General features: G+C 41.9%; 1 protein-coding gene across 2 annotated transcripts; it reads left to right on the forward strand.

Annotated features, from left to right (window-relative positions):
- Positions 1-9,568: 9,568 nt before the first annotated feature.
- ST6GALNAC3 (ST6 N-acetylgalactosaminide alpha-2,6-sialyltransferase 3) lies at positions 9,569-224,646 on the forward strand. 2 transcript variants are annotated; one of them, XM_075181933.1, is made up of 5 exons: positions 9,569-9,841; positions 94,041-94,238; positions 132,631-133,040; positions 221,068-221,175; positions 221,928-224,646. In XM_075181933.1, exons 1-5 carry the CDS (start codon positions 9,824-9,826, stop codon positions 222,112-222,114), a joined length of 921 nt encoding a protein of 306 aa, XP_075038034.1. In that variant the 5' UTR covers positions 9,569-9,823; the 3' UTR covers positions 222,115-224,646. The 2 variants fall into 2 exon arrangements, with proteins under 2 accessions (XP_075038034.1, XP_075038035.1); XM_075181934.1 differs by lacking the exon at positions 94,041-94,238.
- Positions 224,647-277,248: the final 52,602 nt, after the last annotated feature.

Below are 277,248 nucleotides of genomic sequence, written 5' to 3' on the forward strand. Positions count from 1 at the left end.
TGAATAAATTACTAACATAAAATGGAGGCAGGTATTAATAGAAGACTCTAAACAATGTAATAGGTTACAAAATATAACAAACAGACACTAAGCAATCTGGGAGATCTTAACCCATCAGTTTCTTCCTGGTATCACAGAGCAGAACTAGATTTTATTCAACTGTTATTACATTTTGGAATTGAGTTTCGGGTAGTATAAGTAAAGCGCTCATGGCCTGCAGACTCAGTAGCACAGGCCAGCCATTTATTAAAGACACTTTACAAAGTACACAATATTTTATTAGTCACCACATAGGGGTAACTCATATATTACACTATTTGCTCTCTCGCATTCTCTGTGTTTCTATTATACTACAGGTCTTCTGCTGGTTAAGGACCATACAAGTTAAGCAGCCATCTATCCATTAGTCATTGTTGAAATGTATGAACTGTGGTGGCAGAGTAAGAGCGAAGTACTCCCCAGATAACATTAATATACCCCTCCAGGTGACGATAATAAATACGCCCTGCACGCCAGATAACATTAATACACCCACCCTTCCCCTAGGTATGAAGGAAGCACAATGGTCTCTGTGCCATCCAGTGTGTAGAGTGGAGGAGAGAGGTAGAAATAGGGATAGAATGAAGAGGAGAAGGAAGGGGAGGGGAGGAGAAGGAGGGAGGCCTCCTCGTATGCCAAAAGACCTCACCACATTCCTCTTATATACTTATCAGACCTCCCTACATGCCGTTTTATGCCCATCAGACCCACCACATGCCGTTATGTGCCCATCAGTCCCACCATGTGGCCATCAGACCTCCCCACATGCCATTATATGCCCATCAGACCTCCCCACATGCCATTATATGCCCATCAGACCCATCACCTGGCCATCAGACCTCCCCACATGCCATTATATGCCCATCAGACCTCCCCATATGGCATTATATGCCCATCATACCCACCACTTGGCCATCAGACCTCCCCACATGCCATTATATGCCCATCAGACTCATCACATGGCCATCAGACCTCCCCACATGCCATTATATGCCCATCAGACTCACCACATGGCCATCAGACCTCTCCACATGCCATTATATGCCCATCAGACCCATCACCTGGCCATCAGACCTCCCCACATGCCATTATATGCCCATCAGACCTCCCCATATGGCATTATATGCCCATCATACCCACCACTTGGCCATCAGACCTCCCCACATGCCATTATATGCCCATCAGACTCATCACATGGCCATCAGACCTCCCCACATGCCATTATATGCCCATCAGACTCACCATATGGCCATCAGACCTCTCCACATGCCATTATATGCCCATCAGACACATCACATGGCCATCAGACCTGCCAGCAAGACTCAACTCAGAAGCCTATTTTAAAGGAAAAAAATGCAGGTGGCCAGGGGACCAGCCCAAGGTAGCCCACTAGGGAACTGGCCCAGCTAGCAGATGCCCCACTACCCCCACCCCAGCCAGCCTAGGCCTGAGAGATGCCCCAATCTTCAATTGGACGCTGCTGTGTGCGCTGGAATTTGGTACACCCTTACTGTACATTGACTATGTGCATATGCCCATTCCATGCCCCGTGGGCTGTCGAAAATGTCTTTTGCGTTCGAAAATGAATTGGATGTTCTTGCGGTCACTGGCATGAAGTCCGCCTCTGGGCAATTTTAAGCAAGAAAATCTCAGCAATTAGTAAATATAACATAAATCGAAGATAGTTCTCTGTCTTTGATGCAGTGTATTGATGCCGGCCTGAAATCCAATACTTGTAAATGCACCGTATCTGGTATTGACCTCTGTGACGGTGTTTCAGATCATCCAAGAATCTTTCTTTTAGGACACAAAGTCTGTGCCACTAAATATAACATCCGCAAATAATCTCCATTTCCATTTTGCTCAATGGTTTACACTAGTGATGAACAACAGGTGGGGCCTAGGGCCACATGAGTACATCCGAGCCTTCACCTTTGGCCCTCAGCTCCTTCATGCTTTACTGTCAGCTTTGTTTGTTATAGCTTGTTATAGTTTGTTATAGCTTGTAGCACTTGTTAATGTCTGCTGACATGTTATTACAGATAGGTGCCTCTTTATGGGGCACAGGGTCGGACTGGGCAGGGGGGGGGGGCAGGGGGGCATCGCTCAGTCTAACCCCTGTTAGGGCCGGCCTGGCATCACATGACAGGCAATGCGGCCGCGTCATCAATGACGCGCCCGCATCACGTATCATGTGATGCGGCCGCCTGTGCGCCCCCCGGGCTGCATGTTGCCAGCCCGCCCCTGATGGGGCACATTTATCAATCTTCTCATAAAGTGAAAAATAGTTTTCAATCCTTATCGCATTGATAAGGATTGAACTATTTCTCAAATTTTTGAAAAACGCAACACAGAAACAGTAGTTCCGATAAACTGCTGTATCTGTGATAAAAAAAACATACTCACCCCACCTCTTCGGAAAGCGCTGTCTCCGGATCTCCTCCTTGTCCTCTTCATTTTTCTTCATACTGGAATTTCGCATGTGCAGTTCGAAGACTTGGTCATGTGCACAGACATCTCCGCTCTGTCTCTGCAACAGCAGAGAGCGAGCGGTGAGTGACAGGGAGGGATCACGTGATCCCTCCACACATGCGCTGTCCAGCTCTGCTCTTCGGAGCAGAGCTGACCGCACTTAAATCTTTCAATTATGTTAATGAAGCTGGCGTACATTATCATGACAAGTTTCCGAAAAAAACTTTTTTTCGTAACTTGTTAGATTGTGGTAAGGAGCAGTCACCATCGCAAAACGAAACCGAATGCAAAGCAGCAGATATCTGCTGTGATGCACCTTTCTTAAATATGAGTAACACTCCAACTTGCGTTGGAGTTCCGGAAACATAGAGGTAGTGCACCAACACCACTTCATAAATATGCCCCTATGTGGTGATTAAATGTTTTGTTTTAACTTATTACAAAGCTTAAGGGTAATGCACGGTCCATTTGAAGTTTAGAGGGGCGTCCATGTGGCCCCCCGAAGTGTATTGGGTTGCCCAACACTGGTTTACGCTGCACAGTGGGAATGAACATTGATGTACTATAATTCTCATACAGAAATGTTCAATGTCAGTTGTGATATAATTGGTTGCAGTTTTAATGCTTATCTTCAATAAATATTCAATTCCAAAGTATAGACAGTGAGAATTGCAATAATAATACTGAACAAAGGAAATGTATTTTGCAGTTGGTCAAACTTAAAAAAAATCGGGACATATCTACGGAAAAAGACTTCCAGGGCCTTTGAAACTTGAGACTGTCTCTTGGGACAGTTGACAACTATACTCTTGCCAACAATCACAAATACATATGCAGAACATTAAGGAACTTGTCATAAATTAATGTTATTAATTAAAACAATAATGATTAGCTATCTCATGTTATTGTTGATATTATAGAGTTTAGAAGATAAGAGAGGATTTTGTTCTCCTATGCATAACAGACTGCCCGTCAGCAACTCTATGGGTGTACACTTTCAGAGCCTAAATTGGCTGACAACAGAGACCAATAGCTTTCAGTGATGCAGAAAATAAAGTTACATGTAAAATTGAAGATACAAAATGAAATAATCTGTATAGAGCTTCAAACACAGCCCTGAATCATACTTTCCTACTCTCCTGGAATGTGCGGGGGTCTCCCGAATTTTTGGGAGGTTTCCTGGACTACCGAGTGAGTAGGATCCTGCTCGATTTTCTTGTGAAATGGTAATTTGACTCACTACACACACACTGTCCGTAGTGTACTTTTGGTAGTTCTGCTAATTCTTATGGGTATTAAAGTATAACTTTGTGATTCCCTGAACCAGGGCCAAGGTGCGCCCTTTCCTTGTCATGTTTGATGTTGATTTTATTTTGTGCGCCATGCGATTTTCCTGTTAATTGCATCCATGCATTTATTACTCTAGTCAACTGCATGTACCTGTTATTATGCTTACTGTAATAAGTGATGATTGTATATAGGCAGCACGGTGGCTCAGTGGTTAGCATTTCTGCCTCACAGCACTGGGGTCATGATTTTGATTCCCGACTATGGCCTTATCTGTGTAGAGTTTGTATGTTCTCCCCGTGTTTGCGTGGGTTTCCTCCGGGTGCTCTGGTTTCCTCCCACTCTCCATGCTGGAAGGTTAATTGGCTGCTATCAAATTGACCTTAGTCTATCTGTGTGTGTTAGGGAATTTAGACTGTAAGCCCCAATGGGGCAGGGACTGATGTGAATGAGTTCTCTGTACAGCGCTGCAGAATTAGTGGTGCCATATAAATAAATAAATGATGATGATTATTGGTGTAGGAGATATCGGAGATATCTCCTGCATTATGCAAATTACCGCACAATCCGGCAGGCCATATAATACTCAATGAGGACTGCATTGTGGGCAAATATATCAAGCTCCAAAAAACTTAGCTTTGTTGAGCTTGAGACTGATGGCTAAGGGTTAGCCAGTCAATCCTATGGGGAGAGCATCACAGCCACAGCAGAGGGATCCAAAGATCCCTCTCCGGCATCCTTCCAGCTCTTCCCTGCGTTAACGTAAATGACCTCTGCGCATGCACAGCAAAGACCACGGTTCACAGTTGTCTTTGGTAAAAAGTCATCAGTGGGTCAGCCTTCTATTCGATGCACTGTCCCAACATGACATTATTAGTAAATTGCCCCGTTAATTTATCTGTCATCCCTGCAATGAGAGATGATAATTAATCATCACCATTTATTTATATGGCGCCACTGATTCCGCAGCGCTGTGCAGAGAACTCATCCACATCAGTCCCTGTCCCATTGGGGCTTACAGTCTAAATTCCCTAACACACAGACTAAGAGAGACTAAGGACATTTTTGATAGCAGCCAAATAACCTACTAGTATGTTTTTGGAGTGTGGGAGGAAACCGGAGCACCCGGAGGAAACCCAGGCAAACATGGGAGAACATACAAACTGCACACAGATAAAGCCATGGTCGGGAATTAATGGTGCAAAAGTGTGATTATTATACACAACCTTGTCTTTAACCGTGTATGCTAAACATAGCCACCTTGCCTTCAGTAACTACTTCCAGCTGGATGTATGTTCTAACCAAAGTTCCTGACTCCAGACTGTTGATGTCTCCTGTATATTAACCCTTGACACTAAATCTTGCACCTTATATCTAATTAAGCAAAGTGATCCCAATTCTTGGGGAGTCCTGGTATATGAGGTGGGAGGTGGGCTGTATCTTAGAATATGGGGGTGGGGCTTGTGTATATGATTTGGCAGAGTTTTCCTACATTGGGGTTCTCTGTGCACAGTTTCCAACATTTTAAAATAATTTTTATGGACATAATGCAGTCGGACAGGTTCTAATCATCACATCATTTGCAGATTTGTCTGGATGGACCCTGGAGCACAGCACAAGTAATCATGACAAGTTTACTAAACTTGGTTGTAAAGTAATTATTAATATTTTAAATACTTTCCTCCATATATATTTCATTATATGGCCACTGAATAAGACTAGGTAATAAGAACATGAATAAAAGAAGAGTTGTACTGTGCAGTCATTACTGGAAAATGGAGATATTTCAGGGACAAATCATTAAATTCTGGGACTGACCCTAAATCTAGGGTCCAGTTGGAGAGGAGGGTGGGCTGTTATATGGGGGGCTGTCTCGGAGTGGGAGGGGTACACAGCAGAATGTGACAGTGTTTTGGGGGCTGTCTATCTGGAAGGGGACAGGAGGGGGGGCTGTTATATAGGGGGGCTCTGTCTCGGAGTGGGAGGGGTACACAGCAGAATGTGACAGTGTATTGGGGGCTGTCTATCTTGAGGGGGGCAGGAGAGGGGGCTGTTATATAGGGGGGCTCTGTCTCGGAGTGGGAGGGGTACACAGCAGAATGTGACAGTGTATTGGGGGCTGTCTATCTGGAGGGGGACAGGAGGGTGGGCTGTTATATGGGGGGCTCTGTTTCGGAGTGGGAGGGGTACACAGCAGAATGTGACAGTGTATTGGGGCTGTCTATCTGGAGGGGGGGCTGTTATATGGGGGGCACTGTCTCAGAGTGGGAGGGGTACACAGCAGAATGTGACAGTGTATTGGGGGCTGTCTATCTGGAGGGGGGTTGTTATATGGGGGGCACTGTCTCAGAGTGGGAGGGGTACACAGCAGAATGTGACAGTGTATTGGGGGCTGTCTATCTGGAGGGGGACAGGAGGGGGCGCTGTTATATAGGGGGGCTGTCTCAGAGTGGGAGGGGTACACAGCAGAATGTGACAGTGTATTGGGGGCTGTCTATCTGGAGGGGGGGCTGTTATATTGGGGGGCTGTCTCGGGTGGGAGGGGTACACAGCAGAATGTGACAGTGTATTGGGGGCTGTCTATCTGGAGGGGGACAGGAGGGTGGGCTGTTATATGGGGGGCTCTGTTTCGGAGTGGGAGGGGTACACAGCAGAATGTGACAGTGTATTGGGGGCTGTCTATCTGGAGGGGGGGCTGTTATATGGGAGGCTCTGTCTCGGGGTGGGAGGGGTACACAGCAGTATGTGACAGTGTATTGGGGGCTGTCTATCTGGAGAGGGGGCTGTTATATGGGGGGCTCTGTCTCGGGGTGGGAGGGGTACACAGCAGAATGTGACAGTGTATTGGGGTCTGTCTATCTGGAGGGGGGGGGGCTGTTTAATGGGGGGGCTCTGTCTCGGAGTGGGAGAATGTGACAGTGTATTGGGGGCTGTCTATCTGGAGGGGGGCTGTTATATGGTGGGGGGCTCTGTCTCAGTGTGGGAGGGGTATCTATCTGGAGGGGCGGCTGTTATATTGGGGGGCTCTGTCTCGGAGTGGGAGAATGTGACGGTGTATTGGGGGCTGTCTATCTGGAGGGGGGCTGTTATATGGTGGGGGGCTCTGTCTCAGTGTATGAGGGGTATCTATCTGGAGGGGGGGGGCTGTTATATGGGGGGGGGCTCTGTCTCGGAGTGGGAGAATGTGACAGTGTATTGGGGGCTGTCTATCTGGAGGGGGGGCTGTTATATTGGGGTGCTCTGTCTCGGAGTGGGAGAATGTGACAGTGTATTGGGGGCTGTCTATCTGGAGGGGGGGCTGTTATATTGGGGGGCTCTGTCTCGGAGTGGGAGAATGTGACAGTGTATTGGGGGCTGTCTATCTGGAGGGGGGGCTGTTATATTGGGGGGCTCTGTCTCGGAGTGGGAGAATGTGACGGTGTATTGGGGGCTGTCTATCTGGAGGGGGGGCTGTTATATGGGGGGCCCTGTCTTGGAGTGGGAGGGGTACACAGCAGAATGTGACAGTGTATTGGGGGCTGTCTATCTGGAGGGGGGGCTGTTATATGGGGGGCCCTGTCTTGGAGTGGGAGGGGTACACAGCAGAATGTGACAGTGTATTGGGGGCTGTCTATCTGGAGAGGGGGCTGTTATATGGGGGGCTCTGTCTCGGGGTGGGAGGGGTACACAGCAGAATGTGACAGTGTATTGGGGTCTGTCTATCTGGAGGGGGGGGGGCTGTTTAATGGGGGGGCTCTGTCTCGGAGTGGGAGAATGTGACAGTGTATTGGGGGCTGTCTATCTGGAGGGGGGCTGTTATATGGTGGGGGGCTCTGTCTCAGTGTGGGAGGGGTATCTATCTGGAGGGGCGGCTGTTATATTGGGGGGCTCTGTCTCGGAGTGGGAGAATGTGACGGTGTATTGGGGGCTGTCTATCTGGAGGGGGGCTGTTATATGGTGGGGGGCTCTGTCTCAGTGTATGAGGGGTATCTATCTGGAGGGGGGGGGGCTGTTATATGGGGGGGGCTCTGTCTCGGAGTGGGAGAATGTGACAGTGTATTGGGGGCTGTCTATCTGGAGGGGGGGCTGTTATATTGGGGTGCTCTGTCTCGGAGTGGGAGAATGTGACAGTGTATTGGGGGCTGTCTATCTGGAGGGGGGGCTGTTATATTGGGGGGCTCTGTCTCGGAGTGGGAGAATGTGACAGTGTATTGGGGGCTGTCTATCTGGAGGGGGGGCTGTTATATTGGGGGGCTCTGTCTCGGAGTGGGAGAATGTGACGGTGTATTGGGGGCTGTCTATCTGGAGGGGGGGCTGTTATATGGGGGGCCCTGTCTTGGAGTGGGAGGGGTACACAGCAGAATGTGACAGTGTATTGGGGGCTGTCTATCTGGAGGGGGGGCTGTTATATGGGGGGGCTCTGTCTCGGAGTGGGAGAATGTGACAGTGTATTGGGGGCTGTCTATCTGGAGGGGGGGCTGTTATATGGGGGGGCTCTGTCTCGGAGTGGGAGAATGTGACATTGTATTGGGGGCTGTCTATCTGGAGGGGGGGCTGTTATATTGGGGTGCTCTGTCTCGGAGTGGGAGAATGTGACAGTGTATTGGGGGCTGTCTATCTGGAGGGGGGGCTGTTATATTGGGGGGCTCTGTCTCGGAGTGGGAGAATGTGACAGTGTATTGGGGGCTGTCTATCTGGAGGGGGGGGCTGTTATATTGTGGGGCTCTGTCTCGGAGTGGGAGAATGTGACAGTGTATTGGGGGCTGTCTATCTGGAGGGGGGGCTGTTATATTGGGGGGCTCTGTCTCGGAGTGGGAGAATGTGACAGTGTATTGGGGGCTGTCTATCTGGAGGGGGGGCTGTTATATGGGGGGCCCTGTCTCGGAGTGGGAGGGGTACACAGCAGAATGTGACAGTGTATTGGGGGCTGTCTATCTGGAGTGGGGGGCTGTTATATGGGGGGGCTCTGTCTCGGAGTGGGAGAATGTGAGTGTATTGGGGGCTGTCTATCTAGAGGGGGGCTGTTATATGGATGGGGGCTCTGTCTCAGTGTGGGAGGGGTATCTATCTGGAGGGGGGCTGTTATATTGGGGGGCTCTGTCTCGGAGTGGGAGAATGTGACGGTGTATTGGGGGCTGTCTATCTGGAGGGGGGGCTGTTATATGGGGGGGCCCTGTCTCGGAGTGGGAGGGGTACACAGCAGAATGTGACAGTGTATTGGGGGCTGTCTATCTGGAGTGGGGGGCTGTTATATGGGGGGGCTCTGTCTCGGAGTGGGAGAATGTGAGTGTGTTGGGGGCTGTCTATCTGGAGGGGGGCTGTTATATGGTGGGGGGCTCTGTCTCAGTGTGGGAGGGGTATCTATCTGGAGGGGGGGTCTGTTATATTGGGGGGCTCTGTCTCGGAGTGGGAGAATGTGAGTGTATTGGGGGCTGTCTATCTGGAGGGGGGGCTGTTAAATGGATGGGGGCTCTGTCTCAGTGTGGGAGGGGTATCTATCTGGAGGGGGGGCTGTTATATGGGGGGGGGGCTCTGTCTCGGAGTGGGAGAATGTGACAGTGTATTGGGGGCTGTCTATCTGGAGGGGGGGGGGCTGTTAAATGGATGGGGGCTCTGTCTCAGTGTGGGAGGGGTATCTATCTGGAGGGGGGGGGCTGTTATATGGGGGGGCTCTGTCTCGGAGTGGGAGAATGTGACAGTGTATTGGGGGCTGTCTATCTGGAGGGGGCTGTTATATGGTGGGGGGCTCTGTCTCAGTGTGGGAGGGGTATCTATCTGGAGGGGGGCTACGTGTACCCCCCGTTAACCAGCTGCAGCCCCCGGGAGAGGAGGATGCTCCGACCCCCCAGCCGGAGCCCCATGTGACCGGGGGAGGCGCCGAGCTGGCTCCGGGCCACTGCGGGGAGGGTCGCGCTGCAGCCGGGTGAGGGGACGCATGAATCGGGAGCCGGGGCTCAGGTACCCGGGGACGGATGACCGCTGCTGGGGCTGAGCTGAAGACACATTCCCGGAGCCTGGAGAGAGGATCACCGGGCAGAGCGAGGACATGGCCGGGATAGTCAAGGTAAATGCTCCGGCTTTGTTAGAGGGACGCAGGGAGCAGCTGTGTGCCAGGCAGCGGGGTGGTCAGTGTGATGGGGGAGAGGGGCTGAGGGGAGTGCTGTGTATGTGAGCTGAGTGAGGGCTTGTGGAGAGGTGAGTGTGGGATGGGGGTACTGAGAGGTGAGTGTGTGATGGGGGTATGGAGAGGTGAGTGAGGGCTGGGGGTACTGAGAGGTGAGTGAGGGCTGGGGGTACTGAGAGGTGAGTGAGGGCTGGGGGTATGGAGAGGTGAGTGAGGGCTGGGGGTATGGAGAGGTGAGTGAGGGCAGGGGGTATGGATTGGTGTGAGGGCTGGGGGCATGGAGAGGTGAGTGAGAGTTAGGGTATGGAGAGGTAAGTGGGAGTGAAGTATATAAGAGGTAAGTGAGGATTTATAGTGTTGAGAGGTGAGTGGGAGTGAAGTACATAAGAGATAAGTGGGAGTGAAGTATATGAGGTAAGTGAGGATTGGGGTATTGAGAAGTAAGTGGGAGTGAAGTACATAAGAGTTAAGTGGAAGTGAAGTAAATGAGATTAGTGTGGGTTGGGGTATTGAGGCGTAAGTGGAAGTGAAGTACCCAAGAGGTAAGTGGGAGTGAAGTATATGAGGTAAGTGAGGATTGGGGTATTGAGAAGTAAGTGGGAGTGAAGTATATGAGGTTAGTGAGGATTGGGAGTATTGAGAGGTGAGTGGAAGTGAAGTATACAAAAGGTAATTAAGGGATAAGTATGTTGAGAGATAAGTTGAAATAAAGTGTACAACGTGTGGGTGTTAGATAAGTGAAAGGGAAGTCAAAACTCACTGATTCAGATAAGAGAGGGCTACATGCAAGAAAGGTGAGAAAGCACTCAGTATATGAGTAGTAAGGGCTGAGTGTGCAATAAGTGAGAGCATTTTGTGTAAGTGAGAGTTTAGAGAGATGGACAAAGTGTGTGACTGAGTGAGATAGGATACAGGGTGCGATAATTAAGACAACTAGACTTTACTAAGTTAGTGGTGAGGACTCAATGAATAAAATGTTGTTGAGGACAGTGTGGGTGGAAGGTAAGTGCTGACTCTGAGAGGTAAGTGAGGGATAAAGGTATGAAAGTGAGGGCTGAGGGAATGGGAACCGAGTGTATATGAAATGAATGGGGAGTTATTTTTCTAAGGATAGAGGATTGAGACATTTAATGCAGTGATGCTCAACTTATTTTTTAGCTTCAACCAAATGTGTTAGTGTGTTATTGTAGTGGGACCCCAAGTGTCAGCGTGCCAGTGTTCTGGGACCCCAAGTGTTAGCGTGCCAGTGTTCTGGGACCCCTAGTGTCAGCGTGCCAGTGTTCTGGGACCCCTAGTGTCAGCGTGCCAATGTTCTGGGACCTCAAGTGTTAGCGTGCCAGTGTTCTGGGACCCCTAGTGTCAGCGTGCCAGTGTTCTGGGACCCTAAGTGTCAGTGTGCCAGTGTTCTGGGACCCCTAGTGTCAGCGTGCCAGTGTTCTGGGACCCTAAGTGTCAGCGTGCCAGTGTTCTGGGACCCCAAGTGTTAGCGTGCCAGTGTTCTGGGACCCCTAGTGTCAGCGTGCCAGTGTTCTGGGACCCCAAGTGTTAGCGTGCCAGTGTTCTGGGACCCTAAGTGTCAGCGTGCCAGTGTTCTGGGACCCCAAGTGTTAGCGTGCCAGTGTTCTGGGACCCCTAGTGTCAGCGTGCCAGTGTTCTGGGACCCTAAGTGTCAGCGTGCCAGTGTTCTGGGACCCCTAGTGTCAGCGTGCCAGTGTTCTGGGACCCCTAGTGTCAGCGTGCCAGTGTTCTGGGACCCCAAGTGTTAGCGTGCCAGTGTTCTGGGACCCTAAGTGTCAGCGTGCCAGTGTTCTGGGACCCCTAGTGTCAGCGTGCCAGTGTTCTGGGACCCTAAGTGTCAGTGTGCCAGTGTTCTGGGACCCTAAGTGTCAGCGTGCCAGTGTTCTGGGACCCCTAGTGTCAGCGTGCCAGTGTTCTGGCCCCCCTAGTGTCAGCGTGCCAGTGTTCTGGGACCCCTAGTGTCAGCGTGCCAGTGTTCTGGGACCCTAAGTGTCAGCGTGCCAGTGTTCTGGGACCCTAAGTGTCAGCGTGCCAGTGTTCTGGGACCCCTAGTGTCAGCGTGCCAGTGTTCTGGGACCCTAAGTGTCAGCGTGCCAGTGTTCTGGGACCCCAAGTGTTAGCGTGCCAGTGTTCTGGGACCCCTAGTGTCAGCGTGCCAGTGTTCTGGGACCCTAAGTGTCAGCGTGCCAGTGTTCTGGGACCCCTAGTGTCAGCATGCCAGTGTTCTGGGACCCCAAGTGTTAGCGTGCCAGTGTTCTGGGACCCCTAGTGTCAGCGTGCCAGTGTTCTGGGACCCCTAGTGTCAGACCCAAGAGGTGGTTCCCAATAGCATATTTGACAACCAGGGGACCCCAAAAACTGATTTTAGAACCCCACTTAGGGTACTGACCCACTTGTTACTCACATCTGATCTAAAATGTCTGAGAGTGAGCGTGACGGTGAGTGTGAGAGTGACATGGCATTCAGATGTGGTGGAATGTGATATTTTTTTGGCTACAGTTATGATTTGATATTTTTTGCATATTTTCCATAAGAAAGTAGATTGTTTAAAACTTTGCTGTTGTGTTTTAGGATCATTCGCTTATTTAGTTGCTTTGCTGATCGCATTTAAGCTGTGTGTAAAATGTTTTCAATTATACACCTGTGTTTTAACTTTTTTTTTGGTCTTAATCTCTCAAATACCCAGCAAATAATAAATACAAAATCCACCCACCAAGATATATATGGTTTAAGTAGGTTGGTAGTAAAAAATAATTGAATTGCTGTAAACAATCTCCATTATGTCTTGTCTCTTCCTGTATTTTGATTGGTTGAAAGTGGATTCATCTCTTGTAGACACTGGATGCAGTAATTCCACGCAAACACAGGGAGAACATACAAACTCCACACAGTTAAGGCCATGGTTGGGAATTGAACTCATGACCCCAGTGCTGTGAGGCAGATGAGCTAACCACTTAGCCAACCATGCTGCCCTTAGGGGATACATATAAAAACATATTTAAAACATTAACTTTCTCTTTATCTTCTCCAATTCTACTCTGTCATTTAATGCCCTAATATTAACAAAAAATATTTACCTTGCTGTTTATGACACATGCTATACCTGCCATCTTTTGCAATTTGATTTCAGCTTCAGTGTTTGCTAAGCTGATTTCCTATTATATATTTTGCTACATTCCTTGTATTTCCATATTTTTTAAAAAAAATGTTATTTTTTCCTTGAATAAGTCAAATTGTTTGTTATATAACCACATAGGATGCGTTTTATTCCTAGTAATCTGTTGCTATATGGTATGTACTTACAACAGTATATTGTGACAGAAGCACTGGGATGTTGGCAAATGGCAGCGATGTACAGCATATCCCAGGCTGTCTGCCTTATGTGCCCAGGAAGATTGTGGTTGGGAAAAGCTTTCCACAAATTGTCTTCAGTTGTAAGTAAAACTGGTAAAGGTCTCTGGGGTTATGTATGGAGAGAGAAGGGTGGGCTCTTTACATAAGGCCCATTTTTGGATCTTGTAAATTACCTGTGTCATTGCTGGATAATCAGGAGTTGCACCTGCGTGGTGCTGGTAAAAGACTGCAAACCAGCTCATTCAGTCTCTCTCAGACCTGGGAAGGAGGTTGGATGTCTGCTGTGAGACACTGCAAACGGTGACCAGTAAGTCCTGAAATTTTGTGTGCGTGTGGGACACAAGGTCCCTCACTTGAGCAAGGATGTTCCTGTGTTCGGTTAGTGTCGGACAGGCAAGGCCTTTTATATATGTTTTGTTTGTTTTGAATATGGTGAATAAAACTAGCTGTGACTAGGTAAACCAAAACAGTTGACTGTTGTAATATCCTTGGCTGAAGTGTATGAAGTGCAGCTGTCTACCTCAGAAGACGGTAACCCCATTACGATCTATACATCTATCTATCAAGTGACTATCTATATATTGACACGGACACCCTATTGGTGATGTACACACAAACAATTGCTTGCTTTGTACTTTGTTTTTTATTGTCAGGGAGGCAGAGTAATTGACAACATAAAGTTCCACACACTTTCTCGTGATCCTAATGCTAGTAGATTAAGAGAGACCAGCTCTCTAAACACCGGCCACTATCTGGCATCAGTCACCCTGTACAAATGAAAAAGATAGATTTAAATATTTCACACTCCTACCACAGCCCTAACTTGATGCACAGATGACACTCCCACCTTGCCTTTATAAAGGAGTTCTCTGAAGGTGTTCTGTTTGATTACTCTCACTGTTGTCAGATTGCTGTTAGCTGTGAAAAAAGATCCTTCTAAACCACTATAAAATATGTAAGTTAAATCACATGCTATACTATTGTTTTGTCACACATATGTCCTCCACCTGTTTATCTTTAAGCTAGGTGCACTGTTTTGCGAATATATAACTACGTCTGCAGCTTTGCCTTGCAAACTGTCAGCTGAACATCGGATTCCTCTTTTAGAGGCCTGTGGTAAACCATTCCATATGGATAAAGTTGTTTTTTTTGCCTGGGATTTTCTGCTATCTGAAATGGCTTTGCAAGACCTTTGTGTATCTGTACTGTGCAATGCACATACACTTTAGGTATGTAATTTGGACAGCACCACCTATCAATTTTTGCAAGCTTCAGGCAACAGCATAGCTAGACACAGGCCCGACAGCATAATAATCCACAGTCTGCTCTCTTGATAAACTATGGGAACCTGTGCACATGAAGGGAACATAAATTTGCCCATTAATATAAAGGAGTTCTCCATGTAAATAAAAATAAATAAATAAAATAAACATACAGAATATTGCCTCTGTGTTATTCACATTGATTTTATTTTTCCCCACCTCCTGTCCCTGCTATCTGCCTGTTCTCCTTGTGCACATCATTAAAATGCAACCAATGGGAATGAAAAGAGTTGCTGGATTTTCAACAGGTTGAGGAAAGTAGGAGGAGGTGAGTATTTCATTATCCTCATTATCTATTGCTATCTTAATGTATGCTTTTTATCTAGGACTAACTATATACCCACTGTCCCGATTTAGTCAGGACATTCCAGAAAAGGGTCGGTATAGCAATGGGGAATCTCAATTTAGGGACGTGGTCTACAATATCCTGATTTCCTATTCACCAATGCTAAGTACACACATATTCCTTACTGTGTTATACGTATTTGCCTCTTTCGGATATAGAGAGGAGAGAGACAAATCTGTGAGAGTGTATAAACATATTCACGCACCAATACATTTATGGCCAATTGTCATCTGTTTGTACTTATATCTTGGCTAATTTCCCAAAATTGAGATTCCAAATAGTTGAAATGGTAATAAATTCCCTGCGGATAATAATGATATGAAATAAAAAACAAGTCGTATAATTTCATTGTCTAGAGTTTAACAGGATAGATTTTCTAGCAGTCGGGGTTGAACCAAACTCTTCTGCTTCCCAATCACACAGTCTAACAAAACATTTGTGTTAGCAAAGTATATATTGTTGCAGGAAGTTTTGCCATATCAAACATTGTTATATCTAGAAAGACCAATAATATCGGGAATAGGGGCACTCACATTACATGTTTTATACATACTTAAAGAAACTGAATGGAAAGAGGGATACTTACTAGATATAATGGACATCACGTCCTTTTATTCCATTACAGAGGATTTGAAACTGGTAAAACTCTGCTGTCTGTAGATTGTACTTTACCTTAGCCACAAATTTAATTTTAATTGACTTGATTGAATGTATCAGAGACATTTCAACATTGTATCTGTAAATCTTGGGAACGGCTATGGGCACCAGATTTGCTTTGAGTTCTCCCAACATTCTAATGGGACACTGGGCCACTCTGTGAAAGTTTGGTGCTATTGAATGATATTTTATTTCTTTGGGAGGGGGTTAGCAAAGTGTAAACAATTTATTATGTACCTTAATAATGAAGATTATAAATTGCAATTTACTGCAAGTTACAGCAGTACCAATATACCATTCCTAGATATTACCAATGTTATCAATAGTGATTTGATTAGCTAAGACCCATGAGGAAAAGGCAGATCGCAACAGTTCTATTTTTCTTGAGAGCTGTCATTTTAGAAAATTGCTTTCCAGTATTCCTTATGGTCATTTTAGAAGGTTAACATGCAACTGCACAGGGACATACAAATTTGAGAAAGAAGCTATAACAATGAGGGAACAGTTCCTATTAAAGGAGCATAACAAGGAGTTGGTGGAAATAATCCCTCTAGCACTTAAAAGAGTTAAAATGATCTAAACTTCTGATTGAGAAATGGAAAAAGCAGATTGCAGTGTTTGTATTTCAATTGTATTACAAAATTAAATTTATATGTCAAAGTTGTTAATAAAATCTTATACCAATGTGCCACCATTAAGGATGACACTTCATACCAGAAAGGCAAAAGATTATTTTCAAGAGAGAATTATATTAGTGCCTTCTGATGGCCCATAGTATTTTGAATTGTAGTACTACAAACTTCTAGCGGTAAATGTACTAACCTGTCATTGTAGCAAATTGCTGATATACGGCAACTTTGCTGGCCAAATTTAAAACGGCAATGTGTTTAAATGCAAGTTTTGCCTTTAAACACATTGCCGTTTTAAATTATGCCAGCAAAGTGGCCGAATATTGGCGATTTTTATAGAATTGCAGGTTAATACATTTACCCCCTAGTTTGGAGGTTCTGAGTGGTTAACCCAAATGAAAGCAAGAACCCACAGATGCCAAAACTCTTTTGCCTGTAACACCACTATCCTCGTACAGGAAACCATTGTGCCAAGAGTATCACTTGATTCAAGAAAGTGCTGAGCAGGCACTCGATGAGTGTGGGGCTTGGCAAAAAGGAAGCTCGAATACGGAACTTGGAAAGGGTTTGCATCCCACTTTGAGTAGTGGCGGGAGCCTCACCTCCTAGTAATCATTGGTGACAGCAAGTTACGAAATTTATGAAAGAAATGCCTGGTGACATGGGACCTGCCAAGTACAGGAGATTGTGTGGGTGCTATCCTGCCAGGCATTTCTTTTATTCATCATGGGCAGTGGTCTGCCTAGCGTGATAGAACTTGCACCGGCTGTTATTTTGGTAAAGTGTCATCTGATCAGACTCTTCATTTATTAATTGGTGTCAGTGGCTCGCCTGGTGCGGTGGCATGCCCTGGCTGTTATGCTAGATTGGTACCATCACAACGGGTATTTCCTACATTGGTGGCAGTGGTTTGCCTGGTGGGTTGGCACATGCCCATGCTGTTATGCCACTTGAGGACTGAAAGTACGCTGTGCTTTGCAAAACCTTCGCTCCATCCAGCGCCTAACCTCTTCTTCACAATCTTCGCCATCATAGACCGTGCCTATTGGAGGAAATATAGTAATGGCAGCCCTTGATCTTCCCCACTTTTCGCTTCAGCATTAAATAGAACAAATCTGCAAATTCTCCAGTCTCACGTCCACCAGTAGGTTTCAACCCCTTCAGGTCTTTTTCAAGGTGATGTGAAGATGGGAAATGGATCCCAAAATGTATGGCGGAACTAATTAATCCACATTCTCAAATACATTAAAAAAAGCATCAAATAAACAGAATAATGGTATGGACATAACAAATCCTAATATATAGGGGTATATTTACTAAACTGCGGGTTTTGAAAAAGTGGAGATGTTCCCTATAGCAACCAATCAGATTCTAGCTATCATTTATTTAGTACATTCTACAAAATGACATCTAGAATCTGATTGGTCGCTATAGGCAACATCTCCACTTTTTCAAACCCGCAGTTTAGTAAATATACCCCATATTATTGATTAGTGTATAATGGTAGCAAAATCAGCTATTTAATAAAAATGGAAGCGATCAGACGCCACCATTATAGATACAAATGTCGATATTTGCATTCTTTCTAATTACTGAATAATAATATAGGAAAAGGTAATTATATAGCTAGATCCACAAAACGTGAAGATAAATGATACATAGCATATTAAACATTATTATGTTGTCATGGAAATGGACCGCTCCATTAGTATATAATTAGTATATAATTATACTAATCACTCCACATCCTGTAGAAATCTACTGCTCGATCATGTGAGCATATTGGACAATATTTATGCGTTGTCTTGGGAGACACCTGCCCATTAAAATATGGTCTCAAATATCACAAGTATCATGCTAATATATATGCATCAGATCAAAAAATAATTGTATCTAGTAGTTAAAAAATGGGAAAATAAATTCTAATTTATATAACAAAACTATTAATTACCAGTTCTTTACACCTACCATAGTGTTTGTGAAATGCATAGTCAGAGTTTAGTTCATTTGCACAAGTTCTATATTCCAAACATTCTTAATGGATTTGGCAGAACAATAATGTATCTTTCTGAAGTGTGCCTGGATGGGATGACTGTCCATAAGGCTCTTTATGTATTTCACATGTTCAGCTACAAAGGTCTTAATGTGTGATGTGCGGCCAAAATATAATTTTCCACATTCACATTCCAAGACATATTAGGTTTTTGCTATGACATGTGATAAATTGTTTTATAAGATGTTTGCCCATTAGCTGAGAAATTGAGAAACATACTACAATTGTAAAGAGAACACTATCCGACTGTTTTTATTTGTCCCATCTGTTTAGTGCTAGATGAGGCACTATACTTAAATATCTTTCAAATTTGGGGCCTTTCTGCATATAAACTTAGGATTTAACGTGGGGTGAGGGCCGAACTCAGGATCTTTTTTTTAACATTTTCATTTTCAAATATATATTGACCACGTTCTCTGTTTCTATGTTCAGAATACTTTTTTGTCTTTAAGTATTAAAAAAGATTCCTTGGACTTCATTCACAGATCTTTTTATCAGTATTTTTGGGTAACGTCTTTTGACAAAGTGTTCTTACATCTCTTCCAATTGTACCTCTAATACTTCAACTATTGTGCAGTTTGTTTTCAACCTCTTAAACTGCTCTAGGTGCCTAATTCTTAACCATTGATTGTGATGTTCACTAGTAACATGAATCTGAGTCTTTTGGTTTCCTGTAGATAAATCCTCATGTTTCTCATAAATAGATCTAAAAAAAATTAACCAACTCCTTGCTGATCTCAAATGTGAGTTGGCTGTTAAAACAGTTATGATTAAGGTAGGAACAAAAATCAGATACAATTTTAATATCACCCTTCCATACAAAAATATATCATCGATATATGGGTGCCAAAAAAGTATAATATTAATCAAAGCCAATAATGAGGAGGATTGTGCGATAAGGTCTGCCTAGATAGAATAGTTCGTCCTGAAAGCCTTTGCTCATCAACCACATGTTCCCTTAATTTACAATATCGGTATCTATGTAAAGGCAGAAGATGTAAAGAAGCAATAACTCATCCTGGTCCTTAGAAACATCAGTGGCACATTCTTTACACCCTTTTTATTATATGCTTAAATATAATCTCTTAACTCTTACTGAAGTGTTGTTGCCTGATGGACAAATGGTTCTAATCAGTGGTGGAGCTGTGTCACTTACACAACTGGAGAGCGTACGGTTTAGTTTCATGATACGTGTGTGCTCCAGATGTGCAGATCTTCCTTCTGAACTATGATTGGAACATGATGGGGATATAGAAATCAGAGTTAACCCCTCACCTTTATTCCCGTTTGGCTGTCACGGATTTAAAGGGAAGAAGAGCCCCGTTTATTCACTTTCTTATCATTTTTCTATAACTGTTCAGTTAAACATATTGGCATACATTTTTTTTCTGACACCTTTTCTGTATACTTTGAAGTGATCATTCAGTAGGAGCTGTTTGCGCTATCGACTAAATTTAATTGTTGTCAAAAGAGTTATTTTTTTTATATACTGTCTCCTTAAAAGCAGCCTGGATTGTTACCTAACGATGAGGATACTTTGGGGGAAATTCAATTATATATTTTCTTCCATGAAAAAGGCTACATTGTTTTTAGGATGATCTTAATGTCTGCTGAACATAAAATACATTTTTACAGTTACTCCTGATGGCAAACACATGTTATAGCATGCATAAGAGACTGTCGTCACTAAGTGATCAGGATTTAGGCTAGCCCTGTAGCTGGAGCAAGAGATACAGCAAGAAAACAAGGCCAAAGCTTGAATCTGACGTGGCTGCCTGCACGTGAGCTTGGCACGCCTTTACTGTACATTGACTACAGGCGAACGCCCCTTCCCCATCCCAGAAACCATGGGCTGTAGTAAGTGTGCTTTATGTACGAGGATAAATTGAACATTGCTGCATTTAGTTGTCTGGTTCTGGGCAGCACGGTGGCTAAGTGGTTAGCACTTCTGCCTTACAGCACTGGGGTCATGAGTTCAATTCCCAACCATGGCCTTATCTGTGAGGTTTGTATGTTCTCCCCGTGTTTTCGTGGGTTTGCTCCCAGTGCTCCGGTTTCCTCCCAAACATACTGGTAGGTTAATTGACTGCTAACAAATTGACCCTAGTCTGTGTGTCTGTCTGTGTGTGTGTGTTAGGGAATTTAGACTGTAAGCTCTAATGGGGCAGGGACTGATATAAGTGAGTTCTCTGTACAGCGCTGCGGAATTAGTGGCGCTATATAAATAAATGGTAATAATAATACGTTCCTTTCATGAATATGCTTTAAACTAAAGTCCATATATACAAGGCCTTATAGGTGCGAATACACTTGCTCTAAATTTGAGCACACAGGAGATTTACAGTCTAAGACATCCTTCTACAGTCTTACTATGGGATTTGCTATTTTGCTGCACTTGACAGACTCTAATTTGTCAGTTTCTGAAAAGGAATTAAAACTTTCAGCTGTATATGTCTGACACATAGTCTATAACTGTGTTGTAATCATATTTTATTTTAGGGTTAGTTGTCACTCACACACCCCTTAAACAAATTTAACGGTTTAGCATTTACTGGAAAATACGAAGAGGCACTTAAAGTCATTTGTAATTATTGTGAATATCCTGTTTGTCCATGATGTTAGTCATGTTACTCACCAAAACGGTGACTAATTCAGAGCAGGTTAAAGACCTTGGTTAATGTATATGGTGTATACCAGGCTTAGGTAACCAGTGGCCCTCTAGCTGACATGGAACTACAAATTCCAGCATGCCCTGAGAGCCTACAGTCTATACACGGCTTATGCAAGCTGTAGCTTGCTGGCTGAGCATGCTGGGATTTGTAGTTCCATAACATGTGGTTTATACAATGATGTCACTGACATGAAGCTGGCTTCTCAAATTATGCTGGAAAATGATCAGATTTATACAAAACTTTATGTAAGTAAAAAGATTGCGTCTTGTGCAAAGAATTTATATCTTTACATAACATTTTCCTTTATGTGCGTGAGCGTAAATAGACATACGGTTTTGATGGAAATAGTGAACGGCCTTTTTTAAGCTATGGATCTGTGTGCACAGGACATGTTTTCTTAATTACTGTCTTGTAGACAGGAAACTGGATAACGTGGAATTCCTCATTTACCACGGCTACAAAAGATACATTTCACAGGACTGCCTAGAACATCTGTTTCTGGTACACAATCCGCTTATTTCTTTATGGGGAGAGGTCCTGCTTAAAAAGTCCACGACCGAGACCCCTCCATAGATTGTTTAATGTTATTTATTACAGAGGTGATTGTAATAATAAAGTGCATATCATATTGTCAGAATCTGTCAGTTATAGACATCTGCTCAGTGTTCAATTCTAAAAGTTATGTTTTTTTTATTATTTTTATGTTTTTTTTATTATTATTATGTTTTTTTATTTTTACACTTAATAAAAGAGCACAGAACGCAATGTCAGAACGCCCCTTCGCTCACTTGCCCCACTTCTCTGTGCCAGAATCATGCAGTAGGGGCAAACGCAGGATTTGTAGAGGGGGTTTTTCACACCACGCCACCAGTGGGCGTGACCAGCATGCATGGGGGGCGTGGCTATAATTTTAGTCCGTGCTTGGCTGCTCTCCAACTCTTCCTATCCCCATACATGGGCAATGCTGTGTGTACAACTGTTAGGTGCACGCAGCTCTCCCTTTTCAAGCAGAGCTGTGTGAAGCGGGAGCCGGGTCCAGCCACCTCAATTATACAGTGCCCCAGGCTTGGAGGGGGGTTTCCAGGCACTAGAAAATCCCCCCTCGGTTTGCCTATGCGCAGGTCTACATAGATACATAGGCGTAGAACCCACTTTATGGGCATTATTCGCTACACAAACTGGTATAGGTCACACTCAGCATCAGTCCCTGTATCTCCTTTACATTTTGGGCCTGATTCATTAAGGCACGTATAAGGAACGTAAATTGCGTTTTTTTTTAAAAATGAATTGGCTGTTCTTGTGTTCACTACCGTATTGTCCGGTTCTGGGCAAACAGCAATCTTGCGCAAAATACGGCAGGTATCGCCATTTACGTTTGATAATGAATCAGACCTTGGAATCTAAGTTATCCCTCCTTCTTTAATATACGTCTTCTGGGTTTCTCTGTCTTAAATTAACATTATTTCATCCAGCAAATATTTGTTAGATCCAAGTGCTCTGTGATTCTGGCTTTGTATTGTGAGCTGTGTTTTACATCAACCATCTGGAAGTCTGCCAGGATGTGTGAACATATCCATGTACGTTATATAGGTGGAATGACAGCAGCTGTGTATCTGGTTCACAAGGTGATAATAAAAACAAAATTACTGTCAGAGAAATATCCCTTCTCTATTATGTTCTCCCATACGGCCTATCCAGCTAATGTAGAAATATAGGTAAAGTAACATTTTTTTGAAGAAGTCTGCTAAAGTGGTCATATCTCAGCAGTCATACTGTGTATAAATGCACGTCCTTAAAAAAGTATTAAATACCCATTGTCTACATTCAGCGTAGGCGCAGGGAAGGGGTCTGAGCATGTGCTGCTGGTGCATGTGCCCACTGCATATGCATCGCTCAGGGGAGAACTCTACCCTGGAGTAGTAGCATCTGAGGATTATGTGAAGACTCTCACAGGAGCCTTGGAGCCTGCATTGCCTGGCCTTTCTTACCTCTGTGCCCCATAGTGGTCACACCCCCTGCACCCATTATAGTTCCGCCACTGATCAACGCTGACTGAGTTGATAGGCTACATTCTCATGAATACTGCCTCAGCCCACAGCTTCTCCACACTATGGTCATGTGACTGGTTCCTAGTGTACTGATAGGCTGCATTCTCATGAATACTGCCTCAGCCCACAGCTCCTCCACACTACGGTCATGTGACTGGTTCCTAGTGTACTACTAATAGGCTGCATTCTCGTGAATACTGCCTTAGCCCACAGCTCCTCCACACTACGGTCATGTGACTGGTTCCTAGTGTACTACTAATAGGCTGCATTCTCATGAATACTGCCTTAGCCCACAGCTCCTCCACACTACGGTCATGTGACTGGTTCCTAGTGTACTGATAGGCTGCATTCTCATGAATACTGCCTTAGCCCACAGCTTCTCCACACTATGGTCATGTGCCTGGTTCCTAGTGTACTGATAGGCTGCATTCTCATGAATACTGCCTCAGCCCACAGCTCCTCCACACTACGGTCATGTGACTGGTTCCGAGTGTACTGATAGGCTGCATTCTCGTGAATACTGCCTCAGTCCACAGCTTCTCCACACTACGGTCATGTGACTGGTTCCTAGTGTACTGATAGGCTGCATTCTCATGAATACTGCCTTAGCCCACAGCTCCTCCACACTACGGTCATGTGACTGGTTCCTAGTGTACTGATAGGCTGCATTCTCGTAAATACTGCCTCAGTCCACAGCTCCTCCACACTATGGTCATGTGACTGGTTCCTAGTGTACTGATAGGCTGCATTCTCGTGAATACTGCCTCAGCCCACAGCTCCTCCACACTACGGTCATGTGACTGGTTCCTAGTGTACTGATAGGCTGCATTCTTGTGAATACTTCCTCAGCCCACAGCTCCTCCACACTATGGTCATGTGACTGGTTCCTAGTGTACTGATAGGCTGCATTCTCGTGAATACTGCCTCAGCCCACAGCTCCTCCACACAACGGTCATGTGACTGGTTCCTAGTGTACTGATAGGCTGCATTCTCGTGAATACTGCCTCAGCCCACAGCTTCTCCACACTATGGTCATGTGACTGGTTCCTAGTGTACTGATAGGCTGCATTCTCATGAATACTGCCTCAGCCCACAGCTCCTCCACACTACGGTCATGTGACTGGTTCCTAGTGAACTGATAGGCTGCATTCTCGTGAATACTGCCTCAGCCCACAGCTTCTCCACACTATGGTCATGTGACTGGTTCCTAGTGTACTGATAGGCTGCATTCTCATGAATACTGCCTCAGCCCACAGCTCCTCCACACTACGGTCATGTGACTGGTTCCTAGTGTACTGATAGGCTGCGCTCTTCACCCCACCGTAAGGACTGCTTTCACGATATGTAGACACAAGTTACTTGCAGGGTTTTTTTTTTGTTTACCAAGGTCGGGCTCTTGCTGTGTCCATATTTCTGTCTATGGAGAGTTGTGGTCGGGATTTAGATACTTGGTACCTGAAATGAAAAAACAAAACAAAAGCAATAAAAAACAAGCTGGATGTATGAACTGTGCCTCATGTAGAGGTTACATACAGTAATGTATAAGGCAGAGACGGGGGAATGCGGGATTCCATTCAGTTCAGTGACTCCTGCTTAAATACACATGTTAAGTGCTCCAAAAACACACATCTCTGGGTATCCACAGTTAAAAAATCAGGATATTCCGAAAATCTGGAATGTTTGCAGGTATGTAAAAAAATATTTTTTAAAGTAATAAAATGTAATAAAATATACAGTAAAACACATTGTAAGAAACAACAGAAAAGCGTGTGCTCTTTATTTAGTGAAGTATATTTCAGTAAAGTAGGACTAGGGCCTTATATTCACATCAAGGGTGTTTCGCCAGTCATGTGGCTTCATTACTTCATTACAAAATATATGATTATATTGTTCTTTCCTCTGCATGGGGAAACCAAGCGAAGCAATGTAAAGATAGTTCTTCTCTCTTTGAAACAAGGAGTCATTTGTCTTATAGGAGACAAACAGTCTTTTAACAATAAAAGTCACATTGTTGACCTAAAGCAAATGCCCCTTTTGCTATTTTATTGAAATGGCGCAGTCAGCATCTTGCCCTAACTACAGCCCCTGTTGTTCTGTCTGTAGTGAAACACTTTGGTTTAAAACCATCCGAATTGTTGCCACTAAAACCACAAATACAAATGGTAACAATTACAGACATCTTTTATCTGGAAACTTTCCCAAAGGTTTTTCACAAGGTTCCGAAAAAGAGAAATTAGAGGAGTAAATAAATAGTAAATAAAGTCCATAGAGTTTCTCTGTGGTGGCCACGAAAACGCCCTGGAGAGCGACCTTTAGCCCAAAGGCCACCAGTGGAACAGTATGAATAAATATTCTCCTAGCAGGTTTTGTATAATACACTTTTTGAAAGATTTTTGTTTAAAACATAGAAGCCTTTTACTAAAAGATTATAAACTCCAGAATCTTTTCTTGTAATAGAAGACAGCTGTTTCCACGCTGTTGCACTAAAATGTTTTGTAATAATTTGATGCGGTTACTAGCTGTCGATGAAAGATTACACAGCTGAAAAGAGTGCAAAAGTTTTAAAGAAAAAACGGTATTGCACTATCGTGCACTTACCGTGTAATTTGGTCCAGAAAGTGTCCAACGCATATTTATTAAAGTCCCATCGCACTGATGACTGATGAAAATGACTGCTTTTCACTTCAGATCGTTTTTGCGAGCAGTCACCATACAACAGTATGGTGACTGCTCCTGGCCGCAATCTAAAAACATTTTTTTCGGGAACTTGTCATGTTAATGTACATCATCGGAATTGAAGAAATCTAATGCTGTCAGCTCTGCTCCGAAGAGCAGAGCTGGACAGCGCCTGTGTGGAGGGATCACATGATCCCTCCCTGTCACTCAGCGCGCTCCCTCTGCAACTATCGTTGCAGAGACAGAGAGGGGATCTGTGTGCGCATGTCCAGTTCCAAGAACTGGACATGCGCAACTGAAGAGTGAAGAGAAGACCCGGAGACAACGCTTCCGAAGAGGGGGGTAAGTATGATTTTTTTTATCACTGAAACAGCAGTTTTTCGGAACTGCTGTTTCTGTGCAGGGCTGTACATAAATGTGAGAAATAGTTCAATCCTTATCATTGCAATAAGGATTGAAAACTACTTTTCACTTTATGTGAATATTGATAAATGTGCCCCTTAGTGAGTAAGATCCAGCACTCCACCCCGTGTCAGATCAGCTGATTATCACCGCAAGTTGCCTGATCGACTGCCAGCGATGAGGTTAAACACTGAGCAGCGCGAGGTTAATTCCTGAGTTGTTGGAACACACCATGAACATTGTAACATCACTATTAACTCTGCAAGTCTCCAAACCTCAGCGCTCAGGAACGCGTAGATCAGATTCATTTCCCACATCCTGTTAACATCTTGTTTTTGTGTTCTGTGGTTATGCAGTAATTAATTATTATGTTTATTAAGGAAAACTGTGTTTTTATAACGCTGAAACTCATTATTGGATGGCGCTACATGTCGCAGAGAATCTTCCTCGCCGTTATTTACCAATAATCTTTTCACTAGGACTCCGCTCCACGGTGGTGCTGGCTGGCAGGCCAGACCAGTGTGGGGGTCATGTGCGTGCGTGAACTGACCGACACTCGCTAAGTCTGACAGATCATTTTCATTGGCTGATCGGTTACACCACTCGACATGAATATATTCAATTCTCCTTGGTGTATGAGAATGTTCTTATGTGTTCATAAATTAAATATATTTAGATCTGATCAAATGGCATTGCTCAAAATCACAGTCGATTTTACTTTTTTTGAACGTTGGGCAGTTTTTACTATTTTGTGAGGTTTGTTTTTTTATCTGTATTTTTTTGAAAGCCCCGGACGGTACTCCCGTGACCCACAAAGTGCACTAAAATAATGTGAAAAACACAAAAAAGCTCAAAAATGGAAGGGCCCTCTATCCACAAACCAGTAGGTCCATTAGGGGGCAAGTATCTTCAGATTCTCTCTTCGCCGCAATTCTAGGTGGGGTCCCTTTACCCTGGGAATGGCCAGATCTTCACCCATCGTTCAATGACCTCTGTGCATGCGCGACCTACACTCATTTGCGTTAATTAACGCAGGGTAGAGCAGTAAGGCTGTGGGGAGGGGTCCAAAGATCCCTCTCCTGCGTTACGTCAGCCATCGGAGTTAAGCTCTGAACAGCTAAGCGTTCTGGAGCTTGATAAATTTCCCCACTCCGCAGTCCTCGTTCAGTAGTATGGGGACTGAGGTGTAATGCGGTAATTTTCCTAATGCTGGAGATATCTCTGTCATCTGATATTAAGTTGTGACTATACTAAAAAATGTCTAAGATTCCATTTCCACATAGGCTTGATAGAGAAGCCCCTCAGTGAGGAAGGAACCATACGGCAAAACATCCTGCCATAGATCTTGGGTATTGGAGCCCATAAGGGCACCTGCCATCCGTGAAAAACAACAGTGAGTGACGTAGAAAAAATTAATTACGTTTCGGGAAATACAGCCCCCCCCCCCCCTCCCCGGGAGACACTTCTTCCTGAGCTTTTTTGCTACCTAGGACTGCACTAACGCACTTGGGGGTATATTTACTAAACTGCGGGTTTGTAAACGTGAGATGTTGCCTATAGCAACCAATCAGATTCTAGCTTTCATTTTGTAGAATGTACTAAATAAATGACAACTAGAATCGGATTGGTTGCTATAGGCAACATCTCCACTTTTTCAAAACCGCAGTTTAGTAAATCTAGCCCTTGATCTTAGGCAAAAGGCTGAGAATTTTGAGAGGTAACTATACTACGGACTTGCAGAAGAATTAGCGCTGTTCCTATCATGCCTGAAATATGAGGCTTTAATTCTGCTGCCTAATTGTGCTGTGGTGTAAATACCTAGTTACATGGAGTCACCCATTAGAACATTTATGATTTAGCATGTTTATTTTTTTTTTAAGCGCGACCAATTTTAACCTGTATGTCCATTGTTAACACAGCTAGCGATTTCCCATGATCCTCAGCTGGTTAGAGAAGTTCACCCACATCTTCGCAAGAACCGGCGACCATCTTGGATTCCAGTGCCATTGATTGTATAGCTCATAAAACCTTTCCTTTTTGCTGAGCCGAATTTGGGGTAGATTTATCAAACCGTCTAAAAAGGAAAAGTGGAGGTGTTACTCATGGCAACCAATCAGATTCTAGCTGGCATTTTGTGAAATGTACTAGATAAATGATAGCTGGAATCTGATTGGTTGCTATGGGCAACACCCGCACTTTGCCTTTTTAGGGTTGATAAATCTACCCCTTTGTATTGTGTTTTCCTTGCTTAGAAAGTTGCTGTTTCTATCTGTCCAGGGTAATAAAGACAGAGAAGCCAACAACACAACTCTCTCTTTTTCTTCCACTTCTATTTCCAACCCCAATTTGTCCTTTTGTCATTACAACGGAGGGAGAGGATTGTAATGGCAGCTTCTCTGGGAAAGCTGCCATAAGATTTTGCTACTCGGGAACATATTTAACACAACAAAGGAATTTATGTTACTGATTTTCTCTATTTATATAGAAGTGATGATAACTTGAGTTGCTGTTGAAATAGGTAAACGTCCATCTTCAGGGTAATGCCACAAAAAGAAACAATCGGACTGAAAGATGCGTTGTTTGAGTTCTGTCCTTCCGGGATGTGACGTTCCCAAGTGAAATATAGCACTTTAAATACACCCGCAAATCAGCCATGGAATAACCAGTCTCAGTAATGTGCTATGAAACTGCTCAGGTGTCTCCAGTTTGGGAAATTTAGCTCTTTCTTCGAGCCGTCTGTGGATATTTCACAATAACCTATTTTCTGGACGTATTTTGTTCCACCGCTTGACGCTGCTGTGATTCAGAGAGCTTTCCTCAGGTCCTTAACTCAAACTGACTTATTCTGTTCCATTATACGTATTTTTTTTGTATATACAGATATTTTATTTCTTATTTATCATGTTTTAAAGAACAGTTCATAAAATTTTTGTTTGTGAGCATGAAAATAGTGCCCCTTTATACACATTGTTCCCTAAAATACACCGGTCACCTAAACCATACTTACCTACTCTTCTGGAATTCCCGGGAGGCTCCCGAATTTTGGGGAGTCCTCCTGGACTTCCAGAAGAGTAGGCAAACCTCCCGGATTCGCCGAAATTCACAGCATTGAATGGTGGAGGCGGGGCTTAATCTCATCCATTAAGCCCCGCCACCGCTATTCAATACCGTGAATTTTGGCATTTTATAGTGGGGGCCCCCCTCCTACTCCCCGTCACATGACTTATGACTTCTCCCCCGGGATCTCCTTGGGGAGAAGTTTTGAAAGTTGGCATGTATGACCAAAGCACAGTGCAGGCAGTCACTTTGTGAGCTGAATTAGTATTCACAGGAATGCAGCCAATCAGTTCACTCGCTGAAGCACACCATGACTAATATTTATTTGGTCTGAATTCTCATGAATTTTTGGATCAACCCACAAAATAGCGGTCTCCACTGTGTGCAGGCGGCAGGTTAACTTGTAACCTTTTTCTTATACTTGAATATTCTCCTGGAACGTTCAGGAAACTTCCGAATTCTCCCGGACTCCTGAACGGTGCGCCACCCTCTTCTCTTGTGTGGAGGGTGGGGCCTTGATGAAAGATTCGTGTCATCAGGCCTCCCCAGATGGGTTCCGATGAGGCGGCTCACGCCAATGTGGCCCCCTCCCCTTTGTGCAGAGGTGGGGATTGGGCTGTGATGATGTAAATCACATCATCGTACTCCCGCGCTTGCCAGAGGAGAGGTCCAAAATGTAGGCAAGTATGCTCTTGCTAATGTGATTTGTTACTATGGGTTACACCATATTTATATTTTTACACAGTTTTATTCATACTTGTCAACTTTTCCTCGTTGGCTTCAGGGAGATCCCGGGGGAGGAGGACGTGCAGCGGCGGGGTTTGACTAATCGCATCATTTTGGCTCCGCCCCCTAAACGGATGTCACAATTGTGGCCAATTCCAGAAGGAGGCGGGGCTAAGATGACGCAAAATTTGCATTATTAAGCCCCGCCCCCGACAATTATCTATTGCAAGGGCAAGAACCTTGAGGAAGCCCTACTCTCCCAGCAGCCCTCTCTGAAATGCGGGAGTCTCCCGGACATTCCGGGAGAGTAGGCAACTATGCGTTAAAAGCAGCTAATGAATCTCTAGAGACTGAAGTGTCTTTTACATTTCTGTCTCCATTACTGAAGTCATGTTGTCTTACCTGTCAGTCTTTTATTAAATCTTGGTCTCCATGAAAATGGCCACCTCCATAGGCATCAATACATGGACATAGGACACAATTTCTGAACTGTGTCATAATGCCACAGATGGCGAAGCCAACCACGTCTTGTACTGGCTCAGCATCAGGGAGAATGCCAGACTCTTCAGGGAGTGAAGAAGATCACCCTTATTTCAGGGAGTTGGCAAGTATGCTCTTATAAACCTCTCTCTACAGCCCTCTACTCGTTATTTTTATTGAGTAATATACGTGTCTTCAATGGACCACAGAGCTGAAAAAGACATTTAAAATGAAAAAGAAAAAAACTGAATATGATTAACAGAAAACTTTTTAAATGCTGCCCAGTGAAAGTCGCTATTTTGGGTTCATGCGTAGTTTGTCTTTATGTTAAATACAGCACAGAAAATATATAAAATAAAAACATAGGCAGTATTTCCTGTTAACTAAGGACAAGTCTGGGTCATTAATCAGGTTTGTAGTAATGGAAGTTTAATATTGGAGTCTGGTTAAGCCTCTGATCTGAACATAGTTATCCTATCCTCCGAGTCTCAAATTCTAGCTTGAGATCTGTACCAAGCAGAATATTTTAACCACAAAAAAAGCCACATTTATTCCAGTTATGCCATAAATAAAATATAAAACTGCAGAGGTGTTGTTCAGAAACAGTAAAACTCAGGCAGGACTCTGGAGAGTTTGCAATCAATCTGCAGTGCGGCCAGGAACTTGGGATCATATTACTGGGAATCTTAATTCACAAAACAAGCTGGAAATAATTTAATACTCTAGGGGGCAGCAGAGCTCTGCTTGGCAATATACCACTGCACATTATTCAGATACAGTCTTTCAAATCGCTTCTCTGTCAGTGTTGGCTTCCTGTCTGTTCTGGAGCATACTCTTGAGAGTCAGGAAAAACTGTCTGACGTTTATCTAACGTGCTATGACAGCTGCATGTAGGAGTAAATGATTTTATCATTTATTATTTAGGTAGTTTATCCACCTTTAGATGAAGCGCATATTATAACATATTGTATTCAGCTATGTAATAATGGGAAGCATTGATCAGTTCATCTTCAATGTGTTTATCTGTTATGGTTACTGCCAGGCTGCAGTTTCTAGGACTTAAAGGTAAATTTATGTGTGAGGTTTAATGTTAGCTACAGTATCCTTAGTGAGAAATAAAATTTATTTCCCCATGTTTTTCATTTGCTGAATACTTAGGGGGTATATTTACTAAACTGTGGGTTTCAAAAAGTGGAGATGTTGCCTATAGCAACCAATCAGATTCTAGTTATCATTTATTTAGTACATTCTACAAAATGACAGCTAGAATCTGATTGGTTGCTATAGGCAACATCTCCACTTTCTCAAACTCACAGTTTAGTAAATATACCCCTTAGTATTAATGAACACGCAGTTGAGCAAAAAGGACATGCACAAAATGAAGGTGGTAATAAATCACAACTTTACTTGAAGATGCATTGCGAAATATATTGCAAAAAAAAGAAATTCATGGCTTGGCATAAAAAGAACCTATTGCATCATAGAGGTGACTATATTTAGCAGGAGGGCAATGGTAACAATTAGACACTATTTTCTATTATTGCCTCACATATTCCCATATAGGCAATTTACCTCCATATAATCTCACATACTCCCTCATAGTCAGTGTACTTCCTATAACCACAACATAGCTAGTCTATTTCCATATCACATGGTTATTATATCTGCATATAGTCTAACATACTGTATGTCCATATAGTTTCATATAGCCAATATACCTCTATGTAAATTCACATCACAGTATCGCTAGAATACTTCCATATAAGCACACATCCCCATATAGCCAGTATGCCAATCATCCATACCAGTTCCTGGAGCTTACAGTCTAAATGCCCTATCACGTACTCACACTGTCAGGAGACAATTAATCCTATTAAACCAACACAAGTACATGGATAACATACAAAGTCCAATCAAAGCCATGTCCCAGTACTGTAACGCAGCAAAGCTCATCTGTGTGTGATTATGCTTTGATATCATCATCATCACCAGCTATTTATATAGCGCCACTAATTCCACAGCGCTGTACAGAGAACTCACTCACATCAGTCCCTGCCCCATTGGAGCTTACAGTCTACATTCTCTAACACACACACACAGACATTGATATAGGCAGCAGTGTTTGATTCATCCTCATAGCACAGGCATGGTAGTTAGTAGTCAGTGGTTCTTGTCATTAAGTAGAGGTTATGGGCAGTGAGACTTTTTATTAGAGATGGTCACTGACCCCCGTGTTTTGGTTTTGGATTCGGTTTTGGATCTGGATTACCGTCGTGTTTTGGTTTTGGTTTTGGTTTTGCAAAACCGCCATTGCGTGTTTTGGTTTTGGTTTTGGTTTTGTTTGGTTTTGTTTTGCTATTTTTTGGGAAAATCCATGTTTTTGGGCCTAAATTAACCCAATTTAGTGCTCCAACTGTTTTAGAGACAAGTAATCTAATTGTTGAGGTAATAAATCATCCAAAAAAACAGTTTAATTCTTCGTTGGTAGGCCTATTCTACACACAAAACAGATTGTCTTCCTCTCCATCTATGCATATTGGCAATGCAGCCATCGTCTTTGAATGTATATTACACCCTACACTTATAGTTAAATATGTAAAGAAATGGAAAAAGCCAGTTTGGTTTCTGTCTCTCAAGGCCCCCCTCCACTTGTATAAAATACCAAAAAATTCAGCCATTATAGACTGTACAATATTAATTGACATGGAGAAAGACAGTTTGGTTTCTGTCTCTCAAGGCCCCCCTCCACTTGTATAAAATACCAAAAAATTCTGCCATTATAGACTGTACAATATTAATTGACATGGAGAAAGCCAGTTTGGTTTCTGTCTCTCTAGGCCCCCCTCCACTTGTATAAAATACTAAAAAATTCAGCCATTATAGACTGTACAATATTAATTGACATGGAGAAAGACAGTTTGGTTTCTGTCTCTCAAGGCCCCCCTCCACTTGTATAAAATACCAAAAAATTCTGCCATTATAGACTGTACAATATTAATTGACATGGAGAAAGCCAGTTTGGTTTCTGTCTCTCTAGGCCCCCCTCCACTTGTATAAAATACTAAAAAATTCAGCCATTATAGACTGTACAATATTAATTGACATGGAGAAAGACAGTTTGGGGTCACTCTGTCTCTCTAGGCCCCCCTCCACTTGTATAAAATACTAAAAAATTCAGCCATTATAGACTGTACAATATTATGAAAAATGGACAAAGCCAGTTTAGGGTCACTCTGTCTATGACACCCTACCCTTAAGGATAAATTGCCCTAACAGCAGCCTTTCAAGATGGTATGTGATATGGAAATGCCACAAGTCCCTTTCCTCTTTGGGGGTAGATTGCACCCTACACTTACATAGAAAGTTTTAAAAAGATGTTATCGGCATCATCTTCAGCTTCATCCTCACCCTCATCAGTGTGTACGTCATCATCACAGACTATCAATTCATCGCCGCTTGAATCCGCCATTAGAGAACAGTCAGTGCTTGGATGTCTTGGATGGTGAAGGCCTTCCTCGTGGAAGATGTAGTTCATTTTTATAAACATCATTTTCTCCACATTTTTGGGAAGTAACCTTCTACGGCGATCACTGACTAAGTTCCCTGCTGTGCTGAACACTCGTTCAGAGTACACACTGGAGGGTGGGCAGCTTAGGTATTGCAAAGCAAGTTTGTACATGGGTTTCCAAATGGCCTGCTTTTCTTCCCAGTAAGGAAAGGGACTGTCTGACATTTCCATATCAACTACCTCTTGAAAGTAATCCTCCACCATCCTTTGCATGTTTATACTCATATTGGATGGAGTTATGGGCAAAGTGACACATTTTTTTGAAAAATCCTTCAAACCAGCCCAGATGTTAAATTGTTCTCGTCTGCCCCCTGTGTCTTCCCTGCTTCTTTTTTGGAAATTTAATTTTTTACGAGCAACAGCTTGAGAAAGTGAAGGAGGACACGTCGTCAAGCCGAGGCCCAGTTCAGCGGCCAACTTGCTGAGCAATAGCTCCTTGCAAAAGTTCACATCTCGCTCATTTACAAGTAAAGACTCAATGTAGGTTTTAAACCTTGGATCAAGCACAGTGGCCAAAACGTACTGATCCGAGTTCAAGATCTTAATAACTCGAGGATCATTGTGAAGCGAATTAAGTACTTGATCGACAAGGCCAACATACTTTGCTGAATTGCTTGCTTTCAGCTCCTCCTTCATTTTCTCAAGCTGCTTTTCCAATAGTCTAATTAAAGGAATGACTTGGCTCAAACTAGCAGAGTCTGCACTGACCTCACATGTCACAACTTCAAATGGTTTCAGCACCTTGCACAGCACTGAAAGGATTCCCCACTGTGCAAGAGTGAAATACATCCCCCCTCCTTTCCCAATGTCATGACTTGTGCAATATGCTTGGATGGCTTTGCGCTGTTCCTCCATCCTCTGAAGCATGTACAGGGTGGAATTCCACCGAGTTACCACCTCTTGCTTAAGTTGGTGGCAGGGCAAGTTAAACTGCTCTTGGAGCTGCTGTAATCTCCTACATGCTGTGGCTGAATGCCTGAAATGGCCTGAAATTTTACGGGCCACCGAAAGCATCTCCTGCACCTCACGGTTATTTCGTAGGAAGCTCTGCACCACCAAGTTGATGGTGTGAGCAAAACAGGGAATATGTTGGAAATCACCCAGCTGTAATGCTCGCACTATATTGTTGGCGTTATCTGAAATGACATACCCTGGGGAGAGTCCGAGTGGTATAAGCCATGCATCAATCACATCTCTCAGTTTGCGTAACAAATTGTCAGCCGTATGCCTGTTAGTGAAGCCGGTGATACAAAGAGTGGCCTGCCTGTGACAAATGTTACGTAGTGGTGTACATGCTGCTGCTGTTCCTGCTGGTGAAGGTGAATGACCAACCCAGTGGGCTGTCACAGTCATATAGTCTTTGGTTTGGCCACTTCCACTTGTCCACATATCTGTGGTTAAGTGAACAGTGGGCAGAATGGCATTTTTCAGCGCAATCTCTACATTTTTACACACTTTTTGGTATAGTTGTGGAATAGCTTTACGGGAGAAATGGTGTCGCGATGGAATTCTGTAACGCGGACACAAAACCTCAATTAACTGTGAAAAACCAGCTGCGTTTATTGTGGAGATTGGACGCAGATCTAACACTAACATTGCAGCCATGGCGTCTGTGATTCGCTTGGCGACTGGGTGACTGCTGTCATATTTGCTTCCCCTCGCAAATGATTGTTTCACAGTTAATTGCTGAAATGTAGGACTGCTCATTTTATTCACCTGCCTCTGGGATGACGATTCACCCCCAGCAGCAGCAACAGCAGCAGCAGGACTAACGCTTTCTTCAGAGGAATCAATAATAGTGCCGGAGTCATCCAGCCTTAAGTGGGATGCCGGGCTAACTCCGAGCGCTACTGAGGATATTGATGAGGATGGTGTGGTGGGTGTATTTTGTAGCCGTCGGTATGTCGGTGAGCGGAGGGTCTTAGCTGATGAGGGAGTGCTTGTATTCTTTTGGGAAGAACTTTCAGCTTTTCCCAACACTTTGCCATGAACTCTCGTTAAATGGCGTAACATAGACGAGGTTCCAAGATGGTTAAGGTCCCTCCCTCGACTGACTGTGGCTTCACATACACTACAAATGGCTATACAATTGTTGTCTGGATTTGGGTAGAAATAGTTCCACACATAAGAAGTGGATTTTTTTGTTTTATGCCCAGGCATGACAATGGCCTTTTTCTTGTCACGTGCCAGAACTGCTGCCACTGGTGCAGGACTTACACAAACAACCTCATCCTCATCAACATCCTCATTAGCGCCCTCGTCGCCTACACAAATCTCCCCCTCATCCTCTTCTAATTCCAAAGTGGCATCCTCAATTTGGGTATCACCGGCTACACTCGGGCTATTAAGGCACACATCAGCAGAATGCTCACGATTAGACATCCCACTGTTGGATGGACTCTCCACAGGGATTGTTGTCATTTGTGAATCAGAGCAAATATTCTCCTGTAATGCCTCACTGGTATCTTGCAGCTCAGCTTTGACGCGTAACAGTAGTTGTGCACCAATTGTAGCCTGGGTAACTTTTTGGGATCTGCCACTAATAGCCAAAGGTGAAGGCCTCATTCTCTCTTTGCCACTGCGTGTGTAGAATGGCATGCTTGCAATTTTTTTTTTATCGTCACTTAACTTTTGCTCAGTTACACTTCTTTTTCGCTTCAATACAGTAAATTTTTTTTTGGTTTTTGTTTTTTGCACTAATTTGAAAACACTCTGTTGTTTGACATCGCCTTGGCCAGATGACGTACTGGGAACACTAACATCAGGACTGGTGACAGAACCTGGTTGCTCATTTAGATCATATGTGGACTGCTTTGAATCCATTCTGAGCGCAAACCACTGGGGAGTGCTAAAAATTATTGAGTAGATTCTGCTGACAGTTATGACTTTTGACAGCCAGAAATATTAATGCACAATTAGGGAGGACACCCCAAAAACACTGAGGAGTGCTAAAAATGATTGAGTAGATACTGCTGACAGATATGACTTTTGACAGCCAGAAATATTAATGCACAATTAGGGAGGACACCCCAAAAACACTGAGGAGTGCTAAAAATTATTGAGTAGATACTGCTGACAGATATGACTTTTGACAGCCAGAAATATTAATGCACAATTAGGGAGGACACCCCAAAAACACTGAGGAGTGCTAAAAATTATTGAGTAGATACTGCTGACAGATATGACTTTTGACAGCCAGAAATATTAATGCACAATTAGGGAGGACACCCCAAAAACACTGAGGAGTGCTAAAAATTATTGAGTAGATACTGCTGACAGATATGACTTTTGACAGCCAGAAATATTAATGCACAATTAGGGAGGACACCCCAAAAACACTGAGGAGTGCTAAAAATTATTGAGTAGATACTGCTGACAGATATGACTTTTGACAGCCAGAAATATTAATGCACAATTAGGGAGGACACCCCAAAAACACTGAGGAGTGCTAAAAATTATTGAGTAGATACTGCTGACAGATATGACTTTTGACAGCCAGAAATATTAATGCACAATTAGGGAGGACACCCCAAAAACACTGAGGAGTGCTAAAAATTATTGAGTAGATACTGCTGACAGATATGACTTTTGACAGCCAGAAATATTAATGCACAATTAGGGAGGACACCCCAAAAACACTGAGGAGTGCTAAAAATTATTGAGTAGATACTGCTGACAGATATGACTTTTGACAGCCAGAAATATTAATGCACAATTAGGGAGGACACCCCAAAAACACTGAGGAGTGCTAAAAAATTATTGAGTAGATACTGCTGACAGATATGACTTTTGACAGCCAGAAATATTAATGCACAATTAGGGAGGACACCCCAAAAACACTGAGGAGTGCTAAAAATTATTGAGTAGATACTGCTGACAGATATGACTTTTGACAGCCAGAAATATTAATGCACAATTAGGGAGGACACCCCAAAAACACTGAGGAGTGCTAAAAATTATTGAGTAGATACTGCTGACAGATATGACTTTTGACAGCCAGAAATATTAATGCACAATTAGGGAGGACACCCCAAAAACACTGAGGAGTGCTAAAAATTATTGAGTAGATACTGCTGACAGATATGACTTTTGACAGCCAGAAATATTAATGCACAATTAGGGAGGACACCCCAAAAACACTGAGGAGTGCTAAAAATTATTGAGTAGATACTGCTGACAGATATGACTTTTGACAGCCAGAAATATTAATGCACAATTAGGGAGGACACCCCAAAAACACTGAGGAGTGCTAAAAATTATTGAGTAGATACTGCTGACAGATATGACTTTTGACAGCCAGAAATATTAATGCACAATTATGGGGGACACCCCAAAAGCGCTGGGGAGTGCCAAATATGAAGAAAAAATAATAAACCTCTATCCTCCTCTCTGCACTAGCGATTTTGGTTAGAGCAATTGCAAGAACAATATTGTATTCTCTGTCCCTGCTCTAATTAGCCTATGACTACACCCTGCTCTCTCCCTCTGTCAAATGGCGATGGATTGCTGTGGAGGCGTGTATTTATAAAGTTGAAGTATCGCGAGAACCGAGTCCCGAGATCCGACGACGTCACAATGACGTTCGGCCTCGATTTGGATTCGGAATGGGCGGGAGAGTACCGAGCTGCTCAGCTCGGTACTCGGATACCCAAAGTTCGGGTGGGTTCGGTTCTCGGAGAACCGGACCCGCCCATCTCTACTTTTTATGCCTCTGCTCGTGGACTTCTAAGCATTTTATCTATTGATACAGGGTCTTGTAACCCTCTAGGAAACATTTTACTGTTATTTTTTGCTTCTCTAGTACCCTCAATGTTCGCTGCACATCGGGCAAAATTGACTACCCCCCTAAGCATCTATATTGAGTAACCTGCATCAGTACAGGATCTCTAGAACTCAAGAATAATTTATTGGAGCTCTGTATCAAACCGAGATAAGAGCTTATTTCTGTGTGAGGGCCTTATATTCTCTGAGCCTTAACATATAAACAGTCACAATAATATAATGCCAACAGCTAGTAGATATATGTGTGTATTATTTAAATAGTTGTTTCAATTAACTTGATGTATTACAAGCTGGGTTACTATATAATATTAATAATGTATTATGTAAAATAATAGTTTACAGGCATTAGATTTATCAAATCTTCTAAAAAAGACATTTGGAGCTGTTGCCAATAGCAACCAATCAGATTGTAGCTATAATTGTCTAGTACACTCTAAAGAATGAAAACTGGAAATCTGATTGGTTGCTATGGGCAATTTTCCTTATTAGAAGGTTTGATAAATCTACCCCCATTAAAAGAACAGTATATGTTAGTAATAAAGAGTTATCTGTGCCTCCAGCATCCTTAGCTATCTACCCTATTCAGCGTTGGGGGGGGGGGGGGGGGGGGGGGGGGGCTCAGCCATGTTATAACAATGTAGTTTTGTTAGAGACAAACATAGATATTATCTGGGGTACCTTATGTGGATTCAGAGGAGGAATGTAGTTACATTCAGAATGACTATAAGAAGAGCTGATAAAATGTGCAGTGACAACAAACTCATAATAATCTGTATAATCATCTCAGAGCACAACTGTTAATTGACTGAACACTATTATCGGCAGTGTAAATACCACAAGCGTCCTCTAGGGGTGCTATACAGAAAGTTTTGCCATCCGATCTACAAAACAGGGATAAAAGGTTTCCTTACCCAGATAAGATAATACTACTTCTACCTAATGGCACCCAGTCACATTGCAGGTTAGATGTATTCTAGACATGGGGACATTTTGTAAACTGCAGCCTGACAGATGACTGACAGATGACTTATAAAGGACTGACATATAACTGTTGGATGACTGATGGATGACTAATGGACGACTGACAGGTGTCAGACAGAGGACTGACATATAACTAATGGAGGACTGACGGATGACTGACAGCTGGTAGACAGAGGACTGACATATAACTAATGGAGGACTGACGGATGACTGACAAAGGACTGACATATAACTGTTGGATGACTGATGGATGACTGACAGGTGTCAGACGGAGGACTGACATATAACTAATGGAGGACTGACGGATGACTGACAGGTGGTAGACGGAGGACTGACATATAACTAATGGAGGACTGACAGCTGGTAGACAGAGGACTGACATATAACTAATGGAGGACTGACGGATGACTGACAAAGGACTGACATATAACTGTTGGATGACTGATGGATGACTAACAGGTGTCAGACGGAGGACTGACATATAACTAATGGAGGACTGACGGATGACTGACAAGTGGTAGACGGAGGACTGACATATAACTAATGGAGGACTGACGGATGACTGACAGGTGGTAGACGGAGGACTGACATATAACTAATGGAGGACTGACGGATGACTGACAGGTGGTAGACGGAGGACTGACATATAACTAATGGAGGACTGATGGATGACTGACAGGTGACTGACGGTTGAGCTACAGGTCAGGTGTAAGTGCAGAGTTATAGTGATGACGGCTGAGTATCCATGCTAGAACATGTGTTTGCAGTCAGCAGCGATTGTAAAAAAGCATTTAATGTACGGTAGACATTAATAACATCCTAATAAATGTATTTTATGGGGGAAACAATCTTCAGATGTGCGTATGCCCGGAGTACCTGCTTTTATGAAAAAAACACACAATACGTTCGTCTTGCGTGCCTTCAGGAATCAGACCCAGTAACTATTCAATATGCAATTATTTTGTATCTTCTTTTTTGTTCAAAACTCAGAATGATTCTGAATGGAAAGTGTGACATGGTACGCTGGCGATATATGAATAAATCTTAATAATGATACTATTCAGCCACTGAATCCGAGTCAGTAGTGGACTACAGTAGCCAGATTGCCATAAGAAATTGGACAATACTTGCTTGGTTTTATCATTCGATGATCGTAGAAAAAAGCTTCACTTCTGTGTTTAATTCACATATATATTTTGCAATTGTTGTTTTTTAAATAAGCACATTTTTTATTATAATGACTATTTATTAATGCTTGAGAGCAGCACATAACAATATACACAGTCCGCTCGTTGCAAATGACCAGTGTGTTCAGTTCGTATCCTCACGGTGGCAACACAGGTCCATGAACCGTGCTGTTTGCTTTGCTCTTAATATTTACTTTTAAACAAAAGGGCATCTTTCTCTCTGTCACACAGAATGTTAAACGCTGAAGATTTAACAGTAGACGATGCTTTGCCTCAAAGCCATAAATTAGGAGCAGAAATTGAGAACTTCTTTTAATTGCTGACAGTAGAGACTTACAAATGCTTTAGAGAACGTTCATCATTGCACAGATAATCTATCACATAGGAGATAATACAACAGTCTTATTATTAGCGCGATGTAAGGATTTCTATAGGATTGCGGACTGGATTATTGTGCTTTATAGATTTTCATCTGTACGTTTCAGCATTTATGTTTGTCATTTCCAATTACCTTTTTTTTTCCAATCTAGAGATTATAGTTAGTGTAATGATTATGTGGATTAGAGGCAAGGAAACTGCTCCTAGTACGATTTGCCGAAACAGGCAATGTATTTGTGTAGATGGACTTAAAGTCTAACATACTGCATTGTAATGTCCAGACAGGTGATTTCATTTCTGTTGGATATGACAGCAGAAAGCTCTGTTCTATCCATTGAATACAATTATATCTATACGAAGATCTGTTCTAATTTCTGAGCAGTGGTGGAAGTGGTATACGGTGGTATGCCATACCGCCACTTCTCTTACTGCCTTCATTGTAACTAGAGATACTCACTGACCCCAGTGAAGGGGTTTTGGCTTTGGATCTGGATTAGCTTCATGTTTTGGTTTTGGCAAAACCACCCTCGTGTCTTTTGGTTTTGGATTTTTTAGAACCCCCCCCCCCCCCTAAAATAGGCTAAAATCACAAAATGTTGCTCTTTTTTTGTTCCTACATTATTATTAACCTCAATAACAGTAAATTCAAGTCATTTGAAGTCAATTTAGACCACCTCACAGGTCACAATATTATTTTCATACACTTTCGGACAAATACTGCAGCGACCTGACTGGATGGTAAGCGACAGAGCAATGACACAAACACACAGCAGTTCCTACCACATCTAGGACACATTGGCACACAGCAGTGGCAGAAAAGATAAATGGGGGTCCGCCCTCCCTCCCACCCCCCGCTATTTTGAAGTTTAAAAAGGAATCCAAAACTCCCGAGATCCGACTACGTCACGATGACGTTTTGCCTCGTTTATGATTTCGAGGGCGCGTGACAGTACTGAGCCGGCTCGCGATCCGACTCGGATCCCCTAAGTTCGGGTGTGTTCCGTTTTTCGAGGAACCGAGCCTGAGCATATCTAATTGCAACACATACTTGCCAGTTCTCCCGGAATGTCCGGGAGACTCCCGAAATCTGGATAGGTCTCCTGTGAGAGCAGGGCATTCTCCTGCATCTGCCCACTTCCTAGTGAAGAGGGCAATTTGGAACCTTCATGATATGAGGCGATTCTCGAGGAGTCGCATCATTTTGGCCACCCCCCTCTTGGTAAAATGACTTGTTTCACCGAGCCCCCACTGTCATCACACGACCCCCCCCCCTTCCTCCTCTCGGGGCTGTCCCAGAGGGTAACATTGAAAAGTTGGCGAGTATGGTGTAACACTATCACATTCCAGTCACTTAACATTTTCCATATCACCTCTTCTAATTTTCCACTTGACCGCTGTTTCTAAAGGGTAATGGAATTAAACAAACCTGCATACACAGCAGAATTCCCTTTTAATAGAGAGATGAAACATTTACTAAATATTACAAATGGCGTCTTTTTGCTCCTAAAACTGAGCCCTGGAGCTTTATGGGGCCCCAAGTTGTCAACGAGCAATAACACAGACAGCTAACCCTATATACTGACTATTAACAATCACAGAGGGCCCGATCACACATTTGTGGTTTATATGCCCATTCACAACATATGCTGCTTCCCCAAAGATTGTTTATTATTCTATTCTTTCACCTTTCTTACCGTGATGCTGGAGGTGTCAGTGATATCTTGCTTTAAATTTGCAATTTAAGTGTTGTCTTCGGAGTATCCCTTGTATAGCGACTGTATTGTGAAAATTGAGTTCTCTTACTGTAGCATTTGAAAACCGTGCGTTGCGAGAAGATAGATTAATTCATTAATTTCGACATAATTGATAATTAAGTGGTTGTCACTTCATTAAACAATGGAAATGTGTTTTATACTCGGGGATCTAAATAGGATGACAAAACAGCATTTTACTCACCATAAACTGCATTTATCTGGTATGAAATAAGCAACCCCTAAACAGCCACAATCACTCAATCTCATTTCTTTTTAAGTAATTGTTACTTAAACATAACAGTTTCTTTGTCGCAGAGGTTTCACCTGAGACTGAAAACAAATCAATGTGGCACTTGGAGACAATAGGCATCTTTTGCACAGAAACTCTCTACTGACTTCCAACAGAGACTGAAGTCTTGGGTCAGGTCAAGGTCCAATCGAATTTTCCTTGTTGCAAACTAAGGGGTCGTCACTTGGTATTTGCAACGTGTGGTCCATCACGGCATCACTGTGACCTCTCAGATGACCCAGAATATTATTCCACATTATCTACGGTTTTACAGTCGTAGCATTTAACACCTTGGACCCTCTGGTAGAGCAATGGTACAGATGCCTGATAATGGTGTCCCTATAGTGTACAGATTAAACATTCTGCTCAGGGCTTTTAAAATGTATCAAAAATGTCTTTGCAATAAAAAAACAGGTAAGAAAGTGATGCGTCTGTAAGAAAATTTAAGAGCTTCAAATCCTGTTTTAAGTTGAAATAGTCAGAATTCTGAGTTGTCTTTTATCTTCTAGATGTGGAGGAAATGCACCCTGGGAAATTTTATCCTATTTTTTTTTTTTGTATGTCGTTTTCATATGCAAATAGGGATAAGAGTACAGAACAGTTTGGATCTAAAGTCACTTCTTACTTTCATGTAATAAAAAGGAATTTATTTATCAGTTTTCCTCTAATGTTAGAACTTGATGAATAATCAAAAATGTGCTAATGACAACTCCCCCCCTCTCCCGCCCCTTGCCAAATTCTGCAACACATTGAGTGAAAACAGACTTTCTCACTGTTTAGCTGTAACATTTGGAAAGTGAGAAATGAGACATTTAAATATACTTTAATATCGTTCTAGGTTATCTTTACTAATCCATAGAAGAGTATAATCATCATTTGTAGGCATTAACAATTTACAAACCTCACAAAAACCAAAGCACCACCCTGCTTTTTTATGTGAGCACTTAGTTGTCCATCAAGTGCATTTCAATGCGTACAACCACCGCCTACATTTGACAATAATTCTGCACGGTGTTATGGACTACCATGGCAACCACAGTCACATGACACATGATATCGTGATCAGAAATGTGTGCGACTGGCAGCCATACTGTGCGCTCTCCAGAGAGATTTTGAAAGAGATAATGATCTTTAGGAGGACATCTAAGAAAAATGACCAGATGTATACTAAATAGTTGCTTAATTTGTTATTTAAAGAAAATAAATAAACACCTGTTATGATAACTAAGGATGGTTGTATGAGATTTTCTTTTATATTTATATGATCCATTGTAGTAAAACTCAATCATTTATTTATGTATGTGTTTTTATTGTGTAAATACTGCCTCCCCTTATTATAAAGGGGATGAGGCGTGGCCTTCATGATGCACAAAATGCTGGCAAGTAGGCTTTCCCCTCATTTTAGCACCGTTGACATGTTCTGTTGGTCTGATCTCCCTCTTCCTCCTTTTTCCGTTCATTACAGTAGATCTTGGTACGTTCTTACTTTGTTGCAACAATGTTGCAGCTCTGCAAATCAGATATTGTTGCTTCATAGAAGCTTTTAAGTTTAAATTGGTGCCCAACCTGTGGCTCTTCTGTGTCTGACCTACGGGCCAGGTATAAGCAATATGTTTCAAACAAGGGCGAAGTTATAAGGGGAGCAAGGGGTAAAGTCCACTACCCAAATTTTGCTATGGGGAAATTCTTCTATCCTGGTTCCTAGTGTGCTGGAATTAGGGTATGCCTTATACAGAGGTCAGCAAAGGAGGTCTGCATTATACAGGGGATGTCAAAAAGGGGGTCGCCAGAATGGGGTCTGTTTTGTATAGGGGGGGGGTGACAAAATGTGATCTGTCTTATACAAGGGTTGCGAAAAGAAGTCTACATGATAAGCAGTGGTCCCCAGAATATAGCTTTGTTGCACAGGGCTAGCTAGATTGGGTGTATCAAAATGGGTGTATATCGGTTAGTCGAGCACTGTGAGATGCCTAACATCCAGGAGGTTGCCCATCACTGGATTATATGTTGTTTTTCAACCATAAGATAGCAGACAAATAAATAACAATGCTTAGAAATCATTTTATTATACTTTGGGGGTTCTGAATTGAAAACAAAAATAGCGTACATCTCCTTTAAGTGTTATTCTAGCATTCAGCTCATCTGGGTCAGCAATTAGAACCAATTAGATCAATGTGACACTTACAATTGAAGTTATTTAGTGTAGCTGTTTTACAGTTTGACATGTGCAGTAATCTGTGCTCCATCCGTATTGTTTCCCTGGCAACTCTTGGGAGTAAAGTTATTCTGATAAAGGACAAAAAGCTCAAATGATCATTCATAGCATGTCAGTTATGCTTGCTGCATCCAGTACAGAGCATTTATGTTACCTAGGAGACTTACAAGGCATGCCCACAAGCTCCAACTCCTGTAATGCCCCAGAATTTTGCAAAGTAGACATGCTTATGAGCGCTGTGGCTTAGTGGCTAGCACTTCTGCCTCACAGCACTGGGGACATTAATTTGATTCCTGACCATGGCCTTATCTGTGTAGAGTTTGTATGTTCTCCCCGTGTTTGCGTGAGTTTCCTCCAGGTGCTCCGGTTTCCTCCCATACTCCAAAAACATACTTGTAGGGTAATTGGCTGCCATTAAATTGTTTTTAGTCTTTCTCGGTCTATGTGTGTGTGTATATTAGGGAATTTAGACTATAAGCTCCAATGGGGCAGGGACTGATGTGAGTGAGTTCTCTGTACAGCGCTGCGGAATTAGTGGTGCTATATAAATAGCTGATGATGATGATGAGTGGCTATTAACTTTTTAAAACAATAGGTAGATATCATGTTTAGTTCTGTATAAACACATCAGTTATGTAGACCATGAAACAGAAAATAAACATAATTTTCTATGGCATTTGTACTTACGCTGTTTCCGCATAGCAAAAGCTTAAAGCCACAATCCCCACCAATGTATTTAACATAATCACTGTGGTTACTTGTAAGAAGCCATGTGGAGTTGATCTTTTTTCCTTAGGGTTAGGGCTCGTGTTGCTATTAATGATTTACAGTACTCTAAGCTTCATGACTACCATGGCAATCAGTCATTTGACATATGATGTAATGGACAGAATACCCCACATCCCACTTCCTTACTTTGCCATCACATGACGACCAAGGAGATGGGTGACTGACTGGATCAGGTTATACTCATGGGGAGAGCTCATTTACAGGTGGACACATTTCTGCTCTGAAAGTACATAGGAAATCACACACATATAAAAGTGTATTTACATTTATATGATGAGTCTGACATGTCTCAAGATACATCTAACGCAAATACAGTATTTACGCCATACACACAAAATGTAGATATGTGTGGCTTAACAGTGTTAATTGTACATTTCAAAGTCATATCACTGTACCACAATATACAGTAATAATGTAATAAAGTGTCATATACTCTAGAGAGAATATTGTTTTGACAGTAATTAATAATGCAAAAGTTGCGTAATTAAACTGTTATAAACTGCAATTAAATGCAAACACCTCCACATCTGTTGTTTTCGTCTTTAAAAATCAAATAGGAATCTTCTTTCTTTCAGTAGTACAAATGAAAATATAAATTAAGTGATACGAAAAGATGGCCACAAATAGATAGTGAATAGATAGTCATTGTCACAATTTTGACACAATCAGTGGTTAAAATATAAAAGATAACTTGCTGTATTTCACTGTGGGCAAGTTCAGGAGGTGATAACTTACTAGGCTGACGAATGTAACCTGCCCATATGCTGTCTGCTAGTGCCAGTATCTGGCTACATAGCAGGGGTTTCATATTCAGCCAGACTGGATGTATCAGCCTGGCAGATAACGTGTAGTCCACTGACCAAATGCCCTAAGCTTTAAATTGTATTTGTAGTCGCACAGGACAGTATCTGTGAAGTCAAGTCCTCATGATACACGTAGAAAATGAATACATCAAGAAATTTTGGTCACAGCCCATACTTCCATAGGGCTCTGTATGTATTGGGGAATGACATGTGTTTAAAATTAGAACATGATATGAAAGAATTGTCATATGCAAGGATCATCATGCCGTTGAAGATTTGTCCCATACGTCTGCTTACCCTAGCACAAAAATCAGGAAATTACGTGTGTTTTTCTATTTATGCATTTCTCCTTTTAATTTTTAGAGACATTCACTCGCATAATTTTATACTAGTATGTGTCGTTTTTATATCTTATTTTTTTTTTTTATACCTTAAGCATTATGGCTATTGCGTCATATTAAATCCCATTTAATAAAATTCTGTCTTTGTGTTCTTAAAAAAAAATCATGCGTTCAACAGCTTGGTTATTAAAATGCTATATAACTGAAATACAGAGGATAGTTTGGGTAACAGTAACTGTTGAATTAAGTTGACTTGTAGGAGGATGCGTCCACATCTAATTGTGTCACAGTTACGCAAACACGTCCTTACTGTTTTCGGTTTAATCTTGCCCACCCCTTTCTGCCTTTGTTCCGTCTGTCCAGGCATAAGGGGAGACCAGTCAATGATGAACACAAACCTGTACGGTCATGTGCATACGCATTTATTGGTGCGCTTGTGCAGTACAGAAATGTGTTTTGACTCTAAAATTAGCCCCTTTATGTTTTGTAGTGGTCACCATATAAACCTCCTACACAGAGAGATTTTGAAAGGGAACACAGATATAAGAGAACCCGCAGTGTCGGCTTCATGTTACAAAGCTACAAAACTTGCTGTAAAAAGTCTTTGTGGATTGCAGCTTTGGTTTATTGTCTGATATATAATAAATGTGTTAGTTGCCATCACAAAGCATACCTTTGATGCCGCCTTGTGTTTGAGTCTCTTTACTCTTTATATTACCTGCTTACCGGGATCCTTGTATGGCAAAAGTTACTTTTCTCTGTACACTTCACTGTTATAATCACCAGGAGTTCTGTATTGTCACTTCCTTTTGCTATTATGACGGCCAATTATAGAGGCTACAGACCTAATTGACTGGAAATCTCAGCAGAGATAGGCAAAATAGACTTATTATCAGCTGATCATGAATGTCGGTCATATTTTAGGACGGGCTGAAAGTACATTTATAATTCCTCATTGTATGCGCTCATCATTTAAGTGCACTAATTGTACCCTTCAGATCTGGAGGTTCAGGACTCTGTTTTTAATGCAAAATAGGTCATTTATTTCTATCAGCTATTTTTTTGTTCTTTTAATAATGATTTAGCTGTGTTCTGAGTCTTTCTCAACGTAGTCATTGTTATCCCAAAGTGACATCTCAGATTATCCTAGTTAACTAATTTGCTAATATGTGTTACTAGGTGGGAATTAAAGAACGGTGTTTTGTGTTCTGGCTGCATCTTCTGATTACTGGGCAGAATCTCTTTATTGTCTGATTTTTAGAATCTTTGTACTGGATGGGGCTGGCTGGCAAATTTTAGCCTGTGGGGCGAGACTCTGCTTTTAAGGAACATTTTAAAGGAAAAAAATGTAGGTAGCCCAGTGACCCAGCCCATGGTAGCCCGGGTTCCAGATACCTCCCTGCCCCCCACTTATTACCAGGATCTCTATACTGTTTTATTATTTGTACAGTCTGAGTACTAGAAGAGAAGTGTGGCCATCAGCCTGAACGCAGTTAAAATCACGTGGGTGAGTGATTAGGTGTTTAGCCTATGGGCTTGTATTATAATGTGAACCAATAGGCAGAGAGAGGGGGGTGGTTTTGTTTTATATAGGTGATGGTTGTCATCCATTTTCCCCTCTCTGTTTCCGGATTCCTCCCTCCCTCCCAGCTGTTTTTTTAAATGGTTTCGTTTCTTCGGTGGGAGAGCAGTGCAGTTGGTAAGTTTGCATATGGTGCTTGGTTTATATGTCATAGGTCACTATCCCCCCTTTCCTATGGTGTTGTCATCACGTGTGTTGGGTCCAGTGCATGGGACTCTGGGCCAGTATGTTGATTATCTCTGGCGGTTTATTTAGGGGGGTGTAGTCTTGCCGTTGGACATATATTTCGCACCGGCCAATAGATAAGGTATATCCTGGGTTGGTGGTTCAATGGTCTGACCTTTCCACCGTTATTGGTTTTGTTTTGCCATCTGCCCTGCTCTCGTCCGCCTTCAGCCCCTTTAGTTTAATATATCCATTTAATAAATATTAATAAATATATTTTAATTCCAACGTTATTCTGGTGTCCGCGTCGTTATTGGTTTTGAAGGTATTATGGTAAACACTATGAGCTTCCTCACTGTGCATTTTATCCCTGTATCACATCTATCACTTGTAATGTTCTGTTTATAATTCAGCATGCTCAGTTGATGTAGTGCTGTGGATAGTGGTGCTTCAGACATAACCTAAATTAATTCTATGTTATTCCGATTTAGTAAGAAGAACAGACATTGTTTACACAGGCAGTGAGCTAATGGCCCCTATGTGACTGTTTGTGAAAACAAAATAACTGCAGATTATATCCCGAGGTGTTAATTTAGTTACTTAGCACATCCTGTAAATTTTTAATCAGGCTAAACTTTCTGGGTCTTTACAAAAGGAGTGATAGATTGCTAGCTCTTTGGACAAATAGAAGAGGCAAACACATATTTCCAGTGTTGATACTTATTTGAATCATATCAGCATAGTTTTGTAAAGCAGTGTATTTGTCAGGGAATGCTGGGGGTACAAACAAGGACCAGGAGTATTTCCCTTTGCGGGATGGATAGTTATGATCTCCATTTTTTTTTACTAGTGATTGTTCTCATTTGGGTTATTTTGTATTTTGTGACCATGGAGAATATATGGAGTAATCAAGAGTACTCAAAAACATTTTGCATATGTCAAAGTTATTATGCTGGGCACAAATTTACAGAGTGATTCCTGATGTTTGGTATGACACTCCAGTCTCACGTTGTCTCTTGAAAATGCAGAAACACAGTTGCTGACAGGTTCTTAAGAACTTCTTTCATAGCAACATCTGTAACTATGGAAATAATCAGTGTAGTTTAGAGTTTCCATAGCTACAGATTTTGCTTGGGAACTCAGTTCTTAACAAATCTATCAAATGGCAAATTTGTTTGTGTGTTTCTGTGTTTTCAAGAGGTGTTATGAGGCAGAAGTGTTATTTAAATAATTAGCAGTGGTCCTAGTATCTTTTATTACCCAGCACAGTGATTTTATGTAGGCAAAATCATTTTTGATTGGAGATCCCTGTTAAACATTCATAAGAACTTTGTTACTATGAGACTATCATGTGGGCACAGAGCATTTTTTTAACGCCCCAAAATGGGTGCTAATTACAAGCTGCAATCTTTGGATTGTGGCTTTTGATTGGTCCTTTCCCTTATCCCCACCCCACCCCTCTGACCTCTGGCTGGAGCTGTGAAAGGACTTCGGCTAGGGTTGGGGGAATTTACCTAGCTGATGTTAGTGCAACTTTAATATGATTTTAATATTTGTACAATTATAGTCTTTCACTAGCAAAAATGCATTTGTAAGCGGCAGAGGAGTCACACTTTGACCCTGGGCAAACTGGGCTACTGATGCCCCCAGTTTGCCCAGGGTCAAAGTGTGTGTGACTCCAAAATTAGTCCAATGCCTGATAATTATCCAACCTAAAATGATTGCATCATTTATAGACATGTTGATATTGTAGTTAGAAAACCGACCTTCATCGACCTCCATGTGCGGTCACCTTTTGACCACACTTACAGGTCCAAGTGATGTTGGAATTTAACTGTGAACGGCCAAGCTGGCCAGTGATTCTGTTTCTATGTGCTCAGGTCAAAAACCAGGGTCTGGCATTATGTGGCTGGCACTAGAGTAGGATAACACTGGAAATTGTTCAACTGCGGCTTTCCTGTTTTCAGAGATTATTTCTTAGTGTGTTACTGTCCCCTCATGTCCGGGAGACTCTCGATTTAAGGGACGACCTCCTGGATACCTGAGCGAGCAGGAACTTGCGCTTAATTGCTGGTTTTGTCAGATAATGTACGCTCTTTATCTAGCACGTATCTTGTACAGAAAGATGCTTCCTCTCTGAACTATATTTATTGCCTTTTGATACATTTGAAATTTTATATCATATAACCTCTATTTTCTCACATTTCAAGGTTGTCTAACAACAACTGCACAATTCAACATAAAGTGTAATTTTGCTAAATTATTATATAGTTGTGGGGAGGTTATAGATCATCTCTTTCCAGCTGAACAAGGTTTTGTGTTAAGCTGGGTACACACCTATGTAATCTTACTGCAGATGTGATTTTTGTAACGATTTCACCAACAATTGAATGTCCCAATGAGCATGTTGATTCCTGTGTACACACCTACACGAGTTACCTTCAGATCTGTGCTCTTCATCTGGCATAACCATACTTACCTACTTTCTTCAGCTCCCTTCCGGGAGCCAGCCAGTGGAGGGGGGCGTGAGGGGGCGGGGCGGGGAAAATCGCGTCATTTCGGCCCCGCCCCCTGTGACGTCATGACGCAAATTGCGTCATTTGACAGCGGGGGGCGGGGCTAAACGCCGCGATTCGTCGGGAATCGCGGGGTTTGGGATCTAATTCTGCCCACTTCACTAGGAAGTGGGCACTTCCTAGTGAAGTGGGCAGAATTCGGGAGATTGCCACACTCGCCCGGGAGTCCGGGAGACTCTCGCAAAATGCCGAAGTCTCCCGGACATTCCGGGAGAGTTGGCAAGTATGGTCATAACCATCTGCTTAAAAGATCGTGACCCTGCACACTCTACAGATATCTGCCTACACTGCCGGTCGTGAGTGCGTATATATATAATTAATGTGAGAACACACCTTAACCATTTTGTATTCTGAAAAGCGCTACATTACACACATGCTGTCAGATACATTCAATGGACGGAAGTTGCAAAAAACTATCAGGAGTTTCCAGCTGTGTCTCTGGTCTCTTGGAATATTACTTGTCCGGTAATATCTCCTACAAGGGAGGACTTGTCATCCATGAATTGTGACACTTGCAACATAATTTGTTTCTTTCCTTCAGCTGAGCTTCCCGAAACCTGGCAAAATGAGATAAATTGTAATTAAATTGTTACATTTCTGCTAAAGCAAAACTGTGGGACATGACTTCACAATACACTGTGGATATCCAGGTAAGGGACTGTTGTGTAGTGAGGTATATATGTACGGTATTGCATGTGAATATGCTGTAGATAATTATTGCCAGCGGAGATTAATGTTCTACAAAAGTTTTTAAAAAAATGAAATGATAGCTTTATATGGAAATGACTACAATAATTATAATATTTGTATTCCGTTCAATGACTGAAGTATGGGCAAGTGTCGTAGTTTGACATCTACAAGGAAGCTTGCGATTGTTTTTAAAGACTATGAAAAGTTGTAGTACTCTGGTTATTTGTGAACGAGGACATTACCCGAATCGAGCAGGTTAATGTTCACGTGATCTGGTGAGTCAGAATTAGCCAACTTGTAGATTATTGTGTACTCTATACATCTAAATCTTTATCAAGGCTTCAGCTTTAGCCCATTATTATATACAATTGTACAAGAACACTGTAAAGTTAAATGTGACCAACCCATTACCCAGAAAGCTCTGGGAACCAGAAAGTAAATAATTGCCACTGCTTGGTGATGATGTCACACAGATATAGGGGTCTATTTATCAAGCAGTGAAAAGCCCAATATCTGGCTAAAGAGTTGGAGAAAGTCTTTTTCACTGCTTGTCCCATTTAACAAAGGCTTAACACTTTCTCTGATTTCTCTGGCCTCAAGCATCCTTCAGCTATTTAGCACGGTCATCATAAACCTCTATGGGGACGGTGAGCTGAATCAATTCATCAAGCATTGAAAAGCTATCTAGCAATAAAAACTTAACGTCATCTCACGATGGCATTGCTTACCTTCTCCAATGGATTGCGGTCCCGCAGGCTGTATGCTCCTCCCCTTCTTAGGCCAGAGTTGAGTTTACTGCGCATGCGCAAGGAAACATCGGCGCATGCGCTGTAAGCCAACTCTGTCACTTCAATGGAGCCAATCTGTTACACAACGAAACAAGAGTTGTTATTGCAGAGAGGGGATTTTCACTGAGTATCTCATGCCGGGGTTTTTTTTTTTTTCAACTCGTCGCTATTCGGCGAGTTTGCAGTCAAGATTTAAAGCGGAAATGGTCTTAAAGGCATTTTTTTTTGCTTTTGAAGCCATCACTGCTTTAAATTTTTACTGCAAACTCGCCGAATAGCGGAGAGTTGAAAAAAATCGGAAGTTCATACATTTACCCCCAGGAAAGTGTTCTTGAATGGTAACGGAACTAAACATAGTGGTCCTGATTCATCAAGGAATGTAAACGGCGATTTTGTGCGTACAACTCGTAAAATTACTCTGCGCATGGCCACAACCGGACCATACGCCGCAGGACGTAGCAACGTTCATTTCATTTTCGTGCGCAAAGGACACTTACTACAGCCTATGATTTCATGGAGGAAACGAGGTGTGGATGGGGCGTTTTGCCCGTAGTCATTGTAAGGACGAGCCAATCGCGATTGCACGCAGCAGCGTCTGATTCAGGCTCTGGGGATCTCTCAGCTGTTTGTTTTGTCAGCCCAATCTCTTGCTCCAGCTACAGGTCTAGTCTACGTGCTGCCTACTAATGATGACAGCCGAGTATGTATGCTATAACTGGTGTATGCAATCAGCAGCAACTGTAAAAACGTATTTTGTGTACAGTAGACATTCATAACATCCTAATAAATGTATGTCATGGATTATTTTTAAATGTTTTATCACTAATGCCTGTATTATTAACAGGTGACATTAATTGAATAGTTGGTTTTTATTCTGTGTGTTCTTTTTAGAGTTTATATTCCATATGGGTATTGGACGTTTTCTGTAGTGTCCTGTGTAGCACAGCAGAGCAGACCTACACCTGAATTCATCAGCGCACGTATCTTCATATCCGCTCCTTGTTGAACTCAGGCGCGCGTGTAGCCAATTTTTATTAGTTTTAGAACAAAAGCACATTGCGCTCTGTGGTCCTGATTCATTAATGAAAGTAAAGCAAAAAAAAAAAAGAGTAACTTTGCACCTTGGCAAAACCATGTTACAATGCAAGGGCTGCAAATTAGTTTATTATTTTGCACATAAGGAAAATACTGGCTGTTGTTTTATCCAACACACAAATACTTGATAGTGTTATTTTTACACTGACATTCAAAGTAGATCTAGGACATGCCCTACCCCATCTATAGATCTGTCCCCACATTTTAAATTTACCTCCCCCTGCAGTGCAACATGGTTTTGCCCAGGTGCAAAGTTACTCATATTTTTTATGCGTTGCTCTCCTTGATGAATCAGGCTCAAAATCACTGCAGTTATCACTTTTAAATATGTTTTTGCATGTAAGTGGCCAGGCATGTTTTTGGCATGGTGCTTCAATTTATAAAAATGTGTTATCCAGAATGTCCCAAACATTCTGGATAACACATCCCATACTATGCATTGCATATTTTTATACCTCTGTTTGGGATATAGGATACATAAGTATATATAATAGGATACATTATATATATATATATATATATATATATATATATAGTAGGATACATAATTATACCTACAGTAGAATACATAAGTGTATTTGATATATAAGTATTATGCCCCATAGCTAATTATGCACAATTAAACATTGCAGTGATCTCTGTTGTAAACTTGTATCAATATATTAAATTCTTAGGGCCTGTTTCATTCAGGAAAGTAGTAACTTTGCACCTGGGCAAAACCATGTAGCATTGGAGAGGGAGGTAAATTTAAAATGTGGGGACAGATTTATAGTAGGGGTAGGGCATGTCCTAGATCAGATTTAAATGTCAGTGTAAAAATAAAGCTATCAAGCATTTGTGTGCTAGATGAAAATACAGCACCCTTGTATTGTAACATGGTTTTGTCTAGGAGAAAACTTTTACTCATTTTTTTGCCTTGTCTCATTAATGAATCATGCCCTTATTGTCTACAAATGTCTTGAAATTTCTATTGAAGTTGCGAATACATCAATAAATAAAAATATGTTTAAAAAAAAGGGGCAAAACTGAAATCATGTGTTCCTGCTACCCCCAACCATTCAGAACCTGACTCTAGAATCCAGGGTCACTGGTCACCCTGATATCTAGTTTAAGTCTAGCAGTGAGTACAAGTTTGATAGCAGAAACTATCTCTCTTCAGCCTGGTCTTTATTTCTCAGCCAATAAACATATAATAGGATTTGCCCTGTGTTTGCATTTTATAAACTGTCAGCACGATTGTAACTAGGGCACATTTTGTCCTGATTTTTAGGAATTTCCCAGGTTTCTAGTGCGATGAGACGGCACGGAGCCATGAATCCGGAGAGTTTTTCTTTTGTCATTTCACATCTCAGAATTTATTAGCCTGAAGAAGTGAGAGGGGGAAAGTAGGTCAAGCCCGAAATAAAGGGCTGGTCTCTCAGGTGCTGTCGTTCTGCTGACTTCACCAATAACGGTGTCGCTGTCTCCAGCAGCCGTCACTGCGCCAGTCCTCTCATGCGCGCTGACAAGCATCCATTAAGGGATTCAGTATACATGAAAGCATGTCACAATGTGACCGGGGGAAGCGTGTTCTAGAGAAGGAGCAATCGTGAAATGAGAACATGTCAGTGGGATGTCATGTACGGATGGAAATGTGACAGCTTCTAGGGATGCAAAAGTTTGCAAAAATATGGGTGTTAAGTGCAGTCAAAAATATTCATGAAGGGCCTGATTCATTAAGGATCTTAACTTAAGAAACTTCTTATTTCAGTCTCCTGGACAAAACCATGTTACAATGCAAGGGGTGCAAATTAGTATTCTGTTTTGCACATAAGTTAAACACTGACTGTTTTTTCATGTTTGGTTGGTGACTGTGTTCTAGGTGTGTTTGGTAGGTAACTGTTCTAGGTGTGTTTGGTAGATGACTGTGTTCTAGGTGTGTTTGGTAGGTGACTGTTCTAGGTGTGTTTGGTAGGTGACTGTGTTCTAGGTGTGTTTGGTAGGTGACTGTGTTCTAGGTGTGTTTGGTAGGTGACTGTGTTCTAGGTGTGTTTGGTTGGTGACTGTGTTCTAGGTGTGTTTGGTAGGTAACTGTTCTAGGTGTGTTTTGTATGTGACTGTGTTCTAGGTGTGTTTGGTAGGTGACTGTGTTCTAGGTGTGTTTGGTAGGTAACTGTTCTTGGTGTGTTTTGTAGGTGACTGTGTTCTAGGTGTGTTTGGTAGGTGACTGTGTTCTAGGTGTGTTTGGTAGGTGACTGTGTTCTAGGTGTGTTTGGTAGGTGACTGTGTTCTAGGTGTGTTTGGTAGGTAGCTATTCTAGGTGTGTTTGGTAGGTGACTGTGTTCTAGGTGTTTTTGGTAGATGACTGTATTCTAGGGGTGTTTGGTAGGTGACTGTGTTCTAAGTGTGTTTGGTAGGTCACTATTCTAGGTGTGTTTGGTAGGTGACTGTGTTCTAGGTGTATTTGGTAGGTGACTGTGTTCTAGGTGCGTTTGGTAGGTAACTCTTGTAGGTGTGTTTGGTAGGTGACTGTGTTCTAGGTGTGTTTGGTAGATGACTGTGTTCTAGGTGTGTTTGGTAGGTGACTGTCTTCTAGGTGCGTTTGGTAGGTAACTCTTGTAGGTGTGTTTGGTAGGTGACTGTGTTCTAGGTGTGTTTGGTAGGTGACTGTGTTCTAGGTGTGTTTGACTGGGGTCAGAGCACCTATTGCGTTTGTGTTTAAAAACTGTGAATATATAGATGGGCAGAAGATTAAGAGGTTTGGGGGGGGGCGGCAGCTTGTAACCAGTCAGAGCATTATAATGTTAACAGCAACACAGAGCATTTAAGCTCATGCTACTGTTTCATGTCCATGTGTAGGCAAGTTTGAAGTGGGATGGGCTAAGTAATCATGTAGTCAATCCAATCATTTACACGTTAATAACAGCATAGAGTGGTGATGTGAGGATCTAGTCAGACGCAGCTATATATGAAACACAGTTCATATACCCAACTTGTTTGATTATTTGTTCCAGGTTAAATTTGCTCTAATATTAGTATCTCTCTCTCTGGCCAAACATGACATGCTGGAACTTGTAGTTCCACAATGTCAGGATAGCCACTGTCGAAGCCTGCTGAATAATATTGGTTATGTTGTGTAACAAATGTATTCTTATGATTGGAATGTACAGTATATATACATTTATATTCCTGTTCCTGTGAAATACAATTAACATCTGTAATGCCAGTGTCTGTATAAAGATAAAGAGATGCAATTGAAAAAATGCTGGGAGAAAATTGAAACTGGTCAAATTTCAGTTAAATAAATCATTTAATTTGCTCCGCGTATCGTTATTTACAACTGCTGTGAAAATGACATGTTTAAAACATTGCGCAATTACGGAAAATATGAAACCCGAATTCAGAATGATAAGGACAGATTAGCAAAACCTCCTCCACTGTTTGGGGCGTTCATGGAAGACAATATTAACGTAAGTCAGAAAAGAGACTAAATTAGTGGATTGATAGGCTGAATTCTAAAGACTTTTTGGTTCAGTTTCCAAAATGGCCGCCACGCCTGTAGGTTTCGTTTAAAGCAAAAGTGTGCTGACATCTTAAATAGAGGTTTTTAAAATGACACGAGTAAACCCAATTCGCACCCTATATTAGTTTTCACGCTGGTGGGTGAGGTAGTCCTGCTGCTGCATGTTAATACTAATGTAGGTCGTGGATTCGGCCTACTAGGGTCATTCACAGGTAGGCTCAATCTGCAGCCTAAATTAGTAATAACGGGTCTGGAGGTGGGGACAGAATAGGTGCCGGAGGCGTGAAAGCTGGACAGGGAACAAAAATGTGGGTGGTGGGGTTGAGATCTGGTGATTCGGGGAAGGCTGAGGAGACCTGGGGGTAAATGTATCAAGCTGAGAGTTCTCCGGCGGGTTTGAAAAGTGGAGATGTTGCTTATAGCAACCAATCAGCTTCTAGCTATCATTTTGTAGAATGTACTAAATAAATGATAGCTAGAATCTGATTGGTTTTTCAAACCCAACAGAAAACTCTCAGCTTGATACATTTACCACCTAGTGAGTCTCTGAGTAAAGAGGTCTTACTGTAGGTTGGAGTTTGGGTTGTGATTGTCGTGGCCAAAGCTGTGGCATGATATTGTAGGCATTTTTCATTTCGCTTTAATAATATGATGTAGCATATTTATTCATACTTGCCTACTCTCCCTGAATTTCCGTGAGGCTCCCGAATTTCGGGAAGGCCTCCCAGACTCCCAGAAGAGTAGGCATCCTCCCAGACCTGATGGAGGCAGGGCTTAATGATGTGATTTCGCTTCACACTAAGCCCTGAGCCCTGTTATGAAATGCCGTGAATGTAGATGGCAGGGCTACGGTGTCACCACGCCCCTCCCACCCCCACATGACTTAGTTTAAAAAGTAGGCAAGTATGTATTTATTGTGTGCTCTTTGTTGTCCCACATGCTTTTAGACATATACCTGACAACTTTTCAAAATGGCCGATTGGGACGTACGTTGTGCCACTCGCACGAAAGGTATGCCATTACCACGTCACATCACCTCCCCGAAAAACTGCCATGCAGCGCAGAGTATCGGTGAATGGGTCATACCTCCCGACATTCTGACCATCAGGGTAAAGGTGCCGATGTTTGGGATGTCAGAACAGACCTCCCTCAGACTGTCCCCTCTGTATGTATACAGGCTATCTGGCATATTCAATTGTCGGTGGAAACGCAGAAAATCTCGCGCTCGGAGCTCTATTACCGTTTTTATGGTAATAGTGCGCGGAAAAACCGTTACCGTTAGTTTTCTCGCTGGATTTCAGCTGGCAGCTCCCTGAGCTGTGAGCTGAAATCCAGCTAACTATTACTGTAAAAACGGCGGGGAATCCGGACAATTGAATATGCCCCTAAATGTCTTCTCGTAGGGAACTGCTGCACAATCCAGACTCCTACCCCTGCCCACATGGTCCTTACCTCCGTGGGAGGAATTCATTCCCATGAGCCACTGAACGTCATGGCGATGTCAGACTGCGCTAATTTCAGGATACTACGGTATCCAAACATCACTGACTATCCTGCACGCCTCTATGGGGTGAGAGCCTTCACAACCATTCTGCAGGCACTCCGTGGCGCATGTCGTGGAATTTAATGCCCCCCTATATGTTTTTAATGTGCCGTGGAATTAATAATATAGGTTTTTTATAGATATTCCTACTATATATTCTGCTTGACGTTGTTTTTGTTTTTACCACTGTTTAAAGTGACCACTGCTTTACTTTAGCCTAGATGCAATATTCAAAACTGCACATCAATCACTTAACTTATGCAATACATCTATCCTGCAATTCATTATTGGCAGTACGGAGAGTTATGCTTCGGAAAATCTCACCAATAAATAACATACACAAATTAAGCATACGTCGGCCTGCCCTTAAAATACTAGGCTTAATAGAGTTGAGAATTAATTTTTAACTGTACGCACTAAATCTTCATCCTGTGACTGACAGATGAAGCACAGGGGATTTCAGAAGAGATTACATTACGTTTTCCAATACCACGTCTGCCAAAACAGCTTTAACGCGAAATAATTTATTTTTCTTTAATGTGCGCCTAAACTAAAAGATCAGACGCTATAGGTCTCGCTATATTTCATATGCAGAAGGTATTACTTCTTGTGCTCATTCGATAATTCTATTGCTTATGGAATGTAATTAAGTTTCAGCTTCACAAACACACGGCGAGCTTGGCAGAGCGGCCCGGACTTCGGACAGAAATCTGCCTCTGGCTTCGGAGAAAAGAGGGGATTGTTGAAAGCTAATAAAGTGCTAGCTGAGTCATATCAAGTTATATATAAGGATAAGAAATTAAAAAAATCTCGGGACTTGTGTGATAATTCATGGATTGCCACATTGACTATTTAAAAATGGCTCCACAATTTTGTGCAAAAAGAAGAGTAAAACCTTTCCTTGAATGCCAGGACAACTAAGTTTATTCAGAAAATCATTTTAATGTTGCACACAACATGCTGCCATATTTGTGTGAAAATCACTACAGTTGTCACTTTTCATCATCATCATCATCATCATCATTTATTTATATTGCGCCACTGATTCTGCAGCGCTGTACAAAGAACTCACTCACATCAGTCCCTGCCCCATTGGAGCTTACAGTCTAAATTCCCTAACATACACACACACACAGACAGGTAGAGACTATGGTCAATTTTTGATAGGAGCCAATTAACCTACTAGCATGTTTTTGGAGTGTGGGAGGAAACTGGAGCACCCATGTTTTTGATGTAAGTGAAATACCGATCTTGCTCAGTGTTACAAATAATGTAACACATCTCAAGTGCACAGGGACACAAAAAAAACCATACAGGGTTTTTCCAGATAGTTTTTAATAAGCAATGAGATACATACACAAGAGACAAATGGAAGAAAATTGTCTTAAGGTTGTAAATGGATAGCAATTATTTTAGTTGATTAATGTATTCGCCTCATCGGATACATCCAAAGAAGAAGCAATATTGTAACTAATTCCTTAGGTCTTGCGGCATGCATAGATATTCCCTGAATAGATCATAAGACGACGTAATTTATATTACTGTCTGTTTCTGTGCATTGGGTATTTCTTGCCCGGTAATTCCCTGTTTGGTTCTAAATTCCCCTGTGCCCCCTACCCCTTTTCTGAATTTTCTTTTGCTATAAAGCAGGCTTTTTCCACCTGTGGCCCTCCAGTTGTTTTGAAATGACGTTAGAGCATGCCTCAGCCTCGCGTGATATGCTGGGACTTGTAGTGCAGAGAACCACACTGGAATGCCTACCGCTGAAAGAAATCTTATACTGAGATACCGAGATTTGGCATTCCAAAAAGGCATTATTTGTGGTACTTTGGCTTATTTCTAAATACACAGTGTCAATCAATTAGCCATATATATTGACATCCTCTATGAAAGGTCCACTACTTTAAGACAGTAGCTCAAATTCAGCTAGATATGCAAAACATAAGTTTTATTTACACACAGCCTAATAGTGTATAATATATATATATATATATATATATATATATATATATATATATACATACAGATATTATATATATATATATATATATATATATATATATACATACACATACACAGTGGTCGAAGTGGAAATTTAGAAGTGGTGGTATGGAAAGTGTAAGTAAATGGTAATTGATAGTTTTGCAATCAAAGCAGTAGGAGGAGCCATGGTATGGCATACCTCCGTATTTCATACTTGCCAACTCTCCCCGAATGTCCGGGAGACCCCAGAATACCGCATAGGACTCCCGGGAGAGTAGGGCAATCTCCCACATCTGCCCACTTCCTAGTGAGGTGGGCAGAATTAGATCCAAAATGCAGCGATTCTCAGGGAATCGCGGCACTTGGCCCCAGCTGTATTACGTCGTGGGGACGGGGCCAAATGACGTAATTTGCTGAACCCTGCCCCCCGCACACCCACCTCTCCCCGGCTGCTTCCGGATGCCACTTCTACCATGTATGTATGTAGCCTGCAGATAAAGTACTAATTGCATGTGTGCATTTGTAGAGCAAGCACAGGCCAACCATCCCCACTAGTTAGCTGGACAGTCTGTGCACTATAGCAAAAGTCCTATAATAAACTAAGGCAGAGCTAGTATCTGGGGTACACTGGAAACACAGATAACCACAGCAAATGAATGACCTGTAAACAAGGAGACATTCCATAGCAGATGAGGGATTAAAAATAACTAGTTACTAAAGCATTAAAAACTATACATTAAAATGTAAACTGGCAGAGATCTCCCGACTTGATTTGAGCCAATAAGAGTCTTAGGGGTAGATTTACTAAAGCTTCTAAAAATGAAAAGTGGAGGTGTTGCCCATAGCAACTAGTTAGCTGCTAGATAAATGATAGTTAGAATCTCATTGATTGATAGTGGCAACTTTTCCACTCTTCCTTTTTAGAAATTTTTGTAAATTACCCCTTAGGAAAGCTAATTTTATATAAATCTATCTATCTCATATCTATCTATCTATCTATCTATCTATCTCATATCTATCTATCTATCTATCAATCTCATATCTATCTATCTCTATCTGACTCTTTCTCTCTCCATATATATCATACTTGCCAACTTTCGGCAAGTGTATTCCGGGAGAGGGGCGTGACTAGAGGGCGGGGCACGGCCAAACGCGTCATTTTGGGCCTGCCCCCTGTGATGGAAATGCCGTTTTGTCGCGGGGGGTGGGGCCAAAATGACGCGATTCACCGCAAATCCCGTCATTTAGGCTAGGCAGGTTCAGGATGCGGGAGACTTGCCTGCTCTCCCGGGAGTCCGTGAGACCAACCTGAATTTCGGGAGTCTCCCGGACATTCCGGGAGAGTTGCCAAGTATGATATATATATAATTTGATTACATTAGTACTAGTTTATGGCAAATATATATAATATTCACCAACGGAGGAATGTCTCTGGTGCCAGACCGGTATTGAACAATGGTAGCTCTTTGGGATGGCAAATCAGCTCCCAGTTATGTTTTATTGTGCAATGCATCTGCATATTTATACGTCACGTTTAAAAGAAATAATATTTTGTTATAATTTTCCTTTAAGCCTTAGTTTCTGATTGTGTCAGGCAGCAGTGACAACCAGAATGTCATTTACGTTGGTGTTTTGTGATCATAGCATACTAAGTACTGTTTCCAACAGAGAAAAAAAGTCACACGTCAGATCAATCAATAATAATGTGACACATCATTGTTTTATTGTGTATAAACAACTCTATAAAGTGTAGCTCTACTTACTCAACATTAAAAAATGACTTCCATCAGCTCCATTCTTATGACTTGGATGATTTATGACACCTTCCAGGCTGAATGTGTGCAATTAAAAGGTTGCAGATATTCATAGTCTGGGGAATATTGCTGGATCTATAAACTGCGATAATTACCCAGTTTCGTCTTCTTTTTTGTTTATGTCTGTTCCAGGGTGCGGCGTCCCCCCTTCCTCAAGATGTTAGCGAAATGGATGAGATGGAGGAGTTGTTGTGGAGTGCTGGGTTGCTGGTGTGGAGTGTTATCTTGCTGGCGTGGAGCGCGGTGTTGTTGGTCTGGCGGGCCGGACTGTTGTTGTGGACTGCTGGTCTTCTCATGTGGACTGCGGGGATGCTGGTGTGGAGCGCCGGGGTGCTGTTGTGGACGGCTGGATTGTTGATATGGAGAGTCGCTTTGTTGGTTTGGAGAACCGGACTCCTGATTACTAGCGCCGGACTGTTACTCTGGAGAGCCGGCTTGCTTTTTTGGAGAGCGGGACTAGTGGCTTGGAGAGTCGGCGTCCTTGTGTGGAAAGTCGGACTATTGCTGTGGAGGGCTGGATTGTTTATATGGAGAACGGGATATATAGTATGAAGATACTTTGATGACTGTTCTTGAGACCTTATGCCTGAACGAAAGTATACCACGTTAATGGCAAGAGAACAGACCAGATTGGTCGGATCGTTAAGATCTGAGATAAATTCAGTGCGTGATATAAAATGTTTATTGCCAAGTAGCAGATGCATGTGCACTTTTTCGCTAATTATTTAAATGATTCCGACTTCAAAAACTCTTTGACAGCTCAGCTCCTTCCAGTGACACATTACCCTTTAACTTGTCTATTACCGGCTGTTCCTTGCTAATTGCTTTTCCTCTGTCAGGACTCTTAACTGCTTGGTAAATCTACTTTTCCAAAACAAGCTTTATTTTTTTTTATTTTAGTAATGAACTTTGGAAACATTGGCTTTGGGTACTAATTAAAAGAATTACTGCAGCTTTCTCAGTCCAGACCGTGCACACGGCCCATTTGATAATTAATGTAACAGGACATATTTTTATAGATACTGGCAGATTTCAGCTCACGTGGGTGACAGTAATCCTGGGATATTATGTTTAATGGATGTTAAATTTGGCAGATTAGACACAATTAAGCAAAGAGATGAATATACTATTAAATTAATAAGCGCACTTGAGATATCTGTTATGTGATAAAAGATGAAAAAGGGAATATGATAAAGTTACAATATTCAGACTGAGAATAGCTAAAAGTCATAGGCCCCTAATTATTATTAACCACAAATATAGCTCATTAAGTATAATTTCTTATCGCCGCTTTTCGCAGCGATAAGAGGTGAGTTATGGAATCAATTTACTCATGTCGATACAGTGCCTCCGATAAGCGACTGTCCCGCCAAAGACTGTTTAACGTTGCGATCACTTATCTTCCAGGATCTCTCCCTGGCTGTGTTTGCTGCGCCTGCGCACTCTTGCCATAACAGTGGGAAAAGCGGATACCGCCATCATTAGATAGCATTTGCAAGCTCTGAAAACCAATCGCCCCTTTGGAGAACTATGGGGGTGGCAGTATTGATTGAAACTTTAGTGAACACAGGAGATCTTCGGCGTTCTTTAGGGGTGAAAAGTTTCTTCAATATCAGGAAAACATTTTTATAATGATGCTTCCTTCATCAAATTCACAGGGGCCTATTTATTAAGTCATAAACCAATCGGAAAACGTCATTTCCACATAGTTTATGTATCTCTTCTATTTAACAAATGCCTAACGCAGGAAATATCATCGCTATCATCTGCATTAGTTTAAGTTTCGCATTAGACTGCAGTCCCCATAATTTTCAATAGGGACTGCGGTCTGGGGCTAATTAACAAGCTCCAAAAAGCCTATCGTTAGTCATTGTACCGTATGGAGAGAGGTGGTAGAGGGATCTTCGAATCCCTCACCGCAGCTTACCTACCTTACCCTCTGGTCACTATCGCAAAATGATGATAGTAACGGGGGACGGGGGGGGGGGGGGGGGAGAGACAGACTACTGCAGTTTTAAGGTAAGTAAAATCTTTTTTAAAATAATTTCTTTTGAAAAATCCTCGGGCATTATTGCATTGAGAGATGATAATTAATGGAATGAAACCCCGTTTGTTGATAAATAGGCCCCATAATGGCTACCTTTTAAACTGCTAGGGTGGTGGCTAGATCTGTCTCCCACAGTTTTGTTGCCGGAGTCATTATGATAAAGTTGTGATCAAGGTACATAAATATTCCTGGAATAAATGGTTAGCAGAAAGAGCGGAGAGTGCAGGTCTGGATGACGCTCAGTCCTCCGCTGCGTCATGTGACAGCAGAGGTGGGGCCTAATGACGTGAGTCATGTGATCAAGGCAAGAAAGAGAAGTGGGATCCGGAGGGTTTATTTCTACAGCAAGTAGGAGTTAGAAACTAGTGTTACTGAGCGACCTTGTCATTGCACGCTGAACAGTAACAAGATTTGACCTTACTTTGGACCTGAGGCTTGTCCATAGTGGAGGCAGCCATATTTCAGGGCGATTATTATCCACCAGAATGCGGCGTATTAAATCACCAGGAACTATTGGCACCACTGAGGCATGGGATGCAGTGCCTCGTGCCTCAGCGGTGTAACTGTCTCCTATTGAACGGCTATATCGTCCTGAAGACAGGATGAACCCACAGAATGGAGGACTCCACACCTCTTTAAAATGTTACCTAATAGAGGTGGTGCTAGCGTTGTGATAGAGACAGCGGGCCTGATTCATTACAGAAAATAAATTTAAAAAAATAGTAACTTTGCACCTTGGCAAAACTATGTTGCATTGGAGGGGGAGTTAAATGTAAAATTTGAGGACAGATTTCTAAATGGGTCAGGTCATGTCCTAGATCAAGTTTAAATGTCAGTGTAAACATAAAGCTATCAAGTATTTGTTTGCTAGATGAAAAAACAGCCAGTACTTAACTTATGTGCAAAATAATAAACTAATATGCACCCCTTGCTTTTGTAACATGGTTTTGTCCAGGAGAAAACTTACACCTTTTTTGTGCTTTCCTTTCCTTAATGAATCAGGCCCAGCATGTCAATGCCTCTCCTTTAACTGGAAAGACAAGCTGTTGCTAAAAAAAAAATGGATGTTGTCTGTGTCTTTGACACAGAACATGATTGGGCTACTCTGTGCTGGGTACAGCGCTGTGGGCAGCCCCCTGTCACTGTACGATAAGACAGTGATCCACATGGGGTTGACTGGTAAATGTTATTTAGATCAGGGCAGCGATTGTGCAGTCAGCTCAACTGATCTTGTTACTTCTCGTTCGTCTAATCTCTGACCAAATACAAATGTGAGTGTCGTCAGGGATCTGTGCGGGAGACATGCATATGTAGGCTGGCTGAGCCAGTCCCTGGTGTATAGGATAATTCGTGTGACTCACAACAGCCAGTAATATCTAGCAGAAAATTGAAAAGCAAACACACACACACACACACACACCTCAGCTCGCATCACTTACTGGAAAGGTCACCTGCGGACTGCAATTATGAAACACCGACTGGGAGGTGGAGATAGAGGCTTAGCGAGAGCTGTAATGTATTTCATGGGAAGCACATAAATGCAACTTGTGCAAATGAAGCATTAACCCCATTCCTCCAAATTAGTAAACAATAGCGCTGGTAGACTGCCCGTTGAATGTAATGTAAATATCTGTCATAAAGATTCATCTCCAGTTCTTCATGATCCGTGCATTCGTCTGATCGCTTCCGTGAGGCTTAATGTGCATTTTTGTAGCTTTTATGGTACATTTCTGTTTGACAAATAGAGGGATTGTGCAGATTGTCTTAGGGATTTTCAGTATTCCACTTGGATCTGTTTAAATGCTGTGTATACACCATAAAACAAGCAGAACAAATGCTACAATAGCACTGATCTGCAAATCAGTTTGACATTTAGGTGATTTTGACTTTAGCTATACGGAGGCAGCAGATCATAATGAGAGAGGATTTTCCAAAGGTGGGTTAGGTCCTCCTTAGCTATTAAACAGGTGGTGTAACGGCAAGGTGCAAAATGATGACAAAGTGGGGTGTTTTTTTGTGGAGTGAAAATTTCTGTGCGCCCTTTTTTCTATTTTTCATCTATTATTAACAATGTGTTTAGTTTTTGCCCACCAAGTGTGAGCGGGTTAGACGACTTGGTCATTTGCACATCGGCAGAGACTAACTCCAGGCCAAACTGTGAGTTAACCCAACCGCTCCGTGTCAGCTGCCCCATGTGAAATGTTATTGATAAATTGCGTTGATAACAAAATCGTAATCATCATCATTTATTTATATAGCGCCACTGATTCCGCAGCGCTGTACAGAGAACTCACTCACATCAGTCCCTGCCCCATTGGAGCTTACAGTCTAAATTCCCTAACACACACACACACAGACAGACACAGAGACTAGGGTCAATTTTGATAGCAGCCAATTAACCTACTAGTATGTTTTTGGAGTGTAGGAGGAAACCGGAGCATCCAGAGGAAACCCACGCAAACACAGGGGGAACATACAAACTCCACACAGGCCATGGTCAGGAATTGAACTCATGACCCCAGCGCTGTGAGGCAGAAGTGCTAACCACTTAGCCACAGTGCTGCCCGAAATTGTCCTTGTCGCTGCATTTTGATAAATATATGCCAGAAATATTACAGCACTTGTAGTGTAGAACCCACCATAATGAAAAAAAACATCATTAACAGGCATATAGTTAACCGGGGTCAGAATATGACCCTGGAAGTCGTCCAGCCACTTAGCACCAGCAGCTGAATGGGCCGATCTCATCCAATTGGCCACTTATATATGTGGCCAAATTGTCTATATTTTACCTTCATTAGTTATATAAATTTCATTTTTGGCGGTTTAATGGTCCTTTACGTTATCAGTCCACATATATTTATACTCGATGTTGTAAGGTTGTTAGAAAGTATTACTGATATAGATTCGGTTATGTGGTTTCATATTAGAGACACAAAGGGAAATAAAATCGGTTGCTATAAATGGCAGCTGTCATGTCTGGCAAGTTTAGAATGCAAGAAACCGCACAATCCAATGGAATCCATGTTCAAACGGCAGCAAGGGATTCTGGGTAACATACTGTTAATAACTGCGATGTTCTTTATTGTGACACGCCAAGATGCATGACACAGAATATAAATACCTCTAACTGAAACGGGTACAAGGAGGTTTCTTTGATGTATTTCATTGAGCTATCACGAGGTTAAAAATAACAAGTGCTCCATTGTCACCTAAAGAATGATAAGATCTATTGTCAAGTACATATCTGGGATGCTTAATGTGTAATGATATGTTTCCTAAGAGACTGTGTAGCATTGCGCTTAGGTTTGTCACATACAGTTGCTTTGAAAATGTATTCAAGCCCCCAAACACATTTTGTGCATTGCCGTGCCTCAAAAGTCACCAAGTTGTTCATTAAACCCATCTTGGTAAGAAATGAGTGGATTACCCTATTGTCTGTTATTTTGTAAATATAAATACTCCTATTTTTCTGGGCCTATTCATTAAACAGAGAAACGCTGTATCCCCAGTACACAGCCTGTTGGTAGCACTGTTATGCATAAGCGGCGATAGAAAATCAGCCTTATCGACGCAGATTGATAAATATTCCCCTTTATGGGAACCAGAGATCAATCCACTGTACAGAAGTGAGGAGTCTATCAATATGGCTGGGACGGCGATGGGGTCTGTTCATTCTGCATAAAAATATGGAATGAGGGTTAGAATTAATGTAGCTAAGACATCAATATCGGTGAGAATAAAGGAAAATTCATGTAAGATTTACTACAGGAGGTATTTAGTCCCCTCCAGTTTACATACTATCTTTTCTACTTCCATGTTGGAGGGGTTGCTGACTATGGGGTACCCTGTTGCACGTTTGGTGGAGTTGCCCTAGACTGCAACTTTACTGGCGGCAAATTCATAAGCTGATTGAATCTGTTACACAGGTTAAAATGCTTGATTCCCCCCTGTACTCCCTTCTTCCCAGACGGCTCCCTGACATCACACGACTCATACAAAAACTCATTGGTCATATGGTAAATGCAGCTAAATGTTTGATTGCCGCTCATTGGAAAAATACTTTCCCCCTTCGCTCTCTCAGCTACCATCAGCAAAATATGGTCAATTTACAGAATGGAAATCATTACAGCTGTTCTTAAAGATAAACCTGAGAATTTCCAAAATACATGGTCTCCTTGGACGAGGCATTACAACGCTGAACCCCCATTACCGGCCGTTTGACAATTCCCTGCTCCCATAAAATATGTCTATTATAGGCTTGGAATGTTTTATACTTTTAAAAGGTAGTCATAGACGGCTTGATTACACCTCCTCATAGCTATGCATATCACTATTTTACTTCTTTATCACCTGATACATGGAGTATATCTGTGTGGAGTTTGTATGTTCTCCCCGTGTTTGCGTTGGTTTCCTCCGGGTGCTCCGGTTTCCTCCGGGTGCTCCGGTTTCCTCCCACACTCCAAAAACATACTAGTAGGTTAATTGGCTGCTATCAAAATTGACCCTAGTCTCTCTCTCTCTCTCTTTCTCTCTGTGTGTTAGGGAATTTAGACTAAGCTCCAATGGGGCAGGGACTGATGTGAATGAGTTCTTTGTACAGCGCTGCGGAATCAGTGGCGCTATATAAATAAATGGTGATGATGATGATGGAGTAATATGTGGTAAACTCTTCTCTCCCTTCCCCTCTTTCTTTTCCCAAATCCCTCTTCCCTCATTGATTGTCTTCCCCCTTCCCCCCAAGCAACAAAAATAAGAAAAACAACATTCTCGTTTCTTTACAGTAACATGCAAGTTTATTCAACGCTCTTTTGAGTTTTCTTTAATGTGCATTTTTTAAAGTGAAGTGTTTCACATATATGTCATATGATGTCTCACTTTCACACCTATGTTGTTTTGAAAAACTTCAATAAAAATTCACTTTTCTCAAAAAAAAAAAAAAAAAAAAAAATATGGAATGAGGGAAATATTCCATGGAACAGTTTGGAAAACGCTCTTCTCTAGCTAAGAGGTTAGCTGCAAAGCAAACACGGCGTACCAGCCTGGGGACAGTGAAATATGGCATCATGTTAGGGGCAATCGCTGCTGATACCCGGCAATAGCTATTGCCGGCTTTGGACCGTAGTAAATAGGAAGAAGTCCTTCAGTGGATTTAATGCTCTTCATCCCATGACAAATAGACCCCTTGGTTTTTAAAGGGAAACAGCCGCTGCCCTATAACTCACATGTAATGTTTGCATCCAGTGACATTTTCAGTTACTAATTAGCAGGTCATCTTGTTTCAGTGGGTAAAGCACAAAACAAAGAAACAAGAAGATAATTGACAGTGCGTGGATGACAAAGGTCACAGTGATCACATTAAGCTCTCTTTAAATAAATCTTAATGTATATGCCAGACAAAAGAATTGTAACAAAGGGTCCTTTATGGAGCCAGAAACCTGCTGCCGACAGCTGAAATGTTGCTTAGTGACGTTACGCAACTGCTTTTGTGATGCATCCGTTTAATTGGGTGAGTACAGGGCTCAGCGTGTCCGGCAGTGACGAGATATCAGTGTGATGACAAATTGCTGTTTATGTGTCTGAAGACTGAATTTCTAGGGAGACTGTGTGATCTTAGTGGGAGCTACAACCCCCCCCTCCCCTATAAAAACAAGCTGATTTTCACACATGCTCGGAGGTGGCGGAGATCAGGTCGATACTTTCAAAAGGACGCAAATTCGAAGGTGCATAAATACCATTGTAATAAAAACATTGAAATGTTCATATTTGGCTTGAGATACAAAGACAGACACAGTGGGCCTGATTCATTAAGGAAAGTGTGAGGATACCAGGTTTAGAGTAACCTTCTGGGCGGCACAGCTGGCCTACCTGGTACCTATCCAAGGTTCAAAATCATGCAGGCAAATATCCGAAATAAAACAAACAAGTTTATTTAACAAAATGGTAGCAACAAACAGCAATAAATATTTTTAAATAATAGCTTGAAACACATAACACTACAGTCTGGCACAGACAGCATACAGGGTATAATGAAAACATCTGTCACGGGCACTAGGAGTCTTTACCCAGGGATCACCAGGTGATAGGCTTACCAGAGCAGTATAGGTGGTAATATGGTACTCTGGTAGCAGGGTGGTCACGGAACAGGAAATAGCAGATGATGAGATGCTCAGGAAAGTCTATGACTAGCAGCACTGGCAATATGGAGGTAGTAATACACGAGGAACTGTATGGACAAAGGACACGTGAAGGTAGTCAGTGGTCTGCGGTAGCAAGTTGTACCACTGCTATAGTGAGGAGGAATGTCCAACAGAAACGAGGAGGTGATGAGAGTCAGCGGTCCGCGGATAGCAAGTTGTACCGCTGTCTGAGTGAAGGAATGGAATCCAAATGGAGGTATCCGGGGAGTCAGTGGTCTGCGTTAGCAAGTTGTACCACTGCTATGTGAGAGGATACTGGAACAGGTGAAACTGTAAACAGGAGTCAGTGGTCTGACATCAGCAAGTTGTACCACTGAATATATATGTGAGGAGGTGCACGGGGGAAGACTGCAACACAGGATATACACAGGCACCTTATACACGATCCACAGTAATATGCACAATATGGATATACATATATATAAATGACTGATCAGGTCTGCAATCTAGAAAGTCTCTTGAAGTAGTCCAGCACAATGATAACACAGTCAATGATGGCAATAGACTCAGCGGATAGCAGACTCCAGAGAGAACCAAACACAGTCCAGCAAGATATGCAATACACAGCACAGTCAATGAGAAGTATGCATACCGTGGTTCAGCAGTAGCAGTCAGATGGGATTGCAGCGGTACCTGAGCGGCTGGAGGCCGACTGGATAGGAAGTCCCTGGATAGGTGAAGCAGCGGTCTAGCAGGTGCAGCGCACAGGTGAGTAGACCGACAGGGACACGAATCCACAGGAGTCAGCAACACGTGGAACTGGACTCATAGGAAACCCAGGAGAATGGAGATGATCCAGCAGAGGGTAGTAGAAGAGATACAAATCCAATGCTGACAGGAGGGTAGAGGCCAGTGGAACACGTGAAGGCGTGGAGAGTGGATCAGCAGGAGATGGACGATAGCGCTGACCACAGCGGCAGGACTCAGCGGCACACGGAGGTAACCAGTAGCAACCACAGGAACCAACAGCGATGGGAAACAGGAGTGCAGCGCAGGGCAGGAACTGTAGATCACGAAGTGTAGCAGATGGTAATGAAAAGCGGCAGTCTCGAGGAAGTCACAGCAAAGATGAGATGAGAGTGTAGTGCACGGAGGCAGCGGATAGTAATCAGCTGGCAGTCACGATGTTGAACACAGGCGAGTTGTAAGCAGGAGACTGTAGTGCACAGAGGCAGCGGATAGTAATCAGCAAACAGACTTGATGAGAAGCAGGTGAGTGAGGTAAAAGCTGGAGTGCACGGAGGCAGCGGATAGCAATGAGCAAACAGTCACATTGATATAAAATAACGTTGAAGTGGTGTAGAAGACTGTAGTGCACGGAGGCAGCGGATAGGAATCAGCAAACAGTCATGATGATAAAGTTGATGGTAGAAGTGGTATGGAACCACAGTAGTAGAAGTGGTTTTGGAAACCACAGGAATCAGCAGCACTGAATACACAAGTAATACAGGAACACCTTCAGAGACTCATGAGGAATGAGACTCCAAGATCAGGCAACGTGGTGTTGACCACAGGTGCTTAATATAGGGAGGTTGCCTGATCTGCCAATTAAGTTAAAGGGGTATACACTGAAGTATAGAAAAGGGCTGCGCATGCGCAGACCCTCAGGATGGTGGACGGCCACGGTTCCTAAATGTCCGGGAAGAGGCACTCACGGTCCGGTGAGTGACAGTACCCCCCCTTTTAAAGGTGGGCACAGAACGCCTGGAACCGGGCTTGTCCGGATTTTTGGAGTAAAACTTCTTCAAAAGGGCAGGAGCATTAAGATCTTCAGCTTTGATCCAAGAGCGCTCCTCAGGACCAAAGCCCTTCCAATGAACGAGGAAGTGGAGGACTCCTCGCGAAATTTTTGCATCTAGTACCTCGGTAATCTCAAAATCCTCCTCCTGATGGACTTGAACTGGCTGCGGAGCTGAGGGAGGAGTTGAAAAACGGTTGATAATAAGAGGTTTGAGCAAAGATACATGGAAGGCATTAGAAATCCGAAGACTCTTAGGAAGAAGGAGTTTCACACATACTGGATTGATAACTTGAATGATCCTATATGGACCAATAAAACGAGGGGCGAATTTCATGGATGGAACCTTCAAACGAATATTTTTTGTGGATAACCAGACACGATCTCCAATTTTTAGTGGTGGAATAGCCCGCCTCTTCTTATCAGCGAAAGATTTATATTTGACAGATGTCTTCTTCAAACAGGTTCTAACCTGAGACCAGATATTTTTAAAGGTCTGACAAACAGTCTCCACCGCAGGAACTTGGGTGGGCGGGAGGGCAGGAAATTCCGGAAAAGACGGATGGTGACCGTAGACCACAAAGAATGGAGTTTTGGATGATGACTCATGGTACATGTTGTTATGGGCGAACTCAGCCCAAGGGAGTAACTCTACCCAGTTGTCTTGATTGGCTGATGAAAATATCCTTATAAAAGTCTCAAGATCTTGATTGACACGTTCGGTTTGTCCATTGGATTGTGGATGGTAAGAAGATGAGAGTGCTAATCGTATGCCCAAGGTTTTACAAAGGGCTCGCCAGAATCTGGACACGAATTGTACTCCTCTATCAGACACAATCTCAGATGGACATCCATGGATACGGAAGATCTCTTTAATGAAATGTTCAGCCAGGATAGACGAGGAAGGCAAACCAGACAGAGGGATGAAATGAGCCATCTTCGAAAATCTGTCCACTACGACCCAAATAGTGTTATGGTTCTTACTAGGTGGTAAGTCAGTAACGAAATCCATACTAATATGGGTCCATGGTTTGGACGGAATGGGTAGTGGTCGCAGCAACCCTGCTGGGGTTCTGCGGGAGGATTTGAATTGCGAACATAATTCACAGGAAGCAATGAACTCTTTGACGTCTCTCCTCATTGAAGGCCACCAGTAACTTCGAGAGAGGATCTCAAAAGTCTTGTGTTCACCGGCGTGTCCAGAAAAACGAGAGGCATGGAACCACGAAAGGATTTTCCTCCTTAGAGTAGGAGGCACGAGGGTCTTCCCAAATGGTAGCGTTTTGGTGGATGAAGCAGCCAGTGAGATACATTTGGGGTCTAGAATGGTATGGTTGGAAACCTCTTCTATATCAGAGGACGTAGCAAAGGCTCTAGATAAGGCATCAGCTTTTTTGTTCTTGGCAGCTGGTTTGAAGGTAATTATTAATTCAAAACGGGAAAAGAAAAGAGACCATCTTGCTTGACGAGGGTTCAAGCATTGGGCAGACTGGAGATATGACAAGTTCTTATGATCCGTGAAGATCGTCACCGGATGGCGAGCTCCCTCCAACAAGTATCTCCATTCCTCTAATGCGGCTTTGATAGCCAGTAATTCCTTGTCTCCGATGGTATAATTCTTCTCTGCGGGTAGGAGACCCCGAGAATAGAAGGCACAAGGGTGGAATTTTTGCTGTTCCGAGCGTTGGGAGAGAATAGCTCCTAAGCCCACATTAGAGGCATCTACTTCTAGGAAAAAAGGGAGTGTCACATCAGGCTGACGAAGGATTGGAGCCGAAGAGAAGGACTCTTTTAATGTTTGAAAGGCTTGAATAGCCTCAGTAGACCATTGCTTAGGATTAGCCCCTTTACGAGTCAGGGCCACAATAGGAGATGCAATGGAAGAAAAGTCTTGAATGAAGCGTCTATAGTAATTGGCAAAACCTAAAAAACGCTGGATGGCACGAAGAGTAGTTGGCTGGGGCCAATGTAGTACAGCATTTACTTTGTCAGGATCCATCTTCAGACCAACTCCGGAAACAATATACCCCAAGAATGGAATCTGGGGTAATTCGAATGAACATTTTTCTAATTTACAGAACAATGAATTTTTCCGTAGCCTGGAGAGGACTTCTGCCACATGTTGGTGGTGAGAAGGCAGGTCCTGTGAAAAAATCAATATGTCGTCCAGGTAGACGACGACACATACATATAATAAGTCCCGAAAAATCTCATTGATGAAGCCCTGAAAAACAGCGGGGGCATTACATAGCCCGAAAGGCATTACCAGATATTCGTAATGCCCGTCTCTGGTGTTAAACGCCGTCTTCCATTCGTCACCGGAACGGATTCTGATTAAATTGTAAGCACCACGAAGATCCAACTTAGTAAAAATACGGGCTCCCTTAATGCGGTCAAATAGCTCAGTGATCAACGGAATGGGATACCGGTTCTTGATAGTAATGGCATTGAGTCCACGAAAATCTATACAAGGGCGTAATGATCCATCCTTCTTTTTGACAAAGAAGAACCCAGCTCCAGCGGGCGAGGTGGAAGGTCGAATGAACCCACGCTGGAGGTTCTCCCGTATATATTCAGATGTAGCTTGAGTTTCAGGTAACGAGAGTGGATAGACCCGGCCTCTGGGAGGAGTCTTGCCAGGAAGAAGATCAATCGGACAATCCCAAGAACGATGAGGAGGAAGACGTTCAGACTGAGCTTTATCAAAAACATCGGTAAATGAAGCATATTGAGGAGGGAGTCCCGGTGAAATAGCTGAAATGGAAGCTTGCTGTACCTTGAGAGGAATGACTTGGGAAAGGCAATGATGGTGACATTCAGGCCCCCAAGACGTGACTTGAGGGGTGCGCCAGTCAATCTGGGGAGAGTGACACTGAAGCCATGGAAGGCCTAGGACAATCGGACTTGTCGTAACAGGAAGAATTAAAAACGATATCTCTTCATGATGCAGAGCACCAATCTGAAGGGTTACTGGAGACGTACTCTGGGTGATGAGACCGTTGATGAGACGTGATCCATCGATAGCCGTCACAGTAATGGGAGTTTTTAAGGTAATCATTGGTAGAGACCATTGATTAACTAACGATTTGGAAATAAAATTTCCTGCTGCTCCGGAATCAATCAATGCCTGTGACTCAAAGGTCTTGGTAGCAAAGGAAATAGTCACATCAAAAGCGCAGACTTTAGATTTCATAGACGATGGAGAGGACTCCAGGGACCCTAACTTCACCTCTCCAGAACTAGTTAGGGCCTGGCATTTCCCGATCTCTTAGGGCAGGAGCTGAGGACATGAGTGGAATCAGCACAATAGATACAGAGTCTATTCTTGACTCTTCGTTTCCTCTCCTCAGAAGATAACTTGGAACGTCCAATCTCCATGGGAATCACAGCGGGTGACACTGGACGAAATTGAGGGTTAGAGCGAAAAGGTGCTTTAGCAGAAGTCGTTTTCTCAGCCTCTCTTTCACGAAATCTCATATCAACACGATGGCAAAGAGAGATCAAATCTTCAAGTGACGAAGGAAGCTCTTGGGTAGTCAGTGCATCTTTAATTTTATCGGAAAGCCCCTGCCAGAAGGCGGCAACTAGGGCTTCAGTGTTCCACTGAAGTTCAGAGGCTAAGATCCTAAATTGAATGACGTACTGGCCTACAGTATGAGATCCTTGTCGCAGACGGAGGATGCTGGAAGCAGCGGAGGTCACACGACCTGGTTCATCGAACACACTTCGGAATGTGGAAATGAATTTGGCACTATCTTGTAGAATTGGATCGTTTCTTTCCCACAGGGGGGAGGCCCAAGCCAGGGCTTGACCCGAAAACAATGAGATAAGATAGGCCACTCTGGAACGATGGGTAGAAAAATTTTGAGGTTGGAGTTCAAAATGGACTGAACATTGGTTAAGGAAACCTCTACAAGTTTTGGGGTCCCCGTCATATTTTGACGGAGTAGGCAGGTGAAGCGTAGGAGCTGTAGACACCTGGGATGGCAATGGGGAAACGGAGGAAAGCACAGGAGCTTCAATATTAGCTGTAACAGTCTGTCCAGATGTTCCTTGGGAGGTTAATGATTGGTAACATTGAAGTAACAGCTGTTGGCGAGCATCCTGTTGCTCCACACGGCTGACCAGATGCTGCAGCATCTCTTTAGCAGTAGGTTCCGTATCTGGGTCTGTCATGGCCTGATCTTACTGTCACGGGCACTAGGAGTCTTTACCCAGGGATCACCAGGTGATAGGCTTACCAGAGCAGTATAGGTGGTAATATGGTACTCTGGTAGCAGGGTGGTCACGGAACAGGAAATAGCAGATGATGAGATGCTCAGGAAAGTCTATGACTAGCAGCACTGGCAATATGGAGGTAGTAATACACGAGGAACTGTATGGACAAAGGACACGTGAAGGTAGTCAGTGGTCTGCGGTAGCAAGTTGTACCACTGCTATAGTGAGGAGGAATGTCCAACAGAAACGAGGAGGTGATGAGAGTCAGCGGTCCGCGGATAGCAAGTTGTACCGCTGTCTGAGTGAAGGAATGGAATCCAAATGGAGGTATCCGGGGAGTCAGTGGTCTGCGTTAGCAAGTTGTACCACTGCTATGTGAGAGGATACTGGAACAGGTGAAACTGTAAACAGGAGTCAGTGGTCTGACATCAGCAAGTTGTACCACTGAATATATATGTGAGGAGGTGCACGGGGGAAGACTGCAACACAGGATATACACAGGCACCTTATACACGATCCACAGTAATATGCACAATATGGATATACATATATATAAATGACTGATCAGGTCTGCAATCTAGAAATCTCTTGAAGTAGTCCAGCACAATGATAACACAGTCAATGATGGCAATAGACTCAGCGGATAGCAGACTCCAGAGAGAACCAAACACAGTCCAGCAAGATATGCAATACACAGCACAGTCAATGAGAAGTATGCATACCGTGGTTCAGCAGTAGCAGTCAGATGGGATTGCAGCGGTACCTGAGCGGCTGGAGGCCGACTGGATAGGAAGTCCCTGGATAGGTGAAGCAGCGGTCTAGCAGGTGCAGCGCACAGGTGAGTAGACCGACAGGGACACGAATCCACAGGAGTCAGCAACACGTGGAACTGGACTCATAGGAAACCCAGGAGAATGGAGATGATCCAGCAGAGGGTAGTAGAAGAGATACAAATCCAATGCTGACAGGAGGGTAGAGGCCAGTGGAACACGTGAAGGCGTGGAGAGTGGATCAGCAGGAGATGGACGATAGCGCTGACCACAGCGGCAGGACTCAGCGGCACACGGAGGTAACCAGTAGCAACCACAGGAACCAACAGCGATGGGAAACAGGAGTGCAGCGCAGGGCAGGAACTGTAGATCACGAAGTGTAGCAGATGGTAATGAAAAGCGGCAGTCTCGAGGAAGTCACAGCAAAGATGAGATGAGAGTGTAGTGCACGGAGGCAGCGGATAGTAATCAGCTGGCAGTCACGATGTTGAACACAGGCGAGTTGTAAGCAGGAGACTGTAGTGCACAGAGGCAGCGGATAGTAATCAGCAAACAGACTTGATGAGAAGCAGGTGAGTGAGGTAAAAGCTGGAGTGCACGGAGGCAGCGGATAGCAATGAGCAAACAGTCACATTGATATAAAATAACGTTGAAGTGGTGTAGAAGACTGTAGTGCACGGAGGCAGCGGATAGGAATCAGCAAACAGTCATGATGATAAAGTTGATGGTAGAAGTGGTATGGAACCACAGTAGTAGAAGTGGTTTTGGAAACCACAGGAATCAGCAGCACTGAATACACAAGTAATACAGGAACACCTTCAGAGACTCATGAGGAATGAGACTCCAAGATCAGGCAACGTGGTGTTGACCACAGGTGCTTAATATAGGGAGGTTGCCTGATCTGCCAATTAAGTTAAAGGGGTATACACTGAAGTATAGAAAAGGGCTGCGCATGCGCAGACCCTCAGGATGGTGGACGGCCACGGTTCCTAAATGTCCGGGAAGAGGCACTCACGGTCCGGTGAGTGACAACATCTGAACAGTATCCTTGTTACTTTCAGGGACTGCTGTCTATCAACCCAAGCTTCCCCTCTCTCTCCTTTAAGACTACCAGCAAACGTAGTGGCCCTAAGTCACTGTCACTCCGCTTTCGGCGGCACACAGCTCTCCAAGACCTGGAGAGGTAGATCGGGCAACGGCAGTACTCCAGGGAATAGTTGTCCCTTTCCTGTCAGGGGCAGAGATTAATATATCTCAACGCCAGCCTGACTTCAGCTATCACTTTGTAGTGAATGCCACTTTGCTGTCCTCTCTAGCTGTCTTTTAAGCCCAGAAATGACCTCATCAGCAATTCCAGGATGGGCCTGATTATCCTTTTCTGTGTTTACCTTTTCGCAGGTAAACATACAGACCAGGAGATAGCAGATGAATCACTCCTGATTTAATTAGGAACAGGTATTGTTATGTGGCTATACAGCAGAGTTTGTGTAAACAGGAAAGATCACACTCCAGACACACTTACAGTTAAATACACAATGCCTTCCTCTGTAATTAAATATAGAGCTGTCTGTGGACCCGTTTCCTATGCTAGCACACATAGACCCACTGCTAAACAAAGATAAGAGACCCCCTGGTGTGATGTACATTCATACAGGACTGGTGGACAATAATCCCTTTTGTCTAGACTGAAACAATGGACTAGTCTGCATGCTAACTATACAAACTGGCAGTTATTTTAACTACTTTCAATATAGAATATACACAAGCTTAAATACAACTGACAAATATGGGGGAACCAGAGGGTTAGAAAAAGTATATGTTTTCCCTCACAGAAAGTAAGGCAAAAAAATGAGTAAGTTTTCTCTTGGACAAACCATGTTACAATGTGTGGCAGCACGGTGGCGTAGTGGTTAGCACATCTGCCTTACAGCACTGGGGTCATGAGTTCAATTCCCAACCATGGCCTTATCTGTGTGGAGTTTGTATGTTCTCCCCGTGTTTGCGTGGGTTTCCTCCGGGTGCTCCGGTTTCCTCCCACACTCCAAAAACATACTGGTAGGTTAATTGGCTGCTAACAAATTGACCCTAGTCTGTGTGTCTGTCTATGTCTGTCTATGTGTGTGTGTATATTAGGGAATTTAGACTGTAAGCCCCAATGGGGCAGGGACTGATGTGAGTGAGTTCTCTGTACAGCGCTGCGGAATTAGTGGCGCTATATAAATAAATGATGATGATGATGATGATGATGAAGGGGTGCAAATTAGTTTATTATTTTGGACATAAGTTAATACTGGCCGCTTTTTCATCTAGCACACAAATACTTGATAGCTTTATGTTCACACTGATATGTAAAGTAAATCTAGGACATGCCCTACCCCTTGAAGGTAAATCTAGGACACAGGACACCTTCAGAGGTCTTGTGGAGTCCTCGGCGGGTCAGAACACGAGGGGTACCTACACAATATTAGGCAGGTGGTTTTAATGTTGTGGTTGATCAGCGTATATATCGCCATTATCCCTCGTGCTAGTCCCTGGATCTGATACAGTGACTATATTTTCAGTGACATTCTGTTCTATGCGTATTTCCATTGTTTATCAAACCCATTTATAGCATACTGTGAAAATGTGACTGCGCAGAGCTTGTTGCCCAGAGGAAAGAACATAAGACAGTTTCTTTCTATTCTCTCCTTACAGACATGCATGTAATCCCACAGAACACTGCTGCTAATTGATTTATCTCCTGCTACACCCATTAATAATTAGTCTGGCTGCTGTCAACACACTGTAATACAAGAACTGTAAACGGACTTGGACTGCTAGAACGCACAGGTTCATTTCAGGATAAGAGGGAGCTGCATTAACACTACAAAGCCCTTCGTTTCACTGACATATGCGATTTTCGTGAATAATTGTATTTGTATTGTGCAGTTTGGGGATAATTTGGAAATGTGCAGTGACTCCATCTCAGCAGCTCGGGCCTTTTGTTCGGAAATCACATTATCGTATTTGCTTCCAGCAAAAATGTTCTTGCAACATTGTTTAAATTGACTCTTTTTGCACTTTCTATAAAATAATGATTTCTTTCACTCAGCATGTAAACGGCATAGAGAATTTTCACCATATCTGAAAATTCATGGATCTTTTGTAACCTAGTTTTAAGTGCTTGCATTCATTTTAGATTTATACTAGTTACACTTCATATCATTTTGTTTTTAAAGTGAAGCTGTCATTTTTGTTTTAGGCAAAACCCACTTACTCAGTGGTGTTTGCACTGTTAGGGCCGGAGTCATTAAGGAAAGTAAGGCAAAAAAAGGAGTAATTGTTCTCCGGGACAAACCATGGTACAATGCAAGGGGTGCAAATTAGTTTATTATTTTGCACACAATTTAAATACTGGCTGTTTTTTCATGTAGCACACAAATACTTGATAACTTTATTTTTACACTGAAATTTAGAGTTGATCTAAGACATGTCCTACCCCAACTTTAAATCTGTCCCCACATTTTAAATTTACCTCCCCCTCTATGGCTGGGCAACATGGTCTTGCCCAGGTGTAAAGTTACCCCTTTTTTATGCTTTGTTCTCCTTAATGACTCAGGCCCTTAATGTGTAAGGAAAAAAATTGTTTGAATTGACCAAAGAGTTGGGCAACATCATGGGCGGAGGAATGGTACTTAACACCCCTCCCCTACAGGTACACCCCCCCCCTCAGACTTACCCCCCTCCAGGTACTGTGCCTCTACTTACTGCTTCTTATCTTGTGTGGAGAAAATAGTGATGGGAGAAATACAAATGCATTAAGCATCTATTTGAAATGAAATATGGGCAACACAGTGGCTCGGTGGTTAGCACTTCTGCCTTACAGCACTGGGGTCATGAGTTCAATTCCTGACCATGGCCTTATCTGTGAGGAGTTTGTATGTTCTCCCCGTGTTTGCGTGGGTTTCCTCCAGGTGCTCCAGTTTCCCCCCACACTCCAAAAACATACTGGTAGGTTAATTGGCTGCTAACAAATTGACCCTAGTCTGTGTGTGTGTATGTTAGGGAATTTAGACTGTAAGCCCAAATGGGGCAGGGACTGATGTGAGTGAGTTCTCTGTACAGCGCTGCGGAATTAGTGGCGCTATATAAATAAATGATGATGATGATGATGATGAAATCTCCCCCATACAGTTTTCAATTGCAGATTGCATTAATTAATTGCCTTGCAATTTCCCCACACACAGCACACTGAATGTTGTATATGATCAAAGCAGAAATGGACTGGCTTATATCCAAATAAAATGTCAAAAACATGCACGTTGAACTGAACAATTGTAAAACGCTGCAAAGTATGCTAGCTCTGTATACATTTAACCATATGTATAATACAATTGCAGATAAGAAGATAGGATGAATATTTTCCTGTAAATCCTATCATGATTTTTCTTACAATCTGATTGTATAACATTCATTGCAATTGATTCTATATCTTCCACACAGTGAACAATGTTTGTACAATTCAATTGTACAACTAAATTGTAACATGTGCTGCTTAAACTGATGTCAGATAATCAGCGATATACGAGTTCTACTAATGGGGTGGGGAAACTTGTTTAAATATTATTTCCTTTGAAAAAATAATGTTTATTTGATGTATTAGTGTATTTCACCATATGGAGAAACCACTTTAATTACGAGTGCAATAAAACCAGCTTATTAAAATTTATGAGCAGGTGCAACTAATGTCTTTTCTTGTTCAAATCTATGTGCATGTCATACGGGGATAATCTTGTGTTCTATATAAACTAGTTCTACTTATCTGTCCTCTCGGCAGCAAATGTAAATCCCTGCTCCTGGGTCACTATCAAGAGGAATCATTTTTGGAGAGCAAATGTACCTAATTAGAACTTCAAAATATTCCGGATTTTAAAAACAAGCTCATTTTTGCCTACAGTGTATTAATCTGGCGAGGGGGGCGCTACCAGCGTATTGACCTAGGACGGCCTGCACCCTCCGGCCACGCCTCCATTACTATTTTAATGTCGGCATTGTGATTGGTGACCTTGTCAAAGTCGCTAATCACACTATCGACATTGTGAACCTGACAGCACAATGGAACTGTCGCATTTAGCCAGGTTCAGTACCGGCATTTCCAGTGCCGGCATCGTGTCCGCCACCGGTTTGTTTCAATATTTTTAATGACTGTCAAAGCATTTTTATTGTCCAGAAGATAACACTTTTCACATAGAAAATAATGAGTTGTTGTATTAGGTGTGACCCTAACATATAGTTGCTCTCACTTTACATTCTGTTTCCAGGCGGTCAGCACGATTAACAAACACTTTTTGGTTTTTAAATCTTTCTGTTTTATTTGTTAACATGAAAATAATGTTTTTGTTGCATTGCTTCACCTTTGATTCAGTCTAACGGAGCTAAGGAATGTTTTGTTGTTAATTAGCTATTTTTCTTTGCGTATGTTTTCAAACAACAGTGCTCGCATGAAGACAAATGTGATCTCCTATTGAATTAATCAGCTACATTCTCACAACTTGTGGTTTAGCCCACAAAAAAGCTGTCTCCACAATGCTTAACTATAAATGTAACATGGGAAAAAAACAAAACTGTCCGAGTGTTGTTGAGAGCAGATCGGGGAGTGAAGACATAACTTCCGATGCAACATGTTGCGGGTTGTGAACGATACTCTCTCATACCGTGGCCTTATCTGTGTGGAGTTTGTATGTTCTCCCCGTGTTTGCGTGGGTTTCCTCCAGGTGCTCCGGTTTCCTCCCACACTCCAAAAACATACTGGTAGGTTAATTGGCTGCTAACAAATTGACCCTAATCTGTGTGTGTGTGTTAGGGAATTTAGACTGTAAGCTCCAATGGGGCAGGGACTGATGTGAGTGATTTCTCCGTACAGCGATGTGGAATTAGTGGCGCTATATAAATAGATGGTGATGATGATGATATCTAGCAACATTTTAAAATAGCAAAATGACAGTACGACATAATTGATTTCAGTAGACTCCCGGACCTTTCATGAGAAGAGGCAAGTATGGAATAAGCCCATCCAAAACATCACTCCTGGATCCGCCCCCAATGCACAGATGTCAACGTAAATCAAACCCACATTCGTATGAGACCAAAACCCCACCCCTTTCCGAGAATCGGGACAGGCCCAGCAAGATAAACTGACTGTTGGTGGCATCAGAGCCATAACTTAAAATTGTAGCGCCTGGGGCGATAAAGAAAAATGCTGCCCCCCCTAGCCCTCAATTTTAACCAAATGAACCTAAAATATTCATAAACTGCGCCCCTTCTTCAGTGTTGCGTCCTGGACAGTCGCCCCTCCCGCACAGCCATAGTCACGGCCCTGGGTGGTATGGAGTCTGAATGGTGGAACGTGTAGTAATACAATCCCCATCACCTCATCTTTGCCTTCTAAATATTCCTTTTCAGTAAATATTAACTTATAAAACCTTGAGAATACAAACATTTATGGTAAAAATTTCATCTAGAATGCAGTGTAGGGAATTGTACTGCGTAGTTGGAGATTGTTTCAAGGGACAAATGGTTCCAAGGAGAAATCTTTAAAACCTTGGATAGTTCTTGGAAATGATGGAAGATTTGCAGCTATGACGTTACGTCTCTGATCACATTGATGGAGAAGATTATTTTTCCTTTGAGTATTACTGTTCCTCTGTACATCGCTTCCCCCCCTCCCAACTTCTATATGTGTTCGAATGGTTCATAGATAAAGCTTTCAGGGACAAAACTGTTGATAATTGCAAATTATGCTAACTTGTTGTCACAGACAAATGAAGGAGAACAGAAACCAATATGCCGGAGGATGCTGCTTCTACGCTGTGTTTCTAATGCTTTATAAGCAGAACCCTCCGTTGTTTGTGCATATTATACACTAAATTTTGGCCAGAAGCCTACATCTGAAGAGTGACAGATTGGTTTTAGAAGGCAAGAAATTTCTTAGATTTACTGTACGTTACAAAGAAATACTTTTTCTTTTTTTTTTGTTTTTTTTTATATCCTCATACGCCGAGAACAACTGGGACTCATATTTCTCACCATCTGTTACAATGATGCCCTCCAGAATTTGTTGAACAAGAAAGTCATTCTACTAGATTTCTGTTCAACGGGACCAGTTCCGTCTTCGGCTTCTTATCTGCAGCTAAACACGCAGAGTGTGCAAGTTACTGCACATTGTGCTTAAACTACCTCATTTTATTACAAAATGGCTCAACAAATATCATATTTAACGTCATATTAAAACAAAAACTAACCTCTTTTTATATATATATATATATATATATATATATATATATATTTTATCTTTCTAAACGCTACTTTCCGCAATAGACTCGTTTCCAGGCTCCTGCAAAATCATCCTACAGAATTGCAAAGCAAAATTAGCTGACCTCGGTACTAATGAGTCTAGTTTTTGTAATTTGCATACAAATATTCGGCGGTATTCCCATTTCGTTTTATGTACATAATCATAAAAGGTTCAATAAATATTTAGTGCGGCCTATTTACCGTTCGTGCGCTACAGAGGATTTGGCATTCATTCCGCTCAATGGTTACATAAAAACAGCGATTATGCGTAGATCAAATTATAATCTTCTTCCGTAGCCAATCAATACACATTAATTTTATTCTTGGGGTTAAACATATTGCAGCTGAATCTCGCGCTGACATTTTCTTGTTTTATGTGCAGAATTCTCTATTCTCCAAGATCTGTGGTTTTATAGTTGTCCGTCTGTTGCTCTCTTGTTGCTTAATACAAGGAGAGAGTTGTAGACAGGTTCATTAAAGTTGTGTCCTGCAATTGCCAACTTATGGGCAAAAGTTACAAAGGTGCCTATTTTGGGTGAGATGACCTCACTGAAATAAAGAGAAGAGTTGGAAAGAGCTTCCAGTTACACCAGAGGGACAATATGCTAATATGCCACAGCTATACTGCAGAATAGGGCAGTACGGTGGCTTAGTGGTTAGCACTTCTGCCTCACAGCACTGGGGTCATGAGTTTGATTCCCGACCATGGCCTTATCTGTGAGGAGTTTGTATATTCTCCCCGTGTTTGCGTGGGTTTCCTCTGGGTGCTCTGGTTTCCTCCCACACTCCAAAAAAACATACTGGTAGGTTAATTGGCTGCTATCAAATTGACCCTAGTGTATGTGTCTATGTGTGTGTGTATGTGTGTTAGGGAATTTAGACTGTAAGCCGCAATAGGGCAGGGGCTGATGTGAGTGAGTTCTCTGTACATCGCTGCGGAATTAGTGGCGCTATATAAATAAAATGATGATGATGATGATAGACATTTGGGTAATGCTATGTGTGTGTACTCTTTGCTATCTTCCCCTAAATCTACCCTTTTAACATACTGTATTCTCACACATACGCAGGTTATTTCACCAATGCCTCAAACCATTCCCAATTTTCACACAACAGTCCTGATTTTACTTCAGGAAAGAGGAATGACCTGTTGGGTCGGGGGGTGGCCCGCTTTGGTGGATCAGAGACATAAATGAATGGATTAGAGGCGTGTTCTAGATGGATGGGGGCGTGGCCAGCGGAGTCACCATTTTTAGAATGGTGGCAGTCATGCAATTTGGTTGTCACAGTTTAAATAGTTCTCTGTATGTTACTTCTAATTAGTTTAAAATCTCTATTTGTTGGTTATATAACATAGGTTGCATTCTGTTATCCCTACCTACATACCAAGCTATGAAAACAATGGTAGCCATACCGCCTGCACTAACACTGCATTAAGACAATTTTAAACACACCTCTCTACTATCCCTGCTTTAAAACTGCACTCAGGGCCATCTACTATAGACAAGGGGACACATTTTTCAGGCCTGTGATCTGTTGGTCCCTGGCTGTTATTACAAGGACTTACATTATGAAGTAACTTTGATAAAGAGGGGAGGGGGGGGGGGGGTTATTTAAAGGGAGGTCAGAAGCCACATTCTCTTGACTGCGGAATGGGGGCCCCTATAACCCGATTTGCCGTGTAGCTAAGGTTGAACATGTTCATAGCGATGGATCCACAGCAGTTTCTACGACGGCGAAGGATCCCATTAAAAAGGTAGCCTTATGCCAACTTGAGATGGCGTTTGTTTTTTTTAGGCAAATCTTATTGCCGCTTGTTAAATGGGATCAGATCGCAGTCCCTAAAAGAGGTCTATGGGGACTGCAGTAACCAGCTTAAAATAGGCTAATCTCTGATTTCTCCCTGCTCTAACCCCTGGATGAACGGAGAGAAGAGCTGCGATAGCCGTTCTCTGGAGAAAACAGCTGTTTTCTCCAGATTTTTGGCTCATCACAACTTCATAAACAGACCCATATGGGTAGATTTACTAAAGCGTCTAAAAAAAGGAAAAGTGGAGATGTTGTCCACAGCAACCAATCAGATTCTAGCTGTAATATTTTAGAATGTACTGATAGAATCTGATTGGTTGCTATGGGCAACATCTAAACTTTTCCTTTTAGAATCTTTAGTAAATCTACCACCTAGTGTTGTACCCATGACTCCTTTTTACATTGTATTAATAGCTTTCTATTTATTCTGCAATTTCAATAACCTTGTACACATTAGTTAACTAATGTTAATGTTTAATTCAGCCCACGTTACCGTCAGTTAAAAAATAATAAGTGGGAAAAGCAGAATCCACGCAGTGAAAATAAATCAGGGTATATACAGTGATGGTTTGTACCTTATACCTAAAACTCACTCTTCCTGGTTTTTTTACCTAGTTGGGTTTACTGTTTTTTTTGACAGTATATATTACAACAATAAAAGCGATGTATAGGGGGGTATTCAATCGTTGCTTTTAACGCGCTAAAACAAAAAAAAAACAGCGCTTGAAAAATATTACAGTTTATACGGTAATATGCGCGTAAATACCGTTAATACGGTAGTTTACTCGCTGAATTTCATGAAATTTAGCGAGTAATTACCGTATTAACGCTAATATTTTTAGAGCGCTCGTTTGAGAGCGTTAACGCTAACAATTGAATACCCCCCATAGTGTTGTCTGTTAGGTGATGGGGATAGGAAAGATTATTATTATTCCTTTTTTTATATATATAATTTTTTTTAACAGACATGCTGAATTATCATTTAATTGGAATAAAATTACACCAAAACTGCATGGACAAAATAATGTGTTACATCTAAACTTAGGTTTTATTTTGGTAGACAGACAGTGATCACATTATTAATGTACTTGAGAGACATTCTGGCTTAAATGTAGAGGATTTTTTATTATACTTTAAATTCACTTTTTTGTCCCAAGAGCTGACATTCTACGTATATATTATATCTAATAAGAATGACGGTTTTACGAGTACAAGCTCCAGCTGAATGAGAGTTTCTCCTCTCACTGTGATAAGGGTTCTGTCTTTAGAAACCTGTCTTGTCCAGAGATATTTACAGGCTCTATTAATGTCCATCCAGCAGGAATCAATCAAGTTGCTTAAGTCTATTGACTGAAGTCTCTGGGAGCTCAGAGGGAAACAGTAACTCATCATAGGCTGGCAATTATTGTGGAATAGAGTGATTCATGGGAACACGGAGCTCCTTGTGTGTTCCATACGTGTTACACGTTGCATTGATCATACTTCCAGTGTCATTTGCCAGCAGCTAAGCATGCAGTTGCGTTTTTCATGCCTCTGTTTGTACATACGTAATTGCACACCCAGTTCCTTCACCCCTGTCCAGATACTTTTGTATGACCGTTTGCAGGACTGTGAAACTGTTCTAGTGAGTCTCATTAATGTATTATACATTCACCAAATCTGATTTCTCAACTCCGAGCTCAGTGAGTCAGGGCAGTAATGGTAGCTAGAGATACTGATTCAACCGCACTAGGTACTATTATCCCTCTATAATTGTCCATGCCAATCCTTGCGCTCAGCACATCATCATCATCACCAGTTATTTATATAGCGCCACTAATTCCACAGCGCTGTACAGAGAACTCACTAACATCAGTCCCTGCCCCATTGGAGCTTACAGTCTAAATTCCCTAACATACACACAGAAAGTGAGAGAGACTAGGGTCAATTTTTATAGCAGCCAATTAACTACTAGTATGTTTTTGGAATGTGGGAGGAAACCCACGCAAACACGGGGAGAACATACAAACTCCACACAGATAAGGCCATGGTTGGGAATTGAGCTTATGACCCCAGCGCTGTGAGACAGAAGTGCTAACCACTGAGCCACCTGAGAGGTGCACACAGTGACATTTTGAAAAAGAGGAAAATGAAAGAAGTGTACATACTGGGGCACTCTGAAATGTAGGTTGTAGAATATTTAAAATTTAATTCTTTATTAATAATATATTAAAGCAATAAATCCTGATCACTAAAACCTAGCGAAATAGGTTAAAAACCAAAAGTGAAAAATTGTGCTGTGATTGAAACATACAGTGAATGAATGTGATGTAATAATTGCAGTATCGCCTGCAATGACCTTGTCACTCTATTAAATTAATTAATTATGTATGTTCTTAGCCTTGATAAAGCCACATCGGTGAAACGCGCGTCAGCGTTCGCCTCGCTGCTCTATTAATAACATTATGCTGCTATAGAATACCTCCTAATAACTGAAATATTAAATATAATATTATAATAATGATTAAGGGCCTAAGTACAAAGGCTGGTCCTTCAATAAGTTAGACTGGCTAAAAGACTCTACCATTTATTACTACAGCTCATTTCGATAGCTTTAATTAATGGTAGCTAACCGTAAATAAAGTCAATAAAGGACATTTATCTAAACTGGTGCAATGAAAAACATCTTGTTGCCCGTTGTAGCCGCTCAGATAGCTGCTTTCAAGATGACAGAATATGGGCAACATTGCAGCAGTTTTCATATATGTTCTCCAAATCTTTTGATCTAGAATGGATTTTTAAAAGGCCTGAATGGTGCAATTGATCTTCTGTTTAAAAGAACTTGTCAGCAGGTGCTGATGTTGTTGTTTAATACATAGTCAGTCCATTGTTTATTCATGTTGCTTTCTCCAGACTGTAGAGGTGTGAGGTGTAAAAGAAGTCATTTTGGGAAAGAGCTTAGAGGTCTATTTATGAATGGCGTATATGCCCCCGTTAAATATCATCACCACCATTTATTTATATAGCGCCACTGATTCCGCAGCGCTGTACAGAGAACTCACTCACATCAGTCCCTGTCCCATTGGAGCTTACAGTCTAAATTCCCTAACATGCACACACATAGAGAGAGTGACTAGGGTCAATTTTGATAGCAGCCAATTAACCTACTAGTATGTTTTTGGAGTGTGGGAGGAAACCGGAGCACCCGGAGGAAACCCATGCAAACACGGGGAGAACATACAAACTCCACACAGATAAGGCCATGGTCGGGAATTGAACTCATGACCACCACTTAGCCACCGTGCTGCCCCAATATTATCCTTTATTGCAATATTAAGGGATGATATGTTGCACCCATTTGTTAAAAAAATCATCCCATGATAGAGCCTCCGATAGGAGGATGTCATGGCGATGACTTTCCATACCTAACAACTCCGGATTCTGACCCGGAGTCTTTACATCGCATGCACGACCTCAGGTAGTTACCGGAAAGGAGAGCGGGAAGGCTGCGGAGAGGGATAAGAAGATCTCTTCTGCGATGCTCTCCTCATAGGGTAGAATGGCTAATGCCATCTTCAGGTAGCGTTAGCCATCGTGCACAAGCTCCGAAAAGCTAGGCTTTTTTAGAGTTTGTTAAACTGGCCCACACCGCAGTCCCCTTTGACAATTCTGGAGACTATAATTTAATGTGAAACATAGACTAATGCAGGAGATATCTGTTATATCTCCTGTGTTAGGCTCTTGTTAAATAGAAGTGATACTTAAAAATGACTAAACTGTACGGAAAAGCCGGTGCTGCATGGTTTATGGCTTATAAACAAAAAGCTTGACTTGAGCTGTCAAGAGTAGAGTAGAGAGCTCAATGCCAGGTCGGCTTCCTCTATACCTAACTGCTCTACCGATGTACGATCTACAGGAAGCCGGCCTGGGGAGAGAAAACAGCACGCTCTATTAAAAGTGTCCTGCTAAGCCAACAGGGCCATGGGGGTACCCCTTTTATGACTTATGTTGCTTAATACATAGTGCACACGACACTATGCAGTAAAGTAAAATAAATGAATAAATAGATAACATACCCAGTGACAAGTTCTCTCTAATTTTAAGAGTTTCCTTCTTGACATTGCGATTATCAGTAGTGACAGAACGGTAAAGATGAGTGAGGATAAAAGCAAGAGGAAGATCAGAGAGGGTCACAGGCTGAAGGGAATTGTACAGCCAACCATAGGTAGTTCTGGGAGAGAGAAAGCTATTAAAGGTAATTTGTCTTTTATCTTACAAGAATAAGCTTTTTAACGTAATTGTAGAGCTTTTTTCTACAGATATTTATTAAGAACAAAGAGAAGCTTCTTTAGATCACACCTATGTGAGTGGAGAATGTTGGTACAATAGTGTCTATACGGATAATGAAGTGTAACATTAGGGGGCCTGTTTAAGAAAGGGAGAAAAGGCAGAATTAGGGCTTCTCCCATTTTCCAAATTCAACGTGCTGATATCACCTATCGCCGGGAATTGCAAGCAATAGCTTTCACCAGGGCTCTCTGGGGACGTCCATTTAACTAGTTTAGGATGGCGATAGCCAGGGGCCAGTACAAGAAAAAAATGCTTGTTTTTTGGGGGGTTTCAAACATGATACATAAACAGTCCTTCACAGTATTGAACCGTAACATGTCTTTAAATTATTTTAAAATATAATAAAAGAAAAGGGAAAAAATTAAAAGGGGTGAGGTAAAAAGGGGAAGAGGGGCGGGGGGTGCGAGGTGCGATCCAGTTGGCCAAATAACATAGAATAAAATATACATGACAATCCTAAGATTATCGTAATCAGAAAGCAAAAAGAAAGCGTTCTTCAGAGGATATGAGAGGGTACCGGTTGCGCTCGGAAGTGGATTCAGAAGAGGGGAGGTAGATTCTGAGGTTGCGATGGAAGAGCTTAGAGGTTAGAGACCGCCCCCGAGGGGCTTATCTGGGTATTTTTTCCTGTAAAGAACCAGGAGGCCCATATCTCGTCTAATTTATGTGGTATATTATGTAGAAATCATGTCATTTTCTCCATGCATGCGATGTGCCAAACATATTTCTTAAAGGCCGAAATAGAAGGGGGAAGTCTGGTTGAATAAAATTTTTAGCAATTGGCGCTTTAGCTGTTGCCAGTACATGGGAGACCGTTTTTTGGCTTTGTACGCTATATTCCTGGGGAGGTCGTGAGAGTAGAATGCACCTGGGACCTTTCGGTATTTGTTGTTCCAACATTGAATTAATGAATTGATATGATACATAGTGTACCCCTGTGGGTGCACTCACACCAGCAATTGGGGCTAACAGTTGGAAACATTTCAGAAAGTCCATCAAGGGTAATATACCACCTGTAGAAGATTTTGTACGTGGTTTGATGCGCATGGAAATGGAACTTGTGGCAATTCCCTCTCTGGCCCTGTCCCAACATGAAAAGCTTTGTTATTTAAATATATGGAAAAAAAATTCTATTTTTAGCATTTATAGAAACTGGAACTTGAAGCGGAAGTAAGTTTAGCCTTACCCCCCCCAGCTAGTATCTCCAAATATCATTTCGCTGTATTGTTATATTGCGGTGAGAGAAGATTTCTATCTTTCATATCGCCAGTTCATGATGAATAGACCTACATGTGTTGGTATTGATGGCAATTATTTTTAGAATAGAGAATGTAGACATGACTGAGTTTACTGCCATTGATGTTACCGTCTCTTTGACGCAGGCAGAATGCCTCCTTATTGTTCTGACTCCCCTCTCTAAACAGAGCGGGTTTCGGAACAAGTGCGACGCAGGGGTGCGCTTTTCCTTCTTTTGGTGATCTCCACTGCTTCCGTGGTGACAACAACCGCCACCAAACATGGAGGACAACTGTCCTAGCTTTGAGCATGATGCTGGTCAGCACACGAATACTCCGTAACCATGAGGGTTCCCGTGCAGCATGCAAACACAGTCTATCCTAGAACCAGCAGAGGGACGCGCTGTTATGATAAATGGTGAAGGACAGTTATGGTTGGCAGCACGTCGGCCATCTTTACCTTCTGTTTCCTGTCATTGTATGTAAGGCGTTTGTGTCGCGATGCCCTCGATAGACAGCGCTGTGTAATATGTTGGCAAATGATAAGAAGAAGAAGAATTATGGACACAATGTGGCCAAATGGGTAAATGAGATTTTAGGTTCCATTGGAGAATAATTATTCAGCGAAAATGTTACAATGGTTGCTAAATATTGATAAACTAAATAAGAGTATTTTTAAAACAGTACCTACAAACTGTCCTGATTTTGGCGTGACATGCCGATTGGCGGGCTGCGGAAGTTGTGGGGCTTAACTAAAAGTGGGTGGAGTTATACCCAAATTTGTGTGTTTGTGGGCAGAAATGAGGTGGGGATTATTCTGTCCTGGTTTTGTTTTTATTTATAAATGTTGGGAGGTATATGACAGCGTAATGCTTCATGGGTTGATTGATATGTTGGTGTGGTAAATGTTGGCATTGTTGATGGATGAAGAGTTTGGGCATCTTTGGGTCTTCCTGACTTTGCCTGGAAAAATGTTGTGTGGTTTGCTTCTATCATCCTAAGACCCTGTTCTGTTGGAGAGAACAAGGAGATGATATACCGGGGAGGAACCCGTAATTCTTGACTCAACCATCGATTGGACGTCCATTTTTCATGAACGCTAATGTCTGTTTGCTATTTACTGCCATGTTACTACAAGATTTTTTTATTTTAATGTCTTAATGTTTATTTCTTGTGGGATTTTGTTTTGTTTTCAGAAGCTGCCCGTGCTAGCTGTCAGCTCCGTGTCCGTGTTTCTGTTCCTGGTGGTTCTCCGGCTCATAAATGAAGTGAACTTCCTCAAACTGCTCTCCTGTTTTGGGCAGACCAGCGCCCGCTGCATCCCTGTCCCTGTCACGTGGCGGCAGCGCCCCCTCACATATCACGACGGTTACGTTAACATTAAAACACGCGAGGTAACGTATACACAGCTTTGTTTTACAAACTATGATGTTTATTTATTTTTACTCTATTTTCCTTTCCATATTTATCACCAGGAACAAGTGACATAACTGAGGCATTGTATTGCAGGCCGCCAGTTTGTGGGTAAACCCAATAGTCTTGAGAATGTAACCGAACTTTAGTCATGAGAATGCAACCTAACTTTAATCATGAGAATGCATCCAACCAATCACTTTGTATTCAAAGTGTCTTAGTGATGTCACTTGTTCCCAGCAATTTGATAGGCTATGTTCTCTTTGGTATTGTGTCAGAAAATGGCTTCCCCCACTGTGTGTTGGTTGATGGGTACAATTTATGGATTAGTACATAGGGACACTATTACATTTGCTTTCAAGAAGAGTTGCTGTCAAAGCATAACAATAAATGCAAAAAAAGTGTAAAATTGAATATAACTCATACTTGCCAACTCTCCTGGAATGTCCGGGAGACTCCCGAAATCTGGGTCGATCTCCCAATCTCCTGGAAGAGTCACCAAGTCTTCCGCAAATACCTAGCCAAAATAATGCGATTCGCGGTGAATCGCGTCATTTTGGCCCCGCCCCCCGCAATAAAACATAATTTTTTGATGCGGGGTGGGGCCAAAATGACGCGATTCACTGCGCCCGCCCTCTAGTCACGCCCCCTGTCCGGGATCTCCCGGACTTCAGCGCCTAAATGTAGGTAAGTATGAGCTAAGTCTATAATTTCTTTCATAACCAAAACAAAATAAAACATGAATTATAATTATAAATGTGTTGTGATGCCACCTCTGTTAGAATATAGAGTAGGTTGAATCTATAGCCTGTCGATGTCATTACATTATTGGATGTAATTGTGTCCAAAATGTACATGTAAAATGCGTGCCATAAAAATTGCGCACTTACATATTTATTTTGAACTGTATGTATCCTGAAATTCCCCTGATCAGTAGAAGTAGCACAGCTCCTCACAGTGACTGTAGATGGAGGGGCACAATAATTATTTCTATGTGTATATACCCTTCCTTATTATCTTGTGTAGCAGCGCTCCTCACAGTAACTACAGGCAGAGGCACTTAGTGGTAAATTTATCAAGCTACGGTTTTGAAAAAGTGGAGATGTTGCCTATAGCAACCAATCGGATTCTAGCTGTCATTTTGTAGAATGTATTAAATAAATTATAACTAGAATCTGAGTGATTGCTATAGGCAACATCTCCAGTTTTTCAAACCTGCAGCTTGTTCAATTTACCCCTTAGTGATAATGGCACTGTATGATATTTCCATTCTCCTCTGTAGCAGGGCTCCTCATGGTGATTGTAGGAGCCATTCAGTAATCATGTAGATATACCACTTCCCTCATTACCTTGTGTAGCAGCACTCGTCACAGTGACTGCAGGAAGAGGCTTCTCTATTCATGATCCTGTGAGAGTGCTGCTGGACCTCTCCAGCATTCTGGCCCTTTTATAAGTATATATACATGAATGCTGCATCTTACTGTTAGATTCTGTCTTAGTTCTAGCGCAGTGATGGACCAGCCCATATACCTTTAGGACCACACGTGAAGTCCTCCAACATCCAATAGGGCCGCATATTACCTTTCATTTCAAGAATAAAAACAAACAGCCCCAGATCTTCAGCAAAGCCACATCCCTCGTCCCAAAATTCCACCACATGCCTCCCAGGCCTATGACTTGCTTCAGAATAGCCCCACGCGCCCTCAAACCCGCATTTGTCACAAAATACCCCCTCATGTATTCTGAAGCTTCTCCCATTGATACTCAGACCTCATCACACTTACCTGTACCGCCGGAGTCAAAGAGGAAGGAGGGGCGCTGTGCTGCCTGCTGTCTGCCACTGTTCTAGTGCATTTTAGAGACTTAGGGCTAGATTTACTAAGAATCATGTTTGATGGAAACCGCCACCCATCGCTGGCGGTTTAGTGGTTCAAACCGCCGCATTTAGTATAGGGCGGCTTGAGGCTTCAATTTAAAATGACTGGCGATGTATGGCGGATTGAAAAAGCTAAATCGCCGGCTGTTTGGATGAAACTGCCATCAAAACTGCCATCAAAACCGCCATCCAAAAGACAGGACAGGACAGTTTTAATACCAGCTTCAGAATGGCTTGATAATTTAAACGTGCTGAAATACAGCCGAATAGCGGCGGTTTGAGCTAACCGCCCTTTCGTAAATCTAGCCCGAAAAGCAAATGTCCGGCCGGTTGCTATAGGTTTCAGCAAATTTTCACCGCAATCTGCTAATAAATAGTCCTGTGTATTTGTAGTTCTTGTACTTCTGCAGTGCTGAATCATGCAATCCCTGGCAATGGTGCTGGGTATATACATTGTGTGTTTACGTTACTGCCATTCTGTAGCGTTGGTGATGCCATTGAGCGGAGTGGCGCAGCTTTTCTCTGAAATCTGTAAATGGAAACAGTCAGAGACTCCACTCTCCTCGGAAACAGCCATCTGTCTCCCAGCTCACTACCACCAAACCGATTTTGGCACATTCCCATGGCACACATCTAGAACGGCACAAGGCTATTTTCTGTGCAGTGTAACAATATATTAATAGAAGTTTAGTATCAGGCATATCTTATACTGTATTATGCATACTGGTGATGTTATATGTAAAATATACATGTTATGGTATATATCAGTGTTGGCTAACCTGTGACACTCCAGGTGTTGTGAAACTACAAGTCCCAGCATACCCTTCCAGCAATAAGCTGCTATATATTGGCAAAGCATGCTGGGACTTGTAGTTTCACACCACCTGGAGTGTCACAGGTTAGCCAACACTGGTCTATACTAACATATAGAATGAGATTATTGCTGTGTTTGTTTTTGTACTGTTATATGAAGGTCAGTTTTATAGCCAGGAGCTTGTGGAGAGAGCAGAGACCTCTCCAATCTTGTGCAGAGGTCAGGATTGAATAGTGCTGATCTTAATGAACTAAAGTAATTAAATGATTCACTCTTTTTCCAATCTGTGCATACAAAGCAAGAAATTTAGCTGTAACGTCGCCAAAACATCCATCTAATACACCCCACATGCCGATGACGTGGCGTTTAGAAATTAGAGTTTTTAAGTGGTGAGTTTTCTTTCAGCATAGAGCCAACACCTCACCTTACACTGTAACTGGCACACAGAACGCAGACTATACAAGGGTTTTATTATAGTCACAATTAACATGCTGATTTTGTGACTGATTCTGCCAAATATTTTGACAAAGTGGGATGAGCAACTGAGCTGTACTTTCAGGAAATGCCATCTGCGTGTTTAGGAGTGTGCACATTTTGCCAAAAAATTCAATACACACTCTTGTTGGGAACCTTCATCTAAGCAAAAAGAAATTCTCAGAAATGATGCTATGGATATTTTATTGTAGACCATAAATTAATAATCTACCACATCTTAGTCTAGGGGTGTGCACCGGCCACTTTTGGTGTTTTGGGTTTTGGGTTCTGATTAGTTTGAGGTTTTGGGTTCTGATTTTTTTACACAAATTCAGAGTCGCCAACTTGCCATAATTACAGGAGAGTCAAAATTTTTTGGGGAACATTTGTCACTTTGTGCCATTCTCAATATCTAGTATCACTCTCAAGGCATGACTTTATTATTTATTGATGGGGAGCATTTAAGAGGACACATTACATTATAACCTTGTTAAGTAAAATAGACATTATTGATATTTTAGAGCAGCAAGGTTATTAGATGTTAGAGATGCTCACTGACCCCCGTGAACTGGTTTTGGTTTTGGATCTGGACTAGCTTTGTGTTGTAGTTTTGGCAAAACCACCTTCATGTGTTTTGGTTTTGATGTTTTAGAAAAAATCCTAAAATATGCTAAAACCACATAATTTTGCTCTTTTTTTGTTCCTACATTATTATTAACCTCAATATTTAATTAAATTAATTAACACTAATTTCAAGTCATTTGCAGTCAAATTTGATCACCTCACAGGTCACAATATTATTTTCATACACTTTCAAACAAAGACTGCAGCGACCTGGCTGGATGGTAAGCGACAGAGCAATGACACAAACACACGGCAGTTCCTAGCACATCTAGGACACATTGGCACACAGCAGTGGCAGAAAAGATAAATGGGGGTCGGTCCGCCCTCCCTCCCACCCACCATTATGTTGGATCTTACAAAGGAATCCAAAACTCCCGAGATCCGACAACGTCACAATGACGTTTTGCCTAGTTTTCAATCCCGAGGGCCGGCTTGGATCCCCTAAGTTTGGGTGTGTTCGGTTCTCGAGGAACCGAGCCTGAACATCTCTTTTAGATGTCTGTTGTCTCCAATGCCAGGAAGCGCCGCAGAGAAGCCAGTTTCTGACTTTTACAAGAAACTCAAAATTAGGAGGATAGGAAGACGATAGTAAAAAGACAAAGAGAAGCGGCTGGACACATTGTTAGAACTAAAACACACAAGGAAAAGATTTGGTTTTCCGTGCACATATATCCGCCTGATGGTTGGTCATATGTTCTGATTGAGTAAAACAAATTTGTCCAATTAGCAGACTTCTGCGCTGATTGTGACCTATCCTGACCGATCAAAGCCCGGTCTTGTTGCCAACAGGTCCTGCAGTTTGGTAATCGGACAAAATAACCAAGCGAGTGGGTCCAGTAGACAGTAGAGCAGCGTAGGACCATCGGAGGCTTTTTTTTTCGGAGTAAAAATAATTGCTGGCTTTGTTTCCTTCCCCTGCTGCCTATTCAGTCAAACAAATACCAAGTGTGAAAATTTGGGGCTTATGATTTTTTTAGTTTTTTTTCAGCACAAGAATCCTTAAAGAAACAAGTGCTCAACAGCTAGAGATAGAAATGGAAGCAACTTGCAGCGGTCATCCGTACGCCATCGGAATACAAATGTCTCCTTTGCTTTAGATGTTGGCGGTTGGAGGATGAGCGTCAGCTGCATGTCTTGTCCATTAGATAGCATTATCTCTGCAGAATGCCAATTCATATCTCTTTGTGTTGTACGGGCTTCTCACATAGAGGATTTTAATAACCATCAAGCTGTGCTGTGAATGCACAAGCAGAGCTGAGAAGGAAAGTAAGCAGCGTGGATTCATTTTTTCATTATTACTCTCGAGAAACCGGGTGGGCAGATACTTTGTTCAGATATTTTGACAGATTCGCCCTCTCGTTCCAAGGATCCGTAGGAAAAGGAGCAATTGTGGTTTAGGATTGTGGAAGCTGAAGCAAGTGAGATCTGATTCAATTTATATTCTGTTCTCTTTTTATTATATTCTTATTATTATATGTGAACATATTAAAATCCAAGATGCGTTTCGATTTGAATCAGGGTGTAAGCACGCTCTAAACATCACTTGCTGTATGTCAACTGACAGAACAGACTGCAGTGTCAAAAGACACACAAAAAATCTATAAATTAAATGAACAACTCTAAAAAGTATAATCCATACTTGCCAACTCTCCCGGAAAGTCCGGGAGACTCCCAAAATTCAGGTCAGTCTCCCGGGCTCCCGCAAGAGCTGGCTTTTCTCCCGCAATTTAGAATTGCCTTGTTAAAATGATGCGATTCACCAAGAATCGTGTCATTTTGGCCCCACCCCCCAGTAGGCAAGTATGGTATAATCATTACAAAATATGGTTGGTTTTTAAAATATATATATATGTTTTTTTTATAAAAAAAATATTTCATTAAATCAAGATGGTCTGGGGGGTTCCTACGGAGTGGGTGGTATTTTGGCCCAGCAAAAAAACCTTGATTTTTACACATTTTACAGGTTCTGTAGTTTGGACACAAACCGTTACTGTCAATGAGATGCATTTTACCCCCCTCCTTTCCATGTCCCAGAGCCCACCTGCAACAGCTGTAGTTCTGCCTCTGATCTGTATGGGGGAGCTTCCAAAAAACAAAAAAAGGGACGTGAACCTAATGCGTGAGCAGGACGGTCAAATAGATATAATTCCGCAATAATGTTGCTGTCCCCAACTTTCTCCCCTTTAAAAAGTCCACAACATCTACTGGTTCGTGTGGCACCCGCTACCTCCCAAAAGTCCTGGACAGCGCTGGACAAAAATCTTTTTAACAATTTAGAACCATCCCCTTCATTATTTTCATCTGTTTTATCTCTCTCGTTAAATAATGCTGAATTTATCTCTTAACATAATCTTGAGAGTGAGGTAACCTCAGGGGGTAAATGTATCAAGCTGAGAGTTTTCCGTTGGGTTTGAAAAACCAATCAGATTCTAGCTATCATTTATTTAGTACATTCTACAAAATGACAGCTAGAATCTGATTGGTTGCTATAGGCAACATCTCCACTTTTCAAACCCGCCAGAAAACTCTCAGCTTGATACATTGGCCCCCAGGTCTTTTTTTATTAACACTTTTGTGTTTTCTGATAATTTTTATTACATTGTAGAGATGCTTTTTTCAGCAAAAGTGAACGGTGCAAAATTTAGCTCTTTAAATTATCTGGCCACATGTAACGAAATCTTGTTTTTACGTGTCGGCGCAAATGTAGACACACTCATACACAGTGTCTTCACTCGTCAAGTTAACCCTCTGCTCCGTCCCAAACTCCCCCCTTTGAACGGTGCCAGGGGAGGGCTGGTAAATTTTAGCCCAGGGGATAAGACTCGGCTCTGCAGCCTATTAGGAACATTAAAGGAAAAACAAATGCAGACGACCCAGTGACCCCGCCAATGGTAGCCCACTATGGGACCGGCTTAGGGGGCAGCTGCCCCCCAGCCCAGCCAAGCCCTGGGCGGTGCAGACTATCGCACCTTCGCAGAGTCTACCGTCTTGGCCAGCTTGTTGTAAATGAATATTACTGGTTTGTATTTAAAATTTGATGGGATATTATACAAAATACATATTAACTTTCTGATATTGTACTGTAGATTTAATTAGAATAAGTCAGTAGCCATGTAAAAATGTATGATCCATTCCGATCTGTGAAACGGTGAGTAGTGATATTGTTACATCAGTGTTAGGAACAATGCCACAATGAATGCATTATAAACAATACCAGATTATTATAGATTTGAGTGGCATAAATCTCATATTTGTATGATAGTGCTCTGGCAAACACAAGCAGTACAATCATACTTACCTATTTTCCCGCAATGTCCAGAATGCTTCCAGGTGGCGTGACATGATTGGCATTGTTAAGCCCCGCCCCTTCCAAAAAAAGTCGCAACAAGAGGCAGGGCTGTGGTGACGTGATGGCATCTTATTGGCTGTTAAAGGTCACAGCACATTTGTGCACCTATCACCATTTTATTAAATAAGCCCCACATGCTTATCGCTGCGACAGAAAATCACCTATGAAGGTGATCTATCTTTAAGATATTGTGATACCGGTCTGGGTTACCTTAACCCTTCGCCAGGTCAGTCTCAAGAGATCTGGTCATACGTGATTCTGCTGGCCGGTTCATGCACCTGGACTTAGGCTTTCAGTTCCGGTTTGTAAAAATAAAATAAAATGTAAAAAGTAATCTAAAAATATTTGAAAAAGAAAAACATTTCCTCCTTCATTTTCTTCTGACAAAGGATTGAAGCAGTACTTGTGTCATTGCTATTCATCATCATCATCATCATCATCATTTATTTATATAGCGCCACTAATTCCGCAGCGCTGTACAGAGAACTCACTCACATCAGTCCCTGCCCCATGGAGCTTACAGTCTAAATTCCCTAACACACACACACACAGAGAGGAAGAGACTAGGGTCAATTTTGATAGCAGCCAATTAACCTACCAATATGTTCTTGGAGTGTGGGAGGAAACCGGAGCACCTGGAGGAAACCCACGCAAACACGGGGAGAACATACAAACTCCACACAGATAAGGCCATGGTCAGGAATTGAACTCATGACCCTGCTGAGAGGCTGAAGTACTAACCACTAAAAGTATATACCAAGGCTGACTTACAGCTACTAAAAAGCATTTACAAACTTGTATTTAGATGTTTCAGGATCTTTTGATATGGTGCAGCTATCTATACTGTACATTGCTCACTGCTCAACGTTGACAAAGCCGTATTATCTGTGTGGTTTACAGTCCTACCGTGTGCATAAATCAAACAATGATTCAAAGAAAGAACATCAATAAATATATTGTAATGTATGGTAATAAATATATTTATGCAAATTTAAAACAGGATAATAAATGATTTGAATAACGTAGCTGGGACACTGCGCTAGGTGTGATCAAACTTCATTATTACCGGAACCCAGCGCGTTTCTGCAAGCGTCGGCATCTGTTATGCGTGCAGCAGAATGAGATGCTGAAATATTAAACACTTTAGTAACGCTGTGATGTCCTCTTACAGTCATGATTTATTTAAAACGTAAATGAGGCTAAAATGAGTATTATTTTTAGAAGAAAGATTAAAAAGTCCGAAAGGGTTGTTTTGAGCTCTTAATATTTACAACCATTAGGGGCAGCCCTGGACCTACCCTATCATAAGAATAGTGGGATGGGGAAATTTTCTCCCCTACCTGTACCCAAAACTACATTTTTAATTTGGTGTGGAATTATCCTTTAATTTTTAGGGTCTTTTTTTTATTATCTGGGGGTAATAACTCAGATTTTTTTTTTTCACAGGGATAGAAAATCTTCTTTCGCCCAATTTATGTTAAAAAAAAGCCAATCCAGGGGGCGTGCAAACTGAGATTGGGGGTTAATCTTGGCCTTCCAGTTCCAGATTTATAAAAAAAAAATAAAAAAAATCATCACAACAATAATAAAGAGAAAAAATAGAAAATGATAATTGTATTTAAAAAAGAAAAACTAAAACATGTTTTATTTTAATAAGAAAGCATTTTGTCTTGTTAGGAAGCCCGGCTGTCGCCATAGATAGTACCTATTTGTAATGTTATTTGTTTACTGTATTGTCCTGTCTTACCCTGTCCTGTTTTGTTGTTTGCCCCTGTATGGCGCTGCGGACCTCATGTGGCGCCCTATAAATAAAGGTTAAAAAAATAATATAATAATAATAATAATAATAATAATGGCGATAGCGAAAGGAGGACAGCGGCAGTACTTATACCGCCACTGTCTTTGTTAAATAGGCTTTGCATGGGGACGCTTCCGCGGAGCCCCCCCGACAAACGCTACTGCGAACAATAACCAGCTATAGTCTTTACCGGACGGGGGTCTTTGATAAGTGGGGAGAAGCCCTAAATCCGTGGAATGTAAAATATTTTCCAGCAACCCTTCCACTTTGTACATTTGTAGCCTCCCTGCATTACTCATTTAACACCCCTAATAATAGTACGGTCCCAGAAAGTCACATGACTTTCTTGATTTCAAAGCTTCGCATCTTCGTCATTGGCACCTTCTGCCTTCTGACGTCAGGTAAGTCCTTGTCGGTGTAGTGGTAGTCGCGTTAGTGACTACCACGGCTATCTCCCTATCCATCAAGGGCTACCGTCATGCTATCGCTGGACTTCGCTGTGTTTCTCTGGCGGATGCTTTCCCATGCAAACAATGAGAAAAACTTTTTGACAAGGATCGTAGCAGTACATGTAGCTCCCCAATCCTCCTATTGGCTATCACCATCTCAAGATAGAGATAGAGTATAAATTCATTGAAAAAATGCTTTCATTAAATAAAGCATTTTTTTATATAATAATAATAATAAAATAAATATGAATAATTAATTGTTTTTAGATTTTGTTTTAGATATTTTGCAACATTTTGTATTTATTTTTATGTTATTTTTTTTTATAAAAAAAAAGGAAATGGAAGCTCAAGACAGGGCTTCCAGTTCTACCGTGCATGTGTTAAGAGGCAAGACGAGTCATAAATGCTCAGTTATACCCAAGACTGGCTGGAAAAACAGTAAGACTACTTGTACCGCTGGCAGCCACTATCGCTGGGCAGCTGAGTAGTTACATTCCAGATGGGATGTTACTCCTTTGCAGAGCAGATGCTGTCTGCATAGTTCTGCAAATTGATTGGTTGCAGCACCTTTTCATTTGTGTTTAACAGTGTTTCACTTGCTACATTTCATGTATATTAATCTACATTTATTTAAATGAACAAGCCCTCATGATGTCATCTAATTTGTATTCTCATTTTATCATTAAATGTTGCGTTGCTTTAGAGTAACATACACATACTTTTCGCATACAATTAATATAAAAAGTGTATTGTACCAAGTATACTGCTGTCTAATACGGATTTAGCTTGACAATAACACCGATTCATTACTGCACTGTATGCAATGAGAATAAGCAGAAGTTGGCCATTATTTGTGTTATATATTCTAGCTTATTTGGAAATTATCTTGAAGTACTTATAACCTTGCATTTAATGTGTATGAGTGGCTGATTTTATTATTTGAACATAGCAGTTGCCATTTTTCAAGATTTGACCTTTGTTCAAGTTTCAATATAAAGAGTGAAAGCAATACTGTCGCTTAGGTAGAGTGTTCAGTAAATAAAGCACTAGAACACGGGGAAAAAAATGTTTTTACTCTTGAAACTCAGAATGAGTTTATAGTATATCCTGAACGCATTAATATTCTGTGCTCATTTCTGGAAACAAAACCTTGTGCACACCTCATTTTAAAGCTTCTCCGTTGTCTACGCGGTCACGTTGCTGCAACTGACAGCAACAATCTGCACATATTTCCCAACAAATCCCTATATGATATAAACTAACTGAGTCTGACGAGTCTGACTGCACACCATGCAAACCTCAAAGATCAATCATTACTAACATATGTAGGATTTCTCTGACGGCCCATGGACGGAACAAAGTAGCGCATGCTGGGCCTGAGTCATTAAGGAGAGTGAGGCAAAAAAACGAGTAAATTTGCTCCTGGACAAACCATGTTACAATGTAAGGGGTGCAAATTTGTTTATTATTTTGCACATAAAGAAAATACTGGCTGTTTGTTCGTGTAGCACTCCAATACTTGATAGCTTTATTTTTACACTGAAATTTAAAGTTGATCTAGGACATGCCCTACCCCAACTATACATCTGTCCCCACATTTTAAATTTACCTCCCCTCCAATGCAACTTTGTTTTGCCCAGGTGCAAAGTTACTCTTTTTTTTTTGCTTTGCTCTCCTTAATGACTCAGACCCGCTATGTTTATGGCCTATCATCAGTTTTCTATTACATCTGTGTATGCGCACTCACCATTTCCCATTAGGGATAGTTTTAACACTGTATAATACACAAGTGATGCTAATATATATATTAACTCTTGCAACTAACCTCTGTCTATATGATGCGTTCTGATGTCATCATTTCAGTGTTTATTAGGAAACCTTGGGTATTATTAGGAATAATGTGCTTCCTACTGTAAATTATTACGGCTATTACATACCTCCCAACATTTAGAATCACAAAACTGGGACTTGATGAGCTCCACCCCCATCATGACAGAACGCCGCCCACAAATGGAACGAATTCTGGTAACACTCCGCCCCTTTTAGTTAAGCACCACCCCTTCTGCTGCTTGCGAATCGGATGTCCCGCCAGTCTCGAGACAGTTGGGATGTATGGTATTAGAAGTCATCCCAGAGATCAGTGACATCCTTGGTGACTTGCAATATCCTTATAATTTGCATTAGGGGTTACATTATCTCATATATTACTGTACAATACTTCAGTTCCATGAAGTAAATGCAAGTAAAGGAACTTGTATGGATGCAGACACCCATGTACATGAGCCGGATATGGGTTGATACCCAAGAATAAACGTCAATACATTAAAGGGGTTATCCACGTGAAAAATGGGCACGTCCCAAAACAGTTTTACAAGGAAAGTAGAAAGTCGCAGCGGTACATCCAAACAGGTGCATCCCGTTACCTACCTAATCTATTTTGCAACACGTGCAGTTCAAGTCTACAGTAATCAGATCTGCAGAGTGTTCTATGTACTCAGGGCCAGGTTAAGGGAATGGAGGCCCCTGGGCTAAGGGGGCCTCCATTCCTCTGTGAGGGATGCCCCCCTCCCGTGATCCAAGCCGCCCCCACCCCCCGGTGAGCCGAGCCGCCCCCCCCACTTACCTCCTTCTCCTCCTTCCCCGGCGCGCTGTATTCTCTTTACTGAGGAGATCTCATGAGAGTGAGACTCACGAGATCTCCTCAGTAAGGAGACTACAGCTTGCCAGGGAAGGACCGCAGTGAAAGTACTCAGCAGCACTGATCGCGCCGGGGGCGCCCCCACCCCCGACCGATCAATAATGCTGCTGAGCACTTTCAAGGGCCCCCTGGATGCCAGAGGCCCCTGGGCTGTAGCCCAGTTAGCCCTATGGTTAATCCGGCCCTGTATGTACTATGTATAAGGCTTTATCCAGGTTTCTCTGTAGCGATGCCAGTAAGAAGGTTTCCGGTGCTAGGAGTCGCAGAGAGGACAAGATCTTTAGATGATGATATGTTGAGGAATAGCTGACTGATGGGTTCTATTCTCTGTAATGATAGAGTCAATGGGCTGTAACGTAAAGCATTATCATTTTTTTTATCTTCTATTATGCTACACTGTATGTATTCTTTTGTTTATTTTTCCAGATTTGATGTCTTCTCGGCACAGCTGAGTTTGGGGTATTTTTACTGATGCAATTCAGAGAACACTTAAAATGAGCAGCACAAATACTGTCATACTAGACTGACTCCTGTGGCTCCCTCATACTTCAGACCCTTCCCCCAGACTGGTAACCCATCTCTCTCTTTATTGTGTCACCATCTGTCTCTTGGGGGTCTGTTATTAATATTCTGTTATCACCTCTCTCCATCATTTATTATTAAACCCTCGCCAAGGCAGTTGATCGATATTCAGCTTCCTTGGTGATACTAGCGGTAAGAGATAACTTACAGCTTCAAGGGATATGCGGAGACCCATCAAGTCTGATCGTTGGTGGGGGCTTCCTCTGGCGGTAGCACTGTGGTGGTCCCTTCATTTATCTTTGGCGTAAACACCCATTTTTTGCCGGAGTCAGGGCTTTTTGCCCTATATTAAATAGACCCATATATGCTTAAACAATATAGGGCCTTGGGCATAACTCAGATTGGGGCCCCCTATGTGATGTTTAATAGGCTGTTGGCATCAGCTGGTGGCACAACATAGTCATGGTATTAATAATATTCAACGCCCTGCTCATCTTCTGTTCTGTAACTCGGACAGGCCTTGGTTTATTATTAGTTATTATTATAAATGTTTATTTATAGGGTGCCACTAGGTGTCCGTAGCGCCGTACAGGGACAAACGATTACAGTACGAGGTAGGACAGCACGGTACAGTTAACAATAAGCACAGTAACTCAGTAAGCTCAAACCACAGCTAGAGAGGTGGGGGGAGGGGAGAGGGATGATCCGCTTACGCCGGAGCCCAAGAGGGAGGGCGCGGATGACAGGAAGACCCCAGAGGGGTGAGGAGAAAAGCGAGAGGGGTCAGAGGGCAGAAGGTCCTCGAGGAGGAGGGCTTGGTAGCTGGAGAGCAGAGTTAGAAGTGGTGGAAAGAGGAGGAGAGATGGCCCAGCTCAAGGGAGCGTACAATCTAAGGGGAGGGGTGGACAGTCAGAGAGGGAGAGAAGGGGGAATGGAGGCAGAATCAGGGAAGGGGGATGAAGGGGGGAGAGGCAGAAGATAAGGTAGGTAGTTAAGTGGGAGACTGGAAGGCTTTTAGAAAAAGGTCTGTTTTTAAAACTGGACAGATTAGTGAATGTTCTGATGGAGGGAGGGAGCTTGTTCCAGTGGAGGGGGGGCACCGCGGGAGAAGTCCTGGATACGCGCGTGAGAGGAGGTAATCATAGGGAAAGAGAGGCGACGCGGAGAGGGCGGGCGGGAGCATGAATAGAGATGAGGGTTGCTTGGAAGAGATGGACCAGAGACGTCCCGATGGTGCCGCAGTGTCTTACAGACTGTAAGTCATCCAGTGGGCGTGTCTCCCTGGGGCAACTCCCATGTGCCAAGCAGTAACGGCAAGTACATCCTTTGCAACTGCAGTTGCAGTAATTGTGAGCCCCGGGCAGGGCCGGATTAAGGGAATGGAGGCCCCTGGGCTAAGGGGGCCTCCATTCCCCCGTGAGGCCCCCAATGTGAGTCACCCGCCCCCCCCCAAGCACTTACCTGTCAGTGCAGTCCTCCTTCTGCGGCGCACTGTAAGCTCCTTGGTGAGGAGATCTCCTCAGTAAGCAGATTACTGAGCGGCGCCGGGGACGGATGACTGCACTGACAGTGCTCAGCAGCATTGATCGGGATGGGGGCGCCCCCGCCCCCGGACCGATCAATAATGCTGCTGAGGACTTTGAAGGGCCCCCTGGAAGCCCGAGGCCCCTGGGCTATAGCCCAGTTAGCCCTAGGGTTAATCCGGCCCTGGCCCCGGGAGATTTGAAACACTGGACAGTTGCCCTGATTGCCTATCCGAACACCGGCCCTGCTGCTTAAGAATGACTGCACTTAATTCCCTTGTATCTGTAATCATTCATTTTATCTGCTAATCTGTCTCTATGTCTCCTTATACACTCAGTGGCCTCTTTATGAGATACACTTTTCTAGTACTGGTCAGGACCCCCCTTTGCCCCCACAGCAGCCTAAATTTTTCATGGCATGGATACAACAAGGTGCTGGAAGCATTCTAGTTTCAGAGAATGCTAGATACACTCCACTAGTGTGTATCTAGCCAGTTAGTGTAGTTAGGTAGGTGGTTTAGTTAAGGGTGGAACAGACTCAGTGGGTCTTTTGACATTTAAATTTATAAAAGTCCACCCTTTTAAATGTGCACAGTTGCCCAGAAAAGAAATTGCTACCTCGGACAGTATTTAGCATAGTAAATTATCACCCTATATGTACTTACTTTACTATTCAATATTTTCGCAGTTTATCTGTCTGTAAAGTTTTGCAAAAAGCCTCTTAACAGTTACGGAAATAAAATATAAGATCTAGAAATAAATAAGTAGATTCCTTTGAGACAAAACGAAGCCAATGTACCAGATAGCCAGATTAGTATTTTTTGCTACATTATATTTCCAGCAACGGGCTATTTATATTTCATGAGCACGTTAGTCCCTAATGGAGAAATACATATTTTATAAGTCTGTTGATTAGAAAGCATATTATCAGGTTCTGTCCCCAGAGCTACAAGCTCTCATTTGAATGGCAGGGTCAGATTTGTCGGAAAACTGAATTCATTTCTCTCTAGTCGTTCATCAATGTGTCAGACGCCTTGGCACTGCGAATCTGGTCCAGCTGTCAGAAAAAGTTATAAATCCTCAAATTATTAAAAAGAGCGTTTTGTTTTTCTCAGCTGAAATTGAGAATCTTTCGGAGACCACTGGGATTGTGAGAGCACAGACTGACACACTCCCATCTGACTAATTTTTTATTAAAACTGTATTAGGCTCATAAAATGTAGATGATTGGAAAAATGGCTCATAAAAATTTATCCATCTAGTCCTCCGATTTATTTTAACCTCTTGTTGTAGTGTAAAGTTTTGGAACTTTTGGTAATTCACAGTCCACAACTTTAAATCAGTTTAGTCACCTCTGAGACCGGTCAAAGTTTAAAGGCCCCCCTCTCTCCTTCTTCCCCTACAGAAGAGGGGCATTTAAAGCAGGTCACTCGCACAGCTTAATTGCAGCTGATATCAGGCAATAGGTCTGTTAATTCACTGTGCGTGGATCCAAAACAACCACAAAATAAAAATCAGTATTGGGCATCAGGGGCAAACGCAGCATTTGTAGAGGGAGTTTCTATAATTTAAATGGCTATAATTTAAGACAGTGCTTGGCTGCTCTCCAACTCTTCCTATCCCCATAATATACATGGGCAATGCTGCGTGCACTACTGTTAGGTGCACACAGCTCTCCCTTTTCAATCAGAGCCGTGTGATCTGGGGCAGGGTCCAGCCACCTCAATTATACAGTTTCCCAGGCTTGGAGTGGGGTTTCCAGACACTAGGAAACCCCCCTCGGTTTGCCTATGGGCATGGCAGAAACTGCATTCAGAAGATGACCAGTTGTCTTGCACATCATTAACAGGTGGCAAGTGATCACCAGTATTTGTGGGCAAACTGAAAAATCATTCAGGTGCAATGGATATGTGGCATTCTCAATTCTTATAACTTCTTATGAAGATGTTACCATAACCAAACACTGCTCTGTCCCTCTCTCGTCAGTTCCCTGCTCCATGCTAGAGCTTTTCATTGGTCTATAGCACCGACATTGAGAAGGGGTGAGGGTATTACTTCCCCTTAGGCATTGAGTAAGTAGCATCTAGTTAAAAAAAGAGAGGACCTTTCTCAGAGTTGTTCCTCTTTCTTCTTATAAAGACAGGTATAAACAAGATATGTTTTACATAGTGTTCTCCTTTACATACATGTTTGAAAAATGTTTCCATGCCATTAACTCTTCTTAGTAGAATCATAGGAGGGCAAGCCTTAGCTATCCACCCAAAAACATGTATAGATCTTTCACCATCTGTATGACTCCAGGCTGTGAGTCTGGAAATCCATGGGATTAGAAGCAGCTCTGGGTTGATATCTACTGGTATACTGCTTAGGGGAATATATTTAGGTAAATGAGGGATCGTTTTACATGCACTTCTCATTTAACAGGCGTTTAATATCTCAGGAACTGGCAGGGAAACAGTGATTAATACTTTAGTAAGTGGCCTAGTCTCCCTAGCTATATTTCTCTGTCCTGGGGATAGTTCATACTCAGTAGACAGCTTTCACGTCCGCCTGAGAAAACCTACTGGTCAATCTTGATGAACATACAACATAACTCAAGTGAAATTATGTAAGGTTTCTTTTCCTGTTGGCAGACCAGCAGCACATCGTCATCAGCTACTTATATAGCGCCACTAATTCTGCAGAGCTTTACAGAGAATTCACTCACATCAGTCCCTAAACCATTGGAGTTTACAGTCTAAATTCCCTAACATACACACAGAGAGAGACTAGGATCAATTTAGTAGCAGACTATTAACCTACTAGTATGTTTTTGGAGTGTGGGAGGAAACCGGAGCACCTGGAGGAAACCCACACAAACACAGGGAGAATATAGAAACTCCACACAGATAAGGCCATGGTCCGGAATTGAACTCATGACCCCAGTGCTGTGAGGAAGAAGTGCTAACCACTGAGCCACTGTGCTGCCCATCGAAAATCAGAAGACCTATAAGTTGTCCTATGTGTACAACCAAGTAATTCTTTGTGTGAAGGCCTAATGGTTTGCCCCCACAAAACAGCTTTAGTTGAAAGCCCTATGGGTCCTCTTTGGTGCATAAGCAGCACAACCTTTATTGTGAAGGTCTAACAGTCCTGTTTGAGAAACAAGCTGCACAATCTTTGAGAAACAGACAAAGTGAACTCCTTGCTGGACAGAGGGCGCAACCCACATAAGTAGACCTACTGCCCGTCTAAGTGGATGGTTGAAAGTGTAGACTTGTTGAAACACATCAATGACTAACCGATTTGGTCTTCACCTTTTGCAGCCATTATTTTGGGTAGAGGAAGTAGACTCACTAGTACTCAGATGTCCCCAGGATTTGTGCACAATGAAAGTTGGTCAAACAGGGCGGGTCACAGCAGGAAATGGAAATTCAAGAAAGGATCCACAAGCCAATATTGACCTAAGCTAGGTACACACTATAGGGTTTTCGTCCAATAATCGGCTCAATGAGCCGACATACGACCACTCGTTCAAAAGTCGGGTCAGTGTTTGTAGTGACACGATGGTCGAAAGTCTGCCCAAATGGATGATTGTCGCCTCATTAGGTTGGTCGTACCGTTAAATAATATCGTTCCAATCTCGTTTCCGTTGTGTAGTGTGTATAAACTTCCGACCGATGTGTACGAAATTGCAATCATTGCTCACGACAACATGGCTGTAAAAAGTCGCTAATGGGACAGCTGCTCTTCCCTTTATCGTCTAAAACAAGGCTAGTGTGTATGCAGTCCATGGACCGAGCGATCGGACCATCGATCGCATGTAAAATCGATCTGCATAAAAAGTTGGTGGAAAATTCTGTAGTGTGTACCCAGCTTAAGGATGACAAGCATGGTCACAAAGTAGAAAGAGCGAATCAAGGTTGCCAACATCGAATAAGTTGCAATTCACGTCCAGGAAGCTTAGCCAATCAGGTGTAAGGCTTGGATCAATGCAGAGACTCTTATTGGTCACGTGCATGCTTAATGTTGTGGGTTTGTGTATAGGCCGTTACAGGTGTAATAGGCACACAGGACATGACATGGAGCGCACACAGATGCAAAAGTGCATAAGCGATGATGTGTGGCTAAAAAGGGACTGAGAAGGAATCCTGGCAAAAAGCAACAAAGCCCTTATGAGGGATAAAGGTCTCGTGATGTCGCCCTTACTGTTTGTAGCTGCAGGGGAAGAAGCCACACGAAGGAATCCTGATTAACAAGGAACGCGTGAACTGCCGCAATCCTCCTTTCGCTATCGTCATCTCAGGAACAGCGATAGCAGGAGATATTGATAGAAACAATTCTTTATTTAAATAAGGCTTTTTTTCTAATTGGAATAGTGGCAAAATTATTATTATTATTTTTTTCAAATATTTGTAATTGTTTTTTTAACAATTTTTTGTTGTTGTTTGAGAAGTGGAGCTGGAAGCTCCAAGCCAATGATTCCAGTCCCACTGCACATGTGTGATTTCAGGCCAGGTCATGGTGATGACCGCCTGCAGCTCTGTGCAGCTGAGTGACTATTAGTAAATTATGGCGATATCTCATTTTATACCGCTGCGATAAGTGGCGATAGAAAAGCTTTTTTAACACCGCATACTGCTAAAAAAAAAAAAATGGCCTGTCAGTTTTTTACAAGTAGATATTGTCAGGAAACTCTGTTTCGATCAGGAAGAACAGAAAGTTACCAAGTTCCATTCACTATGAGGTTGAAAAATATCTGTTTGCTGATTTGCTTCGTTCTCATGAATATTACTACAGGATGACTGCCTGTAAGTGATGTACTCTTCCATTTATATGTACCTATGTCTTCATCTTTTCCTACTGTATGTACATGTAGGCATGCAAATCATAAGTATAATTCTGATAGGTTGATAAATGGAACCAAGAGTCTACTAGGAGTTTTCTCAGAAGCAATCTCAATCAGCCCAGCCCCACGCATTTGCCTGTCTTAGTATCTGTTACAACCAAAGCTGAGAGGCATTTTCCCATCGCTGAATGTCTCAGTTCCGTCTCATTTGAAGCAATAGTTCCTTTACTCGGAGATCTGTATTTTCCAAGAATGCCTGTAAGATTGATGACAACAATCTGCTGCAGAAGTGAGTGTTCAGTGAATAGGTCATTCACAAAGAGAAGAGATTCTGTAGATTATATTCTATACCATAAGCACGTGGATCGGGTGCCAGTTCAAAGGGTTTTACCTTCAGTAAGACACAATGTCCACATTAATACACCACAATATTGACTGTGTCTCCATGATTGAATTTGTAGCGTGCGCCATGCTGGGATTATTACAGCAATGGTAACGACAGTTCTGTATTAGGCCATGGGCGATAAAAGAACATTAGTTATCATCCATTCGTGGCGTTTCTTATACAGCACGGATTCCACTTACCTTGTAGCCTTTTAATCTCATTGGTATGGTGGAGTTACAGGTATTTTAAAGCAGTCTAATCGTCTCTACATAAAGTCATACTGTTGATAAAACATTAAACTAAGATTTGTCTACATCATTTTTTAAAAATCTTTTCTATTATTATTGTTGTCGGTGATATATAAGATGCCACAGTGCTCTTCAGTGCCGTACAGTGGGGAAAACAGGAACATACATAAAACTGGGACAAACAAAGTAGACAAAATAAATTCAGATGTGAAAACAAAGGGTAGGGAGGGCACTGATCATAAGAGCTTACATTCTAAGTGGAAGATGGTACAGCTGAAACAAGAGGAGCGAGTGTATAATAATGTAAGTAGTACAGGTGGGTTTTCATAGAGCATCTAAATATTTGAACGTTGATGGAGACTCTGATTGGGTACGATAGGGTATTCCATTACTGGTATATATCTAATAGAGTTGTTAAGAAATAACATTCTTACTGCATAGATATCTTTACCTTCTGTAACTGTGTGTCGAGGAGCCACATGAAGGATTGTGAAGTACCTTTATCATTATTAGAATACTTTTTTTTTTATTAAACTTTGTTACTCCTTTGTTGTTTAGATCTTATCAAAAGTCTCTCCTTCCCATCACCCAACTCCTGGTTCGGTTATTCAGTTTATTGCAAGTAGATCTTTTCACAAAACTATGCCTAGTGGTCGAAAGAACAATAGGTCATGATATAAATATCAATACGCAGTAGTTGCTCCATTACGCCTAATTATTTTGGAAAGACCATGCAAAAATGAGACTTAATTATGCGTTAGAAAAAATATTTAAATTAGTTAAAGGGGTGGGCAGGACTTTGCTGTGTGAAGGGGCAAATGGCAATTTTTACTATTCAAAAGGACTTAAATTTTGCAACAGGTCAGAGCTGGCAGAGATTGGGGTGCGTCTTATTTTTTTAATGGGGTCAGTTTTGCACTTTGATGGAGAAGAGCATTTGTAGGCGCACTTCGAGTAATATAAATAAAGGGAGAAGTTTACTTTAATAATGACGGCAGTACATACCCCCCCTAACTCCCGGTGCACTTCTAGTTTGTAGAGGCTTCTCCAAGAGCAGAGAGTAGACGGTCGAAATGCGTTGGGATGCCATTCAGACCCAGCATGCAAAGTGCAGGTTTTATAGTGCGCATTCCAATATTGTTTCCAATAAACGGTTCAGTGGAGGCATTTGGTTGTTGGCCTAACCAACATTTATGGGAATGTAGTCAATCAACTCATTAGAAGTCATTGGCATCACTGGGGCACAAGGCATTTTGTGTATGGCCCCTGCTGTTGGAACCTTTAAAATATTTACCAATTTCATATTAGGTACCACTATAGCTGTTCATGTCAATAATACAAATGATTTTGCACATTCGTTACACAAGTATCGGTGTCTTCACCAGAAAATACTGCATTACCCACGGTAATACTGCCAGGATAATTATGCTTTAAGGCGAATCTTCAGTTTGGAATCGATAGCGGCTTATTTCATTGTTACGTGCCTACACTCAGTGAAAGCAGTATTGACCGCCTGTTCCTTCATATTTGACAAAGCATTGATTAAACATCAATTTCAAAAGCTATTAAATGTCTTAAATGATCAAATAAATTTTAGAAACAGCTGGGAAGATGCAGTGTTGTCCGGTTCATTTAATGGTCCTTCGGTGTATTATGTAAAGTGAGGTCGTCGGTGAAATCTCACCAAATTAAGATGAATGATTGGTTTAGACAAACAGATGAATGATCGCTTCACATAGAAGGTGCGGCGTGCCTTACCCCATCATTTCCAGCACCTACAGTCTGTTTTAACGTCAACGCCAACTACTGTTAGAGCTTTGCCTGTTTGAGATAAAAATTAAATTGAAATGCAAAGCATTTTCTGTTCTACAGTTAATTCAGAGGAAGAAAAGTCAGCGTAGGTGCTGTGATACATAATAATTGTGCATAGTGCTCTCCTTTATCCTGTAATTCAGTCGTTCGGCTTCATTGACTATAAGTTTCTCATGTAGAGAGCCAAATTAGACAAATTTGGTGGGTAGGCTGAGGATCACACATGCCCCTTATTTAATATTTGATATTTTGGAAATATAACCCCTACTCTTCTAATAGTTGCTGGTTAGATAGTAGAGTGCATCTAATTGGTGCCTTGTTCCAGAAATCTTACCCATCGCTGCATCACATACCCTATACCTCCCAACTTTGGATCTTGTCCAATCAAGACAAAGCACAGCAGAGGCGTGGTTAAAAGATATGGGGGGGGGGGGTTGGGGGGCGTGCCAAGAAGCTCCGCCCCTCCCTTCCCTTATAAAAGGCCAGAAAAGCTGCACAGGGGGACCATACACTGTTACAGCCACGGCAGTCGGGACAGAAGTCCTGACTTTCATGAGGATGGGAGAGTTCCCTAAAATGGGACTAACTCAGCTAAAGTGGCAAGGTATGATCGCCACATTTTAACTGAATTGAATGAAATTATAACCACCGGATGCTGACGAAAAGTTACTTCAAACGCTGATGCTAGGGAAATGACGCAGTGATGGAGGCATACGTACTCTGCCACAGAGTGTATAAAGCTATTGCTTAGGTATAGGATATTTGCAGAGTCTAGCCTTTCAGTGTATGTTGCTTGTTGCTTATATGATTAAAAAAAATGGTGGGCTTCTGATTTACAGCAAAAAAGACAGTTGTCAGCGGTTATCCATTACACTGCATATCTCTGTGTATCTAGCCAAATGAAGACATGAGGTATTAGTTCATATTTTGATCAAAACATTTAAGCCTGCATCCCAACATCAAGGGTACCTCATTATATGCAGGTCCTACAATGACATATATGCGCTTTAAACACCATTAAAATTCAGTTAAAATCAGATGCACTCACCTCCCAGGTATAGGGAGGGGTTTACATCTAGCAAGGGCTGGCTTGTTGGCCACACCCAAATGTGCCTTAAATAGGCTTGATGGACAGCTGCTATGACAATAAGACAATATTTTGAAGCAAAACCAGAGAAAAAACAAGACCGCGCTCGATATATCCCCTCTTATATATGGTACCAGCTGCGTGGCAATATAATTGCCCATATATCTATACATGTATATGTATATTCTGATTTAAAGGTTAGACACAATCAGCTGAAAGTGTGCGGTTTAAGCTAGTTGAGGGTGGAGCTTCGTGTCGCGCAGTCATACCTCCCAACATTTAGAATCACAAAATCGGGACAACATAAGCCCCTCCACCACATAATTCCAGTAAACTCTGTCCATAACTGGACACATTTGGGTAAAACCCCATCCACTGTTTTTATTAAGCCCGCCTCTTTTGCGTCTAGTGTTCCATTAGACATCCTGATGGGGTGATTTAGAATGGTTGGGGAGGGGGAGTGCAGTTAGGTAAGGATGACCGACTTCAATTTACGAAAACGTTCAAAATACCTTTAAGAATCAGGTTTCATCAATAATTATTTTGAATCTGGATCCCTTTTCATTTAAGAAATTCACTTGCAATGCATGAACCCACTAACCCTACCCCCACCCCCCGAAAAAAAAATAATTACAGGGATAAATGCTGACCTCAGGAAGGTACACAGGGTGTGGGGTAGATTTTTGAAAACTATCCTGATTGTTTTTGTGAATGTGGTTCTAAGAGTAGTGTTTCTGAGCTCCGTATCCTTAAATGCCTCCCAATGTGTCTTTTGAAGTCTGACATATTTCTTTTAAATTACATCCCGCATCCCAAGACACTAACGACGATGCATAAATAAAGTTCCCTACTGCTTAATTTTTTTAGGCTCCAGTTAAATCACCTTTTCCTAAACGATCACAGTTTGGTTTCCCAATTATCATGGCATTTTCTTTCCTCTGACATACGGGATTGTATGGAAACAAAATGGCCCCAGTTCGGACATAATCATTTCATTTTCGGAGTAGCTCACTGGAATGTTTGTTTCTTCCTTAGATCAATATTAACTGCTCTTAAGGCAGAATACACTCCCAGAGCCTGTCATGGAATACAGAGTAACTGTAAATTACATGAGTCTTTTTGTGTGCTCTATAATCCCTCCATACTATTACTTACGAGGCCGGGCTCCTCCTGAGTCTTATAACTCACGCTGGATGTGAATGTCACTCTCCTCCATCGTACAGTTTGTACAGCTAAGCAATCTATGGCGGGCATTACAGAATTACACAAGCATATCTCATTTCGCTTTTTACATTAAGGTAGTTAACTAAATTGCATTGAGTAGATTATAATTATCCTTTGCCTTTGAACGGATCATGTATTGTTTCAGAATTATGCTCATTTTTTTTTTTTTGAGACATTGCATGAATCCAAAATGGGAAAAATTAAGATTCGAGCGGTTCAGTTGTTGAGTTATGGAGATATCTGAATATGGAATGAATGTGTTTCATTTTCCAATCACACTTAGCTGAATGCTCTGTCTGCCGTATATATATTCACGGGATGTGCATGTTATAATGCATGAGAAGCATGGAGATTTGTATAGACAGCACCTCCATACTTAGTGATAGCATCTCTTTATGTTTGGTTCGTAGGGACCGATTTAACAATCTTCACATTTTTGGACCGTTAAGTAACATCTGTTATCGCTGCTATTCGATGACTTAACAAAGCAATGTACGTTTACAGTCATGCAGAGACAGTACTTCTGATAAGAGGATGTCCCGGAAATGACTGCGCCCGATTGACACTTCTTTTGTCGCTTGCTAATCGCTGTGGCAAAAGAAGGGGCTTCGGGGTTGTGTGTCTGTATTCCGCACGCGCGGCCATCGTCAGCTATTGTGGACAAGCCCCATGAATCGAAACTTTTAAGAGACCGATAAGTTGCTGCAGACCGCTGTCCCCATTGATAATTGATCATTCTGCGTTAGTTTGTCCACATGAGGCTTTTCTTAAATAGCCCAGAAACCTAAATTCAAAAACAGCCGTTTCCGCACGATTTTAGGCTTGATAAATAGTCCCTTTAGTCCTATCAAAAAGGGCCACCCATGGAGCGTATTTCTGGACATGTTTTCACCAATGCATTAAGGACTTTGAAACACCCAAGTGACACATGTAGTAAGACTTCTCATGCCACTCTCATAATTTATTGAAATGAAGATAAATGAAACCATTAATGAAGGGGTTGTCCTAAAGAGATCATAGTGTGACAGATTTTACTCTTTCTACCATGTGCATTTACAGCTGCACCCAGAAATCCTAAAATACAGGATTGTTCTGTGGTCGTGTACTTTGTTATGCGGAGGCAGAAAATGAAGCGGATTAAAGGCTAACTCCCCTCAATAATGTTGTTGCTTTATTAAAATAATTATGCTGGGTGCAACAACTTAATAGAATAACTCCTGGTACTTGAAGTAGAACTTTGCCCTGAAATTGCCTGCTATGCACGCAGAAACATACTGTTGCTGGCATTTGACAGACAGTTTGTCAATCATTGACAATGATTAGCAACATCTGCAACCATGGAAACTAACTATGGTTGCAATGTCATCCCTCCCTGCCCCTCTCCATGTTTACATTTTTAGAGCAGAGCAGGGGCCCTGGAGGCTACAGCTGCATCAGTGCATAGCTCCTAACTGTGCCGATTTTGGCAGGACAGTCCCGATTTTATGGCTCTGTCCCACCTGGGGGAACAGGTACAGCACACCTGCTACTGGTGCATGCTGCAGTGTTTGGAGGGGAAGGGAGGTTTCTAAGGGGCAGCCCTCTGGGTGGGTGACCACGCCCCCATCCTGACATGACCACGCCCCCTGCCCTGATGCCAGGTATGGCAGATATGTCGTCGGGCCCGTATCCCAATTTTTTGTACCCCTGTGATGAATTCTTGCTCTGAGTTATTGTTTGCTTCAAATGTACATCTCATATGCATAACGAGAGCTTCTGCTTATGGATGCAGTATATTTAATTAGGAGGTGAAAATTAACGGCATTTACTAGCTAAGAGGTGGCATTAAGCATTACATTCAATAACAGCTTTTCGAAAGTAAACCGTAGGCACACAGAGGCACAAATAACAAATTGTATTTAAAATGAGACAGCCCAGGTGTCCTGGTCGTATAATTAAATTAGGAGTCACGTACACCCCTGGCATCGCTGCTGGTAGAGCAGACAGCCCTCTCCTCTCCATGCTGTCAGTGCGGCTAGACCAACCACTCAGGAAAGGTAACTGTGATGGTTTTGCCGAGTGGGTCCCCACATGGAAAAGCTACATAACAAATTCATGGGATGCAATGGAAATATTTATTATTCTGAGAACAGTGAGAGACATCTGTGATAACTGCTGCACAGGAAAACTGCAGTGTTGCTCACAGCAACGAAACAGAATTTTTTTCTACCTGCACTACAAAAATGGGAGAAGCTGATTGGTTGATATGGGCAACGCCACTGTTTTCTACTCACCGGTTTTCATAAACGTCTCCACATGTGAGTCATTATTTTGCCACAAGCCATGATGTGTCGCCACTAAGAGAACTGTTCCATTTATGTTCCACTTAATATTTCCCAATAAACCCTTTCATCATCGTCATCATCATTTATTTATATAGCGCCACTAATTCTGCGTTGTACAGAGAATATTTTTATCATTTACATCTGTCCTTGTCTCGTTGGAGCTTATAGTCTAAATTCCCTAACACACACTCAGACAGACTAGGGTTAATTTTATCAGCAGCCAATTAAACTACTAGTATGTTTTTGGAGTGTGGGAGGAAACCGGAGCACCCGGAGGAAACCCACGCAAACACGGGGAGAACATTCAAACTCCACACAGATCAGGTCATGAAACCACTGAGCCACCGTTCTCCCCCTTTTTTATTATTAACATTTATTTATATAGCGCCACTAATTCTGCAGCGCAGTACAGAGAACTCACTCACATCAGTCCCTGCCCCATTGGAGCTTACAGTCTAAATTCCATAACACACACACACACACACACACACACACACACACACACAGACTTGGGTCAATTTGTTAGCAGCCAATTAACCTACCAGTATGTTTTTGGAGTGTGGGAGAAAACCGGAGCACCCGGAGGAAACCCACGCAAACACGGGGAGAACATACAAACTCCACACAGATAAGGCCATGGTCGGGAATTGAACTCATGACCCCAATGCTGTAAGGCAGAAGTACTAGCCACTGAGCAAGCGTGCTGCCCCCTTTACAATACAATACAGACCAGTCACATTGTCAGCTTTCTTTGTTCATTTACAGTTTGCAATACTTTAGTAACTTTAATTCTTGAAGGATTTATTAGATCCCCGTGTGGTAAGATAACAGCTTCTAACGCCGTAAATTGGTCTGAGAACAGAAAGCGGTGTGACCTGGAGGAAACAGAGGACAAGAAAGGAAAATTCATCTTGTTACCATTGGCAGCTGTAGGATTGGGGTGCCAAAGAGTCTCTAATTACGCATGGCTGACATACCTTAACTGGGGTTTATACATGACCTTTTCCAATTCTGATCATTCCGTCATTTAACGGCCTGACCTTCAGGTTTGGTGGAAACACTTTTGTGATAAATGCCCAGATTTAATAACTAGAACTCCCTCACAAATGACCTTTCTTCAGAAATGTCTTCTTTTCGTACAGGAAACGACTATTTTTCGAGTGTTTTTTTTTAAGCTTTAATTTACAGATTTTAATTATCTTTCCTATTGTCTGCAGAGAAAAAAATGCAAAGGTCAGGAACTTCATTCTCTTTGCTGATTAAAACCCATACAGCGTTTTGCTTTTCCCTAATGCATCATTCAAAAAAAAAAAAAGAGATAATTTCATTTATCAGAAGCGCTGGCTGCAGTACAGTCAAGAAGTTCTATAACAATAGCAGACTATAAATTAGATGAATAGACCACATCACGCCAATCATCGGCCAGTGTGCCTGGATCTAAATTAAAATGTAGACAAGCTGTGGAGAAACTTGTTAGTTGTGTTTTGAGAGGTTCGTTTGGAATGGATATAGCTGGGTCTTGTGGGACTCTCTGACTCATCTGCTGTTAGCATGTGGTTATGCTTATAGATTTTCTTCCCTCATTCATTCATCAGTTCTGATGGTTCTATAGAGAACTGATTGGTATTGGATAAGACACCAAGTTTAGCTGCCTTTCCCAGAATCCTCTTTACTACCAAACAACAAACAGCTGTGAATGGCAGTTCGAGTCCTTGGACCCGGCATCAAATATTAAACTATTGCCCTTTACTATAAAAACATCTGTATAGACATCTACGTAGTACAATGAGCTTTAAAGGTACGTCCTATCATTAACTAAATAATCTTCTCTAGCCAAGCAACCATCTCTAGAAGATTGGGAGAAAAACAGGAAACTGTGCTCAATGAATTCTCCAGGTGTAACGTCACGGAGAACTTGGAATCTTAGTTTTGTTGACTGAAGTTGACTGAACAACCTATAGCAGATGTTCCTTTGGCATATGAGTTTCGGTTGTTCGACTTGATCCATGAATGACTAAATCTATCTGATTCACCGCTCAGTGGTCTATTGGATCTGGTCATTTGGCATTCTGGCTGATCGACTCAATGTGCCCAATTAGAAGGGGCTTCACAAAGACATCTAAGATAGTTATTCCCACAGGGACTGAAGAGATACACTTTAGTCTCTTAGCATTTACCATAAAAACGGATTTAAGTATACATGGAATGGGCTTCTATTTTTCGACATAGAAAACCGGTTTCATCTGGCAGATGAGGTTCATGTCATTATACCTACTAGGAATAGCTGACTTTGCTCCCACCAAATACAATTGTATATTACTGATGCTACTGATTGCTTGATGCCCGTAAGACGAAGTTGTAATACTATGGAAGGTTTAGACTCACTCACTCCCAGCATCGGTTCAACTGGTGACCCTTAACCTCCGACGCATTTCTAAAAACATGACACCCCTGGGTAAACTCCAGCACAGATGAGTGAATGGATATCTGTGTGTGACAAGTTGCTTTGTTCCCTTTTTTCAACCAAAATAAAAATACATAAGTAAACATTTCTAAAGATAAAAAGTTAAAGTAGGTATTATAGTATAATATAATATAGTTAGTTAGCATTGTAATGTACAAATTGCATTAATCCTCCTATATCTCTTGGTTTCCAGAGACTGGGCTGTGTATTGTAGACTTGGCTACCAGAGACTGAGCTGTGTATTGTACACTTGGCTACCATGGGGCTGTGTATTGTACACTTGGCTACCACGGACTGGGCTGTGTATTGTACACTTGGCTACCATGGGACAGGGCTGTGTATTGTACACTTGGCTACCAGGGACTGGGCTGTGTATTGTACACTTGGCTACCAGGGACTGGGCTGTCTATTGTACACTTGACTACTAGGGACTGGGCTGTGTATTGTACACTTGGCTACCAGAGACTGGGCTGTGTATTGTACACTTGGCTACCAGAGACTGGGCTGTGTATTGTACACTTGGCTACTATGGACTGGGCTGTGTATGGTACACTTGGCTACCAGAGACTGGGCTGTGTATTGTACACTTGGCTACCAGAGACTGGGCTGTGTATTGTACACTTGGCTACCAGAGACTGGGCTGTGTATTGTGCACTTGGCTACCAGGGACTGGGCTGTGTATTGTACACTTGGCTACCAGAGACTGGGCTGTGTATTGTACACTTGGCTACCAGGGACTGGGCTGTGTATTGTACACTTGGCTACCAGGGACTGGGCTGTGTATTGCACACTTGGCTACCAGGGACAGGGCTGTGTATTGTACACTTGGCTACCAGGTACTGGGTTCTGTATTGTAAGAATCATATCAGTATGTCAGCCACTATAGACTAGCCGTGGTCTATGCCTTAATCAACCCCCTTTCCCATAGAATATGTGTTCTCACAAAGCCCCACAAACACATTTGCAGGACCCCTGCACTGCGTCTCAGTGAGAGACTTTCTGATGTTCATGTAAAGTTCTCTTTATTTAGTTTCAATTGCAACTCTGCATCAGACGCCCATTGTTCTGAAATCCTGATGCCGTTTGCTAAGAGATCTAAAATGACCTAGGGCACAAGATAACACCCCGCACAGTATTCATATTTTAGTGCAGAGGATCAAGTAAAATATATTTTTTCAGCGCAGAAGGCACATTTCAAAGATATTAGGTTTATTTATTTTATTTCATTTTGCATCCAGCAATGTAAGGACTTAGTACCGCTTGCATCTGGAGCTTAGGTGTTTGTGTCGTTTCTGCGTTCGTAAATATTTGTCAACAATAGCTGCTAAATCTGTTAGTGGATTGCTTGTTGCCAAGGCTTAAATCTGACTATGAAATAGCTTGATCTACATAACCAATTATACATCCGTAGACTGAATTCTGCACTCGCTTTGTCCGCCCCATGAAGTGCTTTTAACCTGGGTGTATGTGAGACTGACATATCGCATCTCATTAATATCTTTGTGTTGATGGTTTATTCCCAGTGATGCTTCTAGAGCCACTAACAGTCATTAAAACAGCTGTAAAAATGCAGACGTGACTAGTGCCACTTTTTCCCCTTCTGCACAATTGCGTGGGGTAAGTTCATGGCTAAGGGACCTATTTCTCAAGACTCAAACATGGGCAGTACAGGATCCCTCTGTGAGTCGTCTTGCTGGGGCGTGTTCATGTAATCACACCTCCCAACTGTCCCGATTTCAGCGGGACATTTCTGAACTTAGGGCTCTGTCTTGCCCGGGCACATGTTTGTCCCGCGTGGGGAGAATTTTAGGGGAAGAGAGATAGCTAAAAAGCAGCAACACCATGCAGCCATCGGGGGGCGTGCACGCAGCGGCTAGATTGATTTTCCTTGCAAACCGTTCTTCCTCTGCTGAGCCACTCTGTCAGCCTCTACATTGGCTGCCTGTATTTCAACGAATCCAATATAAAATTCTTCTACTAACATATAAGGCCGTCAACAAAATTGCATTTCCTCACTTGTCTCAAAATATCTCCCAACTCGACACCTCCGTTCTGCACAAGATCTGTGTCTCGCTTCCACTCTCATCACATCCTCCCATTCTCGGTTACAGCACTTTTTTCGGGCTGCACCCACTTTGTGGAATTCCCTCCCTTGCACAGTAAGACTTTCCTCTAGTCTTCAAACCTTCAAGCGTTCTCTGAATACCCACCTCATCAGACAAGCTTATGATATTCCTCAACTACCATCTTAATCTCCCTAGGTTACCCTATTACCACCCTCTACACAGCTAACACAAGACAACAACAACCCTGTGACCAACACTGCAACACACACAGCCCACTCAATACTTTTACCTTTGCATTCTAGCTGGTCCAGTGTGCAATATGATGTAGCACATGCCCTTGTGTTTCAAACTCCCGTTGTCCTATAGATTGTAAGCTTGCGAGCAGGGCCCTCTTACCTCTCTCTGTATGTATTACCCAGTATTGTTTTATTAATGTGTTTGTTCCCAATTGTAAAGCGCTACGGAATTTGCTGGCGCTTTATAAATAAATGATGATGATGATGGGGCCGGAGCTACGTTGTACTGAGGAGGACAGAGTCGCGACACGAATTGCATAGTCACGCCCCCACCCTTGTCCTTTGAACCTACCCTTAGGCAAGTGTGCTTTAAATTCTGACTTGTGTAGTTTGAGCTTCATTGATTTTATGCTTAAATCTCAACTAGATAAATGTCAGGAATTTATTCAAAGGATTTGTTGTTTCAACTCGATGAAAATCTCATTGAGATATAAGTCTGTGACAAATATCCATTTGCAGCACTGACCAGACTTATTCCACAGAGTGAACAGTCAGAGTAAATCTGAACCATTTTCTGTAAACTCTTGTATTTTCACCCATAATGAAAGCAGGGTACAGAATGCAGTAATTTAGCCCTTGGATAATGGCCCGGCTGTCTTGAGTTTGAAAGCCCACGTAGCCTAGAGAACACATTAATGTGGGCTCTGTTAGTGGTGGGAGGTAGAAGTCGTTTTAGAACACGAAAAACACATTTCAAAATTGACTGCTCAATCCTGTTCACTTTACAAACAATTAATTTCTTTCTTTGGTGCTGAGAAGAACTGATTGTTTAATAGTTCTGCTGACAAACATTTACTGAAAAAGACTCACATAAAATGGCTGCCTTTGTTCTACCCACAAACACGCGACTAACCTTTGTTTCCTTTTTTTATTGGGATAATTTCTGAAGTGGAATAATGAGGACGTGTCGCACATATTTATAAGCAGTAACACGCCTATTTGTCTGCTAGGCACAGATATGGGAGCACACTTCTCAGTTTTAACATTTGTCTGTGCAGACAGTAGCACAACATTTTGCTTGTGGTCCGTGACAGAAAAGACGCGTGTCAGCAAAAGTACACATCACCTCAATGTCCCTCCTACTAACCACGTAACGCTATCTCCTTAAGGCCTCGTACACACAGAATTTAAAATAAGGCGTTAAACGTACATTCATAATGCCTGCTAAATGCTGACAGTGGAAAATATACTGGTAGCGAATAGACCTAAACGTACAGACTTTCGGACCAACATTCATTTTGCTTTGCATCCATTTTAGTGTTGCTTGGTGCTTGGAAGCGTTATCACACTCTGTTAAGAGCAAAGGCATTGTACAAGGATTTGTCTTCACTTTTAACAGGTGTTGTTTTCCAACATCCTTGTGTATGAGCCCTAAATCATAGGCAAACCGAGGGGGGGGGGGGTTACTAGTGCCTAGAAACCCCCCTCCAAGCCTGGGGCACTGTATAATTGAGGTGGCTGGACCCTGCCCCCGCTTCACACGGCTCTGCTCGAAAAGAGAGACCTGCATGCACCTAACAGTAGTGCACGCAGCATTGCCCATGTATGGGGATAGGGAGAGTTGGAGAGCAGCCAAGCACTCTCTAAAATTATAGCCCCGTCCCCCATGCATGCTGGTCGCACCCACTGGCGCCGTGGTGTGGAAACCCCTCTCTGCAAATCCTGCGTTTGCCCATGTAAAGGGTTAGGAAACTTCTGGTCACATTGCCGTATTTACCACAAAGTGACAGTGCGGTCTACCGGGCATACACAGGTCATCTCAGGTCAGGATGCGAGAGTCACGTGATGGACTTATATTCAGGGTTGGCACCCCATGTGCCCCTCACCCCCTTACCCAGGACTGTTAGACATCCCTTAAAATATGGCGCTGTAGGTCACTACCTAAGTACGCCTCAAGGTATCTCCACCACTGCTCCCATCCACCCCTGGAACGACCTCTTCACCCTGGTGTGGACCACTGAGATCTCCGGCTGCATTAGTATAAAGATTGCAAAGTGATCAGGATTTCCTACTCCTTTAATTAATTACAACTTTTTCCACCTAAATTACTGCACGTTGGATACATAGTTTTATTTCATTCGCTATGAAATGACGATTGGCCATATCCAGTCCATCACAGAAGGTAAAAATTTGCTTCCATCATAATCAACATTATCTTGTCATTCCAACTTGAGCGTGTGCCCTTACAAATATACGCATCTGCGCTAAATATCTGTCCTTGGCTCTTACTTTTAGTTATTAGAACCATAAGTAAAGTGAACTTAATCTACTCTGCCAAGGCCCACCCTTCTCTGACATAAATGAATTGACAGTGAGCAGGGAGCAGAGCCTAACTAAGACCCCAATGGTAAATAATATTTAGACTTCCAAACTAGAAGAATACAGGTAAAAATAATAATTATAATAAAATAAGTTCTCATTGTTTAAATAGATTTAAAATATATTCTAATATACAACAGCTGCAATAACTTTGGTAGTGTGGATCCACTGCGTACTACGAACAAAAGAAGAATCAAAACATGATTTAGTAGTAATAGGCAAATAAATAACAATTACTTAGGAACAAGATGCCATGATATTTCCTACATCCTAAATAGATATGTGGGAAATGTAATTATATATGCACTATGATGTACCGCGGAGTCAGGACGTACGTGGAGTCATGCGTCCTAACTTTCCATATAGGAACACAAAGTCCCAGGGAATTAAGCTGACAATAGTGCTAAATACCAATTGTAATTTTCGTGTCCTCTTTGCCATATAGAAACAACAATTCCATAATCATTCAATACGTAGTGAAAGGATCCCCAGTGTGCATTAAATCACCTTACGCGTTTCGTTGCATTAATCACTTTCCTCACAGGTATCTATGATCGAGCTGAAATTCAGAAGCTTATATTCACCACTAATTACCATATCATTAATTAACTCACTCCTGATTACAAACATGTAACAAAACCGATCCACAGATACATGCAGGGAAGGCATAAACAAGGACAGATAGTTGTACATTTGAAAAACTACTAACATTCATAAGAACAATACTAAATTATATTTAAATAGGCAATTCATATTAATAGGTATAATAAGCGCATTCAGACCAGCGCATCCTCTATGTCGCCCTTTTTTCTTTCTACCAACCTGCAAACAAATATTTATAATATTTATAATATAAAATCATGAATGGAACTTCAGCGCTAGAGCGCCATAGGGCTGACGAGCTCAGCAGCGGTGGAGGGCGACGCAATTGAGTTTCATGGTGACAGCCACTTTTAATTTGCGGTTGAAGAGCACAATACCAGTGGTGGGTCCTGTGCAAAGCCAGGGAAGGGGGATGCACCCCCTTTCCAGTTTGTGGGATTATGGTGTTTGCTGTGCTGTTCTTTGCCACTATTTTCAAATGATTATTAAATAAAACAGTGACTATTTTTTTCGCCACCTATGTCTCCATGACCGTATTACGGAGCAGCCTAGCGCTTCAAACAAGCTGGACACACTATTGTGATGTAGCCACGCCTCATAGTTGCCAACATTGGCAGCTTGTGTCCCGGGAGGTCCGGGAGGCAGGTTAGCCCCGCCCCCAATGCTGTCACCACCCTTTTTGACCAATACAACTAGGGGGCGGGGCCACAATAACACGTCCATGACACCGATAAGCCCTCTCTCCCGGGAGTGTGGGAGACTGACCCAGATTTCGGGAGTCTCCCGGATATTCCGGGAGAGTTGGCAAGTATGACAACCACTGTTGCAGAAGAGACAAGGGGGTATATTTACTAATCTGCGGGTTTGAAAAAGTGGGGATGTTGCCTATAGCAACCAATCAGATTCTAGTTATCATTTATTTAGCACATTCTACAAAATGACAGCTAGAATCTGATTGGTTGCTATAGGCAACATCCCCACTTTTTCAAACACGCAGTTTAGTAAATCTAGGCCAAGGGGTTTATTTACTTAACTACGGGTTTAAAAATGTGGAGATGTTGCCCATAGCAACCAATCAGATTCTAGCTTTCATTTATTTAGTGCATTCTGCAAAATGACAGCTAGAATCTATATAATGTTTGTTGTATATAATATAGGTATTATTTGTATTGAGTTTTATATAAATATGTATGAATATGTATGTGGAAGGATAACTTATTTGATTAAAGCCAAAGTTAGAACCCTCTCCCCCATAAAGAATCCTGTGCTTACCCCTGGTATGTAAAGAGTTACACATACCTCCTAACAGTGAAAAAAAGCTTAATTAGAAAAATTAAGTCCCACCCACTATCCACCAAACCATGCCCACATTCAGACAACTGGACAGTCCTGCCAGAATCATACTATTCGGAGGTGTGTGTACATGCTTCATATCATTCCTCGTATTTGCGGTAAGCAGCTTGTATCTAGCAATAGTTCTTTGGAATCCATATGGTTTTCTTAAGGCGCTGTGTCTTGTATGTTCAATAACGACTTCCGTGGGTAACCAAATACAATTATAGCAATAACGACTTTATCACCCAGAGTACTTAGCTGTGTTCTTTACATATTTAATTATATAGCTCATTATGGTTTTAAAAAAAAACCTCATTTCAATGGCCAAGGCAACATTGAAATGCTCATATTTTTTATTTCTTACAATCAAAATGACATTTATTATCTGTATAAAATCCAAGTGTTTTACAGGAATCTGAGAGCGATAAGAGCGCTTCCAGAGAACTCGCCCAGATTACAGCTGACAGGCTTTGTTAAGAGACAATTCATATAACTAACCGTAATCTCTCCCTGCAAAGCAGACTGCAATTTATCTGTATAAATAAAAAATGCAATATGCTGCTCGGTTTTATATTGCTTTCCTGTTTTTATGCCCAGATTATCCATAAATCTATTCAATAAAATTGAAGCAATATTAATGTTTTTCACTTTCTTCTTTCCAATCTATGGTTTTTTTGATTGAATAGGAAAAGATCCACTATGGGAAGCAAATCGTTATCCTGCATCTGTCGTTTTTTTTAGTACAGTGTCTGAAAGAATAGAAACAAATAGCGGAGAGAATTTAGAGGAGTAAAACGGAAATAGTCTGGCCGTCCTTATGTGCTCAGTATTACTAAATAGGTCCGACTTAGTTGTGCTGAATTCTAACTGTGTCCTTAAGTAGAATATATCCCGGAACTCTGTGGCTGCTGATAATTACATATATATATATATATATATATATATATATATATATATATACACAAAATGCAATTACATATGTACGTATATATGTGTGTGTGTGTATTTGTGTGTGTGTGTATCTCTTTCTCACGCTCTCTCTCTCTCTATATATATACAATTCAGTTATACCTATCAAATGGTTGTAATCATATAGATTCGATCCGGATTCACGAGCCCACTTATAGTCCAGGAAAATATTCTGGTAGATGGTGAACACCGTAAATACTCACGGTCTCCCTCGTATTCCTCGTTATGTAGTTCTCCGGTCGTTGCTTCTCTCTGCTGTAGGTGTCTGAGATATAGGGGCACATTTATCAATATTCACATAAAGTGAAAAGTAGTTTTCAATCCTTATCGCAATGATAAGGATTGAACTATTTCTCACATTTATGTACAGCCCTGCACAGAAACAGCAGTTCCGAAAAACTGCTGTTTCAGTGATAAAAAAAATCATACTTACCCCCCTCTTCGGAAGCGCTGTCTCCAGGTCTTCTCTTCACTCTTCAATTGCGCATGTCCAGTTCCAAGAACTGGACATGCGCACACAGATCTCCTATCTGTCTCTGCAACGATAGTTGCAGAGAGAGCGCACTGAGTGACAGGGAGGGATCACATGATCCCTCCACACATGCGCTGTCCAGCTCTGCTCTTCGAAGCAGAGCTGACAGCATTAGATTTCTTCAATTCGGATGATGTACGCCAGCTTCAGCTGGCGTACATTAACATGACAAGTTCCCGAAAAAAATGTTTTTTTCGGGACTTGTTAGAATGGTGACTGCTCCCAAAAACTAAGAGGAATGCAAAGCAGCAGATATCCATGATATCTGCTGCGATGCACCCTTAATAAATTTGCGGAGGACAAGAGGACACCTTAATGACCCGTTAAAAGCACTATCGTGCTTTATTAAATATGCCCCATAGTGAGTGAACAAAATCTGACAGGGCAGAAATTCAGATGGTACTAGTATGTTCTTTGTATATTTGATCCAATGCGTTACCCTCAATGAGTATAATATTCCAGATCCGTGAAATCAATCAGAGATATGCTCAGGGAATGTAATATAGCTGCTGACGCGTTTCGACTCTATAGTGAGACCTTTTCAAAACATATTTACATTTCTTACCTTTATTTTTTTTGTCTTGTGTTGTCATTCACACCAGTCACTGCCCATTGAGCTTACAGTCTAAATTCCCTAACACATGGGTTAATTTTGTCAGCAGCCAATTAACCTACTAGTATGTTTTTAGACTGTGGGAGGAAACCGGAGCAGCCGGAGGAAACCCATGCTAACAGGGGGAGAACATACTCCGAAGAGATAAGGCCATGGTCAGGAATCAAACTCATGACCCCAGTGCTGTAGGGCAGCAATACTAACCACCATGCCACTGTGATTTTATGATTAGGAGACCTAATGTTCTTGAAAAGACCCCTACCAGATTCTACCCCAGACACTCTCAAATCTGTCACTGCTCCCCCTGCTGGAAGTGTCTATACAGCGTGTAGCAGTCAGCCGGGCCCATGTTCTGGTGATCACTGCTGGTTATGGATTTTGCTGGGGTTGGAGGCATCCCAGGGAGACCAAAGGCCTTTCTTCAGTTACTTCGGGATCTCCCAACCCCAAAATGCGTTGACCAGAAAGCGGAAGCGGATAGTGGACAATGCGTGAAGCAGCTGCTTCAAGTCAGGAAGAAGTAGGGGGCCACAAAAGAGCCCAGACTCCAAGGTAACTGCTCTACGAGCTATGGAGAACAGAGAAGGTCCCATCAAGTTTAGGGGGTGTAATCATCTGTCAGTTCACCCCTTCCTAGGGTGCATGGAGCCAATGCAGATAAATATTTTAAAAAGAAAAAACAATTACATTAAAATACAGATTTTATGCAGGGGGGTTGCAGTAATTTAACAAATGCGTCATGTATGCTTCAAAAGTGATACACACGCTCCATGGGGGTATGAGCACACACCCATCACAAACATGGTGACGCCCCCGGCATAACATAACCACACCCCTTTGTTGTCTGTCCTGATTTGTTGGGCGGTATGTTATAGCAGATTAAAACATTCTAATATACAATAATAGACAGGAATAGGGAAAAACATTGCCGGTATTGGAAAATAATATTTAGCCAGGACAGGAACACTTTACATAATATGATTTCATGTAATTTTTACCAAAAACAGGCATCCTGTGGTTTCTCAGCTGTTACAGAACGACACACCCGATTCTGCAACAGCTTCGGAGCCACAATTTGCCAAAACCTGTTATAAACTGATACCTGTCACCGTGTAATGCTAACTCTCCCGTTTCTCTCTAGCCTCTACAACTTGACTGCAGCCAATGCGCAATAGTATCGAATTCGGGACAGATGATTGGTCAGAAGGTAGGACATGAAATTGACCGCTCTTCCTGCATATGGAGGATGAACAACGCCCCAACTAGAGGCTACACAGAAGACGTGGGTAAGAGGACAACGATCCGGGTGGTGTCCCATACCAGCGTCCCTCTCCTGCTCAAGGACCCAGATTACTTCTTCAAGGAAACCAATGGCACCATCTATGTCATATGGGGTCCTTTCAGGAACATGCGACAAGACGGAAAGGGGATAGTGTACAACATGTTGAGAAAAACGGTGGAAAATTACAGCAACGCTAAAGTTTACGTAACCACCGAGATGCGCATGAACTACTGCGACAGGGTCTTCAAGCAGGAGACCGGGAGAGATCGGTGAGATGCATGCTTTACTTTGGGGTGACTATACCATGGCCTGATTAAGGATTTAGGCTGCCCTAGGCTAATATAATTGTAAAGACCCTCACTTTCTATGCCAGGCTTATATACGTTAGGTAAAAACGAACGTATCCTTGGCTTTTTTAAAGGGTCATAGCAATCTTTGCCACTCATTTCATTAAAATCTGGACTATATAGGCACGAACGAGCGCTACTGAGGAGGAAGATGTAGAGGGGGGGCTGTCACGCCTGCGCCAGCTGCCATCCATGTCTTTCCTACTCAATTATTCTCAAGCTCAAGCCTAAAGATGACTCATTGACTTCAGCCTTTACCACGGGAGTACGTCAGGATTAAAACCTTACTACATTTTTCTTTCATGTTTTCATTTTACTTCGGAGAACAACTATTCTCTTACATTTTAAAATTAATTTCAGTTTATACCTCTCTCTGTCACTATTTTGCACCCCCCTCCCAAAAAAATAATTTTTTTGCAAGCCCCTCACTCCCCAAACACCTAACACCCTAGGCTGATGCATAGTCAGCCTATTGGATAATCAGGCCCTAGCAGTTTCCTATAAAGCTAGTATAACATCCTACAAAGTGTGGTTTATGGTGATCTAGAATCAAATAAGAGACTTATTCGTACATATAATTACAAATGTGCAGAGACCTATGGCGACCACTGAAATATTGTCTTCTATGACTGACTTGTATTATTCTAATTTAGGCTAATTGTTGATTGTTTGCTACAGATAGCTTGACCTTTGCACTCTTGCACCTATGTTAATGAATGCACTGCACAGTCATCTGATGCACCGATAACTGTGACAGCTCAGGAAATTATTACGCACTAAAAACTCTCTGGGATCTTTTACTTTACAGTCTCCCTCCACAAGTCTCTTCTGCTTGTTTTCACTAAGGCATATATGACAACTTTCAAAACTGTTGCGTCACCATAGCCCCGCCCCCACTATAAACTGCCGAAATTCACGGCATTGAATAGCGGGACGGGTCTTAATGACATGATTAGGCCCCGCTACCGCTATTCAATGCTGTGAATTTTGGCGAATCCTGGAGGCTTGCCTACTCTTCCGGAAGTCCGGGAGGACCCCTCGAAATTCGGGAACCTTCTGGGAATTCCGGGAGAGTAGGCAAATATGCCATAAGGCCTTTCTGCCCTCTTTTTCCTCTTCTTCCCGCTACCCAGTTTTTATACCTTGCATGTTGAACTTCCCGCAATGTGATAGTTTACTGTTTTATTGCATTTTATGTTCATTCTGTTGTTAAGGTTAATAAATCTTTGTGTTGAATAAAAGAAAAGAAAATTGAGCCATGCCCCAATCTGCCTAGACTCCGCCCTGATCCATTCAGTGCCACTCCCCTTTATGATCACGACACACCCTCTCTTTGATAGGCCACGCCCCATCGGTCTGGTTGAATTGAGGACAGCCTGCTAAAATCAGAAGTATTGGGGGGGGGGGGGTAAGAGTTTGTGGACTGGACCTGTATTCATGAGGATGAAGCCTTTCAGTTCACTTTGAACCAATCAATATTCATGAGATTATATGATACATATGATTTCACTATGAATTATTGCTGCCACCAAGATGGTAATTCCCTACTGTAGCCTGCAGCTGTTATATTACTGCTGTTCATATATAATATGTACCGCTCCTGCCTTACAGCAACTGCACACACTTAGATTGCAAGCTCATTTGGGCAGGGCCATAATTTATTGTGATCCCCTCCTTGTGCTATACTGCGTAATATTGTATAAATAAAGCATTATAATAATATTCAGATGCAGTACTTCACTTCTCTTGTTTTCTGTGATATCAATAACTTTATTCGTTCTGACATCTTCTAACAGTTTCTTTAAGATGTATGTACATTTTTTGCAGCGTCCTTAGATTAGCGCTATTCAAAGAACCAGCTTTGTAGCCCAGCCGCATTGTAATAACGTCAGTATCATCCGAACATTGTTCCCTCATTACACACGGGCCCCACAGGAGCCCCTGAAAGAAACCAGTATGCATTATTTATGTCTCTGATATCTGTCGAAGTGCCTTTCCTAGTTAGGCCTTCGGGCCCAATTACGAAAAGCCATTGAACACGTCGTACATTATGAAACAATGAACAGAACTTTGAAATAAGGTGTAAAATGGGCGATATCATTTTTGGTAGACGTGCCGTCTCGTCCTAAGCTTCTGCGGCCTGGAAAACATTTTTTTTTTTTTATATATGATAATTAGTCTCCGTTCCCTCATAAACTATAACTCAGCCCTCGCTGATAAAAGTCAGGGAGTTATTGAAATGCAATTTGTTTGGTTTAAATTGAAGCTTCAACTCTCATTTAAAGAGTATTAGATTGCTGTGAGGGGAAAAAAAAATAGTTTGTCAGAGAATGAAATGGATCTCGCTCTCCGGCTAAATGATGGTAAAAGAGATGACTCTGTGTCGGCGTCCAGTGAGAAGATAAAGAGAGTTATGGCAGCTGAGATGCCTCATGGAGATGTCAGCCAGAGTAGTACAGGGACATTACACAGTGGTTCAGATTGTTTATCAGTTTATTTATTAACAGTTGTTTACATGGTGCCGAAATATCACTCTACGGGTCTTATTTATCAGTAATCTGCATTTTTCGGCATTATTTAACTATGTCTTTTGCAGTTCTTCAGTCCAACTTTTCAAAACTATTTAACATTATTTATTTGCCGAAAACAGGTTTGGGGAAGTACTGTTTGCCCAGCGATGTCTTTCCCCGCTAGCTTAATGCAGCAATGAAAGAATTGGCCAAAAGCCTGTGCTTTGGCAGATTGAAAAGCTAATTTTCAACGTATCTTTAGCAATAGGTAATAGCTACTAACATCATAGAAACATAGAATTTGACGGCAGATAAGAACCGCTTGGCCCATCCAGTCTGACCATTTTTTAACCTATGGTAACCTCAAACTCTATTTGATCCTTTATTCTTTGTAAGGATATCGTTATGTCTATCCCAAGTATGTTTAAATTGTTCTACTGTATTATCCTCTACCACCTCTGAGGGGAGGCTATTCCACTTATCCACTACCCTTTCTGTGAAGTCGTTTTCCTCACATTTCCTCTGAACCTACTTCCCCCCAGTGTCAGTCCATGTCCTCGTGTTCTAATACTTCTCTTCCCCCCAGTGTCAGTACATGTCCTCGTGTTCTAATACTTCTCTTCCCCCTAGTGTCAGTACATGTCCTCGTGTTCTAATACTTCTCTTCCCCCCAGTGTCAGTACATGTCCTCGTGTTCTAATACTTCTCTTCCCCCCAGTGTCAGTACATGTCCTCGTGTTCTAATACTTCTCTTCCACCCAGTGTCAGTACATGTCTTCGTGTTCTAATACTTCTCTTCCCCCCAGTGTCAGTGCATGTCCTCGTGTTCTAATACTTCTCTTCCCCCCAGTGTCAGTACATGTCCTCGTGTTCTAATACTTCTCTTCCCCCCAGTGTCAGTACATGTCCTCGTGTTCTAATACTTCTCTTCCACCCAGTGTCAGTACATGTCTTCGTGTTCTAATACTTCTCTTCCCCCCAGTGTCAGTGCATGTCCTCGTGTTCTAATACTTCTCTTCCCCCCAGTGTCAGTACATGTCCTCGTGTTCTAATACTTCTCTTCCACCCAGTGTCAGTACATGTCCTCGTGTTCTAATACTTCTCTTCCACCCAGTGTCAGTACATGTCCTCGTGTTCTAATACTTCTCTTCCCCCCAGTGTCAGTGCATGTCCTCGTGTTCTAATACTTCTCTTTCCCCCAGTGTCAGTGCATGTCCTCGTGTTCTAATACTTCTCTTCCACCCAGTGTCAGTACATGTCCTCGTGTTCTAATACTTCTCTTCCCCCCAGTGTCAGTACATGTCCTCGTGTTCTAATACTTCTCTTCCCCCCAGTGTCAGTACATGTCCTCGTGTTCTAATACTTCTCTTCCACCCAGTGTCAGTACATGTCCTCGTGTTCTAATACTTCTCTTCCACCCAGTGTCAGTACATGTCCTCGTGTTCTAATACTTCTCTTCCCCCCAGTGTCAGTACATGTCCTCGTGTTCTAATACTTCTCTTCCCCCCAGTGTCAGTACATGTCCTCGTGTTCTAATACTTCTCTTCCACCCAGTGTCAGTACATGTCCTCATGTTCTAATACTTCTCTTCCCCCCCAGTGTCAGTACATGTCCTCGTGTTCTATTACTTCTCTTCCTTTGTAGAATGTTTCCCTCCTGCACCTTGTTATAACCCTTGATATATATATGACAGTTTCTATCATGTCCTCCTGTTCCCTTCTCTGCTCCAAACATCGTCTGTAGATGGCGTTAGCAACCAAGGACAATCTCCGAATAGCTAAGCTTTTCACAGCTTGTTAAATAAGCCAGTTTCACCGTCCCCGTAGAGAACTATGGAGACGGCAGTTGGGTTCGAAAGTCTAGTGACTGCCGCAGATATCTCCAATATCTCTGGTGTTGCAGGAGTCTGGGTGGCAATACTGTAGCCATGCATATCAGCTGCTTGCACCATCCTCAGATGACAGAGACAGCCGTTTTCACGTGATATAAGGTTTAGAAATGCTTGATGAACAGACCCCTTAAACACTTGTTCCAGGTGATGAGTCAGGGTGAGATGGGTGGACGTTTTCCAGTCTTGCTAACTGTGAAACTCACATCCAATTTTATACCTCCCAACAGTCCAGGTTTTCCTATGGCAAAAGAGATGGGTCCTATCAGAAGCGGAGCATGGCATTGTGCGATATAGACCTCATACAGGCAGATCGGGGCATGGCCTACATTGTCCTAAATTCATCATTGGGAATATTATGAGGCATGCCAACATGTGCTACCTTCAATGACAGTGGACACCCTCTACTCTTTCCAAACCACCACCCATAACTGTTAGAACATACTTGTCAACTTGTTGAATCAACCCTCCAGGAGATCCTAGTGGGCAGGTCTATCGGCAATGCCACAATCGCATTGTTGAGGAGAATGGGAAGAACTAGATTTGTAGCATTATTACATCATTGAGGTCTCCTCTCCCACCCACTTCACAAGTGGATAGGATGCGGGAGTGTGGACTGCTCTCCCAGGAAGAACTACTCGGAATTTGGGAGTCTCCCAGATATTTCGGCAAAGTGGGCAAATATGTGTTAGAAACAGCACCCCGAAGGATAACACAACATTGACTGCACATATTTTTTCCTTTAACTAAACATTTCCCCCGGCTTTTAAAACATACAAGGTAGAGTGGATTCATATTCACATGGTTAGAAATAATCCAGGGAATGCAGAATGCCAGCTACCCACAAGTCACAAACAAACAGCATAAATAATTGAATCAAACAATTATTTCTACGGCATAAATCTGTCTCTTTCAGTGCACGATGCGCAGATATCATTTCACTAATCGTCTTGATACATAGCTCGCCTCGTGATTTATACATAATCAGCGGGGCGATAACGAACCAACTGGCCTCACATATCTGTCTCCCGGAAAACCTGGTGATTTCGGATACAAATTAAGACTGTGTACTGAAATGTATTAAATGTTATTAGATGTGTAGATCAAGTTTATTGTCTACAAAATGAAACCTTTGGGAGGAAATTGCTCTCTAGCAGCGTTTACGAGTCTTTGTTGTGTATCAGCCGCTTTCTCTTTTGTATCCTGTGCGATAGATTGATGACCATAGGCTGAAAATCTTTTTTTTTTATGTTTACCCCCCGAACCATCGCTAGACCACCGTGGGGACCAGAAAGAAAGTTCTTTCAAGAGAAATCATTTCCATAAAAGTCTCGGAGCTTTGGAGATGAGAACATTTTTTTTTATATATATATATATATATATATATATATATATATATATATATATATATATATATATATATATATTTTATTTCTGTTTGTTTCTTTGTTACTTGTGTCTGGAGATAATCAGGTCTCCGATAACATTTTTAATTTCACAGAATTATGTGCCCTGTCACTGAAGGCTCTTATTTCACAAGAAGGAATTAATAAACTAGGTAGCAGAGATATGTCTGGATAAAATGTGTTTTTCCATCCCCTGTGGTGAGTCTTCTTTCACAGACATGTCCTTATTTGCTAAAACCGTGGTTCAAGAACAGTTGAGTGAATGACATTCCTATATTATGTTGCATTTATCAACGTTTTAGATAGGTATTGAATAGAAAGGCAGAGTATAATCACCCAAAGCATAATTACCCAGGGTAGAGACATCCAGGTGACTCGTTTATCAAGGTCGACTGTAATTAGTAGCTCAAGGGAATGCTAATTAGTTTAGGTGACTCGGAATGAGTGCAGGACAGTGTGGGTAGATATTCCTCTCTATCCTGGGAGTCTGACTCAGACAGACAAATTGCATTACCACTGCTTAGCAATCTCCTTGTAATGTATTCTGCATACATTCATATACAGTATCTGTAATGAATAGCAAGGCAAGCCAAGCCTCATTAACCCACGTTATTATAATTTCCTGGGACTTGGGAATTTCTTGGGTCTTGGAAGGGCGGGTGCACATTTATAGACAATCGTAGACAATCGTTCACGTCTTTAGCTCAGGAGTCTTTTAAGGATAAACATATATTGTGGGGGGGGGGGGGGTTCTGCAATACAAAGTCCAATCTTAGAGAAGAATTGTCACAAAGGAAGCATTGTTGGGCCATAAATGACCGTTAATCCCAGTACATCTGATGAGGAGCAAGATGAAACTTGGAACTGGCTGAACATCCTGTCGGATGATGAGTACGATCCGATAGTGTGCAGTTACTGAGCTGCATTAATCACACTGGGTCTGGCCATTTGACCTGAGTGTCGGATATGTGTGTGGAAAACACTGGACAGAGATATAGCTGCTCAGAGTTTGGACCAAGACACCACATTGCTGTGTATGGGGAAAATCGATCAATGGGCAATTTTGCTCAGGAATTAAAATTGCCCCAAATCACCATAAATACATTTTAATTCATCCCCCAAACTTTCCAGTCTATTAAAAATTGATTTGTTTTAATTCATGCCTGCCTCCCGCATTGGGGGCGTGGCCTGCTGACTCCTCCCTCCCCTGCCCATTTCACAAGAAAGAGAAGCGGGATACGGAAGGACAGTCTATTCTTCCCCGAAATTCGAGAGTCTCCCGGGAGAGTAGACCAGTAAGTTAGATGGAGCTGAGCTGATTGGGCTTGTCTTTGTTGGATTTGGGTTAGGGGCAATTATGTACCTGGTATGGGGCCCACGTGCAAAAATGTTAATTTCCTGTTGAGAACAAGATATTTAACTGAGTTTCCAGGGGATGCACCTTGCACATTCAGGGGGTATTTCTTGATTCCTTGATGTGATGGGTAACAGAGCTTGTATAGCCTTAAACTAACCAGAATTTTACACACCATTCTGAGATGGTGGAGATCGGGGGATGGTTCTTACATTGGGGTGTTGTTGGCAGTACATTTCCTTACCAGCGGAAAGCACATTTATACGCCCAACACTACCAATGTTGTAATATCATTACAAAGTACAAATATGAATGTATCTATACATTCCTCGACTCTGTCTCCGTTTCTCCCGTCTCTCCGTCTCATCCATGTGTCTGTCTGTCTTCCCCTCCCTTTAGATTGTACGCTCCTTTGAGCAGGGCTCTCCAACCTTCTGTTTCCATCACTTTTAACTGCGCTCTCCAGCTACTCAGCTCACCCCCTCTCAGTCCCTCTGCCCTCTGTCTCCTCTCGCTTCTCTCCGCTCCCCTCAGTGACTCTCAACCTGTCATCCGTGCCCACCCTCTTGGGCCATAGTTACCTGCCTGTACTCACTTTTCCCCTCCCTCCCTCTCTTTCATGCTGTGCCTGAGCCCCCAGAGTTATAGTGCTTACTGTTACTTGTACTGTGCTGTTTCACCTTGTACTGTGCCATTGTTTGTCCTTGTACGGCGCTACGGATACTTTGTGGCGCCCTATAAATAAAAAATAATAATAATAATAATATGCATGTGTTTTACGGTTGGGATGAGGTTCTTCTGTTGAAATACAGTGTTTGGTTTTCTTCAAACATAACATTTCTCATGTAAGCCAAAGAGTTTTTATTTTAGACTCATTCGCCCATGGAATATTTTTTCCAGTAGTATTCTGTCTTCTATCTACTTCTTCCATCCAGATGGTTTTTAGTAAACTTGGGCAGCAATGTTCTGCTTGGGGGGGTTATAATCCCTAATGGTGGACTCATGAGCACTGTCATCAGCCAGTGCAAGAGAGACCTGCAGATCCAGACGTTACCCTGGGGTTCTTTGTGATCTCTTGGAATATCATATGCTGCGTTCTTGGAGTGATTTTTGTCGGATGACAAGTGATTTTTGTTGGGGAGAGTTACAGTGCTGATGAATTTTCACCACTTGTACACTATCTACCTGACAGTGGATTTTTGAAGCTCAAAGTCTTTTTATAACCTTTTCCAGCCTGATGAACATCAAAAACATTTTCTGAGGTCCTCCGAAATCTCCTTTGAGGCATGGCGTATCATGGTAGTGAAGACTGAGATATATGTTGTTTGATTGACGCTCCTGACTCTAATTATCCCCTTAAGCGAACTGATAATCCTAGAGGTTCACATTACTTTTTCTAACAAATAAATTTAATCTTGTATCATTTTGACCGATAAATGAATGTAAAGTGTAGAATTTTGTGTTATTTGATTTATTGGGTTCTGTCTATCAATTTTTATGACTTAGATGATGATTTCAGAAATTCAAACAATTCTAAAGATTTCACAAATTTTCTGCCACCACCGTATATAAATTGTTTCTTCTGAGATCCTTATTTTGTAGAGTTCTGATTTTATTGCCTTAGTTTTCAAGAGGGGCAGACGTCTTATGAGAATTAACATATCCTCTAGTGTAGATGATAAACATATCAGCGTTCACTTTGGAATAGAGTGACCTCTCTAGGCTGCGTATTTGCAAGTATTATTCCAGGCCGCCGAAATAGCGGCGACAGCTGAACATTAAGAGCATATGACTTAATTGGCCTCCTCTGTTTGGTCTGTAGCGTTGTGCAAAATAATACTGTCAGTCGGTTTAAAACAGTTTCTGCAACTTGAACTTTAGAACAAAGTCATCTCAAAAACAAGATCCGTAAAAAAAAAAAAAAAACCTTATAAAAATATCTGGAGGAGTATGACAATTTTCTCAGTTGTGTCTGATTTTTGCTATTATTCTTCCTGCAACTGTTTCCTGCGCACGTCGTTCAATCACCCTAATTACTTCCTTCCACAGAGTCACTCAGTAGTCAGACTATTACTGTCAGCCGCCGGTTCAGCGTGAAACCACCTCGCTCTCAGCCTACTTGTGTGAGAGATGGAACACTTCAAGGGGAATTATGAGGTGTCCTCAACCAGGCAGACAATCAGAATACAAGAAGGCATATGGTGCAAGATGCTATTAGTTATCAATTCCTCTTATTTTTTTGATAAACAGGTTTTATAGTGACGATGTACAGTGAAAGAATTGTTTTGATGGTTTTTTTTTTGCCATTAAGATACCTTCTGGTATTTTTGCAAAATAAATTGTTAATTGGGTATAAATATGTTTAAAGTTACTGTAATCTCAATAATTTTCTTTGCGGAATGGTGCCAAATACTGGGAAATGTATATGTTAGACATTGTTTTATGTTTTCCCTGTGTCCAGTTAGTGAGCTAACTCAGAGGCTTGTGTCTCACACCTCTAGGCCTATTCTCTGCCATGCGTTTAGTCCTTCTTGGAACAGGCCACACCCCCAATGATGTCATGACCCAATAGCAATGATGTCACACACAATCTTCGCCACTAGGCCACGCCTCTCAAACAATTGTATTATGAGAGGATGATCCCACCTCAGTAAAAATGTCAGGAGAGCTTTAGGAGGAGGCAAAGGGATTATGGGGGGGGAGGGCGAAAACTGAAAATTAGGGAGTGTAACTAAATGCAGGATTGTCACAACAGCGAATATTTATGATTGTGCATTATTTTAATACTGGAATTGTGCACATGTCCCGCACCTCTGTGGTGGTATAACTTTCTAGTGTATTTGTATAGCTAATAATAGTTGCGGCTCCCTGGTTTAAAATTTATGCAATGTTCACCCTTTCTTGATCATTAAAATATACCATTCCGGAAAAGCAAATAATCTTGCTTTTGTGAATTGGATCCTTAGTACAGTGAATCCCTACACCTGTCTGTTTGTGGCTGACATGTTATACTGTGACTTGTAGTTCCCCAGCCGTTGGACAGCCACATGTTGACTAAGCCCCCTCGCAATAAGTAATTTTTATTGTTCTTTTTTAAGATCACTTCCATTGTTTTCACTTAGAAACAATTCAATTCTATTATATATATACGATACAGGTTAAAGCAAAATGTCAATGATCATGTCATAGAACTAGTAAATGATGTCTTTAATCTATCTGGCAGCCTGGAAATCTCATTGTAAGGAGAAGGTCATCATTTCCTATGTGAGGCTCCTGCTCATTATAAGGATGTAGCATCTAGATTATCAGTGGTACACATTGCCGTGTGTCAGACTCTCTTCTGATAGGAGTTGACAGCCAAGCTGACAAATTCGAGTTGCGTCCTTGTGTTGTTTGATAGGGGAAACAGCAGGAGCAGGGCCCCGGTGTCTCATGACAGGTCTACAGTATATTCCAAGGCTGTGGTTACTCAGAGATTACCATTCTGCATTTCCTTTCATTAGCCACCAAACGTCAGCTGCATATCAATCCTGTTTCATGGCTGTCTATTAAGAGGCACCATGCAAAGCAACAGACAATATTTTGGATTCTACGTGAAAGTTCTAACATTTCCCTGGGGATCTTGAAGTACGTGAGCTGTAAATAAATGTCAGATGCCGACAGCCATCAGAGTGCGTGTTATGAGGCTTCACCCCGTGTCCCTGTAAAGAGACACTCTGCATTATTAATGACGAGAATGACTTCCTCAATAGAGAGAGATAAAGCATGTGATATTTTGCTGAAGGGGGGGAATGCTGGAAATAGAGTTGGCAACAATAACTATGTTTTTTGAGTCATCTGGTTTAATCAGACTTTAACCTAATAGTCATCATTGGCTTGGGTATGAAAACGGATGTCAACTTGTAGCTGTTCCATTCTGTTTTGAGCTTGGAAAACATAAGTGATACCTCGTCTGAAATTGCAAGTAAAAATGTTGTAGTTCCAGTACACGGGCAGAGCTAGACGATCACCTCGAACAATGAGAAGTTGGATGTATGTGCAGTTTGTATAGACAGTGCAAGATGCTATGAGATACGGTTAGTGTGGTCGGACAATGACCCTGCACAAGGTCAGATATTGGTCATCATCCAATTTCATTTGCCACCACTCTTGTTTGACATCTTATTGACCCTCGATCATGATCGATAGTCATGTTGGGCCGAAAAGTGTTTTGAAAACTGTCCATCTCGTGTTGCCTTTGTCCGTGAAATTTTTCCATGTTTTTACAGCGGATCTTGGCGTTAAGTATGGCCGCCTCTATCCTATCCAAGCCACTATGGGGCACATTTATCAATATTAACATAAAGTGAAAAATAGTTTTCAATCCTTATCGCAATGATAAGGATTGAACTATTTCTCACATTTATGTACAGCCCTGCACAGAAACAGCAGTTCCGAAAAACTACTGTTTCTGTGATAAAAAAAAATCATACTTACCCCGTCTCTTCAGAACACGATGTCCACAGATCTCCTCCTCGTACTCTTCAGTCTTCTTCTTTCAGCAATTGCGCATGTGCAGTTCGAACAACTGCACATGCGCACAAATATCTCGCTCGATCTCTGCAACTATAGTTGCAACTATAGTTGCAGAGAGCGAGCGGTGATTGACAGGGAGGGATCATGTGATCCCCCCACACATGCGCTGTCCAGCTCTGCTCTTCGGAGCAGAGCTGACAGCACTGAGATTATTCATTCAGCTGGCGTACATTATCAAGACAAGTTCCCGAAAAAAACTATTTTTCGGAACTGGTTAGATTGCAAGAGGGAGCAGTCACCATACTATTGAATGTTGACTGCTCCCCAAAACGAAGCAGAATGCAAAGCAGCAGATATCCACGATATCTGCTGCGATGCACCTTTAATAAATATGCGGGGGACACATCCGGGCATGGATTCTATGTTAAGTGCCAATAGTGCACCATCACAATTTGTTAAATATACCCCCATGTGACTTGTGAATATGAAATTCCACTGAACGCTTAAACTACAGTGGTATTCGAAGATTGAATTACCAGAACCTCTTTGAAATGGCCTGTTCTGTAAGGTCGATTCATGCTAAATTTACATTCATCTCTACTGTCCTTCAATAGAGTATGGTCTATGTGGTACCTCATGCTAACAGGAATTTAGGAGAGCATATGAATATGGAAATAGATCTTGTGATTATTAATGAGCTTGTCATGTGACAAGTAGATAAGGCAATTTCTATTTTATACGTTGTCATACTTTAATGATGCAGAGTATCAAGAAGTTTAAATTATGTTTTTCATACGTACATTATCAGAAAAAGGATTAATAAAGGCTTGCGAGTTATCTTCTTATTGTCACGAACCACTGGGAAAAATGGGCGTACTGCTTGCTGGTAGTTGACGCAACTGGACAAGGAGACGCGGAACTCCCGCATGTAGGTCTTCTAGCGAGGTAGCTGGAGTCACTAGTAGTGTACCTGAGCGAACCAAGGGAGTCTAGAGATATTCAATAGAGTAGTCAGGGTATCCAAGGTCAGCACCAGGAGATCCAAACAGAGCTAGAATACATGGCAAAGGAGTGATCAGGAAAAAGCAGAAGTCAGAACCAGGATATGCAAGACTGAATAGAACCAGAGGAATACTAAAGAACAGATCCAGCTCGTAGATATGTAATTCAGTACTCTGGCCATTAAGCAGTGCTAGAGGTTCACTTGAATAGCCAAAGGTAATTACAACTCCGGTGGCCAGTGACATCATACCAACTGACTGCCGACAAAAGATCAGAAAGACGCATACTCAGAGCGCCCAGATGTCACATCCCGTTGTTAGGTGATGGGTGCCCACTGCCAGGATAGGATGGCGTCTGTCCCTGCGGCAGGGAAGTGAGTAGGGATGGTGGGAATGGCACCTGACACTTATAAATTGATGGGTATGACTACAACAGAAACCCACCCTTTCTTACACAAATCTATTATTAAATGAATAACTAGTATAACATACAGTTGTAGAGATAGAGAAATTGTTATTTAACCAAGGTAAATCTTCCTGCCAAATTTGTAGTTTAGGTCAGGGCAAATTCCGATCCTGCCCCAAAATTGAGACTGCAGAAAGGCATTTCATGGTTTTACAAAACAAAATATCTTTCAGATTGAAACTATATACAATCCTTCTGTCTGTAGAGCTTTTAGTAAAGGCAGAGTTACAATTGATTAGTAGTGGACAATTTAATCCCTTTATTGCTCAAGAGCTTATCAATGCTTAGGAGCCGGTACTCCTTGATGGTGTTCATGATGATAATAAACCATTATCTCGAATTACTGCTTCTTTCTCAGACATCTAAATACGCCATTATGGAAAGAAATCAAGATTTGGAGACTTTTATAAAGTGAGTATAACCAGAGTCATGTTTATTTAGAAATCACTTACCTACCTGGAGAGTATTATAATTGGCCATAGATACCAGACACAATCAGATATGCAGAGCTCTCTTATCAGCATACATTCCTTTCTTCTTGGCAATTACACAAGCCTCATATATCTGGAGCTGAAATTTAACCATCTTAAATATTTAAGCCTATTCTTTAATTTCTACACATAAAGCCACTTATTTCATTAAGCATAATATTTAATTAATTAAGCATAATATTTAAAGAAGCATAATCCCTTAGGCAACTACATAATTTCTTACAGAAACAAGCATCAATGTTATACTTGCAGAGATCTCTTTTACTCATAAGGGTGTGGCTATTAAAGAAAAGTTCTAAACCATGTACCTTTCAAGGAAATGACTCACAGAGTATGATCTTGCAGATGAGTGGTAATGATTGAGTGTTGACTGGTATCGCTGGCTAATTATTGTTTATTCAGATAATGAGGGGTGAGTATCGGGGAGTAGGAGCTCCATTTGCTATATGAAGGATGTAGCAAGTAATGTTAGGAGTGGTTGGCCAAAAGGGAACAACCCCTTTGTCACCCTTCAGTGCAGAAAACTGGAAATCACTGAAGCTAAAAACTGGTAGCAATAAGAAATACAGCTGATGCAGGTAGAACAACTGAGTGGAGAGGAATCCGGTACAGAGATGTCAGCAGCAGCATGTTGAAGTCCCAGAGAACAGAAAAAGCAGGAGAGCACAACAATAAGGAACAGCACCATAACAACAATGATCAGCACAGGTAACTGGGAGAGGCAGATATAAATAGGGAGTCACCAGGTACAGGTGATTAATTAGTGCAGCAGGTTAAGCCCTAGTAGTAAGAAGAAGCAAGGCACAATAGCAGCACCTCTGGTGGATAAGAGGTACTGCTGGATAATACATTCAATGTAACAAATCCAATAAAGTCCCAGAGACAGGAGCTGCCAATACAAAGCAGCACGCAGATGCAATGCTGCAGATAAGGTGAAGGTAGATCCTGACACCCTTTAAAAGTGGACAAACCCTATTTTTGTTAACAACCCCAGTACTAACTAAGTAGGAGCCACTAGGAGTGACTCCTCATTCCCAGTAGCAGCTAGCAAGGAGCAATCACTGGTGATGGTGTAATCGCTGATGATGGTGTTATCGCTGGTGATGGCACAAAACAGCTACATACATCTGTATTCACATTAAGACAGCTGAGATTAAGCACAGGTCTTTGAATTACATGGATCATGCATAGCATCCATTGTACTTTGTAGGTTGTCAATAATAAAACACAAGTCTTGTCAGAGATGCAAACATCAACCATATTTTTCATGCACAACATTTCAACTTTACATATAATACCGTCACCTGTAAGTTTGACCACATATAAAGCTAGCAAGGGTAATTTACTTTTGGGGGTACGCGGAATTGTGCTTGGTGGAAACTTTAAAAACATGACATCTGCTTCAATATTAAGACCACCCCCTTCATTAATTTTATCTCCCGGCCCCTGTGAAATACTCCTTGATTGAGCAACATACAATTGTTAAATTATTTCTGAGAGTGAAAGGACATCAGAGCTGATTTTTTATTACATGTGTTACTTCTTTGATTTCCTTACGTGAGTATTTGTGCGCCTATTTTTATTATCATTTATTTATTATTGTTTATTTATATAGCACCAAAATTATGTCAGCAGCCAATTAACCTACCAGTATGTTGGAACGTGGGAGGAAACTGGAGCACTTAGAAGAAATCCATGCAAACACAGGGAGAACATACAAGATTGAAACAGATAGGACCATGGTCGGAATAGAACTCATGACCCCAGCGCTGTGGGACAGCAATGCTAACCACTGTGCCACAATGTTGCAACTAGCTGCCTTGGTGGCCTCCTGATGACTGGCACCTAATGAACAGGTGCAAGAAATCCCATCCCCCCCCGGTTGTTTTTGTGGGGTGTTACGGATGGCTCAGGAGCACCCCCAATAAATGTGCTTTCCATCCCTTGAATATCATGTAAATAAATCTTACTTGGGATCGTGGGCACAATTCGACAGGCATTCAATTATAGCTAGCAATGCCCCTCTCTGCCCAGCTCCTCCTACGACAGACGATGTCATTTGAAGCGCAGTTCCACCCTCTTCCTGCGTAAACAGGGGCTTTTTCGCAATAATAGGTGCGTGTCGTCATACACCGGCATTTGTTTTGCCGGGGAATAATTTTGCACTTCAGTAACTGTCCCTCAGTATGCGGTACTTTGTAGGGGGGAGTTACGCTTAAAGGGGCACATTTATCAACACTCGCAAAGTATGAAAAATAGTTTTTAATCCTTATCGCATTGATAAGGATTGAACTATTTCTCATATTTATTAAAAAAGCAACACAGGAACAGCAGTTCCGAAAAACTGCTGTTCCTGTGAAGTGGAAAACATACTTACCACGGCCTCTTCGTTCCCGAAGCAGCATGCGATGAACGGGGCTCCTCTTCTGACTCCTGTGCGTATGCGCCGAGTGAAACCCTCGGGGATGCGCACAAACATCTCCGCTCTCTCTCTGCAACTATAGTTGCAGAGAGCGAGCGGTGAGTGACAGGGAGGGATCATGTGATCCATCCACACATGCGCTGTCCAGCTCTGCTCTTCGGAGCAGCCAGCACTGAAATCTTTCAATTATGATAATGTACGCCAGCTTCAGCAAGTTACCGTACAAAACTTTTTTTCGTAACTTGCGGTTGGGAGCAGTCACCATATTATACAATGCTGACTGCTCCCAAAAACGAAAAAGGAATGCAAAGCAGCAGATATCCACGATATTTGCTGCGATGCAGCCTTCTTAAATATGCGGGACACACAGAGGGCCATGGATTTTACGGTAAGTCCACGATAGTGCACCATCACCGTTTGTTAAATATGCACCAAAGGATGCTGCAATCCGTCCCCTCTTACGCACCAGCCTCACGCTGATAATAAATGACACGTTTCAAAATATTTTCATCATTAATTTGTCAGGGACAAAAAAACAAGGTCTGGTGCCTGACAGATTTTTTTTTTTTATACCTTAGCGAAGTTCCTCCAGCAGCTAAATTGCATTGTTCTTCACTCGCATATGATGACTCTTTGCTGAAGCACTGGGGCCAGATGGTGTGTGGGGAGGAAACTGTTTTATCATTTCAGACAGAGCCATGGATCATTCTCTACACTTTAGTTTTCACTCCAGATTCCTGCTTCTGTATTCAATGTGCCGCCATTAAACCTTTATTCCTTTCATATGCTTATACGGGCGTTTATTATCGCTTTGTATCCCACCATTAATTATACATCGAGCTGCCAACTGCAAACCCTCTCAATTTCCTAGTCCTATAGCAAAGAAAATAAATTAGGGGTCATATAAGTGCTCAACGGTGGAATTTACCAAATGCTCATATCCCCAAATCTGTAATAAAAAAATATGTATTGTTATTATTATACAATACACACTTATAATATGCTAAATGATGTAAAGCTCTTATAAATTATATCTGTACTACCAGTCGTACAGAGGTTTAAAATAGAATGTTCGTTGAAGTCTAGGCATTTGAAGCTTTGACAGGTGTTCCCATAGAATTCTGTTATATTTTGCCAAGGGTTAATGCTCATGAACGCTGCAGGAAACGTCGAAATTGATGCCAAGCGAATACTTGTCAGAAAGCATATGTTTATAGGTCCATTAGTTTACATTATTTTATGTACACCTGATGTTTACAAGGTTGTGATGCTTGTTAAATTGGCTTTAAGCAATTAATTTTATACAATACTAGGTCAAGTACCGTAAGGGTCTGTATAGCTAATTGCGAGTGAAGAAGGCAGAGACACCTGTTAGGAGACGTAACTCTTGCAAGTGCCGGAGGGCTGGTGTAACAAGACGCAATGATGACTGTCAGCAACACTAGTTTGCCACTTCTGATTGGCTGATTGCAGAGAATTGAGTCTTCGAAAGCCTGCATACAAGTGAGGCCTCTTGGTCCTGATTGACTTGAGCTTTAGCAAAGTGGTGATTGCAGTAAGTGAAAAAGAATGCGCAGTCATCAGTGTTTTAGGTGCGCTGCCACCTGTTGCCTGCGGCTGGTATTACGGCGGATCCTTGAAAAATCAGCAGCAGCGATTTATATAGCGCCTTTAATTCCACAGCGCTTTACAGTCATAGCCAAAAGTTTTGAGAATGACACAAATATTATTTTCACAAAGTCTGCTGCCTCAGTTTTTATGATAGTAATTTGCATATACTCCAGAATGTCATGAAGGGTGATCAGATGAATTGCAATTAATTTCAAAGTCCCTCTTTGCCATGACAATGAACTTTATCCCAAAACAACATTTACACTGCATTTCAGCCCTGCCACAAAAGGACCAGCTGATATCAGGTCAGTGATTCTCTCGTTAACACAGGTGAGAGTGTTGACGAGGACAAGGCTGGAGATCACTCTGTCATGCTGACTGAGTTAGAATTAGAGACTGGAAGATTTAAAATGAGGGTGGTGCTTGAAATCATTGTTCTTCCTCTGTTAACTGCAAGAAAACACGTGCAGTCATCATTGCTTTGCTCAAAAAGGGCTTCATAGGCAAGGATATTGCTGCTAGTAAAATTGCACCTAAATCAACCATTTATCGGATCATCAAGAACTTCAAGGAGAGAGGTTCAATAGTTGTGAAGAAGGCTTCAGTGCGCCCGAGAACGTCTAGCAAGCTCCAGGATGTCTCCTAAAGTAGATTCAGCTGCGGGAACGGGGCACCACCAGGGCAGAGCTCGCTCAGGAATGGCTGCAGGCAGGTGTTAGTGCATCTGCACACACAGTGAGGCAAACACTTTTGGAGGATGGCCTGGTGTCAAGAAGGCCAGCAAAGAAGCCACTTCTCTCCAGGAAAAACATAAGGGACATACTGATATTCTGCAAAAGGTACAGGGATAAGACTGCTGAGGACTGGGGTAAAGACATTTTCTCTGATGAATCCCCTTTCAGATTTTTTGGGGCATCTGAAAAAATGCTTGTCCGGAGAAGGAAATGTGAGCGCTACCATCAGTCCTGTGCCATACTAACAGTAAAGCATCCTGAGACCATTCATGTGTGAGGTTGCTTCTCAGCCAAGGGAGTGGGCTCACTCACAATTTTGCCAAAGAATAAAGAATGCTACCAAAACATCCTCCAGGAGCAACTTCTCCCATCCATCCAAGAACAGTTTGGTGATGAACAATGCCTTTCCCAGCATGATGGAGCACCTTGCCATAAGGCAAAAGTGATAACTAAGTGGCTCGGGGATCAAAACATCACAATTTTGGGTTCATGGCCAGGAAACTCCCCAGACCTTAATTCCATTGAGAACTTGTGGTCAATCCTCAAGAGGTGGGTGGACAAATAAAACCCCACAAATTCTGACAAACTCCAAGCATTGATTAGGTGAGAATGGGCGGCCATCAGTCAGTATGTGGCCCAGAGGTTGATTGACAGCATGCCAGGGCGAATAGCAGAGGTCTTCAAAAAGAAGGGTCAACACTGCAAATATTGACACTCTGCATAAACTTAATGTAATTATCAATAAAAGCCTTTGACACTTATGAAATGCTTGTAATTTTAGGAGAAAACTTACTTTGCCTTACCTTCAGATTTGTTTTTAACATACTCACTGTTTTTGGTTTCTTTTCTGTTATAATGTTGTACTTGTGACTAAGAGAAGAAAGTGTTATGAATTAGGTTGGTAAAATGCACGGTATGGTCTTACCCTGACTTTCCATTGCACCACACTTGAAAGAGATGCAGGGATTGAGCAATTGCTTCTCATTCTGTTACAGAGAGCTGAAAAGGCGTCCCATAACTGTAGGACACTGTCTTGGTGAAATCTTATACAGGACAAAAGTTTATCATGCAAAGCACAGCATGTCAGTTATACTTGCTGTGGCACGATAGACCCTAATACTGTGCATGAATCTACAAATCTGTAGCCTGTACAGAACATTTCTGTTGCTTTGGAGATTTGCAACAATATATCTAATATCGCAACCTCTGGCCTTACCCAGCAGCAAGATAGAGAAGCACCACCCTACTCTGTAGCGTCTATTGTATTCTCTAATGGATGTGACAGAGCAAGCTGAACTGATTTAGGACAAGCAAGTTTTGTTATTATCATTGTTGTAGATTTGTAAGGCGACACAGTGCTCAGCAGCGCCATGCATTAGGGAAAACATGACATATATAAAACAGGGACTAACAAGGTAGACAAAATAAATGCAGACATGGAAACAAAGGGTATTAGAGCTTACATTCTAAGTGGAAGAGGGCACAGCTGAAACAAGAGGAGCGAGTGTGGCTCAGAGTGGAGATTGGGACAGTTATGAGGGTGCATTAGTGTGAATAGTGTTATCGAGGATACGCTTACCTTTAGAGATGGGTTTTCAAAGAGCATCTAAAGATTTGAAGGCTGTGGGAAAGTCTGATTGTGCGTGGTAGGGAATTACATAAGTGGGGAGCAGCACGGGAGAAGTCTTGTAGGCAGGAAATATTTCACTTTACACACATGCTTTCTTATATATTAAGGGGTATATTTATTTAAGGAAGATAAGACCTAAATCCTGTGAAAACTCCCATTTTCATAGGACTTAGGGCTTCACCCTATACACCAAAGCCCCCGACCAATGAAAACTATCGTTAGCAGGTAGCCATCGCAGGGGACCTTTTTTTTTTTTAACCAAGGACAGCAGGTGTACAACCAGGCCCGGCGCTCCCATTAGGCAAGGTTAGGCACCTGCCTAGGGCGCCGGGCTCTGGAGGGCGCCACAGAACTGGAAATTAATTTTAAAACTGTGCGGCGACCGCTGACCATACCTGTCATGGCCGCCGCACAGCATTCAGATGCATGGGGAGGGGGGGGGGGGGGGAGAGGCTATTGCTCACCACCGCCGCCTCTCTGCTCCGTCTCCTCCCCTCCACTTACTAGTGTCAGTAAGTGGAGGGGAGGAGACGGAGCAGAGAGGCGGCAGTGGTGAGACAAGGTAAGAAAAGACGGGGGGAGGAGGGAGGAGGGCGCCGATTTTTGCGGGGGGGAGGGCGCCGATTTTGCCTAGGGCGCCGTAGACCCTAGCACCGGCCCTGGGTAGAACTACCACTATGGTCCTCCGACTGCTTTTACAATAGACCCCTATATGTAAAAAGAACATTGAAGTTTCACAATAATTCAAGTTATATTTTAGATGCAAGTAACTGCTGATAACTTGAAGTCATTTTAGAACCAGCGAGAGTTAATCTGTGACCACAATCTGCATTCACTGAGACTCTACTGACATTTGTCTGTGTGAGTGCACTCATTCTATCCACTGAATATTAATGTGCATTGACGAGAATTAGGATGAAACCCCGTCCCTCTTTGTAGCACATACTTCCCGTGACAAGTAAAAATAAGACCTGACAGAGGTGAACACCCGAGATGTGCTCAGTAATAATGAGGACGTGACAGCGTGCGCGGATCTTCAGAAGATCACCCCGTTAGGCCACAATGGGAACCAGTTAGATGACAGATAACAATGACATTTAGTGACATGTCCGGGCTGGAATAAAACAAAATTCTTCCGTCCATTTACTGACAGCCAGTTATATAGTAATGACATTCTCGGCCATTATTATTATTAATAGCCATTATTTATAGGGCGCCACGAAATTTCCGCAGCGCCGTACAGAAAACAGACATTGGACCATACAGGGTAAAACAGTAAAGAATATTAAACAAAAATTACCAGGGGGTAAATGTATCAAGCTACGATTTTGAAAATCCGGCGATTTTCTCGGGAGAGTTGAAATTTGGTGATGTATGAACCTGAGATTTCATGTAAAATCGCCAGAAATGTGTTTATGTAGAAATCGCTATTTCAAAAATCGCTAGAGATCAAAGTCCCGACTGTTTGCCACTCTGGATAGACAAGTCTCAACTGTATAAAGCTGCCATTAAGCAAACTCTCCAGAATCACTAGATACAACACGCTGCATCCTAGCTGCCTGATTAGTAAGCACTGTTACACTGTCTGTCTATACAGCTGCAGGTCCCCTCGGCTGTCAAAAGTTAAAAAATAGATAGATGTGGAAAAATAAAATGCGTGGGGTCATTTTGTCCGAGCACTATTAACCCTAGTGCTGCCAGCCTACTGCTGGTTGCGTGAAAATCGGTAAAATTTTTTGCGTATGGTCCCCCAGATTTTCAAGCAACTAGCACTAGGCAAACCAGCCCCTGTGGTTGGCACTATAGCAGGGGACACAAAGCAGTGGTATGCCATAATGACATACCAACCCCAGGCTGTACAGCGCTGGGCTGGATTCCCTAGGGAGTGGGGTTCGCAGAAAATAAACTTGCTGGCCCCCCTTTAGGAATAACCAGCCCAGTGCCCGAGCGGTGGGTGTAGGGTAATATCAGCAATTATAATGTTAAAAAAACAAACAGATGCCATTTTGTTCTGTCGAACTACAAGTCCCAGCCATGCCAGGGTGCCATATACAGTCTGGGCATGCTGATGCTTGTATAACTACAAGAAAAAGGCCTGCTCTCCTGGATGGTCCAGCAAGTATGGAGTAGACTTGTGCGTCTAGTTTTGCAGAGCAGTGTAACGACGAGATTTCCTTTTGGGTGCGTCTTGGAAATGTTTCCACCTCTCTGCACACCTAGACACCTTTAGTTTGCAGAGGCGTCTCCCCAAGACAGCGGGTTAAGCGTGCACCTTCATGTGCTCTGGGTACACCATCCAGACAGACCGGTGCAAAGCCAAGGTGTTGCTGTGCGCATCAAGTGCACTCCGTCAATAAGAGACACTCAGTGATTAGCCTGCGTGTCTCGGGGTACTTCGTCCGGTAGTTACTATAATGAGGAGCAAAAGGTTACAGAGTAACTGGGGAAGCAAGGGAGACAGGCTGTGGTCTGGAGGCGAGAATGTGTCCAACTCAATAAGTCGCCTAGCGGTTGATTTGCTCTTTAAAAGTCAGAATTATGGCAACTCAATGTATTTGGACACTTCTAGGGAGAGGAGCCCAACTCTACCCCATTTTGGCTCAATAGCTGTGCCCGTCTGGACAGGCGGTGCCCCATACCTCCCCAAGAGGGAATGTTACTAAATTAACCTCCCTGTAAAGGGAGCGTTCCCAACCGCCACCCGATTGTGTCATTATGGCTGAAAAATACAGAGCAAACAACAATGCAATCAACACAATAAAAAGTTTTCAGAGCATTTTGCACAGCTGGAATGTGTAGATTATATTTTATCACAGTCTCTTCTATGTGCCGTCTTCATATTAACTAACCCTGTCCTTTTTATGAGACTATGTTTTTATATAGAAATACCCCCAAAATAATTTCCACTATATTATGCAGATTTAAAAATAATTGCCCTTTCTTACCCTTTCCTGCTGGTTTTCTTTTTGCAACCTCCATAAGCCTGTGGCTGTCGCCAGCAGAAATGTTGTTGTTGCCCAGAGTGGGCGAGGAATCTTTACAGTGGAAAGAGAGAGAAACTAGAATAATCCCATCCTTATAAGCCTTCCCCAGCTCAGGCCACCCCCAGACCTCCTCCCTGATTGGCTGCTAAATCACAACAAAAACCCTGTAATATTAACTCTTGCCATGCTAAATTTTTCTTTATCTTTTACAACCTGGGCACTCATATTCCCACGGGCCAATCTTTCTGCCACCTGAACTTTCATGGTACGGATGGCCCTGTGTGTTGCCTCTTATAACGTACTGCATTGGATCACTGTTAATCATCATCATCATCATCAGTTATTTATATAGCGCCACTGATTCCGCAGCGCTGTACAGAGAACTCACTCACATCAGTCCCTGCCCCATTGGAGCTTACAGTCTAAATTCCCTACTATAGACACACACACACAGACTAGGGTCAATTTGTTAGCAGCCAATTAACCTACCAGCATGTTTTTGGAGTGTGGGAGGAAACCGGAGCACCCGGAGGAAACCCACGCAAAGACAGGGAGAACATACAAACTCCACACAGATAAGGCCATGGTCGGGAATTGAACTCATGACCCCAGTGCTGTAAGGCAGAAGGGCTAACCACTGAACCACCGTGCTGCAGCAATTATTTGTTTGTGTGTTGGACGGCCCATTGCAGACATTGTTACGCTGCCCACTATTGTATCTGAACTGTCCCGATTTAGGTTGGACAATTCTCAATTTGAAGGACATTGGACAAAGAACAATGTGGCAAATTCTGTTTGTAGGTATACACACTGATCTTCACCAGCGTCATCATCATCAACAACAATTAAGCATAATAATGAACACACTAGTACAATTAAGTATAATAACAAATATATTAATCCAATTAAGCATAATAATAAACACATGAATAAAATGTAAGCATAATTACAAATACATGAATACAATTAACCATAATAATGAATACATTAGTACAATAAAGCATTGTAACAAATACAGGAATACATTTAAGCATAATAATAAATACATAAATACATTTAAGCATAATAATAAATACATAAATATAATTAAGCTTAATAGCAAACGTGTGTTACAAATACGAGTATGAACGAACAATTATAGGTAGCTCAAATACAAGTAGAGATTTGTGCGTATGAGTTAAACTAACAGCATAGCGATCACAAAAATATTTCAGCATATGAGGTAGACAGAGAGGGTATGATGGACATGAGACATAAGGTAAAGCGGACCCTGGACGTGAGAGTTTACATACTAGAGGGAGGGGGGTAAGGAGAGACCATAGGAGCAAATGGGACAGAAATGGGCATGGTGGGTAGAGGAAGTAGAGGGAGCGGACATGATGGTCTAGGAGTAGGTAGGGTAGGCATGAAGAGTTGCGGTTTGAGGCAACGTTTGAAGGATTGTAGGTTGGGGGAAAGTGTGATAGGACAGGGCCAGGAGTTCCATGTGTGGGAAGCAGTGTTGAAGATATTGTGGAGGTGGGAATGAGAAGAGGTTACAAGAGGGGAAGTGTGGGGAAGTGAGGTGTAGGTCAGAGGTGGAGCAGAGCTGAACCCTTCAAAGGTAACATCTTTGGGTGGACAGTAAAGCTGGTAAAACGGCACATGGCCTATAGAACGGGCTGTGGTCATGGCAGTCCGAACCTTAGCTGGGCCAATTGAGGTGCTGCTTAGCTGATTAGGGTCATGGCTGGGGGGATCGTAAACTTCCATTTTTGTTCTGCAGAAGTTAAAGCTATTGGTTTAGTCATTTCTAGCAACGTCCCGTTGATGGTGCTAGGTATTATCTTCCCCTTGCCATTGCCTTTACAGGTGGATGCCAATTTCTCAAGTATCAGATACCGGTTCTGTTATTATCATCTCAGGGTGGAGGTAACAGACCAAGAACAATTCAAACAGTTTTTTTCTTAGAAGTCATCTTAATAATGTTTAAAAATAAGTGTTTACTTTTTAAAGTAGATTGAATATATGTTTAGCATACTTACCAACTTTACAATGTTGGTATCCGGGAGCCTGCGAGGGAGGTGGGCGTCATGGGGGACGGGCCTCCAAAATCCGTGTCATTTTGGACCCGCACCCGTGACGGCATGACGCAAAATGCGTCATTTGACATCTGGGGCGGGGCCAAACGCCGCGATTCACCAGGAATCACGGCGTTTGTGACCTAATTCTGCCCACTTGAAGTGGGCAGATCCGGGATTTTGTCACACTCGCCCGGGAGTCCGGGAGACTCTCTTAAAATGCGGGAGTCTCCCGGACATTCCGGGAGAGTTGGCAAGTATGATGTTTAGACTTTATTTTATCTTTTTCATTAGTGTAACTGAAGCCCAAATATGACGCACTCACACCTCTGCAGTATGTCCTTCCTTCCCCAGCCATGTTATTTGTAATAAATGGGGGTGATAGGGGATTTTTCTCACTGCGATAAACGGTGATTAAAAAAAAAATCATCTTTCCCATTGCAGCAGGGCTGGAAATGATAAATATGCTCTCAGGGGCACTCCGAGCTCACTCGCTGACAATCGCCTGTACTAACGACAGAAGCCTTCAGCTCTGACGGGGTTAAGCTTTCCAGAATCCTGATGGAAACCTCAGCGGAATCTTATAAACAAGCCTGAAAACAGAAAGTTATGTAACCGGAGCTGTGCACTTAGGCTGAAAGCACTTTTTAATCAAACAGTGTGATCGATACCAAGTAATGCTCTGTGATAAAGCCGAGGTAAGAAGTGGCTGGTATTGATTTAATTATTATTGGCGGAATAACAGTTTACTTTATTGCACAAACCGTAGCGGTTAATAGTCAGATTTTTAAAATAGTGTCAAGATGATTACTTTACCTTTGCCTCATGGTTTCAAACAACTTCATTTCTATTTTTACCCATCGTGCATCTAGGATAAAGCTACAAAAGCATTGGCTACATGGATGTCATATCTACATACATACAGGGCTGAGTATAATAAAAATGTATGAGGGCCGTCCTAGGTCCACTCATTCTTTCAGCAGCTCTCCTATTCACTCACTCCTCCCCACTGCAATCAGTCACTTGCAAGCTCCTCATAATGATGTCAGAGGAAGCAGAGCCGTAACTTAGAATTCAAGCGCCTGGGGCAAGAAAGACAAATGCCGCCCCCCTAGCACTCAGTTTTAACCAAATTAACCTAAAATATTCCTAATGTAACGCTGCGGTCCCGCAGATAGTACCTGTCTCGTTACCTGCAGTCCATTCATCTGGAAATTACCATGTCCCAGCATCAGACATTCTCCAGTTCATTCATTCAGCTATATTCAGATCTGTGCAGGTGCAGCCTATTGCACTTCAGGACCTCCTCCCTCTTTTTCATTGGCTAAGCACTTCTGGAGCACTATTTAAACCTCCTGGATTCACCTGACTGAGGCCTGTTCTTCAAGTTCACTTCCTGCAGCCTGTGGTTCTGGTTCCTGTTCTCCTTGTGGTTTGCCTGTGTTCCAGTCTGCTCTCAGTTTGTGGTCTGTGCTAAACCATAGCTGTTCCAGAACCTCTATTACCATCACAAGTGTACTTCATTGTGACAGCTCCGGTTCTCTCATCATTACCACTCAGAGCCGCTACTACACCTGTGACTCATCAGCTGTTACCATGGGTTACCTCCGCTACTCCAGTCTGCTCTCAGTCTCTGGCCGTGTTGAACCATCGCTGTTCCAGAACCTCTATTACCATCTCCAGTGTACATCATCATGACAGCTTCAGTTCTCTCATCGCTACCACTCAGAGCCGCTACTACATCTGTGACTCATCAGCTGTTACCATGGGTTACCTCCGCTACTCCAGTCTGCTCTCAGTCTGCAGCTGTGCTGAACTATCGCTGCTCCAGAACCTCTATTACCATCTCCAGTGTACTTCATCATGACAGCTTCAGTTCTCTCATCACTACCACTCAGAGCCGCTACTACACCTGTGACTCATCAGCTGTTACCACGGGTTACCTCCGCTACTCCAGTCTGCTCTCAGTCTCTGGCCGTGTTGAACCATCGCTGTTCCAGAACCTCTATTACCATCTCCAGTGTACTTCATTGTGACAGCTCCGGTTCTCTCATCACTACCACTCAGAGCCGCTACTACACCTGTGACTCATCAGCTGTTACCACGGGTTACCTCCGCTACTACAGTCTGCTCTCAGTCTCTGGCCGTGCTGAACTATCACTGCTCCAGAACCTCTATTACCATCTCCAGTGTACTCTATTGTGACAGCTCCGGTTCTCTCATCACTACCACTCAGAGCCACTACTACATCTGTGACTCATCAGCTGTTACCACGGGTTACCTCCGTTACTCCAGTCTGCTCTCAGTCTCTGGCCGTGCTGAACTATCGCTGCTCCAGTACCTCTATTACCATCTCCAGTGTACTCTATTGTGACAGCTCCGGTTCTCTCATCACTACCACTCAGAGCCGCTACTACATCTGTGACTCATTAGCTGTTACCATGGGTTACCTCCGCTACTCCAGTCTGCTCTCAGTCTCTGGCCGTGTTGAACTATCGCTGCTCCAGAACCTCTATTACCATCTCCAGTGAACATCATCGTGACAGCTCCAGTTCTCTCATCACTACCACTCAGAGCCACTACTACATCTGTGACTCATCAGCTGTTACCACGGGTTACCTCCGTTACTCCAGTCTGCTCTCAGTCTCTGGCCGTGCTGAACTATCGCTGCTCCAGTACCTCTATTACCATCTCCAGTGTACTCTATTGTGACAGCTCCGGTTCTCTCATCACTACCACTCAGAGCCGCTACTACACCTGTGAGTCATCAGCTGTTACCACGGGTTACCTCCGTTACTCCAGTCTGCTCTCAGTCTCTGGCCGTGTTGAACTATCGCTGCTCCAGTACCTCTATTATCATCTCCAGTGTACATCATCGTGACGGCTTCAGTTCTATCATCGCTACCACTCAGAGCCGCCACTACACCTGTGACTCATCAGCTGTTACCACGGGTTACCTCCACAACCCCAGTCTGCTCTCAGTCTCTGGCCGTGCTGAACTATCACTGCTCCAGTACCTCTATTACCATCTCCAGTGTACATCATCGTGACAGCTTCAGTTCTCTCATCGCTACCACTCAGAGCTGCTACTACATCTGTGACTCATCAGCTGTTACCACGGGTTACCTCCGCTACTCCAGTCTGCTCTCAGTCTCTGGCCGTGCTGAACTATCACTGCTCCAGTACCTCTATTACCATCTCCAGTGTACATCATCGTGACAGCTTCAGTTCTCTCATCGCTACCACTCAGAGCTGCTACTACATCTGTGACTCATCAGCTGTTACCACGGGTTACCTCTGTTACTCCAGTCTGCTCTCAGTCTCTGGCCGTGCTGAACTATCGCTGCTCCAGTACCTCTATTACCATCTCCAGTGTACATCATCGTGACAGCTCCAGTTCTCTCATCACTACCACTCAGAGCCACTATTACACCTGTGACTCATCAGCTGTTACCACGGGTTACCCCCACTACTCCAGTCTGCTCTCAGTCTCTGGCCGTGTTGAACTATCGCTGCTCCAGAACCTCTATTACCATCTCCAGTGTACTCTATTGTGACAGCTCCGGTTCTCTCATCACTACCACTCAGAGCCGCTACTACACCTGTGACTCATCAGCTGTTACCACGGGTTACCTCCGTTACTCCAGTCTGCTCTCAGTCTCTGGCCGTGCTGAACTATCACTGCTCCAGTACCTCTATTACCATCTCCAGTGTACTCTATTGTGACAGCTCCGGTTCTCTCATCACTACCACTCAGAGCCGCTACTACACCTGTGAGTCATCAGCTGTTACCACGGGTTACCTCCGTTACTCCAGTCTGCTCTCAGTCTCTGGCCGTGTTGAACTATCGCTGCTCCAGTACCTCTATTATCATCTCCAGTGTACATCATCGTGACGGCTTCAGTTCTCTCATCACTACCACTCAGAGCCGCCACTACACCTGTGACTCATCAGCTGTTACCACGGGTTACCTCCGTTACTCCAGTCTGCTCTCAGTCTCTGGCCGTGTTGAACTATCGCTGCTCCAGTACCTCTATTATCATCTCCAGTGTACATCATCGTGACGGCTTCAGTTCTATCATCGCTACCACTCAGAGCCGCCACTACACCTGTGACTCATCAGCTGTTACCACGGGTTACCTCCACAACTCCAGTCTGCTCTCAGTCTCTGGCCGTGCTGAACTATCACTGCTCCAGTACCTCTATTACCATCTCCAGTGTACATCATCGTGACAGCTTCAGTTCTCTCATCGCTACCACTCAGAGCTGCTACTACATCTGTGACTCATCAGCTGTTACCACGGGTTACCTCCGCTACTCCAGTCTGCTCTCAGTCTCTGGCCGTGCTGAACTATCACTGCTCCAGTACCTCTATTACCATCTCCAGTGTACATCATCGTGACAGCTTCAGTTCTCTCATCGCTACCACTCAGAGCTGCTACTACATCTGTGACTCATCAGCTGTTACCACGGGTTACCTCTGTTACTCCAGTCTGCTCTCAGTCTCTGGCCGTGCTGAACTATCGCTGCTCCAGTACCTCTATTACCATCTCCAGTGTACATCATCGTGACAGCTCCAGTTCTCTCATCACTACCACTCAGAGCCACTATTACACCTGTGACTCATCAGCTGTTACCACGGGTTACCCCCACTACTCCAGTCTGCTCTCAGTCTCTGGCCGTGTTGAACTATCGCTGCTCCAGAACCTCTATTACCATCTCCAGTGTACTCTATTGTGACAGCTCCGGTTCTCTCATCACTACCACTCAGAGCCGCTACTACACCTGTGACTCATCAGCTGTTACCACGGGTTACCTCCGTTACTCCAGTCTGCTCTCAGTCTCTGGCCGTGCTGAACTATCACTGCTCCAGAACCTCTATTACCATCTCCAGTGTACTCTATTGTGACAGCTCCGGTTCTCTCATCACTACCACTCAGAGCCGCTACTACATCTGTGACTCATCAGCTGTTACCATGGGTTACCTCCGCTACTCCAGTCTGCTCTCAGTCTCTGGCCGTGTTGAACCATCGCTGCTCCAGAACCTCTATTACCATCTCCAGTGAACATCATCGTGACAGCTCCAGTTCTCTCATCACTACCACTCTGAGCCACTACTACATCTGTGACTCATCAGCTGTTACCACGGGTTACCTCCGTTACTCCAGTCTGCTCTCAGTCTCTGGCCGTGCTGAACTATCGCTGCTCCAGTACCTCTATTACCATCTCCAGTGTACTCTATTGTGACAGCTCAGGTTCTCTCATCACTACCACTCAGAGCCGCTACTACACCTGTGAGTCATCAGCTGTTACCACGGGTTACCTCCGTTACTCCAGTCTGCTCTCAGTCTCTGGCCGTGTTGAACTATCGCTGCTCCAGTACCTCTATTATCATCTCCAGTGTACATCATCGTGACGGCTTCAGTTCTATCATCGCTACCACTCAGAGCCGCCACTACACCTGTGACTCATCAGCTGTTACCACGGGTTACCTCCGCTACTCCAGTCTGCTCTCAGTCTCTGGCCGTGTTGAACTATCGCTGCTCCAGAACCTCTATTACCATCTCCAGTGTACTCTATTGTGACAGCTCCGGTTCTCTCATCACTACCACTCAGAGCCGCTACTACATCTGTGAGTCATCAGCTGTTACCACGGGTTACCTCCGTTACTCCAGTCTGCTCTCAGTCTCTGGCCGTGTTGAACTATCGCTGCTCCAGAACCTCTATTATCATCTCCAGTGTACATCATCGTGACGGCTTCAGTTCTATCATCGCTACCACTCAGAGCCGCTACTACACCTGTGACTCATCAGCTGTTACCACGGGTTACCTCCGCTGCACCAGTCTGCTCTCAGTCTGCAGCCGTGCTAAACTATCACTGCTCCAGTACCTCTATTACCATCTCCAGTGTACATCATCGTGACAGCTTCAGTTCTCTCATCACTACCACTCAGAGCCGCTACTACACCTGTGACTCCTCAGCTGTTACCACGGGTTACCTCCGCTATTCCAGTCTGCTCTCAGTCTCTGGCCGTGTTGAACTATCGCTGCTCCAGTTCTTTCATCACTACCGTTCAGAGCTGCTATTTCATCTGGGACTCATCAGCTGTTACTACGAGTTACCTCCACCACTCCAGTCAGCCTTCAGCCTCTGGCTGTGTTGAACTATTGCTGCTCCAGTACTTCCATTACCATCTCCAGAGTACTTCATAGTGACAGCCTCTGTCCTCTCGTTGTTATACCGCAGAGCACCTATTCTTCTAGTGACTCATTGGCTGCTGACTATCAGCCTATATTATTGTTGTGCCTCTCTATATACCACTCATCTGTGGTCTCCATTGTCTCCATCCACTTCACCTGGCCCCTTCACATCATTCTGCTGTACACTCACTCACGGGGCCGCGATCTGCAGACTTGGTGCAGCTAAGACCATACCTCCTTGCGGGGGTTCCTGCTGAAAACCACCTATCTGCTACACTCCGCACCCGTGGGTGGGCTTAGCCATGTTCAGTAGAGCCTAGGGATCAATTTCCTGTAAGCCAACCGTGACACCTAAATTGCGCCCCCTTTCAGCGTTGCGCCCTGGGTGGTTGTCCCTGTCGCACAGCCCTAGTTACGGCCCTGAGAGGAAGTCTGTGATAGATCAGCGATCACTGCTTGCTTCCTCCTGCATTAGTATATACCAGGAGCGGCCCTCCGGCCTTCAAAGGGGCCGGACAGAGGAAGGAGGGATGCAACGCACTCCGTCCTGCTCCGCGTATGCCGTGTGACCTCTCTGCACTGTGCAGAAGAGGTAATGTGGTACGTAAGTTGTCTGCCCCCGTTCTTTTAAGACCGTGAGCAGCCGCAGGCTCGGTGGGCCGCCTGCAGCCCACTGCTGGTGTACGAGGTGCACATTGGTGTGAGGAGGGAACCTGCACTCCAGGGGCAAATGCAGGATTTGTAGGGGGAAGTTTCCACACCACGCCATGAGTGGGTGTGACCAGCATGCATGGGGGTGTGGCTAGAATATTAGACCGTGCTTGGCTGCTCTCCAATTCTTCCTATCCATATAATATACATGGGCAATACTGCATGCACTACTGTTAGGTGCACACAGCTCTCCCTTCAAGCAGAGCCGTGTGAAGCGGGAGCAGGGTCCAGCCACCTCATTTATACAGTGCCCCAGGGTTGGAGGGGGTTTCCAGGCACTAGGAAACCCCCCTTGGTTTGCCTATGCACTCCCTACAGTCTGCTGCCTGCAGAAACCACCTTACCATTTTAGATCAGTTTTTATCATTTTAACTTCAGTGGAAGCAAATATCGTGTTGAACATTTTCCCACTAAACCTTTGACCATCAAGCAGTCTTTTATAGTTGTCGTTTTTTTTTTTTTAATCTTGGAAATCAGTTTCGCAGCTGAACATTTGTAACAATAAAGGAATATATGTAAAGTAAAGCAATAGGTTTCACTGTGCAGAATATGTTATATATTATATCCATGTAGATTAGAAACATTTATAGAAAAATAAAACTAAATTAAATCCTGATGTCAGAAGGGAATATTTGCCATTTAGTGTTTCTAAATTAGAAGGCTAGGCTTCTGGAAAATGCCATTTTTTTTAGCAGTTTGTTGTATAAAAAGTCAAAGGGACGTGCTTTCGGTCACAAGTGCAGCAAAAAAGTGTGTCTACAAGTCTCCGAAGCGAAGGACCCTTAATACACAAACGTAATCACATCTACTTATAATTCTCTGTAGGTCAATGTTTATTCCTTTACGAATGTAGAAAGTTGTGTTGCAGATACATTTCCCAAAAAAGAAAATAATTGTTCTATCGGAGTCTTTGATTGCCAGGCTAGGTAGGGTGTCCTTTCTTGTCCTACCCTAGAGTGATAAGTCCCTTTCAGAGCTGAGGAATCCACGGCCTCCGTTACAGCCAGGATTTGGCCGTCCTTAGGGGCCAGACAAAGCTTTTCCGAGGAGCAGGATCTTCAGCTCCCTCCAATAGAGGAAGCCTCCAGAAGGTTTGGAGACTGGGGACCTGATGGCCGTACTGAGCCCCCCCCCTAGATATAGAAACTCATAAAGGCCGATCTGCTCCCCCAATATACAAAAGTAAAAAACAAAGTTGATAAAAATGTAATAATTTTAAAGAAACTAGTGGATGGATTTTTATAAATGTTTCTTGCCTGGCCCAAAGGCCGGGCAAAGGACTAAAAAGGAATTCAAACAACCCACATGCATAGCGCCTTCAGAGTGCTTGGAGTTCCCTTCACTTGGCATTTGTGGGCACCCCCAGCTTGCCATCACCGGAGGGCGTTGTGCATCGGGCGTCCAGCAGTCGGCTTTTGACCAGAGGATCATGGGAGGAGAGCATTATGTGGAGAGCAGAGCAGGGGTATCAGTGCAAGCACAATGAAGCACCGAGCTTAGCGCCACCTGCCCCGACCCAGGGCAGACGGGCAACAAAGAGCCCAGCGCCAAACCAGCTCAGGACAATATGCAAATAAGCTTCTGGAGATTTAAAAATCCTGTAAATGTCAATGCTCATCGCTTCAGTGAGACTTACAAATTATATATGACTAGTATAATATACTGAATAAATACCAAATTATATAATGCAATTTCTGCATCACTTATTATCAGTAGCATTTCACAAGAATATTTGCCTGACCTTATGAGCCAATCACGTTACGTGTTACTAAAGCTTTAACATGAAAAATCTATTTAGCAAGGCAGCATTTTCTATTTATCTTATGCCATGATAGAATAAAAGGACTGAGGACAATGCAAATAGACTGAGAGCCTTGTTATAGTACTGTGTAATCAGGTCGTCTTTGCACAGGGAGATGGAAAATTGTTTGCTCACAGCCGAGCAGGATGTCTTACACTGACTTTCTGAAAAATACTCAGCGCATACAGCCTGCTTCTAGAATAGGGGGCAGAGAGGGGCTAGAGCTTTGTTTGATCATGTGTAAAAATATATTATCTTACATTTATTACATGCACTTCATTTTAATCCACCTGGGAAATTACAAGGTGTCACACAGTCTCCTGCAATAATTAATTAATAAAATAGTGTTTGCACTTATATATATATAGCATACTTTTTAATCAGTAGCTGTTTTATTTCCAGCATATTCAGAAATATTCCACGGCTTCCTGACACACTAGTTTAGCCGACTGTCCCTCACTATTGTCCGTCTGCTGATCAGCATCGGAAGCCCCGCCCACCAGATCCCACAATCGGTTTATACACACACACACACCACAGCAATCACACCCATGTCTTGCACCTGTGTGCTGTGGGAAAAACCATGGGGTATATTTACTGAACTGCGGGTTTGAAAAATTGGAGATGTTGCCTATAGCAACCAATCAGATTCTAGCTGTCATTTTGTAGAATGTACTAAATAAATGATAGCTCGAATCTGATTGGTTGCTATTTACTAAACCCACAGTTTAGTAAATATTAACCTAAGTGGTAATTTAACCCTGTCTGCAGCCTGTACCTGCAAACTCTCTGGGATTTTACCTCACCCTATGCAGGAGAAGTGTGGCAAATAACCCTCTTTGCCACAATATATATATATATATATATATATATATATATCCTCAATTTATCATCTAGCTTACGTCACCCCCCCCCCCCCCCACCATTGTTTATGTCCCTATGTTTTCTACACTCTGCTCCAACAGGCTTTTTAAAAGGGTCACAGCAATCTTTGGCACTCATTTAATTTTCATTAAAACCAGAACTGTATAGCAGAACGAAGGTGCGAACAAGCGCTACTGAAGAAGGGGGAGGTGGCTGTCCTGTCTGCGCCTGTCGCCATCCTTGTCTCTCCCACCCGCTCATCCTCACGCGCAGGGCCGGCACTCCCATTAGGCAAGGTTAGGCACTTGCCTAGGGCGCCGGGCTCTGGAGGGCGCCACAGAATTCTAAAAGACTTTAAAACTGTGCGGCGACCGCTGACCATACCTGTCACGGCCGCCGCACAGCATTCAGATGCACGGGGAGGGGGGAAGAGGCTATTTTGTCACCACCGCCGCCTCTCTGCTCCGTCTCCACCCCTCCACTTACTAGTGTCAGTGAGTGGAGGGGAGGAGACGGAGCAGAGAGGCGGCGGTGGTGAGACAAGGTAAGGGGAGGAGGGAGGAGGGCGGCGATTTTTGCGGGGGGGGCGGGCGGCGATTTTTGCGGGGGGGGGCGCCGCTTTTTTAAAAATGCCTAGGGCGCCATGGACCCTAGCACCGGCCCTGCTCACGCGCCCACTCATTGTCTTCAGCCTTTACCATGGGAATAGGCCAAGATTAAAACCTTACTCCATTTTTCTTTCATGTTTTCTTTTTACTTTGAAGAGCAACTATTCTCATATATTTGAAAATGAATTCACCATCATCATCTATTTATATAGCGGCACTAATTCTGCAGCGCTGTACAGAGAACTCACTCACATCAGTCCCTGCCCCATTGGAGTTTACAATCTAAATCCCCTAACACACACACACACACACGTCAATTTGTTAGCAAACACGGGGAGAACATACAAACTCCACACAGATAAGGCCATGGTCGGGAATCGAACTCATGACCCCAGTGCTGTGAGGTAGAAGTGCCAACCACTGAGCCACCGTGCTGCCCACAATTTCAGATTATAACTCGCTCTGTCACAATTTTGCACCCCTAAAATGTTGTGCCCTCCCCCCAAAAAAAACCTAGTGCCCTAGGCTGCAGCCTAGTCAGCCTATTGGATAATCAGGCCCTGCCTGACTCCTGATAAGTATTGCCTGTTTTTGCCCGCGGCAATGCTTATTGCAGTCTGGTCACGTTACCGTTAACACACAAGTAAACAAGCGATGTCCCGGTACCTGCTGATATTGAAGATTTTGATTGTTTTAAATAATCAAGACAAAATTTGGCCATGCTGGAATGACCAAGTCACGCCCACAATTCGGCCAACATGCCCACAGTCTACACACCTGCGCCCACTATATGCCTGGCTGTGCCCATTTTTGACGGCGGATATGTGTCTCTCGTCATCAGACAATTGAGCTGTATTCTCGTGGAAATAGGTTCGGTCTGCAAAAACGGTTACACGCTACTTCCAGTTTTACACGCACACGCTTGATGCCACAGCTTCATACCACTTCATCGGTTCTATCACCTTTTAATGAGCCGTGGTCAATGTTGCATTAAAAAAGAACAGAAAGGATTTCAGTATCTATGTGATTAAGACATTGCGTTATATATGTTCGGTCCAACAAATTACACTTAATATGCAGTCATAAATATTCATGCAAAAAACTAATGCCAGTAATTCATTATTACTGCATATATTCATTTAGCATGTTGCCAGACGGATGAATAATTATAAAGTGACAAATTTATTCTTTTATGTAAAAAAAAAAACAGTGCTGGAAATTAACAAAATTGGACAAGGGTTTAAGTGACTTGATAGTTATTTCAATAGAATGTAGCATAAAAAATAATTGTTACAGAGCGATAAACAGTTTTGTTAGTTAGAATGAAATGGAAAAAAAATACCCTACTGATAATGATTATTGCTTTTTCCAGTTTATCGTTCTGAAAATGTGAGACCTCCCGTCCAGGGGCGTAAAGGCGAAAATTTTCAAGGGGCTTAGAGCCCCTATTTCTTGTGTTTGGTATCTCGTTTTACGACCGTTGTAACAGTGACTGTAGATATACAAAGACTCCCAATCCTATATACATTTTTGTCAGTGTTTCAGGGGATGGCTAAAATGTATTTATACATTAATAAATATTATTATTAATATTAACTACCAATTAGTACAATAGTTTTTAGAAAGATAGATTCAATGATTCATCTTAAAAATGTACATTTTTCGTAGTCATTAACCTAGATTTTATTCAGACTTCGTTGACAGCCTAATCTCATTTGATTGGGGGTATTTTTAAATTTATAGTCACTGCCTCCCTGGTTATGGTCTGTGCTATAAATTTAGATCGCTATATCTCATGTTTGTTACTGGACGCACCGCACGAAATTCAAGGTAAAGTGAATAGTTGTTCACTATCCATTACAGGTTATTTATTAAATGTTTATGAACGCAACACTTAGGGGCATATTCAATTGTCGGCGGAAATGCCGTTATTACAGTAGTTTTCTCGCTGGATTCAGCTAACTATTACCGTAATACCGGTAATAGTTTTAACGCGGCGGGAAGATTAAAGAATTGAATATGCCCCTTGTCCGCGGGATCGAGCGCGGAAAAACTATTACTGTTAATACGGTAATCTCTCGCTGGATTTCAGCTCGCAGCTCCCTGAGCCAAAATTCACCCCTCTTTCAGGACATTTTGGACAGGACATATCTAGTAACTAGTCTTTTGTGATCTATATAAACCCTTTGTAATATTGAAAGTTGTATTTGCTGAAAATTCACTGAAAGTATAACCTCTCGTGTATATCTGTTCCTTATCTGTTAAAGTTCTCAAATCAACTTTTTGATTGAAGAAAAGATAAGTTGTCAACCAACTGGGGTACTAAAGGCGCAGACAGTAGAGACAAATTTATTAGCTGTCAATGCTAGAAGATGGAATTTCATAGGAGCATCAGGAAAGGTTTCGGTAATAATCATTAAATTCTATCTGCAATCCAGGACAGAGTTGCGAGTAGTATGTAAAGAATGCATCTATAGGGATTCCAGATTCAATACTTAAATGCTTAAAACATTTTAAGCAGTTTAAGCAGTTTTCAGTTAAAAAGTGAATTGTAACAATTCTGAACTCCAATCCAGAAATCTCTTCCTTCTAATTTTAGGAGTTTGGAAGAATGTCCTATTACACCATAGTGGATGGTCTTCATCCACTCCCTTATACATTATTGAATTACTATTATTATTATGTTTTATATGCTGACTGGCTGAGTCACAGGACACGATATTTGCCCCTGGATTTACCTCCCAGTACGATTTGTGAACTAGAATGTCCTGTATTCAGTTGATGGATCCATTTGTTGTGTGATCTCACCAACCATGGACGAATATAGGCAATCTGAGAACCATAGTAGTAGAATCTGAGATTAGAAAGAGCTATTCCCCCAGCCCTTGTAGGTCTGTACAAGATATCTCATTTAATTTAAGTTTCCTTTTCTACCCAAATTAGAAAAGATTTGTCCGGAAATCAATATAGGGGAATGTTGCAACACGAGAAATTTTTATTAAAGTGAAAAAAAAACCATATCATTCCTACTTATTATCCTGCTATAAATAGAATTTTCAGTAAACATTCTAAAGTTCCATCAGGTTAGCATCTACTCTCAAAGGCTTCAAGCGTGCCCTTAAGACTCCTTCTTTATTCAAGTCTATCAGTCCTCCTCCTAACTCCCTTGTCCAGGCTCTCTCCCCCAGTTAGTACCACCCTATTTGTGTCTCTCCCTTTCCTTGAGGATGTAAGCTCTCAGGAGCAGGGCCCTCTTTCCTTGTGTGCTCCTTCTACTATTCCATCACCCCCTGTACCTCTTGGCCTGCTTCCCTAGCCCTGTTTTCTTAAGCTTCGGCCTACTTCTCCCTGAATTCTACCATCACTTTCACTCATTATTTGATAATTATTTGATTTGCATTACCATGTTACCTGTGTCTGTGTATATATTTTTGTAAATTTTTTGTTCTTTCTGTATCATGGGACACTGTTTTCTGTATGTCATCTACGGCGCTGCGGACCCTTTGTGATGCCTTATAAATTAAAGATATTAATAATAATAATAATAAAGTATGTTTATACTTTGTACGTATATGTTTAGAACCCTAAGGATATAATTTCCACATTAGCATCAATCTTCCTTTCCGGCAAATCTTCGTTTTTTTAATATTTCTTTTCCTTTCGCTTCTGCGTTTTAATACCTTCATGTTCACCACCTATGGGGAGAAATTTCAGGTACCAAAGGCATCGTACAATAAAATATATATAAAAATATATTGTACTAAAATAGGCGTTCCACAAGGATTACAACTTTATGTGGCCCAAAGGGAAATTTCTGTTCTTTACAGTCAAGAAAATGAATGTAATTTGCATTCAGACCGGTCTTCCCGGTAGATTTCTGGACTATAAAGCGCAGAGAGAATTTTCATTCTGCTTGCAATTATTTTTGACTGATTTTTTCAAAACGGTCGCAGTTTTGCAGCGGTATTAATAAAATTGACGTTTTTAATCAGCTCTACATAATTTTTATTCCTTTTTCTTTCTTTCAGTTGATTTGAATAATGCATGTACAGAGAAGAAAGGGGGGATTTAAATTTATTGTCGAAAATAAAAAGAGAGGAATAAAAGTAGCGTTTCAGCTGTAACACATCATAAAAACATAAAGTATTAATGTTAACTATAAGGCAAAAATGGCTATCAATGTTCAAGGGGCAGCTGAAATATGCTTTCACTTTAATTTCCCTTCTGCTGGTCTGTGCCGTCGATATTTTTAAACCAACGCTAAAGTTAAAATAGAAGACGGTTTATATAAAATAACTACTAATGGCATTCTCTATTTACTAAGCTGTGGTGAGCACAGTACAATCCCCATCATGTCTACCGATTGTGATAATATGTAATGTTGTACATCTGAAATATTCCTTTCTAAGGACTAGAGAGGAACAGTGGACCATAAGAATTTCATCTAAGGCTGGGTACGCACTACAGAACATTTCTCCCGATGTGATATGGTTAACGATTTTACCAACGACTGAACGTCCCGATCAGCAGCCGATTCCTGTGTACACACTATACACGTTTTACAAGATTTACCCTCAGATCTGTGCTCTTCATCTGTCATAACCATCGGCTGAAAAGATGGTGACTCTGCACACTCCATAGAGATCTATGGACACTGCCGGTCCTGAGTGCGTACACACTGCAGGATTGGAACGATATCGTTCCATTGCTTAACAAGATTTTGTCCAGTTTAAAAATTAAATGAAATGCTATGATGAGCTTTGGAATGATAATCGTTCATCGTTGGAGAGTGCACACTGATGCGATATTGGGCCGAAAGGTCGTGAGATGGGCCCGATAGTTGGCTGAAAAACCTGTAGTGTGTACCCAGCCTTAGTATGCAGGAATAATCACTGCCTAGAGCAGTTTGAGGGACCAATGACTCTGACCCCATCCATCCTGGGGCCCACCGCCTGTCTAATTTCTCTGTTTTGTGTCCAAGGTTTGGCTGGCCTGGGACTGAGGTGCAGAGCACACTGGGAGGAGGGGTATCCAGATGTGGGTCTGGTAGAGGAGGGGCCATAGTGCTACACTTCAGTACATGCTGTTGCTCTATGATGTGGGCAGTCTGTGCAGGGTGCCTATGATGTCATCAGTGGGAATCACCAGCGCTCTGCAAACAGTCCCCTCCCACCTGGAGACCTCCTCCGCGGAACACCGCAGCAGAGATGGACTGTGAGGGGGAAGGGTTGGTTTGTGGCATTCATAACGAGGGGCATATGGTGGGGGCGCATATATGAAAAGTTGAGGAAGGTCAGAAGGGCCATGTATCCTCCCCACACATATGCTCCCCCACCATTCTCCCTTGTCACATATGAGGGGGTTGTATTTGTGGCAGGGGTAGGGAAGGTTGGGGGCATAATAATATTTAATATAGTGGGGCAGACCCAAGTCTAGCAGAGAGGTCCATGCGGCAGGACCACATTATTGTAAACTACATGGCAAATGTGCATTACGTGGTGCCTATGGCATACATACAGACCAGGGTCCACCACTGAGTCACATGAGGCTGTTTTGCTGTCTGCCTATAGCAAGCATTGCAGCCATACAACTTCTACGTCAACTAATACAATGCCGTGTGTATGTTTCATGTGGGTTAATATTCCATGGACTCTACTGGGAGTTCCAGTCAAACTTTAACTTTTTTTTTTGCCTGTGCCCAACCCCCCCCCTCCTCCCCCCTTCGCCCCCACTCACACCTCTGTCCCTTCACCATAAAGATCCGCAGGTGTCTTCTCCAAAACATCACCTATAATACATAAGACTATTCTACCAGTAATCTTAATGTAAAGTATTTCTTTTTATACTGATGTTGCTATTTTAATAAGTCTTATAGCAACAAAATTGATTTTGTGCCACAAAATAATTTTCACATCACACACAATTCATTTAGTCGCACAAAATCTATTTTATGACACTAAAATCTGGATTTTTTTTGTCTGGAGTAATGTATTAAATTCATTTTTCTAACTAAAATTAGGTTTTTTTGGCACATCTACCACGTTATGTGTAGGTTTAGTCTTCATAACGTAGACACAATCGAAGCAATCGAATTAGCCTCCTACGTGGCTGCGAAAAGTCCAATTCAATTGCTAAAACCTGTGAAGTTATTGTGCGTACGTTGGTGAGACATTGGCTTAAAATAGTTTGTATCTCAGAAGGTGGTGAAAGGTTTTACACATCATAAACTTTAATGAGGATACATCCCAGAACGGCGGCAGAGCAGGTGACATGCGCCAGGCAATCTGTAAAATAACAATAAAACAGAGAGATGATCGTCGTTTCGGTCAGTGATATATCCTTTCATCATTTTGGGCTCTTTTTATCATCATAATGGTTATCATGGCGGAAAGCGTAATATTTTTTATCACCGTTTATTCCCGCGATTTACCCTTATTTTATCATCGCTCTCTTGACACCGCAAATAGGTGGGTTATGAAAGACCGTCCACAGCTGCCACCGGCGGCTGAAAAGTTCTCAACACCAGAAAATGTAACTCACACAAAGTCTTTGTGTGCTTAGAGAAACTTTTGTTATACTAAACCCCAAAGCATTGGATTTTTTTAAAAATGTTTGCTGTGTTTGAAACAAAAGGCTCGAGCTATTGTCAGCAATGGGAATTTTCTATGGTGATAGGTCTTACTTTCTATTTTCTATTTGCCATATACATCCTAGTTGTTACCGCAGGCAATAACATTGAGACCTGTGCGGCTCCTACAGAGTGATGTCGTTCTGGATACTTTTCACTGTGCTATGGTTATTTGCAGTGATAGATAGATAGATAGATAGATAGATAGATAGATATGAGATAGATAGATAGATAGATAGATAGATAGATAGATAGATAGATATGAGATAGATAGATAGATATGAGATAGATAGATAGATATGAGATGGATAGATAGATAGATAGATAGATATGAGATAGATAGATAGATAGATAGATATGAGATAGATAGATATGAGATAGATAGATAGATAGATAGATAGATAGATAGATAGATAGATAGGAGATAGATAGATAGATAGATATGAGATAGATAGATAGATAGATATGAGATAGATAGATAGATATGAGATAGATAGATAGATAGATAGATAGATAGATATGAGATAGATAGATAGATAGATAGATATGAGATAGATAGATATGAGATAGATAGATAGATAGATAGATAGATATGAGATAGATAGATAGATAGATAGATAGATATGAGATAGATAGATAGATAGATATGAGATAGATAGATATGAGATAGATAGATAGATAGATAGATAGATATGAGATAGATAGATAGATAGATATGAGATAGATAGATAGATAGATATGAGATAGATAGATAGATAGATAGATATGAGATAGATAGATAGATATGAGATAGATAGATATGAGATAGATAGATAGATAGATAGATATGAGATAGATAGATAGATAGATAGATAGATAGATATGAGATAGATAGATATGAGATAGATAGATAGATAGATAGATAGATAGATATGAGATAGATAGATAGATAGATATGAGATAGATAGATAGATAGATATGAGATAGAAAGATATATAGATAGATAGATAGATATGAGATGGATAGATAGATAGATATGAGATAGATAGATAGATAGATAGATAGATAGATAGATAGATAGATAGATAAGTAGATAGATAGATAGATATGAGATAGATAGATAGATATGAGATAGAAAGATATATAGATAGATAGATATTAGATAGATAGATAGATAGATATGAGATAGACAGATAGATAGATATGAGATAGACATATAGATAGATAGATAGATAGATAGATATGAGATAGATAGATAGATAGATATGAGATAGATAGATAGATATGAGATAGATAGATAGATAGATAGATAGATAGATAGATATGAGATAGATAGATATGAGATAGATAGATAGATAGATATGAGATAGACAGATAGATAGATCATACTTGCCAACATTTTGGATTTGGCTTCCGGGACCTGCCGGGGGCAAGGTGGGCATGCGGGGGGTGGGGCTCCGAAGTTGCATCATTTTGGACCATGATTTCCGGAAAATCGCGGTATTTTGCCCTGATTCTGCCCGATGCGGGTGATTGCCATACTCTCCCGGGAGCCCATGAGACTCTCCCGAAACGCGGGAGTCTCCCAGACATTCCGGGAGAGTTGGCAAGTATGAGATAGATAGATAGATGGATAGATAGATATTCGATAGATAGATAGATAGATAGATAGATATGAGATAGATAGATAGATAGATAGATAGATATGAGATAGATAGATACATTCTACAATTACTAATAGCCATTAGACAGACAGCTGTAAGGTAGACAGATGTGAGCTGGATAGTCCAATTTCAATGTATCTATAGACAGATATTAATTGAACATATTCTTTAAATAGTATAAAAGAAACAAAGAACAAAAATATTGTTGAAGAACTAAGGGGTGTATTAGAATATTTAAGATAAAGGTTTATTTAAACAGTAGTTATAAGTCCAATTGATTGTTAAATGAATTGCTCACATTTGTAAATGAACAATACTGACTATCGAGCTGCCCATTTTATCTCTGTGTGATCATAATATCCGTTCCTTTTTTACCACTGTGTTTTTTCCCCCCAATGGTTAAGCACTGTGGAGTGTGCTGGCATGATATAGATAAATGTTGATAATAATGTGAATTATTATTATTGATTATATTTACATATTGATTTTGTCAGCGGTAGGTACATTTAAAGATGGATTATATCGGAGTTGTAGCAGCCTTTATATACTGATTATGTCAGAATGGTACGCACATTTGCATAGCGATCATGCCCACCGGAAAATAGATTTACATATTAATTGTATCAGCAGCCTAGGTAAATTTACATTCTAATTATGTCAGATGGGTAAAAAACATTTATATCCTGATTGTTATGGGAGTAACTCCATTTACATGTTGATTATATCAGTGGTGGGTACATTTCCATACTCTGTCTATCTGTGGTAGGTGCATTTCCATATTAAGTGTGTTAGAGAGTTACATTTAGATACTGGTAATGTTTACTTTTTATTGGTTTCCCATAACTTTTTTTTAATCTCTTTAACAATTTCCACTGTTAACAAAACTTTGGTTCTGTCCATGGAGAATGAGAACATCTTCTGAGCTAACCTTAAAATTATTTGAATCCAACAGTAACCAAGAAAAGTAATAAAAATAATAAATTAATTTGCACCCCTTGCATTGTAACATGGGGCCTGATTCATTAAGGATCTTAACTTAAGAAACTTCTTATTTCAGTCTCTTGGACAAAACCATGTTACAATGCAAGGGGTGCAAATTAGTATTCTGCTTTGCACATAAGTTAAATACTGACTGTTTTTTCATGTAGCACACACATATCAACTTTAAATTTCAGTGTACAAATAAGCTATCAAGTATTTGTGTGCTACATGAAAAAAACAGTCAGTATTTAACTTATGTGCAAAGCAGAATACTAATTTGCACCCCTTACATTGTAACATGGTTTTGTCCAGGAGACTGAAATAAGAAGTTTCTTAAGTTAAGATCCTTAATGAATCAGGCCCCATGTTACAATGCAAGGGGTGCAAATCAATTTATTATTTTGCACATAAGTTAAATACTGTCTGTTTTTTCATGTAGCACACAGATACTTGATAGCTTTATTTTTACACTGAAATTTAAAGTTGATCTAGGACATGCCCTTCCCCATCTACAAATCTGTCCCCGCATTTTTAATTTACCTCCCCCTTCCAATGCATCATGGTTGTTGCCGCGGTGCAAAGTTACCCCTTCTTTATGCTTTGCTCTCCTTAATGACTCAGGCCCCTTGTTAAATTTTTGGCGGTGTATGTGTCGCGCCAAATATCGGAACTTTATAAATAAATACTATTTAATAATTAGACCAATAACAATTAAAAGCTCTTTAAAAAAAAGTGAACCTTTTAAACACACTGACAAAGAATCCACTTTAGAAGGATTCAGCTTGTGTGACAGCACAGGAATAATTAGAGGAGGCGCCGGTAGCGAAAGTTTCGCAGCGATGAAGAAGCAGCACTAATTGTATTGATTTGTTTTAGCGCAGGCTTAGCAAGCTCATTAAACAAATGGAATGTATCCATATCCTTATCTGCTTTGCAAATGAAAACTAAAGTAAAATTAGATGCTCCACCGAGCAGGCTCTCCGGTATCCGCGCAGCCCGGTGTTACCTGGGGATGGAGAATTCATGTTGCTAACATGACTGATGATTATAGATGGTATTTCGTTGCTGTGCGTAGTTTCAGTATGGCTATAAAGTAGTAATGCAAACGTTACATACAAACCGCAACATGAATTTCCCAATACTCGGTGAATCCTCAAGTTCAATTAATGTCTAAAAAAAACTAATGATCTACATTATAGGAGCCTTATAGTGAAATGTTATTTATTTCATAAACCTTCTATAATTTGTACAGTTCTTGCTAAAGATTACTAATAGGGTAATAAAATGCATGATAGATGTCTGGGTAAAAAGCTATTAATTCTAATTAATTCTTAATTTGCCACAAGACTACTTTAAACCCATTGAAGTCCCCAAGTATATCTTGCAATTATTGACATTACACGAATGTCAGGGTTGTATGAGGATGATCCTAAAATGGTCTTTAGCGACTGAATAGGATTTTGGAGGGGCACAGTTGGTAGTTTTTTTATTCATGGGCTGCCCTTGTAAGTCTGTAGTATACCCACTTCTAGCTCAACTTTCCGGGCTCCCACCTACTTCATCTCTCTATTGCAATCATTCCACCCTTAATAATTAAAATAATAACCCTGCTATAAAAGGACATCCAATTATGGGTTGCTATACTAAACCACGACCTCAAACAGGTGTCACACTATGCCCTACCCCCTTACAGGTGTCGCACTATGCCCTGTCCCCTTACAGGTGTCGCACTATGCCCTGCCCCTTTACAGGTGTCACACTATGCCCTGTCCCCTTACAGGTGTCACACTATGCCCTGCCCCCTTACAGGTGTGACATTATGTCCTGCCCCCTTACAAGTGTCGCACTATGCCCTTCCCCCTTACAGGTGTCACACTATGCTCTGCCCCCTTACAGGTGTCGCACTATGCCCTGCCCCCTTACAGGTGTCGCACTATGCCCTGCCCCTTTACAGGTGTCACACTATGCCCTGCCCCCTTACAGGTGTAGCACTATGCCCTGTCCCCTTACAGGTGTCACGCTATGCCCTGCCCACTTACAGGTTTCGCACTATGCCCTGCCCCAGTACAGGTGTCACACTATGCCCTACCCCCTTACAGGTGTCGCACTATGCCCTGTCCCCTTACAGGTGTCGCACTATGCCCTGCCCCTTTACAGGTGTCACACTATGCCCTGCCCCCTTACAGGTGTGACATTATGCCCTGCCCCCTTACAAGTGTCGCACTATGCCCTTCCCCCTTACAGGTGTCACTCTATGCCCTGCCCCCTTACAGGTATCGCACTATGCCCTGCCCCCTTACAAGTGTCGCACTATGCACTGCCTCCGTACAGGTGTCGCACTATGCCCTGCCCCCTTACAGGTGTCAAGCTATGCCCTGCCCACTTACAGGTTTCGCACTATGCCCTGCCCCTGTACAGGTGTCACGCTATGTCCTGCCCCCTTACGGGGGTCGCACTATGTCCTGCCCCCTTACAGGTGTCACACTATGCCCTGCCCACTTACAGGGATCGCACTATGCCCTTTTAAAGAGTTAGAGCAGTTCGGGATTGCTTGGTTTATGCAGACCAACACACACACACACACACACACACACACACACACAGTACACAGTACACTTCCTGGAGCATGTCTTGTGTAGATGTAAAAATTCAGAGAGCCCAGACATTCAACAGGGAATTGAGCAGACCGGCCTGGATAGTGTAGGTGTCATTGTATCAAAATAAACATTTATCAGTGTCTACTATGTCCTTCAGGAGATAAAATCGCCGAGCAGAGCTTCACACATGAAAGATAGTAACAAATGAATCTCATAAAATCATTTATGTTATTGAGTGGGTCCTTTCAAATTAAGAACTTGTTGTGTTCTTCCAACCTGACCCCACAAACCTTGAGAGTTTACTGACAGAACAAACTTTCTTCATGAAGGTCTCGGGGGAGATTGAAACATCTTCTGCGGAGAGAAAAAAAATCCAGTTGTAGAGTGTTCAGAGTTTTATGAGAAGCTGACGTGTTACCTTAGCGGGAGATTTACTGTGGGCTGTGCATGAACTGAATGTAATCACAGGACAGCGGTGGACAAGAATGTAGACAAAGTAACAGTACAGTAAAGTTACTTTTTTCAGTGTATCTTATATTGACACAATTAGTTGGCAAAGGGAGTAGAAAGTTAAAGTATAGGGGCCTGATTCATTAAGGAAAGTAAGGCAAAAAAAAATGAGTAACTTTGCAACTTGGCAAAACCATGTTGCATTGGAGGGGGAGGTAAATTTAAAATGTAGGGACAGATTTATAGTTGGGGTAGGGCATGTCCTAGATCAACTTTAAATTTCAGTTTACAAATAAAGCTATCAAGTATTTGTTTGCTACATGAAATAACTGCCAGTATTTATCTCATACGTAATTTGCACCTCTTGCATTGTGATATGGTTTTGTCCAGGAGAACATTTACTCCTTTTTTTTGCCTTACTTTCTTTAATGAATCAGGCTCTATAAGTTTAAAGATTTATGTAGTAAAGCGGAACAAATTGTATGGCTGTAGCTGAATTACTGCTTCCTCAGACCAGCTCTGTTTACTTATAGGATTATTGAGTAGAAGCGTATTGTAGAATGCCACATCACAAGTCATCGTGTGGGATCAATAGGGATCAATAACGAATCAGCTCTGCTAAATGCAATGTATTCAGAAGCAGGCAAGTTTTTTTTTATTTTAAATAAATCTAGTATTATATATATATTATTATTTAATGCTTTGATTTTGTAGCTTTTTAAGTGGTCACAACACAGGCAAGAACTATTTTTCATTTATTTAACTCACTGTCCCGCCCAATCTGACTCGTCCCCAATCTCGATTTTTTTCTAACGCTCCCTCAAAACTTAGCTTTTCACACTTGTCTACCTGCCCCCATCATAAGGCAATTCCCCTTCTCACGCTCCACCTGCCCTTTTCACTCCACCTATATCGTCTCCGTATACTACCCTAATCCTCTTAATGTTACCTTTCACAAGTTTGACCGTCTCTACCTACTATCCCCTCATCCTCTTTGTAATGTTTCCTATGTCCTAGCTGTGTCTTCTTATATAGTTGCCTTCTCTGCAGTCTCTTTTTTTCTGTTTATTTTTTATTGATTGTTTGGCGCATCGGTTTCTGTGGTTCCATATAAATAAATTAAGATGGAGATGATTTATTTATCGAACTCTACAGTGTTGGTGTCATTATCCTTTTACAAGTCATCCTTTTACTGGGCAGCACGGTGGCTCAGTGGTTAGCACTTCTGCCTTACAGCACTGGGGTCATGAGTTCAATTCCCGACACTCTGTGTGGAGTTTGTATGTTCTTCCCGTGTTTGCGCGGGTTTCTTCCAGGTGCTCCGGTTTCCCCCCACACTCTAAAAACATAATGGTAGGTTAATTGGCTGCTAACAAATTGACCCTAGTTTGTCTGTTGTGTGTTAGGGAATTTAGACTGTAAGCTCCAATGGGGCAGGGACTGATTTCTCTGTACAGCGCTGCGGAATTAGTGGCGCTATATAAATAAATGGTGATGGCTGATGAAATCATCCTCTTGTCTGTCGGTGGTATTTGTTGTCAAAGTAAATTACTTTTTTTTCTACACTGAACTTGATCAGCACGTTAAACCGGGATTCTCAATTTATCCAACTTGCCTCTTTCCGTGATCAGCACATGATATCACTTATAAAATTATGAATTAATCAGTACAGTCATCTTTATCTCCGGTGTTACTAGATTCAGCAGAATCTGACAACCCCTTTCAGAATTCCCCTTCATCCTTCCTTCCACTAGTTGTTTAATACAATTAGAATGTTGAAATATCCAAAGTAACGCTTTATTGAAAATATGTTCGCATACTAAATGATGAGGCTCGGAATTCGGAAAAGTAAATACAGTGCTCCATATTATTTAGCTTCTAGCTTACTGTGAATTTGCATCTATATATATGCATTTGCACAGTAAATGCTTAGCCAATGACCCCACATATCCTGTAACTTGCTCTGATAAAGCTTTAGTTAATTGTCAGCTGTCTGCCGGAGATGAAGATTGATGAAATGGCTCTAGGGGTAGAATAACAGCATATTTTTTGCCTTGGTGCTTGCATAAGGTGTTCTAACCAAATACTAAACTCAGCTGCAGTAACTGGTCTTAAAAACCTATGTTTTGGATTAATACTATTCATGAAATTCAGTCTTGTAAACAATGGCGTTTAATTAGTAACAAAATCATTAAAATATGAAGACGATGCAGCGGAACTGAGCTGGATGAATTAATTTGCTGCGTGACTATCAGAACGATTTAAAAAAAAAAAAAAAAAATCTAATCAAGATTCATGCTCAGTATTCAACATTAACTATATAACTTACCTAAAATATTGCTCTGTGTTTATAAAACATTTTACTGCAGAATAAAACGTAACGATAAAAAAAATGTTAGCTTTAGAACATAGAGTAAGTTTTTTTCCTTTATTTAAGAAAAATAAATTAATACCTTTAAATAGAAACTTTTCATTTTCTTTATTAGAAAAGAAAAAGTTTTGGGAAGTTTTCTTATATATTATGGAACTTTAGAAGTGGCGGTATGGAAAATGTAAGTGAATGGAATTTCATGTTTTTTTTTCAATCGACATACTTGCCAACTGGCCCGGAATGTCTGGGAGTCACTCGGATTCCGGCTACCACCCCCTGGAGACCAGGCCTTCCTCCCGCTTCCTGGTGCTGTGGGTGGAACCTCAAGGACGCAATTAGCTGAGAATTGTTGAATTGAGATTGAAATTGAAATTGAGAATTCAAACGGGCCCTAAAAACCCACCTTTTTCTTAAAGCCTTTCAGTCTCCCACTTAACTTCCTACCTTATCTTCTGCCTCCGTCCCCCTACTCTCCCTCTCTCCCCTGCGTCTCTCTGTCTGTCCACCCCTCCCCTTAGATTGTACGCTCCTCTGAGCAGGGCCATCTCTCCTCCTGTTTCCACCACTTCTAACTCTGCTCTCCAGCTACTTAGCCCTCCTCCTCGAGGGTCCTCAACCCCACGTCCACTCTCGCTCTCTCCTCCCCCCTCTGGGAGTCTCCCTGTCTTCCGCGCCCTCCTTCTTGGGCCCCATCGTTTGCGGATCCTCCCTCCCCCTTCCCCACCCTCTCTAGCTGTGCATTGAGCTTATTGAGTTACTGTGCTTACTGTTTACTGTACTGTGCTGTCTCCCATTGTATTGTAATTTGTTTGTCCCTGTACTTGTGGTGCCTTATAAATAACAATTAATAATAATAATAATAATAATAATTGTGTAATTTTGACCCAGGATTTCACTGAGTAATGACGTGATCGTGCCAGGGGGGGCAAAATGACTTGATTTGTGACATCACGCTCCCTGCTCTTACCACTTGACTCTACCTGCCAGAGATCCCCCAGAGGGGGGGGAGAGGACTCTAGAGCAGGAGGTATAGCTGCCAGAACATCATGATTAGCCCTTTATTATAAACAAGGTGCCCATAATGAAGTATCATGAGCCAGTTTGCACTGCTGCACATACCAATGGCAGCTGAGTGGACGATACCTCCCAATACTCCCTAGAATCTGGACTAACATGCTGACTGTCGGCAAAGTCCCTCAGAATTGCGACTGGTGGGAGGTCAGGTGTAATCTTTGCTCAGTACTTTGTCTATCATCCCATTGGAGCCTTCAGGCACAAAGGAGGAACAGTACATTGTTTTAGTTAAAATAGGAGAACATGTATAGTACCACTCGCTTGGTCTCCTGGCAGTAAAGTGTAAGAGCTATGGGCAGCAGCTGGAGAATAACCATTGTCTGCTGTATGGAGATTAGGGTCACCTGTCCAGATCAGATGTCTCCGTTTAACTCAGACATACCCCTAGGGTGTTGAGATGGGTGAATCCATCGTCCCACTTTTGAAACTCGCCTAAATTCCATAGTTTCTTTTCCCGGCAAATTCACAAATATTTCTGATTTATCAAATAGATTTCTCCCACTGGAGCCACCCTCTTCCTGGTTTCCACAGATGTATTGACCAGCGATCCATGGAACGCTGCCTCTTTACCCTAATTTCCAAGCCCCCTATCCCACCCTAGAGGTCAGTGCTGACTGTGCCTTCACAGTTTGCTATTCAGTCATAGTTACTAAGAGCGTGCTTGCTACTGAAGAATGGATACAGCATAGACTTGGTTGTGAAATTACAAAGCACATAGGCTTGGCACACTTGCCAATTATCAGGGTTTCCTCCAATATTATTTAATTCATTTTGCCACTGATCTCTCCGCTGTTTTTGAGCTATTTATTATAGTTTACCTTCTCGGGACATCGCATCTGAAAACAGACTGTCCCAGCAAAGTACTTTCACCCCTTTTGCACCAATGGCGAAAACATCACTTCCTTGTTTGATAGGTAGGTATCCACTATGCATGCAGCCAAGTTGGCAAGCATGCGCAGATTCACACTACGGAGCGATTGCACTCTCCAACGGCCATAAATTGAGCTAGGATATGCTTAACGCCACCTCTGGATGACGTTAGCATTTTGTGAAAGCTGGGATTTTCGCAGCTTGGTAAATAGCTGGTGTTGATATTTAGCGCTAAGTTAGTGATTGAGATTTCTCCGGCGTTAATGCTTTGATAAATTACTCCAAAATTTAAAATTGCCATCTCATGATTTTTGGTAAAAATAGGCGTATATACTCAATAAATAGGCCCCTAAGTCTGTACAGCATGCTATACTTGTGGAAATCATACATAAAAATAACTGCTTGGGACAGTGGTGCTTCTGGATCTTGCTATCACAGTAATTGTCTTGCAGTCTCCTAATTCACAAAAATCACTGTACAGTTTGGTCAATTCACACACAGGGCCATGGCCAGTTCTGTGACAGTAAGTTTGCTTTTGATATGCTTTGACATTTTAACTTTTTGTCCTAAATCAGTATCGCTTTTGCCAATGCCTGTGGCTTTCCTTTTTTTTAATGGAGTGAATAAGAAATACTCCATTATTTCCTCTCACCCCTACCATCTATTTTGCACAGAGGCTAGATTGATTTTCCTTGCAACTCGCTTTGCCGCTGCTTATCCGCTCTGTCGGTCTCTACATTGGTTCTGTGTTTTTTACCGAATCCAGTATAAAATACTTTTACATACCTACAAGGCCATCAACAAAACTTCACCTACATATATCACCTCCGTTCTGCACAAGATCTGCGTCTCTCATCCACAATCATTACATGTTCCCATACCTGGTTACAGGACTTTTTAGGGCTGCACCCACTTTGTGGAATTCCCACGCTCGCATTATAAGAATTTCCTCTTGTCTCCAAACCTTCCAGCGTTCTCTGAAAACCCACCTATTCAGGCAAGCTTATAATATTCCTCAACCACCCTCCTTAACATCACTAGATTACTTTATTACCACCCTCTACACAGGTCATACAAACCAACAATCCTCTGACACCCTATATTGCTGTGTGACTGGATCATACAGCCCACTAACCACTTTTTACCTTTGCAATCTGGCTTGACCAATATGCAACATGTAGCACTTACCCTTATATATGAAACTCCCATTGTCCTATAGATTGTAAGCTTGCGAGCAGGGCCCTCTCACCTCTCGGTCTGTCTGTATTACCCAGTATTGTATTATTACTGTGTATGTTCCCAATTGTAAAGCGCTACAGGTGTACTTAATTATATGATTAAATAAATGTTAATTATAATAATAATAATAATAATAATAATAATAATAATTATTATTATTTTCAAAGACCTAATTTGTTTCAGTGTGCATGGGCCCAAAACAAACCGCTGATCCAGATCAACATCTGAAGGAGAGACGACAGATCACAGATGTGGATTTGGACAGACAGTAAATTCAGTGAGACAATGACCGCATCGGTCATCGTATATAAACATCTCTGGGGGTAAATGTAGGTCAAAGTACTAAAAATGTGGTTTTGCCATTGTCCAGTGTGTCAGGAGCAATTCACGGCAGCGTTTTGAATGATCCCTTTTACAAGCAGCACAATTCTCCCATATAACAGTGAATATTTCAGCATGATAACATGACACTTGTATTGATTTCTATTCTCTCTACTAATATCCTCACACTTGACAACAGAATACAAAGTGACGCTCGCAGAACATCTTCTCCCGTTGATCGGAGAGGACTGTCAGCCGGAAGCTTTCTAAAGCCAGTTTATTCTTTTCATTTATTGCTTTATCTTAACCAAAGCCGCAGAAAGGCATTTTTAGACTAGACAAGTCTTTTAATCATAGGGAAGAATATGTTGTAAGAAAGTCCCTTGTTCTTGGCTCTGTATGGAAACGTAATATTTTGTAAAATGCGACGGAATATGACTGAAGAAATATACATGTAAGGGAACCGTTATCGGGAAGACTTGAGGTGTAAGGTTGTTAGGGCACCATGCCTAAAATATGCTAAATTGAGAATTACTCCTTTCTCCCCCCACACTACCGCTGGAACTCTACCCCTCATTAAATTGTTTTGTGGCTCTAGGAAGATACGATCAGCGATCATGTCTGTGTGAGTGACACTACCGAACAGCGAGCAATCAATATTTTTTGGGAACTTCCTGGGTTACAGTTTCCATACCTATATTCCATGTTAAAGATACAGGCGATGGGAGCAGTGGAGATCAACTACGAAAGTGCAAAAATGCCAGTATGCAAGTAAACGCTTGTGACTACTTTGTGCACCTGAGTTCTAAGATGGTGATGTCTGCACTAGGTGCTAATTATTGCAAACTCTGATTGGAGGAGCTCTCCGTATTGGGGCATTCCTTGCTCAATATAGGCTAGGCGTACGTATGGTGCATGCAAACACCAGATTGCGTTTTACGGGTCTAGTTATTTACATGAGATTAAAGGGGTAGGGGGGATTTGTGCAGACTTTTTCCTGTTCTGCAGAGGAGGGGGACATAGCGTACGACCCACTGAAGGACTTGAATTTTGCACATACTCAGTCAAGGATGACTTACGATGAGATGCCAGTTGCACTTTAAACACACTCTATATTGTAAAGTCATGTTTTGACGTATGTAATAAAAGCATTCAATTGTACAATTTGTAATCCGGTGATTCATAGGCACTTTTTTTCCAGTTCACAAATTACCTTCAGTGAAAAGTGAACTAATTGTCCCCAAAACCAGCTCCCTCCTATCTTCTACATAGGAGGCAAATCCTAAAGACAGAAGGTTGTTATAACATAGACAAGTACTTACAGAGCCGGTACAACAAGGGTCAGCCTAGTATTAGAGGTCATATATTGGTCATACCGCTGTGTATAGATCTATCAGTCTATAGAGACCATTTCCGTTACATTGGAGACTACAAGCCAGTGACTCAGATCTATGGGGATTTAGAATTCTGTGCATCCTCCTCTTCTCCGTTCCGGAGTGATGCAGGACAGAGGAACTCTATACTCTCTACACCAAATTTGCACAGGATTAAATATGATGGCTTTACAAAGAGAAGAGGACATATCATATGCTTGTCACAAAAATAAAAACATGTTGACTATTTCAGGTATACAAAAGGAGCAGGTTTGCTTAAGGTACCTAATTATTTACTTGTTATTGTTAATCAGCTCAACCTAGTCTGCTCTATTTTTATCACTTATTTTAGTAACACATAATACGGTATGTATTAAAGTGTAATCAAGGGGTCATTTGCTGTTTAATAAAATATTGTTTTCTAGACCAGTTTGGTAAGATCTAGTTTGTAGGTTTTATATTCAGAATTTTTACTGTAGACTCCTAGCCTCTAGCCTATAATCATATGCATATTATATTCAAATTAATGCAAATCTGCTTTGCTCAAATTGACTGCCCTCTTTAACATGCGCTTTGTGTTCACTAAATTACATAGGTGCAAAATATGGCAGGAATGTTTGTAAAGAGTGCGTTTAATAGCTATATCCTGAGCACATATTGATACCAATAATGATTGTAACAGACAATAATGTATGGCTGAAATCTACATATACATAAAAGCTACTGGCAATTTAATTACAATACTCATTTTTCATTTACAATTCTTTTTGAAGATAGAGGATATATATTGTTCCCTTCATCTGTGCTGTTGCGAATACTCCAGTGAAAGTATATATACCCAATAACGTTTGTTGCAGACCGTCACCCTCTGGTTATCGTGAAGGTTACTGGAGCATCCAATAAATATCTATTTAGTTGAAGCAGCACAGCACCTGGTTCTTTGAAAAATATAAACAGCTAAAACAAAAGTATCAAAGCATTTAGGCATACCTTCCAACTGTCCCACCGTTGGGAGTTATGTCCCACTAAGTGATGCCTCTTGAATGTCGTGTGTATCAGCGGCATTAAAGGGGTGTTTTCAGGGAAGGAAGGGGAAAGGAGCTGCAAAGCATTTGGGGACACCTGCCATTGGTGCTTGAAGGCAATGAATTGGCGTTTTTAGTGGATGGTAGGGGGATAACGGGAGGCCTAATCCTAGGAACGTCCATGGGGTTTGGTCACGCCCCGTAGTGACATGGCCATGCTACCATTGTGATCTGGTCACCCCCCTTTTCCGCAGTCTATCCCAATTCAAAGATCTGCCAAAGGTTTTTGTCAGATTGCCCAGGGCCATCTTAACAACATTATGGGCCCCTGGGCAAAGCAGTGCACCGGGGCCCCTAGATATAGATATAAATATAGATATATAGATGTATACAGATATAGATATAGATATATAGAGACAGAGATAGATAGATGTACTTGCTCAGTGACCCTTGTAGGTTTTTTTTGCAGGTTTTTTTCTTTTGAAGGATTATTTATTCTCTTTAAGAGCCATGCCTATGGGGCCCCCTTGCCCGTGGGGCCCCCGGGCAGCTGCCCATCGTGCCCAATGGAAAAGATGGCCCTGAGATTACCACCTAACCCATGGTGTGTCAGGATTCGAACCCAGGGCTTCTGTGGCCTGCTGCTCTGCTGACTCAGCTATTCTGGCTGCTGGACAGCTCCTTGACTTTACTTTGTGTTCTAGCTTAGTTTCACTGATCTCCTGATGTTCCAGCATGTTCTAGCTCCTCCGCTTGGCTTCCTATGTAAGTCTGGCCTGTTCCTGTCTTCCTTGCCAGATTATTGTGGTCCTGCCAGTGATCTAGTTTCTGTTCCTGTTGCTGCACTCTGCCTCCAGTTATCTACTACTCCTTTACCGGCCTCGAATTGTCCTCAAATACTCCTCTTCTTGAATCCTTTGCCTTATTGTAGTGGATCTCAAACTTTCTCAGTTCAAGAAACCCTTAGGGTCTCCATAATTTTTTGAAGGCACCCCTAAGTCAAAATAATTACCAAGTAGTCCTTCCGCCTTGCTTACCGCCGGCCCTGTCCGCGACACCCCTGTGAGATCGCTGCGGCACCCCAGGGAGCCGCGGGGCACAGTTTGGGAACCACTGCCTTATTGCTTAATGTGTGCTGAACCCGGCTACTGTTAACCCTTCCTTACTATATAATCCTCTTGTGACCTTTCTTCCTTCTTACCACTGAACTCCTATTGCCACACTGAACTCCAGACTGTTACATGGGGAGATGTCCCAGGATTCGGTTATCGGGATTGGTTGAGGAATTGGCCACTACAAAACTTGAATTACTTACCCTTCTTTTTTATTACACTACACAGGTAATTCCCTAGTTCTACAAAGGTGGCATTTTGGATGCTACTTGTTAGCTCTCTGCTTCCACTGTACATAATTAGCTTTTATTAAACCCATCCCATGCCATGTTCTCCTCTTTCTTTCTTTTTTAATTTCTTTTGTATTTTCACTGTAAATTTGTGGGTGTTTTTTTGTTTTGTATTGCTTGTCTGTTGCTAGTTACGATGTGTTTTTGTCTTATAATACAAATTCAAATAAAAGAAAGTGTCTACAAAAAATATATATAAATCTCTTCCTGCAACAAAAAATTTAATTTTTGTGCACTGTACACCTATCTCCGCCTATCAGAAGGACCAAAGCTTTGCACTCTGAATTTGCTGCCATTTAGGCACTGAGTGCACTGTAGGAAGTGAGAGGAGTGTTTTGGGGTCCTTTATATACTATGTTGATTCCCTGCCTATGTATAAGTAATATTTCAACTGCTGTGTAGCGAAGGATTAAATGTGCAGAATAAATTTAAATTCATCAAATTGTGACGTCACAGCTTACCGACTATAAAGTTATTTTGCGCTGAAATATATTATTATCTAATATGTATTATTTAATATGTTCTCAACATGTCGGCAAGGAAATATAAACAATAATGTGAACCTAGAATTATATATATATATATATACATTGAGGCTTCTCAGACAGAACAGTCCATGGATTTTCCCTGTAGACTTCCTGCTTTTTTATGCACGGTTATTCTTATAAATAGAATTGCATTCCAATCACAACATACTGAAATCTTTTTGTAATATCTCTTTATGGTATATATTTTATTTACAAATTCCCAGACTGGGTAAAAACGTTGTGCTGAAAAATGAAAAATAAAATGAAATGTGAAACTGCAGAACACTTTTTTATATTACAGTTTAATACACTATTACCAAACTGAAAATTCAATTCTGCTGTGTCTGTTGGAAAGTTTTACGTTCTGCCCAAAGTTGCCATAATAACCTCTTCTGACAAAATTGAAGCTGATGGCTGTCTGAAAATTTGGAAAGCAGATTAAATGCTCACCGTGGCTGCCGACGAAAACTCGTCATTTATTGAAGAAGCGAGTGCTAGAACAAGCATTTCATGTTGTAATTGATTGTGATCTTGCGTTCTCGTAAGGGGTTTCAATATAGGTTTCTTTTAGCTTCTGAAATAATAGGATTTATTTCTTACATTTTGAGGTGCTAAAATGCTGTGATACCAGAGCTGGTGTTTGTGACAAAGGAAGAAATGTTTTTACATGGGGCTAGATTTACTAAACTGCGGTTTTCAAAAAGTGGAGATGTTGCCTATAGCAACCAATCAGATTCTAGCTGTCATTTATTTAGTACATTCTACAAAATGACAGCTAGAATCTGATTGGTTGCTATAGGCAACATATCCACTTTTTTCAAACCCGCAGTTTAGTAAATATACCCCTCGGTCTTGTTTTAAAGGGGCTGAATAGGCCCAAAGTGGCAATCTGCAACTCTGGCGTTCGCCATAAGGGCTGATGTGCCGGAGAGTGTATGTAAGCTGGTCTGGGCTCTCAGAATTGTGTTAAATTAGACTCCAAATATCAATCACTAACAGCCCTGCTTTTTATAGCCTCGGACCATGATCAACGCATGCACTGGCGTTGGCTCTCATTACCGTACCGTGTTGGCCCAATGAATGCCCAAACCTTCTGTAGCTGTAGGAACATTTAAGCGGCATACAAAAATATGGACAGATGAGCAACATGCATAGCACTGGTTGCCGTGACTGCTTTTTTGATCCAATTCACAGGCAATCACAAGCCTTCTTCTTTAGTCTCCTGGCCAGGTCACAATCATCATCTTTTTACTTCCTAGCAGTTACTTGTTCTACTTATGGCAAATGTTTCCCCCACAACGTCTTGCTATCTGCATTGTTATGCAGTTATTCGACTCAACAGCCAAACAATTGTTGCAATAAGTTTTCTGTCATCACACATATTGGTCCACATATTGGTCCAAGTGGCGACAAACTATTTGTTCAGGTACCACGCCAAGCAATCACAATCACAAAGCGGGCATGGCCTGGCCATATTGCAAGATTCAGGTTCAAACCAATCTCCTGCCATACTTGATCATGATCAAGTTGACTGGTCTGGAGTATCAACAAGTATTATTGGAGTATAACAAGATTACATATGGCACGTTGGTTGGTTTGTTTGGTGGAACTGACCAATCTGCATCGTCGTCCAGAGTGGGAGGCGGTGGTGGGTGTGCCTTGATGACATAAAACACTTCACGCCAACCTGCCTATCCTGACTTTGCAAGTATATTATTATTTATTATATTTATATAAGTTTATTATTTATTATTATTCGTTTATTATATTATGGCATTAGGTCCTCTGTGGATGCCAGGATTTATGGGACAGAAATAAAGATTACGTTGCAGTAGACAGGACAAACACTAAAGTAGTAAAAATAAGGAGGATAAACAGAAGGATCATAAAGAACGACGTATTTAGAGAATAATAGGCGCAAACAGCATGTGCAAAGCGGGAGACACATTTTAGCACTTCCTCTGGATCAACACAATTAGACCTTGTTAAAGGTGGTACTCGATGAACCTGTGTTTATTTTAAATCTTACTAACAGTATATATTGCCACTGCTGTGCCTTCTTGTACCCAGACAGTGGTGGAGCATGTAATCACAAATAGAAAAATGCAACTTATATTGAAAAGGACGGTGACAGCGATCTCCACCACAAACAAAACTAAGCTTTTTATACCGCGGCGTGTGACCCTCTGTGGTCTTTTTCTTAATGACTCTAATGCCATAAAGAGAACACAGTGATTTTTATCGTCTGTGTAGAAAATTATTCTATTATTGACTAATGATGTCTTCTCACCAACTGGACTACTCAACCATAAATTACCTAATGGACTATATATATGTTACAGTGGCCACCAGGGACTTAGCTGTATGTATATTATACACTGGCAACCAGGGACTGGGCTATATATTATTAACTGGTCACTAAGGACTGGGCTCTGTGTTTTATTCTTGGTCACCATGGAATGAATGTTATATTATACACTAGTCACTGTACATTGGGTTTTGTACATTGCAGGGAAGACTCTGTAATGTATCCTATTGACACTAGACACATGACCAGGCTATCATCATCATCATCATCTTCACCATTTATTTATATAGCTCCACTAATTCCGCAGCGCTGTACAGAGAACTCACACACATCAGTTCCTGCCCCATTGGGGCTTACAGTCTAAATTCCCTAACACACACACACACACACATAGAGAGAGACTAGGGTCAATTTGTTAGCAGCCAATTAACCTACCAGTATGTTTTTGGAGTGTGGGAGGAAACCAGAGTACCCAGAGGAAACCCACGCAAACATGAGGAGAACATAGAAACTCCTCACAGATAAGGCCATGATCGGGATTCGAACTCTATGGGCTGCTTTGTATACTAGTTACCCGGCTTTGGGCTCTCTATTCTATACTGGCCAGCAGTCTAAGGTCTCTGTATTATCAAACTTACCAACTGTTATCAAACCTATCAACTTGAATAAATTCTTGTACATTTTTACTTTTATTTTACAACCCACCAGAATGACTTGCAACAATGAAAGGGCAAGAGAGCAGCCAGCATCCCCCAGTGTTAATTGACATGACGTTAGGGCGCATTGGCAGCCTTTTAATTGGCCAACAATGGTGACCAATCGGAAACCGCTAGTCAATGCTGTCACAATACTGGTAGATCCCCAGTTGGCTGACGGTCTAGCACTGAAGACACTGGAGGGCGTAGGAGGAAGAGTGAATTGAGTTCTAATTTCAGAAATAGGTATTACTGGGCACCTCTGCAGCTAAGGTGCATTTTAGTGAGAGTAATGCCTAATATGCTGCAGTAATGCCTGGTAGAGATTATCTGCTACTAACTGGCATCATAGTGAGCAGTACTGCTATTAATGGTCATTTAATTGTGCATTGAGCTGATCACAGTTGGTTCGGGAGGGGGAAAAATGATTGTAATCACCTCTAAATCATTGTAGCTGCTTTCTCTGGTGCTTCTAACTGAGGTTTCTGAACCGTATGAGGTTTTTCATTTTTCTGGCAACTGTCTGAAAAGTGCTTTTGTTCTGATAAATACCCTGTTTAACCCAAGGACACACAGTAGTTCACAATACAGAAGGAAGAAGGAGAGCCAGGTATAGCTCCCCTTTTTTTGCTTCTGTACTACATTTCTGTAAAAGGTTGTTGTTTATTCTTATACTTATTGATTGTATTTTTAATCTATTTTAACATTTGAATTTATGGTTGCACATAGTCTATTAGTACTTTAACACGACTGCATTAATGATCTGTTGTACTAAACTCGTAGTGCATTCATTCATTCTTGTTAACTAATAGTCAATGTTTTATTTTAGAGCAGGGTTTCCCAAACCCAGTCCTCAGGGCTCCCCAACAGTGCAGGTTTTCCATATCTCCTTGCTGGAGCACAGGTGTATTCATTACTGACTGACACATTGTAACAGATCCACAGGTGGTTCTAATTATGTCACATGTGATCCGGAAAACCTGCACTGTTGGGGAGCCCTGAGGACTGGGTTTGGGAAACCCTGTTTTAGAGTAAGTTTCCCCATATGGGTTAAGTAGGTGGCAGTCAATGTGTCTTCTGTGATTAGTAACAACACTCATTGTGCACGTACGCACTTCTGTAGCAACTGTTCCAAGGTGAATACTGCTGTGCTAGGTTCTCATCTGGAAGCTCCGATTCTGGATCTCATTGCAAAGCAAATGGCAACACTAAAGTCCATTGTCAATATGGAAAGGACTTTGCTTCTCACTGTGCAAGCACCGGTTGGGGCCCGTGTAGAAGTGGGTGGAGATGCAGGAGAGCAGGATCTTGAGGCAGATAGCTTGGTCTCGGTTATAAGAAGGGGCAGAAGGAAGAGTGTCAGGAACGTCACTCAATATTCACAAATATTTGGGAATATTGGGGATGTCAATTTAGAAGTAGCATTGCAGCAGCAGAATACTAACAACCAGGTAAGTCGCTGCTCCAATAAAAGATGGCAACAGGACTGTAGTGAAGGCTAGACAGCTTCAGTGGTGATTCCAAACAGGTGACTCATAAAGAGGACGGATAAAGGTGGTCTAGCGCCAGGATCATGAATACTGGATAGTTTTCTATCTACCAGGTCCGGCATATAGGGGATTCGGGGCGATAGATAGTCGGGAGGGGCAGTGGGGGCCCCAGAGATCATGGTATTTATTGGAACCAATGACAAAGTTAGAGCGATATGGACATTCCTCCAAAAGACTTTTTCAGTTAATTAGATTGCAAACAGAAATTCTGAAATGTTACCTGAGCCACATGCTACACCTGAAAGACAGCCCCTGAGGGGTCAGAGAAGTGGGTGTAGGAAGGAGGGTTTGGGGTTTTGGAGAACTGGACCGGTTTCTCTCTTGACTACAGGCCTGACAGTAGGTACAAGCTGCACCTCAACGGACAACGTTCAGCTGTGCTGGGGGAGAAGATGATTGGAAAGACTCCCAGCTTTAATGGAAACCAGTCCAGGCTGGGGTTGTTTGGGGATTGGGGTGGGGCAGAATGCTCCTTTTTTAATTATTTATGTATTTTTCTTATGCCGGTCAATGTGCATGATTACAGATAGAGTGTGCACCCCCCCCTTCTCCCCCCCCCGAAATATGTGCTTCTCCTGAACAGGTCCTGCTTAAAGTAAAGGCCTAAAATTACTGCCCATTATAAGAAAAGAGTAACAGAATAAATAAAAATAAATAATAAAATAAAATAATAAAATAAACATAACTATCATCATCATCATCATTTATTTATATAGCGCCAACATATTCCGTAGCGCTTTACAATTGGGGACAAACATAATAAACTAATAAACAAACTGGGTAAAACAGACAAAGAGGTGAGAAGGCCCTGCTCGCAAGCTTACAATCTATAAAACTATACAGTTTTAACATAAACTATAATAAAATAAAAGGCTAACAAAAACCCAATTCATCACTTTTTTTATCCATTACAGTCCAGATGCAAAGTAAGATCTGTTTTTTTAACCTTCTCTCATGAGCTGTAGTAGTCTAAATGGGGGCGGGGGAGGGTAAGGGGTCAAACCTGAAAATTCCCCATAAGAACGATCCACCTCAATGGCATTTGTCAGCCAGCCACTTGGTTATTGTACACTTAGTTAACTGGTTTATATATTGTACACTGGCCAACTAAGAAATCAGTCTACCTTAATAGCGACTGGTATCAGGCTGCCACTTTGGTTCTTTGGTTTACGAGATGCAAATTTGAGGCTTTACTGTTGGGCCCAGCTGGCTGGTCAGTCAAATGTATATTATTATTATTGTTTTTTGCTTTATAAGAATCTGTTCTGTTTGTAACAGGAGATTTGGACACACAACTCTGCTATTACCCATAGAAGTGTCTATGCTAAGTTGGGACAGAGAGAGCGGTCCGTGGAGCATGTTATGGCCACAGTTAAACTGGAGTAACAAATTTGTTTTTTTTTAAAACACATTTGGGCAGGAGGGCAGGAGAGTAATTTTATATAGTGGCCTAGGATAGCACTATCTATAGACACATCCTTTGGTGCCGGACAGTGCCCGGGTGTCATTAAGACTTGCAGCGGGCAGGGGAGTTTCACCTCTTTTAAGCAATTAGTTCTGAGTGGCTAAAGTTTGTTTCACCTTGCGTTCCATCCAGGTTGTGTCCCCGATCTCCCACCCACACCCCAAAAACTGGTTGGAGGGTGTAATACTGGGAGATTGGTCTAATATTTGCTGTTGTGTTTCTCTTTTTCACCAGGTTCAAAAGTGGCCTTTATAGTACTTGATTATGGAACAGCAAGAAAAACGAAATTCTTTTGATGGGTTATAAACATGCCAGGAGCATCCTCCTAGATGACCTTTTGGGATTGCGATAAAAGCTTTTAGTAAAATTGCCCAAAATGCCTCTGACAATATCACGTAGATATCTGTGTCCATTATTCAAAAAAATGTCATCCTATTACTAAGAACGGGTCTATTTGGAGATCAGAAATGGATCTATGAACAGACCGGCATAAAATGTAATCGTCTTTATTATCCAGTCATTTACCACTGCCAAGACCTGTGTCATAATCCCCTGCTCGGAGGTTAGACTCTGAGCCTTATATGTTACATTTCCTATCGTAAGATGTTTCTAAAATGAGTCATCCTAAATCGCCGGGATTAACATTCTGTCACTTGAAGATTATAGCTTCACATTTTTGTTTTGTGATGTTTTAACTCTTCAGTCTATCTTGAGTCTGGATTCATGAACACATAAGCGTAGGGGAATGTTTTATCAAAGGACGAAGAGATCATATGCGGGCAAAAATGCGTGTTTTTCCGGCGCCCAATAAATAAAATCGTTTACCGCTGGTGATAACACTGCCTTTGCACGGTGAAACCTATTTTACCAGCAGTACCTGTTCTGTTATCATCATCTCTAGATGAAGATAACGCAACAAAATTATAAAATTATTATTTTTTTCTTTGAATAAAGCATTTTTAATGGATACATGTTTTCAAATATATTTTTTAAACTTTTAGCTACTATTAAACCTTTTTAAATTTATTTACTTTTTAATAAGTCACACGGCATTTGCGTGAGACGGCAAGCTAGCTCGCACACGCACCCAACTATGAGCACTGGCCCTGCGAAGCAGTATATTTTACTGCTGTGCGTGATATTTTTTTTGATAAATACTGATGATAAGAGATAAGCATAATTCATATACCTTTTAACACAGTGTTTCCCAACTCCAGTCCTCAGGACCCCCTAGCAGTGCATGTTTTCCATATCTCCTTGCTGGAGCACAGGTGTATTCATTACTGACTGACACAATGTAGCAGGTGGTATAATTATGTCACTGGTCACCTGGCAATCCTGCACTGTTAGGGCTGGAGTTGAGAAGCACTGTTCTAACATAACCTCTACCATTACCTCCTGTGCTTTTCAAGTTAAAGGTCCCGATACTAAGATTGAATGACCCAGATGATTCGCACTGAAAGATTGGATCCTATGAACATAAAGGATGATCCAGGGGGAGAGGAAGTGATTAGAGGTGTAAGTAGTTATAGATACCTTTTAGTAACTACCTGTAACTTGAAAATTATTGGACATACGGGGAATGACTTCTTCTATAAACATATATATAGTGCCTATAGAAATTCATCATACCCTGTCAAAATCATTAGTTTTTGTCATATTACACAATGAAAATTGAAATAAATAAAATGTTTTCCAGCTTTAATTACACATCCAACTAACGGAGAAAAAGGCAACAGTTCTGAATATTAATAAAAAATGAAAAAACAGAATAACAGGGTTGGAAAAATGATCAGTCCTCTGAATTTATACTTTGTAGAGCCGGCTATTTCTTCAATTACAGCCATCAGTCTGTTTGGGTATGTCTCTACCAGCTTTGTGATCTAGATTGCCGAATATTTGCCTATTCTTCCTCGCAGAATTGTTCAAGTTCAGACAAATTTCAGGGTGAGTGGAGATGGACTGATCTCTTCAAGTCCATCCAAAGATTTTCTTAAACCACTATGATGGTTTCTTGGCATTATGTTTAGGGTCGTTGTCTTGCTGGAAGGTTAACCACCTACCCATCTTCAGCAGTCTAGCAGAAGGCCGCAGGTTTTCCTCAAGAATTTGAATGTACTTGGCAGCATCCATTTTCCCTTCAATCCTGAACAATTGCCCAATCCCTAATGAAGAGAAACACCCCCACAACATAATGTCACGCTTCCCGGGTCGCGCTTCAACTAGGGGATTAGGATTCCTGTTTATCAGTCAGGATTGGCACTGGCAGAGTCGAGGTGCGGAGTCTAACGGACCCCCCGGTCTTCACCAGGAACTTCCGCAAGGTAGTTTGTTCCCGGGAGCCCACAGGTCGCAGCTCTCTAGCTGCTGCCTGAGTAACTAGTTTGTGAAAACATGTCAGCAGCAAGCTGAAGGTTGAGGTCACAAGCAAAGGTTCCAAATGAGATACAAGCCGAAGTCGGTGTCAGAGACACAAGTTCAAATTGAGCCAAATGAAGTCAATTCACAGAAATGATGAAACTTCGTCAAACAGTAGGGAAAGCTAGAGAATGTCAGACCTGACACTCTGGCAGTGATTACTGCACAAAGTTGGGTTTTAATAGCGGAGAGGATTTGTCATGTGACAGGGATCACATGACTGAAACCAGGAAATGATACTAGAGATCACATCAATGCACAGTATAAAAGAACCAGGATGTCAAGCCAGAGATCACATGACTGCAAAGTCAGAGAAGCAGGAAGTGCTAGAAGTAAAGGATGCAGGGATGCTTGGAAACACCCAGCGCTGAGACTGGTAAGTAAAAAAACGGATACTGGTACCAGTGTGTGACACCACCACCATGCTTTCACAGTGGGTATGGCATGTTTTGGGTGGTGTGCTTTGTTTGGTTTGTATTAAAGATGGCACTTGGAGTTCTATCTTGGTCTCATCTGACCGTACAACCTTTTGCCACATGGCATCAGAATCTTCCAAGTGGTTCTTTGCAAAGTGCAAACAAGACTGTGAGACTTTTTCAGAAGAGGATTCTTTCTTGCTACCTTTCACACAGGGCAGCTTTGTGTAAAGCTTGTGACATAGTTTTCACATTCATAGACTGACCAATCTCAGTACATTCTTCAAAGTTGCCCTTGGCCTCGTGGTAGCTTTCCTGATACATATCCACCTGGCTCTGTCATTGAATGAACAGCCCGATCTAGGCAAGGTGTTGATGGTATCATAAGCTTTCCTACTTCTTAATAATGCTTGAAGGGTACTCAGAGGGAGACTAAAAGCCTTTGAAATCTTTTTGTATCCTACTCCTAACTTGTGACTTTCCACAACTTTATCCCAGAGCTGTTTTGAACGTACCTTTCCAACCATAGTGAATTGTTTGCCTTACTATGCAATATTAGTAGTGGAATCCTCAAGGAACAACCAGTTTATTTTAAAGGATTCAAAACCACTACATGATTGATGTTGGTGTCAAGTGATGGACAATTAGCTAATTGTGTGATCTGGAAGATCATTGGTTGTTTCTGAGCAAGTTTATAATGATTACTCTAATGATTACTCTAAGGTATTTTTGTAATTAAACCATATCAGTTGTTAAAAAATAATATACCATGTTATTTTCACTTTGATGTTGAGGGCTATCATGTGTAAATATATGAAAAAGTTTAATTTAATTTATTTAAATGTTCATGGAGTAATATGACAAACGACAATGATTTTAACAGGGTATGAGGATTTTCTATAGGCACAGTATTATAGGGAATTACATATTAAAAAATTGCTATAATTAAAGTTGTCTCAGGCTTTAAAAGTGAAATGAACAGGGTGTACAATCAGATATTTCTTTCTGCACAAGTAGCCTATATATTTTCACACTCCAGATTATCATAGTTCTTCTTTTGTTCAATGTTCTCTGTATTTTCATGTAATAATAATGGAGAGATTGCACAGCAATAGCTCTGAAACAGGATTTACTTTCACACCTTCTTGAGGGAACTCAGTTCCTACCATTAATTTCCTGCATGAGCTCACAATTGATTTATACTATGATTATTTGATGTTGAAGACATGGGAGCATACCAGCCTAGGTTGGCAATTGCAAATCCGATACGTTGCACTTGGCCACATTCCTTATCTGCCCAGGAACGGCATGATACATGCCGGCTATGGCTCTGTCAGCCATAACTAGGGAAAACTAGCAATGGCTGAGCAACAATTTCTCTCCATATTTTAATCACTAATACCACTGACTCAAAAACCCGGGGGGAGCCCGGACGACCCAGGTAGAGGCTGAGTGTGAACGGGTCCCCTGCAACTACCCGGGTCTTTTGCAGGGTTATTCCCGGGTCCGACCCGGGTAGATGCCAGTCTGAACGGTGAGAACAGTGATCATATACCCGAGATATTGATGGGGCTTTAATGTGAACGCAGCATTAGGGGTCTATATGTGAAAGTGTAAAGAGTGATAGCGCTCGTTATTGTATCGCCCTATGCATCAAAATGGTTAATCGCTACAATCCCATTGGTTGTAGGTTTCTCTGGCTTTCTCATGGGGAAGCCTATTCAACAAGTATCGTGGTAGACTTTTAGTTAAAAAAACATCCATATACTATATACGCTAAATAGTAGATATTAAAGTTGTTAATTTTAATACTTTATTTTTTTTTTTAACAAATGTAACTAAAAGACCAGGTCTGAGGGTTCAGTTCCGCTGCGCACGAGCAATCCAGCTCACGCATAGGCACAACTGCAGACACCGGCCCTCTATAACATGATAACTATAATCTGATTGGTTGCTGTAGGCAAGGTTTCCACTTTTTCAAACTCGCAGTTTAGTAAATATACCCCCATAGTGTTTGTTCTTCGTAAGTTAATATTTGTTGAAGAGGAGTATTTACCATGCACCAATGTCACAAGGAGGCAAAGACCTGACCTGAAAAAGTGCTTCTAACACAGCATACAGTATTACACAGGCAAACCAGGGGGGGTTTCTAGTGCCTGGAAACCCCCCTCCAAGCCTGGGACACTGTGTAATTGAGGTGGCTGGACCCTGTCCCCACTTCACCCGGCTCTACTTGAAAAGGGAGAGCTGTGTGCACCTAACAGTAGTGCACGCAGCATTGCCCGTGTATGTTATATGGATTATAGGGATAGGAAGAGTTGGAGAGCAGCCAAGCACTGTCTAATATTATAGCTACACCCCCATGCATGCTGATCACGCCCACTGGTGGCGTGGTGTGGAAACCCCCCTCTACAAATCCTGCGTTTGCCCATGTATATATTATATTCACTCAGGTCCAAGTACATCAGTACCGGGGTAGCATCTGCCCAGGATCTAGTGTAGGTGTCATCCTGCTTCTCCAAGTCCCAGCACCCCTTTGTGGTGTCCGCAGTTAGCTTAATCTCCTAATAGTGAGAGTAACCACAGTTGCTTGCGTAACTCCATGGGGTCTATTTATGATCCAGGGGCAAAAACATAGACTTTGTATCGCTGCTTAACAAGAAATGTCATCCGGAGTGATACAATTACGTCCCTACACCCTCTTCCGCACTCGCCCCAGACTGGTCCTGAGGAGCTAATAGAGGTCTGCAGGCAATATGTACTGAACCTGTGAGAGTGTATATAACCGACAGTTACATAAAAATAAAATGTAAAAACCCACATAATTTACCTTCTTCTGGTTGCATTCTGTGTATTCATTTCCGTTATAATTATCTTTACTGTGTATTCATTTCCTTTGTAATTATCTTTATAAACAGCGTGGTGATAGCTTATCATTTGTCCTCACTGTCATCACAATTATCACCTTCAAAATCTCTTCTATTGTTTTTCACATTACAAAAATTTCATTTAGGATCCAAGGCTGAATCTGAAAATAGCTCCAGCGGCCGAGGATACGTTCACATTGATGGACCACTTCAATCATATCTGCATCTAATGATTAATTACTTGTTAATGAGCGATTGTAAGAGTCTGACATTAACGGATGATGCTTGCTTATTGCTCCCACTAGATGCTATCAATAAATCTGACGTAAAATTTAATCAATAAATGTCTCAACTAGTTTCCAGCCCAGCTCGTTACACTTTCAATATGTTTAGTTAAGTGCCATAAACAAACCATAGAGAGATTAAAATTATTAATGCGGGAGAGAACCTTGAATGTGTCTTCTCTTGTTCTGAAGCCAACAGTTCTCCTTGGTAGATAATACCATATGTTTAGTATACTAATAAATGCACCTTAGCAAAGTTATGGGCAGCACGGTGGCTCAGTGGTTAGCACTTCTGCCTCACAGCACTGGGGTCATAAGTTCGATTCCCGACCATGGCCTTAACAGGGTAGAGTTTGTATGTTCTCCCTGAGTTTGCATGGGTTTCCTCCAGGTGCTCCAGTACCCTCTCACACTCCAAAAACATACCGGTAGGTTAATTGGCTGATATCAAAATTGACCCTAGTCTCTGTCTGTCTGTCTGTCTGTCTGTCTGTCTGTCTGTGTGTATGTTAGGAAATTTAGACTGTAAGCCCCAATGGGGCAGGCACTGATGTGAGTGAGTTCTCTGTACAGCACTGTGGAATTAGTGGCGCTATATAAAGAACTGATGATGACAAGGTGCTGTTTATTAAACTTGCACGGATTGCAGCTTAGCGCAGAGATAAATAATTACTTTTCACCGGTTATGGAACTGGACATAGAAAAATAGAATTTGACGGCAGATAAGAATCGTTTGGCCCATCTAGTCTGCCTATTTTTTTTGGTGGGACTTCACTTAATTTATGAAGGCATTAACACAGGAGTAGTCAGAGATTTCTCCTGAATTACCCTACATTTCGTTTGTTCCTGCAGTCCCCAAGTTCTATGGGGACTGCGATGTTAGTGATTTATCGAGCCAGCAAACTAACATCATCTACAGATGGGGTTAGCTTACCTGTTCCTATGAGTTCCAGGGGAGCCAGAAAGACTTTGCTTAGGCCCCGGCGGGTCAGATCACTATACGCATGTGCGGACATTAGCCACGTATGTGCATGAAGAGTAACATCACTTCACTGTATAAGGGAGACTTCCCCCAAGACCAGCCCTGGCATAGTAAATAGCAGCGGTACTGCATTGTCTATTAATATACATTCACGAGATGGGATTTGTTGTTCGTTGAAGCGTTAAAATTATTTTGCAGCCGGGTCGCAAATTGAGAAGTGGCAATCTCAGTTTTTATGCTATGAAAAGAAATCTCGTCATAAAACGTGTAGATTTAAAAGAATTCTCCCCAGAACACAATTGAATCACAATAAAATGATCATCATCTTGTTACAGAGGTAATTTTTTGCAGGTCTCTTTCAAGGCTGAAGCAGAAATTTGAAAGTATGACGGTGTGCGTCTTACGCTTATGTAATATTAAAGGCAAGGTTGCTTGCGTGTCCTGGTTTTTCTGTCCTTTATATAGATGTGATTTTTTTTTTTTCTTTGAGTGAAGATCCTTGTACTATTCCTAAAAGACTTCAGTAAACAGTTCTTTTCATCTCTCGGGAAACGAATGCTTAAGACGTTGCCGCAGATGGTACAGTATAATTATATCGAAGCATCTCGGAAATATTACACACGCAAATGCATACAGTTGTGGAAGAATACAGACTGCTATCAGTAGGGACAGCCAAGTACATTTTAATCTCTGTTCATGTAGTCTATTGAATTACTAGCAATAGCCTGACCTTGACAAGGATGGGACGCTATCAAGCTGCACTGCCGATAAGTTCTATAACTCAAATGCGCTCGTTCTGGCTATATAAATAACCACAGTAAATATATTACTGATATTGTTGGCTTTCATCCCACGTTCTTTCTTATCTTGTACAATACCTAGACCTTTCCGTTGGCCTGTCACCCTCATATAAAGCCTCAGTTTTGTGCGTGTACAGCTGCTAAAATAAATTATTGTTGCAATTTGTGTATTCAAGACGAAATTCATCCTTGTGTGTATTGTGTGTATTGTTCACATCAGAAATGTTTACTCTATGGTAATATATAATATAGGAGTTTAAATCATTTTCTTTTCAGTCATGATTTGAATAAGGACAGTTTTATGCGTCCTTGTGGTTTGCGCATTCACTTAAAAATAAAAACGTAACATTACACAACTATGGGGCACATTTATCATTCATCGGCAGAAATGAGAAATAGTTATCAATCCTTATCGCATGGATAAGGATTGATCTTTTTCTCAAATTTATTAAAAATGGAACACAGAAACAGCAGTTCCGAAAACTGCTGTTTCTGTGATAAAAAAAATCATGCTTACCCCCCTCTTCGGGAAGCGCTGTCTCTAGGATCTCCTTCACGTCATCTTCGTTCCTCTTCTTCTTTCCATTGCGCATGTGCAGTTCCACAAAGATCCCGGTCTGACTGCAATTCTGCGAGCGGTGAGTGACAGGGAGGGATCATGTGATCCCTCCACACATGCACTGTCCAGCTCTGCTCTTCGGAGCAGAGCTGACAGCATTGGGTTTTTTCATTTCTGATAATGTACGCCAGCTTCAGCTGGCGTACATTATCAAGACAAGTTTCCGAAAAAAAATTTTTTTCGGAACTTGTTAGATTGCAGCTGGGAGCAGTCACCATACTGTTGAATGGTGACTGCTCCCAAAAACGAAGAGGAATGCAAAGCAGCAGATATCCATGATATCTGCTGCGATGCACCCTTAATAAATTTGCGGAGGACACGGAGGCACCTTAATTACTCGGTAAAAGCACTATCGTGCTTTCTTAAATATGCCCCTATATCTGCTTCTATCATTCGATTATTGCCCAGCACTAGAAATGGAAGACATATCATAGTACATACCACCTGTTGAAGGATGTTGACTCTGGGGGTAATTGATTGTGGTAGAAGAAGATATGTTTAGTCAGGTGATCGCAGGGAGATATCTCAACTGTCAATCAGTCTCATGAGATATTTGCAAGATTCCAATATCATATGGAAACATACTAGTCTATTTATTATAGGGTGTTGAATGAAGGTCGTCGTAAGGGGTAATAGGACGGACTTTGTAATGACGTTTTCACATTTTCCAGTCAGACTTCCAACCCTGCAAAAGTCAGTGCAGGTTTAATTTCCTGGGTCAGTCCTCGCTACCGGAATATAGGTATGAGGCGGACAAATAGGCGCATTTACACACAATGAAAAGCCATACATTTCTGGCATTTTCCTAAATTACCTTTAAAATCATTAATTAGTTACATACTCATTAAAGGGAATTGTAATATAGTGGGAAGCACATTTGGCGTAGCGGGCTGGAAGGGCATCCTAGGGTAGAGTGTGAGATGACACACTACTCTCACATTCAATTACATACAATGATTCCCTCAGTGATAATTTCTATGCTGTGATCCAGAGATGGTAAGAACCCAGACGCCTCTCTTCCCTGTACACAGAGATTAGTCTGTGTAGTGTGACGGGTGACAATCTGTACTTATGCGATGCTTCTGAGCAGCCGGGCGCAGAGATAACAGAGACCTGGAGGAAGGGAGACCACATAACATTTCACCACTGACCACAAGAAGCATAGGGCTGATATTTTCTGCCTCTTCTCTGTTTTTCATTCTAATCTGTACTGCAACTTGGTGAGCGGAACGGCACGATATATTCCTGATGTAATCTTACCACACACTTATATAGTGAAACAATTATAGCACAGTTATGTAAGATGCATCGTAAATATAAAACAATGTAACTGACGCATTAGATACAAAGCAACAAAAATATACGGGGTATTTCAATGAACAGGACAATTATACAGATGGCTTTTATTAAATGCACTTTATACATAACTTTATATCACTCTTGATAACAACATTGTTTATGGTGAAGGAAGGTGAGTATAACTAGAAATTTGTGAACACAATTTTGTGAGGGCCCCATGTGCCACTCAAGTGTGAAAATAACACGTATACCTTGATGGGGGAGGGGGATCGTCCCCCAAGCTGCTCCTCCCTGCTACCTTGGTAGTTACACCAATGCATAGGGATAATTATGGTGATTTCATCATCATTTATATACCACAACCAGTTCCACAGCACTTTGCAGAGAATATATGTCATTCACATCAGTCCTGCCCCATTGATCTTACAGTCTAAATGTCCATTTTGTCAGCAGCTAATTATCCTACTGGTATGTTTTTGGGGTGTGGGAGGAAACCGGAGCACCCGGAGGAAACCCATGTAAACACGGGGAGAACATACACATTCCATACAGGTAAGGCCATGATCGGGAATTGAACTCTTGACCCCACTGCTGTAAGGCAGAAGTGCTAACCACTGAGCCACTGAGCTCCACCATGACCAAGATATCTAAAAAATATCCGATCAAAGTCATGTTCAGACATGCCCGTCCAGCATGCTTATCTACTTTTCATACCTTGCTTCCAGGAGACATGGAGGCGATGGATGAAGAGAAGAGGCAGACAGGGGACTTGATGATGCGTTTCGCATCATCAAGTAAACGGGACAAGACATATGACATGAAACGCAACTTAGCGTGTCTGCTTACTTGGTGTTCACTGAGAGGGAGATGGAGATGGAGCATTTCATGCCAATGTGGCAGGTAAGGCTTTTCTGAGAGAAATGTCTGCTGTCTTGGGAGACCGGGAGGTTAGGCAACTAGGCTGTAAATCCATTTGGCAAATGATGGAGCACACAAACAGACGGGGGCGGATGCCATTTTGCGTTGCTTAGCTTGTGCGTTGCGTATCTTGCGCACATCCCCAAAAAGTGGGCACATGCACAGGGGAGGAAAGTTGCGTTCTAGAATTGGGCAAGTACAGTAAAGGTGTGTTACGCATATGCGGCTCGTGTAGACCTGCCAAATCACGCATATACGCACCTGTTAGGAGACGTATCTTTTCCACCTGCTATAGGGCAGATGCTGATGATGATGTTGTATCCAAAACCACATATGCTAGTAATACAGAGGTGGCCATATCTTCAGATATGTAGAACTTTGCATATGAGCGGAAATATGCTCATTTTCTGCGCTCTTCTTTTAAGAGTAATTTACTCGCCTCTCACGTCAACTTTGCATCAAAAATATTCACCTGTCATCCAGGTCAATTGTAGGCAAAGCCACTAAGAGGAGTTTCAGGACTGGTACAGCAACTTCTTGGGCCCCCTTCCGTAGCCACCAAGGGGCCCATGTCCACACCAGGTCAGTGGCTCCTCCTACTACACAGAGTCAGGGCAGGGCCCCAGGACAGACAGGGCCCCGGTACTTTGTACCAGATCCCTGCCACTATCATCACCCTTACTTAAAAAGTTTCCATGCCTGAGCATGGAACAGACTGGAAACAGATTGTTTTACTGGGCAAATAGGCCCATGCATGCAGCTTTATAGAAATGGTTATCAAATGTATTAACTTGGGTTGTTCCATAGACCTTCCTAGGTAAATGAGACCTCTCATGCTGCATAATGCTTTAATGTCTTTTTCATACGATGTATGTATTAGGAAAATTAATTTGCGTCTAGGATTATTGTCTTGTTTACTTTGTTTTCTCATCATGCTCTATTTATCCTTTGAATTAATTAGAAATAAAAATATTTTTTACCATTTCCAGTTGTTATGTTCTCCCGAAAAAAAAATCTTGAACTATAAAATAGAAGGAAACTCACCCAGGGGCTTGTAACACTTCCATCGCAGATCACTGGGTGAGCCAGATAATGCGCATTTAATGAGAACTCCATGTCAGGGTATCATTCCTGGATACTGCTGGGTAAAATCAGGTTTTTATGAGTTTGTAAAGCAGAACTTGAAATGAAACGTTACAGACGTCTCTCAGAGCTGGCGTTCCGCTCCTGGGGAAATGTGACATTATTTTCTAATTATAATTTTGTTTCTCTCCACATAATAGAACTTGATGTGTTTACCTGTCCAGGAACAGCAAATTCTGATTATGGGAATTCTAAGAATATCAAATAAAGATGTTTGTGTCTAACTCACAGACTGAACATTGCACAAAATGAGCTGCACCGAGGGATTTGCTGAGGAATCCCTGCGTTTAGGATGTCTGTAATGGCTGGTACTAGGAGAGATTACATAAGAGAATGTTCCAGATAGATGGAAATCGTTATATTCTGCATCCACAGCACAGTAAATAGATAAAAGATCCCTAAACCTCAACATTGACATCTTAAGATCTATTACCGATATGCAGTCGACGGCTAGATCATTAACATCATTTATTTACCCCAAGAAATAGTGATACCACTAAATCCCCCAACCAGAATATATCTATAAATTACACGCAGTGGCGTTTCACGATAATGTTGTTTTGGGTGGTAGCCCAGGGCAGTAAGGGCCTTAGAACTTCCCTATTCAAACTCTGTGTAGACATTCCTGTATATTCCAATTAACTCAGGGAAATGTTATTGCTGTTTACTGCAATTACTTACACCGTGAGGCTTCACACACCGTCATGTATATTGATAAATGTTCCAGAGTAGATATCAAGGAATTCTTAGAGTTTCAGTGGGTCATCAAGCACAGAAATAAAGGTACCACCTAGACCTAATTCCCTCCTGTTTATATCATATGACAGTGGTTCCCAAACTGTGCCATGGCTCCATGGGGTGCCGCAGCGATCTCACAGGGGTGCCGTGGCCAGGGCCGGTGGTAAGCTGGGTAAGCATGGAGGGGTACTACTTGGTAATTATTTTGGCTTAAGGGTGCCTTGAAAAAATTATGGAGACCCTAAGGGTACCTCGAACTGAGAAAGTTTGGGATCCACTGCCATATGACCAAGGATGAACATCTCTCGCTTCTCTTGATAATGCCAACATGGCTGTAGTAACCCAGTTGGGTAGAGCTAAGTGGTATAAGGGCAGGATCCTAAGACCTCTGTTGGAGATATAGTTCTACAGTCTCCATCCTACCGATACAGTGTTGCATTGATTTATAACTTAGTGACCCGTGGTGTGATCGGCACAGTATTCCTGAGTGACACATTGCTTTCTGATACACGTGAATGGATTTATGGGCAGCACAGTGGCCTAGTGGTTAGCACTTCTGCCTCACAGCACTGGGGTCATGTGTTCGATTCCCAACCATGGCCTTATCTGTGTGGAGTTTGTATGTTCTCCCTGTGTTTGCGTGGGTCTCCTCCGGGTGCTTTGGTTTCCTCCCACACTCCAAAAACATACTGGTAGGTGAATTGGCTGCTATCAAAAATTGATCCTAGTCTCTGTCTCCCTGTCTGTCTCCCTCTCTGTATGTCTGTTTGTGTGTGAGTGTGTGTCTATATTAGGGAATTTAGACTGTAAGCTCCAATGGGGCAGGGACTGATGTGAATGAGTTCTCTGTACAGCGCTGCAGAATTTGTGGCGCTATATAAATAAATGATGATGATGATTTATACAGCAGCTAGAAAAGCAATTTTCGTAATTTGCGTGAAAGCTACTCATCCAACAGTGTATCAAGAGATAACATTGTTCTGATTGATAATACAGCATTGTTCATGTGCCTGTGTGACACTCTGTATATCAGCAAACTGTAGCCCAATACACATCTATGTAAACGGTGTGAAGTCTGCTTATAAAGGGACATAACTGCGAGGATATCAGTCTCCAATAGTCCACTGTCTACTGGTCATTGTATGTGGATAGATAAATCAGCATTGAGCTTCCTAATTGGTTTCTGTGGAGTGTAATAGTATCAACTGCTGTTATATCAAGTGGGAACAGCTTTACAACAGATTCAATTTGTTTTATATTTCTAGGAGATGGTGAAAAGCTGTCTCTATAGAGGAATATGTTAGGTATATACAACACTTTGTATTTTATAATATATACACATATCAGATGAATGCTTAATACAGGCCTGTAGTGAGCACTCAGAGAATCAGATATGAGAATCTAAGATAACTGTAATGTCGCACGGTATTCAAATGGAACATCCGTAGCACATCATATAAGATAACTGTAATGTCGCACGGTATTCCAATGGAACATCCGTAGCACATCATATAAGATAACTGTGATGTCGCACGGTATTCCAATGGAACATCCGTAGCACATCATATAAGATAACGGTCATGTCGCACGGTATTCCAATGGAACATCCGTAGCACATCATATAAGATAACTGTGATGTCGCACGGTATTCCAATGGAACATCCGTAGCACATCATATAAGATAACTGTGATGTCGCACGGTATTCCAATGGAACATCCGTAGCACATCATATAAGATAACTGTGATGTCGCACGGTATTCCAATGGAACATCCGTAGCACATCATATAAGATAACGGTCATGTCGCACGGTATTCCAATGGAACATCCGTAGCACATCATATAAGATAACTGTAATGTCGCACGGTATTCCAATGGAACATCCGTAGCACATCATATAAGATAACTGTGATGTCGCACGGTATTCCAATGGAACATCCGTAGCACATCATATAAGATAACTGTAATGTTGCACGGTATTCCAATGGAACATCCGTAGCACATCAACAAAGATAATACTTCCGAAATGTATCCATGGTGGATGATCGGGAGCCTCAAACCTTGAAGGTAGAAAAGTGCAAAATGCAAAGCAATAATATTGTAGTAATTTAAAAACACTTTTATTAGACATAGAAGATTAAAAGCATGTTCAGAAAAATCTATTAAAAAGCATAATCTGATAATAATAGAAGTATTCCTCTCCTACTGATCCATAAAGGAACCCCTTAGCTGCCAGTAGAGGTCTGAAATGTGTAGTGGTAAGAGTGCTGCATTCTGGGTATTTGTCCCATCTATGAGAGTAACTTGTGAGACTGTTGGGCTAGGTACACACTGACCCGATGATTGCACGAAAAACCTCCATTCAGCCGACATCCGACCGTTTGGTCAGATAATAAACTAATTTGCACGCCTTGCATTGTAACATGGTTTTGTCCAGGGGAAAAAATACTCATTTTTTTTTTACTTACTTTCCTTAATGAATTAGGCCCATAGCCATTAATGAAAAAACATTAAAACTTTTTTTTTAAAAAAAATAATTAAATTTTTGCTTTTGTTTGCATGGAATACATTTATCAGGATGTTTTTAGTGTCTACTCTACATAAAATGCATTTTTACTTACTCTTGATTGCAAACACATGTTGTAGCATGCATACACAGCTGCTATCACTAGCAATTAGCACTTAGACTAGACCTGTAGCTGGTGCAAGTGATACAACGTACGTACCTTAGAGATGCCCAAAGTTTGAATAGGACGCTGCTGCACATGCTCGAGCCTGGTACATCCTTACTGTACATTGACTATGTGCCCATGCTCCTCTTTTCCCCCCTTCCTCCCCTGAGATCATAGGCTGTCTGAAGTGTCCTTTGTGCTTGAAGATGAATTGCCTACATTTGACTTCTCTGTCGTTTAGTCCATTTCTGGACATGTACAGGACGATTTAACACAAAGTACGGCAAGTATAGGCATTTACATTCCTTAATGAATCAGGCCCTGGAAGTAGAGGAAATAAAGTAATTCTCCATGTTTGTTTCAGTCTGGAGATAATGCTTTACCTGCTGTACACAATCTATTCTCTCTCTGGAAGTGGCATTGAATAAGTAGTTGCATTAGCATTTAATGTGTAATATTGAGTTATTTTGATTAGTGTTATATTTCACAAGGAGGCACAGAGATTTGTGAGGAGCATGAGTACAAAATTAATTCAAACACAATCTCTTTTGTGTTAAACTTTTTTATTTAAAAGGAAAATGCCACGTTTAAAACTAAACGTTATATATGCCTGGTTCCTTTATTTGTTCTTTTACTTTGCATACTCCTATATAAAACCTAGTAAAAATAGTTTATTAAAAAGAAAACTAAAAAGGGAGATACTTATGAAAGGTAAATAAGCCGTATTACTGGCTAGAAAAGGAGTTTTCGATGGTGATAAGGGCTCATTTTTGCTTTGCCCAATTGCTCAAAGAGGTTCTAAAGCAGAATTGGAAGCTTGCAGGCCATTTACTGACAGCAGCTAGTTAGGAGAAACCTGACAATCCCTCCCCTTCACACACACACACGCACAATGTCTGCTCTTATCAATAATTGGTAGATCATACTTGCCAACTCTCCCGGAATGTCTCCCACATCCCGCAATTCCCTGGCCAAAATAATGCGTTTCGCTGTGAATCGCGTCATTTTGGCCCCGCCGACAAAGCATCATTTCCGTCACAGGGGGGCGGGTCCAAAATTCTGCAAAGAGCTCAGTGACTTCAAGCATGGTACTGTGATAGGATGCCAACTTTGCGATAAGACAATTCATTAAATTTATCCCTGATGGTTATTCCACGGTCAACTGTAAGTGAAATTATTAGAAAGTGGAAGTGTTTAGGAACAACAGCAACTCAGCCATGAAGCGGAAGACTACGTAAAATCAGAGCCGGGTCAAAGACTGCTAAGGCGCATGGTGCGTAAAAGTCACCAACGCTCTGCTGATTCCACAGCTGAAGATTTCCGAGCTTCCACTGGCATTAATGTAAGCACAAATCCTGTGCATCGGGAGCTTAATGGAATGGGTTTCCATGGCTGAGCAGCTGCATGCAACACTCACATCACCAAGACCAATGCCAAGCGTAGGATGGAGTGATGTAAAGCACACCGACACTGGACTGTGGAGCAGTGGAAACGTGTTCTGTGGAGTGACGAATCACACTTCTCTGTTTGGCAGTCAGATGGACGAGTCTGGGTTTGGCGGATGCCTGCCTTACTGCATTATGCCAACTGAGATGTTTGGTGGAGGAGGGATAATGGTATGGGGCTGTTTTTCAGGGTTTGGGCTAGGCCCCTTATCTCTAGTGAAGGGCAATCTTAATGCTTCATAATGCCAAGTCATTTTGGACAATGCTTTGCTTCCAACTTTGTGGGGCAGCACGGTGGCGTAGTGGTTAGCACTTCTGCCTCACAGCACTGGGGTCATGAGTTTAATTCCTGACCATGGCCTTATCTGTGAGGAGTTTGTATGTTCTCCCCGTGTTTGCGTTGGTTTCCTCCGGGTGCTCCGGTTTCCTCCCACACTCCAAAAAAACATACTGGTAGGTTAATTGGCTGCTAACAAATTGACCCTAGTCTTTGTGTGCCTCTCTCTGTCTGTCTGTCTGTGTCTGTGTGTGTGTATGTTAGGGAATTTAGACTGTAAGCTACAATGGGGCAGGGACTGATGTGAATGAGTTCTCTGTACAGCGCTGCGGAATTAGTGGCGCTATATAAATAAATGATGATGATGATGATGATGATGATGATGTGGCAACAGTTTGGAGAAATGCCCTTTTCTATTCCAACATGACTGTGCCCCAGTGCACAAAGCAAGGACTACAAAGACATGGTTTGATGAGTTCAGTGTGGAAGAACCTGACTGGCCCACACAGAGCCCTGACCTCAACCCCATAGAACACCTTTGGGATGAACTGGAAGGGAGATAGCAAGCCAGGCCTTCTCCTCCAACATCAGTGTCTGACCTCATAAATGCTCTACAGAATGAATGGGCACAAATTCCCACAGAAACACGCCAACATCTTGTGGAGCCTTCCAAGAAGAGTGGGAGCTGTTATCACTGCAAAAGGGGGACCAACTCCATATTAAAGTATATGTATATGAATACAATGTAATTACAGTCCCTGTAGGTGTAATGGTCAAGCGTACAAATACTTTTGTTCATATAGTGTATAATTGTTCCTCTTCCTAGTTGGACAATCTTCCAATCTGTCATTTGTAGCTCCACATATAGGTGATACACTATGTAGACAGCTTCCGTTGTGAGCACAGATAAATCTCAGCTACGTCTGTGCACATTTTTCTCCAAACACTGGAAAAGTGGTGACTGACGAAGACTTTTCAATCACACACTGAAATCAGGACAATGGAATAGAGGCGCTGATGGATAATACTGGGAGACCGGAGCAGCGCGCAGAAAATAAGTCTTTGCCGTTTGCTGTTATGGAACTAAGTAAATACAACTAAACTTTACCCGGGGCTAGAGCCTTGACTGTGATGGAAATTGACACGAAAAGGGTATGTCAATAGACCTCTCTGAGGAGTCGGGCTGTAATGCTCTCCTGAAGTACCAGCTGTGCTTTTTAACTTTACAGCAGGCTATGTGGAAATAGAATGAACTGGAGATAAGATGCAAGTTTGGTTCTCCCCTTACTTACTAAAGTTACACCAAGCCAGTCCTGGGACCCTCAGCCCGTGCTTCAACTAGAAAATAAAATAAATAGAAAAATAAAAAAAACTGAAAACATGCTTTATTTTAATAATAAAACATTTTTCTCCAGTGAGCACACTCGTCTAAGAGATGAGATGGTGTTAGCAATCTGAGGAAAGCAGTGGTCCTGGTACTGCCTCTATCCTTGATAAGGAGGCGGTGAAGGTGAACCCCCTGCAATAGCCTTTAGCGACCAGGGGAGTTTGAAAAATAGGGAGAAGTAAATCCTGCATACTTGCCTACTCCCGGAATATTTGGGGGACTCCCATATTCCATCGGGTACCAAAATTGCGCAATTCGTGGGGAATTGTGTCATTTTGGCCGCGACAATATAATGATTTCGGGATGGGGCAAAATGACGTGACTTGCCCCAGACCTGATTTCCACGATAAGTGCACGATAGTGCCCTACCGTGCTTTCTTAAATATGCCCCTAAATACTAAAACCCTTCCGCAGGACTCCACAGTTTACAAGAAACTCACCCCAACTCCTCCAGACTTTGTATTCTAACAGCTAATGGGTTGAGGGGGTGGAGGGCAGCGTTCAGTACAAAAACAATCAAAGCAATTTGGACGCCAATCTGAGTCGGAGTTCACCTTTAAGTTCTGATGTCGGAGCCTGAACAGTTCCAGCATCAGAGGCGTTAACACTTCATATTTCTAGCTGTAAATACGGTGATAGCAGAGGTGATCTTTTTTGACCAGCACAGAACATTGTGGCGGAAACAGCTGTAACTCACCTCTAGAGAGCTTCACCTAATGAAGATTTATTGTGCAGTGACATTTTGGAGACGAGTTAACAGATCGGCTTTTTCTGTACATGTAAAAGCTGAGAGAAGCGCCCATCGCTGGTGCGGAGGTTGTAGTTTTGTCGAGGTTAGGAATAAGAGGACGGGCGCCCCTATGATCAGCTGTCCTGTAATAATGGGCTGTAGAATTTTTCCTCTCCTGTTATTGTGTTCAGAGATCAGGTCACTGGTTACAATGTGTTTATGCATAATTCCCACCATGCATATTTCATTCCTCTGAAGCTCTCCACTGACTTTAATGAAAAATTCACAATGTGTGCTACAGGCTTTAGAGACACTGGTCACAGATCGACAGAACATTCTGGATGCTGTTTGCTGGAGATGATGGGACTTGTAGTTCTACGACAGCTTTCCGTAGAACGGGTTTAATTTTGTCCTGATTACGTGATTCTAAATGTTGGGAGGTATTAATATGTAATCATTGACATCAGTCCCTGCCCCATTGGAGATTACAGACCAATTTCCCTACCAGAGACACACACACCAGGGTCCAGAAGCCAGTTAAGCTACCAGTATGGTAGTGGACTGTGCCAGCAAACCAGAGAACCCTGAGGAAACATATGCAGACTTGGTCAGAATCGAAGCCATAATCCCAGCGCAGTCAGGACGCTGTTCCTTTGTAATGAATGTCAGTCCCATTCTGTGTATTGTGTATGTCATACTTGCCAACTCTCCCTAAATGTCAGGGAGACTCCCTGAAATAGGGGTGATCTCCCTCACTCCCTGAAGAGTCTGGCATTCTCCCTGATGCTGAGCCAGTACAAGACGTGGTTGGCTTCGCCATCTGTGGCATGATGACACAGTTCAGAAATTGTGTCCTATGTCCATGTATTGATGCCTATGGAGGTGGCCATTTTCATGGAGACCAAGATTTAAGACTGACAGGTAAGACAACATGACTTCAGTAATGGAGACAGAAATGTAAAAGACACTTCAGTCTCTAGAGATTCATTAGCTGCTTTTCTTTAACGCTTAGTTGCCTACTCTCCCGGAATGTCTCCCGCATTTCTGGGAGATATCCCACGCTCCAAGGAGAGCAGGGCAACCTCCCGGTTCTCCCCCCGCAATAGATAAGTGGCGGGGGCGTGGCTTAATGGCGCAAATATCGCGTCATCTTAGTCCTCTGCTGTAATTGGCCAAAATTGCCACCATTCACAACTTGCACTTCTTGCGTGACACGTTGGCACGGTAACATCATTGATCTTTGTTCCCTCTTCCTACAAGGAACAGGTAGCAGGAACCAGCCTTTCAGACAATACCTGTCATGTTACTCCCTGTTGGGGGTGAGCGTCTAGTTGGGGTGGCTGAACTCAGTCAGCTGTGATCACTTCTGTCACATGACAGCCGTCGTGGGGGGAGCCACCTCCGGTTGTGCCACAAGGTACATGACCTGTGTGCACACTCCTGTGTCTTATGAAAAATATGCTGTGACTTCACATAGGTCTTCATGGCACACTTGCCCACTCTCCCGAAATTTCCAGGAGATTCACAAATTCTGAGCAGGTCTCCCAGACTCCCAGTAGCGCAGGCCATTCTCCCGCATCCAGCCCACTTCCTAGTGAAGTTGGCGAGATATGGGCCTCCATGAAGAGAGTTGCCCCCTGCGACGCAGTGATACAATTGCAGCATTGCATCGCGGGGCTAAAATGACACCATTCACTGCGCTGCGTCCCACCCCTCAGTTGCAGTTCACCTCAGAGGGGGCAAAACAAATGTTGGCAACTATGCTTTATGGTGGGGTTAAAGGAAGGTGGTGTCCGCAGATGGGTATAAAATTTGTAGGGTTGGTTCATTTAATATGGGATTGGGCAGCATTAATTCTGTGCGACACTCATGAATTTTCGTTTGAGCACATGACATTCATCCACAATGTTTCAGTGTCACCGAGGGTGGGTCTCAAATATGTTTTGTACATTTAAATATATTTAAATACCAAAAAATCTTCATTTTTAATCTATTCATTATTCTATACTTTTTCATAATTGGTTTTTATGTTTTTTAGTTGGGTGCAGTTCCTCATATTAACCTTCAGGTGTCACTGTTGCAATTGCTGTCTATAGGAAGCATAGATTCTGTGGAAACTGTGAACAATCAGTTATAACATGTAGCATGGAACTCAACCTATATATATATATATATATCTTTAGGGGACAAGATCCATCCCTTTTCCGCTCTCACAACTGCAACCAAGAATCACAGGAACAAATGACAGGGTTTTTTTCTCATCATCACCATTTATTTATATAGCGCCACTAATTCCGCAGCGCTGTACAGAGAACTCACTCACATCAGTCCCTGCCCCATTGGAGCTTACAGTCTAAATTCCCTAACACACATACAGACAGACACACACACAGATTAGGGTCAATTTGTTAGCAGCTAATTAACCTGCCAGTATGTTTTTGGAGTGTGGGAGGAAACCGGAGCACATTACATCACTCTATGGAAGATCTTCTTTGTGAAAACAACCTTTATTTATGCTGCTAAATCTCCCTTCTTTTGTATTCAACAATCTTGTCTCCAAAACAAGCCATTAACCTCCCAGCACCTCATTTCCCTGCTAGCTGTTTGGGTTCAGTCTCCCAGGCGTTGCTCTCTCTTCGGCACCCCTCGTGAAGCCTCTGCAGTACTTCAACGCCACTGACACACGACCAAGAACACCAGTGATAATTTATTGCTTACAGTTCCCTGTGCCTATATTTGTAACAAAACACTCCCCAGCCACGCAGAAAGAGTTTTCCTCTATGCCGTCGAGTAATTGGTGCGAGGACAGTTTGGGGGACATATTTCTGCCTACCTATTCATGTGTAGGATTTTGATTCCGTTTAAAATGAATGTTGTAAACCCTGGGTCGAGAAACTAATAGAATTTCTACATTTACCTGCTGATCCACAGCCTCCTGGCTAGATTGGGTGTCAGCCGGCAGTCAACTTGTGGATTGAAGCAATACTTTTAAACTACAGAATGAAAAACATCCCTTCACTGCTCTCCCAGAAAAGTACAAATTGTATCTCTGGTGCAGACACGCAGAATGAGAATCCACATGTAGCTCTGTGGGGACAGGAATTATATGTACATCCTCGCCTGTCAGTTTTATCCTTGTGAGATGTAACTGTCTGCACATTATTTCCATGTAAGTTTGGAAATAAAGGACAATCCTTTAAGGCATTATTGAAAGGAAGAGATCACTTTATATGTTGTAAACGTAAAGCGTCAAAATAAAGTTGAGGGTCAATTCCAGTTTAAAACTAGACACAATTACGCAGTGTCGAATCTAAATCAGATTGTTCACCTGTAAGTGTCAGTTTATCGGTTATGAGCTCATCAGCTGGAGAGAATTAAATACACTGCATGGTTTGAGTGTACAATAAACTCTGCTTTATTAGCTACAAGTTCCTATCTATATAGCAAAAATCACGTATTGCAGAAAACTACGCCCCAAAAGGTTTTAACCACTCATGTTCCCTTCACACAGATGTTAGTATATTCTCTCATTATCCACACTAGAACTCCCTAGGGGGGGGGGCTGGGGAGGGGCTTATCTCCTGTCTGGTATGTCCAAGGTTATAAGCATAGCCTTGCAAATAATGAATTACTCCTACAAAATAGGTGCATCTAATTGTATTTAAGCTATAACAGAACAAAATGGCTATAAGGCAACAAGATGGCGTCAGCTTAGCAAAATCACATTTCTCAGCAGTAAACATAATAACATTCCATGAGATTGTAGCTGGTGGTTTTGCAGATGTGAGTCACTGGAATCTCAGTTATGGACTTGAATAAATTGTGACACGAGACTTCTTCATTTAATTTCATCTCTGACCTCTGAGGACATTGAGGACCATATGTCAGGTCCTAAAAGTGGTGAAAACCAAGTTCATGTAGAAATAAAATTACTGTAAGTGCCAGTGACTATATGCAGCAGTTTGGGTATGAGCATGATAAGATGGCACTACTGCAGTGTGATAGTCATCCTCTTCCTCTTCCCATGCTCAGTGGCAGTCAGAGGAGCATAAAAATGTAACAGCAAGTGATAAGCCTAAATCTGACAGAGGCAGAAGAGAGTAAATGTGCTCAGAGAGACACACCATTGCTAAAAACATTGCATGCAAAAAAGAAGCAATGCTTGTGCCAGTGGTAATGAAGTGGTGTTGATGCATCCTCACCCAACTTACTAAAAAATTTAATAGTTGGAAAACATTTATCAGAAAGGCAGCTGCCAGTCATCAGGCACATAAAGTATCAAAAAATAACCTGTATCACCAACCACCTCCAGGAAGTCAAACTGCCCAATACTGCCCCCTCAACCTGAAAAATTCACCATATTATTTACTAGTTGCTAACAGTTGAGCAAAATTGCAAGCAATGCAAGACTGATGAATAACCAAGAATATTACACGAGAGATTTTAAGACAAAAGACACTGTATTCATATTGCTCAGAATCCTAAGGGTAAAATAGAGATAGTTTGTTCCACAGTAAAAATAACAAAAAGGCAGATCTTCTACTGATAAGAAAGACCGAGTTCTGTGCAAAATAATTTAATCCAGCATAATTTAATGTAAGAAGATTGAACAGGTCCTTAGAAAACAATAGTCATTATTACTGCATGATTCAATATTGAAATATGTTTTAACCTAGCAAGTAGTCAAGTGTATATACATAGGTAACAAATATCTGTAATATTATATGCCTTATATGATTTATTTTCAATTATTTTTTTCCATGGAATTTAAGGCTTCTTTCCACGTAAACAGTAAAACATTAATTAGAAAATAAAACATAGGTATTCCTCCTGTGTTAATAAGCAAACGTCTGAAACTAAATCTCTTCCTACAATGTAGTTTATTGGTTGCAAACATTTGGAACAAACATTATGATCCTGATTTAGAGTTGAACATGAAGATGCTTTGTTTGCCTTTGAGCAGAGAAGTGTTTTCACATTTGTTCCAGGTCTGAATTTTCAATTTTTCCAACTTTTAGCTTCGTCTTTCTTTGATAACAGTTTCCATTGTTCTCTTGTCGTCTTTCCCACCTTCCGTACTGCAGTGTGATTGTCTCCAGTGATAATGGGACCATGTGCTGATATTATTAACTGGCGGATCTCTATACCCAGATCTCATTCTATTCTCTTTGTCTTGCAGTGTTCAGTCGGGGTCATATCTCAGTACCGGTTGGTTCACGCTGATCCTCGCAATGGACGCCTGTGAAGGGATCCACGCCTATGGCATGATAAATGACACATATTGCAAGTAAGGTCATTGGGGGTTACTTGTATCCATTATTCTTAAAGACTGTAAATGTTTTCATATACAGTGTGTTTGAAATATATCGTTACCCACTGGGATAAAGGAGTAAGGACTCTACAGAATAACTGTAGCGATGAAGTAAGTGTGTGGCTGCTCGGCAAAGTGTATCACTGGGCATAAGGACTATTAGATCTCTAGCTTAACATACATCAGTAGTTCTCTAGCCCAATACACATCTTAAACTAAACATATAGGTTTCCCTCTAGCTGCAACGGGCAGCCATATTATGGCCCCTAGGGGAAGTAACTAGGTTTCAGGAAGCCCAGGTTAATGGTTGTTATGTCATTGGTGCGTTAAAGCATACTTGCCAACTTTTCCTCGTTGGCTTCAGGGAGATTTCTGGGGAAGTGGGCGTGCGGGGGTCTCCATGAAAATGGCCACCTCCATAGGCATCAATACATGGACATAGGACACAATTTCTGAACTGTGTCACCATGCCACAGATGGCGAAGCCAACCACGTCTTGTACTGGCTCAGCATCAGGGAGAATGCCAGACTCTTCAGGGAGTGAGGGAGATCACCCCTATTTCAGGGAGTCTCCCTGACATTCAGGGAGAGTTGGCAAGTATGGGTTGAAGGTGGCCATGAGTGGGAAAAAAATGTGAGCTTACTCTTGGTTCAAAGAATTTTTTTTTACGGTCTGCTAAACTTAAGTAACTGAAAAATTGCTAACCCCCGTATTTTGCTATTTTCAGGACCAACAGCTTCCGGAGAGTTCCTTATCATTACTACGAACCGGGAAGATATGAATGTGACGAATATATCCTACACGAAAATGCTCCGTACGGCGGACATCGATTTATCACTGAGAAACGAGTGTTTGCCAAGTGGGCAAAGTTGCACAATATAACATTCACCAACCCGGACTGGTCAATGCCTTGAAGCAATGGAGCCATCAAAGGTCTATCAAGAAACATTTAGAGCCTCAATACAAGATGACTATTACCCAAGAGAATTCAGAGGCCGTACACACTGTACAGCCCGTGCACTTTATGCAACAGGGGTTAGGTTTAAAGTGACGTTTTCTCATTATCAGAAGTTGATATTTGGATTTATCCGGCTGTGGGCGTACGAGTGAGAAGTGAAGGGTGCATTTGGTGCAGTGTGAATTGGTTTGTATCAGTTTATCTATAAACACATGCAAATATATTTTTCCACTGTAATGAAATTACAGAGACGGCCAAAGCTGTCTATGTACATGCCTCCCAAATGTCCTGAATTGCAAATCTAGACAGAGATAGTGTTTCAGCCAAAAGTGGGTGTTTTGGGGAGGATCTGGGTGGGTTTTGGGTGGATCGAAAGGGGGAGGGGCTTATATTGTCCCGATTCTGCGTGTCTCAATGTTGGGAGTTATGAAGAGCCTTTAGACAAGCTAGAATAATTGTCATTGTCTGCTCCTTTGGCTTGATTAATGTCCGTATAAAGTCTCTGGCTAATCAAAGAAATGCCAGGCACTGAAGCAATGCATGATGGGACAGGTAGTTCTTTCATAAATGAATCCTCTAGAGACTAGAGAGAAAAGAAGGTTGAAACATGCTTCAGCCTCAGAAAATACGGAGCATCATTCCTGCCATATGTGGTTTATAGACGACTAAAGGAGAAAGAAAAAAATAATAACGGCCCTCGGTTTGGGTGGTTTAGGATTTTCATTCAAGTCTATATCTTGAAACAAAACCAGAGAAAAACAAGCCCGCGCTCGGTATATCCCATATTGTATGTGGTACCAGCTGCGTGGCAATATAAATGCCCATATATGTATACAAAACAAAAAGACAGTTGTCAGTGCTTATCCTTCACACTGCATATCTGTGTGTGTCTAGCAAAATGAAAACGAGGTATTAGTTCATATTTTGATCAAAAGATTTAAGCCTGCACCCCAGCGTCAATGGAACATTAGGTGAAAAGCTATCACTTTAGACAGTCCCTAGTTACCTCTTTTACATTACTGTTGGGTGCACACATCACCCCCTTTATGAGCAGAACTGTGTGAAGTGGGACTTACCTCTAGAGTGTCAGGACAAAGTCTTGACTGTGCAGGGCAGTCTCCTAAAATCGGGACTGTCTAATCAGAATCGGGACAGTTGGTCGTCAGTCTCTCTCATCTGTTCTTGCAGCTTTGACTACTTCTTGCTGTTGTTTTAAGCACAGTAGTGCTTCTCTGGATCCTGGAAAGGTACGAATCACGTCCTGGAAAGCCTAGCAACGAGTTAACACTTCAAGCCTCCCTCGCCCCAACCAGCCCCAACATTAAATCAGTAGCATTTACATTTAATAAATAGGACTTTTTCCCCCCAACCAGCCTGACATTAAAATCAGAGCATTCATACGTGCTATAAACATTATTGTGGCAGGCTACATTGATCAGCAAGTGTCTGTCCAGTTTCTTCCCTTGTATGGAGCAATGCTGTCCAGTGCACCATCCATAAATAGACATCACCAGGTTAGATGTAATCATACTTCCCGACTTTGTCGGTCAATAGGGTCGTAGCCAAACCCCTGGGAGCATGCCTATAGCTTAAGCTGCCCTTAACCTCCTCCAAACACACATTTATTGGGGCACGGCATAAGTTCACCAGGTGGACAGGACATATCTTCTAATGTTCCAAACGGCGGGGTAAAGATGTCCGCAGGCAGGACAGAACACCTAACTCGGGACGTTTGGGAGGTATGTGCAGCGGATCTTGTGCTTCTTCTCCACGTTTTACTGTATTTTAAAATGATATCAATCAACCTATTGAGTCAGAGTTCCAGCCAAAGTATTGCTGCTCAGGTACTAGAGTGCTCATCTGAGGAGCCCCTGTAATTCAGCTGACCTTATACTCATGCCAAGTGTGTCTACTTGTAAACCCCCCTTGGCTCACAGATCACGTACACTGTTGTAATAAACCAATACTGTGAACGAATACTTGACATAATTATGCTTTAAATGACGTTCTTCTTTGTAGACATTCAATCGAGATTAAAAAAACATTTGTATTGCTGTTTTTTTTATGAAGCATGGGAAAAGGATGACGTAAGCAAGTACTTTTATAACTATATATTTTTTTAGTTCAGCTGTTTGTAGCGAGCGATTCATTTTATACATATCTACTTCATATACACAATACCTCTTAGTGCTGAGCACATAATGTCGTCTGTTCCAAGTGTTACATATCTGTATATGTATGTATATACAGTATACGCAAGTATATATATATATATATATATATATATATATATATATATATATATATATATATTTATATGAATTTACTGTACAGTGTGCATTTGACACATATTGATTTTCGGAACGTATCAATTAATTACCATGTTGAATGAATTTACACTTTTTCTTGCCATGTTGGGCTGAATATGTATGTATTATTTAGTAATTGTTTGTTTTACTATATTGTATACATTCTTTGAGAACACTCATGAAACATTTTTGTATTACAGTTACATAAATAAACTTTTTTGAAATACAGAGGGAAATGTTTACTTTTATTTGTCTTAATCATAAACAAGATTCAAGTATAACTTTTTTTTTTTAAAGTAAACTTGATGATAATGTCGTATATACTGATATGGTCACCAAACGCCTTCTTCTACAGTCACTGTGAGGAGTGCTGCTAGATGAGACGTGAAATTTCATACACCAAACATAATAACTGAGCTCGTTCTACAGACACTGTGAGGAACATTGCTATACAACGTAATGAGGGGAATGTCAGACACAGACATGATAACTGAGCATCTTGTTCTACAGACACTGTAAGGAGCACTGCTACACAAGGTAATGAGGGGGGGGGGGGAATGTCAAGCTGGCCTCAGTGTCATCTCTTGTCCACTAAATATTTACTGGAGAATACCGCACTGTTGCAATGTGTTTAGTTATATCTTAGATCTACCCAAACATTAAAGCAGGTACAACGAAAGCATGGCGTATTACCTCTATGAGATCATAGGCAAACCAAGGGGGGTTTCCTAGTGCCTGGAAATCCCCCCTCCAAGACTGGGGCACTGTATAATTGAGGTGGCTGGACCCTGCCCCCGCTTCACACAGCTCTGCTTGAAAAGAGAGAGCTGCATGTACCTAACAGTAGTGCACGCAGCATTGCCCATGTATATTATGGGGATAGGAAGAGTTGGAGAGCAGCCTAGTACTGTCTAAATTTATAGTCACACCCCCATGCATGCTGGTCACGCCCACTGGTGGCGTGGTGTGGAAACCCCCCTCTACAAATCCTGCGTTTTTTCCTGGAGATGGGACAAGGGACCTAGTATAAGGGCCGATGGAACACCACCACTTTTTATACATACCTTAGTAGAAGTAAGGAGGTAGCAGCTATCTTAAAACACAAATGAGGGTATCTGTGTGACATAAAGTTTGCTCAATTCCCTCCTGTGGGGTGAAACGTTCAGTATTATGACCCTTGTTCTTCCAATGCTGTTCTAGAAATTGGAATCTGTATTGGAAAAAGATTTCAGAGTAACAGATTTCTGGAGGCATAAAAACTGGTCTGTGCTGGTAAAGCTAAATTACAAGGCAGCTCTAAGCATATGATCAGCATTGTCCTGATGATTACATTATACTGTGTATGAATAGGGTAATGGGACTTACTCATGTACATCTAAAGCAGGCCTGTCCAACCTGCGGCCCTCCAGGTGTTGTGAAACTACAAGTCCCAGCATGCCTTCCAGCTATCAACTGGTTGTCTACCGGCAAAGCATGCTGGGGCTTGTAGTTTCACAACACCCGGAGGGCCGCAGGTTGGACAGGCCTGATATAAAGCTACAAAGTCACATCTCTAGTCTATCATTGAGCATAAGTATAAGTATTCCTCCAGGATAATTGCTGCTACATGCGCCTTCCAGATTTCATAACTGCTGTTCATTTTCTTGTCCCAGACTGTGAACGGGGGTTGGATACGGTATTCCGGATCTTGGAATATCGACACCCACTATAGCGGCAAAAAAAACACGATGACTGTAATAACGGCGTCATTTAAATGTAGAACTAACTTAATACAGGGTTGGGTACGTTATTTCGAGTACCACAACGCCAACAACCAGCATGCCTACAAAGAACGACCGATTTGACCAAAAAAACAACGTAAATATAATCAGACTCACCTAAAAAGTAAAGGTGCAGAGTTCCGATGCCTGGATGATGCTGACAGCAAGTAATTGCGTAGACGGAGGTCTCCGGCACTTCACTTGGACGTCACTGAACAGTGCGACCTAGATACATGGCATCCAAGGGACGTGCCGGAGAGCTATAAAACATTTAAGCTGCGGGGTCCACGTGCGACTGGTGCTAATTCCGAACATACGGATGCCGTTGCTTGAATTTGACGTCACGCAAGTCTTAAGTATAATGTGTAAACGTAAAGTGGCAATAGTACCAGCCGCAGCCTAGCCCTAACCCTTACATTAAAATGCCGCTTTAAATGTTAATATCGCTCACTTGCGTGACATCAAATTCAAGCGCCAGCATCCAGTATCTTCAGAATTAGCACCAGTTACAAAGCAGTGTTTTCGGAAATCTGCGCTGTCTGCGTTAAGGCAATTCTACATTTAATTGATGTCGTTATTACAGTCATTGCAGGGTTTATTGTTGCTATAGTGGGTGTCGGTATTCCAAGCGCCAGAATACAGACTACCACCGGCTTGATGGCGCAAACCTCGTCATTAAGGCCCGCCTCCAGAACTGAGAGAACGCCTACGTTCAGTAGGTAGGTACGTATCTTGAGACTCAAAATACACGTTAGTACTATTTTTTACCACATAATCTTTACACGTATGTTCAGAGTATTATATGCGTCAACTCTAGATGTGGGTCACTCACTGTCAAGTTGAGTCATCAGCCCAATCCCAGGGGCGGGGCCTCAGACACAACGCGGATTGACACAGGTCCGTCGGGAGCGTGTCACATGGTCAGCGGGCTCTTCCAAGTGTACTGTTTGGTTTATGTATTTACTTTAGTTTTTGGCTGCAGCGTTTCTTTCGTCTCTTGGGCTCTCTAATTTTTTTGCTTCAGCATAAAGGTGGTTTTAGTTTAATTTCTAAATTATAACTCGCACTCTCCGGCAGCACATCAGGAATAGGCTGTTGTGATAATAGCACAATCCTAGCAGCCGCCAGCTTCACAGAGGCCCATTAGATGGAGCAGATAATGCCGGCTTTGTGAAGCTGCTGTCAGAGGAAAAATGAGATTCTGTTACTTCATTACGTGTTTTGTTGCTGCAGTAGAAACAACATCAGAATATTTGTTGTGTAAGTTTCAACCTGTCCTAAAAGCCTTTATCACTTTAGGATGACGACTGTCATGGACGCCGGCAGGAGGTAGACGTATTGTAGTACTTAATTCAAAATATGGGAACTGTCTGTTGTTTGCTCTGTTTTTTTTGCTGTAAATAAGACTCAGAAAGGTAAAGTCACGGAGGAGATAGGAGCCCCGTAGAGCTTTCACAATAACACCAATGCACGTCTGTAGATAAATGCAATGTTACATTTACAATACAGATCGGAGGCTGGCGCAGATCAGTACCCACGTATAATATATACTGCCACTAGACTAGTCCGTTGGATCCTGGGAGTGCCCTCCCACTCGAGAGTAGCGCCAACCCCTTGGAAGCAGCCCCCCACCCCTGCTTATTACCTTGGCAGGTGGGAGGTGAGGGCGGCATCCTCAGATTGGCAGTGTGACGCTTGGTTGTGACATCAAAGCCAGGCGCCACACTCCTAGCATAACACTGACACGGAGGAGGAGGAGCCAGCATTATGTCACTCATTCAGTCTTTTAGGTGCCCTCTGCAGACTAGGGGGTAAATGTATTAAGCTGAGAGTTTTCCGGCGGGTTTCAAAAGTGGAGATGTTGCCTGTAGCAACCAATCAGATTCTAGCTATCATTTTGTAGAATGTACTAAATAAATGATAGCTAGAATCTGATTGGTTTTTCAAACCCACCGATAAACTCTCAGCTTGATACATTTACCCATAGGTTTGTCTAACGTTTGTGCCGGCCCTTATTGTACCTGTAAAACAATTTGGAAGTGGCCAGGATCCCTCCTCAAATGTGTATACTAGAGATTAACAACATTATCAAAACCGCTCTACGGGATATTTGCCTAATTCTGCATTTGGATTCAATTTGGAATGAATTTTATAAGTTTCTCTGGAGTTATTTGGGCTTAAGTGTTTCTGCCTTCGTCATTCCAGCTCTAGACTAGATATTCTGCAAATGGCAAAATCTACAAATTAAAGGGTCCGATTCATGTTTGGATTTATGTCCATTTGCGTTAAATGGCTCTGCAACACACTGGGCCTGATTCCTTAAGGAAATTAAAGCAAAGAAAAATAAGTAACTTTGCACCTTGATAAAACCATGTTGCATTGGAGGGGGAGGTAAATGTAAAATGTGGGGACAGATTTATAGTTGGGGTAGGACATGTCCTAGATCAACTTTAAATTTCATTGTACGAATAAAGCTATCAGGTATTTGTGTGCTAGATGAAAATACAGCTAGAATTTTCCATATGTGCAAAATAATAAACTAATTTGCACCCCTTGCATTGTAACATGGTTTTGCCAAGGTTCAAAGTTACTCATTTATTTGCTTTACTTTCCTTAATGAATCAGGCCCATTGTATGTACAGTGCCTATTGAAATCATCTTTATTTATTTATTTAATAAATGTAAAAATAAATACTAAATGTATTATATTTGAAAATAAATATTTGGATAAATGACTATACTGTTAGTTGCTGTTATTTTATTATATGATCAATAAAAAGTTTTATGTGCTTCAATGCACTTACGGATGTGCGTGTATTGCAGTCAGTTCTGTGTCTACGTACGGCAAGTACTGTTTAGGCAGAGCGTATCTTAAGACGCGATTGGATTTCGATACAGCCTCAGCTATGCTCAAGCTGCATGCCCTTTTTAAAAGCCCAACTTATATGCAAGTACCGTTCAAACATAAATCAGGCGTGATGGAATGACTAAACAATGCAGCACTTGAAAATTGCGCCTCTGGAACCTTACAGTCTGTTCTGCCGCAAAATTTGATTATCACAAATTTCCGTCGTAGCATCACTCATCTCTACATTACATATTAATAAACTGGTGATGGAATAGTTTGTAATAATGTAAAAATAATATAGAATTTCTTCCTACTGTACGTGTTACTTCCCATTGTATATTGTTTGTTTCCTATAATTTCATATACATGCAATTCACGTTTGTATGAACTCAATACTTGAAGATTTCACATAATATTTGCCCAAGCTCCCACTTTTCCTTATTCCCACAAATATAAACCATTTGATATTTCTGAATACAGTTGGCAAACGTGACAGTAATGCTGAGGATCAAATTCATACCAAAATGAAGGTTGTTTAAGATCTACCAGACGACCATCTCTGTCCAGTTATGGGACCCACGGAGCTCAGCTGTCATTGTTATTTCACCATCTGTACAGCTGCCCACTGAGGTCACTTGTGATTGCTGTTACCATCTCTGTCTGGCTCCTGGACCCTCTGCAGCCAGCTGTCAGTATCCTGGACCTTATCTTGTCAAGCTGCAGAAACTGCCCCCTCCATTAACCCCAGCTAAGGTGCAGTATAGTATAGTATCACCACTTCCATTGTCCTGCACAATTTGTATCATTTGTTCATTCCCCCTCTCTCATCACCTACCCTCTTTCTCCTATTCACTTTTACCAAACTTCTTTATAAAGTCTTCTTCTTTCTCCATCATCCTATTTCTCCCTCCCCTATTATTATTTCCCCTTCAGTACTTCCCTCCTCGCTAGTCTGTACACATTATTGCTTTGTCTCCTGCCCCCACCACTCTCACCAGCCTACATAAATAGAAATAAACCTCACACCCACAAATCCTCTTTGCATGTCCTCTTTCTCACCCTGATCCTTCTCATGGCTGCTGGTGACAAACCCTGAACCCCGTACAATCCCCACTCTCTGCTTACGCTCCTCTCTGCACCCCAAAGCTTTCCAACCTCCCTGTTCTTCCAATCCCACCAACTTCATCCACATATCTTCACTACCCTCTCTTCCCTTCTCCTGTGCTCTATGGAACGCCAGATCTGTTGGAAACAAACTTACATCCATCTATGATCCGTTAATTTCTAGATCCCTCAACTTCCTTGTCCATTACAGAATCATCCCCTGCAGCTCTCTCCTACTGGGGGACTCTCCCTCAGCTACAGTCCCAGAATTGGAAACAGACGATGTGGTGGAGCAGACATTCTGTTTTCTCTAAGCTGAACCCTCTGTATCTTCACTCTCATTCACTTTCTTTGAAGTCCTCACTATCTATTTTATCTTCTTCATCTTTGTGTTGCTGTCAAACTTCTTTCACTTATTTCCTCTTTTGGCCTCTCCCAGTGGACCTCATCTCCCGCCCACTGTGATGGACGCTCCCTTGTCTTTGTCTTTTCCCACTACTGCTCCATCTCTAATTACTCCAAATTAGCCTTCCCACTCTCCGACAACAACCTCCTTTCCCTCAGTTTCACCTTACCTCATGCACCCGAATCCACACAGATACAGCGACACCGAAGTACTCATAGCCCAATCCACTTCTCATTTTCCCTAAAACAACTACTTTGTCCTATGACTGCATTGTCCAGCATCAGCCGCCTCTTTCTACAACAAAACACTCACTTCAGCTCTAGACAATGCAGCTCCAGCTACCACATACAGTCTACGTCTATCTATTCTTGACATCGAGACTCTCTCACAGTCCTGTCGACTCCACCTTAGAAGCATTGTCAGAATAAGCCTCTTCTCTTGCCAAACATGTTACCAAAACTCTTATTCATTCACTTATCACCTCCGTCTTGACTACTGCAACCTTCTACCATCTGGCATTCCCGACACCCATATATCCCCACTTCAATCCATCCTAAATGCTGCTGCAAAACTGATCTTCCTCTCTCACCGCTCCACATCTGCTGCACCACTTTGCAAATCCCTGCACTGGCTTCCTGAGTCCTGCAGAATCTAATTAAAATTACTCACCCTTACCTACAAAACCCTCAAAAACACTACCCATTCATATATCTCAAATCTCATTTCTAAGTGCTCTCCCTTCTACCCTCTTAGATCTACCTCTGACCTGCACCTTGTCTTGTCTCTGGCAACCACCTCTCACTCCCGCCTATAAGACTTCTCCCGTGCTGCTCCCACTTATGGAATTCCCTACCAGTCCCAATCAGACTCTCCCACAGCCTTCAAATCTTTAGACATTCTCTAAAAACCCATCTCTTTATTAGAGCTTACCTTATTTCCGATGACACTATTCACACTACTACACCCTAAAATCTCTCCCGATCTCCACTCTGAGCTTAAAATGTGTTTCATTTATAAAATATACTATTTTACACTCTCCAGTTTGTACTTGTAATTTGATGTATTGGCCCTGTAAACGCCAGTCCAACACTAAACATCATCCTTTTGTTGGTAGACTTTTCCACTCTGTGGTTACTGAAGATTTGAATATGATGTTTCGGTTAAACTGAAGTAGGCAGCATGTATTAGACAGAAGGAAAGGAAGGAACAGCTAGAAAACTGCTCAGTGATGTGGTTACTGTAAATTGAATTTAAAATTATGTTTGCAGCACATAAAAGCTCTAAATTACACCGTTGCTATAATTTAATTTCAAAATTTCCACAATTTTGTTATAATTTGTCTGAATTTATAACTGACTTGCATGTGTATGGCCTAGGAATGGCCAGATTGGCAATTATTACATGTATATGGCAAAACTGGACAGATCTGGCCATTTAGCGATTATGAACGCATGCACAGACATACAACACTCAAAGATAATTATATGTATTCTCATCAAATTATTCCTGGTGAGTTTCTATGCCAATACAAGATCACTTCTATCCACTTTGCCTGATGTACAATACATTGTTCAGGATGAACCTGAGTATCCAATGCAGCTCTGTTAAAAAGTGTTATCTCCCCTCTGAAATACAGACAGCCGAAGTTCCTCCCAAATCTTTAGGACATTGTCCTAATGGATTTTGATAAAGGTCAAAAAGCTGAGACTGCCATCATCTGAAGCGCTACGACATAACCTGGCCCTCCCCTGTGTATGCGGATCAACCAATCAAAGCAGTGCATTTCCACAGAGCAAGTCTGTCAGGATGTCAGTCCCTCTGTGTCTGCTCTGTTAGAAAAGCACCTCTCTCCTAATATGGACTGTGGCAAGAGCTCCCTTCCTGTGACATAGGCACCCTCAGGTGATTCACACATGGACAACTTCTTGCTTCAAATTAAGTGCTTTCATTGATGCACCACAATAAACAGCAAACCACCAGGCAACCTACCACTTACTAGTCCCAGGTTCCCTAACTGGTCACCGCCCACTAACTGGCCTTGGTCACGATACGCACATGCCCAGTTCAGTCTCCCACAGCCTTGGCTTGACAGACAGCAGACACTCCCACTTTGCCTTTAAAAGGAAGTCCCCTCAGTTGCTCTGTAATCATTGATTACAGACCTTGATTGCAGACAAACCTTGTCAGCGCTTGATCTGAACTGTTTACTTGCAGACTGTCAGCTGCACAGCTAATTTAACTCTTAGAGGCCCATGGCCACTCCCTTTTTCACAAAACATATTACTTAGGTATGAACACTATAGTTATTTCATGTGTATTATTCAGCCTAGCAATATTCATATATTAATGTTACATAGTTTTACTATGATAGCAAATCTAAAGTTTTTTGCTTTTTTTTAGGAATTTGTCTGCAATTAGATAATTTTGATGACATTAATTAAACTATTTGTGAGTAAGGCTTAATAAAAATGACTTTTGTGAATTCAGCTCTATACATGATTTTGAAATAAACACAGTTTAACAGAACTAATCTAACACTGCGGTGTGTTTGCTCCTTCATGCGCTGAAAACAAAATTATCTCCTTGCTCGCTAAGCAAGCTGTCCATAAAATGCACAATGACTGTTTCAAAAACACATTATATTTGTAAAAATTGTTATTAAGGGGGCTTATTACCGGTCTTTATTATGTAAACAGTGCAAATTTCCCCTTTCGAAGACTAAGCCTTTTAGTAAGAAGAAATCCTATGGCATAAAAATGATTAATATCGCCAATATTGTCCTATTTGTTGTCACCCGTAATGAACTTGGAGCTTATTTGACATATTAATGTGTAAAGAGAATTAAATGGGTAAATCACTATATATCTTCCATTACAATGGGCAAGCAGACGGCGCCGCATTACTCCGGATACCGTGAAGCGCTGTTTGAGGACGTGCCTCTTTGATGCTGTAAGAAGCCCAAAGCCCATTTGTACCCAATCAATCAAAGAGATTGTTCAATAACAATTCATCCTTAGAAAAATGTAGGCTGTGTATTGCTGCCAAGTTCACTTACTCCACGGGTTGTTTGCCACAAGTGTCTAGCAGATGAGTTAGAGCTTCCCACAGGCAGAGTTATTTGTATAACAGACTGTACTAGACAATTTGCATTCATGAATTGGCGTCAAATGTTCCCTTTAAAAGGATCTTTTTATCTGTTAATGCAGCCACTTTGTAAATTGTTTGTTGCTTACAGTAGAGTAAAAATGTTGCAATGATTCAGCCCAAAATGGATCCAGCTAAAAAGTAAAATCTATAAAAAGAATAAAACAGCAGAAATAAGACAAAATATGGAGTATGGGGGAGAGAGGGGAGGGGGGGATACAGCGGGGGCAAAAAGACAGAAGGGGGGGCAGGGATACATATAAGATGAGGAAGGTAGATACTGGGAGAAGAGGGGGAAGAAGGAGGAAATAGAGAGTATAGAGGATTGGGGGCAGAGAGAAAGGAGTGAGAGAGGAAGAGAGAGAGAGACTGGGGGTAGAGGGGAAGGAAGGAGGAAATAGAGGATGGGAAACAGAGAGAACGTAGTGAGAGAAAGAGAGAGAGCGAGACTGGGCGTAGAGGGGCGTGAAATAGGAAAAGGGGGGTATAGGGGATGAGAGAGAGAAAGGAGTGAGAGAAAGAAAGAAAGGAAGAGAGAGAAGGTGAAAGAGAGAGAGAGAGAGACTGGGAGTAGAGGGGAAAGAAGGAAGAAATAGAGGGTATAAAGGATGGGGGCAGAGAGAGAGAGGAGAGAGAGAGAGTAGAGGGGAGTGAAACAGGAAAAGGGGGGATATAGAGGATGGGAGAGAGAAAGGAGTGTGAGAAAGAAAAAGAGGAAGAAGGCGAAAGGAAGAGAGAGAGAGAGAGACTGGGAGTAGAGGGGAAAGAAGGAGGAAATAAAGGAAATAGAGCATGGGAGAAAGGAAGAGAGAGAAAGCGGAAGAGAGAGAGACTGGGAGTATATGGGGAGAGAAGGAGGAAATAGAGTGAATAGAGGAAGTGAGAGAGGGGGAAAGAAAGAGGCTGGGAGTAAAGGGGAGAGATGGAGGAAATGGGAGGTATAGAGGATGGGAGAGAGAAAGGAGTGAGAGAAGAAAAGAGAGGAAGAGAGAGAGAGAGATGAAGAGCAAGAGACCGGCAGTAGAGGGTAAAGAAAGAGGCAATGGGAGGTATAGAAGATGTGAGAAAGAATGGAGAGAAAGTGAGAGAACGAGAGAGGGGGGTGAGAGAGAGGGAGAGAGAAAGAAGTTAGAGATGGAAAGAGAGGAAGACAGAGAGAGAGAGGGAGAGAGATAGAGAGAGGGAGGGAGAGAGAGAGAGAAGGAAAGAGAAAGAGAGAGAGAGGGAGGGAGAGAGAGAGAGAGAAGGAGAGAGAAAGAGAGAGAGAGGGAGGAAGTGAGAGAGAGGGAGAGAGAAAGAGGGAGAGAGAGAGAGAAGGAGAGAGAGAAATGAAGAGAAATAAACTGGGAGTAAATGGGGGGTATAGAGGATGGGAGAGAGAAAGGAGTGAGAGAAGGAAAGAGAGGAAGACAGAGAGAGTGAGAGAATGAGAAGGAAAACTAGCTCCACCACTGCGGGAATAATGGAGGGTATATAACTTTGACTGTATTGGGTGTTCGTGGATTAGGTTCTAGGAGCTGTTCTTGGGTCACATGTGTATGATGTGCCCACATTGAATCACAACTGTCTGGTAATTGTACATCCATCTGTCTGCAGTGATATCTATGGAATAAAGTGCGTTTTGGTTGCAACAATCCGTCTAGGTGACTTCAAAGTTGCCCACTGGGACGCGAGGTGCTCACAGTTTGGCTACCAAGTGATCACCATCTCCCCATGTTAAAGTATTGCTTTCCTGATGGGAGGAGTGTGGTCCAGGATGGCCCCATCCACAGAACATGTGTGGTCTTCCAATGGTTTGATGAGCAGGACACTGATATTATCCATAGTGACTTCTCATTCTCACCAGATCTGAACCTAATTAAGTATTTATGGGAGATTGTGGAGAGATGTCTGAGTATGTTCCACCACCATCAACCAGGAGTCAGTTGAGCGACTCTCTTGCGGATGACGGAGCTGCGTCATTCCTGCACCAATCCAGACATTGGTAGACTCAAGGGCACACAAGAAGCATTAGACTCCCGTGGTGGTTCAACGCATATTAAGTAACTTTACATTGTATTTATGTATTTTGTCCCCTACCTGTATGTGATACCTTTTTACAGTATGCTAATTCTAGATACTATGCACCATTTGGAAATTGTCCTTATAATTCCAGTACATTTTAGCCCAGACCATAGCACACTCCTTCAACTTTTTCTTTTTGCTTCTAAAGTTTTAATCGAGCAGCTCTGTAACAATTGACTTTATTGAAATAATTTGATCACGTTCTCTTCCAATTCTACAAAGAATAAGAAGCACTTAAATAGCAATAAGTTAAAAACTTTCAAGCGGTTAGAGTCCTATGGCATTCTGCTGCAAAAGCTTGAAATAAATAGACAAGTTAAACTGACTATACGAAGTAAATATAACACGCAAGACAATAGAGGCTGCTCTGTGTACTGATTACCCAATCAATACAAAGCTCTTCACAGGAATACTTAAGGAGTCCGAGACACACACCAGATGTTATTCTGATGGCGAGAATGCAGATTAGATTGCGGGCTTCATGGTTCTGAGTCATTTCATGATGAATTGTTCAAAGAAATGTCCACTATACAATTCTGCAAACTAAAGTTCATAAGAATTGGCCGAATACATTAAAGTATTTTTTAGAATTGGTGTTCATATCGATATTCTCTTTATTATCTACCGCATATTTTGCAACATGCCATAATCTATACCAACCAAGGGGTAAATGTATTAAGCTGAGAGTTTCCAGTGGGTTTGAAAAGTGGAGATGTTGCCTATAGCAACCAATCAGATTCTAGTCATCATTCTACAAAGTGACAGCTAGAATCTGATTGGTTGCTATAGGTAACATCTCCACTTTTCCAACCCACCGAAATCTCGCAGCTTGATACATTTACCCCAGATGTTTGCATTCATATTTCGAACACTAATAGAAACACGACAGTGTAAGGGAGCGAGCTCTCATTTTGTCCCCCACTGTACACACATCACACAGACATGTGCATGTGCCCCTGTCCCCACGATGACTTCAACGCATATGGTGGGGTGGCATGCTATGTAGGCCACATGTAAATCCCAATGGTATCTCGATTTCTGCTGCCACATGCAGATGGTAGGGTCAGAATTTGGTGCAAACAACATGAATTCACGGATCCATCCTGACTTGTGTCAGCATTAGAGACTGGTGGTGGTTGTGTAATGGTGTGGGGAATGTTTTCTTGGCACACATTAGGCCCCAATTGTTGAAATGCCACAGCCTGAGTATTATTAATGACTATATGTATCCCTTTATGGGCACAGTCTACCTGAGTATTATTAAAGACTATATGTATCCCTTTATGGGCACAGTCTACCTGAGTATTATTAAAGACTATATGTATCCCTTTATGGGCACAGTCTACCTGAGTATTATTAAAGACTATATGTATCCCTTTATGGGCACAGTCTACCTGAGTATTATTAAAGACTATATGTATCCCTTTATGGGCACAGCCTACCTGAGTATTATTAAAGACTATATGTATCCCTTTATGGGCACAGTCTACCTGAGTATTATTAAAGACTATATGTATCCCTTTATGGGCACAGTCTACCTGAGTATTATTAAAGACTATATGTATCCCTTTATGGGCACAGTCTACCTGAGTATTATTAATGACTATATGTATCCCTTTATGGGCACAGCCTACCTGAGTATTATTAATGACTATATGTATCCCTTTATGGGCACAGCCTACCTGAGTATTATTAATGACTATATGTATCCCTTTATGGGCACAGTCTACCTGAGTATTATTAATGAATATATGTATCCCTTTATGGGCACAGTCTACCTGAGTATTATTAATGACTATATGTATCCCTTTATGGGCACAGTCTACCTGAGTATTATTAAAGACTATATGTATCCCTTTATGGGCACAGTCTACCTGAGTATTATTAATGACTATATGTATCCCTTTATGGGCACAGTCTACCTGAGTATTATTAAAGACTATATGTATCCCTTTATGGGCACAGCCTACCTGAGTATTATTAATGACTATATGTATCCCTTTATGGGCACAGCCTACCTGAGTATTATTAATGAATATATGTATCCCTTTATGGGCACAGCCTACCTGAGTATTATTAAAGACTATATGTATCCCTTTATGGGCACAGCCTACCTGAGTATTATTAAAGACTATATGTATCCCTTTATGGGCACAGCCTACCTGAGTATTATTAATGACTATATGTATCCCTTTATGGGCACAGTCTACCTGAGTATTATTAATGACTATATGTATCCCTTTATGGGCACAGCCTACCTGAGTATTATTAAAGACTATATGTATCCCTTTATGGGCACAGCCTACCTGAGTATTATTAATGACTATATGTATCCCTTTATGGGCACAGCCTACCTGAGTATTATTAATGACTATATGTTTCCCTTTATGGGCACAGTCTACCTGAGTATTATTAAAGACTATATGTATCCCTTTATGGGCACAGCCTACCTGAGTATTATTAAAGACTATATGTATCCCTTTATGGGCACAGCCTACCTGAGTATTATTAAAGACTAATGTATCCCTTTATGGGCACAGCCTACCTGAGTATTATTAAAGACTAATGTATCCCTTTATGGGCACAGCCTACCTGAGTATTATTAAAGACTATATGTATCCCTTTATGGGCACAGCCTACCTGAGTATTATTAAAGACTATATGTATCCCTTTATGGGCACAGCCTACCTGAGTATTATTAAAGACTATATGTATCCCTTTATGGGCACAGCCTACCTGAGTATTATTAATGACTATATGTATCCCTTTATGGGCACAGTCTACCTGAGTATTATTAATGACTATATGTATCCCTTTATGGGCACAGTCTACCTGAGTATTATTAATGACTATATGTATCCCTTTATGGGCACAGTGTACCTGAGTATTATTAATGACTATATGTATCCCTTTATGGGCACAGCCTACCTGAGTATTATTAAAGACTATATGTATCCCTTTATGGGCACAGTCTACCTGAGTATTATTAATGACTATATGTATCCCTTTATGGGCACAGTCTACCTGAGTATTATTAATGACTATATGTATCCCTTTATGGGCACAGTGTACCCATCTTCTAATGGCTGCTTCCAGCAAGATAACACCATGTCACAAAGCACACGTCATCTCAAGCTGGTACCACTAACATGACAATGAGTTCCTTTGGGATGTGATAGAACAGGAGATTCGCAGTATGAAGGTGCAGCCGCCAAAGCTGCAGCATCTACGTGATGCTCTCATGTCAACATGGACCAGAACCTCGAAGGGATGTTCCCAGCACCTTGAATACAGCACTCTGGTCTCTGTGTGCAGAGCGGAGGCAGAAATTAAATGAAGTGGCGGACACCGATAATCCTCATAACATATATCACCGTCAGTGACCTAGGCTGCACTCCAGAGGGTATGGCGGGCCCCAAGGGCCCCAGATGGAGGGCTAGGTAGGTCACTAAATGACTGATCCAGCCCTGACCCTTACTGTACTCAACTTACACTTACCTGCCCCCGTTCCACCTCTACAGCCATAAGGGGCAGCAAGTCTTAAACCATTTTACTAATTTATTCCTTTTAAGAATGTTATATTGCAGAGAACACAATCTAATTACTTCCTACAAGTCCTAAAAATGAAGTTATCTGGGTCAGATGATGCATCAGATATTGAAGAAAGATCTGCAAAGATCAGCATGTTTCCCTATCTCATACTTCAGAATTGATGGACTCTGCATCCACAGCTGCTGACCAGGAAGATAAATTGAGTGTATTGAACTGACTTTCATTTTCTGCCATTACATAAATGAAGTTTGACATGAGGAGTTTGCAGAATAACAGTTAATGCAACCAGCTATAGGGCGAAAAATGAAAAAAGCTCTTTAGTTGATTAAGGCCACAGATCAGTCACGCGACATCTCATCGCTCAGCCTGAATTCTACTGAGCAGCGGGAAAAGAGTTACAATGTAACAGGAAGATACCGCAGGCCTTTGTTGGGTTTAATCAGAATGCTCACAGGTGTTAAATCTGTAAGGATATGTAAGTACAAACATAAAATATAGATATAAAAGGCACTAACACTGTATAACAGTGGTGCGAAATGAAATTGTTAATTTTGTGCCACAAAAACTCTGTACAAAAAAGAGAAGTGAGTTTTAATTTTGAAACTTTTTATTTTGAAATGACAACTTGTAGAAACAGTATAGATGAACAATATAAAATGTTCAATAATTTAACAGTAATATAACAATAAAAAATCTGAAATAGAAAAAACATTGTCAGTGTGTCGTTTTTATATTTTTCAAATTAGATTAATGGGAAGGGTTAAAAGGGAAAGGAGAAGGGGAAGCAAAAGGGAAGAGATGAGGAAGGGAGGAGAAGAAGGGGAAGGGAGGGGAAGGGAAGGGAAAGGAGGAGGCAGGGGAAGGGGATGAGAGAAGAAGGAGAAGGGAGGTGGAGAAGGGGAAGGGAGGGGAAGGGAAAGGAGGAGGCAGGGGAAGGGGATGAGAGAAGAAGGAGAAGGGAGGTGGAGAAGGGGAAGGGAAAGGAGGAGGCAGGGGAAGGGGATGAGAGAAGAAGGAGAAGGGAGGTGGAGAAGGGGAAGGGAGGGGAAGGGAAAGGAGGAGGCAGGGGAAGGGGATGAGAGAAGAAGGAGAAGGGAGGTGGAGAAGGGGAAGGGAAAGGAGGAGGCAGATGAAGGGAATGAGAGAACAAGGAGAAGGGAGGTGGAGAAGGGGAAAGAAGGGGATGGGAAAGGAGGAGGCAGGGGAAGGGGATGAGAGAAGAAGGAGAAGGGAGGTGGAGAAGGGGAAGGGAGGGGAAGGGAAAGGAGGAGGCAGACGAAAGGAATGAGAGAAGAAGGAGAAGGGAGGTGGAGAAGGGGAAGGGAGGGGAAGGGAAAGGAGGAGGCAGACGAAGGGAATGAGAGAACAAGGAGAAGGGAGGTGGAGAAGGGGAAGGAAGGGGATGGGAAAGGAGGAGTGCAGGTTTTCCATATCTCTTTGCTGGAGCACAGGTGTAATCATTACTGACTGACACATTGTAACAGATCCACAGGTGGTAGAATTATCTCACTTGTGACCTGCACTGTTAGGGGGCCATGAGGACTGGATTTGGGAAACACTGACATATCACATAGTAACCTGCAAACCAAAATGTGTCCAGGGTAGAAATAAAAGAAAAAAATAATAATACATGTTAATACTAACGAAGCAAACAGTACAATATTAACCACATATCATTAGCATACTTACCATATAATCAACGTTTCTAAATACATTCAAATGAACTATATTAAAAAAATAAAGTCAAACAAATGTACATTATTAAGAACTTTCTATACACTTAATACATTGGTTTTTTTTTATTGTTATTATTTTTATTTTTTGGTTTGTTTCAACCAGTAAGGATTTATCAAATTTACAAAATGGATCCATCAAAATTAGATCTGTTCAACCAACATTATGGATCATACCTTGAAACAAACCAAGGTAGGGTGATCACATCAGTGCACGATATTAAAAACATTCTTGGATGAAACCATGAGAGTTGAGCCGTCGCTGAGCAGAACTTTACAAACTTCAATAAAAGTATATTAGTAATGTAGCAAGAAAATGAAAATGTACAGTATGTATTATTAGACTGAATCATCCAGGAAAATGAATAAGCAATCAAGATATTTTGACTGACGATGGGACTTTTAAGCTGATTCTCTGTGTATATAATGCTGAGTAGAACACAGTGTAACTATAAATACATTCTAATATACTCAGCTGGTCCCAGCACTAAACCAAATCAGATTCTGATTTATAACATTCTACCAATCAATTATGGCGGTTCTCTTTACATGGCTGCGATCACAATTGCTGAATTCATCTAATTGTAAGCTCTTCTGAGCAAAGAACACATTATAGGGTATTTACAAAAATAACAGACATACAGGGACTGGTTCAAATCGGAACGCAAATAGCGGTTTAAAAAACAAAAAGCACTGACATTGGGCGTAGCGCCAACTGTACTCAGTTCCAATCAGATCTCAAGATGCATTTCAGTTTAAACCTGAGTGTACTTACGCTCTGCCTAAACATTACTTGCTTTGCGTAGACACAGAGAACAGACTGCAGAGTACGCCCAAGCATATGTGCAATATAAGGTCAAATCATAACGCATATAAAAAAATTGCATATTATAAAATAAATGAACAACTCTAAACAGTATAATCATCAAAAATATAATTGTACTAAAAAATATATTTTAAAGAAAACTTTTTTTTCTTTCACAAATACATAAATCAAGATGTTCTTAATGTGCACTGTACATAGAATGCATTGTTATGGTCAATCTTACTTGCACACACATGTTCTGTGCTACCTTTCCAAATAAAGACTATGTCATGCTAATCATCATTATCAGTCGGCACTGACACCTGTCCTGTACCGACATACATCTCCTCACTTGTCTCAAAATATCTCCCTACTCGACACCTCCGTTCTGCACAAGATCTACGTCTCTCTTTTACTCTCATCACATACTCCCATTCCCGTTTACAGGACTTTTTTCGGGCTGCACCCACTTTGTGGAATTCCCTCCCACGCACAGTAAGACTTTCCTCTAGTCTTCAAACCTTCAAGCGTTCACTGAAAACCCACCTCTTCAGACAAGCTTATAATATTCCTCAACCACCATCTTAATCTCCCTAGATTACCCTCTTACCACCCTCTACACAGCTAACACAACACAACAACCCTCTGACCAACATAGTTGTGTGACTGATCACACAGCCCACTCAATACTTTTACCTTTGCATTCTAGCTGGTCCAATGTGCAATATGATGTAGCACATGCCCTTGTGTTCCAAACTCCCATTGTCCCATAGATTGTAAGCTTGCGAGCAGGGTTCTCTTACCTCTCTGTCTGTATATATTACCCAGTATTGTTTTATTATGTTTGTTCCCCATTGTAAAGCGCTACGGAATTTGCTGGCGCTATATAAATAAATGATGATGGATGATGATGTAAAATACGTTTTTAAGAGAAATCCAGGACTTGAATCTGTGTCAGAACGCCCTCTGCACGCCCTTCCTGGACATTGTCTACGTTCGTCCACCTTTCCCACTCCTGTTCCACCCTTCAAGTCGTAGCCAGTCCTCAGTGTCATTTGCGTTCAGACATGAATTCCATACAATTGCATTCATTGGTGTAAGGTGTGTTTCTGAGTATGTGCAGAGCTATTACATGCAAGATACGGCATGCCAATGGACTTACCTCATGCCAATGGACTTACCTCATGCCAATGGACTTACCTCATGCCAATGGACTTACCTCATGCCAATGGACTTACCTCATGCCAATGGACTTACCTCATGCCAATGGACTTACCTCCGACCATGAAGCAGGCACACAATGCATCATGTCCGTGTAAATGCCCCTATTGTCCGCTGTGCACATGCACACATATAACCGTCAGTTTGGCATTTTAAAATGCATCTGTGCAAATACTTTGCACCACTATTTGCAGACTGCAGATCGGAAGGTGGATGTAAACAAGAGTAAAATATCACATCAAAGTCTTTTCCACAATCACATTTGGACCAAACATTACAGTTGTCCTGCTGAGCATGGGGGAAACGAATCAAGAATAAAAGTTTTTGCACAATTGCACAGGGATAATGGATGGATTTGGAGAGGTGTAAGTGTGGTGCCCCAAAGCCCAGTTGAACAGCACAGAGGAGTGCATCAGCGCTGTTAAAATGCAGGGATACAAGGGGTTAATTGTGCTCCTGAAGACTTGTGACCAGGAGTGATTGACAGGAGGAGGATGAAGGCCGTGATTGACTGGGGGAGTAACAGGAAGAGGATGTGCAGGAAGGAGGAGAAAGAGAGAGCAGCATGGTAGAAGGAACAAGGGGGGCTGAGATGCAGCCGAGCAGAGAGAAGATAAGCTGCTGCCAGAACTGGTGACATTGCCAGCAAAGCGGACGGAGAACAGCTGGGGACACGCAGTGGGGAGCTAAAGACAGTCTCCACTAAATACAGAACCCTCTCAAGGTAAAACCCTAGCCTGCAGTGTATTGCACACAACCAAGTGTCAGAGGGAAAAGTGATGAGAGAATCTATCCAAAACTGACATTGCTTTCTTGTACAAGGAAGGCTACTGTTCCCTTCTTGGGAGCTTTTCCCCCAGATCATACCTTACACAGGCTGCAGGGAACAATTAAGACTGTCATTTCAGCTATATCCTGTGTGTGCTGATAGAGATTCATTGACTGTTGAGAGAACAGCGCCATCTAGTGGCTGAACTGAGCAACAGCCCTGCTTTCTACTATAATACTTAACCCTTGATGGAAACCTCTGCAGGACATTGGAACACTACCAAATTCCTGTGCACAGGTCAGCCCAGGACTGAGTGTAAAATATGGTAACGTTACCGGGGATAATATTGGTGCACCAAATGTTTTAGAAGATGTTAATGTTATGTGATTTACCTAAGAGTTGATTTATTGATATTGAAGGTGTGACATTCAGCGTTAGCGGTACCGCTGCGATTCAAGTTAACCCAGAGGGAATAGCACGGTACCCCAAACTCCTGAATAAGAAGGAGCCCTCTAGTGGGTGCGGTAGTGACCGTAAGAGTCTTGATGAGTTATTATTGATGGTTCTTGCATCATCACCAGTCAGATATTGTTAACTTGAAAGTAGTAACTGTGATTACCAGTGTGCCTTATTAGACAATGTGCATTGAAGATGTTATCGCTATTGTGCCTTATACTCACCAGGTGTATGTTATATGTTAAATGCTATTGTGCTCTATGCTGATCAAACGCATTATTTTGCCATTACCATTGAGCTGAAGGGGTCAGTGGCGCGGTGGCTTACCAAAACTATCCTTACCGCATTCTTAATAAACCCAAGTTGTTTGACCAATCCTTGTCCCTTTCATTGAAGTATTTATCTCCTGACTACCGGATATCCGAACAGAAAAGAACCTGACTCGTGTCTGGAGGACAAGGTAAGGGAAGGATTTCCCATCAGTACTCGACCACCACATAAGTACCTAGTGTGGTACAGCATGAAAACAGGAAACCAAAATGACAGATGTCTCTTTGTCATTAGTAAAGTATCACACTCAAAGCAGTGTAGTTAAAAAGTCTGAAAATTAAATACCTAATACCTGTTATAATGAGGGGGTGGTCATAGGAACAGGAGTCGGAGCTTAGACATGATTTTACACCTTTACAGAGAGATGATTGGCTGTGCATAGACGTATTAAAATTATGGTTATGACAGATGAAGAGCACAGATCTGATGGTAAATCGTGTAAAACGTGTATAGTGTGTACACATGAATCGGCTGCTGATCGGGACTTTCAGTTGTTGGTAAAATCGATATCAAATAATGCATTGTGAGAAATGTTCTGTAGTGTGTACCAAGCATAAAACGTCTTCTATATTGTATAATCGGATGCACAGTGTCACCACTAAAAACGCTAAATGGTGTTTGTTCCATTGTATTGGTTGTCAAAATGGACAGAAATGTAACAACTGAATTCAGACGAGACCAGGCCAAAATTTCATCTGTACCAAGATTAAAATCATGAACTGCAATAGGGATTGTTTCTAAATCTACTGATTTTAAAATACGCTAGTTAATCAGACCGCACGAGACGCTGCGAGCTGCAGATATGTGCTGAGACTATAAATGATCTTACCGTTTGTATTTGATCAGTGATGGTCATTTGTTGCCCAGATATATAAACAGCATTCAGGCAATGAAATAAAAAATACATTTTGCAAACAGTTGGTGGAATTACAATTGTTTTACTCTGGCAATACTTCTGTCTGATAATGTCTGAGGCTGTGTTTGTATTTGAACAATAAAAATGAAATGGTAAAAAAAAATAAGATAGTTCTAGGCCTTCGTATCATACTGTGTGCGGTAAGATCACGGGTCAAGACTCGGGCTAATATGCTGGAGCGATAAACGCTTTCCGCAGCTTTTCTATGTGCTGTACTCAGCGCCAATCAGAGGGTAAATGTATCAAGCTGAGAGTTTTCCGGCGGGTTTGAAAAACCAATCAGATTCTAGCTATCATTTATTTAGTACATTCTACAAAATGACAGCTAGAATCTGATTGGTTGCTATAGGCAACATCTCCACTTTTCCAACCCACCAGAAAACTCTCAGCTTGATACATTTACCCGAGGACTGAAAAAACAGGCAGGATTTAACTTATGTGCAAAACAGAAAACTAATTTACACCCCTTGCATTGTAACATGGTTTTGTCCAGGAGACTGAAATAAGAAGTTTCTTAAGTTAAGATCCTTAATGAATCAGGCCCTAGAATCTGATTGGTTGCTATAGTCAACATCTCCACTTTTCAAACCCAACGGAAAACTCGCAGCTTGGTACATTTACCCCCAGGAAGGTGACTGAATACCAGGACAAACTCCAGTCTTTTACTATGTGGGTGTCTAAAGTCCTTTATCTGGAGTGCACTGAACACCTGCTGTCGTTATTTGGGGGCTGGGACGATTCCTTAACACATCGGTGTTAAACCTTTTCTTTAGCTGGGACGCGAAATATCACTTTTCCATTGTTTTGAGACCCCAAAATCGGTGGTTCCCAACAGAATATATTACACACTTGATAATTAGGGGACCCTACATGGAGTCTCGATCCACAGGTCGCACCCGTGCCATAACACATGCATCTATGGTCCCATTGTGCATACCATAGAAAATGAAGGTATTTTGTATGGATATGTTTACGAAAATATGGTTTGAATCCCCCCCTTTAAATTTGTACTTATAGTTTCTTGATCATTTTGTCACTGACCCTCTGCTAACATTGTCCGCAGACTCCTTTCCTCTTTCTCTCTTCTGTTTCCCGCGCACATTCCAAACATAACACGTTCTTCCTGAATTCCATATTGAGACAAGCACAAGACATGCTCCATACAATATGGAGATCGTTGTAATCTCTTCTCCTCCTCCTAACTCCTGTTGTTGTGATCGGTCTAACGAAGAATTTCCTCTGCATTTCTAAATGGTTTTGGACATATAGTCCACAAGATTAATTATACGCAGCAAGCAACACTTCATGAATATTTACCAACCTCATTTATACTTAATGAATAAATTTGCATTTTGACAGTATTGTTTAATGCGTTTTAAAGAAATATTGCTCATTACCTCTTAATTCTGCAGATTGCTTGGATGCAATTAGAGAGATGAGGCAAATAATACAGCACATTTGTGGAATAATCTCTTCTTTTATTCTGATTGTTTGTATAAGGTTGTCAGGTCCATAAATCCTGGTGCCATTGTTCTGGGGTACTTGCAGTAAGTATAGCAGATACTATATGTAGCTTAAAGCTTCTGACCGCTCAGAGAGTATGGTGACCTGGTATCAGTAATTATTTACTGGAACACAACAATTTGCTTTGCAGGTCCATCATCATCACCATTTAATTATATAGCGCCACTGATTCCGCAGCGCTGTACAGAGAACTCACTCACATCAGTCCCTGACCGATTGAAGCTTACAGTCTAAATTCCCTAATATACACACAGACAGAGAGAGAGAGAGAAAGAGACAATGGTCAATCTTTGACAGCAGCCAATTAACCTACCAGTATGTTTTTGGAGTGTGGGAGGAAACCGGAGCACCCTCTATGGAGATCGTGATGGTGAGAGCATACACACTGCAGGATCGGAAGGTGGTTGGAACAAGATCATTAGTTTTACCAACCAACCAAATGAACCGACGATCGGTGCTTTGGAACGACTATCGGTCATCATGTGAGTACTGCGATATTTGGCTGAAGAGTAGGATTATGGGCGTTTGGTCCAATAATCGGCTGATAAACCTGTAGTGTGTACACAGCTATGATGTGTGTTCAAAAACACAGAGAGTACTGAATGATGCTATAAATAAATGGCTGAAACACACTGAAGGACGCAATACATATAAGGCATTATAGGGGGAGCACGGTAGCTCAGTGGTTAGCACTTCTGCCTCACAGCACTGGGGTTATGAGTTCGATTCCTGACCATGGCCTTATCTGTGAGGAGTTTGTATGTTCTCCCCATGTTTGCGTCGGTTTACTCCGGGTGCTCTGGTTTCCTCCCACATTTCAAAAACATTTTAGTAGATTAATTGACTGCTATACAAAATTGACCCTAGTCTCTCTCTGTCTGTATGTGTATATTAGGGAATTTAGACTGTAAGCTCCAATGGGGCAGGGACTGATGTGAGTGAGTTCTCTGTATAGAGCTGCGGAATTAGTGGCACTATATAAATAGATGGTGATGATGATGAGATAGATAGATAGATTGATAGATAGATATAGATATATAAAGATAGACAGATAGATAGATAGATAGTAATAGTTGCAGAAATTCTTGTAAGAAACAAAACATTAAAGTCATCCGTAGGTGTGTGACCCCTTTAATATTAGGAGATGGAGAATAACATAAACTCCTTACTATTAGATTGCTGGATTTTCTACATGAAAGTAAAAATCGTTTTCACTCATCTGGACGCAGCGACGGAGAAGAAGATTTCTCAGGAACTAGAAACTGTGATAAAGGAAACTGGAAATACTACTGTTTCCATTAAGCATATTCCAATTAACATGAACCCGTCTCACCTGCTGTGTCGCCCTGTGCAGTCTCTGGGAGAGCTGTGCCGGGAACGGCTTTATTACAATAAATCTCATTTACTTGCAGAGCGCTGACTTTTTTTTTTCTTTTTTTCTTTTTGCACTGTGGATACATCAATTTGGAGCGAGCGGGGGTAAAATAAAGGTTTATATTCTAAGCCTCCCATTGAGGGAGATTGGAAACGTCACCTCCTGTCCCCTATAACTACACTGCTATGGAGATCAATCCCAGCGCAAGTAATCTTCTGCTCGTCCAATTTATCATTTCAGCTTCAATGTTTAAACAAGTGAACAGAGAGAGATCAGTTAAAAAAATATAATAATCTCTTACAGTATTGAATAACACATAATGTTCAGTGAAAATGTCCCTATTTTTTATTATTGGATTCCTTTTTTCCTTCAGATACTACTATTTCCACATTTTGATTCATTTTAAAATGACATATAAAATATGCTAGTAACTTGGACACTTGTTAATTATATGGGCGCCACTTCTGGGTGGTGCTCAATAGCAGCGCTATCTCGGTGCATGCTGGTGTTTTGGACTGGTGGTGGTATATTTGCATACTTGTGTAGGCAAGTTCTCTTCCAGTATGCCTTAGCCAAGTTCTACCCTTTCAGTGAGGGCTGGGGGGGTGGGAGGATAGATGCAGGGCCCAATACTTCAGGCGCCAACATTCTGCAAAGGCGCTGTACCTGAACACACGTCCCATAGCTGGTTACAGGAACCAGGATCAGTTAATCATTAATTGAGGTCTCCTGTGTGACTCCGCCCATCTGTCGTTTCAATTATCCTGAGCTCCCTGGTCATGCTCAAGACAAGCAAATACTCTCTAGAATGTCAAGCGGGCTGAGTCAAGTGGCTACCGTATAATTAACAGTTGCCCAAAAAATGTTTGCTGTCAGACATTTTTCCTAAAATTATCATAAAGAATATTATTAAAGGTTGGAGACGCTGCACAAGTAGGGGCAGGTTCCAATGACTGTTTACCTGCATTGTTGGCAAGTTTCATTGATGCAACAAATGATTTTTATGATAGTCATGGCTGTCAACTATGTGTCATTTTGCTTTGCTCAATCAACTGGATTTTGGTCTCAGATTAATTAGCATTTTTGGGGTTTCAAAATGAAAGCTAGAATCTGATTGGTTGCTCTAAGCGACATCTACACTTTTTTAAACCCGCAGCTTGATACATTTACACTCCAGGGGGTAAATGTATCGAACTGCGAGTTTGCAACTCCAGCGATTTTCTCGGGAGAGTTGAAACTCGCCGATGTATGAAGCTGAGTTTTCATACAAAATCGCCAGAGTTCTGCTTCTGTCAAAATCGCTACTTGCAAAATCGCCAGAGATCAAACTCACCACTGTTTGCCACTGCAGCTATACAAGTCTCCAATGTATGAAGCTGCAAGTTAGCAAACTCAGGAGAGTTTGCTTCTAAACACGCCAGATACAACATGCTGCTTGATAGCAGCGTGTTGTATAAACACATCACTGTTACACTGCCCTGGCAGTGTTAAAAAGTGAAAAAACAGATAAAAGTTAAAAAAAAAAAAAAGCGTGAGGTCCCCCCACTATTTATGCTTAACCCTAGTGCTGCCTGACTAGTGCTGGTCCTGTGAAAATCGGGAAAAAATTTTGCGTGGGGTCCCCCCGATTTTCACTTTACCAGCACTAGTCAGGCAGCACTAGGGTTAAGCATGAATAGTGGGGGAACCTCACGCTTTTTTTTTTTTTTTTAACTTTAATCTGTTCTTTCACTTTTTACCAGGGCAGTGTAACAGTGATGTGTTTGCCAAACACAGGAGAGTTAGCTAAACTCGTCAGTGTTTACATTGCTCAAAATCGCCAGAGATGACCAGCGATTTTGAACATGAGTCTCAAAATCGCAGCTTGATACATTTCCAGTTTTGCAGCGATTTCAACACGCTGGCAAACTCGCAGTTTGTTACATTTACCCCCAGATCTTTTTTGTGGCTGTCCAATACCATCCTGGGAACTCACAAATTAAAAGAAGGGAATCCCTCCACCGAACAGGGGGTAAATGTATCAAGTTGAGAGTTTTCCGGCGGGTTTGAAAAGTAGAGATGTTGCCTATAGATTCTAGCTGTCATTTTGTAGAATGTTCTTAATAAATGATAACTAGAATCTGATTGGTTTTTCAAACCCGCCGGAAAACTCTCTATAGTCTCTAATAGAAATTTTAATAGAAACAAAACTGAAAAGCAAAAGCCAGAGATAATGTGGCATTGGAGCATCATTAATCTGTCATCACATTTTATATTTCCCTCCCCATCCAATGTGTTTTGTCTTTTTTTAAAATAAAAAGTTGTTAAAACTGTGATAATGTTGCAGGTCTCTATATACACTTCTGCGTGTTTTCCTAATCAGGGATTTACTCTGAGTATTTTGACAGATTTGAGCAATTTATATTTGAATTCATACTGCTGTCAAAGTGAATTTTCTCCCAAATCACAATGAATGAGAAAATTTGTCGTTTTGAGAGCTAAACCATTAAGTATCTCAAATCAAGTGCTGTGGAAGAATATCTGCAAACTCCCTGCCAGGTGGAAATGTGTTTTAAAAGACATTGATCAAATGAATGGGTAATAAGTGTCTGTGAGAGTTTTAGAAAATGAACAGTGTCTGACAGAGCTGCAGAATTTCCGTTCTACGCCGACTGCTCCTTTCAGGAGAAATGTGCTCTGGTAATTAGTGTTATCCAAATACATTTATTAATAAATCACTTGGGCCTTTGGGACACTTTATTACGACGTTACAGAGACTTGGCCGAGGGACTGACTGTCTACAAATTATTGGGGCTAAAGAACAATTTTGAAAAGGGCCTCATCACCCCAATGCCAATTTTAAATTCTGCTTCCACTTACCAACATCGTAATGTAGTTGTCAGACGCAGAGCTGCTGAGACGATGCACGTAAATTGGACAGGCGCAGTAGGTGGAGCTTCACGCACTATATTCTCCATTATGATGTTCATAGTTGGTAACATTTAACAAATAGTTTCCAGGGAGACGTTTAGCTGTTGAGTCGGTGCGTGAGCACATCACGTATTGTCTTTAGCGGACCTTGGATCGCTACGATCTCCATCATGTCATGTATACTGAATTAAAACATAACTTTTTTCATTTTAAATACACCTACTCAATAACTATTAAATAGAAGTACCTTTTAAGTATGCACCTTACAGTATTTTTTCTTAGCAATTCTCCGATAATTCATTGTCTCCTTTTCAAAAGCTCTTTGGTTGGCAAACAAAAAAATGGCTGTCAGACACAGACACAGTCAGTCTGCTACACAGACACAGGCTCACAGCTCTCAGCATGTCATGTGATGGCAGAGGGGGGAGAAGGAGGATGTCCCAGTGCAGACAGGCGTTCCAAAGCATCTCTGCTAACTACATCATGCGACTGTGGTTGCCATGGTAGGCAGAAATCATAATTTATTAATAGCAGTCTTGGCACTATAGGCAAAATCCTTAGGTTGCTTAGAGGTAACGCCGGCCCTGCTTACATATAAATCAAGGTGGTTTACTTAGGTAAAACCATCAGATAAACACTATGATGACATGAGACTTTTTACCTGTGTAATTGTTAAAAATAAAGTATCAATTCTGCCAAGGTATGAAAACTTTTACATAAACACACACACACATATGATATATATTTACGAAAGATACAAAATGTTTAAAAAAAAGAACATATTTTTGTCCCCTAGCTGTAAATTTCGGTTAACTAGTCGTCCAGGAGCTCAAAATGAGGATATAATGTATAGTTTCCAGCCTGTCCTTCTGAGGCTGTTTAATGAAAATCACAGAGTCCCTTCCAAACTATGAAAATATATCTGTGACCATGGATGCAGAAATCCATCTGGAGGCAGGCAGCTCTTAGCGGGCATTACTGCGACAAGCCGGGGGATGTAATTCTGTGCGCTGTCATCATCAAACATATCTTTAAGAGGTATCCACTTAAGATAACATTGTTTACGTAATATGAACAAGTAAAAGCATGTCACCGTTCTCCAGAATGCATATTTGTCATAACAACACCAGTAACACCACGAAAGCGGCTTTTATGAAAACATATTGGTACTTAAATAAGCTCCTTTGTGTCACAGACATACACTATATCGCTTGTTATACTGATTCATATCACTTAAATATATATACAAGGAGATCTGGACTGTTATATTGTCACTTGTATATTATTTTTTCTCTCTGTATAGCAGTGCTCAGCAACTGTTTCTCACCTAAGCCTTTCCCAGAATTCCGCGACACACCGGAAGCAAAAAAATACAAAACAAGCAGGAATTAACGCTTGCAGGGACGTCACATGTGCGCGATACATCCATAAGTGTCATCCCCGTAACATACTAATAATGATAATTAAATCTTTATTTCACTAAAATATTTTACTAAGAAAACATATGGAACAAATGGTGAAATTATTTCCTTAAGGCAAGGTCTTCCAGTTAACCATAGTATGACGGGTGTACCGCCAGAATCTCACTGCGGCACACTGGTTGAGGAGGACTGCTGTATAGTCTCTAATAGCAATTTTAATAGAAACAAAACTGAAAAAATAAAACTCATTCATGAGCCATCAAAGTCTAACCTATTTCCACATTAGGACTACCCTTTCATTAATATAAACTTTTAGGGCCTAATTCATTAATGAAAGTAAGGCAAAAAAAATGAGTAAGATTTCTCCTGGACAAAACCATGTTACAATAAGAGATGCTCAGGCTCGGTTTCCCGAGAAGAGAACACACCCGAACTTAGCAGATCCGAGTACAGAGCCGAGCGGGCTCGTTACTTTCCCGCGCCCTCGGAATTGAAAACGAGGCAAAACGTCATTGTTACGTCGTCAGATCTCAGATCTCAGGAGCTTTGGATGCTATAAATACCGCCCTCCATGGCGATCCAGCGCCATTTCACAGAGGGACACAGAAGGGGTAGCACAGTTCTTGGCAGTGTCTAGTGCAGTTGGGCAGCTTCATAGTTAGAAAAAAAAGAGGAGGGGGTAGCAGTGTTCTTCAAAGTCTACAGTCTCCAGTGACATTCAGGAGAGCTCCATTGCTAATTGTCATTGCTGAAATAGAAATAATAAGTCTGGCAGGTTTGGTCTTCTAAATCTGCAGTCACATCGTATTGTGTTATATAGGTAACATACAAAGAGGAGAGCTCCATTGCTACATTGCTAATTGTCATTGTTGAATAGGTCTGTCAGGCTTGGGGGTAAATGTATTATGCTCCGGTTTTTTCATCTGGCTGGCTTGTAAAGGCAAACTTGCCTTTACAAGGCAGCTCCGCTTTAAATTTTACCTGCAAAGTCACCGATCTCCCGCGAGATGAAAAAAACGGACCTTAATACATTTACCCCTTGGTCTTCTAAATCTGCAGTCTTTGTTTGAAAGTGCATGAAAATAATATTGTGACCTGTGAGGTGGTTAAAATTGACTGCAAATGACTTGAAATTAGTGTTATTGAGGTTAATAATAATGTAGGGGGAAAAAAAGCAAAAATATGTGATTTTAGCAAGAAAAAAAAAATAGGGATTTCAGAGAAAAAAAATCAGGATCCCAAACCAAAACATGCAAGGGCAGTTTTGCCAAAACCAAAACCAAAACACAAAGTTAATACAGATCCAAAACCAAAACCAGAACACGGGGTTCAGTAAACATCTCTAGTTACAAAGCAAGGGGTACAAATTAGTTTATTATTTTGCACATAAGATTAATATTGGCAGTTTTTTCATGTAGCACACAAATACTTTGTAGCTTTATTTGTACACTGAAATTTTAAGCTGATCTATAACATGTCCTACCCCAATTATAAATCTGTCATCACATTTTATATTTTCCTCCCCATCCAATGCAACATGGTTTTGCCAAGGTCCAAAGTTACTCATTTTTTTTGCTTTACTTTCCTTAATGAATCAGGCCCTTAATGTTTTGTTTTTTAGCTTTAAACTTGATCTTTCCACTTCTTTTGCTATGACCAAGACAGTTTCCAGCTCAACACCATTGTTTTACAAAACGGATTGTTTCTCTTCCCCAAAAGGTTACTTCTGCTGTTGCAGCTGAGAGGATCTAAAGCCAGTAAAAGAAAGTGGTTACAGTAACTATAATAATTCCTCGTAAGAAAAGGGAAGGATAAATATTCTCTTTCCCTGAATGTATTTGTATGTGTCACCTTTAGTTAGATCATGAAACGCTGTCTGGCCTTTTATGTTTTATATTCTGATTTCTCTCTTACTTAGGTCCCGTCCTTCCGCTGAGCTTTTAATTACTGAGATCTGTATTCCTGCCTCAGATGTAACATCCAGAAGTCCCATTATGTTTTAGGAGAAGCTCTGATTGTTAGAGTACAAACACTATGCATTATTCTATTTAATAACTATCCTTAAGTATTCCGCTGTATAACTGCTTCACAGCTGTATTCCAATAAGCCTCAGAGTAATTGCCAATTCTGCCACCTAATAGGTTCATTAGTCTTTTAGCATAATTGCAAGCATTAAACATTAAGTTAAATTTCCACTCCTACATTTACTTAGAGCAACATTCTATAATGGGATGTGTCGTTATTATACCTTTGTGAATGTGGTTGATTCTCAAATTGTGCCTAAAAGTCAGTGAGATTCACTTGAAATATGTCATGGATGTGTTTTGACAGGATGGTGCCAGACTTTCCCAAATGTCAATGCTGAACACCAACAACTAAGATAAACAGATTTTACTCTGTGGGAGGAATTCAATACAGCATAAGGTCCCGTAGGAGCCTTGCGTGATGCGTTTCTGTGGTGTGTCCTAAAAATGTCACTGATTTTGGGGCACTGAAAATACCCGGATGTACATCAAGCGAGGGTTCAAGAATGGTGATCTATGAGTTCTGTAATTTATTACAAAACAGGTGACTTGGCAAGTTTCTATAGGCTCAGGCTACAGAACTTCAACAATTCCATTGACATTTTTTAAATCATCATCATCTATTTATTTAGCGCCACTAATTCCGCAGCGCTGTACAGAGAACGCGCTCACATCAGTCCCTGCCCCATTGGAGCTTACAGTCTTAATTCCCTAATAAAAAACAAACACAGAGTTTAAGGTCCATTTAATAGCAGCCAATTAACCTACTAATATATTTTTGGAGTGTGGGAGGAAACCCATGCAAACACAAGTAGAACATACAAACTACACACAGATAAGACCATGGTCGGGAATCAAACTCATGATCCCAGTGCTGTGAGGCAGAAGTGCTAACCACTGAGCCACCGTGCTGTCCGCAAATACTACAAAGTAGATTCTGATGACAGAATACATTATATAACATTACTATTCTGCTACGAATCATTTCAATTTTGCTTTCCATTTTTCCATTACTTTGTTTTACTTAGTTAAAGCTAAAGAGTAGAAACTAGGACAGATGAAACAATGAGGCTCATGTACAGTTGGATACATCTGCTCCCTGAACGTTCGCAGGAATCAACCCACACATGAGAAAGCTAACGGCCCTATTATAGGCCCTGTATAGGTTCTATTAAAGTAATTTCATTGTTTTCCAATAAGCATTGTCTATGCGATTTGTGTGGTTCCAAAGCACAAGCAATTTATTTAGCAAAAGCAAAAGTATAACAGTTCAAATAAATAAGTACAGTACAGCTGATACATGATACATACATACATACGCTGTGCTCTGCTGGATCCAGCTACAGTCGTTCAGTCCTGACGACTGTGGTCAAAGTGACTGACTAGCTGATTCCAGGGAGCAGTATATATACATTTGGTATTACAGTAAATACAAAACAGGTGACTTGGCAAGTTTCTATAGGCTCAGGCTTCAGGAAGGTCCAGTGTAATGCAGTCCATAGGTCAATTCACAAAACCCCCTCCAAGAGTGGGGGTCAGCTTTCCAATGGTGGGGGTCAGTTCTCCAGATGATGAATACTAATGTTCCCGCTATTAGCATTACACAGACAATATCATTCTAATCATTTATTCCCTATCATCCATAACTAGCACATGCAATGTGCCATCCTTTCAGTGAATGAACCGGACAACTGCGGATAAATAGGGGATTAGAATGATACCAAACATGACATGCTTCTCGTGATCTGAACTTTAAATATCACTAAAGTGTACATATAACCTTATAATATATAACTATAAACCAAATAACGTCTGCTCATAAACAACTGTGGGTTGGAACTATTATAAATATGAAATGTATATATAAGTGAATATGTAAGTGCAAGTGTATGCGTGCGTGACTTATCATGCAATTGTGCCATGACACGTGGCGTACTGATCGCAATCGCACGGTAAAACAATATTAATCAATATACTTTCTTTTATCCAATTATACGACTTTGACAGTTCCTGGGTGCATTATTCTACATTGACTACAGTTTACGACCTGACATTCCATACTGACTACAATATCACTTCAAATGACCCTTTGACTATACTCATACTATTGTATTTGGCAATGGAGACCTGCGGGACATCTGTTCAGACCTGCCTGAAACTTGGATCAATTCACCAGCATCCGTGTTGGGTATTGGTTTGAGATTGATAGTCTCCCATGTTTTATTATCAAATCTTTAACTCACGGTTCTCTTTCCCCGTATTTTAACCTCCAGATGAACCCAAATTGACAGGAAAAGTTGGCATACGTTCCTAAAATTGTTTTATCTTTCTCTCACATGTCTCTGCCTACCAGATTGTCTCACACATGCCCCTCTTTTCACCAGTGTGCCCCATATCACCCTTCTACTTACCTGACTCTCCAACAGTGCACTCAGCTACACAGTAAGATTTGCAGCAGCCGCCTCCACTATGTACCATGTGACTGCCACAGTCACATGACACTTGAGAACGTGGAGTCGACCACCCCTGCAGCCCTGGTATACTGCCATAAACTCTGATCGCTGTGCCGTGTGGGTGTAGTCACCACCAAATCCTGGCATATTCGGGTGCCACTCAAAATATTGATATTGAGTGCAACCTAGTGGCACGTGTGCCAAGGGTTGCCGACGCCTAGTCTATTATAACGTTAGCTGATGAGATGTCATGTTAACTATGGGTACTGATGTGAGTGCGTTCTCTGTACAGCGCTGTGGAAATAGTGGCGCTATATAAATAAATGATGATGATGATGATGACGATATGGGTAAATTATTTTAATTAATTTATTACATCTTGGACTGTTTGATAAAATTATATATGTGCACAGTTGCAGCCCTATTGCAAATGAAACTACTGGAAATGTAAGTCAATTTAGGCTATTTAAGTCCTCTTCAATAGCCCAGTAAGCTGTGATTTATTTTCCAATCTATAATCTTTTGAAAGCCAAACAGGTATGGTTTCTGTCTGGGAAGAAGTACAAAGAGTGTGATTCCTCTCTATATCTTTCATTCGCTCCCCACAGTATCTCTCGCTTTTTCCCCTACGCTGTCTTTTGAACACTTCTTAAACTACAACCAGAGCATTAAGCCACTTCTAAAGGAATTTAAAATAATCTGATCAATACAGTGAACAGTTTTTTTCTCTTTCAAATGTCAGAAATCCCCAAGAGATTTTGATACCAGCGTTCTTTCTGAACAGTTTAAAAGGTAAACTTTGTACGCAATTACAGAAAATGAGGCTTCATTTTATTGTTTGCAAAATATACTCTGTGCTCTACAAGCCAGTCAGGGGCCGATATTATACACCGTTATATTTGATTGATTTTTGGCATAAAATTATCCAGGTCTAGATGATGGAATTTCACAAGCTGAGGCTCTGTGGGGCTGATGGAGAAGTGGCAGCAAATGAGACCCAAATCACAGCCGCAAATTGCGTTCACTAAATAAAATCTGCAAATGGGGACTTATGCAAAGCTGCGACTATCGCAAGATACATTTTAGGTCTGCACCAGTAGCATGTGCTCCTGATTTATGCTAGGAATATGACACATACACCCATGTTTATAACCATTTGTTCTGTTGGCAAAATACGTGTCCGCTATTCGCCATAAATAGCGATTCAAAAACAAAGTGAGAATAAAATTAACTTAAACATGTGCACAAAATACTATCGTTGACGCCCCCTTTCCCCTTCACAATCACCCTCCACGATTACAGCTTAACATAAATATAAAAATAAATTTGTAAATATGAAATAATGACTCGGACACATATTAACTTGGCAAAAAATAGGCCACAGTTTAGTTAAAGAAATTTTGGTGGTGGAGAAAGCAACTGCGGGACAGCTAACAACTGAATGCTCGCACCAAACGAGTGGATGGCCCACTGGCCCTCAATCCACTAACTAAGGAAAATGTTCCTTACCGAATGGCCATTGCTAAATCTGGCGCCAGAGTGACTACACCCCCTCTAGACTCACAACGACGTTCGCACACAAAGCAGGTCAAGGGGTCCAAGACCAAGGGGGGACCAAGACTCACCTTTAAAGAGGACAGTGACCTGCGGCCAATCACCGATAGCGCCGTGTGCATCAGCCACTAATCGCAGTGCTTTCCTACCGAACTAGGGAGCCCTCTGGGTAAGTGGCTACGCCCCCATCACAACATGACCACGATCCCTCTGCCAGGGGCTTGGAAGTTGGAAGGTATGGGTTCACTAATACTGGCAACTGTCATCATTTGGTATTTGCACCTGCCCTTGGTCAATAATATAACTTGCGTCAGTGTTCTTATCTGCACCTACTTGCGTGAAAATGCCCTTACTGTATTCAGCCAGTGGCGCACCCAGGGGGGTTTCCTGGTGCCTGGAAATCCCCTCCCAGCCTGCTGCACTGTATGCTTGAGATGGTTTGCCCCGTGTATATGATGGGGATAGGAATTGCCTGTTTATATGATGGGGATAGGAATTGCCCGTGTATATGATGGGAATAGGAAGATTTGGAGAGCAGCCCAGCACAGTCTAAAATTATTTACACTCCCCGATGTATACTGGTCATGCCCATTGGCGGCGTGGCTTGGAAACCCCTCTCTAGAAATCCTACGTTTGCCCCTGTCAGCCAACATTAGATCGCCCCTCCACACCCCCCTATCCCGTCTCTACAGACGCAAGTGGACGTAGGTGCCAGAATCACGTAAATCAGCTCTTGCATGCGTCTGCCTACATTTCTGTGGATGCACAGAGCGATTTGACGCAAAATACACCATGCAAAATGCACATAAGTGTAGGTCAGGTGACATAGTCAGACAATTTTTTGCTATATAGTAGTTTTCCACTTCATGTAATAACTTTACTAAATCCACTTCGATCTCAGAAGGGCTTCGTACGCACAGTAATCTTTCTGCTTCCAAAGCACTTTCTTAAACCTTCAATCAAAAGCACTTTAATACAGACCAAAAAATAATGTATGAGCCTGGATCTTGTTGACAAGTGTTTCCCGTGTGTCAACTCTGACATTGCCTGCCGTGTTCACAAGCATTAGCTTTCCCCATGCAATAACGGTGCTCCATAGGTGCACTCAATAAGTACATACAAATAAACGATAATAATAATAATAATAGTACATTATGCTGCAGGGAGGCTTCACAACGCAATTCTAGAGCTCTGCTAAAAGCAAAAATAAACTAGGAGGTTTTCTTCCTCACTTTTAACAGGTTTACAAGTTCTACAGTACTGAGGTGGAACCCACATCATACACTCAGGGTCCTGGCACACATATGTTGCCGGAACCATTGCCGGAGCTGCTCAGGACCCTCCGTAGCGGCAGAGATCAGACACCGCAGCTCTCAAGCCTTCAATTAGATTGTAAATACACAATCCAACCGCGGGATCTCCCCCAGACAGGTGTGTTTGTTTTAAAATCAATTGAAACATTTAACTCCAATTAATTAATGATGTGACCTATAATTGCACCAGGATTTATTTAGGGACATCTTAGCAATAAGGGTGAATAGATAGGTAATTAATTATTGTCTGTTTCTCTATTGTAATTAATTAAGATAAAAAGCCTTACAGTCTTTTTGTTGTTTTTTATTTATTTGACATGACAGAGCATTTTGTGTTGACCAGTTGTACTAATAAAAATCAGTCGGTGGATGATGAACAATACTAATCTAAATATATATATTATTATTATTATTACCATTTATTTATATAGCGCCGCTAATTCTGCAGCGCTGTACAGAGAACTCACATCAGTCCCTGCCCCATTGGGGCTTACAGTCTAAATTCCCTAACATACACACACAGATTAGGGTCAATTTGTTAGCAGCCAATTGACCTACCAGTTATGTTTTTGGAGTGTGGGAGGAAACCGGAGCACCCGGAGGAAACCCACGTAAACACGGGGAGAACATACAAACTCTGCACAGATAAGGCCATGGTCGGGAATTGAACTCATGGCCCCAGTGCTGCAAGGCAGAAGTGCTAACCACTGAGCCACCGTGCTGCCTATATATATATATATATATATATATATATATATATATATACATATATGTGTATATATATACATATATATATATTCTGCATACAGATACATAATATTACAATGACAAAATAAATAAAAAATGTTTCCCTTTAAGCTTTGATACCTGTCTTTTATTAAAGGATGCCGTGCAGCCAGGATCATATTAGTATGTATATATTGCCATGACAAGATTTTAGCAGCTACTCTAACATTATTGCAATTTTATACTTTGCTGGCGGAAAATCTAAAACTGATTAGGATGCCACGTGTGGAAAGATTTACAGGTGAAAGAAAAAACGAATGTCACCGCTCTGAAATGTTTTGAAAGATTTCATTTACAAACAATTGAAAAATCTATGACATTTTCACAAAGCAGCGCAATATCGAAGACATTAATGTTTCAATCAATCTTTTCACAGGAGGAAAAAAAAAAAAACTCCCCACAAAACTATAAACGCCTGTGCTCTCAGAAGACGAGCTGCCAACACCGACACAGGGTAAAATGTGATCTAGTTTTGTCATGTCATTTTTTTTTTAGATGCCTTCTGTGTCATACATGGCTGGTGTAGAGACTTACGAGTAGAAAAAATATAGATACAACACACAAAAAAAAAAACAACACAAAAGTTGTGGCGGACAGAAAATAGTGACTAAGACGTTGACATGAGCTGAATACAGGAGCCAGTTTGTACTTTGGTTTAAATTATATGTTTGTGTCTAGGAGCCTTACCGCCACATAGAAAATAAGAGGCGTAAATTTTACATGGCCTTTCTGGGAGTGCGGTGATCACAGTATAACTTACGGAGAATGTCAGGGAGATATCTCAGGAGATAAGCTTATTGCATTGATTACTCAGTGACTTAAGATCTATAAAATCCACACTGTGCCGTGTGATCCTTCTGTTTACATTTAAAAGCGCTGAGCGTTTTGTCTTAACAACGGCACGGGCGATTCAGTGCGCCATAGGATTGTTAACTGCGTTTATTTGCAGAATTGTTCATTTACAGGTTAGCGCCAGACAAAATGCTTGCACATTGCTGTATGAAAGTGAGGGGACATCATTGCTGTCTTTAATTCATACATGTACTACAGTAATACGGCATTGATTCACTTTCAGCTTCTTGTACACTTTCCGCATTGCGTACATGACCTTTTTGGCGTCAGATATTTGAGGACCATTTGTGCAGTCAGGCGCGTCTGTGAAATTACGGAATCTCAACGTGTGCCACCTCTTTAAAATATCTTGTTTCATAAAATGAAATCTATTTTGTTGTAGATCTCTCATATTTTAAGGTGCGTCTTGGAATCGGTCCGTAATACTTGTCTCTCCAATGCTATTTTAGCCACCCGGCAGCCATCTTGTCATGTCTTTACCCTCTCTGTTAAGTCACCAGGGATTTTAGCTTAGTGCCTCGTGGAGAAATACATGCCCTGTAAATCCTACTACGTTAGAGGAGTAATCAGCGATTTCTCCTGCCTTAACCTTTCCACACTCCCCGTAGACCTCTACAGGGACTGTGATCCTGCTCAATTTAACCAGCCAGCCTTTAAAAACTAATGCCAGCTCAGGGTGGCGTTACCTCAGCTTTTTAAGGGCGTTCAGCACTGCCGAAGAAGCTTTGCATATTCCTCAACTGGTCCTACCGCTATCAATAGCTGCAGAAGGCAGTGACTGATCAGTGCCTTGTTTCACCTCAGAGTTAGGCTTTTTGCTATCGTTTAGGATGGGGGATTTTGCCAATGAGCCCTGGCAGGTTAAATAGCAGTGGTGCAACATTTTGCAGTAACTGCCCTATGCAGCTATACAGAATGATAGTTACCAAAGCCCTCTGGCCACCAAAGATAAATTATAAATAGACCCCCTAGTATTTGAAATTTACGTGGTACAGTATGAAATGGTGACTTAGTCAAGATGATATATAGGACTGGGCTGACTGCCAGAAACACATGAGAGAGGAGAACGGTAGGAGGTACAAAGAATGCTTCGGTCAAGATGCTGTTTTTCAAAATGTATGTAGCCTTCAAAACAAGTTCACCGTATTTAACAAGACAAATATTGTGATCACGCCCTGAGGCATGTCCATGGACTGCTCCTGAGTTATGGTCAAATTGCCATTGGGTGGAGCTCACAATCCGGTTTAGAGGTCAAGATATTGCGATCCCTACGCAAACCAGCGCATCTGTCAGGAGATTTGGATGGTGTAGGCCACACTTACCTATCTCATGGACAGGAGGCCCTAATATCCACTGCTTGATAAAATTGTATGCAAGGCTGTATCTATTGGATTAATAGCAGTACTATATCAAGACAAAAGGAAGACCGTATTAATTCCTCACTTCTCAAGCTGTTTTTTTTACACGCCGCTGGTTCTCATTATGGGATTCACCAAGGACCACCGAGGACAACACTAAGGGACTCCCATTGGGGTAGAAGTCTGATTTTGACCCTGAAAAATGTACACCTTAATTTATTTGCTTGCTCCAAATATCACATGTCTGTCTTTGAGACAGGCCAAGCTGGACAGATCCTGTTCTTATCGGTAGGTGGGCAAATAAAAAAAGGCAGATCGTGAGGGGACCAATGGCTCCTGTCAGTCAATGATTCCACGCATAGGCCAATAAGGTTATCTTTTGATTTTTCACCCTGTCCAATCATCTCTAATCACATTGGGTTATGATCAAATCATTTGGGAATTCTCAGGCACCAGTTTCTGCCAGATTGGATAATGAAACATGCAAACTGGACTATAAAATTAGCCCATGTGACGACATTTACTCATCAAGGTTTAGGTCAGAGCTTCAGGAATTTTGATAGGACGGCGCTCCTACTGAGAAAAGGGGGAAAGGAAATGGGAGTGCTGCTCCAATTTGTGACTAAGCCTCACCAAAAAAAATAATAAATATAGTAAATGAAAAAGTATAAAGGGTGAAATAGGAAAGTGAGAGAGAGAATATGAGTAAAATTGATTGATAGGGTAGAAGTTTAATGGTATTGATAATCAACTAACTTCGATCCAAATCACCACTATTACAAGTTATAACCTATTGTAGCATTTAGACAGAAAATGTTCTATATGTACATAGCAGCTGACGAAAATGCATCAATAATGTCCACAATCTAATAACAACATTTTTGGTAATCTCAAGCCCTATTTGATCCTTTATTCTTTGTAAGGATATCCTTATGTCTATCCCTAGCATGTTTAAATAGCTCTACTGTGTTATCTTCTACCACCTCTGGTGGGAGGCTATTCCACTCATCCACTACCCTTTCTGTGAAGTAGTTTTTCCTCACATTTCCTCTGAACCTACTTCCCCCCAGTGTCAGTACATGTCCTCGTGTTCTAATACTTCTCTTCCCCCCAGTGTCAGTGCATGTCCTCGTGTTCTAATAATTCTCTTCCCTCCAGTGTCAGTACATGTCCTCGTGTTCTAATACTTCTCTTCCCCCCAGTGTCAGTGCATGTCCTTGTGTTCTAATACGTCTCTTCCCCCCAGTGTCAGTACATGTCCTCGTGTTCTAATAATTCTCTTCCCTCCAGTGTCAGTACATGTCCTCGTGTTCTAATACTTCTCCTCCCCCCAGTGTCAGTACATGTCCTCGTGTTCTAATAATTCTCTTCCCTCCAGTGTCAGTACATGTCCTCGTGTTCTAATACTTCTCTTCCCCCCAGTGTCAGTGCATGTCCTCGTGTTCTAATACTTCTCTTCCCCTCAGTGTCAGTACATGTCCTCGTGTTCTAATACTTCTCTTCCCCCCCAGTGTCAGTACATGTCCTCGTGTTCTAATACTTCTCTTCCCCCCAGTGTCAGTACATGTCCTCGTGTTCTAATACTTCTCTTCCCCCCCAGTGTCAGTGCATGTCCTCGTGTTCTAATACTTCTCTTCCCCCCAGTGTCAGTGCATGTCCTCGTGTTCTAGTACTTCTCTTCCCTCCGTTGTCAGTGCATTTCCTCGTGTTCTAATACTTCTCTTCCCCCCAGTGTCAGTACATGTCCTCGTGTTCTATTACTTCTCTTCCCTCCCCAGTGTCAGTACATGTCCTCGTGTTCTAATACTTCTCTTCCCCCCAGTGTCAGTACATGTCCTCGTGTTCTAATACTTCTCTTCCCTCCAGTGTCAGTGCATGTCCTCGTGTTCTAATACTTCTCTTCCCCCCAGTGTCAGTACATGTCCTCGTGTTCTAATACTTCTCTTCCTCCCCAGTGTCAGTGCATGTCCTCGTGTTCTAATACTTCTCTTCCCCCCAGTGTCAGTACATGTCCTCGTGTTCTAATACTTCTCTTCCCCCCAGTGTCAGTACATATCCTCGTGTTCTAATACTTCTCTTCCCCCCAGTGTCAGTACATGTCCTCGTGTTCTAATACTTCTCTTCCCCCAGTGTCAGTACATGTCCTCGTGTTCTAATACTTCTCTTCCCCCCAGTGTCAGTACATGTCCTCGTGTTCGAATACTTCTCTTCCCCCCAGTGTCAGTACATGTCCTCGTGTTCTAATACTTCTCTTCCCCCCAGTGTCAGTACATGTCCTCGTGTTCTAATACTTCTCTTTCCCCAGTGTCAGTACATGTCCTCGTGTTCTAATACTTCTCTTCCCCCCAGTGTCAGTACATGTCCTCGTGTTCTAATACTTCTCTTCCTCCCCAGTGTCAGTGCATGTCCTCGTGTTCTAATACTTCTCTTCCCCCCAGTGTCAGTACATGTCCTCGTGTTCTAATACTTCTCTTCCCCCAGTGTCAGTACATGTCCTCGTGTTCTAATACTTCTCTTCCCCCCAGTGTCAGTACATGTCCTCGTGTTCTAATACTTCTCTTCCCCCCAGTGTCAGTACATGTCCTCGTGTTCTAATACTTCTTTCCCCAGTGTCAGTACATGTCCTCGTGTTCTAATACTTCTCTTCCCCCCAGTGTCAGTACATGTCCTCGTGTTCTAATACTTCTCTTCCTCCCCAGTGTCAGTGCATGTCCTCGTGTTCTAATACTTCTCTTCCCCCCAGTGTCAGTACATGTCCTCGTGTTCTAATACTTCTCTTCCTTTGTAGAATGTTTCCGTCCTGTACCTTGTAATAACCCTTGATATATATGACAGTTTCTATCATGTCCCCCGTTCCATTCTCTGCTCCAAACTATACATATTAAGATCTTTTAGTCTTTCCGGGTAAGTTTTGTGCTGTAGACCATGCACCATTTTAGTTGCCCACCTTTGTACAGTCTGTAATGTATTTATATCCTTCTGGAGATATGGCCTCCAGAGCTGAACACAGTATTCTAGATGAGGCCGTACCAATGAGCTATACAGTGGTATTATTACTTATTTATTTCTGCTACTGATACCTCTCCCTATGCAACCAAGCAACTGACTAACTTGTTATAGAAAGTTGTAGAGATCACACATACATAGATGTCAGCTTTCAAGACTTGTGTTTAATTATGAGCCAAGTCTCTAAGCTTCCGCTATGGCGGCTCTGCTACTTGCTACAGCGCCCTCTACTATCAACTAATCTATGATAATGCATTACCTCATACAATTATGGTATGACTACCAGTGTTGGCTAACCTGTGACACTCCAGGTGTTGTGAAACTACAAGTCCCAGCATGCTTTGCCAATATATAGCAGCTTATTGCTGGAAGGGTATGCTGGGACTTTTAGTGTCACAACACCTGGAGTGTCACAGGTTAGCCAACACTGGACTATACCAACAAACTAATATGTAAGGGGTGGCTTTTTTACTACCGCTTTTTAACATGCTCTTTTCAAGCCACTACACAACTAATAAAGCAATTATTTGAACACTCGTAACCAATGAGGTCCCTTCTTTTTTATTTTTATTTTAAATAGCATACGGTAGTTACACTACTCTCCTGTTATCTCATATTTCTTTCCTCTGGTCAACATAAATACCTAAGTGTCGTGGCATACTCTCCCCCAGACACAATGGGGGAAGACATTTTGACTCTAAACCAGTGCTGGCTAACCTGTGACACTCCAGGTGTTGTGAAACTACAAGTCCCAGCATACCCTTCCAGCAATAACCTGCTATATATTGGCAAAGCATGCTGGGATTTGTAGTTGCACCTAGAGTGTCACAGGTTAGCCAACACTGCTCTAAACCAATATTCATGAGAATGCAGTCTGTCAATACTTGAGGTACAGGTGACACCATGAGGCATTTTATCACTAAAATTCTTGGGGAACTGGGTCCTAGTAAGCTGATAGTCTGAATATTGGTTCAGCATACAAAATGGCTGCCGACACTGTGAGAAACAAAAGTGCCACATACTGTAATTGCATTTAACTATACGGCTTTTGCGCTTACTTGTACAAAACCATGACACAAAATGACAGGTCTTTTTATTCCTTTTGAAATAGCCGCTTATTACTATTGCATTAAGCTCAGAGCGTCACACTTCTCCACAGCTTCCTTTGCACTATGACTCATTTTCTGCAATTACCACATAAGAAACACCATGTAATTGTAAATGATATGCTATTTTCTTATTCCATTGTCCTGAGCTGTTGCCGCGCGGAGGCTCTTTAATTGACAATATTGCTGAATAAAACGTTACCGGTTTCAATAGGGTTTGATTAATAATTAAGAGCGTAAGGTTGTGGGGAAATTTTACTGTGTTCACATAAAGAAATGAAAATGTGATACGGCTGCGGTTTTATGCACTAGGAGTTATTAACACCAATAAAAATATATGTTTTTTTGCTGTTTTAATGATTAAGTATTTTTTTAAACAATATAATAACATGAAAAACCCACCCACGCCTGTTTCACAGGATGTGAAAACAAAGTAATTTTATTTTTTAATACAATATGTATTTCTTTTGTAACTCTATAGGTGCCAATTATATTGATTTTAGCCGGCTGGTACAAGAACATAATATGTGCTTCAGGGCTGGTTCAAAGCTATTTTTTCCCCGCTTTGATTAGCGTTATCATTCAAATAATAATATATCATAAAAGCCTTTAATCCAACCAATTAATAAATTAATATGAAATAAAAGTATAGCACGTCCCTTGTGAAGAGAGTTCTGTGGACCTGATGGACATCTAGAATTCAAGGTATTATAGCCCTATAATAAAAGTTAAAAGTAATTGATAGTTTAGCCCTCCTGTGGTATTACCGACAGCGCAATGATTGATGGTCGGTGCTAGACAGCATTGTAAATATAATCCATCTGACCCCCCCCCCAGATTGACGCTTGAAGTCAAAACGAGTGCCCATCAGCTCTGCTGAGATTTGGTTGTACTGTAAACCAAGATGGAGGATTAACTGTTTTCTGTGACTAAGGCTGGGTACACACTACAGGCTATTTAATATCGTGGCAATTACACAATAAACGACTGTTCCGCACGATATTGCATTAGTGCATACTTGCCAACTTTTCCTCGTTGGCTTTAGGAAGATCCTGGAGGAGGTGGGCGTGCGGGGGCGGAGCTTGATGCATCATTAAGCCACCCCCACTTATCTACTGCGGGGGCAAGAACCGGGTGTCTCACGGCAACTAGTAGGCAACTATGCGTTAAAGAAAAGCAGCTTGTGAATCTCTAGAGACTGAAGTGTCTTTTACATTTCTGTCTCCATTACTGAAGTCATGTTGTCTTACCTGTCAGTCTTTGATTAAATCTTGGTCTCCATGAAAATGGCCGCCTCCATAGGCATCAATACATGGACATAGGACACAATTTCTGAACAGTTTCATCATGCCACAGATGGCGATGCCAACTACGTCTTGTACTGGCTCAGCATCAGGGAGAATGCCAGACTCTTCAGGGAGCAACGGAGATCACCCCTATTTCAGGGAGTCTCCCTGACATTCAGGGAGAGTTGGCAAGTATGCATTAGTGTGTACACTGAAACAATGAACAATGGTTGTTCCAAAGCTAATCCTATAGTTTAATTTTCTTTTTAAAGCGGACTAAAAATCTCGCTCAAACGATGGAACGATGTCCTTGGGATTCTGCAGTGTGTTCGCACTCAACATCAGGTTCTCCATAGAGTTTACAGAGTCACAATCTTTTCATACGATGGTTATGAGAGATGAAGAGCACAGATCTGAAGGTTAATCTTGCAAAACGTGTATAGTGTGTACACAGGAATCAGCATGCTGATTGGGACTTGTTTCTTTTTTTAGTTGTTGGTAAAATCGTTACTGATACGGCATCAGGGGAAATTTTCACATTTTCTGTATTGTGTAACCAACCTAACTTCGTCCTTACCTGTTCCTGTCTCCTCATCAGGGGTCTTATCCTCTGGGCTTTATAAGAATATTTTCAAAGTGTAGTTTTATTAAAATGTAAATGAGTTACAATGCAATGAAGTTCACCAAACACATCCTAATGTGGATTGTAGTGCATTACTGTCTGCCCAGACAATACTGTGTATGATGAGATGCACCTGCCCGGCAGCAAAATGCCCCCTGGGAATGACTGTAAAAAGAGGGCAAATATTAAACCATGGTTTTAATGCCATGTTTTCTTGTAAAGACGTATCTATGTATGTGAACGGTATTTTCATATTGGGGATAGCAAAGGTCCTACTCAGGGGGGGATCACAAGCTTCCTGTGCTGCAGGACATAACATTTCTTGACAAGTCTAATTAATGTCAGCTAGCTACATGGGATCAACCCAAGAAAATCAGAGTGTGTGGCTCAAAGTCTGCATGAAGACAAGGCTCACTGAAAACACCACTGTGTTCATTGATCTGTGATCACAGCGAGGTGTATGTTTCTGTCCTGCAGAACTGCCTAGATGTATTGCAATTCCAAGTTTGTATTAATCCATTGGGTTTGATAAATCCAGATACATTTTAGTCAATTTTGTGAGACTGTGTAAACCAGAGTTTGACAATCTGTGGCAATAACGCAACTATAACTACTGTTGTCCTTAATGAGAACCAGTTGCCAGGTGTCAACTCTAACGTATGCTATCCATGGATTGAAGCCGAGCTATACACAGAGGAATTATTATTTCATGCATGTATACATTGATTGATCAGAGAACATAGAGAACACAACACTATCTCTTGTGTGTATAGAAACTGCTCTGTTTAGCACTCTGGAACTTTTTCTAGCATGCAAAAAGATATAACACCTGGCATCATATGTCTAAAATAATTGGGGCTATAAATCTGTCGTTATGATTTTAGCCTTGCAAAGTAAATTTCAAAACACTACAAGTTACAATGTTATCTATAATAAGCTATTTCTTAGGAGCATTTCTCTTATCTACTATTTAAACATGGTCCACACATCTCCTGGAACATTGCCACATACTCATTATTTTTCTAAAGACTTCCGGCCTGATTCATTAAGGAAAGTTAAGCAAAAAATTGAGTAAGTTGTCTTACTCACGTTTTCTGGACAAAACCATGTTGCAATGCAAGGGGTGAAAATTAGTTTACTATTTTGCACATAAGTTAAATACTGTCTGTTTTTCTCATGTAGCACACAAATACTTGATAGCTTATTTGCACACTGGAATTTAAAGTTGATCTAGGACATGCCATACCCCAACTATAAATCTGCTATCACATCTTAAATTTACTTCCCCCTCCAATGTAACATGGTTTTGCCTTACCTACTTACTTTTGCTTAACTTTCCTTAATGAATCAGGCTGTTATACATTATATTTGAAGCAATCTTAAAGGCACAATACACATTATTAGATGACTTTTATATTCTAATTTCTCACAGGTTTTACACTGCCTTTTTATTTGTCTACTGCACTGTGCCCTGGCACCGGGTCCTTCCTTGGCACTGTTTGTGCAGAAAGGAACATTTAAAGCAGCAATCTCACAGAGATTGCTGCATCCTCCTACAAATGATTATCTCCTTTTCAAAAGCTCCCTGTTTCGCGAGCAAACATGGCTGCCAGCCACAGTCAGTCTACTCCACAGACACAGGCTCACAGATCTCAGCATGTCATGCTCTCTCAGGATCATTTACCATTTTTACAAACCGAGTACTAACAGAAATGGTTTATAATTGTTTATAAACTGAGCATCACCACACACTTCTGGTCTCATTGAGTGCTATAAGGTACAATTTAGCACTTTGGAAAAACCATGCTGCACTGCAGGTGTTGCAAAATGAAAGTGTTAAGCCGGTTTTAAAGTTGGAGAAGAGGGAGTGGCCTAGTCAAACTCTAAATCGCAATGTAAAAATAAAGCTGCCCAGTGTTCATGAATTTAAAAGATTTATCAAAAATCAAACGGCGAATGCAAATTTTGTCTTGTGTGTTGAGGTTGTTGGAAAGGTTTCCTTCTATGACTCGTCAAGCCGATCATCTTTGCCTAACCAGAGTTTTACTGTGTACATTAAGACCACTACCCCATGGCCAGCTAATGCTTTCTACAGGTCGTTTACAACGATAGGTGGGTTCTGATCTGACTAGTTTACAAGAAGTTCTATCAGAGAATGTTTTGAGTCTTCCAGATCTTGCCTTGACTTAATTTCCATTCCTTGGTGATTTTTCTGACAATAGAAAGTCCATTCTGGAAGTGTTTAGATATCTTAGCCTTGTACCAATCAATTTTCTTTGTTTTCAAGTCCTCGTTCATCTGCTTAGAGAAGCCCATGGTTTTTGTAGAGTAGAAACACCTGAGAGGTTAGAAGGAGTCAGAACATTTATTCAAGTCTAGAATTGTCTTCGCTTGGCTTAAATTGAGGCCTAAAGCTGGGTACACACTACACTGTTTTCGTCCAATAATCGACTCAAACAGCCGACATACGACCGCTCGTTGAAATGTCAGGTCAGTGTGTGCAGTGACACGATGGTCGAAAGTCTGCCCAAATGGACGATTATCGCCTCATTTGGTTGGTCGTACCGTTTAATATTTTCGGTCCAATATCGTTTCCGTTGTGTAGTGTGTATAAACTTCCGTCCGATCCACAACAGTGAGTACGAAATTACAGTCATTGCTCACGACAACATGGCTGTAAAAAGACGCTAAAGGGACGTCCGCTCTTCCCTTTATCGTCCTAAACAAGGCTAGTGTGTATGCAGTCCATGGACCGAGCGATCGGACCATCGGTCGCATGTAAAATCGCTCGGCATAAAAAGTTGGTCGAAATTTCTGTAGTGTGTACCCAGCTTTACAAGGCAATCAAGTTTTGAGACCTTGAAAAAAGTATTAATGAGTCAGCTGGTAGGGTGCCCAAACATTTGCAGATTCCACATTTACTGTTTTATTTTTTTAAGCGGTTAAATGCAGCAAACAGACAAATAGATAACTGTACTCAGCAGAGGTTCTGTTCATTTCTTTTCACTTAGAGGTTCGGCGAAACGCGCAATTGGCCGTAAGGTTTCCATAGAACCTTGTACTGTTTTCAAAAAACTATACATCACAGCCTTTAACAAATAGCATTTCATGTACACTTTAAAATGCTAGCAAACTATATCTAAAATGCGTTTCTATAGTCTGCAAAGGATATAAAAGAAAACCGCACATCAAAACATGCATTAGTTTAAAAAAAACAAACAAAGAAAACTGTCCTTCAGAGTGGAAAGAAATCTTCATATCCTTGGGCATTGTGAAGTAAATCCTTCAAACGCTTCTTTGTATGTTACATGGTTTATCAGACATGGCTTTTATATGTTCTGCAATGAAACAAAATGTTTTATCCTTTAAAAGAGATCATCAAACTACAGTCCACGTGTGAAAGTTAAATGTTGACATTGTAGCCGCAGTAAAAATACCTTAATGCTCGTAGATTTTCTTCTCATTTTCCTTTTAATTATACGTGAGGCTGTTTGACACAGTATAAAGACATTATGGAAAGGTGCAGAGTGGGAATTAGCTCATATTTAGATGTAATTGGACATTATTTCAGGAAACTACCCAGACTTTTTTGCGTTTGTACATTTTCTGAAACAAAAGAATCAATGACTAAAGTGTCAGCATCGAGCTTTCATGTGTCCATCTAATGACACCTTGATGAATACAGCTGGGTGTCAGAAATTCTCTTATATCATTTACTGCCACAAAACTGTCATATGAGTGAATCAAACAGCAATATATCTCACTGGCTACTTGTTACTAGCCGGGAAATAGCCCAAAATAAATGAATGAAAAATGACCTAAATCGTTATTGGACTGGAGTCTAATAACCATATTCTGAGCTGTCATTTTTTTTTTCTTCAGAATATAAAACTAGCACACCGCTATAACATAGGCTTTTCTCAATTTATACCACTCTTTTCATCATGGTACCATAAGGGACAAACCAGATATAGTAACCTATTATTTCTTATCCTGTTAATCTAGAATTATCCAGACACATTAGGGAAATTAAAATAGTTCTCATGCAGAGGAGACTTTATTGCTCATTTTTCATGTAATTGTTTATTTAGTTTAGTTTTTTATTTATTTTAAATTGTTGGAATGAGATTTTTTTTCACTTTTGCCATTTAATTTTTGTTATTAGAAATCCTCTCTCATTTTCACAGTTCCACTGGTTTTTTCTTTGGTTTACACCCATCAAGAACTGACTTTACACTATTGGGGAGGTCAAAAGTCTGTTTTACAGGTGATTTGGCTGAGGATTTGTTTAGTAATAGGGATCATTAATCCTAATGTAATACCAGAAGGTGCCATTAGGGGAGCACAGTGGATAGCATTGCTGTCCCATAGTGCTGAGTCCCGGGGCGTAGACACAACAAGGGTGCCATTGCTATGGTCCAAACACATACAGATAGGCTAATAGTCCTTGGAATCAATTGGCCTTAGTCTGTGTGTGTGTATTTATGTGCCTGTAGTAGGGAAATTACATTGTAAGCTCCACCGGGGAAGAACCTATATGAATTAATTTTCTCTTATGCAACTGTGTGAATTGTTGGTGCTCCATAAACGATAATATTAAAGCCTTATTTGCCTAATGAACCATCCGGCTCAGTTCTGAGTAAGCTAATTGCATACCGAGCTGCACTCTGCTCGTCTACTGCTAGCCCCCGGGTCAATGCAAAAGCTTCTCACAAATGTAGAGTTGACGTGGAGTAGAGTGGGGACCAGTTCTGATTAGCATACTAGCCGGGCTATTTAGCATATTAATCGACACAGCCATGGAGTCTCTTCCAGGGGAGGGGGGGGGGGATATCTTTTACTATAGACTTTGAGTAGCTGGACAGATTCCCCTTACTCATTGCAGTACAGAGTAGGGTACACCCATACTGGGCACTTATAAACATAAGCAGCTCCAACTTATACCACCGTACAGCAATGCTAAGCTGTCAGCTACTCAATACACCACATGCTCATAAACATTTAGTCAGCAGACCGTCTACACAAGAACCTCTTCACAATAAATGAAATGACAGGAAATAAAGAGAGAAAGGAAGGAAATAAAGAAAGGAAATAAAGAGAGGGTGGAAGGAAGGAAGGAGGGAAGGAAGGAAGAAAGAAGTGAATGAAGGAAGGTAATAAAGAGAGGATAAAGCAGGTAAAAGAGAAGAAGGAAGGAAATAAAGACAGGATATAAAGATTTGAAGAAAGAAAGAAAGGAAATAAAGAGAGGAAGGAAGGAAAGAAGAAGGATTTCTGCTACTTTGCTCTAAATACTTAGGAGTAAAGAACACATTCCAGAGGCTCTCAACACACATCCCTTAATTTCTCTCCCAGTGTCTGCATATGTCACTCCCTTTCCTATTCTGTATCTCTACCACTCTCTCTCTCTCAATCTCTCTCTCAATCTCTCTCTCTCTTTCTCTCTCTCTCCATATCTCTCTCTCCACCTCTCTCTCTCTCTCAATCTCTCTCTCTCTCTACCTCTCTCTCACTCATTCAATTTCTCTCTCTCACACTCAATCTCTCTCTCCATCTCTCTCTTTCTCTCTCTCTCTCTCTCTCCATCTCTCTCTCACTCACCCAATCTCTCTCTATCTCTCTCAATCGCTCTCTCTCTCTACCTCTCTCTCTCTCTCTCTCTCCATCTCTCTCTCTCTCTCTCTCTCTCTCAATCTCTCTCCATCTCTCTCTCCATCTCTCTCTCCATCTCTCTCTCCATCTCTCTCGCTCTACCTCTCTCTCTCTTTTAATCTCTCTCCATCTCTCTCTCTACCTCTCTCTCTCTCTCTCACACTCAATCTCTCTCTCACTCAATCTCTCTCTTTCTCTCTCTCACACTCAATCTCCCTCTCCATCTCTCTCTCTCTCTCTCTCTCTCTCCATCTCTCTCTCTATCTCTCTCTCTCTCTCTCTCTACCTCTCTCTCTCTCTCTCACTCAATCTCTCTCTCCATCTCTCTCTCTATCTCTCTCTCTCTCTCTCTACCTCTCTCTCTACCTCTCTCTCTCTCTCTTACTCAATCTCTCTCTCCATCTCTCTCTCTCTCTCCATCTCTCTCTCTCTCTCCATCTCTCTCTCTCTATATCTCTCTCTCTCTCTACCTCTCTCCATCTCTCTCTCTCTCCATCTCTCTCTCTCTCCATCTCTCTCTCTCTCTCTCTCTCTCTACCTCTCTCTCTCTCTTACTCAATCTCTCTCTCCATCTCTCTCTCCATCTCTCTCTCTCTCTCTACCTCTCTCTCTCTCTCTACCTCTCTCTCTCTCTACCTCTCTCTCTCTCTCTACCTCTCTCTCTCTCCATCTCTCTCTCTCCATCTCTCTCTCTCTCCATCTCTCTCTCTCTCTCTCTCTCTCTATACCTCTCTCACTCCATCACGTCCACTCTCTCGCAGACAATAGTCCAGCAGTATCTACTCTACATCAGCTCTTCAAATTAGAATCAAACTTATTCAAATTCCTTCTATACTCATCAAGATAAAATGGTTTCCTTTATCTTCCCTGCAAAAAAAGCTGAAACATTTTTTTTTATAATCGAATTAGGTAATTGCAATAGAAATAATAGAAAACATGTTGCTAACGTAAAAAATATATAGACTAATTGCCTCGTAGATAAAACACTGGGCATCTTTAAAAATGATAATGTGATAGAGTAAGAACAGTTTCTGTTCAAATGAGAAAACATGCATTTAAATGAAAGACATAATATTTCTACTTTTACTAATCTATTTAGCCCTGACATATTCTATAATGAGCACATACTGTATGCAAATTATATCATTCTGATTATGTTGAGGGGAAAAGGTGCAACATTAGGAAAAACACGCTTCTTCCTTTTTTAATTCTCACACACTGCAAAAATTTACATCAACGTTTGCTTTGCGACCTCTGTCTATTTATGTGGGTCATAATAAAGGTGATATGTTATTATTTGAGTGTGTTTTTGCTAGTGTTGGAGGTATTCACATTACATTTATTACATGGTATTATATGAGCATTTCATGTTATAATATGCAATTACTTGAGTCTAGAAAGCATAGCGTTCAAGCTTATGTTAGCACATGAAAACACATACAGTCATGGCCAAAAGATTTGAGAATTACACAAGTATTGGATGTCACACAGTTTGCTGCTTCAGTGTTTTTAGACCTTTTTGTCAGATGTTGCTATGGTATACTGCAGTAAAATTAAGCATTTCATAAGTGTCAAAGACTTTTATTGACAATTACATTAAGTTTATGCAAAGAGTCAATGTTTGCAGTATTGACCCTACTTTTCGAAGATCTCTGCAACTCTCCCTGGCATGCTGTCAATCAACTTCTGGGCCACATACTGACTGGTGGCCGCCCATTCTTGTCATCCAGTTTATCAGAATTTGTGGGTTTTTGTTTGTCCACCTGCCTCTTGAGGATTGACCACAAGTTCTCAATGGGATTAATGTCTGGGGAGTTTCTTGGCCATGGACTAACAATTTTGCCTAAGAACACAGCCATGAATAAAGAATGGTACCAAAACATCCTCCAAGAGCAACTTCTCCCAACCATCTAAGAACAGTTTAGTGACGAACAAGGCCTTCTCCAGCATGATGGACACCTTGCCATAAGGCAAAAGTGATAACTAAGTGGCTCGGGAATCAAAACATTGAAATTGTGGGTCCATGGCTATAAGAGATGAAGGTCACAGATCTGCAGGTAAATTATGTAGGTGTGTACGGAATGGATCGGCATTCTCATCGGGACTTTTAATCAGTGAATTTGTTTGAGAAATTGCATCTGAAGTCTGATTGCACAGGTGTGTACCCAGTTTTACACTGGGAGATATTTGGCAGAGTCTGTTTGGGTCTTATTAATCCCAGAGGTATTTACTATTGAATAGAGACTCTTATCATGATAGCAAAATGTGCTACACTAGCACATCTTGATTTTGCTGGTAAAAATGTTTTTCACTCTTTGGCATTATTTAAATTAGCTTTTGGTCTGGGCAGAAGTCCCGGTGACACTGATGTCATGTGATCAGTCAGAACCAATGCTGTGACAGCTGGCAGTCTGATACTGGGGCAGAGTTT

Source organism: Mixophyes fleayi, chromosome 8 (genome assembly GCF_038048845.1).
Source record: "Mixophyes fleayi isolate aMixFle1 chromosome 8, aMixFle1.hap1, whole genome shotgun sequence".
Classification (NCBI taxonomy): Eukaryota; Metazoa; Chordata; class Amphibia; order Anura; family Limnodynastidae; genus Mixophyes; species Mixophyes fleayi.

Excerpts from the sequence above, each read along its gene's own strand:
- ST6GALNAC3 (XM_075181933.1), top strand. Across the intron at positions 94,239-132,630 it reads TTAACATTAAAACACGCGAG|CCTCTACAACTTGACTGCAG; the intron begins GTAACGTATACA and ends GTTTCTCTCTAG. Across the intron at positions 221,176-221,927 it reads ATAAATGACACATATTGCAA|GACCAACAGCTTCCGGAGAG; the intron begins GTAAGGTCATTG and ends TGCTATTTTCAG.